Genomic DNA, 288,358 nt, shown 5'->3' on the forward strand with positions numbered 1-288,358 from the left:
GGAGGTTGATATGGTTTGGATATTTGGCCCCTCCAAATGTTCATGTTGATGTCTGATCTCCAGTGTGTGTGTGGAGGGTAGAGTGGGAGATGTTCAGGTCAGGGGAGTGGATTCCTCATAAATGGCTTGGTGCCTCCTCCTGGCAGTGAGTTCTTACTGTGAGTTCAGGAGCTGGTTGAAGAAGGATGTGGTACCTCTCACTCTGCTTTCTCTCTTGCTGCTTCTCTCCCGGTGTGGCACACTGCCTCCCCCCTTGCCTCCTGTCTTGCTTTGAAGCTCCTGAAGCCTTTGCCAGTACCAGGTCCTGGCACCATACTTCTCACACAGAAGTATTAACCAAATACGCCTCTTGTTTTCTCAGGTAAGATGTGCCATCTCCCCATTGGATGGCCCCAGGCCTTAGGTACTTGTCTACTCGGGTGAAAGGAATCACCCTTTACTCACGACTTTCCAGTTCCTCCCTTTCACTCACTAGGAATCATTTCTGAGGATTCGGTTTAGAAAAGACACCCACCCCTCTCTGCCTGCTCCTTGTACCTGCCCCCCCAAACACAGGGAAAAATGGTTTTCCAGTCAGTTCCTGCAATGAAACTAGAGGCCAAGTCCAAAGCCACCAGAGTAGATGCTCACTTCCCACACCCCCCTGGACTGGTCCTCTTTTTCTGTACCCCCTAGCCTGCCCCTTGAGTACAGCTGGTTTTTGTCACAGTGAAATGACAACTGTGTTGCCATCCCGGATCCCTGCCTAATCACTGTCCACTCAGAACAGACAGGAACAAAGACTCATGCTTGTACGCCCAGCCGCATAAGAGTCGGGATCCAAGACCCATCCAGAAACTTCCTGAAGCTGCCATCAGACCGTGACCTCATTGTAGGTGTGGAAAATTGAAGAACAATGGTGTGACATTCTAAGGGTACAGTGAAGCCCTTAGAATTTAGGGAGTGCTGAGGGACATGTGTGATGCAGTGTGCTGAGCACAGACTGATGAGCAAACAACCTGCAGCAGCCTTCACCAGAAGCTTCTGGAAGCTTCTCTCTTCCTCTGTCCCAGCTCCTGGGGCAGCCAGCCTCATTCCCTGTGTTGGCACCCAGGTCTGGACAGAAGCCTCTCTTCCACTATGACCTGATGATTGGGGAGATGCGTCATTCTGCCTGTGGAAGTGAACCTACCCCGACGGCAAGCCCCTTAGCACCCAGGGTCCTGGTTCCTCCTGGGATTGGTCAGGGGTGTCCACGTTTTTTATTTCTGCCATACATTGGAAGAAGATCTGTCTTGGGTTACACAGTAAATACAGTAAATACATGAACACTAAAACACTAACAATAGCTGATGAGCAAAAAAAAAAAAAAAGAAGAAGAAAGGTGCACACATACTTTCCGTGGCACCTGACACCACAGATGAGCAAGACAGGCCTCAAATGTGCCTGTGCAGCTTGCGGGCTGCCAGTTGGATGCCCCTGAGCTTTTCTGCAGAGAGCCCTCAGAACGCGCCTTCCAGAAGAGTGCTGGGAGTCTAGGGGGTCACCCGGGCTTCCAGAAGCCCTAGTGTGGGATCAGCCCTGATGTGGCCGCTTCAGGGTGGGAGACTGTTTGAGAAAAGTGAAAAGGCCTGTTCTCTGCACTCGACTGCTCACATGCTGCTACATCACTGTGATGGATGCTGTTTTCCTGCCTCATCACCCCCAGGCCGTGATTCTTTGTTTTTTGGCATACATGTTGGACTCTGAGTAAAATGTGTGGAAAAAATTAGTTGTCGGGAGGTGGTGGCCGTGGAACTGGGGGTAAGCCACATTCCAGGCATTTCCAACTGCTGCCTGCTGAGAGGCTGTGCCTGTTTCATGATTTATAGGGGTCTTGGGCTTGGAGACGAGAACCCATTAAGTGATTTCTGTGAAAGCTGAGCCAACAGGCTGTGAGCCCAGTTGGCAGACTCTGTTTCTGTCGGGCCCCATCTGGGATCTTCTGCTCCAGTCATGCCAGCCACCTCTTGAGACAGTCAGCCTGCCCTCTTTTGTGTTGTTGTGGGACAGGGACCTTCTCCCTAAACCTCCAGCACATTTGAGAACATTCTGCTTGTTTGCCTCTCTCTGCTAAAGATGGGCTGCTTCTTGTGGAAGGGGCCAGGGTCTTCCTGTGTGGCCTCACCCCCAGCACTGGGCATGGCAGTGGTAGGTGCCCACAAGCATTTGCTAAGACAATGTGTCTGAAAGGGTCTACAGGAGAAATAAGCTCATGGTTGCCAGGCTTCAGTGTGGTAACGGGGAGATGACCTTATGTTTCTCCATGGAGACCTGGAGCCAACTCTCTCTCACCACTGGGACGGAGGGCAGTGAAGAAGTCTGGGGAGATCATAAAAATGTGTGCTGGCTCTCCAATGGCTGGGATCTCCTCCTTGAATCCCTCACCCCTGCACTTGACCCCTTTCACCTCCTCCTATTCACTGGATCCAATCATCTGTAAGAATGAACTAGAATACAACATTTTATTCTTCATACTTTTCTATGCTCTTTACTTTAAAAATAATGAATGTATATCATGGGGGAAATCAAGAAAATAATTACTATAGTTCCATCTGTATAAAGGGAATGTTTTTGTTTAGCTGTTTATTTCGATGATTAAAGGACTATGAATTTTTTCATTTCAAAATAATAAGAAGGTACAATTAGGTTACAATGTTTGCATTTGTTAGGTGAGGTCCCTGTTGTAGGTGTACACCCTACCCAGGAGGTGTGCCATATAGCCTTATATTGTGCTCTTCAGGTGGGAACACACCAATCCTTCCCTCCTCTCCTCTTTCCCTCTTTCTATCCCCTCCCCCAACTTGAATTGAGTTTTTCTCTTGTGTGGGCCTGTATTAGATCATCTACTGGCTTTATATTAGTGAGCCATTGCTTTTCCATTCTTGTGATACTTTACCAAGAACAATGTGTTTCAACTCCATCCAGGTTAAAAAAGATGTAAAGCCTCCGTTTTTTATGGCTGAATAGTATTCCATGGTATATATATACTACAGCTTGTTAATCCATTCCTGAGTTGACAGGCACTTGTTTTCACTACTTGGCAATTGTAAATTGAGCTGCGCTAAACGATCTAGTGCAAATGAGAAGGACTATGAATTAAGCACCAGCCCAGGCCTTTAACCATTATTTTTTCTCCTCAGGTGACTGCCCATCTGTTCATTCATCTTCTTGCCTGTCACAGGACTGTCCAGCCTTGGAGCAGTTTACCATAGCTACAGAGTTCTCTTTCCCACCCATAGCCGTCAAAATTCCTGAGTTTTTCAAGATTTATTGTCCTCTTATTCTGGTCGGCAATTTGCTTTCTACTATTTTTATGATTCTATAAGAAATAAATATTCCTTGTAAAATGAGTCATATTGAAAGTTATAAGGATGAAAGGGAAGTTCATTTTGCATTCTATCACATTAAGACTACCATGCAGATATGTTCATGCATTGCCTATACACACATACATAATTTCACGTAAATGCAAAATTATTATACTTAACACATTTGTTTAATATTTCTCTATTTTCTCTGCTTCCACGATCCTTCCAAATATAGCCTAATGTGAATACAATATTTTGTACATTTTCTACATGTACACATGTATGTACACGTACAACCACATATGTGAACCTTCACTATGTGCTTTTTTTATTTTTATTTTTTGAGACAGAGCCTCAAGCTGTCACCCTGCGTAGAGTGCAGTGGCATCACAGCTCACAGCAACCTCCAACTCCTGGGCTTAAGCGATTCTTTTGCCTCAGCCTCCCAATTAGTTGGGACTACAGGTCCCCGCCACAACGCCCAGCTATTTTTTGGTTGTAGGTGTCATTGTTGTTTGGCAGGCCCAGGCTGGATTCGAACCTGCCAGCTCTGGTGTATATGGCTGGTGCCTTAGCCGCTTGAGCTACAGGCGCTGAGCCTCAGATGTGCTTTTGGAAGTGTTTGTTTTAGCAACATGGATTGACTTTATTTATAATTTTCTGATCATTTCCTTTCTTGGTTAATATATTCTGGTAATGCTACATAATATTTAAAAGTACACGTGTTCTCCAATTTATCCAACTGTTCCTCTAGCAGTGGACTTTGCCTTAATTTACAATTTTCCTTCACTATAAAATATGGCAGCAACAAACATCCTTATACATACACTGGAATTATTTTAAGATTTTTATTTCACTAGGATGGGTCTCTAGAAGTTAGATAGCTGAGTCAGATATAGGCTTTAATTTAATAGATATTGCCACTTTACTTTCAAATTAAGTTATAAAAGTTTATATTTCTACTAAAAATAATTAAAGAACGTTTTCAAATGCATTTTACCAATCCATTTGGGTGACAAATATCATATCGTTGTCACTTTAATTTGCATTTTCATGCCTACTTGTAAGATTATCTGCTTTCTGATTTATGTTTAATTATTAAATATTTCCACTACACAGCATATTAGAGAAAGGAATAATAGGATTCTATGTGCTCATCACTGAGATGAAACAGCTGTTTTAACATTTTGCCTTAATTGCTTCAGATCATTTTGTTCTTCCCTTGATTTTCACCTCTCTGCTCTTTTCTTTCTTTCTTAATCTGTTTTAAAGAATTCAAACCATACAAGCCATTCTATTTCTTCCTTCTTCTTAAGAATAACCATTATCCAGAGTTGTATTTTTCAGTTCATGAGATTTTTTCTTTTCTTTCTTTTACTACTTATCTATTTATTCACAAAACACGTTAATGCATTGAGTTATAAAAATATGCATAGCATATAAATTCAATGTTATATTTTTAGAATTTTTGCACACTGCAATGAAATCATTCAAGTGCTGGAATATATTCCTTTGTGTGACAAAAATCACAGCTTATTCATTCTTGAGAGATTATTTTCCACTTTTCACCATTACAAACATACCAATGAATATCTTTTTAACTGCTTGTGTATATGCAAGACGTTTTTCTAGAACAGACACTTGGAATTAGAGTTGTGTCCTGGTTTGCACATCTTTGACCTTCGGGGTATTTCCAGCATGCTGTTGGAGAACTGGCGCTGATAAACACCATTTTCCCAGAGCAAGTACTATTTCCCACTATCTAGGAAGGAGAGTCCCTGTTTCCTCATATCCTCAATGACAATTTTGTTACTAGAAATTGATTTTGCATTGCCCTTCTGTAGGGGAAATTGAGCCCTGATCTTTAGCGTAAGACTCGCTTCCTGCTTGAGAGACTGGAGAATCACAAGAATGGCATGTGAGTTGTGTGTGTGCAGTTCAGGAAAATGGCCTCCAAGAGAAAATGTATGTGTGAGGTGTGGCTGTGATAATTATGATAAAGATTCTCTAGATTCCACAGGGCTCTCGATGTTGGAGGCTGAGATTGTGCTCAAGATTTGCAGTTTTGCAAAAACAAAGGGGGAAACATCCTATCTGACCTTCTCCATCCCCTCTCTAATCAGGGCTAATGTCTGACAAGCAGCTTTTGTCCACTTCTTCCTGTTCTATGATAAATACAGATCTGAAGATTACTTGGGAGGGCTCCTCCCAGAGTTCCTCAGTCCCCTGACACAGTCTCTGTGTCAAGCCTCTTCATTCCTCGTGCCAAGACAGCCTCATCTGTGATCCCAAACCCCTTCACCCTTATAGTAAACTTCACCATCTTCCAATAGATTTAATACCACAAGAGTTTCTATGAACTGACACTTCAAATCTTTCCATGATTTGCTACAGAGCTGTATTTCTTTGATTTTTTAGGAATCCTTCATATATTCTGGCTATGATGTTGCTGGGTATTTAAGTTGCAAATATTTTTCTATCTCTTGATTATCTTTTATATTTTTTGAGGCTAATTTTTTTTTTTATTGAATTCAAACTTATCAATGTTTTACCTCATGGTTTATTTTTGCTTCCCTGAGTAGAATTTATGAATACATTCTCCTAGATTTTTTTAAAGTGTTTTACATATATTGATTTTAACACTGAGATATTTTTGTCTGTGTAAAATATTTTTTAATGGGTGAAAAATAAGGATATAATCAGTTCTCCTGTTTCCTACGTACTTCCCCCAGCATCATTTATTGTAAGTCCCTCTGATCTCTGTCATTTGTGATGCTTCCGAATAACCCTCTTTATTCTGAATATGTGTGGATTTCGAGGTTCTTTGTTCTGATATCTGGTTTTCTATCTCCATGTCAACCCCACACTTTTAATTATAAAGCTTCCCACCATCTGGGGAACGCCTGTTCTTTTTCCTCCTTTCCTTCCTCTTCTTTCTTCTTTCTCTTCTTTTTGATATTTGTTCAACAAAATTCATTGGTTATTAATTTACTTTTTTCTTTCATAGGAAATTTGGGATCACAAATCCATAAAAAAAACTCTCCTGCGATTATTTTTACATCAACTTAGATACGCATACATACAATATAATTTAATGTACCCGTCTTACGTGAAAGGTTTGGTGTCATGTGTCCACACCTTTCTACAAGCAAGGTGTAGAACTCTCCATTATCTGGAAAAATTTCTTTGTGCCTCCTCTCATCTCCTTCTCACCCTCTCTTCTGCCTCCTGTCCCTCTGGAGTGGACATGTATTATCTAGAGTTTTATGTTTCTGCAGTCACATTGCATATCTGTGCCTGGCTTCTTCTGCTGTGTCATGTTTCTGAGCTCTGTTGGTGTTACTGCTCTTGTCGGTATTTTGTTTCATTTTACTGCTGAGTAGCATTCCATTGTATGGATATATCACGCTGTTTACTCGCTCACTGGCTGTTGGACTTGTAGGTTGCTGTAGGTTCTACGTGATTACACATAAAGATGTAATGGATATTCCTATTCAAGTCTTTGTGCAGAAATGTTTTCATTTCTCCTGGGCAAATAAATACCTAGGTATGGAAAAGCCAGGTCTTATGGGCAGTGGATGCTTACCTTTGAAAGATTCTGCATTTTGCCTGTATGAGGTTCTACCCTGTTTCCCTGAAAATAAGACATCCCCCGAAAATAAGACCTACTTACAGGAAAGATAAGCTGTCCCCTGAAAATAAGACCTAGCGCATCTTTGGGAGCACACCTTAAAATAAGACACTGTCTTATTTTCGGGGAAACAGGGTAGTAGCTCCACACCTTGCCTTTTAAAATTTTAGTCAAATGTTAGAAAGGTATTCCGTTGTGCCTTTAGTTTGCATTTCCTTCATGACTAATGATGTTAACTATTTTTTTATGTGCTTATTTGCCATCTGTACATCTTCCGTGGTGACATGCCTATTCAAACTTCTTGTCTACTTTGTACTGAGCTGTCTTACCAAGCTGTAAGAGTTCTTTCAATATTACAGATACAAGTGATTTCTGAGTATGTTCTCTAAGTCAGTGGCTTGTCTTTTTTTTCTCTTAACAGTATCTTTTGAAAAGCAAATGTTTTTAATCTTTATGACAGTGGTTCTCAACCTTCCCAATGCCACGACCCTTTAATACAGTTCTTCATGTTGTGGTGACTCCCAACCATAAAATTATTTTCATTGCTACTTTACAACTATAATTTTACTACTGTTATGAATCGTAATGTAAATATCTGATATGCAGGATTGTCTTAGGTGACCCCTGTGAAAGGGTCGTTTGAGCCCTGAAGGGGTCGCGACCCATAGGCTGAGAACTGCTGCTTTATGAAGTACCGTTTGTCAGTTTATTCTTTGATGGGGCATGCTTTTGCTGTAATTTATTCAAGGTCACAATATGCTTTCCTGTGTTTTCTTTTAATTTAACATTTTCTTTAAATATGTGCAGTTTATTTTATATCAATAATAGGTCAATAAAGTTATAAAAATAGCAGTGCTTGGTATTTGATGGGAAAGAGTTAAGTGATTTTAGTATGTCATTTTGCTAAAACTGAAATAGACCTCTTCAACAGGAAAAATTAGAATTTGTAAGTATAGTTGGCCCCTGAACACCACCAGGGCGAGGGGCACTGATCGCTCACACAGGTGGAAATCCATCTATAACTTCTGACTTTCCCGAAACTTAACTACTGACAGCTCCTGTTCACCAGAAGCCTCAAAATAACATAAATGGTATGTTAACACATATTTGGTATGTTATACGTACCATATACTGTATTCTCACAGAAAGCAAGCTAGAGAGCAGAAAATGCTACTAAGAAAACTGTAAGAAAGAGAAAATATGTTTATTGTTCATTAAGTGGCAGTGGATCATCACAAAGGTCTTCATCAGCCCTGCGCTCACCGGGAAGACTGAGGAGAGGGGTGGTAGAGGCAGAAAAATCCATGGTAAGTGGATCTCACGGTTCAAATCCGTGTTCTTCAAGAGTCAATTGTATTTACAAAGGCTTATGTATCTTAAGACACTAACTTAATTTTATGAGGATGTAAAGAGTATAATAAGGACAATACATACAAGGTTTTGGGTAAGACCTGAGAGCAGAGCCTGGCTCTGCTATGTCCTTCCTGTGTGTTCTTAGATAAGTCGTTCAACTTCTCTGGGTCTCAGTTTCTTTATCTATAAACCAGCAGTAGTAACTACACATCATAGATTGTTGATTAACAAAGAAAGCATTTGCAAAGAAGCTTCTAGAGAACCTCGCCTGATACATTTGAGAAGTGTTAGTTTCCTTTTCCAAGAGGCCTTCAGCATACACAGACCCCATGTCCTTTACTGACAACTCACAACACGGTTCTTAGGATGAGGAGTGATGTAGGATGCATCCCTGAGAGTGGTGGTTTCCATGAATGGTTCAATTACAAAGTTGGCCTGGGTCGGTCATTGTTCAGAGCTAAGTCACTTTTATTGTAGTGAAATTTTAAAAGGCAGTTACATTAGTTACACATATACACAACAGACTTAATAACTGTTAGTCATAGAGAACATTCAAGAAATACAAATGATTTATCCACAGCACAGTTCACATCCATAAGAAGTAAGGTTAAAAGAGAAATGATTAAATGCTTACATTGTCCACTGAAGCCTGCTTGTGAAATCTTTTTTCCTTTTTTTAAAGGAAACTGAGATCGTTAGATGAAGCCAGCTGCCCTGGTCCTGTACAGCCTGGGAACCCCCGTCTCATACTTGCACATACGTCAGTGCCCCACAGGTCTCAGCCAGTTGCTTCACTGTAAAGCCAGTTTTGGCCACAAGACCCAGAGATTTGGACATTTGAAAATGTGCTCACACCATTGTGTGGTGTCTCTGAAGTTGCCCCAGACTCAGGCAGTGGAGGAAAAGGAAGACTTGTGGCTCCTCAGGACTGGGCTTGGTGGGGAGAGTCCTGACAAGTCAAGGCCCTGCAACTTAGACCAAACCTGTATTTTCTGATAATAGAGAGGGTGTTTCCAATCGGAGCTGCTACTGGCTAGAGCTGTTAGGTCACTAGTTTATGCTTGTTTCTGTGGCAGGTCGGAGCAGGTGGGCCCTGAGAGGGAGTGCTCCCTATGCTGGCATAGCTCATGGGCTTCCCCAAGTGAGCTGGGTGGGGGAGAGACCACCGGTCATTCCCGGGGGTCAGCTTCATCTCTTGGCTGGTGCCAGCAGGAATGCTAACATGTGGGAGTGTGGTTCATCTGGACAACACAGGCAACTTCATTGATATAGAAGATTAAAGCTCCTCTGTGTTCAGTTCCATCAGCTATCAGGATCCCCCCACTATTCGCAATATTCACCACTCATAAAATAACAACATGGTTGAACGTGACCTGTCGGAAAGCAGAGCAGGATGTGGCATTTGTAACGAATGACCCTATCATTCCCGGAAGCCAAAACTAAAAGCAAAAGTAGGGGGAGTAACATGCAGGCAGTGTGTTCTAGAACCATCCTTGGCCACTGTCACTGTCACTGTGCTGCATCCATGCCCTTGCCAGGGGCTCAGGCGTCACCGCGTGGCCCTCTCTTGGGGAAAGCCTTCTGCTTGCTCAGCCTGGGGGAGCTGGTGCAAAGTCCAGTACCTCAGAGGAGGGGTGACTGAGAAGTGAGTCACAGAGCCAAACAAAGCCATGAATGCTGGTCCCCTTCATAATCCAGCCTCACCCAGTCTCCAGTAGAAGAGGTGCTGGGCATTGGCTGGGACAAGCATAGCGTGAGCACTCTGGCCTCTGAGGCTGGGCAGGACTGGCATGGAAGGTTTTTTGCAAACCTGGATGCTTAAACCCTGGGACTTTAATTCTTAACTCCAGTTTGTCTCAAAAATATTTGGTGAGAAAATCCCTTGGGTGTGGGATCCTCCCAGTCCTGGCCTTCAACTCCTCCATCTCCACTATTATCTATTTACACATTCACTTCCAGGAATCACAAGTGGTGTGGGGAATAGGAAAGACATTGAATGCAAGCCAGCTGCCCAGACTCCACTGGGGTTCCCTGCAGATGTTCCTAGGACAGGGCTGGAGGGGAAGGAGGCAGAGCCTGGATAGTCACTAACCCTCAACTCCCAGGGTCTAGTGCCGGGGGAGGAAGCAGAGGGAGGGTGGTAGGAGCAGAGCTCCTCGCCTGTTCTTCTGCCCCCTCGGTGCCCTGCAGAGCCCAGACACAGGGCAGGTGCGCTGTGCATGTGTTCACCTGTGTGTGCATTCATGAAAAGTCTCTAATTTTCCTCCAAAAAACATAAGGCAAAAACAAACATAAGACCTCCCATTACTTCTGGATTCACAAGCCAAAGGCTGCAAGGAGTCTGTTTTCAATTCATTAAGAAATACTTCTTTGATCAGAGAGCTATTTTTGTGCCTTCTTTGGGGGGAGGGGGGAATAATTACGCCCATGGCCTGGGGCAAGTTCAAGGCTGCAGGAGGTAGAGGCAGCCCCAGGGGCAGGGCATATAGAGAGAGCCCCTTTCTAGGCTGCCCCATGGGGATGTGCAGGGTTTCAACCAACTGCCATGTGCCCAGAAGCAAGAAAGCTTCACTCTGAGGTGGGGGAACACTAAACTCAGAACCCAGTCACTACTACAGACAAAAGGCTTACAAACTGCAAAGTCAGGGTGAAGGTAGCTCCTAGGAACTGGGATCACATGTACTGGCTGCCAGCCACAGGCATTCCATTGAGCACTGTGGGTCTTTACCAGGTGAAATTCCCATCAACACTGAGCAATGGGTCTCCCTGGATGCCAGACAGAGCTGGGGATCGATACTGAGCCTTCAAAGAACCACATTCTCCCCTGACTTGTCCTTGCATGCTGGGTTCACTGGCTCCCAGGCCACTGACAACCAATGCACCCCCTCCCGGCCCCCCAGAATCTGGGGGCACAAGGACTGTCCTGCATGGCCACCACAGCTACTCTCCTATGTGGGTGTCAGTGAGCTGACAGGCTGGTGATGCAGAGCAGGAGGGTGATAGTCACAGCAAGATGGCAACGTGGGAGTCTGGGGGAACCCTCTGTCCCACCGGGAAGGGTGGGGAAGGCAGGGGAGGCCTGTGAAAATAGGTCTTCAAACCATCTCCCCTGAGAGAAGTCTGAGCACAGCACAGCATATCAGGGAGCAGGGCCTCAGAGGTCAGCCAAGCAGAAGCTTCTGGAAGCCATCTTGCTCCTGTCTTGAGATCATATAAGGAATTCAAGGCCCCGATAAGTATGTGGCAGAATCGGAAATGGAGCCAGAACCGGAACCCAAGTCTTCTGCACCAAAGGCCTGCACTTTGTCCCTCCCAAGCCACCCCTGTTCCTCCCATCAAGCTGGAAAAAGGAGGCTCAGTGGCCACCTCCAGGGCCACTAAGCAGAACATGGCACCAGATAGGACAGGAGGGCCTGGGTGTCTTGCTCCTGCCATCTACTCCTGTCCAGAAAGGCCCAGGCATCTGTGACCTCAGGACATGTGGGAATGGGCAGGGATAAGAGGGAGCAAGGTGATGCCAATGTGGGAGATTAGGAACACAGCTGCTCAGACCTCAGTGGGAGGGAGGCAGGAGTGTGCCCAAGGGGCTGCTACAGGATGAGGCTGGCTCCTTGAAGAGGGCGGACCTGAATCTGCACTAGGGTCTTTTACCACTGTCAAGGTGAGCAGGTCCCCAGCTGTGACTCTCATGACCCTGTGAACCTGGCTCCTGACCCCAGGCCAAGCGTCCTCCAGTCACAGCAGTGCTACTGCTGGGCTTGGGGACTGGGCGTATGGCTCAGTCCTGGCACTCACTGTACACTCTGTGGGTTCCACACACTCACTCTGGCCACATGTGACAGACATGGGCACAGCATGTCCATTAAGACAGAAAGTTCATGTCACACTGCACAAAGTACATACATCCCACGGCACGATGAGTTCTCGGGGAGGTCAGTGGAGTTGAGGGCAGCCACCTCCGTGTCCCTGGGCTCCTCAGCCCCCAGCTGGCAGACAAGGCCTGTGCTTCCTGCTCGCCTCCTTCCCCAAGCCCACCCCGGACCACCCAACCAACAGAGGTGAAGAGAAAGAAGCCGCTGACTTCAGCATCCTGGGCAGGCCTGCTGGTGCCATGTGGTTTCTCTGAGCATCACTGAATTTTTTATGAGTATAAATTGTCTGTTAAGAGATTATTCACAACGAAATTTAAGGACCCAGCAGGCTCACCTCCTGAGCACACACAGAAAAAATACAATAAATACAACCAATCCTCGAACGTCTACCTGGGGGCCCTGGTCAGTGGCAGAGTAGCCACAGCTATGGGTGAGAGCAGAGAAATGCTGCGCCTGGGGACACAGCGGGAGAACGGCTTCTGGTGGGGGTCCTGTGGCAGGGCAAGCAGGGCGAGGGTAGGCCCCGTTCACAGGGGCATTGGTGGCACAGCAGGGGTGGCATTGTACAGTGGGAGCCTCAAAGCTACTCAGAAAATGGGGGGAACATGCCCAGGTCGGCAAAGTCTTCGATGTTATAGTTGCCAGTCCCCTGGGTGGGATCTCCTGGCATGGGCAGCATGTCCTGCAGAGGAGAAGAAAGAAAGCCACGAGGGGTCAGCTTGCTGGCCAGTGCCCTATGCACGTCTGAGGAGCCCACCCTGCCATCCGCCCTTACAGCCCATATCTCACTGGGCAGCCCAGGAGGGAGTGTTCCCTGGGCTTCTGCAGTGTGCCCCACAGGGGTCCTCAGACGCCTGGAAACTGCTCTCCCCAGGGAGCTGCCATGCCAGTAGGTGAACAACATCAAGATCTAGGGCAGAGCCAGGGACACAGGGTGGACAAGATCCCAGCCCGGCACCCAGCAAGGTACAATGCAAGAGAAATGAAAGTGTGAGGCAGGCGGAGGATGAGCAGAGGCCGGCCTGCCCACCTGCCTGTAGTGTGCATCTTAAGGAAGGGCCACCCCACTGACTTGTTGAATTTCAGCTCCTTCAAGTCCTCTGGGTCCTCTGGCCCTCAGACTATCCACCCAGACAATGGGAGTAGCAAAGCTTCAATTCCTTATGGTGAATTTCCCAGCGTGGGTTCTGTTGGGTTCTCAGCCCATGCAGTACTCTATGAGAAAAGAATTCTGTGGATAAATAAGTTTGGGAAACAAAGCATCCTTTGCCTGACTGTTAGAAGTCCAGTCCCATTGATTTAATAAAAGCTCTGATAAGGCTTGCAATAAAGAAACTGAACATTTCTAACCAGTGTTTCATAACCCTATTTGACCAAGAATTTCCATTTAGCATCATGACCATGAAAACCCACATTAGGAAATTCTGCCCTTATGGGGCTACTGTGAGGCCTGAGGACGGAAGGAGTAGAGGCTTTCAGCAGGAGGAGGGCGGGACAGGCACTGTGATGGGGGAGGGGGCAGGCTCAGGCAAGGCACTCCTCAGCGCAGTTACAGGAATGCTGCCCTGCCCCTTGGGGGCCTGAGTGACATCTGGGTTCTAGACCTCAGTAGGTGAAGATGCTCTTGGCCTGGGGGAAAGGAGCTTGGGATGAGGGTGGGGTAAATGCGAAGGAGGAATCCCTATCCCTCAGGCTCTCAGAACCCTCTGGTGATGTAGTCCTGCCTCCCTCCTCCTTTGCAGGGCAGGCCTGGGGTACAATGCAGGGTGCCTGGGCAGAAGCTTGACCTGGGCTGGGCTGAGCTCTTGGCTAAGGGCAGTCAGGAGGCTTGTGCCTCCTCTGGAGTTTTCCAGTCAAGCCCAGGAAACCCAAAGGGGCACAGCCCTGCACTGTGGGGCCGTGGTGGTTCCCAGGCCAGCTGCACAGTCTGCCCTGGGCAGGAGGAGTAGGCTAGGAATGTCTCGAACACCACAGAATTGTAAGGTGCCAGGTATCCTTGGTCAGGGGTGTTCTGAGTTAACCAAAGGGAAGAGCTGAGCCGGGGTAGGGCTGGCATGGGGTGAGGGCCTGGCAAGGACAGGAAAGGGGTGGGGAGCAGGAGCCATTGAGGCCAAGGAGAGGCCCCTTCAGCCTTGGCTTTGTGTGCCCCTCCTAGGCAGCTCCAGACTCTAGGGCAGGGACATGTCCAGCTGCAACACCCCCTTTCCTGTGCCTTGGCTCAGAGGGTACGGTCCCTGCCCCTTCCCGCATGCACCTGAGGTCTCTGGCTGGGCAGGATGGGACCTTATACCCCTGGACACCCTCTAGCCCAGGCCGGGCCAGGACTCACGATGGCTACCGGGTAGGCGGTGGTGCGGCACAGAGCGAGGGGGAAAGGAAGCAGAGAGAAGGCGCCGATACCTACGAGAAGGCGGTGCTCGCTCGATTTACCTGGAACACTTCAGTCTGACTGGGCTGCTGGTGGGAGTGCTGCTCACCGCTCTGCTGACCGTGGTGCTGGCTTTGCCACTGTGACCAGACTTCTGAGGGCCGTCCTTGGAACTGCCCGCTACCTTGTCCACTTTCAGCTGAAAGATCCGACACACAGGACACTTCCATTAAAAGCTGTCCCATGGTTCTGTGAGACCTAAGAGCCGCTGCAATTCAGAGGGCCCCAATTTCTGAAAGGGACACTATTGCCCAGAGCTGTGCTTTCTGTCCCTGCCCTTCTCTCCCTGGGGTCACCTGCCAGCTAACCAGGTGCTTTAAGCTCTGGAGCTCCCAATGCCCTTGGTGACCATTCATGGAAACTTTGGTGGGGATCAGGGGCTTGTCTGAGGGACTCGGAACATGGGTGAGAGAGGCCCCTCCTCGCAGCACAGGCTTGGCAGGAGAAGGCAGATGCAGTCTACTGCTGCTCCCAATCTCCTTTGTCCACAGGCTGCTCTTTAAAAGCATCAGCCCCACTGGAGGAAGAGCCTGCCCTCAGCATGCTCCCAAGAACGGCCAGCCTCATGCTCTGCCTTTCCAGCAGCTCAGAAGCCACACACAGGGTGTGCTACACCGTCCTCTAACAGCTCGTTAGCCTCAGTTTTTATAAGAGGGAAGGAATCTGGGCACTGGTCAGACAAGAAGCTATGTTTCCTCTGTGGGAATCAAGAAATTTATTTACAAATGAGAGCTATTTTGCTTCCAATAGGTTATAAAAATATACCAATAGGAAAAATATCTGAAACACTTTTGAGATTCAAATAAAGAAATACTTAAGGCACATCACAAATCGTGGGAACCTTTTTTCTTCTTTCAAATCATTCAATAACATTCTAGAGACAATGGACTCTCGGTCAAGCTCTGGGGGACAGGACAGGCACCATCTTGCCCCACTTTACTTCTTTCAGCGTGTATGCTGGCCACACCCCTCACCCACCACTAAGCTGGGCACTGGGGAAATCTGAGCTACGGCTGGAATGTGTTCAAGGAACAGAATCTCTCCATCTTTGTTATTCTCTTTCACACATATGCACACACACACACACACACACATCCACCCATATACACTGTGTGAGACATAAAGGGCTTTAACACATAAGCTCCCTCCAATGCTTTATCCTCGGTGTTTTTCATTCTGTATGATGACGACAGTTGGCAAGGAGTTCTCTGACATCAAGCATCAAGGCAGGGTAAAAATCCCTACTTCAGCACAAAGGAAATTTTAAATCTATGGTGCACACAGGGTTCTGCTATAAAATAAGCATCTGGCAATCTGCAATGCCCTTTCTACTAAGCTCAGACCTGGGTCTCTCCAAGCACTGGAGGAACTCTTTGTTAGAATTGTGTCCACGGGCCTGATTTGTAAATCTAAGAACCTAGAGTTGGCTGAGTAGAGGACAGGCCTGTTTTAAGACAGTGGCAAAATTCAATGAGTAGCAGTAGCTGCCGGGGCCAGGAGGGGAGTCTCACCTGACAGGCACCTGTCCCACTGGGGAGCCTGCAGAGCCCTGAGCATAGCAGCTCAGTGGGAGGGTGAAGGGACATGGTCACATCTGCTAAAGGAAAGTCACGGCAGCTGGGGGACGATTCTAATGCACTGAGGGGAGATAATCGCCTCGCTCCAAGATGCTGCCTCAGCGTCCAGGGCAGGGTGTTGGCTATCACAAATCAACGTCCTCAGCCCTTCCTCCCCTCTAGCCTCGTGGCTGCCTCTCCTCCCCTTTGCCATCCATCACCCTTCCCAAGCCACCGTACAGGCAGCAGCTGCCCATTTCCCTCCCTCTTCAGCCACACAGACCACTCTGTGGCCAGGTCTGCTCTGCAGAGTCCAGCTCAGCTGCATTTAAGGAGCTCTTGTCTGCCTCTGTCTCTCTTGGGCTTCAACGCTCTGGATCATTCTGTTTGAAATCATCTAATTAACTTCAGGATTGCATCAAGCGTTAGTTCCACTGCCGCCTTCTGAGGTGATCCCTGACCCTATGACTCTGTCCCTTAACACTGCACTCCCTGACACCTGGGTGCTGGGCTGGTGCTGGTCTGTGGCCTGTTAGGAACCAGGCAGAGGACTCTGTAGAGGGTACCTGACTTGGTCATGTGACATGGAAAAGCCTGTCGGGATCTCTGATGAGACCAGAAGAGAAATAAATATTAATAGTGTTGAACCAGTTTTGGAGGTGGGGTCATAGGGAATTCTAGACAAAAGGACCAATCTACTCCAGGGCATGGCAGTGGACAGAGTTTGTGCCTTCAGGTACCCACACAAGGCTCAGGAGGGATGAGGGACAGAGGGTGGCCAGGCAAGTGATGAGATGAGGATGGAGGGTGAGCCAGGGGTCAGGTTTCCATCTCCGTGAGACCAATTTTGAGAGCAGCAGAGAAACACTGAGGGATTTCCAGCAGGGTGTGGCATGCACAGATCGTACCTGCAGGAAAGTCACCTACTGGGGGGTGGATGGGAGGAGAGGGAGGAGACCAGTTGGGAGGGGCTGCTGTAGAGATCCTTACAGGAGATGACAGCCCCCTGGACCATGGAGCCAAAACACCTGGAGAGAAGCAGATGAACTCGAGATACTCTGGGAGGAGTCGCCTCCATGTTTTTGGGGACTGACTATCAGCTGTGTGGAGGGGAGTGAGGGGGGAGAGCTGGGGATGGTTAGCTCATGTGTCCAGCAGCTTTACAGTTCCAGCTTCTCTCCTGAGCTTTGGCTCCATCTACCCGGTCTGGGTAACAATTCCTAGCACTGTGAAGGCTACCTGAAACGCTTCCTGCCTGAGGTCACCATCCAGAGAGGACAGTCATGAGCCTGGACACTTGGCTCCCACTCATGCGGCACGTCCACTCAGCCATAGGTTCTGCTGATACTCTCTCCCCCCGGGTCCACCCCTCCCCCAACTCCCTGTCTGTCCCTGCTATGTTGAGCTGTGCCCCCAGCTGGGCATATGAGTTCTCTCTTCACATAATCTTCTTCTCCGTGCCCAGAGGGTTCCGCTTGGCTTCAATGCCCTAATCAAGTGTGTCCTCTCCACAGCAGGAGGTGAGCAGCCACCTGGCGAGCGATCATCTCCCTCCATCACTGTCCCCTCTCGGCTTGTCTGTGGCCCATCACACTATACTGACTGACTCCAAATTGTAACTGAGGGCCAAGGATCATGTCTACGTCCCTCCAAGGCTTTACTAAGAATGATGCCTGGGATACAGGAGGCCTCAAGAGAGTCTGCTGAAGAAATGAGGCAAGGAAATAGGGATGGAAGGAGGAGAGGAAGGAGGGAAGGAGAGAGGAAGGAAGAACACATGCATTCTACAAACTCATCCCAACTCGCACCTGAGGTGTCCTGAGGGCAGCGGACTTGTGACAAAGTGAGTGCACACTCTCATCAGTCCTATCTCAGTGACAGTCAGATGGGGCAGGGTGTTGGGGATGGGGATTAGAGGAAGATCAGCTCTCTATCTGCAAGGGGGGTATTCCATTCCATTAATTGCAGGTATAAGACATCAGAATAAAAGTTCTTAAATGTCTGCAAATTAACGAGCTTGCTTTGGAAATGGCATGAGCTATTTAGGGATGGATGGAAAGGACCTGGAGTTTCTGGGGTACCGACTGTGCATGGAGGGTGCTGTGTGTTAGGAACCATGCTGGGTATTCTAGACACCTTATTTCAGTTCATTTTCTCTTCATTCCAACGGCAAGAAATGGGCTTATTACCCACATTTTTCAGATAAGGAAACAGGCTCAAAGATAGTAGGAAATTAGCCCAATCCATTCAGTGTAGAAATGCCAGACCCAGGTGTGAGCCCCAATCTCTCTGACACTGAAGCCCTGTGCATTCTTTCAATGAATGCAGTGCTCAGGCTGGATACTGTGACACCCTGGCACTGTGCTGGCAGCCCAGTGGTGATGAAGACTGGCCCAACCCCCTGAGAAAGACCGGTGAGTCTCTAGGCAACTGGAACTGTCACAGGTCTTATGAGGGAAGCCCAGGACACGGCAAAGGGTCCTGGGAGGGGGCCGTAACTTAGACTTGAGGCTTCCTTGGGAAAGGTACTCCAAAGCGGTGACCTGAGGGATGTGTTCACTGGCCATGAGACGGGATTGCTGAAGCAAAAGTCCTCCTCTTGGCCTGTGCTACTAAACATTTTTCTTTCCTCCTGAATTGCATTAGTGACCACTCTTGCTACATAATGAATAAGAATGTCAGTGTAAACTGGGTGCTGTGGCTCAGTGATTAGAGCGCTGGCCCTGAACACCAGGGGCAGTGAGCTTGCACCTCAATTGGACCTGCTTAACAAAAAATAAAAAAATAATAAAAAAAGAAAGTCATTGTAATCTTTCCCGCATGGCAGAGCACTGTGGCGTCCCACGTTGCACAGATGCCAAGGAGGGCTGCCCAGGGTCTGCCCCCACCACGTACCTAACCAGACCCTTTCTGAGACAAAGCCTGGTGGTCAACATCTATTATTTGACCTTATCGTCCCAAAGCCAAGTTACAAACGATGAGCTGGGTTCTAGCCGTGCCGTTTCTGTTCCACAGGCTGTCTGAGCAAGGCCTAGGCTGCCACAGCCCTGGCTGGGTCTGGGCACCTGCTGGCCTGGGTGTCCACACAGGTTGTATTACTGGCTGCTCCCACCTGGGCCAGCTGAGTGGGCCTTCAGACCATGGGACAGAGTTTTGAGGAGTTTATGGATTTCTAGATTGTGGAGGCAGGGATAGCATCTTCCTTTAGTACAGTTTGAAGTTCAATGCTATAAGTCTTATCACCTAGTGTCTTCTCCTTATAAGATTCAGCTGACTTGAAAATTGCCCTAATATTCAAGGCCAACTTGAAGTTCTGCTTAGAGGTCCTATGTGTCCTGTGTGGCTGGGTCCAGCTCAGCGGCTGCCAGCCTGGGGCAATTTGAGCACTCCCCTCCGACCCCCAAGGCATTTGGCAACGTCTAGAGATAACTTGTCATTATCATAGGAAGAAGAATGCTAGCCGGCAGACACTGGGGTTGCAGCTGAACACCCAATAACCGATAGAGAGCCTCCACACAAAGAATTATCCAGCCAAAACATCAGCAGTGCTGAGGTTGACAAACTTGTCAACCAGGTGTGGTGGCCCATGCCTAGTTCTGGTACCTTGGCTGGTAGTTTGGGAGGGTGAGGTGGATGATCACTTGAACCCAGGAGTTTGAGGCTGCAGTGAGTGACGATTTGGCCACTGCACTCTAGCCTGGGCCAACAGAGCAAGAAAAGAAAAAGGCAGCTGGTGCTCTTACTAAGGACTTCAAGGCATAAGAAAATTGTACCTCACAACAAGGATCACGGACTGCCCTGCTGCAGATTTCTAGCTGAGACCTCACCTTTCAATACAAACTATTAGGAACAGAGAGTTCTATAGTTTCCCAAAATTCAGTGGTAAAAATGTACAGGGCTCAGTTTGGGGGCGGGAGCTGGGAAGTAAGAGGGTCCATGCAGTCTGCAAATGTTTCAGATCATTGGAATCCCACCCCTTCCTCCCCATGCTTATCCTGCCCTGCTCGCCATCTTGAATTACACATTCCATTTCCTACTGAAAGGATCTTCAGACCTTTTTAGAATAACAAATTCTTTCACTTCCCTTCTCCAAAGTAAACACAGGCCGGGTGAGGTGGGCTGAGGCGGCTCTCTTAAGGAAAGGCAACATGCTCCAAGCTTTGTAAGAGAGGCTCATCCTCAGAGCTGTTAGTGTCATCTGCTGTGACCTGGGTGTGACTTGTGCCACCCAGGAATAGCTTGTTTTCACTCCCTCATCCTAAACTGAAAAGCACTTGGTGAACAAGAAGCCATGGACATGCCTGTGTTTGCTAAGATGTTACATATGGAGGGTTCTGCTAAGAAAATAATGTAATTTAGACCCTCTATAAATATACATAGACATATATGCCACAGTTGGGGCAAGTCGGGGAATGACAACCTGGCCTGCTACTGCACCTCTGAGTAGAGGAGCAACTTTTCTTGGAGAAACCTGTGTGGTTGGCTCCTTGCATTTCTCCAAGAAACGTGATATTAATGAGCAGATGCCTGGTAATAGTTGAGATAGAAGGAAACCCGGTGATTTAGGGATTTGTGTTCACCTCTGCCACTTATCAACTTATTGCCTTAACTTAGCTCTAAATTCACCCTTCTTTGTCTTGCTTTGTGATACTAAATTGTACCCTATAAACATTTCTCCTTTGCCAGCTGGTGCAATGTGAGGTGTTGCCAAGAGAGGACACTGGTGAGACAGCAAGACACGTGTGCATGGGAAGCGTGTGGTGGCGGGCTGCTTCCTGCTGCAGGGTGTCTGACGGCAGTGTGCACAGGAAGTGTGTGGTGGCAGGCTGCTTCCTGTTGCAATGTAGCTCACGGCAGTGTACACGGGAAGTGTGTGGTGGCTGCTTCCTGCTGCAGGGTGTCTGACGGCAGTGTGCACAGGAAGTGTGTGGTGGCAGGCTGCTTCCTGTTGCAATGTAGCTCACGGCAGTGTACACGGGAAGTGTGTGGTGGCTGCTTCCTGCTGCAGGGTGTCAGACGGCAGTGTGCACAGGAAGCGTGTGGTGGCAGGCTGCTTCCTGCTGCAGTGTGGCTAATGGCAGTGTGCAAGAAGTTGAGTGGCATTTGTTTTCCAGCAAGTTCCCTACCACCTGAGAGTAGCCTCCTGTGAATCAGTTCTCTGGGAAAGTTCTTGGCCACCTGCTGGGAGGTTCTATGGACAGGTCTTGTTCTACCCGCAACTTCTGCTGAGGCTCTCTGGCATCTGTCAGGCTATTTCCACAGACCAGCTGCAGCCTGCAGCCTCTGCACGTTTACCAGGTGTGTGCTCCCGGGGCAGAAACACATTCAACAGGGGCTAAGCATCAGGCATTGCAGGGTGAGGTCTCCTCCCCCAAATTCTTGGTTCCTTTCCTGTCTGCTTTCCCTTACCCACACAGGCAGAAGCTGCTGCCCACGCTTGCTGTTCCTATATTCCCCAGAGTCCCCCTTTACCACTATGTATTAGCTTAAAAAATCTTTAAACTTTCCTTGTTCAAGCAAATGGCACGATTTCTGTCTCCTGCCAGGGCCCCGGCAGACACAACACTTTCCCTGCTTACTTATTAAGGGAATAAGTGAGTGAATGTTCCTAAATAAAAGGATGGCATGTTCTCCTACTTTGCTGCTGGATGCTCTGTTTCCGATGGCTAGGTTTTCTCTGTGACCTGAGACAAAATGAAAATAAGACAAAGATCGAAAATGCAATAGCATCACAACTCCAAGGAACTGAATGCACCTGACATGGCAGACGTGCTCAGGACAGGACAGCTCCAAAGAACTGAATACACCTGACAAGGTAGACGTGCTCAGGACAGGACGGCTCCAAAGAACTGAATGCACCTGACAAGGCAGACGTGCTCAGGACAGGATGGCTCCAAAGAACTGAATGCACCTGACATGGCAGACGTGCTCAGGACAGGACGGCTCCAAGGAACTGAATGCACCTGACATGGCAGACGTGCTCAGGACAGGACGGCTCCAAGGAACTGAATGCACCTGACATGGCAGACGTGCTCAGGACAGGACAGCTCCAAAGAACTGAATGCACCTGACAAGGTAGACGTGCTCAGGACAGGACGGCTCCAAAGAACTGAATGCACCTGACATGGCAGACGTGCTCAGGACAGGACGGCTCCAAAGAACTGAATGCACCTGACATGGCAGACGTGCTCAGGACAGGACGGCTCCAAGGAACTGAATGCACCTGACAAGGTAGACGTGCTCAGGACAGGACGGCTCCAAGGAACTGAATGCACCTGACATGGCAGATGTGCTCAGGACAGGACGGCTCCAAAGAACTGAATGCACCTGACATGGCAGACGTGCTCAGGACAGGACGGCTCCAAAGAACTGAATGCACCTGACAAGGTAGACGTGCTCAGGACAGGACGGCTCCAAAGAACTGAATGCACCTGACAAGGTAGACGTGCTCAGGACAGGACGGCTCCAAGGAACTGAATGCACCTGACATGGCAGACGTGCTCAGGACAGGACGGCTCCAAAGAACTGAATGCACCTGACATGGCAGACGTGCTCAGGACAGGACGGCTCCAAAGAACTGAATGCACCTGACAAGGTAGACGTGCTCAGGACAGGACGGCTCCAAAGAACTGAATGCACCTGACAAGGTAGACGTGCTCAGGACAGGACGGCTCCAAGGAACTGAATGCACCTGACATGGCAGACGTGCTCAGGACAGGACGGCTCCAAGGAACTGAATGCACCTGACATGGCAGACGTGCTCAGGACAGGACGGCTCCAAGGAACTGAATACACCTGACATGGCAGACGTGCTCAGGACAGGACGGCTCCAAAGAACTGAATGCACCTGACAAGGCAGACGTGCTCAGGACAGGACAGCTCCAAGGTACTGAATGCACCTGACATGGCAGACATGCTCAGGACAGGACAGCTCCAAAGAACTGAATGCACCTGACATTGCAGACGTGCTCAGGACAGGACAGCTCCAAGGTACTGAATGCACCTGACATGGCAGATGTGCTTAGGACGGAAGATCTCAGGGGACAGAACCAGTGCATGCACCACTGAAAGGGCTGAGGCCCAGGCAGAGACTTTCTCATTGGTGTCTGAGCTCGGTCTGTAAAGCAATCCTGAGGGGTCCGGCAGCAGGTGAAGCACTATTCAAAAGTGACATGCTGTGCTTGCTGTCCCTGGATGCTTGCTGCTGAAGCACTGCTGGGGGATGTTGAGCAAGTGTGCCCGGAGGCATTGCCCATGTGGGCCTTCCAGGAGCAGGAAGTCAGGACTTGCTGTGCTGTGAGCTCCGGCCAAGGGTAACTAGTCGGGGTGTGCTGTGCTAGGGACCCACCCATGCCCCACTGAGGCTGCAGCTGTCTCACACCTTCAGAGAGCTCCTGTGAGGCTGCTCAGGTGTGCACATGCAGTGATACAACATGTGTCTGCTGTACAATTAAACACTGCCTGGTTTTTCCCGTTTTTATTTATTAAATAATTAATGTACCGGCCATTAGTGGAGACTGCTCTGGCCCTTCTCCACTGCAGGGCTTCCCAGGCACCCTTGGGAGATTACCATCTTTGGTCATAAACACACCCTCAATAATCTCACATCATTTTTCCTCTACCTTAACCAAAGCCTGGCCTCTGCCCTCAGCCAAAGTGTGACTCTGCTTCCTCAGGTGTGGGGGTTGACCCCATGGTCAAGAGGGGGCCAGGTGCTCACCCACTCTGCAGCCCCTCCCAACTGCTTTTCCCACCTGAAGGGAGCTCTGGGCCCTCTATGCCTGCACTGGGGCTTCCTCCTGTAGCCCCCTCTCCTCTTCCTCCCCATCCCAAGCCCGAGCCTCCCTTCCTGTTCCCTCCCTTCCCACCTGCCTCCTGCACCACAGCCTGGCTTCCAAACACATTCACATCCAATTCCCCTCAAACAGCTTCTGCCAGAGTGGACACATGACAGGCTGAGGGGAGGCCAAGGAAACATCCCAGTCCTTAACTTCCCTATTCTATATTCTCTTCCGTTTCCTCACTGGAAGGGTCCAGCCCCTTTCTCATTAATGTAAATGAAGAAACATGGCAGAGACATCCAGTTCCTGCTTAACTCTAGGAGCCCTGCAGAGCGAAGTGGTGGTGACAGTGAGTGTGGAGCACTGGAAGGCAGCACGGCCAGGTTCAGTTTCGACCCAGCTACGTGGCCATGGGAGAGCTGTCCTGCCTTGCTGTGCCTTTATCTGTGAAGTGGGAATAGTAATGGCAGCGCCCTTGCAGGGCTACTGTGAGCATTAATGGTGCCAGGTGAGAGTGACAGGGAGACTCCAGTAAGGCTTAGCTGCTGCCGTCGTCAGCATCATTGCCAGCTGAGTGTGAATGTGAAGGAAACTGGAAATGGCTGCTGAGTCTGGAGCCCCATTTGTGTGACCCCGTTCTTGGGCCATGTGTGCAGGGGCCTCTTTCTGGGGTCTTTGTCCTTCCTGTGTCCCATCCCCACTTATACTTCCAGGCCTGGCATTTGCTTAGTGGAGACGACACAGACACAGAACGAATGGCAATGGATCGTCAGGGCAGAGAGGCAGCCTGCCCACCTGTACTGTCATGGCCACAGCTAGATGCTGTAGGGCCTGCCAGGGACGCGTGTCAGCTCTGCTCGAAGCCTGTCCTGGCCTGTCAGGCCCGACGACCATCCTGGCCTTCAGCTCTGGGGGCTGCTGTGCAGACTGTGGCTGCCACCTGTGCCGCACCCTCCTGCCTGCCTCCCTCTGCCTCCCTGTGTCCTCTGCCTTGGTCTCTGGACTGTGCTCTACTCAGGGTGGGGGCCAGGTCTCCCGTGTCTGTGTTCCAGGGCTCCCGCAGGGTCTGGCACCCAGGGCTTGCTGAGTGAAGTGAGTCAGAGCCCCCCGCTAGGACTAGGTGCCTGTGGTGCCTCATGTCTGTGTAGCCCACAATTGGGGGCGGCAAGGGGTCTCCCTCACCCCGGCCAGGACAATAGATGTAGAGAAGGTTCTCCTGTGGATGGTGGGGAGGGGTGCTCTCCAGGAGTCAGGGGTATCTTAACTCAGTGCCTGGCTGACCTCAGGGCTTCTCCTTCCTGAAACTGGACACCATGCTTCTAAACTGAGATTCACTGACACGGCAAGGACAAGCAAGAGATGAACACGAGACCACACGACAAAGACACGGGACTAGAGTGGGCAGCTAGCTGATCCCGAGGGGGAGGGCCACCCACACACAGGTCCTTGGGTCAGGCTGGGCACAGGAGCTGTTGTCAGGGGTGGAGGTGGGGAATGCATAGGGAGCAGTGGGGACTCCACACCAGGGGCCAGGCCAGGGGCTCTGCAGGGTTTCTCATGTGCCTGACAAACAGACAAGCAGCTGAAATGGAAGCTTTTACTTGCCAAATGGAAATTTGGGTGTTTGGGTCCAGCTTCATGCTCACCCAAGAATGGCTGATTCTGCAGGGAAAAGCCCTGTGAGCTACCCTGCTGGGCATCACCCAAGGCCAGCAGAGACAAAGGGGCGGGGGCGGGGGACAGGCAGCAGGCAGTGGGGATCTGGCCCCGGCAGACAGGCTGAGGACCTTCAGTAAGCACAGGGAGCAGTGGGTGAGCCCGGCAGGGCTCCTGAGCCAGGTGCGGCGGCTGATGCTTAACCCTATGGCCTGAGTTTGTGTTAGCAAAGGATTTTTAACTTTATAAGGGTTATAAAGAATTTATAAAGGGCTAAAACAGCATTCAGATCACATCAGAGCTCAAGAACAAATGGTTAAGAGTTGAATCAAAAGCCCAGGTCTGTGCACCCAGTCTCACTGCCAGAGGGAGAAGAGGTGTTTGCCCAGCCCCCAAATTCAGGGCATTTAGAAAGCATTTTCAGGACCTCTCCCAAGAATTCTTTCCCTGGTTCCCCACCTACCGAACCCTGGAGTCCTGTTGGCAAGGCTGGAGTAGGCATTCCCGCTTGGTGAGGAGGTGGCTGGGCTGGAGAGCGGGCTGTAAGAGGAGGGGTCTGCCGGGTAGCTGTGGCTTGTTCCGATCCCAAAGGGAGAGGACTGGGTCTTGCTAGACTGAGATAGGATTTGCTATAATCAGGACCAGGCAAAGAGATGGGACACACCCAGCAGACCTCCCCAAGGCCCCAGGCTAAGCTCTGTCCCCAGCAGGTACAGTGGGCAGAGGCAGTGCCTGCTCTGTGTTGACAGTGGCTCCCTATGGCCCTCCCAGCTGGTGGGGCACGGGTCAGCCCAAAGTGTGAAGGCCCTAGAACTGAAGGATCTTTGAGGCCGGTCTGACTGTTAAAGAGACCCCCAGGGCTATAATGATCTGGGCCCTCTGGCTTTCTGCTCTGGAGACCTTGGCATTAAGAATACTAAGAACTCCCTGGGCCCAATCAGTGCCCAGCTTCACGGTGACTACAGGGGACAGGGTATGCCACAAGAGTGGCTGTTCTCATGCCTGCCTGGTATGGAAGCACCAGAGGTTCAGAGCGTGGTAAGGGGACTCGTTGTTGATGGTGTGTCTCTGCCCCCTGCCTGCTAGCTGCCCAGGTCATAGCTGGGAGGAGGAAAGGCTGCAGAGGTCACATGCACCCCAAGATCTGGGGCCTTGGTTCTGCAGGGACAGCTGCTAAGGGGGTAGTTGGTCTAGTTCGGCACAGCCCCCCAAGCTGGAATCCAAAGAAAGCACATTCCAGGGTAGTCCCCTTCTTTGGGCATCTGGGGGAAATGCCCTCCCAACATCCATACCTGTCCTGGAAAAGGTGGCCGACTCCCTGTCCACGACACCTGACTCTGGTTTAGCTGCCGGGAGATTTGAGACATGTTCTGGCCTGTCGAAGAGGAGGACTGAATATCATTCACTCCAGGCACATGCACCACTGAAGAGCTAGAAGAAAGGAAAATGCATTTATCCTGAGGAAAGGCTGGCTGGTGTGAGTTCCACCCTGGGCCGCCTTCCTTTTCCCCAGTGCCTGGAGAAAGAGGCCAGCACGGGACACAGGGGGAGCTTCAAAGGCCGGCTGTCCTGGTCGCCCTCCATACACCTCCCTGGAGTGTCCATCACTCTCCAGCCCTAGCCTCATCTCAGCCCTGGGCTCCCTCTGCTCTCTGAAGATGAACAGATGATGTGGTCTCCACAAAGAGAGATGCTAGGTTCCTAGAATAAGAATCAGTCTTGGTGTTAACTCACCCCCTTGAGCTCTGGGAACTTATTCCTTCGGCATCTGTAATGACTAGGAATTTGGGAAACACTTTAAACACAAGGAAAAGTCTGTTAATGGGCCTGGTCCTACCCACCCCCATCCCCAGAGTTTATCCTGGACCTAACTCAGCGTGTCTTTGTTAAGTGCCTGCTGTGTGTAGTGCCCTCTGCATGCCTTTTGCAGGCTCAGTCTGAGCCTGTCTCTATCCACACATGCATGGTCTGCTCTGCTTGGCTGTCTCCCCTCTGCACACTGCTCATCAACGACAGGAGGCTGGGGGTGGCCGTCACTGTTTCGGGCCCTTCCTCCCGACCAGCTCGGCATGAGAGGCACAGCACTGGGTGCCCATGGATCAAGGGGTGGTGGTACAGGGCCAAGGACAGGTGGCTGTTGGTGCAGGTGGACTTTGAGCTCAGTTTAGAGAGAAAGGCAGACAGTAGGTGAGTAGAGAAGATAGGTACAATTGCATCACTTGTATCCCAGGGCTTTTTCTGTGCTATCTGATCCCTCTTAAAATGCAGTGGCCGTAGCTTATGTGAAGGGAGTAGCATTTCCATCCTTCTAAAACCCCTTCTTCACTCGACACAAGGGCTCCTTCCCATTCTCCTTCCTGATGAATGTAGGACTTTAGAGTACATTTTCTGATCACTCTTGCCTGGAGGGGCCTCTTCCACACCCTTAGCTCTAGGTGTCTCCCCCAGGACCCTCATCCATGAGGGCCACTGTAGCATTGCTGGCCCTAGGAAAGGCACCCTGGGTGGAAGGGTCAGACTCCTTGGGGCAATGGGCCAGCCCCTGTGCCCAGCCCTCCCCAGGGGCCTTGCAGCCACAGCTGCCCACCTCAGTACAGACTGCAGGGGCCAAGGCTGACAGGACCACAGCAGACTCTGGGTGAGGACACACTTTAGATGTCACCAATGCCATTCTTTGAGCCGCTCAGGGCTCCCTCTGGCTGTGTCAGGCCCCACAGTCCTTCAACCCACAGCCCACCCCAGCCTGAGCCAGCTTGGGCCTTTCAGACTTTCGGGACATTCTGCCCGTTTCACAGGTTTCAGCCCGCACTGGCTTCCTTTTGTCCCTTCATTTCACATGCTGGTGTTCAGCAGGTGCTTTCACTATGCCAGGCTCTGCAAGGTGCTGGGCACTCCCTGGACTGTCCCCACACCTGCCCCACGGCCTGCCTTTCCTCCCTGTAACTGCCCTCACTGCCTCACTCAGGCTCCATGCCTCACGCTGCACTGCCTATTCTGGGCACAATCCCAAGAAGGGCAGTCCCTTGCCCTTGAATTCTATCTCTTCCTCATCTCTTGCCACTGCACCCTCCCTGCTCCCCTTCATCCAGAGAGGGGGATGAGCAGTAGTGTCACAAGGACCCGGTGAACACAAGTGCCTGGGCAGGGCTGGGACGTCTCCAGGGGCACAGGACAATCTGTTCCTGACTGATGCGCAGCAGAGCCCCAGGAGCAGCAGTGGTGATGGTTCAGGGCTGCTCCCTGGGGCTGCCATCTCATCTTACTGTCACCAGACCAAAGACCGCTGCTGTGTCCAGAGGTCTCAGAGCCTTAGAGCAGCCTATGGCCCAGCAATGGCCCACTGTAGGGCCTGATAATCCGGCCACAACTGATGAGCTGCCTATTGCATCTGCAGGTCTGCGCAAGAGATCCTCACCCCCTGGGTGCCAGTCCTGCCCGCCCAACCCTGTCCCTTCCAGGATCTGGAAGCTCTGCTTAGGCTGTGGCCATGTTCACTGGAGGCTGGGCTGCATGAAAAGCCCTGCCCTGCTGAGCACCAGGCCTGGGGCGTTTCTCCAAGGGAACTCGGGGGCATCTAGAGGGCATATGCGAGGGTCCACGTACCCACCCCAGAGCTGCCCTTCTCTGTTCTGGCCATTCTCCCCAGTTATGCTTCCATTTCCCCAGCAGTCACAGGCCGGGCCTCACCTCTGGACATGTCAGGACTTCCTCAATGATCTACATGATGCCCTGGATGTAGGAACCAAGCCTGGGGAGGCTGGACACACTGCCCATACTCCTGAGCGCCCTTTAGGCTGAGGCCCAGACATGATGGGCTGAGATGTCCACTCTTGGACTTGGCCGTGGCTTCTGCGAACCAGGGCACAAGATAGTTCCAACAACCTTGCTTGCTTGTCAGCTGTCCTCAGTTTGGCCCCACCTGGGTCCTGACTAGAGGACAACTCACTCCCTTCTCCCTCTCAGGCACTGCTATAGAACAGTGGCTGCTGCCTCTCACGTCTGAGAAAGGGGAGCCCACAGGGCTCACGGAGCAGAGCTAGGGCTGCCAGCATCCTCAGTACAGCGCAGGGCTGGAGGACACGTGACCACTGTCTGGTGTCTGCAACAGGCAGAACCTCCCTGACACACCTACCTGAAGGCCTTCCCCGAGTGTCCGGGAGGGAACGGGCTCCCCTGGGAGTAGATCTGCTGGGTTCCCGCTGCAGAGGCCGAGCTCATCATCTTCTTCTCCGCTAGGAAAACCAAAGCAGGGATCACATGGGAGGGTTCCCCGCCCTGCAGACTGCAGGGGTAGCCACCCGGAGAATGAGGGGCGGGGGGCACAGCGAGGGGGAGGATCAGGGCAGCCATCAGCATGCGGCTTCCCTTGCTGTCATCTCTGCATCCTCATCCCGCTGGGAACCTCCCTGGCAAAGGAGAGCACCACCTGAAGGCAAGGCCCTTTTTGAGAGTTGGAAGATTAAAGGCGCTAATGGAAGTTCTCTCTGACACAGTGTTATCCAATCTTGCCAGCCCCATGGGGGTCGCATGGTAGGTCCTCATCCTCTGGGTGGGAAGTGCAGGGTCATGCCAAGGACAGCCTCTGAAGCTCAACTCCTGGATTTGAATCCCAGCTCCCCCCTTACTTATCACGTTATTTAATCATCCCCTGCCTCAGTTTCCACAACTAAAAGAAGGCGCTAATACATGGAATAGGATCTTCCTCAGAGGGCTGAGGTGGGAGTTTGCCGAGTTAACTTAAGTGCTTAGAAGGTCCTGAGGATGGAGCGTTTGCTGTCCTCAGTCACAGAGGAGAAAACTGAGGTACAGTTTGTCCAAAGTCACAGGCCACTGAGGGAGACCCAGGGCAGGGACATGAGCCCAGATATCTTTCCACTGCCCCGAACTCTGTAGCCCCTGCCATCCTCAGCCCGCAAGTGCTGCAGCAGTCAGCCCTGGACTGTGTGCCTTGACCTTCCACAAAGGCTTGAGAGGCTGAGCTCTGTGTGCAAAGGAGAACACTCAGCCTGTCCATGAGCTGTTCAGACCTTCCTGAGTGAGAAGGTGCTTTCTGTAGTAGTTTGAGAAAGAGGTGCACGCTAGACAGCACGCTTGGACATGAGAACCCTCCTTCCCTCGGGTCACTGAGAGTGCTCAGGGCTCCCTGAAGTGTCCCCCACTCTCCCAGAATAGTAAAACGCATTCCTACAGTCCCTAACACCTCACCTGCAGTGCGATGCCGGAGTAAGGGAAGTAAAGGCTGGCTAGGTGGCAATTATTTTGTGCCTCGACAGACCCCACGTCTGCACCCATCTCTGTCCTCCTAAGTGGGTGTGGGCAGTGATGCAGTGATGGACACAGGCTTGTGGCTTGGGGCCGAGGGACCAGGCTGCAGGCACCATGTGCTGAACTGCCCACATGTGGAAGCAACTTCTGCGACGTTTTAATAAAAAGCAGCCACTGAGAAGCTTCCCTGTGTGTTTCCTTTTGCAGCAGAGACAGCTGTGGGGTGGCAGGGAATCCTTGAAGGACAGAAGGAGCTCAGGCTCCTGGGTGTGTATTTCTAATCCAGTTAGAAAGTCTGGGTCTTGGGAATAAAGAGCAAGATTGGAGGAGAGAGGAGAGACAAAAACCTGCCAGGGTACTTCTCCTGCCTCTAAACTTTCCCTCATGTGTTTATAAAGGTGGTTTGGGTAAATATATTTATAAACGTATATATTTTATGAATATATTCCATTCCTTTTCTTCTTCCTTTAGGAGGGGTTCCTTCAAACATACTTGAATCTATATTCCTCTATAAATGTCAGAGATCAACAGATACACTGACGAGAAATGTCTCTGTTCACCACCCTCATTCCAAAATGTTACCTTTGTTAACTAATTTGAGCGTTTATACTCTCAATTTTATTTATTGTTTATATCTTTTGTATATTCTAATAATTTTTATATTAATTCCAGGGGACACCAGTTTCATTTCCCATCCCCACTGCTTTTCCAACCCATCACTTCCACTCTCGTGTTCTACACCTGGATTAATAAACAAGTACCATCTTGTGCAAGTAATTTGGGGGGGAAAGTATAATTAGTGCATGTCTGAGAATGTCTTTCTGTTGTTTCTCATGTATGAAAGCAGCTTTGTTGGTGGGAAAATTTGGGGACATATTTCTTTCCAAATTCTCCAGTGAGCTCCTCCCCACCGCCCCAGACTTCTGACGATTAGTATCTTAGAGACATACAACTAAAGATTTCCCTTTGTCGGTAAGGAATTTTTTTCTCTCAATATTTACAGAATTTTTCCTTCATTCTTCAAATTGACAAAAGTAAATACTACAGACCATGTCTAGGTGTGAGTATCCTTAAAATTTTTGGTTTGGTATTCATCATGCTCTTTCAGTTGGAAGACTTAAGTTTTGCATTTTTGGAAAATCCGTGTTTCTTTCTAGTTCACTGACTTGCATTTCTGCAACATTAGTCTGCTCTGTACTAACTCCCTGCTGTTAAACACTCCACTTTCCCTCCACAAATGGTCTGAGAAATGCAATAATGTCTTAGAATCACCTAGAGAAGAAATACTGAAGATTGTCTGAACTTTCCCTTCTTTATCATAAAAATCCATTCCAAAGGAGGACATTGTTCTGATTCCTCCCACTGGACCCTTCTCCCTCTTTTTTTTCTGATGTTTTTTTCTGTTTTGTCATCTTTATGAGATGGTGTCTATGTTTGTATAATATTAAAAGTTCAAACAAATTTCTCAGAGATGCTGTGGGTCTCTGGTCAAATACTTCAGGCTTTTGTGAGAGAAGAAAAAAATTTTAGATGTGTGATTGTCTCTTGTTGGAAGAAGTAATGTTTCTCTATAAAGGAAATACTGCTATAGGTGGTGGCACTTCTGAATGAGCGTGGGAGCCCACAGCTGGGAGCTTCCCCGTCACGCTGTGGGGTGTGGGTCCTGCTGTGTGTTGGCACTTGCTGCCCTCAGCAGGAAGCAGCTTGGGTACCCGCCTTGCTTCCTGAGGCGAGTCCACCGCCAGCCGAGAATAAAGGCTTCACTTCACCAACGTTCCAGCTCCCCTCCCATCACTCGGGAGGCCTGTCTGTCCTCACCTCAGCCCACACCATCCTCAGCTCATTAGTCCCAGTGGGACACACCTGGGGTTCCCTGCCAACGATGGGGTATCCCTCCAATGACAGGTTCTCCACACTTCCTTGTCATGAGTCAACTGATCGCAACTACATCGTATCTGGCAGAAATTCCTCGACCACGTGAAAACGGAATCTTTTCTTCTTATTTTGGATTTAACAAAGACCTTTCTAAATTTTATATTTCGATAATCTCAGAGATAATCTGAGTGGGAGAGTGAGGCGGCTGGACGTGTGGGCTCCAGGTGCCACTCAGTAGAACCACACCACTGTCACTAAGAGCGGCACTGATGCAAGCAGACAGCCCAAGGACAGCCACTGAACTCCAGACAAGGACTGAACTCTACGCAAGTAAAATGACTTGGATTTTTTAATGATCTGGAAACATGTTCATAATAAACTGTCATGTGAAAGAAGTAAGCTACCAAACAGTGTAAGCTAATTTCATATATAAAAAGGATATTATATATGTGCAGAAAAAGACTGAAAGGACATATTTTTAAAAACTTAAAAATAATTATATCCAGGTGGTGGGATGGTGGATCATTTTTGTTTTTCTTTTTTACTATATATTTTTATTTTAAAATGTGGTCCTCTGTGTGTTAGGGATCGAGTTGCAACTTTATACAGAGACATGTCTCTGGCTTAAAACTAAACTGCACGTTGGAGGAACAGAGTTCATTTATTCCAGCTCCTCAGTGCTAACACTGAGATGTCAGGGCCCCAGGTTGGTTGCCACAGTAACCATTAAGTAGCAGGCATGGCCAGGAGCAGAATCTGTTCTGATTCCTGCATTTAGGGCTATTCCTGTGCCCTGCGCTGGTTACTCAGACTCACAGTTGTGGCCCCGTCTCTAAGGGTGGCTGTCTCCAGATAGCCTGAAAGTGACTGTCAATCCCACATCCTCCCAACCTCACCGCCATCTGGAAACTCACATGCACTGATTCCTGCAAACATATCAGCAAACCGAGGGTCTCTTTCCTGGGAGAAGATTGCATCTGCCTTTTCCACAGACTTCCCAGCTTCGTGAACACTGCCTGGCAGGTTGGGGACAGGGACCTGTTCGCACATTAAAACACAGCAGTAACATGAGTGTGAGGCACAGAACATGCATCCCCAGGCCCCTCCTTCTGGGATCACTGGCATTTCAGGCTGCAGCGTTTTAAAGGATGGGGGAAACCCAAGAAGAGCTGGGTGGAGGTGTGAACTGAAGGTCACAGGAAGGACAGTGAAGTCACACTGATCACCTTCTTAGAGAGACATAAATGAAAAACTATCATCTCACTCACATATCAGGAAAAGTGATAAACTTGAAAAAAAAAGTTTAAAAGTTTAGGAAACAGGGCAAATAACACAGTGAGGGAAGGAGAGAGGTGGGGATGAGAAAGGGCACTGAGGAGACTGGGGGACACAGTGGGAGTCGCCTAGCTTGACAGGAAGTGGACGTGGACAGAGACGGGGAAAGTGCCAGGCAGCCGGAGGACAGAAGGGGTGAGAGCCTGCTTCTGTTGCCCCTGACTGACTGTGTGGGTACTAGAGTTCACACATGGTCTAACGCGACAGCCAGCAGCCTCGGACATGTCCAGAGCTGGCTGCCTGTGGTGGCCGGTTCTTCACTTGGTCGTCTTGTGCTATGCACTATCCCTGACTCAGTTGTGCACGCAGGACACAGCAGACCCTGGGGGTGGGGGAGGCTTGCAGGTCTGCTCTCTGCCCAAGAGTGGGTGGGCAGGGCAATAGCACCCTCTAGGCTGAAGGGCTCAGGCTAAGGGCTGAACTGCGTCCCCAGATTGCTAGGTTGGAGACAGTTGCAATTGGAAAAGAAACTTTACAGAACTTCACCTGGGACAAGTCATACGATGATAGCCCATCTCTCTGGTGCACCTCCAGCTCTGCCTGCTGCTGCTGAAGTTGCCTGTGAGACAGAAAGTCAACCAGAGTGTCATGAGGAACAAAAGGGTGACACAGGGTAAGGCTAGCGCATGCCTTCTCCTAGAGGCACAGCGGACAATACCTAGTGGATCTCTAAATTGTTTTCCACGTTTTTTTTTTTTTTTTTTTGTTTTGAGACAAAATCTCACCCAGGCTAGAATGCTGTGGCATCAGCCTAGTTCACAGCAGCCTCAAACTCCTGGGCTCAAGCGATCCTCCTGCCTCAGCCTCCCGAGTAGCTAGGACTACAGGTGCCCGCCACAAAACCTGGCCAGCTTTTTTTCTAGCACAGATAGTGTTTCAGTCTTGCTCAAGCTGATCTTAAACTCCTGACCTTAAGGGGTCCCCCAGCCTCAGTCTTGTTTTCCATTTTTAATTATTTTATTTTTAATACCTCAAGACTCCTAACCTTATATTTCAAGCCAGACTACTACATGGAACTATCTAAGAAATCAATTTTCATGTATGATTTTATTATATATAGAGTAAAAAGACACCACGCTAAAATTTTTTTCTTTCCAAGGCAAAATTTGGTAATGCAGTTGGGTTTCATGCTGAATGGTTTCAGTTGGTGGTTACCTATAAACTGGCAGGGATTTATATTATCTCATCCGATCCTCACACTGAGCTTTCAGAGTCCTTACTTTGTATTTATATTAAAATTAAGAAGCTGAAATTCAGAGAGGTTAGGTGGCTGGAAAGTTGGCCACCCAGCAAGTGGGTATGACAGAACAGAGGCAACATTCAGCTGACCCTGTGGACTCCACAAGCAAAGGAAAAAAAAAAAAAAGAAAAATCATTAGCTGAAACCCCTTGACATCTCTGGGGCTGTGAGTCTAAGGTACATTTCAAATTACTATAAAAAATTATCCCCTTGCCCATCAATCAATTTGAAGGATATGAACGGATGATTGAAACAAAAACAAATAAATGGATAAATATACAAATGATATTTTATGTTATATGTAACTATATATATAAAAAGTGAGGAAAACATTTCAACATTAAAATTATCAAAATAAATATAAATTAATACAACCTTTGAAGTACTGATTTTCCTCTGCTAAGTTGGAAGAAAACATGTTTAAGGTGGTAGCTTTATGCCGAAACTACTATAGTCACGCTCTGTTGGGGACCCAAGCATGGACACACCTTTCTGGAAAGCAGCCCAGCAACCCACACTAGGATGTGCAGGTGTGTTCACACTCCTCAAGTGGCCCTCCAGGTGGCCGCCATGCTGCTGTGTTCTTCTAAGGAGATTACTCAGAGGAGAGAGGTAAGAGCCGCCCTGCAAAGCTGGCTGTGAAAGGGCTGTGTCCCACGTGTACTAGCTGAGTGACTGCTTATCACACACCCAGTGGCCTCTATGAAGCCCTTCTGCAAACATTGGCAGGTGGGGTTAGGCGTGCAGGGAAGCCCGAGTCCAGTGCTGTGTGTCACATGCACTGTGACTGTGTCCACAGACATTACGTGGGTGAGCAACATTTGAAACAGGAAAAAAGTTATCTGTCACGTGTTTGCGTGAAGTGGAAAGATGATGGACTCTCATTGTTTACTTTCACAACGTTGGAACAAGAATGATCACATGGGCCCCTGTTAACAGGGGTCCCACTTTTCTCACTGCTGCCTGTGTCCTGGACAGGGCGGCAGAGGCCGTATGGAGGAGCCACTCACAGGTCACCCCCCCCTTCCTTCTGAGTCTGGGGTACAGGGAGGGCGGCCAGACCTTCTACAGATGGGAAGTAAGGGGGGGAAAGGGAAGGAATGCCTGTTCACAGGAGGAAGTGGCTAATGGGGGAGGTGGGGGAGCAGCTCCCAGAAGAGGGGCCACAGTGAGCACATGCTGAAGATCGTAACCTGTGTCAGTGGAGGCAAAGGTGTGGGGAGGATGTGGAGGACCCCGCTGGGGAGGAGGCAGTGTAGTATGGCCAACAGGAAGTTTGCTGGCCGTGGATGGCGTGCAGGCCCCCTGTGTCTTTGCCCTGGTGCCCTGCTGGGGGCCTGCATTCATCCCAACTCAACTTAGGCTCACAGCCACCTTAGAAGTGGGCATTTTTAAAAACTCCCTTTACAAGTGAGGAAACTGAAGCCCAGAAATGCTAAGGGGGTTCAGAAAACAGATGGCACCCTTAAAAGAGATGTTTGAAGAAGGTTTAGCCAAGGGGCTATTTAACACATAAGGGGCCTGTGAAGGGAAACCAGTTTGGCTGGTGAGGAACCCCTGGGCTGGTGACAGTGGGAAGCTAAAACCATCCCTAGGATTGAAGGCCCCAGGAGAGAGCAGCAATCAGAGGGACACTACCTGTGGAAGCCTGGCTTTAGTGACCTTGGGGTGGTGGCCAAATATTCTTCCCTCTTCCACTCTTGCTCCTCTGTCCCCAGCCCATTCCCCCACTGGCCAAACTCAACCAGAAGCCAGAGATCAATGGGTCCCATCTGGCCCTGTCTGCAAAGGTTAATTTCAACCTCTGTCCCAGGCAGACAGGCAGGGCCAGGGGTGGCCAGGGCCTCTGAGAGGGCAAGTCGGGTTGTGGTGGAGGCAGCACAGCTACCAGGCAGGGGTGGGGAGCCCCAGCCAGACTAGACAGTGCAGGCTGTTTGAACCACAGGAAAGGCTGCTGTCCTAGGCTCCTTGGAGCAGAATACAGAGGCAATCTGTCCCCAGCACCCCAGCAGTGCAGCCCCAGGCACAACACCCTGCTGCTCAGCCTCTTCTCTGTTGGGCGCTGCCTTCTGAGGAGCCTGCTCCATCTGCAGAGAGGAATCTCCATGCAGACCCCCCCAAGAGCCCCAATCTACCTCCTGGCAATTTTGGGTTCCAATTCTGCCCCTGGAGACACACAAAATAAGTTGTATCCTGTTTCTGAACTTTTTCTCAGCATTGCACAAGATGCAAGGTCTGAACACGATTTCTTCCTCTAGCCGGCCTTTCACGTTGGTGCCCTGGGGCGGGTCCATCAGGCAGAGAAGACTTTTTAGCAGAAAGCCCCAGCTGGAGGCTGCTCATCCAGAACCTGTACTGCTAGACGCCAGGCTCACCCAGATCTGCTCCACAGAAGACAGCAGGCAGGCAACTACAGGGCAGTGAGCTAAGGCCACCACGTGGCAAGAACAAGGCTGCATCTGAGCCCAGTCTGCCTCTCAGTTCCAGCTTGAGCCCCAAGGAAGGGAAAGGGAGAAAGGCAAGAACAATCTCTTGCTGGCAGCCCCAGCCCATGCTTGCTGTATGAGCAAAGCGAAAGTGCTAAAAATAATTTTAAAAATAAATTGACATTTAAAAAATTAAAAATATAATCATTAATAGAAAAATCATAACTTTCTCTATATTTTCATATTCTCACTTTATGTTTTACTTGAATTTACACCTTGGGGGCACCACCATTGTTTTTCATTATAGAGCTTCTAAAGTCTGAACATAGGACTGACGGTTGGGACTCTGCCAACATTTTCACACTCTGCAGTATTTTCATTTTACAGATAAAGCAACTGAGGCTTAGGGTACCCAGGGTGACACAGCTAGAACACGGCACACACAGGATTCAAATCTCTGGTCTGTGTGACAGTAGACCAGCGATTTTCAACGTGTGCCGTGAGAAAGGATCTTAGGTATGCTGTGAAAAATTTTAAAGACACTAAATTATTTTTGAAAGAAGTTCAAAGTACAGTAAGTATATCCTTTTTCTTACTCCTATTTTTGGATCAACATAATTTGTGTGTGCTGTGGAAGTTTTAACTATAGGTTCAAGTGTGCCGTGAGATAAAAAAGGCTGAAAAGCACTGCTGTAGACCTTGTACTTTTTCCCAGCTGCTGTCCCAGCCCAGGATAAATACCTGGGGCTATGACAGGGATGATTTACTCCTTATCTCTCATTCCAGAGCCTTGAGAATCTTGAGCCAGGAGGACGGAAAGACATCTGTTTCTTGGGATTTTTGTGGGACTGGAACAGTGAACTTCCCACTGTGGCAGGAACCCGTGGACCACTCTCTGAAAACAGGGCTCAGAGCCCTGTTTCGGGGCTGCAAGCATTTCGGCCTGTAAGCATTCGGCCTGTAAGCATTTCTCCAGGAAATAACCACCAATCCTATCTGCAGCTCAGCTGTGTCTGGCCCAAGCCCGGAATCTAGGAGGGTGGGCAGGGCCACTGTGTGGCTTGTATAGCTGTGCCCTGTGTGCCTGGCCAGGGGCAAGTGAGGTATAGACCTAGCCCTGTCCCCTTGCCTGGTGTGCACCCTGGGGCAGCTGTATTCTGGGGAGGAAAGAGGGTGCTTCAATCTGCATGAAGGCATGAGAGGGGCCCTTGGCACTAGGCTGGGAGTTTGCTCTCAGCTCTGCTAAAATAAGGTCTTGGGCATGGCTGGCAAATCCCTGGAATCTCTGCCTCCTTGGCCCTGTGGTCTGGAAATCAGCTTCTCCAACCCTCGAGTTTTCACTTCCATAGCTGAGCGCATGTCAAAGAAAACTGCTGACCCATGGGCTTCCCCATCCTGAAAAGAGCCCTGGGGAGGCTTCTCAGACATTTCATGGGAAGACTATAAAAATAAACCTTAGTGTGCTTGCAAATTCCAGAGAAGGTGAAAGCGGGGCTGCTCAGGGCAAAACCGGCCAGCAGCACGCATTAGGGAGTGGGCCCTGCTGCAGCTGGGCACCCCTGCCTTAGCCGGCAGAGTGAGCTCTGTGAGCCCGGCTGCCTGTCAGTCAGGCACAAGTTGCAGGGCAGATGTTGTCAATTATCCCCAGGCTCCCTGTGCAGAGGTTTTTACCCAGCCTGAGTAAGTGAGCAAGAAGCTGTCAGGGACATTCAGGATGAGCATGATCGGGCCCCTGGGAGCAGCTGGACTCCAGCTGGGAGGCATCGCTGCCCAGGCTCAGCAACCTTAGGAGGGCTGATCATGCCCACTGTGGTCTGGGTACTCACACCTGTGTGAAGGACTTGGCTTGCCTGTTAAGGGATTTGGAATTGATTTGATCAGGGGCAGAGAGCAGCATGGTTCCACAAGTGTCTCAGAGGGACCATGCCCCCTGGGCGATATGAGTTGGCTCAATGTGAGCCTGGTGGAAGGCAGGCAAGCAGGTTAGGGAGACTGATGGCACTCGCAAGATGGCAAAGGCTGGGGAACAAGAGGCAGAGGATGAGATGGGCTAGAGAGAAACCCCTGGACAGAACCTGTGGGACTGTGGTTCTGTGCCAGGTTATCTGTTGAGGGGATGAGGAGAGACGCAGGGCAACTCCCAGGCTTGGGGCTCAGTGACAGGGTGCTTCAGCCTCTTGCTGGCCCCGTCTCCTTCTAATGCTTCCGTGCCCACTCTTCACTAAGGACCCACAATGGTCCACTGGCTCTGAGAGGCTGATGTAACTGTGGGCATGGTCTGACTTTAAGGATAGCCCCGCCCCCAGCTCAATGAGCAGCTGTGCTTGTGAAAATCCAAGCTGGCTTTGAGACAGCGCTGCCATTGGAAAGAGGGTGTGCCTGGGATGGAGTTAAGACAGCATAGTGGCCAGGCTGTGCAACATGAAAACACTGACAGGACTCGTGCTCAGAAACAGCCCATAAAACCTGCCAGCCCCCAGCGCTGAGACGGACTCACTCTGAAAGAGGCTCACTTCAGAGCAGAGCGACAGCCTGTAAATCAGTCTGTGTTTTTCTGGACTTCACTGCACTGGAGGACTGGAAAAAGGCACAGGGTGGTAAACAGGGGGTCTCTGCAGCTTCACACAATGCTCAACATTAAACACCCGATTTCTCCAGTAAGTTTCTTTTGAATGCTCTTGACTGCATGCAACTGAGCCAGCAAATATTCCCTTCCAGCACACAGGGATCTTTCCATAACATGCCTGCCTACTGCCAGCGACAGTTAGCCTCGCCAATTCTGAAAAGGGCTGGCCTGCTCCTAGCCGGGTCACCACTGCCCTCTGCCGTCCACAGTGAGCGTGGTCAGCTTCACTGGCTGGAGACCTCTGCGTTCAGCAGACGCTGGATTCAGGCTTCTGGTGTGACCCTGTCCCCAGGGGGCAGTCCGATGCACGGGACCTTAAGCAACTGTCCTCAGGAGGTATCTAGGCACAGCCCCTGTACAAAATGGTTTTCTGTTTTGTTAATGCTGCCTGACTTTCAGCTTAAATTGGTTTTAGGAGGGGATCTGGAGGATGCTTTTCCGAGGCCTTGGGGACCCATGTGGCCATGGCATTTCACCTGTGCCTCCCATCTGCTCTTCTCTCGTTCTTCATGTTAATACCTCTCAGGTCTTAGCCACAATGGGAAACATGAGCCTGGGGACAAAGCCATGGCTTGAACAGATGCTGAGCTGATCCAGGCTGGCCTTTGCCTCCTCCTCCTCTCCCTCCTGGCTCCCACTGCCCTACACTAACTTGGCCAGGCCAGTGGGCACAAGCTATTAGCTCCCTTCTTAGGGCTTCTGGGAGAGAGGCTATGCTTGGGACCCCACACACGACCAGCTGAGCAAAGACAGAGCCGTGGAACTCTGAGCCTCCGAGTCTGACTCTTACTTTTGGGTCTTAAGCATCACTTTTTTCTTTCAGGTTGGGCCAGACATGAGCCTGGCACCAGGGGCGTCTCTCTGTGTCCTGAGTGTAGAACTCCCTTCCCACATTGGGGGAAGTGGGACATTAAAACACCCTCAAGTGTTTGATCAAGTTTACTAAGTTTAAATAAACTCAGATACAGAAAAAGTTAAAATAACATTATCTTTCTGCATACCTATATGTATGGCTCGTTATATTTACACCTGCCATCCTTACAACCTCTAATGCCAGGCAGAAAGTCTCGACTTGAAAATAGAGGAAGAAGAACCAGAGTATCAAGTCAGCCAGGGCAGAAGTCAAGAAAGAAGGGTTGGCCGGACAGTGCAGGGAGAGTGACCAGTGGGGACAGGCTCCATGGGGGTCACTTGGGGCTGCTGGGGCAGCAGTTTCAGCAGCATCAGGGCAAAGCCAGGCTCTATGTGCTGAAAGTAGGTTCCCGCAGACACAGCTGGCAGGGTGAGGTGGACAGGCAGGACAGGGTCCTCTGAAATCAGGGAGCTGAGTGTCAATGTGAAGGCCTGAGGAGCCTGCAGAGAAGGCTGGACAGGAAGGGAGGGCCACGGAGACAGGGGACGTACAGGGGGATGACAAAAGTGGAGGGTTTGGCTCTGGAAGGAGCGGCCTGGCCCTTGCTAGGAGGCACGTTATGAGGAGAGGAGGGGACTGAGATGGAGATGCTTACACACAGGAGGAGTGTCACATGGAGGGCCCTGGCATGTCTGTTCACTGGAAGGCAAGGAGATCTGCCCAGGGTTCAGGGCAGAGAATAGGCAGGGCACTTGGGAGAACAAACAGACCTGGGGCTGCCAGCAGGAGCTGGCTCAAGAAATTGTGGAGTGGCAGCAACAGGTGGTGGGGTTGGTAGGTCTGTAGACCAAGTTTGCCTGGCTGACTCTGCCTGGTACCCGGTAGGGTGTCACATTTAGTATCACATGAAGAATCTGCACCAAGCCTTCGTTGATTCTGGGGCAATAGATTCTGCTATTTTCCTCATTCTACAGATGAGGACAATCGAGGTATAGACAGGGTAGGAGGCCTGATCCACCAGAATCTAGAACTGAAATCCAGGTCTCTGGTCCTCTAAAGAGATCTCACAGGGACCCACCCGTCTGGCCTGTGCCTCGTGGCATAGGAGCAAGGCTGAGACTGAGGATGCACAGAGGTGGCCTGGAAAGAAGGCTGCCTTCTGGGGCCAGATGGGAGCACCCAGGTCCAAGGGGCTTGGAGCCAGCAGCAGGGGTCAGAGCGCAGCAAGTGCCAAGGGCACCAGGAGGTGACCACAGGAGGGCTGCCAAGAGAAGTGTCAGCAGATGAGGAAGAGGAGGTGGCAGGGTGGGAAACAGGTCTCCATCTGAGTGTTGACCCTGGGAAATGGACCATGAGGGGAGATCCAAGGACGGTCCTCCCGATGCCAGCCACATCTCACATGGTCCTCCCCAACACCCTGGGCATGGCTTTGCCCCGCTCCTACATGCTTGGTGTCCTTTTGTTCCAAAGCCTTTGTTCATGTTGGTTCCCAGCCTTGTGCTGAATCTACAGAGGAGGCATTAGCTACCCAGGTCACGCTTGCTCAGCTGGAGCTGAACCCAGCGTGTGGCCCGGAGCTTGACCTCATTTAATCCTGACAGCAACCCAATGAGGCTGGTATCATTGCCCCATTCCAAGAGGAGGAAGTGAAGGCCAAGAGATGAAGTGACTCGCTCAATGTCACACGGCCAGGAAGTGGCACGTTTAAGACTGGAGCCCAGATCTGTCTGTGGGACACAGGAGTGGTGACACCAGCAGGGATCCTGGACCCCCAGGCCAGAGCAGGAAAGAATGCTCCAATGGTGGGGAGCAGAGCTGCTGTTGAGTCCCTGAGGCGTACACCTGCCGCTACTTGCCAGTGCGTTGCAGCTGCCCAGGGGCTCTGCCTCATGTCCTGCCTTCCCAGCCTCCCAGGTCCAAGAAGCCAGGAGCAGGGAGCAGGGAGGGAGGGCCGCAGAGCTGCGCCTGGCCGGGCTCCATGCCCAGGGGACAGAAGGCATTGCAGGCCGTGCCACAGGTTATCACTGGGTCCTGTGGTTCTTACCAATCTGGAGGGAATTGGTGGGAAATTAAGGAGGAGGAACTTGGGAGGGAAGCAGGCCCCTCTGTACCTGCTTCTAGTCCTGCAGAGGTTCTTGGCTGCAGGCAGAGCCTGCAGGAGAAAAGAGCCTCAGAGCAAACCCGGCTGCTCTGGGCCCCGGGATGGGCATGCAGACCCGCAGCGGACAGCGGGCACGTACTTGACATTGGTGTTGGTGCAGATGATGTACTCAATCTCGTCAGAGTAGGGGTTCTGGAAGGTGAAGCTGCTGGTGCGGATCAACATCCACTCCCGGTTCTTGGTGCGGAATCGATACATGACTGACAGTACTTGGCCCTTCAGCTTCACCACCTGAGAAAACATTTGGAGAAGGAAGTCAGCGGGGGTGGGGGTGGGGGGGTGGGAAGGACGGTGTCGGACAGCGGGAGGGAAAGGTGCCAGGCAGTGTGGCCGTGGTGCAGGCCAGCAGGGCCGCAGAAGAGGGCATTGTTGCTAAAAGACAGTAAAGGAGAAAGAGAGGGAGAGGAGGGGAAGAGAGAGGGAGAGAGGGGAAAAGAGAGGGAAACAGAGGGAAAGTGAAGAGCAGAGAGAGGAACAGTGGCTGGTGGTGGGAACCCCTCTGTCTACTTCCCCTCCAACACGGGGCAATACATTTGGGTCATCCTATAACCACTGTGTGAGGAGCTGAGGCGTCAACACCTGCTTCATATCAAGACTTTTAATTTAGCTTTTACAAGTCAAATCATGAAAACCCCACTAGCCCATGTGTTTCTCTTTCTGCCTTGGCTGCTAGGGGTTTTGTGCTAGTGTCCTCTCAAACTATTATCTCACTCATGTCTATCACATTCATGGATTTATTTTTCCATACCACACACGAAAAATCCCCAACCTCTGCTTAACACTGTGAATCAGATTCAATACTCTCTGGGAGGTATAATAAAATGACACATTTCTATGCATTATTTACTTACACATATCTATATCCTCACAAACGTTTGGTGAGGTGAGTTTTATTATTTATACATAATACTAAGACTCAGTAAAATTAAATAAGTCACCCAAGATCAGACAGCTTTGGCAGAAAAGCTGGTACAAGAAGCCAGATCTTACTTCCAAATCACAAGGCTGCCTCTTTGGCTATACACATCGCTGCTTTGTTCTATGAAGATAAACAGCTGTCCCCATACACCCATAGGGGGTCCATTCTAAGCCCGCCAGTGGATGCTTGAAACTGTAAATAGCACCAGACCTTACACATACTATGTTTTTTTCCAAGACATACCTACCTATGGTAAAGTTCAATTTCTTTTTTTTTTTTGAGACAGAGTGTCACTTTGTCACCCTCAGTAGAGTGCAGTACCATCATAGCTCACAGCAACCTCATACTCTTGGGCTCAAGCGATTCTCTCGCCTCAGCTTCCTGAGTAGCTGGAACTATAGGTGCCCGCCACAATGCCTGGATAGACCTCTTGCTCAGCCTGGCCTCAAATTCGTGAGCTCAGGCAATCCACCCACCTCGGCCTTCCAGGTGCTGGGATTACAGGTGTGAGCCAATGTACCCAACCTGGTAAAGTTTAATTTCTAAGTTAGGCATAGCAAGAGACTAACAACAACAATCACCACAGTGTGCCCGCATCACTATCCTGCACTTTGGGGCTGTTAATCGGTGAATAAGGCATACTCCAATGTAAGCACTGTGACTCTGCCAATCTCATAACCAAACCAACTGCTACCTGACGGACGGAGGGGCAGGTGGCACACACAGGGTGGGGCTCCCACGCCAGTCAAGATGGCATGAAATTTAAAATTTATGAATTGTTTATTTTTGGAACTTACTGTTTTATATTTTCAGCTTGAGGCTGCCCACTGATGACTGAGAGCTCAAACTGTGGGAAACAGAACCCTGGCTACGGGGGACCACTGTACATGCTGTGTGGAGAAGGCGTATGTCCCTACCAGGGAATAATCACACATGCAGCAGGTATGAGAGAAGCTGGCAGGATTGGGACTTCTCTGAACGCTGGGGCCAGGTCCACAGGCAGGGGCTGCGTGGGCTGGAGATTTGGAGGACCTGCAGAGAGGGTCCTCTAGCTTGCCTTGTTTTGTCCTGGAGGTGTGATCACACCCAGGCCTAGACAGTTTGTATTCCCGTGACAATGGTGGACGAGTGCCACTTTCTGCACATGTGCATGTGTAACTGTGTGTCTCTACCAAACTGTCTTCAGCATGGGGTTAGGGACATCTTGGTCACCGAGCACCCTCACCCCGGCCTGGTGCCCAGCAAAGAGCAGACACTCAGAGCATACGTCCCGAGCTGAGTTGAGGAGTATGTTAGCCCCACGGCCTCGCTGACAATCCACTTTCCACACTGTCCACAGGGGAAGCCAAATGAGAGCCAAGCCCAAGGGCATGGACTGGAAGCTCCAGGAAAATGGGAGCCCCTGCTCCAACACTTGGCACCACAGGCATGAGGCAGACTTGTGGGGTAAGCCAGGCTGTGCAAGAACTTGGCTCTTTCCTTGCATGGGCCAGAGGACATGGCCAAGTGCGCCATCAGGTCAGCATTCGGAGAGGCTCCCATGGGGACCTCCTCTTATCTGCACCAAATATAAGGAAACAGGCAGCCGTCACCCATGTTTGCAGACCTGCGTCTTCTGCCCGCTGAGGAAGCACAGGCAGGGTGCCTCCCATGTTCCCTCTACCTGGCATGCCGGGGATAGGGTAGAACTAGTTAGCTCCACAAACGAAGTATGGAAGGCGCTGCCATGTGCAAAGCTCAGCCCTAGAAGCTGGGGACAGAGAACAGAGGAAGGCAGCTGGCAGCTCTGCACCCTCCTGGGCCAAGTGACAGGTAAGGCACCTTACCCGTGATAGCTCATGTGGTCCCCACGACAGCATTTCGTGAATCAAGGAAGCAAGTCTCCAAGGAGTGGACACCCTGCCCGAGAGGCCTCAAGAAGTGGCAGAGGAAGGGCTGGGCGCAAGACCTCCTGGCCTTTTCCATAAGCCTCATAGCCAAGGCACCGTCTCGGTTCCTAGAGAGCTTCTCATGAAGCAGGGGCAGCAGATAACTGTAACCATGAGAGAGCTTACCAAGGGCCATGGCCTAGACCTAGGACCAACTGCCACAGGTCTACTGGGGTGTATGAGAGGCAGCCTAGCGACAGCATCCAGACAGGGTCCCAGGGTATGGCACACAGCTGGGTGCAACGTTGGCCTATGAGGGTGTGTCGAGAGGGCTCTTCTGGTAGGAGACACAGCATGGGCAAGTTTGGGGGCTGGGGAAGCTGAGGTGCGGTGGGGGATTGGGCTATGCATGTAGGCAGCTCAGGAGACATGGCGGTGCAGGAGACACAGCAGCGAGCCACCACTATGCTTGATTTAGGTGTGATATTAACACATGAGATGGCAAAGACCAAGCAAAACCGACCTTAGCACGGCTTTTCATGACAACAGCCTCTTCTTCACCAACACCATGAAAAGATGAGCCGGAAGGAGGGGGACAACAGGGAGGCTGCTTTACATTTCCCTGGATTTAGCTTTCCCATTTGACTTCTAGGGGAATGTGACCCAGGGAGGGAATCCAAAAGCAGATGCGAATTTCCAGGCTCTTGGCCAGTGTGCATTGCTGCACCAAACTCAAACTTCACCATATTCTAAGGGCTTCCTGTTCTGGCTATTCAAATGATTTTGTTTAAATACAGAGTTCAAGGGCTGGGTGTGGCTGATACAGCCACCTCCATGCTTTTGCAAGAATAAGCCACTTCCCTTTATCAACATTTGTCTTCCATGTCAGCTGCCAGTGGCTGGAGCCCAAGGAACACACACGTGGGGCTGCCATGGCGAGGCTCCTACCCAAGGGGCGAGGCTGCTCACAGAGTGAGAGTCCCTTCAGCTGGACGGCAGGGTGGGATCACATGTTACATTCCTTCCATTTCTGTTCAAAACCAACCAGGTTCCAATAGTGTCTGCAGTCTGAAACCTCAGACATGCTGTCGGGGGAGAGGCCTGTGCCTGGGCAGCGGTGCTGTGAGGCGAGGCTTTGGAGGGAGGCTGGCCTGGGCACCAGCTGTGGCTCTGTTACCATCTTGCTGTGTTGCCTGGGGTAGGCAAGAGAACCTCCCTGAGTCCTCATGTCTTACTGTGACAAAATGGGCTGACAACACCTGTGAAGCTTTGAGGATGACGGAAGATAATGAATGCATGGGAAAGGGTCTGGCTAGTGGCTGGGCATGGAATGGAGGCCCGTCATGTTAAAGCTTCATTTCCACACGCCCAGGAAAGTGCAGCTGATCCAACCTAAACCTGATATGCTAGACGATGCAAAGTCTTTAATAATTTCCACACATTTAGCAAACATTCGCCATAAAAGACCTGCCTTTGCAGTGTTTAACCATCCTAATTTTATATTTTTCCAAAACGAAAGCCACCTGCCGTGGGCTCTGACCCATGCAAACTGCTTTTCTAGAGCCACCCTTGAGCCAGGCTCTGCACTCAGCTGTGGACACAATGGGGAAAGGCACAGACATGAGGCTGCCCACGGGGAGATTCGGTTCTAGTAAAGAAGGTGTTGGGGGTGGTTAATAAACCCCCAAACAAGCCCATGGACAAATATGTATAAAACCAAACTAGGAAGAAAATCTGTGAAGGAGGCTGGGGCATCTTGCATAGCCAGGTGGGCATCAACAGCATCTCTATGACATGAGCTAAAGCTAAAGGAGAAGAAGATGCCAGTCACGTGAGGAGTGGGGGAAAGCACTCCAGCCAGGGGACAGCATGTGCAAAGGCCCTGGGATGGGTGAAAGCATATCTAGGGAGCCAGACACAGGCTCAGGTAGCTGAAGAGCAGTACCCAGTGAGGGTGAGGCTGGGCCAGGGCCATACAGAGCATGAAGTTTGGCAAGGAGCTTGGATTTGATTCTACATGTCCTGGAAGGGTTATGTGTAAAGCTGAGGCAAAACCCAATTTATGTTTTCAGATGGCTGAGAGTGGAATGAGACTAAAAACAAGGAGACCAGTAAGGATGTTATTGCCCCATCAGATGGGAGATGGGGATAGCCTTGTTGAGGCGGGTGGGACAGGAGAGAGGGGAGGGGCTGGATGTGCAGAGTGAGATTAAGAGCCGAGTGAAGGGTGCTTCTTGTTTCTAGCCTGAGCAAGCAGGTAGATGGGGCATTCATGTGGGGGTGCAGAGAAGAAAGGAAGAACAGTCTGGGTGGAGTCACCCCATGGCTAGGATGACCCAGGGAGATACTGTAGCGAGGAGGGCAGCCAAGGTCAGAGCCCTGGGGTCATGGCTTGTAGAAGATAGAAGAGGGAGAACCAGCATAGGAGGCTGAAAAATATGAAGATGCCATTCCAGGGTGATATCCAAGAGTGCAAGGAGCTGGGAGGTTAGGAGATCTGCCCAGATATGTAGCTTAAAATTGGAGTCCTGTATTAATTTGTGCAGACGCAGCAATGCCTCTGGCAGAAGATGAGAGACAAAATACTAGTCCCTCTTGAAAAGTAATTCAAAGTCCTCTTTTCTTTCTTCTTCTTCTTTTTTTTAAAAAACCTCTTGGCTCAACAATTCTTTTATTTATTTATTTATTTATTTATTTATTTATTTATTTATTTTTTGTGATTTTTGGCCGGGGGCTGGGTTTGAACCCGCCACCTCCGGCATATGGGACCGGCGCCCTACTCCTTGAGCCACAGGCGCCGCCCCAAAGTCCTCTTTTCTTGTTACACAGCCCATTCTATTCTTTCCTGGGGCTGCAGAGAGATGGCAGAGCCCTGTGGGGAGAGGAAGTGTGTTCACTCGCTCATCAGGCTGCATCTGGGCTCAGGAAGGAAGGACCAGGTCCTCAGCTTGAACCCTAGGTTTGTTAGCCGCGTGGCATGGAGGTGCGTTTACTTCATTGAGCCTCACTTTACCTGTACCACGAAGACGATAATGACCATCCCCTACGACTACCTCCTATGAAAATTCATTAAAGTCCTGCATGTGATAACATCCTCCTCAAAGGCTGGCGTGTAGTAGACGTTCAGTAAATCCCAGCTAGGAGCAGTGATGTGCCTGATGCCTTCCCAGGGTGGCCATCCTCTCCTGCTCCCAAGAGTCATCCTAAGCCCCCCCCATCTGTATGCAAAGCACCCTCACTAAACAAACAACTGCCTCCCCAAACTGCCTCCTGTTTCTAATTCCCACTGCTTTTGTTCAAATTCTGGCCTCTGGTCATCTCTAACCAGAACAATTTTAAAAGCCTCCTGACTTGTCTTTGTTTCTAGTTACTTCCTGCATCTGTTTCTGTGGCATACCTGGGCTACCAAATACCACAGAACACTGCTCTGCTTAAAATCCTGGCTGACCTTTATGTGACTGAGGAGAGGATCCAAATTCCTTAACACAGCATCAGGGCCCTACACACTATTTGGCTGCCCCAGGCTCACGGCCCCACTGCCCACCCCTTTCCACTAGTCGCTGGTCACACTGTGCTCTCAGGAGCTGTTCAGCACTCTCCCCGTGGGCCATCTTCTCATCCATCTCTGGTACTGTCCCTTGGTCTAGAGTGCTCTCTTATTTCTTTTATGTTCATCCTTTAAGATCATCCCAACTGTGCCCTCTGCTGGGAGACCCTTCCTGCCTTTCCCCCCTGTGGCTAACCTATCCATCTGCTGTGCTCTGCCTTCTTTTCTCACAGCCCTGATGGATGCCTTGGATAGGACTTTGCAGCCTGCCTGGTGCACAGTAGGACTAACGTCCTCCCAACACGCCCACAGTCCTCAGGCTGTGTATCAGCTGTACGGACCTGCTGGAAGCTCTCACGAAGATGGCTCTGATCTTCAGGGTGGCAGAACTCCAAAATGTCCTTTCCCAGAAGGTCCTAAATGAAAGAGACAAACTTTAATAATCCAGATTCCACTTGCAATTATTTATCTACTCACTGTTAGGCAATGGCATTCGTTTCCATCTCCTTTGGCCTGGCCCGCTACAGATTTTTTAAACAGTGGATGCTAATTTCCGTGGGGCCCTCAGGGAGCTGGCTCTCTGGTATCCGCTCTCCCTTCCTTTGGCACGCTCAGTTACCCATTTCTAATTTTGCTGAGGTCCTACATCAGCAGCTTCAGAATGCAATTTTATTTTTGTTTGCCTTGGAGAGCAAAATTGTAATAAACATATTTTAATAAACATAAAAAGAAAGCAAAATGATAGCATGAAGGCAGATGCATTGCCTCTGAAAGCTGGAGTTGTTTTAAGCGTGGAAGCTGTTGCTGTCCTGTGGCAGAGGAAATGAGGTTATCATAAAATAACAGTATTGGTTAAAAGCCTGTTTACTATTGACCCTTGTTAGTCTGTTTATTTAAGGGATCCACCATTAACCCCAAACAAAAGTGTGTTTCACAGTGAAACAGACCAGAATAAGGTAAACTGTGAAGAGGCAACTTTAGGCATGTTATAGGGAAGTGGTCCTGTTGGAAGTACCTTAAACGCAAAAGATTTATACTAACTCATCGATCAGAACCTGAATCAGCAAACAGCCCAAGTGTGAGATGACACTGGCCATGGAGGGGAAACCTTATCTTTGTGCCATTGAGCATCCAGATGGTCGTGGAAGGTGTCAGTGGATAAATGAATTTGGCTGGAAATAATTGCCATGAGAGGTTATGGTGAATTTGGAAACAAATCAATTTTCCCCTTTATTGCATCTAAAAATCCCAAACTTTGCATGAATCTAGAGATGTGGAATTATATGAAGCCTCCTAGTATTTCTTGTTGGAACTGTTTCTAGCTAAAAAATATACATGTAATTAAAATACTCATACAACATGTCCCGAACTTTGTTCCTGAGAACAAGGATCTTATTCTTAAAAAAAAAAAAAAAAATTTTTTTTTTTTTTTTTTTTTTTGTAGAGACAGAGTCTCACTTTATGGCCCTCGGTAGAGTGCCGTGGCCTCACACAGCTCACAGCAACCTCCAACTCCTGGGCTTAAGCGATTCTCTTGCCTCAGCCTCCCGAGTAGCTGGGACTACAGGCGCCGCCACAACGCCCGGCTATTTTTTGGTTGCAGTTTGACCGGGGCCGGGTTTGAACCCACCACCCTCGGTATATGGGGCCGGCGCCTTACCGACTGAGCCACAGGTGCCGCCCAAAAAAAATGCTTTTTATTTTGAAAGAAATTTAAATCTGTAGAAAAGTTGAAAGAATAATAACAATGAATCCCTATATCCCTCATGTATGTTCGACAATTCTCAATATTTGGCCACATTTGCATTTTTCTTTGTCTATATGTATAAATGTATACACAAGCATTATGTATATATTTAACAATTTCTTGCTGAACCATTTACAAGTAGGTTGTAGACAACATGACACTTCACTCCAATGTGTACCTCATAAACGACATTATCTTACAGAATTACAATATACCCATACTATGCCTAAGAAAAAAATAATTATTTGATAAAATCACCCAATAGTCCATACATATCAACATTTTAATTGCTTCACAAATACCTTTTCTAGTGATATGTCTTCAGACCACAACTTCTTCTGCCTTTTGTGTATATGACACTGACTTTTTAAAAATGTCTGGAACAGAGGCGGTGCCCATAGCTCAGTGGGTAAGGTGCCAGCCACCCAGGGTTCGAAAACAGCCTGGGCCAGCTAAAAAACAATGACAACTGCAGCAACAACAACAAAATAGCTGGGTGTTTTGGTGGGTGCCTATAGTACCAGCTACTTAGGAGGCTGAGGCAAGAGAATCACTTAAGCCTAAGAGTTAGAGATTGCTGTGAGCTGAAGGCCACGGTACTCTACTGAGGGCGACACAATGAAATTCTGTCTCCAAAAAAAGGTCTGGAACAAAGACCTGAAAATGTGCCCCCCACTTTAAAAAGTTTCTAAATAACCATGAAAAGCAAAGGGTTAAACAAATTGAGGTGGACATCTTTACCAGACTTTGTAGAGTCTTTCACATCAACAAGCTTTGTAATGAAGATTAACTGATCAGACTGCCCTTTTAGCAGAATATTGGAACTCTAGTTTGTGAAAAATCAGCTAAAGAATTACAATGGCCAGAGCAAGGAATAAGGAATACCCTTCCACGGGTGCAAACGATGCCCTTTCTAGTTTTGGAAGGATGCCACTCTATCCAAGCCAGGGAACAAGGATCTTTATGCTGTCTCCCTGCCGTGCCCTTCTGTCATATCTCAAGCAGTTAAGAATAGTTTAAGGAAAATTAAACCTCTAGCCAACTGCTAAGAGCTCAAACCATCTACTGACCTGGGGTTGGTAGCCAATCACACTGATGCATCGTGGGTCCACGAATGTGATGATTCCATCAGAGTTATGGCGGGACAAGAACTCGGTGGGCACCGACATCCCATTCATGTCCATGCACACAGGAGAACTGGTCACCTGGGATGCAGAAAACCCATTGTTGAGGTAATGGTGACAGAGACAGAGAGTGGGAATAATCCACATGGATTTAATTTCACTCATCCTTCCATGTCATTCGTATGAAAAGCCTGAAGTGTTCGAATAGCACCCATCAGATCTTTAACTAACTGCAACGGTTGGCCACTTTCTTTACATGTCTTGAGCTTCATTTGCTTTATGAACCAATGGGAATAATGAAACATACACTATCATGGGGTGGTTGTGAAGTTCCAAAGAGATACTGCATGTTAAACTTTGCCACAATGTTGGTACTTAGTTGGTGTTCAATTAATGTTAATACTCTTCCCTTTTATAACGATGGTAAATGAGCCTAATGAACTGGTCAAAATATTTGGAACATAAACATTTGTGGGCTGAATTTACCCAAATATTCTTTCCTCACTCATCTGCAAAGAAATGACCAGTGTTTGTCATACATGAATGAAATTGCTTATTCACGTGTCTGAAACTGGTCAGACCTAGGAAACCAGGGACATGAAAGATCAGTGACACCTGAACCACAGCTATTATGCCTCCCCTCATCAGCAGGGAAGACCCTCCCATGTCCCAGGGAGAATGAACAGTCCAGTCGATGGAGTGGCTGCTTGTATGCCAGACACGGAGACATTTAATTTTCACAAGTGAAAAAGCTCTTGGGGAGCTTGCAGGGATGAGCCTGTGCTCAGCTAAGCCCGTAAACCAGACAGTGAAAGAAGCTGACTGAGGTGAGAGCTCAAAGCCATGAGCACAGGGAGGGCGTGGGCTTGATTTTAACTGAGCATCAGGGGCTCATTTTAGCTGGGTTTTGAAGGATGAGTACATCATAAGGACACAGGAGAAGAAAGAATTCTGAAAAGAGAAGATGGGGAGTGTGTGGAGGGTTCATAGAAAGGGCAATGGTGTGGTTTGGAAGAAGGATGTGGTAAGAGAGGAGGAAGGGAAGAGGATGGGTGAAGCGATGAGTCCAGACTTTATCCAGTAGACCGTGGGGAAACATTCAAGGTGGTGGAGCAGGGATGTGAGGGGAGCAGACCTCCACTCGGTGGTAACAGACCTGTGCAGCATGTCCATGCAAGGAGGCCTCTGTTGCTCACAGCTCACGGCCCCTTTTCTTCTTGATGCAGCCTCAGCTTTGTCCCACAGAGTGAGACACGCAACCCAACAAGGACCATTCAAACCTCAGTCCCCTGCTCTCTGAGATAATAGGCCTTTGAGATTAAATGGGCTCTGCGCTTTTTCTTACCTGGAGTCTCCCAATTGCCACCAGGCAATATTTACTGCCTTGTCCCACGTCGGCGTCCTCTTCAGGTATAGTCATTCCTGAAGTGAGAAACGCCAGTGTCATCCACAACACACCCAAGGTGAATGGAAAAGGGGGAATGTGCCCACGATTTTATTTTTGCCATCAAAAACACAGATCTACTGCTGGCCACTCAGGTCTGGGAGTCAGGTGACGAGTTAGCCTGTTCCCTGTCCGCCTCCAGCTTCTGTCTCTGCCTGCTGTCTTTTGAGAATTTCATGGTCTACGTACTATCTGCATCTGTGAATTGCACAGAGAAAGTTAAGGAAGATGAAATGGAAATAATTCATCTACACATTTGCACAATTTAGCCAAAACATTTAGTTGGGAAGGAAACTTCAGTAAGAAGCCTACACGGGTCCTTCAAGTTATGTAAATATCTCATGTATCTATAGACAAAGAATCGAACAAAGATCCTAAGAAGCAAATGAAAACAACAAAAATTAATCTGACATTACTAATTGCCAGACCTGGGAACGCTACAAATATTTCCCCTTATCAGGGAAAGCCAGAATTTTCTAAAGGCTAGAAAGGAGAAATTGGTGATAGTGGTATGGATTAAGCTTTGAAAACTAGTGCTCTAGATAGGAAGAAATTGGTTAAAACAATCCTCATTGTTGATTGGGGGCAGACAAGAGTTTGGTCCAGTAAGGGTCTGGCATTAGGGTCCCTCACAGTGGAAGGTTTTTGAACATCTGTCGCTGGTTAGAAATGCTACAGTAACAACAAACATTCCTTTTTGATATCTGCTAGTCTGTTAAGCAGAGAATTTCCTTTTACACTGCGTAACACGTAACATAAATATTTCCGCACTGGGTCAGATCAAAGGTTCCCAGTGACAGAGTCACACAAGTACAACCAGAGCCCCTCCCTATGGACTTCAGAGGGCGGGTTCAGCATCACTGCCATTCCACAGGCCAGAGAAATGTCACCCCGTCTCCATCCCCACCACACATTCCCCTCTCCTTTCTGTCCCTGTCCCAGCTGCCCTGCAGGGAGCCCATCTCCTTAGTTTCTGGGCTGTCCCTGCTGCATTTCCTTTGCACAATGAGCAGACACACGGACATTTTCTCAGCCCTCTTCTCTTGAGGGCAGCATGCTGCAGACACTCTTTCGGACTTTGCTTATTTCACTTAACAGTTCCTCCTGGAATTCACTTCACACCCATTCAGTTCTTCCTCAACTCTTCTTTAGAGCTGCCTCATCCTGTTGGTGTGCATGGCCCATTCAACCACTTTCCTATGCAGGAACATCAAGGAGTTTCCAATAGTTTACAATCAGAAATGATAATGCAACAAGCAACCTTGTTCACATGTATTTTCTTATCACTGGAGGGGCATGTTCAGGGCAGATCCCTACCAGGATTATTGTGCAGAAAAGCCGGCACATATGTAGTTGTATTTTGGCAAATTTCCCTCCAGAAGGGATGCTCCAGTCTGCAATCCCACCAGCCATGTATGGGGGGTCGGTTTCCCCGTGGTCTTGGCTAACAGAACGTGCTGGCACATTATTCAATCTTTGTCAGTCTGATAGGTGAGAAAGGTTTATTAATGTTGTTCTAATTTGCATTTCTCTAATTAAGAGTGAGTCTGAACATCGTTTCACATGTTTGAGGATCATTTTTGTATCTTGCTGCTCAGGGACTTGCCTGCTCCCTGTTTTTCTGTGTTGGTCTTTCTTCTCTCCATTTCTAAGTATTCCCTACATATCTGGCACACGGAGGCACCACAGAGCCTGCTGCTGTGAATGCTTTCCAACACGGCTCCCTGTCCTTTGCCTTTGCAGAAGATTTTAAAATTTCCAAGACTTTGTAAAGTCAGATTTATCAATCCTTTATTACCTCTGGAGTCTGAGCCATGGTTAGAAAGCTACTGTCTACATAAAAGTTAAAGATGAATCACCCCTCTGTTCCTCTGATACTTTCATGGCTTCATTTTATACATGTAGGTCCCTCATTCCATTTGGAGCTGCTATTTGCAGGGTGCATCTAATTCTCTTTTTCTAAATGGCTATCGAGTTGCTTTATTAACATTTCTTAAAAATGCAGTGATTTGAGATGCTGCCTTCATCCCATAACACGGTCTCACACCTGGTTGGCTGCCTCTTCTCACCACTGGCCCACTGTCTACTCAGGCAGCAGTAACACGCCTTTCAGTGACAGAGGCCTGACCGTGTGTTTTAATGTCTGGCAGGACTTCTCCTCCCTTGTAGTTTTTCCTTTCCAGTGTGCTCTTGGCTATTCTTGAAGGTGTATTTTTCTATGTGAACTTCAGTATCAACTTATCCCATAAAATAGACTGATTGCACTGACTTTGGAAATTAACTTCGGGAGAACTGACATCTTTATAACATTGAATTGGCTTACTCAAGAATAAGGGAACTTTCCCCATTTGTTTAAGTACGGTGTCTTTCAGGAGTGTTTCCAAATGTCCTCATACACACTTTGTATTAGTTTGCTTATGCTTATTAAAATTATTACTAAGTATTTAATATTCTTTGTTAATATTATAGATTTCCTCTGTTCATTGTTTATGAATATGAAGGCTACTAATGTTTATATATCAACATTGCATTGTGCTACTTCACTAAATTATTTGTTTCAGTTAGTTTTGTCATTAATTCACTAGGCTTTTCCAGGTATGCTGGTACATAATCTAAAAACGGAGAGTTTTTCTTTTTTATTAAAGATTCTTTTGCTTCTGATTTCTCTTATTTGATTGTATAAACTATCTCTCTTACAATTTTGAATAGTAGCAGAGGCAGTGGGCATTCTTGCCTTGTTTCTGATCTTACTGGAAATGTCTCAGAGGTTTCTCAAATAAGATACTGCCTTTTGGACAAAAAGATACAAGACACATGCACACACATTTATCATGTTAAGAAATTATCTCTCAATTATTATGCAGCATTTTTGCAAATCTCTTTAATGGCTTAACAGTGGACAGCTGGGTTCTAATATCTGTTCTGCACTCACTCTGGGACAGCATGTTGTTGTAGTTGAGATATATAAAGAAAATATGTCCTCATGTGGATATGTAGTTGCAAAAGTAGAAAGTGTTCTCAGAATACTGTACATATCCTTTGATATTTTTTTTCCAAATCTTTGAGAAGTGGTAGTTTCTTAAGGACTAATTGCACTATAAAATCCAAACTATATTAATGAATTTTATATTGTTACACTATAACATAGATTGGTCTAACTTTGGATGGATTTTTTACCAATACATGATTTTATATTTCATGGCTTGTACATTGGGAAAATATTGGTTCACCACGTTATACAGGTCTTCTAAATGTTGACATATTATATTATGCAACATTTAAAAAATCATATGTGTTAATATTACCATGTATATCTTCAGAAACATCTATAGATATTGATCAGGGTTGTGGTGTTGGATGCAAGCTTCCAAAATTCATGTTTTCCTAAGAATACTTGAGCTTTACAATTGACAACAAATATCACTTCAAGGAAAATATTATTTGAGATACATATGTATCCACCAGATACATACGTTTGAACAACCATAGTTTGTTAGTCATTCTTTCCAGTAAAAACTCTTTTCGTGAAATGAAAAAAGCAGCCAGCTCAGCTCATGACCTGAGAAGCTTTTCCTTGACACAATCGCCAGGCATTGTTGCACAGCAGAAGCTGCTTCACAGGGTGCTTTCCATTCCGGGGTTTGATGCAATTTGTAACTTTTATTATCTCATCAAGGCCATTCTCATGTGACACCAGCATTTACAAGTTTGTTTGTTTGATTTTGATTGCAAGTGTGTGGAGACTAAGAGTACAAGGACTGCTAAGCTAACATTCGGTGCCACTGCCTGGTTACACTAAGGCCCAAGCAAGTTTTACCCACCGCACAGTGAAAAGGGCAATAATATCTGGGAGTTGTAATGAAAATAGTTTTAACTTTTGTGCCCTGACACTGTCCTGGGACTCCCGGGATCTGTGGGCCAGGCTCCAACAATGGCCGCTGCCTGATACGCTGCTGCTGTTCCCCAGAATCTCCTCCCTCCCTGTGTCTTTTAAAATCCTGTCCAGCGTCTCTTTTTCTAGCCATACAGGATAAATCCCTAGACTATGTCTCTAGTTAAACCTTTCTCTGGATTTCTAGACCCTCACTTACCAACCATAAATGTCCACATGGGTCTCACAGGTCTTTCAAACTCAATCGTGTCTGAATCTTTCTACCCAAACCCTTCAGTCTATTACCTCTGCTGTGGACAGGGCTGCTGATGACCTGCCTCATGGACATCCTCTCCTTTCACGCTAAGTGCCCATGACTTGTTCAGAGTGGCAATGCGCCCATGCCATAAACAGTGGTCATGTGACAGGGCTCTGTCCTGTCAGGTGAATGCAGAAGTCACTGTCCGTGGCTTTCAGGAACGCTCCTTCCTTCCGTGTGAAACGCACACGTGGCAGGGGAGTGGTACCAGCTGTCTTGAAAGGCAAGGATGCCCGGGACACAGCAAGGATGGTGGAGTAGAAAGCTGGGAGAATGCCCCCTGAGTACATCACAGCACCACAGTACTAACTCTGGACTGCCCATCTTTGGATTTTCTGCCTGAGAGGAAAATAAAGGGTGTCCTGAAATTGCACATGAACTTTATGGATGTCTTGTATATGAAATAAAGTTATTTGAGGCCCTCATATTTGGGTTTTCTCGTATAGGCAGCAGAACTCAATCAATTCTTTGTATATATTTCCAGCTCTATTAGAAGCATCTCTACCAGTAGTAACATTTGTCACTTAACTGGACTGATTAGCAGCAAACTTCTGTCTTATCTGAAAGAAACCCCCCCATTTTGAGTGATGGAAGACAGTCCTCTACCTTCCACTCTGGAAGTCAAAGCTTTTTACCTTTTTACTTTTGTCCTTCCTCTCAGGGAGAAGGGATGGTTAGAACTCATCAGGAGAACAGAGTCCTCATCGCAACCAGGCTGTTCCTATTAACAGTCTCTGGGCTCCGGGCTTCTTTGACCCATCAAAGCTGCCTAGATTTCTCTCTACTCCTATTTCGGGGCCTCTACCCTCTACTTGATTGGTCTGATTACAGTAAGCCATCAACATCTACCTGACAATTCTCTTAGGGTTCCTAGCACTTGTCTTCTGTCACACACCAGTGACTGAGGCCCTCAGGGCAGAACTCTGAGCAGAGCATTCTCACCCGCTGCACATTAATGACACCAAACCTGGCTGCTCTGCTTCAACTCTACAATCCTCAGCCAGACCCTGCTGTGCACACCGCTCCCAGAAGCTGGCAGTGCCACTCTTTTGCAGGAAATGAACAACGTTCATTCAGTATAGCACACGCAGCTCTTCATGACATTAACCATGCTCAGCACAGCCACCAAATGGCAGTCAGGATGCGCATGGACAGCACACAGGTACCTTCAGAGATGTTCAGCTTTCTGTTCCTCAGGGGTTTATAATAGCCACTCTTTTGGAGAGCCAGTGGGTTCAAGAACAATGCATCTGGCTGGGCAGTGGTGGCACACACAGCTGACTAAGGGCTGGTTCTGAACGCACAGAAGGGGCAGAGGGCAGAACAATAGGAAGAAGGCTTTCTCCTGCTCAGTAGAGGGATGAGGGTACTGCCCCCAGGTCTGAGAGAGGGGAAGATGGGACTCCACATAGGCAGGAGGTGTCCTCAGAGGATGCAAGTCCAAGCTCCCTGTGAAACTTGAATCCCATGGCCACCCATTTCTGCTCCACGTCCTCCTGTGGTGGGGTGAACGCCACAACCCCACACCTCAGTCTACCCGTCTCCTTGAAGATTCCACCTGCTGGTCCTAGCCTTGCCCTTGGGGTTGTACATTCTTCTGCTGCATAGTCCTTTGGGCAAGTGAAGAGCATAATTATGTCCTTGCATCTTTTCCTTTCTAGGCCAAATATCCTCAGTCCTTTAAAACCATTCCTTGTACAAAAATGGTTTAAGTCTCCCCATATCCTTGTCACTTTCTGAATATGTTTCTGATTGCCTGTGCCCACAATGCCCTAGATGCGATCGTTACAGACACCTTCCACGCCTCTGGCTTACTGGCAGCACAGGAAGCAAGGTGTGTATTATGCTGACAGCTCCCCATAGCCAGAGAGGCTTTTATTTAGTTGTTTTTAATCCAATGGAGTTATGCTTCTAGCCAAAATGGAATAACAGAGATAAAATTTACCTTCTTGTCCGAAATCACAACAACAAAAGAAATAACTGTTTATAAGACACTGGCTATCAAGCAATGTTATCCCTGGAACATGGATAACAAATCAGACAAGCCCTGTGTGTGCTCCCAGCTCATTTCCTTAAGAGAGATGCCAAGCCAGAGACATAAATTTCACAATGTCTGGCATCAAATAAAAAATTACCAGGCATGTAATAAAGCTGGAAAATAAAACCCACAATGATAGGAAAAAAAGAAAAATCAACCAGCCAATACATGACTCAGAGTTGAGACAGATTTTAGAATTAGCAAACAAACACATTAAACTATTATTATAAATGTTTTCCATATGTTTGAACAGTTAAGTAGAGCCTTGGAAGATACAGAAAAACCCAATTTAAACTTCTAGAGATGAAAACTATAATGTCTGAGATAAAAAATGTACTGGGTGGTGTTAACTGCGTATCAGACATGGCAGAAGACAAGACAGTTAACTTGAAGACAGCAATGGCAACTATCTAAAATGAAAAATGGAAAGTAATAAATTTTTTTTCAATGAAATGAGCATTATTGAGTTGTGGGAAACTTTTTTTTTTTTTTTTTTTTAATTTTTTTATTAAATCATAAGTGTATACAATGATATGATTATGGGGCATCATACACTCACTTCATAAACCATTTGACACATTTTTATCCCAGTGGTTAACATAGCCTTTCCGGCGTTATCTCAGTTACTGTGCCAAAACATTTATATTCTACATTTACCAAGTTTCGCAAATACCCCTGTAATATGCACCACAGGTGTGATCCCACCGATTCCCCTCCCTCTACCCCCCCCCCCTTTCCCACTTCCCCCTATTGTTAAGTTGTACCTGGGTTATAGCTTTCATGTGAGAGTCCCAAATTAGTTTCATAGTAGGGCTGTGTACATTGGATATTTTTTCTTCCATTCTTGGGATACTTTACTAAGAAGAATATGTTCCAGCTCCATCCATGTAAACATGAAAGAGGTAAAGTCTCCATCTTTCTTTAAGGCTGCATAGTATTCCATGATATACATATACCACAATTTATTAATCCATTCGTGGATCGATGGGCACTTCGGCTTTTTCCATGACTTAGCAATTATGAATTGGGCTGCAATAAACATTCTGGTACAAATATCTTTGTTATGTTGTGATTTTTGGTCTTCTGGGTATATGCCCAGCAGAGGAATTACAGGATTGAATGGCAGATCTATTTTTAGATCTCTGAGTGTTCTCCATATATCCCTCCAAAAGGAATGTATTAATTTGCATTCCCACCAGCAGTGCAGAAGTGTTCCCTTTTCTCCGCATCCACGCCAACATCTCTGGTCTTGAGATTTTGTGATATAGGCTAGTCTCATTGGAGTTAGATGATATCTCAAAGTAGTTTTGATTTGCATTTCTCTGATGATTAAAGATGATGAGCATTTTTTCATATGTCTGAAGGCCGTGCGCTTGTCTTCTTCAGAGAAGTTTCTCTTCAAATCCCTTGCCCAGCCTGCGATGGGATCCCTTGTTTTTTTCTTGCTGATGCGTTTGAGGTCTCTGTGGATTCTGGTTATTAAACCTTTGTCAGAGTTATACCCTGCAAATATCTTCTCCCATTCTGAGGGCTGTCTGCTTGCTCTGCTTACTGTGTTCTTAGCTGTGCAGAAGCTTTTTAGTTTGATCAAGTCCCAGTAGTGTATTTTTGAAGCTGCTTCAATTGCCCGGGGGGTTCTCCTCATGAAATACTCACCCAGACCAATTTCTTCAAGGGTTTTCCCTGCATTCTCCTCTAGTATTTTTATAGTTTCATGTCTTAAGTTTAAATCTTTAATCCAATGAGAGTCTATCTTAGTTAATGGTGAAAGGTGTGGGTCTAATTTCAGTCTTCTGCAGGTTGCCAGCCAGTTCACCCAGCACCATTTGTTAAATAGGGAATCTTTTCCCCACTGAATGTTTTTAATTGGCTTGTCAAAAATCAAATAGCGGTAAGTAGCTGGATTCATCTCTTGGTTCTCTATTCTATTCCAGATATCTACTTCTCTGTTTTTGTGCCAATACCATGCTGTTTTGATCACTATCGATTTGTAGTAAAGTCTGAGGTCTGGTAGTGTGATTCCTCCTGTTTTGTTTTTATTTCTGAGTAATGTCTTGGCTATTCGAGGTTTTTTCTGATTCCATATAAAACGAAGTAATGTTTTTTCAAGATCTTTAAAATATGACAGTGGAGCTTTAATAGGGAGTGCGTTGAAAGTATATATTGCTTTGGGTAGTATGGACATTTTGATAATGTTGATTCTTCCTAGCCATGAGCATGGTATGTTTTAATTGGAATCATTTCCACTCAGATCAGGAACCAGACAAGGCTGCCCATTGTCTCCATTGCTTTTCAACATTGTAATGGAAGTTTTAGCCACCGCAATTAGGGAAGAAAAGGCGATCAAGGGTATCCATATAGGGTCAGAAGAGATCAAACTCTCGCTCTTCGCAGATGATATGATTGTGTATCTGGAAAACACTAGGGACTCTACTACAAAACTCCTAGAAGTGATCAAGGAATACAGTAGCGTCTCAGGTTACAAAATCAACATTCATAAATCGGTAGCCTTTATATACACCAACAACAGTCAAATTGAAAAAGCAGTTAAGGACTCTATCCCATTCACAGTAGTGCCAAAGAAGATGAAATATTTGGGAATTTACCTAACAAAAGACGTGAAAGATCTCTATAAAGAGAACTATGAAACTCTAAGAAAAGAAATAGCTGAAAATGTTAACAAATGGAGTTGTGGGAAACTTTTAAGTGGCCTAATTAATAGACATGTAACTGGAGTTTCTAGAGGAGAAGGGAAGGGACACAGAAAAAAAAATATTTAAAGAAATAGTGGCTAAAAAATCCCCCAATTTAATGCAAAATATAAATCTTTGACATAAAGCACACAATGTAAAGATATTGCATCTTGATGGGAGATATTGTTAGCCTGAGCTGAGCCTGAGTTCACCCAGAATTGTCCATTGCACCTGTAGCTGAAATCAGAGTTGGTGCCTGTTGGAGTGACCTGAGCTCCCTGCCCCTGCTGCCTGATACATAAAATGGGCTCTCACCCTACAGGATGCAGCCAGGACTGAATAAGATGATGCATGTGGAGCACCCACCCGAAGCCAAATGTCAGCTTCCTTCCCTGACCTCATCCCCCACTTGCTGGTAAGCAGGTGTATTTATGAACAAAGAAAGCAGCTGGCATGAATGCACTTTGCTATATTTAGGGGTCCTCGCAGTGCCAAAGGCCACACAGAACAGAGAAAACAGCATGAAGCACCTCCAAACCAACTGGCGTAAAGAAAACTATGTTTTTCTCAGTTCTGTCCTTTGGTGGAATCCTTTAGCAACTGGCTAAAACTTGAGACCATTTTTATTTCTTCCTTCAACAAGTGTTGATTGAGAACTTTTGCTGATTTTTAACAATCCCCACAAATTCTCTTTATCTTCCTCCCATCAGGGATTGAAGTTATATTTCTTTGTGATTAATAAAATACAGGGGAAATGACACTCGGGGCCCTTTAGACAAGTGGACCGAGACACTGTGGAGCAGAAACAAGCCATCCTTGCACACCTGTCTGAATTCCTAATCCACAGAATCTGTGAGCATAACTAATTGTGGTGAAATAATTAGTTCATGCCAAATAATATTTATTTCATGGCAAATAATAAAATAATCCCAACTGAAAGGTGCATCAGCCCACGAGTGGATAGGAAGAGACTTGGCACCCTAAAACACTATTCCTTTAAGCATATAAATGGGCTCATTTCTGAGAATGCACTGTAATCAACCAAGTAGAACAATGTTTGGCTTTGCAGAAATTAAGTTGCAACCTGTTAACTAAATAGTTTAGGTTTTAATGTGGGCAAGTAATTGATAGTTGTGAATGGAATCTAAGCATATGATTATAAAATTTCCAGAAAATCTTTAGTAAATCCCAACTTCCTTATAGGAATGATTATTATTATTTTTTTTTTCCAGTTTTCGGTCGGGGCTGGGTTTGAACCCACCACCTCCGGTATATGGGGCTGGCACCCTACTCCTTTGAGCCACAGGTGCCGCCCATGAATGAATTTTTTAAAGTGCATAAATCTGAAGGTTTTCCTTAGGACACGGGAGTCAGCTAAGGGATGGATCCAAGTCCATGGGGTCGAACACTTGTAAACACTTGTAAAGGTGGCCCTGATACCAACAATCACATGCCACTATAGAGATTTAACTGCCAATGAACTTTCAGCCACTGCCTCTCAGGTAACCAGAGGCTTGAGGTGGCTGTGGATGACTGCAGAAAGGCAGGGGAGGGCTCTGTCATTAATAGACGAAAAGGATTTAGGATCAAGTTCTCACATGCTACTTGTAACAAAATGCCTGACATAACAGGGTAGGACTGTGCAATCTTCATATTGTTGTCTGGATATTTAATTTTTATTTATTTTCCAAGCATTGCTTGTATAATATTCCGAAGTAATCCATGATCTTTAAAAAGGATTTTGAGGCTGGGCATGGTGGCTCATTTCTGTAATCCTAGCACTCTGCGAGGCTGAGGGGAGTGGATTCTTAAGCTCACAAGTTTGAGACCAGCATGAGCGTGGGTGAGACCTATTTGTACTAAAAATAGAAGAACTAAGCGAGTGTTGTGGTAGGCACCTGTAGTCTGACCTACTTGAGAGGCTGAGGCAAGAGGACCACTGGAGCCCAAGAGTTTGAGGTTGCTTTGAACTATGACGTCATGGCACTCTGCCTTGGGTGACTGAGTGAGAGTCTGTCTCAAAATAAAAAAAAGAATAAACAATAAAAGAGATAACTATTTCGATTAAAAAATAGATGAGAAATCTGAATATTACTTCAAGGAAGACATATCAATGGCAATAATGAGAATGTTCAACATCCTTACTCATTAAGAAAATGCAAATCAAACCACAATGAGATACCACTGCACACCCATTAGGATGGCTATGATAATTTTTAAAAATGCAATACCAAATGTTGGTGAAGATGTGGGAAACTAGACCCCTCATACCCTGCTCGTGGAACGTGAACTGGTGTAGCCACTGTGGCAAATGGCCTTGCAGCCCATCATGAGGTGAGGCGTGGAGCTGCCCTGTAACCCACCCTTAGGTACACATCCAAGAAAACAAAACCACATGTCTGCATTAAAACGTACATGTGAATGTTTGTTGCAGCCTGTTATTCACAACAGCCAAAAAGTGGAAGCAACCCAAATGTCCATTAACTGATGATGGATAGACACAACGTGGCAAATCTGTAAATGGAACATTTTCAGTATGGATGAAGCTCGGCAACCTTACATGAAGTGAAAGAATCCAGACACAAAAGACTACAAGCTGTATCTGAGTTCATTCATACGAATATCCAGAACAGGCAAGTTCACAGACACAGAAGGTAGATTAGTGGTTGCCTTGAACTGGGAAGAAGTGAGGAGTGACTGCATTTTCAGTAGAGATGGGGTCTTGCTCTTGCTTAGGCTGGTCTCGAACTCCTGAGCTCAAGCAATCCTCCTGCCTTGGCCTCCCAGAGTGCTGGGAGACAGGCAGGAGACATTGCATTTGGCTTGTTTTCCCTCTCCCACTAACTGAAAATACTTCCTCTACCACATAGCACATTTCTAGAGATACTGGAGTTGGTTTTAAGACATTTACGCCTGCTCAGTAATTTGATTTCTAAATTTATTTACCAAAACTTAATTATTTGTGCTTTAAAATATATTTTCATATCCAGTAAAGCAATTATTCCCCCAAACTCTGTTCCTTGAATTTTATTATCTATGTATTTGTCTATAACAATTTCAGAATTAATTTATCATTTGAAAGGAATTCCACTGGGACTATTATTGAAATTGTACTAAATGGACAGCTGAAATTAGAAAGTACTGAGATCTTTATAATGCTGACTCTCCAATCAAAGCATATGCCCAACTCTGCACTCAGCCTAACCAGTCATATCACTTCAATATCATTTTGTAGTTTAAAGAAATCTTACATCTTTTATGTTAGTATTGTTAATGTGTAATTAGCATTGTTGTTATTTTTATAATGGGTGATGGTTTATTTTTTTTCATATTGTGGTTTCTCACTAGTTACTGATTCTTTTTTATTATCAGGGTAATTAACATATCCATCATCTCAAATATTTATTGTTTCTTTGTGTTGGGAACATTCAATATCCTCCTAGCTATTTGAAACTATACTATATATTATCGTTAACGTAGCCATCCCACAATGCCGTAGAACCCTCAAACTTATTCCTCCTAACTAGCTATAATTTTGTGTCCTTTAATAATCTCTCCCTAGTCCTTCCTTCCTCCCTCTTCCCCTTCCCAGCCTTCAGCATCCTCCATTCTACTTTTTATTTTTATGAGAGCAACATTTTTAGTTTCCACATGTAAACGAGAACACGCAGTGTTTAACTTTCCATGTCTGGTGTATTTCGTTTACAAGCATCCAGTTCCATCTGTGTTGCCCTGAATGACAGGATTTCATTCTTTTTTTACGGCTAAAGAGTATTCCATGGTGAATACAGACCATGTTTTCTTTATCCAGTCATCTGTCCTTGGGCACCTAGTTGTTCTATATCCCGGCCTAGTGCCACAGTAAATGTGGAGGTGCAGACATATCTTTGATACTCTGATTTCCTTTCCTTTGGATAAATGCCCAGTGGTAGGATTGCTGGATCACATAGTGGGTCTATTTGTAGTTTTTTGAGGAATCTTCATACTGTTTGTAGTGACTGTGCTATTTTACATTCCTACCAACTGTGTATAAGAGTTCCCTTTTCCCTACATCCTTGCTAGCATTTGTTATTTTTTGTCTTTTTGAAAATAACTACCCTCACCGGGGTGAGACGGGGTCTCAGTGTGTTTCAGTGATGTCTCAGTTTGCACTTACATGGTGATTAGTGATGTTGAGCATTTTCCACATGTTTTTTGGCCATTTCATATTAAATATTCCAATAGATTTTCAGGTAGATAACAGTAACATCTGCAACAATGTTAATTCTGTCTTCCCTTTCTTTCTTTTATCCCTTTAGATAATTATGTCTTTTTTTCTCATTACCTTGGAAAAGAAATTTCAAAATTCTGTTGAATAATACTGTCGATATTTCTCACTTTAATCAGAGTGCTTCTAACATTTCAACACTCTACATAAATGTTAATTCTTAATTTCAGGTATGTGTTTGTCTATGCTAGGGAAATATACTTCTATTACTAGTTTACAAAGATATTTCTTCATTTAAAAAATTAATAGGTGGTCTCCGGCGCCGGAGAGGAAAAGGAGTGCAGGGGGTTTCCGGAGCGCTGGTTCTGAAATCTCGACCAGATTTTGCTTTGCCTTCCTGTCCCAACCCTGCTTGGTAGGGTTTGTGCCTGGCGTCAAAGGCTGGGACAGCTGAGCCCCTAACCTAGAAGTATCCTTGACTGTGAGAGCCCAGAAGTGGGTGTTTCACTTTTCCTGCTTCTGGGGACCCCCTGGGGCTATGACCTTTGACCAGTGTGCAGCTTCTGTTTCTCCAGTCCACAGGCACGAGAACTTAAAGAGCAAGAGGAAGTGAAAGGAAAATTAGGGCAAGGAAACAGATAAAAGAAATCACTCATGAGGAAGAATCAGCAGAAAACTCCAGGCAACATGAAGAACCAGTCCAGAACAACCCCGCCAAGGGACCATGTGCTAGCTACTGCAGAGGAGTCCACCTATAAAGAATGTTAGGAATGACAGAAAGGGAATTTAGAATACACATGTTGAAAACAATGAAAGAAACGATGGAAACAATGAAGGAAACTGCTAATAAAGTGGAAAATAACCAAAAGGAAATCCAAAAACAGAATCAAATAAGAGATGAATGATATGAAGAATATAAAAAGGATATAGCAGAGCTGAAGGAACTGAAACAGTCAATTAGGGAACTTAAAGATGCAATGGAAAGTATCAGCAACAGGTTAGACCATGCAGAAGAAAGAATTTCAGAGGTAGAAGACAAAGTTTTTGAGATAACTCAGATAGTAAAAGAGGCAGAAAAGAAGAGAGAGAAAGCAGAACGTTCACTGTCAGAATTATGGGACTTTATGAAGCGTTCCAACATAGGAGTTATAGGAATTCCAGAACGGGAAGAAGAATACCCCAGAGGAATGGAAGCCATACTAGAGAATATTATAAAAGAAAATTTCCCAAATATCACCAAAGATTCTGACACACTGCTTTCAGAGGGCTATCGGACCCCAGGTCGCCTCAACTCTAACCGAGCTTCTCCAAGACACATTGTGATGAACCTGTCCAAAGTCAAGACAAAAGAAAAGATTCTGCAAGCTGCCAGGAGTAAGCACCAGTTGACCTACAGGGGCAAATCCATCAGAGTGACCGCAGACTTCTCTAATGAAACTTTCCAAGCAAGAAGACAATGGTCATCTACCTTTAATCTACTTAAACAGAACAATTTCCAGCCCAGAATTCTGTACCCTGCTAAGCTAAGCTTCAAAATTGACGGAGAAATCAAATCATTTACGGATATACAAACATTGAGGAAATTCGCCACAACAAGACCAGCTCTACAGGAAATACTTCAACCTGTTCTGCACACTGACCACCACAATGGATCAGCAGCAAAGTAAGAACTCAGAAATTAAAGGACAGAACCTAACCTCCACACTAATGCCAAAGATAAAACTAAGCAATGGACTCTCACAAAATAAGACGAATAGAATACTACCACACTTATCAATTATCTCAATACATGTTAATAGCTTGAATTCCCCACTGAAGAGACATAGATTGGTTGACTGGATTAAAAAACACAAGCCGGGCGGCGCCTGTGGCTCAGCAGGTAGGGCGCCGGTCCCATATGCCAGAGGTGGTGGGTTCAAACCCAGCCCCGGCCAAAAAAAAAAAAAAAAAAAACACAAGCCATCCATTTGCTGTCTGCAAGAAACACACCTGGCTTCAAAAGACAAATTCAAGCTCCGAGTCAAGGGTTGGAAGACAATTTTTCAGGCAAATGGAATTCAGAAGAAAAGAGGAGTTGCAATCTTATTTTCAGATACATGTGGATTAAAAGTAACTAAAGTCAAAAAAGACAAAGATGGTCACTTTATATTGGTCAAGGGAAAAATACAACAAGAAGACATTTCAATTCTAAATTTCTATGCACCCAATTTAAATGCTCCAAGATTCTTGAAACAGACCTTACTCAGTCTGAGCAATATAATATCTGATAATACCATAATAACAGGGGACCTTAACACTCCTCTTACAGAGCTGGACAGATCCTCTAAACAGAAATTAAACAAGGATATAAGAGATTTAAATGAGACCCTAGAACAACTGTGCTTGATAGACGCATATAGAAAACTCCATCCCAAAGATAAAGAATATACATTCTTCTCATCACCCCATGGAACATTCTCCAAAATTGATCATATCCTGGGACACAAAACAAATATCAACAGAATCAAAAGAATTGAAATTTTACCTTGTATCTTCTCAGACCATAAGGCACTAAAGGTGGAACTTAACTCTAACAAAAATGCTCGACCCCACCGAAAGGCATGGAAATTAAACGATCTTCTGTTGAATAACAGATGGGTGCAGGAAGAAATAAAACAGGAAATCATTAACTTCCTTGAGCATAACAACAATGAAGACACAAGCTACCAAAACCTGTGGGATACTACAAAAGCAGTTTTGAGAGGAAAATTCATCGCTGTAGATGCCTACATTCGAAAAACAGAAAGAGAGTACATCAACAATCTCATAAGAGATCTTATGGAATTGGAAAAAGAAGAACAATCTAAGCCTAAACTCAGTAGAAGAAAAGAAATATCCAAAATCAAATCAGAGATCAATGAAATTGAAAACAAAAGAATCATTCAGAAAATTAATGAAACAAGGAGTTGGTTTTTTGAAAAAATAAATAAAATAGATAAACCATTGGCCAGACTAACGAGGAATAGAAAAGTAAAATCTCTAGTAACCTCAAACAGAAATGATAAAGGGGAAATAACAACTGATCCCACAGAGATGCAAGAGATCATCTCTGAATACTACCAGAAACTCTATGCCCAGAAATTTGACAATGTGAAAGAAATGGATCAATATTTGGAATCACACCCTCTCCCTAGACTCAGCCAGGAAGAAATAGAGCTCCTGAACAGACCAATTTCAAGCACTGAGATCAAAGAAACAATAAAAAAGCTTCCAACCAAAAAATGCCCTGGTCCAGATGGCTTCACTCCAGAATTCTATCAAACCTTCAAGGAAGATCTTATTCCTGTACTGCAGAAATTATTCCAAAAAATTGAGGAAGAAGGAATCTTCCCCAACACATTCTATGAAGCAAACATCACCCTGATACCAAAACCAGGAAAACACCTGAACAAAAAGGAGAATTTCAGACCAATCTCACTCATGAATATAGATGCAAAAATTCTCAACAAAATCCTAGCCAATAGATTACAGCTTATCATCAAAAAAGTCATTCATCATGATCAAGTAGGCTTCATCCCAGGGATGCAAGGCTGGTTTAACATACGCAAGTCCATAAATGTTATACACCATATTAACAGAGGCAAAAATAAAGATCACATGATCCTCTCAATAGATGCAGAAAAAGCATTTGATAAAATCCAGCATCCTTTTCTAATTAGAACACTGAAGAGTATAGGCATAGGTGGCACATTTCTAAAACTGATTGAAGCTATCTATGACAAACCCACAGCCAGTATTTTACTGAATGGAGTAAAACTCAAAGCTTTTCCTCTTAGAACTGGAACCAGACAAGGTTGTCCTCTGTCACCTTTACTATTCAACGTAGTGCTGGAAGTTCTAGCCAATACGATTAGGCAAGACAAGGAAATAAAGGGAATCCAAATGGGAGCAGAGGAGGTCAAACTCTCCCTCTTTGCTGACGACATGATCTTATACTTAGAGAGCCCCAAAGACTCAACCACAAGACTCCTGGAAGTCATCAAAAAATACAGTAATGTTTCAGGATATAAAATCAATGTCCACAAGTCAGTAGCCTTTGTATACACCAATAACAGTCAAGATGAGAAGCTAATTAAGGACACAACTCCCTTCACCATAGTTTCAAAGAAAATGAAATACCTAGGAATATACCTAATGAAGGAGGTGAAGGACCTCTATAAAGAAAACTATGAAATCCTCAGAAAGGAAATAGCAGAGGATATTAACAAATGGAAGAACATACCATGCTCATGGCTTGGAAGAATCAACATTGTAAAAATGTCTATACTTCCCAAAGCAATCTACCTATTCAATGCCATTCCTATCAAAATACCAACATCATACTTTCAAGATTTGGAAAAAATGATTCTGCGTTTTGTATGGAACTGGAAAAAACTCCGTATAGCTAAGGCAGTTCTTTGTAACAAAAATAAAGCTGGGGGGGGGGCGGCCCCTGTGGCTCAGTGGGTAGGGCGCCGGCCCCGTATACCGAGGGTGGCGGGTTTGCAACCAAAAAATAGCCGGGCATTGTGGCGGGCGCCTGTAGTCCCAGCTACTCGGGAGGCTGAGGCAAGAGAATCGCTTAAGCCCAGGAGTTGGAGGTTGCTGTGAGCTGGGTGAGGCTACGGCACTCTACGGAGGGCCATATAGTGAGACTCTGTCTCTACAAAAAAAAAAATAAATAAATAAAATAAAGCTGGGGGCATCAGCATACCAGATTTTAGTCTGTACTACAAAGCCATAGTGCTCAAGACAGCATGGTACTGGCACAAAAACAGAGACATAGACACTTGGAATTGAATTGAAAACCAAGAAATGAAACTAACATTTTACAACCACCTAATCTTTGATAAACCAAACAAGAACATACCTTGGGGGAAAGACTCCCTATTCAATACATGGTGTTGGGAGAACTGGATGTCTACATGTAGAAGACTGAAACTGGACTCACAAAAATTGATTCAAGATGGATAAAGGACTTAAATTTAAGGCATGAAACAATAAAAATCCTCCAAGAAAGCATAGGAAAAACACTGGAAGATATTGGCCTGGGGAAAGACTTCATGAAGAAGACTGCCGTGGCAATTGCAACAACAACAAAAATAAACAAATGGGACTTCATTAAAGTGAAAAGCTTCTGTACAGCTAAGGAGACAATAACCAAAGCAAAGAGACAACCTACACAATGGGAAAGGATATTTGCATATTTTCAATCAGACAAAAGCTTGATAACTAGGATCTATAGAGAACTCAAATTAATCCACATGAAAATTAATCCACAACAATCCCGGGCGGCGCCTGTGGCTCAGTGAGTGGGACGCCGGCCCCATATGCCGAGGGTGGCAGGTTCAAACCCAGCCCCGGCCAAACTGCAACAAAAAAATAGCCGGGCGTTGTGGCGGGCGCCTGTGGTCCCAGCTGCTCGGGAGGCTGAGGCAAGAGAATCGCGTAAGCCCAAGAGTTGGAGGTTGCTGTGAGCCATGTGATGCCACGGCACTCTACCTGAGGGCGGTACAGTGAGACTCTGTCTCTACAAAAAAAAAAAGAAAAAAGCCAACAATCCCATATATCAATGGGCAAGAGACATGAATAGAACTTTCTCTAAAGACGACCGACGAATGGCTAACAAACACATGAAAAAATGTTCATCATCTCTATATATTAGAGAAATGCAAATCAAAACAACCCTGAGATATCATCTAACCCCAGTGAGAATGGCCCACATCACAAAATCTCAAAACTGCTGGCGTGGATGTGGAGAAAAGGGAACACTTTTACACTGCTGGTGGGACTGCAAACTAGTACAACCTTTCTGGAAGGAAGTAAGGAGAAACCTCAAAGCACTCAAGCTAGACCTCCCATTTGATCCTGTAATCCCATTCCTGGGCATCTACCCAGAAGGAAAAAAATCCTTTTATCATAAGGACACTTGTACTAGACTGTTTATTGCAGCTCAATTTACAATCGCCAAAATGTGGAAACAGCCTAAATGCCCACCAACCCAGGAATGGATTAACAAGCTGTGGTATATGTATACCATGGAATACTATTCAGCCATTAAAAAAAATGGAGACTTTACATCCTTCGTATTAACCTGGATGGACGTGGAAGACATTATTCTTAGTAAAGCATCACAAGAATGGAGAAGCATGAATCCTATGTACTCAATTTTGATATGAGGACAATTAATGACAATTATGGTTATGGGGGTTAAACAGAAAGAGGGAAGGAGGGAGGGGGGTGGGGCCTTGGTGTGTGTCACACTTTATGGGGGCAAGACATGATTGCAAGAGGGACTTTACCTAACAATTGCAATCAGTGTAACCTGGCTTATTGTACCCTCAATGAATCCCCAACAATAAAAAAAAAAAAAAATGAACTGCTGATATATAGTACAATATAGATGAACCTATAAAACATTATTCTTAAAAAATTAATACTTACAATTAATTTTTTGTCATATAGTTTTTATCCTTTGATTAGATTAACAGATTAATGTTAAAATTAAGTATTCTTATAATTAATATGTACAGCTACAACTATTAATGTGATTTAATAATATTCTATTTAGCATCTTTATACAAGTAAATAAAATTGGGTCCATAGTTTTTTAGTTTATATATCAAAGTTGTACTACATTTCAAAAACAAAGCAATATATTTTCTACCTTTTCCTGTGCTCTGGAAGTATTTAACCCTTTCTAATCCAATTTTTCTGCTAACCACATACATTATTTATTCTGGGTGGGAAAGAGGTTGTGGATTACTTGTAATTATCCTATTGTTTTAAAAGAGAAAAACATAAATATGAATTCACTAGATGATTTCATTATCTATTTTAGGTTACATAAAGTAATTGAAGTGTTTATTTCTTTTTTTTTTTTTTATAATTTTTTTGAGAGTGATACTTCTTAAAGCAATCTCCAGGATGAAGTCCAGGCTTCCTTTTGCATGTCTCACATTAGGAAATGGTTTCTCTCCTTCAACTGTTCTCCTTTCTCCTGCTGCAAACCAGGCAATCCTTGCTGATTGTTTTTTCATTTTGCATTATAAAATGCATCTTCCCATTTTGCCTTTCCTCGGTGTCAGAGATGATGGTCTTCCCCGCTTCCTTGAATTTCTGTTCCTCACATTGTTCACAAGCTGGGTGAGGAGCTTTGACCTGTAAGAAAGGAGTGTCTGCACTTCTCCACTCTCCTTCTTATCTAAGGAGTAGGTAAGGATGTAGTTGTTCACAACTACAACTTCCATCAGCCAGAAGAATAATAATTTTCTCTACCATTTGAAGGACCTCCTTGTAAATCCGTAACATCCACAGTACTGATCAGCTCTGTCCATTCTTCCCACAAACTGTGTATTCTAAAGTAACTGTTTTTCAAATTGAACAGGCTGTTTCTTACTATCACCAGTGATTAACTGTGTTTGAGGACCAAAGAAAGCACTCAGCATTGTCACTAACCTCTTGTCATGGAATGAGAGGCACAAAAAAAATATATCAGATGTCTTCCTATATTAGAGCCTAAAAGGAAAATCGTAACATTGGAGGAGGTCTGACATAGGATTGGAAAGGGTTTAAACAATTTGTCCATAAAACCTTCTAGGCCTAGAACCATTTGGGGAACAGTTTTTTGCCCATTTTTTTCAATTTTCTTACCCAGCTTTGATCTTTTCTCAATTTTTAAAAATCTGTTTGAAATTTGGTTACATATTTTCTTCTAGAATTTAGCTTTCTTTCCAAAGATTTTAGCACACATAAATCACATATTTATAAGTTATCAAACTTTTTGTGATTAAATTTCTTTATTCTAAGTATATATTTATTTTCATTTTTAAAACTATAATTATACTTTTCAGAAGTTTTCTCTTTCACCAGTCTTGATGAAGAATTATTTATAAATTGGATAATCATGTTATTTTCTAATTTAATTCTTCTCATTTTAATTTTTTCATTAACTATTCCTCTTAGTTTGTAATCCATTCCTCTTAGTTTGCTCATGATATTTTATTATTCTTTTTCTATTTTCATAAGTTAAATTAATAGTTCATAAGTTAAATTTCTTGTTTTCTTGCATTTAATAATAAAAATACTTTGAAGTAGCTGGGTACAGTGGCTCACACCCTCAATCCCAGTACTCAGGGAGGCCGAGATGGGAGGATCTCATGAGCTCAGAAGTTCAAGACCATACTGAGTAAAAGTAAGACCTCATCTCTACTACAAACAGAAAAATTAGCTGGATGTTGTGGTGGGCATCTGTAGTCTCAACTGCTTGGGAGCTGAGGAAGGAGGATCGCTTGAGTCCAAGAGTTTGAGTTTGCTGTGAGCCAGGCAGAGGCTACAGTACTCTACCTGGGGTGACAGAGTGAGATTGTGTCTGGGAAAAAAATTCTTTTGCAAAGAAGCTTTCATTGTTTTGGACACATCGCTAATATGGAGTGTGGCCATGGTTGTTAATTACAACATAGTCAATATTTAGACTTTTGATCCCCATACTTTACCAAAAGTTACTTGATATAGGTTCCTTTGTACAAAAAATTGATTTTTTAAAATAGAAGTTTTTACTATGAATTTCTAGATTTATTGTATTGGGTTTAATGAATTTAGCCTTTCAAGTTTTATACTATAAAATGAAAATTGAAAATTGGGTCTCTATATGTGGAATCAAAATATGAAACATGAAAATTGGAAATTGGGTCTATATATGTGGAATCAAGACTACTGACTATTTTATATACCCTTGATATCTTTCTTTATATTCTGACTACTTGATTTATCAAGATCTGAGAAACTCATTAAAGGTGCAATGAAAAATAGTTTAGTTAATTCCTTCTTGCATTTTTAACAGTTCTGCTTCATTTACTTTACACATTATAAAATTTCATGACTATTCTATTTTACTGCAAACTCGTATTTGGTAACATAAATGCACTTTCCCATTAAACAGTATGTTTTAAATTTACTTAATATGAATACTCCAAACCTATGCTTTCGTTTTATTGCTGTATCTTCCCATCCACTTATTTTTAACTCTTTTCTCTTCTTAATTTGTTTCCAGATTGTCTCTTAAAAATTTCCCAATACTATTTTTTCAGTTTTGATCCACTCTGAGAGTTTCTTCTTCTACTTTAGGTATTGGCCCATTCACATTTACTGCTTTAACTGTATGTTTGGTGTCACTGTAATTTTATTTTATAATTTTCAAAATTTTTAATATTCCATCATTCATTCCTTTTTAAATTCTCTGGCTAGTGATGAAGTTTTATTACCTTTTACCTAGTAATTTATGTTTCATATTTTACTCTTCTTATAATTATTGTTACCTTTACATTAAAAGTAATAAAAGTTCTATTTCTTTACTCACATCAACTTCTCCTCTTAAAAGATAAGAATTCAGATTATTTACATGTCTTTCCTACCCACCTTCCATTTTTTGATTAAAGTAATCTGGGATGTTTAGATTCATGTTATTATTAATAAGTTAAATTTTACATTCTGCATCTTGTCTTTCAATAATCAGACTTTAAAATTCCTATCAGTTTAATAATTACATGAAGGACACACAGTGTGCCTGGCTTCATTGTCGTCTGTCCTATGCATCACTTCCTCATAAAATTCTTTATTTAGACAAGTGGAGTGTCTTCTGGCATAAATATTTTCAGCAGGGATCAAGTCAGTGGCATGTTTTCTGAGCTCTTGCTACTGAGCTTGTATATAAGTGACACTTCCAATTTGTCCCTTACTTTTTAACTGATGTAACTTTTTTATACCAGCTTGCTCTCAAAGAAAGAAGAGGTCAGAGTTCATCTATACACTTAGATATTGAGATAGGTTCCACAAGATCCAGATGAAGGGAAAGGAAATAATTTAGTTTTACTGTAGTTTTAACTGGTCAGTTTGGTGCCCATCAGTCCATAAAGAGAGAGCTGCAGTAACTCTGGGGTAGCTGTGACAGAGTATTTCTATTCCTTGTCATGCTAGCCTGCAGCTGGCCACACCAGTGACCCTCCCTCTAACTGGCAAGTGGGTTCTCATTAAGGGCCAGCCTTAAGAAGGCCTCCCTGCCCATCTTGGTTGGCAGACCACAGCACCAACTGTGAACTGTAGTCACCTTAATGAGACCCCAGGGGCACTAGGGCTTCCTCTAAAGTCCTTCTCCTTGGGCCTTTAGCTCAGAGTTACTACTATGTATATGGGGGAGAGCTCGGTGAATCCTGAGGGGGCACTTTCTTGAACACAAAATCAATTATAGGCAAGTTGGTGCTTCCCCAAATCCAGTCTTACCTGTGTCATATCTTGCAGAATTTCCCTAAACTTTCAGGCAGGTGGAGGCTTCCTTTCCTAATTTTCATGCCAACAAACACATTCTGGTATAATCATATTATTTTCATCCTTCCCCTGGGATTTAGAAGATGGAAAATTTTTCATAGTTCTAATTTGTTTTCACATAAAAGGTAATTTTACAGTATAGAACTTTTTTGTAATTTCGTAATATCAGAAAGTTTATATATTATATTGTATTCCTAGATACAACATTTAATTATTTCAAACGAATTGATTGATGCTAACTTACCCAGGCAACTAGTGTAGACACTGGAGTTCTTCCTCTTTTGCCTTTTGCAAGTGAACATTACTTTTTGCAAAAGCACATCAAAATTTTTATGCATTTCAGGTTAATTCTTTAGATTAGATTCCTGGAAGTAGGAGTGTGGGTTCAATGTGTATGAAATCTTAGTGGACCTGAAAATACATTAACAGTTAAAAAATAAGGTTTAAGGCTTGGCGCCCATAGATCAGTGGTTAGGGTGACGGCCACATGCACTGGGTTTGGTAGGTTTGAACCCAGCCAGGGTCTGCCAAAGAACAATGACAACAACAACAACAAAATAGCCCGATGTTGTGGTGGGCACCTGTAGTCCTAGCTACTTGGGAGGCTGAGGGAAGAGAATCACTTAGGCCCAAGAGTTTGAGGGTGCTGTCAGCTGTGACACCACAGCACTCTACTGAAGGTAACATAGTGAGACTCTGTTTCAAAAAACAAAAAAATAAGGTTTAATTTATGCGCACATAGGGACGTAAAACTCAACAGGAATCAGGCAGGTGGGCAGGGGAAGAAGGGGTTGGGTTAATTCATACCTAATGGGTATAATGCACACATTCTGGGTGAAGGGCACACTTACAACTTTGGCCTAAAATGTACAAAAACAAGCTACATAACCAAAATGTGTGTACCCCTGTAATATTCTAAAATTTTAAAATATATGGTTTTATTCTACCTTGCAAATACTGAAGAACTACATATCCCTAAAAATCTTCACTAATTCAGCAAAAGCAGAATATAAGTTCATACTGTGTATTTGATCTTTGTTTTCTACATTTGCTTATTTTTTTCTCCACATCTTTTTTCATAATTCTCCTTCTGTATTAGTTTGCCAGGGCTTCTGTAATAAGGCACTGTACCCGTGGAGCTTACTGGACATTTGCTGTCTTGCAGCTGCGAAGACTAGTAGTCTGAGGCGCAGGAGTCGGCAGGTCTGACCCCTGCCATAGGTGCCAAGAGGGAGATCCTCTCCCCCAGCTTCTGGGGCTCCAGGGCAATCTCTAGCATTCTCTGGCATGCTGATGCACCCCTCATCCCTGCTTTCATCTGCAGGTGGCATTCTCCTTGTAAGCCATGTCTGTGTCTGCATTTCCCTCTTTTATAAGGACATCGGTCATAATGGATTAGAGACCATCTTCGTGGGCAGGCATGACCTCATCTTAGCTCATTATGTGTGCTAGACCCTATTTCGAAATAAAGTCACATATTGAAGGATTAGAGATTGGAACTTTAACCTATGAACATTTGGAGGAACACATTCAAACCCTAAGACGTTCTATGAATATGTTATGTATATTCTTGCCCTTTTGTCTTGTAGGTCAGGCATGGCACAAATATAGTGTGCGAACCCCCCCACCCCCTACGACGGGCAGCAGGAACTGATCATGGACATTTCCCACTCATTATAGAAGCTGGTCCAAAACAGCCAATCAAAATGGACCATAAACTACAATCTATTTGCCATTTCTCTTCTTTAACTTAGTGTATACATTATTTCCATAATAATGATTAGATAATTTTTTAAAATAGTGATATTTGTACATTGGATTACCTTCTGGATAGGTACTCCAGGGTGTGTAACTGGGAAATGCCCAGAGGGATTTAGTCACCAAACATTCACCAGATTCCTGCTGAGTTCTAAGCTCTGTGCTCAGGAGTTAAAAATAATATGGTCTTGCCCTCTTGGAGGAGCAGGTAAGCACAAATAGATGCACAGATAGCCACACGTCCAAGTACAAGGAGACAGACCTCACAGACCAAATGGCTGGGAAGGTATTGGCAGAATACTGGTGAAGGCTTGATGGAGCAGGCGTCTTCAGAACTGGGCCTTGTACGTTTGGTGGGACCAGCAGAAACTGGGGATCACACTCCAGGCTGGGATGACACCAAAGGGACAGCGGGGGGGAAGTGTGGTGCAATGACAGTATTAGAGCAGGAAGTCAGGGACAGGACTGTGAGCAGGTGCAGGCGTGTGCAGAGTGGGTGCAAGTGTTAAAGCCAACAACTCTCAGGCAGCAGCTAACTAGAGGGGCTGATAACCACAGGCAAGAACCAGCTTCAACCAGCTTGTCAGCTTTCTCTGCCACCTTACATGAACTTTGGTTAATTACAATATCATTTACCTGGTGGTGTTAAAATTTCTCTGCCCTTGAAATCACTGTGACAGTTCTGAGACAACTATATAAAGTATAAAAACAGGAAAGAATCCAATTCTAGGACTTACTGTCCACATTCTCAGTAAAAGCCAACCCCTTAGCATTGACTATCCTTCCCTTCAATTAGTGAGACTTCAAAAAAACCAAAACCCACATCCTCCCAGTCAGCTGCTCTTTGGAACCTGCAAGCCCTCCTTGCTGAGCCCGTACTTTCCCTTTTAATAAAAAAGAGTCACTTCCCTTGCATGGTGCATCCTGAAATTCTCTTCCTGATGATAACCTGTAACTTGGAAAAACCGCTGCTCAGAGCCTACTAACAATGGGTGGGACAGTTGGACAAAACATCCTCCTGAGGCCATCAGCTAAAAGCCTGCAGTATCAGCTGACCAGAACAAGGCCTCTGTGCAGTACAGACAGATGGCCCAGAGGCCACTCACTCAAGCCAGGCACTTTACCTGGAAAAGGCCCCCATGATCCCAGCAGGCTGTGCTGTTTTCTAGACCAGGAAGGATGAGAAACAGCAAATTGTGGGTCAATCAGGTCAGTATAAAAGTAGGCTCATAGAAAGAAATGCAAGGTGAAAGGATTATACCCCCGCTTTATCCCCCACTAATTAGGGAACAGGACAATGAATCCTGAAAGGGCATGAAGAGAACAGAAAAACAAACAGCAGCCACAGCAGTGCTGAGAGGCTTGTACTTCAAAAAAGCTTTTCCCTGAGGACAGTTGTGAATTGAGAGTTCTAAATTTGTAATGAGCATTTTGCATTAGCAGGGAGAGAGACAAGCATGTCCTATGCCTTTTACTTAAACAGATAAAAAATTCTGTAGGGGCCAGACTGGGGCGCTCACCTGTAGTCCCAGCTACCAGGGAGGCTGAGGCAAGAGGGTTGCTTAACCTGGGACTCAAGGTTACAGTGAGCTATGATGACACCACTGCACTCTAGTCTGAGCGGCCAAGCAAGACCCTCAAAAAAAAAAAAAAAAAAAGGCCAGATGCAGTGGCTCACACCTGTAATCTTTGCCCTCGGGGAGGCCAAGGTGGGTATATGCTTCAGCTCAGGAGTTTGAGACCAGCCTGAGTAAGAGTGAGACCCCTGTCTCTACTAAAATAGCCAGTTGTTGTAGAGGTCGCCTGTAGTCCTAGCTACTTGGGAGGCTGAGGCAAGAGGATCACTTAAGAGCAGGAGTTTGAGGTTGCTATGAGCACTCTACCCAGGGCAACAAAGTGAGACTCTGTTTCAAAAAAAAAGATTTCTGTCCTATTCATAATATACAAATCTTTTCCAATTCTGAAGGTTGTCTATTTGCTTTGGTTGTTGTTTCCGTAGCTGCACAGAAGCTTCTACAGAGAACTCAAATTAATCAACAAAAAAGACCCAACAATCCCATTATACCACTGGGCAAGAGACATGAACAGAACCTTCTCTGAGGAAGACAGATGAATGGCTAACACACACATGAAAAGATGCTCATTGTCCCTGATCATCAGAGACATGCAAATCAAAACTACTCTGAGATATCACCTAACCCTGGTGAGAATGGCCCACATCACAAAGTCTCGAAGCTGCAGATGCTGGTGTGGATGTGGAGAGAAGGGAACACTTTTACACTGCTGTGGGACTGCAAACTAATATAATCTTTTTGGAAGAAAGTATGGAGAATCCTCAGAGAACTCAAACTAGACCTCCCATTTGATCCTGCAATCCCATTACTAGGTATCTATCCAAAAGAAAAAAAATCCTTTTATCATAAGGACATTTACACTAGACTGTTTATCATGCAGCTCAATTTACAATCGCCAAAATGTGGAAACAGCCTAAATGCCTACCAACCCAGGAATGGATCAACAAGCTGTGGTATATGTATACCATGGAATACTATTCAGCCATTAAAAAAGATGGAGATTTTACATCTTTTGTATTAACCTAAATGGGGATGGAATACATTCTTCCTAGTAAAGCATCATAGAATTGGAGAAGCAAGAGTCCAATGTACTCAATTCTAAGACGAAGGCAGCAGACGAGCTAATACAAGGGGGAGTAGGAGAACAAGGGAGTGGGAAGAGGGGAAAGGGAGGGCGATGGGAGTCACAGTGTGTGGCACACCTCTTGGGGGCAGGACACAATTATAAGAGGGACTTTAACAAATGCAATGAGTGTAACCTAATTCTTTGTACCCTCAATGAATCCCAAACAATAAAAAAAATTAAAATAAATTTCTATGGGATGTGGGATGTGAAATGATATAAACGAAATCAAAAGACAAACATCAGGGTGACAAGTACCACAGTAGAACCTCCCTAGCTGACCCTATACTGACCGCCTCCCTACAGTGACTCCCTCCCTAGTGACCAACTCCCTAGTGACCACCTCCTTAAGTTGACATAATCTCCATAGACTGGACATGCACGTATCAGTACAGCAGGCCTAGTTCCTTATGGTGACCACCTCCATATGTTGACCAGTATGTAATAGTCCCTTGGATGTCACCTCACAGAGGTTCTACTGTATTGGTAACACATATAGCAATTAAGGTAATATTCATAATGTTATAAACACGTCCTATAAACACCTCCTTTATAACATAATGTTATAAACACCTCTTATTTCCACACACTGGTGGAAATAAGAACCACCAGTATAAAAATGGGCATGTGCCATAAATAAGCAACTCACAAGGAAATGCAAATAATGAATATTTCTGGAAAAAATGTTCAACATTGACAATGAAGAAAGTCCAATTTAAAATGTCACCCCTCCCCTAAACTATCAGAATGGCAAAACTTACAGAAGAATAAAAACACTCAAGAGTTAGTAGGAGGAAGGGGAAACTATACATTCCTTTGTGCTCTGGAGGGTAATTTGATGGCAGCTATTAAAACATAAACTATCCCTGTAACAAGTCTGAGACTACCCTTCAGAAATACCAGCTCTGGTGGATAAATATTTGCATGCAAGGATGTCTGCTGCAGCCTCCTTTGCAAGAGCCCCAAACTGAAGACAACCTTAATGTCCCCAGCTGGAGAAGGTTGGTGGGACATTGTGCAGCTATTTAAAAGAATGGCAACAAATAGAACTATATGTACTAACTTGGAAATGTATTTATGACATTCATGAGAAGTTTAAAAGAAAAATGAATGGGTAATAAAATACAGAAAATAAGCCCCATCTAAAAAAATTTTTGTATAGACAAAAATGTAGAATGAAAAGCATTGGAACGTTGCCATTTATGTGATCCCTAGGGGTAGCGACAGGAAAAGAGGGGAGACTTTTTAGTCTACAACCTTTCAAAAATTAAAAAAGTGGGTTTTTGAGTGAATTCTACTTTATTTTGCAAGGTATTCTCCCAAATTTCATTTATGAACAAAGACTGCTTTTATAATCATAAAAACAATGACAGAAAATAAAAGAAGATGTGCACATGATGTTTGGTGCTTAGAGAGGCAGGTGTTACAGACCTGGGAAATTTTCTCTTGTTGCACCTCATTCCCCAGCAATGCCAGAAACAGGACTGTGGTGTGCCGACGTTCAGACTCCAAAACCCTGGCCCTCAGTCATCAAATTGAAAGATAATGTGCCTGCCTGATGATGTCAGAAGTTTAATTCTAAAATATTTGGCAGAGATGCAACATTTCTTTCCAAATTACTGCCATTAAATCACGCAAATTAACAAGCATCTTCCTTTGCCTACAAGAGACAATGCAAATGAGTGTAGACAATAGAAGTTCATAGCCAATAATCGGGCCCCTCTTCTTGGCGCTCAGTGGTCTTCCTGTGGTAAATCCGCCTCAAACGTCCTCTCCCACAGCGCTCCCCTCTTCTGTCTGCCTCTCCCTGTGGCTCATAGGCTGTAAGCAGATTATGTGATGATTTTTTTTTGATTATCTATGGTATTGGCTACCACAAAAATTATGCAAGGACCTTTTTGTGTTTTTTTTGCTCATCAGCTTTGGTTAGTGTTTGTGTATTTAATGTATGGCCCAAGAAAACTCTTCGTCTTCTGACATGGCACAAAGAAGCCGAAAGGTTGGACACCCCTGAACCTCGTCTCCACAGTCATTTTGCCAACGTACAGCTTTGACCATATTTTAGTCCTTTTTAAAACAACAGTACAAAACAAAGGTCCTCACTGGTCAGCAATTTCAGCACTACTCTAGCAAATGAATTCTCCAAAAAAGCACATCTCAGGGTCTGTTTGTGTGATCAGCTTATCCAAATAAGAATCTTGACAGTGAGGAGGAGATATATGATGTGAAATGTAAATATTTTGGTTTTTTTTTGGCAGTTTTGGCCAGGGCTGGGCTTGAACCTGCTACCCCTGATATATGGGGCTGGCACCCTACTCCTTGAGCCACAAGTGCTGCCCAAAATGTAAATATTTTGATAGAGGAATAAAATAACTTTCTGCTACAGGATGGCCGAGTGTTTCCCCCCCCATCTCTCCCCTCACAACACACTGACCACGTATGGGGGCCTTTTAGAAAGGACCTGTGGCCTACACACAGGGAGTGAAGTAGACATTTTTATCCTTTGGAGAGAATATTTCAGAGCACACAGGCTGAGGTCACCTCTTGATATAAAGAGGCTCAAGTCTTTATATTTGAAGTGGTGGCGACAGTTTTCTCTCTGGATGTAAGGGACACTGGCTTCACCTATGGAGTCCTCCTGACTAGTACAATAAGTGACAAAACTACTTCTGGGGAAGGATCCTTTAAAGGGAAAGTGGTCATTGTCCCTGGCACCAATGTCTATAGAAGACAAGTCTAAGGGGGACAGTGTGGCTTGGTGGTTATGGAAGGCTCAGCTGGGGTGAGCAGAGGTGAGCAGAGGTGTCCTGACTTCGGAATCCCAATTCTACATTTTACTGACTGCAAAACCTTTGGTTTCTCAAAGCTTCAGGACATGGGAGTAAGAGTTCTTATCTGTGAAATGGGCATAATCGTAGTTCCTATTCTATGGTGCTGCTGCAGGCGTTAGATGTGAAAATAAACATTAAGCATTTGGCACAGTGCTGGCACGGTGGGACTCGGCAGGCCCAGTTCTTGTTCTCACTGTGATGTTGACACTGCTGTCCGTGGCCTAGTCAGGACCAGTAGAGTCACCCCATGGCTAGGCTGGTGTCTCATGTGGCTTAGCTCTGCACAGCTGCAGGCCTCCTGTGCAGGGTCTGGGCACAGTCAAGGTCAAGAAGTGCTGTGGAGCTGAGGGATGTCAGGGTTGGCAAGAGATTCAGAACCTTCCAGAGTTTTAGCCTCTCCCTCTGCCAGGGTGGAGGGGCTGGCCTGAGGCAGTAGCCAAGGTTCTCTCTGGTTCTGACATTCTACAGGCCTAAACTCAAGGTAAGCTCCTGACAGTCTGCTGCAGGCCAGTCAGCCAGCCATGGACGAGACCTGGTTCCTATTCTCCCTGGGTTCTCCAGCTCATTACAGTGCCATCTGGTTAGCACAGAAGACCACTGCATAACAGAGAAGAGAACACTCTGCCTTGAGGAAGGGCCGCAGCCAGGGCCGGGAGCCAGGGCCGAGGGAAGCCATGTCAGGAGGGAGAGCTTCTTGGCAGGAGCTGTAACATTTATCAAAGTGTTTTTTAATATGAACAGGATAATTCCAGCTATTTTAACAGATTTCAGTGATTCTCTAATCAGTTTCGCAAGCTCATTGTGCCCTACATTAAATTAGCTTCTCCTTGGATACATTCTTCCCTCATGCCAGGTCTAAATAAATCCTGAGTAATATAAACAACACACAAATGAAGTGTAACCGGAAACTGTTGTTTGGGGTGAAACCCTGCAATGGTCACAAATGCCTGCTCATTTCCTACCAAGGATTGCATTAACCCTGTGCAAACACTCAGGGAGGTTGGACAGTTTTTCAGTTTTCACGTTCAGGGGGAGGATGTGCTGGGACTTACATCGTCACATGTGAATTAAGATGTAATTTTGCATTCTGAAAAGCAGAGGAGGAGAAAACAACCACCTTCTGCTATGAGTAACTGAGGGCACTTGTTCATGGCACATTTCCAAAGTATTCTCTGAGGAATATTAGTAAGTTTTAGACCACAAACAAAAAAAAAAACCTTCTTTGGACAAATACATTTGGGAAACATAGTTTAAGCAAAGACATAAGGTTTTCATCACTGTTGGAATCTCTGAGAATTTAACGCGCAACTTTGGAGTATGATTACCTTGGAGAATAACACAGAATGCAAAGTTTCCCAAATATGTTGACCACATAATCTGTTTTTCACGGTGTAAATATGTTGACTACATAATCTGTTTTTCACAGTGTATCTTTGGGGACTTTGATTTTCAAGGATATTTTAGGAAATGCTGATTATGGGTACTCTGCATTTCACCTGCTGGTGACCCTAAAGAAACGGATCCCCCACTTTGCCAGGCAAAGCTTTGAAATACAACTGGTGCTTCTGGCTTAACGTAGCAAATTGAGACTACCTGAGTTACTTGCTACCCTCCCAAATTGCGATGGATATGATCAGAGTCTGAAACAGGGAGAAGTACACAGCAGCTCTGGAAATGGGAAGGCTAGCAGCTGGGAGAAAAGTTTGAGATGTATGGTTCAGGCCAGAAGGGACTGAGGGAAGGGCTGACTGAGCTCTAATTCCCTGTGTATGAAGGCAAAGACCCCCTGAGGGTCGTGTGGAGGACGCCAGCAGGACCAACCCACAAGCTTAGCGCCCCTGCAGCTCCTGGCTCAAGAGCAGCACAGAACAGGATAGGTTGTGGGGGACAGCAAATCCCACCCCCACTCTCCCCAGAAGCAGCAGAGGGGCAGGACCCCAGCACTTCCTGTTGGGGGGACTTTGCCATCTCCCTACTTACAGATACATGAACCTTTGTTTAACTGGTAGTAACACTGTAGCAAAGCTGAATATTCCTTTTCTGCCCTCATTGGGGCCTGGAGGATCTTTCTAGAACCCAGGTAGTCACTAATGGGACCATTCTCAACTCTCAAAAATAGACAACCCACAGAGTGACTTCCCTAAGTTGAGCCACGTAGAAAAAAATAATCACAAACACATGAAATCGGAGATACTGACTTAAAGATTCACAGTAAATGCTCCCACTAAAAAATAAGACCTATATAAAAAGGGGAGAGGAAAAACCAATCTACATTCAATATTCAATGTGACTTTAGGGGACATAATATTTATGAAAAAGGCACAACCCTCACTGAGCAGGGACCAAGTTAGCAGAAAAGCACACATGCCAAATTTTCAAAAATATTAAATGGCAATCATGAATAAAAGACGTGGATTGAGATATTATCTAAGCTGGAAGAAAAGGATAAAAAAGTATTAATACGATGAGGGAAAATCTAAGTGATAGAAAAAGCAGATCCAGAAAATCAACACGGAACTTCTAGGAGTGAACAGAGCAGCAGCAACTCTGAAAAATCACTGAGATCCCCCCATGGTGAAAAAGACTTGAGTCTGCTCATGCAGCCCCAGCACGATTACCATGAAGGAAAACAAGCCTGCACTAGACATACTTGAGTGAAAATCTTGAATTCCAAGGACAAGGAGAAAACAGCTGCAAGTATTGTGGCCGAAAGAAAAGAGCAACAGGATACCTAGGAAAGAAAAACAAAAGCTGGTCTCAGCCTTCTCTATGAAGTGTCTAAAGCAGGTGGGGCGGGGCCTCCAGAGCAGGTGGGAGGACCCCGTGGCCCAGGAAGAATGCCTCAAACCTGCAAGGAACCACAAAGTGTAGCATCCTCTCAGCCTTCTCGAAAGGAATTATTTAAAAAGTCAGCCTGAAGTAGAGAAATGGAATAAAATAATGAAATAATGGAGTGAATATGGTGTGGATGACATGAGCAATGAAACCAGAGAGCTGAGGGTCTGACTACTTTCAGGGAACAGAGTCATGGAATCTCCATCACATTCAAACCCATTTCTTGAGAGACAGATGTACTGGATAGATATCAATTAATTGATTGACAGATAGAGATAGCTACCGACAGATAGATGTAAAATAAAAATTATCAAATACCTAAAACCTAAATTCTGGATGTACAGCCCCAGATGGTTTCTCTATTCTCTGGCCAGAGTAGGGGATGCAGTTAAGAGCAATGCTTAAGCATTCAGACTCTGGACTCACACTCCCTGGGGCTGGATCTCAGCTTCCCCACCCACCAGCCGGGGCCCTTGCCACCCCTGCCTGAGGCCTGCCCTGCCCCAGTCATCCTACATCTCCAGCTTTCAGACTCTACACCCCTCCCAGCTGCACAGCCACTGCCCTATTTCAGCCTCACAACTTCTCCCTGAGTTATGGCATAAGCACAGTCCTCTCTGGACCCTTTGCTCTCAGACTATTCTTGCCCTCCTCCCATGTCAATCCAACTTCCAGAAGGATCTTTAAAAACCTGCGGTGACTCTACTTAGAACGAAGGGAAGAGTCCAAACTCTCAGGCTCAGCACACAAGACCCCATCCCCTGGCAGCCATGGCCTCCACCAGCTACAGTGAATTCTACCTGGCTCCCACACAGTCTCTCTCTCCCACCCAGAGAAGCAGAGCATGATGGCGAAGGCATCACAGAAGCCTGGCCATGCATGCCAGCCCTACTACATATGAGCTGTGTGAACTGGGCTAACTGCTTTGTTATCCGAGTCCTCGGGCGGCTCAGCTATAAAAGGGAGATGATCATGGTGACTGTGCCTCATTAGGGCTGTGAAAGTTAAATGGCACAAATCACATAAAGGATGTTTTCAGAGCCTGGCACATAATGAGCGCTTGCAAATGAAAACTGTAATGATCAGGGAATCTCCTTTGCCCTATCCATACGATTTCCCATGTCTGTGCTGCACCTTTTCAACTAGTCGATTCCTACTTCCTTCCATTTAGGTTTCAGCCCAGAAGTTACTCTCTCTCTGCCTGCTAGACTTTCAGCAGCCACACTGCAGCAGAGAAGCCTGCCTTGGTACTCCCAGCCAGTGGCCTCTCCCTCCTAGGCACGTGCTTCCCCTAAGCGTGCCTCTGTTGGGATCCTTGACCCAACAATAGCCTGCAGGCCCACCCACCTCCTCTACTGTATCATGAGCTCCTTAAGGGCAGGAACCATGTCAGATGCACCTTAGGATCTGCAGGGTCTAGCAAGGTGCATGGCCTGTGGCAGGAGCTCAGAAAGCATTCATGGACAGGAACAGAAGAGTGACTTTGCCCTGCCTGAGAAGGGGGAGCCTGGAAGACTCTGCCAAGCAGCACTCTTTATCTTGAAAGCTCAGGTCATGGCTTTGATGTCTGGGCAAGGTCCTAAGGAGACTGAAACCTGAGGTACTCATGCCACATGGGCAGGGCAGGATGGCTGGGGTCTGGAAGAGCAGGGGTCCAGCCATTGCCTTGTAAGTTGGTGGCCTCAATACCAACAGGCGGCTTTTGGAGATTTCCAAGTGAAGGAAAAACAAACAGTGTTCAACAAGTAAACTGCATGAAGTGCATGGCTTTTGTAAATGTGGTCATGGCAAGGCTGAGCTGTCTGGTGAAGTGACAGCACTGGCTTGACCATGGTGGATTCTGGCCAAAACCCCCAAATAACCTCAGGCCTCTGGCATTCTGTGGCCAATGCTGACTGAAAATCTGGCAGCAAGTGGAGAAAGCATCATTTCAACAGTGAGAAATCACACAAGGGAGATGCCAAACCAGCCCCTTCCTGACCCAGATGGTCCTGGTGGGTGGTCACATGCTCTGGGTCAAGTGCCCCTTCCCCTGGGTCAGACCTCAGCTCTCCTATGCAGACACACTACCCATTAACCAGACCTTTTCCAGGGATTGTTATGTGATACACCAAGTAGATCAGCAGATGATGGTTACCAGAAAAGAAGGCCTCTGATTTAGGAAAGACTTCTGGCCGAAAGATGCGTGGAGACCTGGTCCTCATAAGACCATGACACGTAAGGTTTGGGGGCAATCACAGTTCACATCTTCAGACTTTCGTCTGGACTCTTGACTACCCTCCTCTGCTCTCCATGGCAACCTTTCATGGGCAGTTCCTGACAGACTGAACTACTAATGTATTAGACAAGGGAAGGGATCATTTTTGGAACTCTCCCTTTTCTTTTAGCCAGACCCCAAACATTTTAGATGAAACCCATTTAGTATAAAATGTTGTTGAGTCTAATTAGGAAAGCTATTGTAAACAGCAAGGATTTCTGGACTACAATGAAATACACTGCATCATTTATGTTTAACTGGAGTCAGCAGGCACCAGGAGTGCTCACCTAACCTTCTCAGGCAGAAAGCACGTGTGTTGCAAGTGGGTTGCCCAGGAATCTGTTTGTAAAGCTCTTATTTGCTCCACAAAATCTACCTCAGCTGCTCACTTTTAAAGATAAGGTATTTTTAGCAACTCTAGAGTTCTGGAATCTTCATACTTCCTAACCAAGTCACTGTTTATAATTAAAAAGCTTGAGCTCATGAACAAGCAGGGCAGCATTCCACATGAGCATTTACAAGAAATCATTTGATCATTCAGGGAGCCACTGCTCCAATGCTCCAATTCCATGACCTTATAACAGGGAAGAGTGCCATGACCTCATTTTGGCCAGCTCATCTAGGCCAGATGATCATTTCTACCATCTTAAAAGATTTCTGGAAAGAAGATTCTATAGACTATTTTGGCAAGAAATTCTTTTATGTGCCCATCCTTTTAGGTCAATTATTATCATTAGTTTGTCTAGGCAAGCGCCTTTTCTTTCTTACTTTTTGTGCACTCATCCATCCATCCATCCATCCAGTCTTCATGAAATATTTTACATACTATCTGTCAAATCTGAGCTACGCATTGGGGGAGAAGATGAACCAAGATGGCCCTTGTTCTGGAGAGATCTAAAAAGTGAGTAGAAAATAGTGTGACGTGTGCTAAGAGTATGGTTATCAATCAAGAAACAGTATCAATGTCCACAGAACAAGAGATGATTTTGTTTTCTAGAACCTCTATCGTCACAGAAACATAACCTCCTAAACACAAGAGAAACAAATAAACAAGAAGACACAGCTTTTAACTTCAGTACAAACTGTTCAATCCAATGGTCTGGAATGCCTCTATAGAAAATTCAGATTGATTCCTGAGAAATGACATTTTCTCTGATTATTAAAGCCAGGTAAAAATTTGGAAAATGCAGTAACGAATACAAAAGAAAAAGGTATCCATTGATCTACCATCTAGAAACAACAGCGATTCATATTCTAGGTGTAAGTTTTCAAGGCATAGATACACTTGATTCATTTGTAATTTAAAAATAAAACTGAGGTCATTAGGTCAATGTTTTATAGCCTGCTATTCTTTTTTTTTTTCTTGAGCCAAAGTCTCACTCTGTCACACTGGGTAGAGTGCCATGGGGTCATAGCTCACAGCAACCTCAAACTCCTGCTCTCAAGGGATCCTCTTGCCTCAGCTTCCCAAGTAGCTGAGACTACAAGCACCTGCCACAGTGCCAGTTTAGTTTTTCTATTTTTAGTAGAGACAGGGTCTTACTCTTGCTCAGTCTCAAATTCCTGAACTCAAGCAATCCACCCGCCCCGGCCTCCTAAAGTGCCAGGACTATAGATGTGAGTCACCAAACCTGTAATTCTTTTTAATACTTCTCAGCACTTTTCTTTGTTCTTAAATATCCATTGAAAGCATCCCTGTATAATGGTTATCCAGTATTTTATCACAGAGACATCCCATGCTATTTTTAACCAATTCTTTATCATTGAAATTTAGATTAATTTGAAGTTCTCACAATTATAAATAATGCTTGGACATACATATACATATATCTGATTGATTCCTTAGAATAAATTCCTAGAAGTGTTATTCCTATATCTTAAGGAATGTACATTTTAAGGCATTTACTACATACTGCCAAGTTATTCTATAAAATGTGTGCACTAATTTATATTCTCACCAATAGTACATAAAAGTCAAAGTGTCCATTTTTTGAACTTTCTCAACATTGTTTACTTTGTCTTTTCTATTTCTTTGCCATTTGATAGGTAAGAGGCAATGATACCCAACTGTTTTAATTTGTAGTTCTGATTAACAGTGAGGCTGAATTTTTCCCATATGCTTAGTGTTTCCATATATACATGTTTTTAACACCTTGTTCATGTCCTTTGCCAATTTCTTTCTATTGAGTTAAAATCTGTCTTCTGGTAATTTTCCCCTTTTGGTCAAAATTGTGCCTTCTGGGACTATCCTAAGTGAGATTAATTCCTCCTTCTTATGACACCCCCTCAAATACTTGGAGACAGAAATCATGTCTCACATTGTCCAAGATAAACACCCCTGGCTCCTTCAACCATTTCTCACGTGGCAAAGATTCAAGGTGCATGACTGAAGACTTACTGCTTAACAAGTCCTACTGCCCTATCACATAACAGAACACTAACACTCACTGTCACAGAACTACATGCAACTTCAGCAAAGCCTGTCCCAACACAGTCACCTCCCTGAGCCTCAGCCTCCTTTCTTCCTCCTTCACCTGCAAGGATGGTTCTTGCTTCAATCGTGGCATTTCTCATATGATATCACATGCCTGGAGCTCAAATAAAGTGGTAAGAAAGGGATTGCTTTGGGGCCAGATGCAAGAAGAGGAATTCTCCTGGTATAAAGAGAATAATTAATTATTTCAAATGAAGAAAGCATCAAGAAGAATGACATGGTCACCTGGGAACGGGGTCCTCAAAGGCACAATTCGGCAGTCCCGATCCAGCACTATCACAGGACCCTGAGTACAGTCTCTTGCAGTCACTTGGGCACATGCTGGTCTCCCCACCCATCTGTGTACCCCTAAAGGACAGGCCTGTGTGTCCTGTACCCCTGACAGCTTGCTCAAGAACTGCCACCACATACCCTCAGTGAACTGAGCCCCTGGGGGGAATCTCCCTCCCAGCAATCTATGTCCCTTTGTTCTCATTTTCCTCTCCTCAAACAATCTCTAACACAAATCTGGTTTCTCAAATACTTCAAAACCTGACAGGTTTCCGGACATCGGACCTGATCCTCCATGGCACTGGCAAGGACCCCACTGGCACTGCTGAAAGGTAACTGGTGAAATCCTGGGCTCTGAGAACTCTCAGAGTTCTGCCTGGGTCTGAGCAGTTCCAGAGTACTGGAGACACTGTTTCTGGATGTACAAAGCTGAGGTCTGGGCTCTGAACACTGTGACGGCATCACTGCCCTATGAGCTCCTGCCGGTGAGTCCAGCTGGAGGCCTTTGGAAAACGATATCCTGACAATTTTGTGCATCACGGTCTAAGCAGAAAACGTTTTCTTAATCGTCATCTATCACGGATGGTATTTTGGTCACAAAATACCAAGCTTTTAGGGCACCTTTTCTTGTGCTGTGTTACAGCTGCCTATAGTGTTCAACACAGTACCGTGCTCTCCAGGGGTGTGGCCTGGCAACAACAGGTGACCCTATACTAGGCGTGCACTAGGCTACACCTCCTGGATTTGTCATGCTCACACAGGGACAAAAATCTCCAAACAACACATTTCTCAGAAGGTACGCCTGTTGCTAAGTGATGCATGACTACAGGGGCACAGACTTTGGAACAGGCCGACTGCGCCCACATCTGGATCCACCATGTGTAAACTTGCTGTATGAGTTCAGGCAGGTTGTGTCTCTGTGCGTTAGTATGCTTACTAATCATGTGAAAATAATAATAATAATACTAATTCTAGTAGGATGTTATAATAATTAAATGAGTTAATGTCTGTCAAATATTTATGATTATGTCTGGCACGCAGCAAGTCTTCAGCGTTTATTATTATTATCAGGTACATTTAAGAACTGCATTAATGTGCTTACTATGCTTGTGAATATAGAAAACTCATTTAAAAAAAATTTAAACAGTATCTAGAAATTGTTTTGCTTCCAAATCACCTATATTGTGGATGGAAGTTCTTGCAAGCAGGGTCAGAGCCTATTAGAAGATGGCGAGGCTTCACTCTCTACTGACGGAGCACGGTGACATTAAATGTCTCAGCGAAGGAACACACAGCAGGGACATGAGCTGGTCTGAGATGGGGCTTGGCTGACTCTCCCAAAGCAGATTCTATTTCTCATTACCATGACCTAATTCGAGCATACCCCTGAACATACAGTATCAAATTAGTTCAAGCTAATTTATCTTACAATTCATCATTTTTTTCACTTGCTTTCCAATTCCCAAAATTCTGTGAAATATTTTTTTACTCCAAGCATTAAGATGATATTGGTATTTCCTCCAGTGTATTTTCCATATTCTTTGTGTCTCTCATTATTCAAACATTTTTTTGTTTATACGAACTGCAGTAGCCTATGTGAGAATTTAATAAAAATGTATTTTTCACAGCTTGATTTGTAATAATTATTACTGCTATAGCTGCTTTCTTTGTATTTACTGTACGTAAATTGATTCAAATTTATTTAGTATCATGATTTATTGGTATAGTCACTGAAATATTCTATTAGTATTTGCTTTTATATTATAAAAATATATGGTATAGGCTTTCATTAACTAGTACATTTGTTGGATTTTGTGGCCAGAATATTTTGTGTGCCGTAATTTTTTATAATAAGATTTTTAATTTGTAATGCTTTAAACACAAAATTCAGAGACCAATATAGCAAACATCTTGTATCCAAACATTGATTTCTCTCCCAACCTTCACTGAAATACTATTGATATATAATTAATTAATAATTAATGTATACAATCTGCTGAGTTTGGGCATATGTACACACTCACAGTACCATCCCTACAATCAAGGTAATAAACATATCAATGACCTCCAAAAGTTTTTCCTTTTGTGCCTTTGCTGGTGGTAGGTGTTTTCCATTTTTGTGTTTTGTTTTTTTTGGTGGTGAGAACACTTAACGTGATCTACGCTCTTTTTTTTTGAGACAGAGTCTCACTTTGTCACCCTCTGTAGAGTGCTGTAGCATCACAGTTCACAGGAACCTCCAACTCTTGGGCTTAAGTGATTCTCTTGCCTCAGTCTTAAAGTTACAGGTTCACAGTAACTTGTTGTCAACTATAGGTACTATGCTGTCCTACTGATCTATGTAACTTACCCATCTTGTATAACCATAACTCCTTAAGTATAGGGATTTAAAACATGCTAACATTCTGTTACATTTACTTCACGTTATTTTTATCTTAAAGAAATTTAAAATGCCCAATGTAATTGGAGGGCCTCCTGGTTCCATTCTACTCCCTTTCTCCCCAGAGGTAAAAAGAGGCTTGCAGCTTTAATAGCCGTCTGTATGCTGATGACTTTGCCTAATGTGCTATTTGATTACTCATCTTGTTTATGGCCTATTTTCATGTTCAGAGTATTGGATTGTGTCTATTTTATGTGCTTCTGTATTTACAGCATGTGGAACAGTGATTAGCACTTATATTATAGGTGGTCAGTAAATATGTGCCAAATCAGTGAATAAATCCATATTCTCGAACTTTACTGTATGGATCCTTAAACAGTATTTTCTAAAATAGACACAAATGGGCCCCCATACTTTCATGGGCTTTACCTCCGGGAGCGCCACCAGGTACTCACAGTGAAAAACCAAAAACAATCTCTTCACTCTCTTCACTGGTGGAGTTGGGACAAAAATAAACATTTTGAAATAAATCCAGCACGTTGAAGGTCTCAGCCCCCGGACATAGGTCCAGGGAAAGATAGATTTAATCACAACATAACAGACAATTCCCCTCCCGCTCTCCTATCACCATACCAAGAGGGCTGCTGTATAACAACAGTGATTACAGCTAAAGAGCCACAAGGCATACACTCTATTTAAGGAGCAGCTCTTGGGAAACCCAAAGGTAGCAGGGGAGAAAATCAAGAATATGAGGGGGATTTATAGCCTCTGACACCTATAGCTACAATAAACTTTAAACAGAGCCCAACTCCTAGCAAGATTAATATAAGACCTCACACTAAAGGCCCATTTACCTCTTTTCCTATTACCTGATATGTCATGTCTGCATTTCAGCAAAGAACTACAAACCATACTAACAGGCAAGACAAAACACACTCTCAAGAGACAAAGTAAGCATGAGAACGCAGATGTGAAACTGATTTTGAAATGGTTAGAGAATTTAAAATAATTGTGATTAATAAGTTAAACACCATAAACAAAGATGGAGACTTTGCATCTTTTTTATTTACTTGGATGAATTTGGAGAACATTCTACTAAGTAAAGTATCTCAAGAATAGAAAAACAAGCAACCCACCTATTCATCACTAAGCTGAAATTAGTAGATCAACAGCTACAGAGAAAAACACAATTAAATTCAAGAAGTCGGGAGGAGGGAGAAAGGGTGTGGTAAGTTCCCACCTGACAGGTACAATGCAGGGGTATAAGGCACAATTTCCTGGGTGAAGGACTCAACCACAACTTGGACTTTATCTTACAAACACAAACAATGTAACCTAATCATATGTACCTTCACATTAATCTGAAATTAAAATGAAAGATTCTAGAAAAATAGTAAGCTAAAAGCTTTAATGAGAAAAGATGATATGTAAGAACAAGTGGATAACGCAAGCAGAAAAATGGAAATTCTAAGAAAGAACTAAAAGGAACTACTAGAAATAAAAAATATGATAGAAATGAAGAATGCCTTTAATAGACTCATCAGTAAACTAAACCCAGTAAAGGAAGGTGTCAGTGACCGTAAAGATACATTAATTTGAAACTTCTCAAATTGAAATGCAAAGAGAAAAGAACAATTAAAAAAAAATAATAAAAGCAGAACAGAACAAGCAAAAACTTTGGAACCGTTTCAAAACATATATGTATAATTGGAATACCAAAAGAAGAAAAAAGAGAAAAAAAATGTTTGAAGAAATATATCCAAGAATTTTCCAAAATTAATGACAAACACCAAAGTACAGGTCCAGGAAGCTTACAGAACACCAAGCAGTATAAATAAATTTCAAAAAAATCTCTACATTTAGGCACATAATATTTAAACAGCAGGAAACCAAACATAAAGAGAAAAATCTTAAAAGAAGCCAGAAAAAATAAGTCCACACTTCCCATGGAAGAGTAAGAAATATGTGGACTTCTCATCAAAAACAATGCAAACAAGAAGAGAGTGAGGTAAAATACTCAAAATGTTAAACAAAAGTAACCGACAACCTGGAATTTGATATTAAGTGAAATTATCCTTCAAATGGCAAAGAGATACAAAGACTTTCCGCAAAAAAACAAACAAACAAACAAAAACAAAGAATTTATTGCTAATAAAGCTGTCCTGCAAAAAATACTAAGTAAGTTTCTCAGGAAGAACATGATAGAGGTCAGAAACTCAGAAAAAGAGGGTGGTGCCTGTGGCTCAAAGGGGTAGGGCGCTGGCCCCATGTGGCAGAGGTGGCAGGTTCAAACCCAGCCCTGGCCAAAAAAAAACAAACAAAAAAAAAATGCAAAAAAAGAAAGCAAGAATAACATTAGAAAAGGAAAAAATAAAAGTAAAATAAAATCTTTTATTTTTTTTTGCAGTTTTTGGCCCGGGGCCATTTTTGAACCCACCACCTCTAGTATGTGCAGCTGACGCCCTACTCCTTTGAGCCACAGGCGCCCGCCACCCAAATAAAATCTTTTATTTTTATTATCCTTAATTGATCTAATAGATACCTGTTTGTTCTTAGTATTAACAGTAATAATGTACTGGCTGATGGCAGCATATGGGTAGGTGAGGTGGTAAGACTGTAAGGTGCCTGCAGATTTGAACACAAATTTATATTAGTTGTAAAGGCAAATTGCAAATCTAGGGAAAACAACAAAAATATTTCAAAAGAAATATAATTGATACTATGTATGCTAAGAGATAAAGTAAAATAAAATTATATAAAATGCTTGATGAAACCAGAAATGACAAAAAAAAAGAGGGGACAAAGAAACAAAGAATAAATGCAACAACTAGAAAACATGATAGCCATTAATCAAACTATATGTGCATGGTCTAAATATACTAACTGAAAGATGGTTAAAGTGGATTGAAAAGTGATACCAGCTATATGTTGTCTGCAAGAAGCCCATTGTAAATATTAATATAAAGAAACAGTTATAAGTAAAAGGTTAAAGTGTAACATGTTAACAATAGAAGAAAGCTTAGAAAAGTGATATTAATTTCAGACAAGGCAGAATTCACAGTAAGAAAAATTATTAGAGATAAAGAGGGTCAATCCTCTAAGATGACTTAACAGCATTTAACATGTATGCAACAAAAAACAGAACATCAAAATACATGAGGCAAAAACTAATAGAACTACAAAGAGATATGGGCAAATGAATTATTATAATTAGAGACTTTAACATTCATCTTTCAGTAATTGATACATCAAGCAGGGAAAAAATCAATATGGATATAGTTGCCCTTAACAGGCACTATCAGTCAACTTGATCTAATTGACATTCAAAGAATACTTCATCCAACAATAGCAAAATACATATTGTTCTCAAGCTGACATGGAAGATTTACTGATATACTACATCTGGCCCATGAAGTACACTGTATATACCCTGTTACCACAAAATTCACCATCTTAAAGTGTACAATTCAGTGGTTTTTAGTATAGTTATGTAATTGCGCAGCTATGACCACCACCTAATTTTAGAATATTTTTGTCACATCACAAAGAAACATCAGCAGGCAGTCATTCTCCCCTTCCCTCCCTGCAGTACCTAGAAACCACAAATCTCGCTTCTGTTTTGATGGATTTGCCAATTCTGGACATTTCACATAAATAAAATCATATAACATGTGGCCTTCTGTGTCTGGATTCTTTCACTTAGCATGGTATTTTCAATGGTCATCCATACTATAGCATGTGTCAATACTTCATTTACTTTATTTCATTATGTGAATATACATATTTCATTTGTCCATTTCTTGCTGGTTGGACATTTGAGTTGAGTCCAGTTTTTGGCTATTATGAATAAGGCTGCTATGAATATTCATGTACAAATTTTTTTGTGTATATATAGATATGTTTCCAATTCTCTTGGATATGTATAGGAGTGAAAACTGCTGAATCATATGGTAACTTTGTGGAACAGCCAGACTGTTTTCCCAAGAGGCTATATGTATACTATTCCACATTTGGACTAGTCACATATGAGAGTTCCAAGTGCTCTGGGTCCTCAACAACACTTGTTATTATCCGTCTTTTATTTTAACCATCCTAGTCAGTGTAAGAGGTACTCATTGTGATTTTGATTTGTATTGCTCTATCGACTCAGATATGACTATCATTTCAAATTGCCACTCACACTTTGCAGAGTGCTTTGGGTAACAACCTAGAAATGAGTTGCTACAGCTTCAATCACCTTCACAGAAGTGGCTCTTTTTAGAAACCTTTGCTTCAAGTAGCAGGAGTTTTTCCAATTACAAAGATCATTTTGTTCTAATGACAAAAGAAAATAAGAATATTTTCCTGCCTCTTCTCATAAGAACACATTTCTAACAGGACACCACAGCTGGGTGTGAGTAGCACTGAGCTGCCTTGGAGTGCGCATGCAGATCTGCTCACCTGCCGGAGGCCAGGCCTTGATGTAGCCTGTGCAGTGAACTACAGCATACTGGGCTTCTCCCTCTTTCACAGGGCCAAGACCATTCCTAAAGAAAGAACATTTGTGAAACTGTTTTTAATCACATGAGGGTGAGGCATGGATGTTGATGACTCCTTTGGCATCTAAGTTACTATATGCCCTTGTTTGCCTTTGTGGTTTTGAATCCCGGCTGCCGCCTTCCTGTTTTCCTATCTCCCACATGGTATGAAAGTCCAAAATAAATTCCACCCACCTCTCTATTCTCATCTCAGCCACTGCCACCCTGATGTGCGGGTCTCTTGGTCCTCCTTACACTCAGCATTCTCTTCAAGCTGGGCTACTTAGGTTAGGGTATTTAAGCCACCTACCAGTGTAGTCCCCGAATATCATCAGAAAGGGCTACTGACCTGAACCTTTTCCTCATGGTGGTTATTCTGCTTAGAGGAAGGTGGTCCAAAGGAGCATTTCCACACCTAAGAGTTGATACACGTATTAGAGTGAATGAAGACACAAGCAAGTTGATAAAACATAGTGTGGTAGTCAAGTAGATGGGCCCCAACTGACACTTGCATGTTTACCCAGGTGGGACCGATAGCCAGTTTCCCTCCAAATTGCAGAAGTAGGCTTGTATGACTTTGAATTTTTGAGTATGACCCACCCACTCTGAAATACACACCAGAATCATTTCAGGGACCAGCCCAGAAGCCGGAGACCTGAAATTAGGAGAAACTAGGCTATGCTGAGTCTTAAAGATGATTTGAGTGGAACTGGGTGGCTTTCAGGAAACAAGTAGGTGATGACAGTGACAGAGTCGCCAACTCAAAACAGATGTTGCCAGCTGATGAACAGTAGCATCTCCTCAGGCCTTAGCATCACAGCTGTGGGAACACTCCCTGCTTCTCTCACACTGTTCTTGCCCTGGAAATGACTAGACAGCTGGAGGATGCCAGTGGGGCAGGGGACAAGGGATGAGTGGTCTAGAATCAGGTCTTTCTGTGGGCTCCTCTCTGGGGGCTAGGGGCATGAGGCATCCCTCTGCACACGGGGAAGACTCTCAGTGACCTCTCAGTATCTCAGGTCATGGCCAGGCCTGGACTGCTGCTTGGAGCATATGCCCATTCTTTTGGTGGTGTGTTTCCAGACCCAACTACATTACAAGGAACATCTTGGATGTCTTAATTTTCAATACAGCCAAGATAAGAGTCCAATTATGCTTAGAGACCTTGAACAGCTGCCAGCATCAGCGTGGTTTCCACACCAGGATCAACCCATGACACTGCTGCCCAGGGATGCTAGCATGGCCCTCTGCCTTTTCTGTCAGACTGTGCCCAGTGTTCTGCTGAAGCCAAGCCACTTTATTTGGATGAGAAGGTTATGCTCTCAGGTAAATCCAAGTAATGTGGGCCTGGTGCTTCAAAAAGCAACCAGAAGCATGTGCCCTAGAAGGACCCCAGTGCAGGGGGAGGACGGCCTAAATTTGGCTGCAGAAGCCTCGATAATGGCATCACAGGCCACTAGTAAAGATAGTATACCTCAACATTGCCAATCAGCTTATTTATGGGAGAATTGCTGAGAGGCTGTGATTAAGAATTTATATTTCTGGTGCTCTACCAAATGCCCACCAAGCTGGGAGGTATTTACTGTGCCCACCAAATCTCTTCAGGATGGACCCTGCAGGGACCGCCTGTATCAACTGGTAGCATTTTATCCCTGGGCGGACACTGCTCTGTAAGGGAGCAAAACACCACCATGACAACCTCCTCAGTCTATCCTCTTCTTTCTCTGCAAGTTTACTCTCCACAATTCTTAAAAAATGTTACTCAGAACATGTAACTCTGCCCATCCTGCTGCCCAGCTTTCCCCTGCCACTGAGCAGGGTGGGGACAGGCAGTCTGGGGACTCAGTCCAAAGTCACATGCAGCCATGCACATCTTCTGCCATGGCAGCACTGTCCTGTGACCAGAGGCAGCGGGTGGAGGGGATTTTGTCCATGCCTTCTGGAAGAATTCCAGATGCTCAGTGTGGAGAGGAGCTGTCCTCAAAGAAAGAACAGCTACCCTCAACCCCCAAAAGGCCCTTTCTTCTAACAGGAAGTAAAAGGCATCAGGACACAGGCGTTCACTCCACACAGGCAGCCATGGTGAGCTGAAGGGGACTAACCAGACTGCAGGTTAAATTTTGTTTAAAAAGTACAGTTGCTTTAAAAGATTATTTTGAATTAGGAAAAACATTAACTCATTTTAAAACTTCTACTGTCTGGAACTTTAAGGTACCTGACAGAGGCCTGAGCAGCAAGTCACATTTCCCACAGCAGATGCTGAGATAGGAGCTCCGGGAGCTCCGGGGTCTCGGCCTGGTGGCTGTCCCTCTGCGGTCCTCATGTTCAGAACTCAGTAGTAGTTTCTGGCACCTGGTGGCTGTCCCTCTGAGGTCCTCACGTTCAGGATTCAGTAGTAGTTTCTGGCACCTGGTGGCTGTCCCGCTGTGGTCCTCACGTTCAGGACTCCGTAGTAGTTTCTGGCACCTGGCGGCTGTCCCTCTGCGGTCCTCATGTTCAGGACTCAGTAGTAGTTTCTGGCCCCTGGTAGCTGTCCCTCTGCGGTCCTCACGTTCAGGACTCCATAGTAGTTTCTGGCCCCTGGCACCTGTCCCTCTGCGGTCCTCACGTTCAGGACTCCGTAGTAGTTTCTGGCCCCTGGTGGCTGTCCCTCTGAGGTCCTCACGTTCAAGACTCCATAGAAGTTTCTGGCCCCTGGTGGCTGTCCCTCTGCAGTCCTCACGTTCAGGACTCCATAGTAGTTTCTGGCCCCTGGCACCTGTCCCTCTGCGGTCCTCACGTTCAGGACTCCGTAGTAGTTTCTGGCCCCTGGTGGCTGTCCCTCTGAGGTCCTCACGTTCAGGACTCCATAGAAGTTTCTGGCCCCTGGTGGCTGTCCCTCTGAGGTTCTCACGTTCAGGACTCCATAGTAGTTTCTGGCCCCTGGTGGCTGTCCCTCTGAGGTCCTCACGTTCAGAACTCCGTAGTAGTTTCTGGCCCCTGGTGGCTGTCCCTCTGAGGTCCTCACGTTTAGGACTCAGTAGTAGTTTCTGGCCCCTGGTGGCTGTCCCTCTGCAGTCCTCACGTTCAGGACTCCATAGAAGTTTCTGGCCCCTGGTGGCTGTCCCTCTGTGGTCCTCATGTTCAGGACTCCGTAGTAGTTTCTGGCCCCTGGTGGCTGCCCCTCTGAGGTCCTCACGTTCAGGACTCAGTAGTAGTTTCTGGCCCCTGGTGGCTGTCCCTCTGTGGTCCTCACGTTCAGGACTCAGTAGTAGTTTCTGGCCCCTGGTGGCTGTCCCTCTGAGGTCCTCACGTTCAGGACTCAGTAGTAGTTTCTGGCCCCTGGTGGCTGTCCCTCTGAGGTCCTCACGTTCAGGACTCCATAGTAGTTTCTGGCCCCTGGCACCTGTCCCTCTGCGGTCCTCACGTTCAGGACTCCGTAGTAGTTTCTGGCCCCTGGCACCTGTCCCTCTGCGGTCCTCACGTTCAGGACTCCGTAGTAGTTTCTGGCCCCTGGTAGCTGTCCCTCTGAGGTCCTCACGTTCAGAACTCCGTAGTAGTTTCTGGCCCCTGGTGGCTGTCCCTCTGAGGTCCTCACGTTTAGGACTCAGTAGTAGTTTCTGGCCCCTGGTGGCTATCCCTCTGCAGTCCTCACGTTCAGGACTCCATAGAAGTTTCTGGCCCCTGGCACCTGTCCCTCTGCGGTCCTCACGTTCAGGACTCCATAGTAGTTTCTGGCCCCTGGTAGCTGTCCCTCTGAGGTCCTCACGTTCAGAACTCCGTAGTAGTTTCTGGCCCCTGGTGGCTGTCCCTCTGAGGTCCTCACGTTTAGGACTCAGTAGTAGTTTCTGGCCCCTGGTGGCTATCCCTCTGCAGTCCTCACGTTCAGGACTCCATAGAAGTTTCTGGCCCCTGGTGGCTGTCCCTCTGTGGTCCTCACGTTCAGGACTCCGTAGTAGTTTCTGGCCCCTGGTGGCTGTCCCTCTGAGGTCCTCACGTTCAGGACTCCATAGTAGTTTCTGGCCCCTGGCACCTGTCCCTCTGCGGTCCTCACGTTCAGGACTCCGTAGTAGTTTCTGGCCCCTGGTGGCTGCCCCTCTGAGGTCCTCACGTTCAGGACTCAGTAGTAGTTTCTGGCCCCTGGTGGCTGTCCCTCTGAGGTCCTCACGTTCAGGACTCCATAGTAGTTTCTGGCCCCTGGCACCTGTCCCTCTGCAGTCCTCATGTTCAGGACTCCGTAGTAGTTTCTGGCCCCTGGTGGCTGCCCCTCTGAGGTCCTCACGTTCAGGACTCAGTAGTAGTTTCTGGCCCCTGGTGGCTGCCCCTCTGAGGTCCTCACGTTCAGGACTCCGTAGTAGTTTCTGGCCCCTGGTGGCTGTCCCTCTGCGGTCCTCACGTTCAGGACTCCATAGTAGTTTCTGGCAGTTGACTACTCCTGCCTCCTAAAAATACCCTCTACCCTCTTTTGTTCCCTTCGTCCTAGGGGCTCCTTCTCAGGCCTTCCTGCTGGTTCCATCCCAGCTCCCTGAGGCAGGTACATCCTTGGGCTCAGGTCTCTGAGCCTCTGTTCACGTTCCCCTCCCAGGTAAGCTCGCCCTTATCTCAGTGTGAAGGTTTTAGATACTGACCCTACTGATGACTGAGTCTGTATCTCCAGCCCTGGCCCCTCCCTGGGATTCCAGAATTACACCTCCACCTGTCTCCTCCTCATCTCTACCTCGCTGTCAAGCATTTCAAGTCAAATGCTGGGAATTCTCCTTGACCCCAAGCCAGCTCCTCTGGCAACCTTACCGTTTTCGTAAGTGGCAACTGTGTTTCTCCGGTTGGGCAGGCAAAACCCCTAGGCTTCCCCTTGACCACTGCCTGCAGCCTGGCTCTGAGCACACTTTCCCGCAGCCACTATTGCCACATTCCTCACAGGACTGTCACAGCAGCCACCGCACCTCACTCTTCTTCCCCCATGGGTTTGCCTCCACACAACAGTACAGCAACATTTTGTAAAGTGCCACTCAGAACATATAACCCTTTCCAACTGCAGCGACCTCCATTCCCATTCAGAGTGAAAGCTGAAGACTATAAAGCCACATGACCTAACACCTGCCACTGTGCCCTCGTCTCTGACCTCCTTCCCCCACTGTGCCCCCCACTCACTCTGCTTCTGGTCTCAGTCATGCCTCGTCATTCCCTGACCAAACCAACAACAATCCCGCCTCAAGGCCTGTGCACCTGCTGGTGCTCTCTCTGCCCAGACATTCCCCCATCTCATTTGTGTACTTTCTCCAGGCCTCTGCTCAAGTCCCTCCATCAGGAGGCCTTCCGCTATATTAACGACACCTGCTGCTTTCTGCGTCCTCTTGAATCTGTCTTATTTTGCCTCCATAGCACTTTCTGACAGCCCACAGAGTCACCAGGTACTTTTGTTAATCATGTCCCAACCACTGAAGTGAAGTTCAATATGTGCAGAGATTGCTTTACGTTGCCCTGACCCACCCTGCCTTTGAGGTGCGCCCTGCACGGCTGGGCCTCGCCTTACGTTTGCTGAATGATGAACACATGAGCAGCAGAACTTCCTGTCCCTGCCTCACGAGCCCATGGCCCAGACAGCCCCAACTCTCCGTTCTGCCCCTTGTCCCCTGCTGCTGATGCCATCCATCCCTCTGGGTCTACAGGGCTGACGCCAGGAGGATGCTGAGCTGGATTTGAGGATTCAAGATTCCGGGTTTTCTTTCATTGCAGACACAGGTAACCTCCTGATTACTCTATAAGTCACCCTGCATTTCCCCAACAATGCTGCACACACCCAATAGTGCACAGCTCCCTGTTGGAGGGCAGAGTCCCACAGAGGCAGAAGTCAGAGCCTCCACCCTGGGAGCCAAGGCAGCTGAGCTCAGAACATCAAGCAACAATTAGGAATGCATGAGTTGTCACAGGAAAAAGTAAGCGTGGAGAGCTAAGCACCAGGTTGGCTTGGAGAAGGGCCTTGGAGGATGGAGGAAGTCAGGCACAGTGGACAAGGGAGGAAGAGCTAGGCATGGGGAGAACACAGTGGGAAGTCAAACTGGGACGGAAGGAAGAAGGCTGGGATCCTTCCCAGACCAAGGAGCCTTTTATATTCCCATGCTAAGGTCAGGAAGATGATGTCACTGGGTGGAACCAAGTCAGTACGAGTGACCCCAGTAGGGCCAGTCAAGGCTCTTAGTGGTAATCAGGAGGGAGTAAGCAGCCCCAGGGATGGCCCACATGCTGCCGCCAGGACAGACCTCATTCTGCAGATGAAGGAGCGCCGGGAGCCCATGCACATCCTCATGGACGACTGCTGCCCTTCCTTCTTGACCGTCCCAGTCTTCAGGTCCAGGATGCGGCCTAAGAGACAGAGGACATGTGTGAGCTTCTGCCTTGGAGGGGGAGCTTGAGGGGATGGGGCAGCGTTCTCTATAGCTGCTCTGCCAAATGAGGACGGTGGGGGGTGGTGAGGGAGGGGGGTTGCACCAATTGTGTAGCACTTGGAATTCCCAACATTCTTTGGCAGGAAACTCGCTGAGTGATGAAATACAGCCTGCAATGCCTTGTTTTCTACCAGAGCCATCTACACTTGCCATCTGTGTGTGCAGGACTCCATCACCGCCAGTGGCTCCAACTTCCTTAATGTTAAATCCAGAACACACTCTTCCTTTATGTTATCCAACTGCTTTACTGAGCTTTATATGACCACATACTGCTTGCCTCTCAAACTGTCTTCTCTCCCCCTGGCTTCTGTGGCACCCTCAGCTACTCTCCTGTGCCCTTCCCCAAGGCTCCATTCTCAACTCCCTTTGCTCCTCATTCCACACAATCCCCATGTGCTTTTACCATGCTGAGAATCTAGATGCTGATGGACCTGCATCTACACCCCCATCTACACAGCCAGCCCCTCTGCTTAGCCCCAGCGGCTGACTGTGCCCTCCAAGGGCAGCTTCACCTACATTTCTCAAACCCTCCCCAAATGTCAGCAAGAGCATTGCCATCCACATGGAAATCTCAGTTGGAATCCAGACCTCTTCCCCGAGTTCCTCATCTCCCCCCTGCATCTGCACACATCCGTCCTTCCACCTCCCGCCTTGCTCCCACTTTGGAGGAACAAGTGCTGAATCTCAGCATGTCCCCAACCCCAAAAGGGCTCTGTGCCATCAACTAACCTCTTCCCACATACGTTTCTAACATCCCCCTCCCTACTATCTATTTCCTGCTGTATTAAACAGCATCAGAACTCTTTCAACTTAGGGAGAATACAAGCAAACACAAGGCTTTTGCTGGCCCTGAAGCTCCCATCCTCTCTGTCCACCTGCAGCCAGGTAGTTCTGTCCACACCCACTGCTCCCCTTCATACAGGCCCACAGCCACTGCTCTAGCCCAGGCCATATTTAATCAATGCTCTTTAGCCCATCCTCACCAGTGTCTTTGTCTTGGAACACTCTTGCCCTGGGACATCACTATCTCCAGCCTTTCTTTGCAGGCTGCCCCCATTGGCATCCCCAGGATGGGGCCTTGGCCCATGTCTCTCTTGCTTTACCCCGCCCCCCTCACAACCCCTGGAGACTCTTTGGACTCTATCACCTCCTTCCTGCATGGTGATGACATCATGATGTCCATCTCTAGTTGACAAAACCTCTCTCCTTTGACCAAAACATTTTAGTCAGGTTCCTCTGAGTCCCCTGTTTGACTAGGCCTGACCCTGGGCTTCCTTCTGCATCCTTGTAAAATCCAGTTTGAGGAGGAGTCCTGCCAAGTCAGAACTTTGGTATCTGACCACCCTCCAATTCTCTCACCCCGGCCAGCCTTCAGCAAGAATTCTGCTGAGCCAGTCTAGCAAGAATCTGCCTTACCCCTGGGGTTTCTTCTCAGTAAATACCTACTGCTCCCCACCCTGCTCCTTGGTTACAAACCTCCACTGTCCTTGATGGAGTTAAAGTTGGGGGCAATCTCTGTCCCCCACTGCGAGACCCTGTTGCAGTGGTCCCCATACCTCTCACCAGGGTCCCCTTAGAGAAAGTCTGCTTTGCCATCTTTAACCAGTGTCAGGAACCATTTCTCCTCCTCTTCCTCCACCTCCTTTTTTTTTCTTTTTGTAGATAGAGTCTCACTCTGTTACCCTGGGTATAGTGCCATGGCATCATAGCTCATAGCAATCTCAAACTCTTGGGCTCAAGCAGTCCTCTTGCCTCAGCCTCCTGAGTAGCTGAGACTTCTGGCATCCGACACCACACCCAGCTAGTTTTTCTATTTTTAGTAGAGATGGGGTCGCACACTTGCTCAGGCTGGTTTCAAATTCCTGAGCCCAAGCTATCACCCGCTTCAGTCTCCCAGAGTGCTGGGATTACAGGTGGGAGGCCCCGTGCCCGGCCAGGAATAATATCTTCTTAAGCACACTCAGAGACCTCTCTAGGCAGCTCCTGTAGGTCCAACTGTTTCTCGGACACCTCACTGACATCTTACATTTCACAGATCCAAAACCAAACTTGTCTTCCTATCCATAGCTGTCCTTTCTCTGTAGCTCCCTATCTTGCCACTGCCGTCAGCACTGCTTAGACCGTGGCTTCAGTCCTGACTCCTTCACTTCCTGTGGGTCCCTGGTCACAGGCCTGTGTGCTTCAGTTTCCTCACCTGTCACATGAAGACAGCAACACACAGTACTTCCCTCCTGCGAAGTTCTGTGAGCACCAGATGAGTCTGTTAACATTACAAAGTAACTACAACTAACTCTGACCTACAGAAAGTGCTCTATCAATGTTTATTTTAAAAAGTCACTCCAACCTCAGACCAGACACCAGAGGCCAACAATCCCACCCCCGAGTTCCTTTGGCCTGTGCATGCCCCACGCCTGGACCTGCTGCATTAGACCTGTCCTCCTCGTTCCTCTTCTGGATGGACGGCCACCACAGGGCAATCGTCCCGTCCTTTGGTCTCGCCCCCATCAACTCATCCTTTGCAGTGCTACCAGAATTGTTTACTTAAAGCACAAAAAATGATCAAGGCTTTATCACTGATGGGCCCCCAACCAAGCCTCACTGTTCCATGAAGAATGAGAGAGGAAGATTTCAGGATCATTATGATCCAACACACATAACTGTGTTCTGCACATCAGGAGGCAGGTGCTTGGCTGACTTAGAACAAAGGGTCATGTTACACTCCTCCCTGAAAACCTTTCGTGTTCTCCACTATGGACTGCCAGTGAAGTCCAAGTCCCACAAGCCCAGCATAAAAAGGCCTCTGAGGTCTGGGTGCTTACCCCACCACTCCCTGCCATACCACCAGGCCCCGACTGACGCATGGGTGTCTTCCCGATGTGCTGCCCTCTCCTCTCTGGGCCTTCCTGCAGCTCCCTCTGCCCTGAGCAACCTCCTTCCCTTTGCCTAACTCCTACTTTTTCTCACAACTTCACCAGAATGTTACCTCAGCTATCATCTTATAAATATTTATTTGACAACACAATGTGCTGGGCACAGGGAATTACACAGGCAAAGCCATTACATCCTGGGGCACAAGAGAGACTGGCAAAGCCATTATATCCTGGGGGCATGAGAGAGAGAACCAGACTAGACAGGCATACTGCAACCGAGAGGAGAGCTTAGAGCAAGGGAGCCAAGTCAGAGAGAGAGAGAGAGAGAGAGAGAGAGAGAGAGAGAGAGAGAAGCCAGAGACCGGCCCTCTGTGGTAGACAAAGTTCCATGGGGGTGGAGGGGGAAGGCTTGTCATTTTAAATAAAAAATCAAAAGAGGCTTGAAGAAGAAAAAGCCCCCCCCCCCCCAAGCCTGCATCCCTCTGCTCCACACAGAGGGAGGGGATGGAATGAGACTGTGTGTGAGACAGGGCAGTGGGCTCCCCTGTCTGCCTTCCTTGGGCTCCCCTGTCTGCCTTCCTTGGCCAGCCCCGTCTCTCTGTGCTGGAACTATCCAGCACTGCTGGTCTTGAACCAGGCCCGGTCAGCTCTCTCCCCTCAGCACCTGCGGCAGCCACGGGTCTCCACTGCCTGTCCTCACACACAGGCCAGGACCTCGCACTCCACAGAGACCAGTCCTCACCATAAATGCTGTGTGGGTCTCTAAGCCATTGAGCAGACCAGAACTCCAGGTGGGGGAAAGCCCGACCCTCAGTGTGCTGAGAGACCACTCGCTGCGGACGCTGTGCTGTCTGCGGCCCCAGGTTGGACACCTGTCTGTCTTCTTCACAGATGGCATCTTTTTACAGCCATGTTAAGAAAATTGCCACTTGCTTTATCATCTACCAAATGGCAAACCGTTTCAGCTGTGAAGCAGGCCAGCGTGAGGGTCTGTCAGATTCCAAAGTGTGCTCTGAAAATAAATCACAGCTGCAAAGCACAGGCGCAAGAGAACATGAGAAAATGAAAAAACACATTTCCATGCTCTGCGGCCATGACCCTGAGAGACAGCCTAGGCGTTTATTTCTCCGGTTTCTGTGGACACAATGAACCCCTTTCCACGGTCCTCTGGAATGAAAGCACAACAGACTTCACGTAGTGGGGGTGTTGCTGAAAGACTGTGTATAAATCAGATATCTGGCAAATTTCACAGCAGCTGAGACGTGTGAGGGCGAGTGGCCATCCCTTGCACTGGGCAATGAATCTCGCTGCCACAGAAAGCGGTCAGGGTCCCTCCCACAGCCCCAGTGCTTCCTGGGGCTCCCCACCAGAGAAGCACACCTGGAGGACTTGCTGCTGCTGTTCATCTTGCTCCTCATCTGACCTCTCCTGATCCACAGAAGCCCTGGTTTGCTTAGCACTTGGCTCTGGAGTCCTGCTGGTTCCCTGCAGGCATAATCAATCCTGTCAGGGCTGACCCCCACCACAACCTCATCCCCTGGGCCGAGAGAAGCGTTCTTTTGCAGTCCTGTCTCTGGTCTGGTCCCACCACACATCCATCCTGCTTTCCTTGGCCTCTGCCTAAACTACCAGCCACTCTGTCACCTCTGCTTTGGGGACTCTTCACCCCAGTGGGAGCCCCTGCTCCTCTCCTGCCAGCTCCCTCCATGATGTCCTCCAGAATGTTCACTCTGAAATAAGTCAGCTCCTTGCAGAAATTCTTTCCACTCAGCCCCCTGCCTGGACAGAAACCAGCCGGCCCTCCTTCCTGGCAGCAGCTCTCCGGGAGAGGAGGTGCATGCTCCCACGTCCCTCCTGCCATGACTTCTATTGCCCTTAGGACGCAGCCCCTTCACACCTGCACCTCCTGCTCCTTCCACACTCACTCACAGGCCTCCCTTCTTTGTCCCTGTGATCCTCCCAGCTCCGGATCCCTCCTCTCTCATCACCCTGGACGCAGCACAGCCCCTGTAGTCTCTCTGGTCAGCCCAGGACTTGCTACCATCCTACATGGCCTCAGCAACCATGAGGAAGGCCCAGCTACACTTAACAACTCCCTCAAGGGGCTCACTTTCCTTAATTTCCATCATGGTTCCCCTCTCCAGGGAGCCAGCCACACCCACAGCTGCACCTGGTCCGTGCTGTCACCTATCACTGCTGCTTCTGGAATTTTCCATTGGAATAGCCCTGTGCAACACTTTCTAATCCACAAATCCTGAGAGGACTCCCCTATTCTTTGAACTCAGAGAGAATCTAGTGTGTGACTCCTCGATGTTCTCTGAGTGCGGAAGCAACGAGCTTCCCTCTGTGGCTCTGGCACCCAGTCCGCAGAGCAATCAGGGTCAAGCTGCATGGCAGGCATTTTGTCAAAGGGGCCCTGGGAATCTCCCAACATCACCAGAAGCTGTAAAAGCAGATATTTTTCTGGCTTTGATGTACCAAAGAGAACCATTAGAAAGTTAATAAATTAATAAGAATCCTACTTTAAATGAAAAAGTGCCTGGCAAGTATCCCAGACGCAGCTGGCCTGTTGAGGGAGTTTGAGCAGGCACTTAATTTCTCTGCCTTTCAGTTTCCTCGACTGGAAAACAGGATCAGACATTCCTGCTTTAAACGGTTATGTGAAGATAGGAAAACTTACACATAAGAGGCCAATTAACCCATTAGAAAATTAGAGTATAAGTGACTGGCAGGCTCCTGGGTCTCCCGAGTCCAGCCGCCTACCCAGCCCTGCCTCCTGGCTGCTGCAGGGAGTCAGTCCAGAGTAATGCACAGAGCACTGCCCTGGGCTGAAAGATGGAGGAAGAACTTGATCTACTTATTCTTCTCTGGGACATGCTTTATTTTTAAAGTCTAAAACTAACATGGTCTTTTAAGAAAAGTCTCATACACATACACTCATTCATTCACTCTCAAGAGGTAAAAATCCCAGCTAATCTTCCCCAGAGAAAAGCACTGTGAGCATCTAGTGGGTTTCCTGTCAAGCTTCCTCTATGCGAGCCTACTCTTTATTTTAGTTAACTGAGCTCTCTTAGTATGTATTTTTCTACTTCATGTCATTTAGCATAAATTCATAAGGATTTCATCACTCACTTGATTGTAAAAGCTCTTTTAATGTTATTTTGAGTAGATAATTTACTGCTGGACATTTAAGTTGTTCCTAGGTTTTCTATGTGGCAAATAGCCCTTACAGTGAATATCCATGTACCTTTTTTTAAGGTTAAAAAAAAAAAAAGATATAAACCATCTTAGGATGTATTACCTCAAAGGGAATTACTACATTGAATAAGAAGAATATTTTTACATCTGTTAATACTAGTACCTTCTTCTCCCTCCAGAGCTCATAGGTAACTCTGCTGTCAACACATACACTGACACTCAGTTTTTCTACTCCATGAAACGAGAATAAGAATTATCATCCTCCCCACCTCAAAGTTTTAAACTGTACTTTTCTAAGATAGTTGAAAAGCATAAAATGCTTTAAAACAGAGGCCAGCAGACAGCCAAATATGGCCCACCGACTGTTTTTACAAATAAAGTTTTATTGGGAAATAATGATGCCCATTCATTTTTTGCCCCTGGCTACTTTCCTTTTACAATGTGACTGAGACTGTATGATCCACAAAGCCTAAAATATTTACTATCTGGCCCTTTACAAAAAAAGAAAGTATCTGCTGATTCCTTCTTTAGAAGAACAATCATAAAGATTTCAAGACAGAGCACATTTTTCTAGGGCACAAGGCCCTCCTGTAATTGTTTTGAGTAAGCTGATTTTTAAGTATTATTTTGGTCACTAGTAACTTTTTTAAAAAGAAGAATCAGAAGTTTTCCTTGGATAAGATCACAAAAGAAGGCTTTGTGCACATAAAAATGCTCCCCAGGCTACAAGAGAAATACAAATATAAATTAGAATTATTTCACCAAAAGAATCCTTAAGAAAACTGGAACATCTTATCTTGGTTAAAAAAGAAGGAAAACTAAGATAGCTAGGGAGAAAAACAAGAGAAAATGATTAGGAACAAAAGCAAAGAAAGAGATGGCCCCATGATGGACAATATTTGATGTGATTCCAAAAATGTGTGGTACCCTGAAAACAGGGGGTGGGGGGAGAGAGGGGCAGACGCTGGAAGATGCTTTGGTTGCTGTTCTAGTGACAACGTGTTCTCATTCTTAAAAGACTGACCCCAGGCATCACAGCAGCTGTGCACACAGGAAAAAAACCCACCGCAGGACAGGAATCCAAGCAGTGTGCCTGAGGCCTGTTCTGAACAAACTCTGGAGCCCTGAGCTGCATCTAGGAGTCTGGGAGAAAATGGGTTTCCCTCAGATTTCATTATCTCTAGCCTGCGTTTATAAATGGCTAAGGGCACAAATATGCCAATTCACAGGCTGCAGGCAAACCAGTCAAGAAGAGAGAACTCTCAATGGGCAGTGGAGTTGAGTAGGGACATCCATCTGCCCATTTCCTCCTCTTCCACAATACTTTCTTGAGAAAATGGAGAGTCAAAAAAGCAGGTATCATCTTCTTATAGTGCCTACCTCCCTGGCTACACTCATTGGTTGAGAGCTAGCTACCTTACACAATCTGGGCCAGCACGTCTCCCATCCACTGTCCATGGTGATTGGTCCAAGCCTAGCACATGATCCAGCTGGGACAACCAGAGCAGAATGTGACCTTTGCTATGGTTTCCCCTCTCTTCTTTGTAGGCATCTAAGCATGGCTCTTCCCATGCAAATGATTTAGCTTCATGGAAAACTGGGTCTAAGAGAATGAAACTGACTCCAAGAAAGCAGTGAAAATATTAAATAATGAAAAAGCACCCTCCTGATGTTCAAGTCTTCTGCACCAATAAATTGCCTTTTTTGTGCCTAGTTTCAGTTTCAGTATTGGTTCTCTCACTTGCAACCAAACAGCCCAGCCTAATACAACGCTCTGTGGTCTTTGACAGAAAAGGAAGGACAAGGGCATTAATTTTTTACTCACTGAGCTCTCTACCGAGGGCTAGGCATTCTGAAATGTTTCACATGTATTACAGTATTTTTTTTGATCTACATAACAACGCTAAGGTGTAGGTCATGGTAGGGAGAAAGGACGTAGGAGCCTCAGAGGGGAGAAACATTTGATCACTGATATGCTAAGGACTGCTGGGGCATAATGATCATAAAAAGCAGATTAACTTTTAGTAGGTTCAATTACTATTTTTGAATACTCTATGGATAATGCAAGTCCTGTTGCCTGTACCCTGGGCAGACATCCCCAACAATGCCCCTTTCTCAGCAGCCTCTGCTAGGCTGTATTCTTCCCATGAGGAAACCAAAATGCAGGCTGAGTAACTCAGCCCAGGCTGTCTCTCTGCTGAGGTGTGGGGAGTCAAGATCTGAACAAGGGCTGTCTGGTTGCAGAGTTCATACTTTTCATGGTATCAAATGCTCTGGGAAGCTTGGAGATTACTCCCCAAAGCCGAAAATATTAATAAGATAGCACCCACCAAACAGAAGCAGATGGGCAGTGAAGGGGACAGGAGGTCAGCCATCTGCAAGGGATTGTGGCCAGACTGTGGCTGTTTCAGGATCGGAAACCTAAACAAGAAAAAAATCTGCCTTTTCTTTTTTTTTTTTTTTTTTATTAAATCATAACTGTATACAATGATATGATTATGGGGCATCATACACTCACTTCATAAACCATTTGACACATTTTTATCACAGTGGTTAACATAGCCTTTCCGGCGTTATCTCAGTTACTGTGCCAAAACATTTACATTCTACATTTACCAAGTTTCGCAAATACCCCTGTAATATTCCTTCCTCCCTCCCTTTGTCTTCCTTCCTCCTCCCTTTGTCTTCCTTCCTTCTTTCCCTCCCTCCTTCCTTCCTTTCTCTCCTCTCTCTTTCTTTCTCCTTTCTTTTTCTTTCTTCTCATTTTTATTTTTTACTTCTCTTGTTTTTGTTACTATGTGTATTTCTTTATTGCTGTTCATATTTTCCTTTAGGTTTAGTAGAGACCTTCAAATCATTCCAGCTGGTTTCAGCCATTCCTAGGGGACTCAGAGGAGTGGGTTTGCATCCGTACTTGGGTAAAGTTATGGGAGGAGCAGCTCCCCTCAGGGCAGGCATGGCTGGAGTGATCACACACCCTTGGGTTTTTTTCACCTGGGACAGCCTAGCTTTTGCTTCCTGTCCCTGCATAGTTATTAGTGGAACCTCTTTTTACTCTCAAAGTACACTGATTTGTATGACAGATGACATATTATTTTTTAAAATTTATTAATAAATCACAGCTGTGTACATTAATGCAATCATGGGGCACCATACACTGGTTTTATATACCATTTGACATATTTTCATCACACTGGTTAACATAGCCTTCCTGGCATTTTCTTAATTATTGCGTTAAGACATTTATATTCTACATTTAGTAAGTTTCACATGTACCCATGTAAGATGCACCATAGGTGTGATCCCATCAATCACCCTCTCTCTGCCCATCCTTCCCCCTCCCCACCCCTCCTTCTCCCCCTTCCCCATATTCTTAGGTTATAATTGGGTTATAGCTTTCATATGAAAGCCATAAATTAGTTTCATAGTAGGGCTGAGTACATTGGACACTTTTTCTTCCATTCTTGAGATACTTTACTAAGAAGAATATGTTCCAGCTCCATCCATGTAAACATGAAAGAGGTAAAGTCTCCATTTTTCTTTAAGGCTGCATAATATTCCATGGTGTACATATACCACAATTTATTAATCCATTCGTGGATCAATGGGCACTTGGGCTTTTTCCATGACTTAGCAAATACAAATTGGGCTGCAATAAACATTCTGGTACAAATATCTTTGTTATAATGCGATTTTTGGTCTTCTGGGTATATACCTAGTAAAGGAATTATAGGATTGAATGGCAGATCTACTTTTAGATCTCTAAGTGTTCTCCAAACATCTTTCGAAAGGAATGTATTAATTTGCATTCCCACCAGCAGTGTAGAAGTGTTCCCTTTTCTCCACATCCACGCCAACATCTCTGGTTTTGGGATTTTGTGATGTGGGCTATCTTACTGGAGTTAGATGATGTCTCACAGTAGTTTTGATTTGCATTTCTCTGATGATTAAGGATGATGAGCATTTTTTTTTATATGTCTGTAGGCCGTGCTCCTGTCTTCAGAGAAGTTTCTCTTCAAGTGCCTTGCCCAGCCTGAGATGGGATCACTTGTTCTTTTCTTGCTAATACGTTTGAGTTCTCTGTGGATTCTACTTATTAAACCTTTGTTGGAGACATAACCTGCAAGTATCTTCTCCCATTCTGAGGGCTGTCTGCTTGCTTTACTTACTGTGTTCTTGGCTGTGCAGAAGCTTTTTAGTTTGATCAGGTCCCAGCAGTGTATTTTTGAAGTTGCTTGAATTGCCCTGGGGGTGGGGTGGGGGTCCTCCTCATAAAATATTCACCCAGATCGATTTCTTCAAGAGTTTTTCCCTGTACTTTCTTCTAGTATTTTTATAGTTTTATGTCTTAAGTTGAAATCTTTAATCCAGTGAGAGTCTATCTCAGTTAATGGTCAAAGGTGTGGGTCCAGTTTCAGTCTTCTACAGGTTGCCAGCCAGTTCACCCAACACCATTTGTTAAATAGGGAATCTTTTCCCCACTGAATGTTTTTAATTGCCTTGTCAAAGATCAAATAACTTTAAGTAGCTGAGTTAATCTCTTGGTTCTCTGTTCTGTTCCATACATCCACCTCTCTGTTTTTGTGCCAGTACCATGCTGTTTTGATCACTATAGATTTATAGTATAGTCTGAGGTCCGGTAGCATGATTCCTCCTGCTTTGTTTTTATTTCGGAGTAATGTCTTGGCTATTCGAGGTATTTCTGATTCCATATAAAATGAAGTATTATTTTTTCAAGATCTTTAAAGTATGACAGTGGAGCTTTAATAGGGATTGCATTAAAATTGTATACTGTTTTGGGTAGTATGGACATTTTAACAATGTTGATTCTTCCTAGCCATGAGCATGGTATATTTTTCCATTTGTTAACATTTTCAGCTATTTCTTTTCTTAGCATTTCATAGTTCTCTTTATAGAGATCTTTCACTTTGTTAGATAAACTCCCAAATATTTCATCTTCTTTGGCACTACTGTGAATGGAATACAGTCCTTGACTGTTTTTTCAGCTTGACTATTGTCAGTATATATAAAGGCTACCGATTCATAAATGTTGATTTTGTAACCTGAGATGCTGCTGTATTCCTTGATCACTTCTAAGAGTTTTGTAGTAGAATCCCTGGTGTTTTCCAGATATACAATCATATCATCTGCAAAGAGTGAAAGTTTGATCTCTTCTGACCCTACATGGATACCCTTGATCGTCTTTTCTTCCCTAATTGCGATGGCTAAAATTTCCATTACAATGTTAAAGAGCAGTGGAGACAATGGGCAGCCTTGCCTGGTTCCTGATCTGAGTGGAAATGCTTTTCATTTAACTCCATTCAATACGATATTGGCTGTGGGTTTGCTGTAGATGGCCTCTATTAGTTTAAGAAATGTCCCTTCTATACCAATTTTCTTAAGTGTTCTGATCATGAAGAGATGCTGGATATTATCAAAGCTTTTTCTGCATCAATTGAGAGAATCATATGGTCTTTGTTTTTTAATTTGTCTATGTGATGAATTATATTTATAGATTTACGTATATTGAACCAGCCTTGAGATTCTGGGATAAAACCCACTTGGTCATGATGTATAATTTGTTTGATGTGTTGCTGGATTCTGTTTGTTAGGATCTTGTTGAATATTTTTGCATCTATATTCATTAGTGATATTGGTCTATAATTTTCTTTTCTTGTTGGGTCTTTTCCTTGTTTGGGGATCAGGGTGATGTTTGCTTCATAGAACATGTTGGGTAGTCTTCCTTCTTTTTCTATATTTTGGAACAGGTTGAGTAATATAGGTACTAGTTCCTCTTTAAAGGTTTGGTAGAATTCTGACGTGAAGCCATCTGGTCCTGGGCTTTTCTTTTTAGGGAGATTTTGTATGGTTGATGCTATTTCAGAACTTGATATGGGCCTGTTCAACATTTCCACTTGATTCTGGCTAAGTCTTGGAAGGTGACGTGCTTCCACGTATTGGTCTATTTCCTTCAGATTTTCATATTTCTGAGAATAAAGTTTCTTGTAATATTCATTAAGGATTTTTTGAATTTCTGAGGAGTCTGTTGTTATTTCGTCTTTGTCTTTTCTGATTGATGAAATTAGAGATTTTACTCTTTATTTTCCTGGTTAGGTTAGCCAAAGGTTTATCTATTTTATTGACCTTTTCAAAAAACCAACTTTTTAATTTATTGATCTGTTATAGAATCCTTTTGTTTTCAATTTCATTTAATTCTGCTCTAATTTTGGTTATTTCTTTTCTACTGGGTTTGGTGTTGGAATGTTCTTCCTTTTCCAGTTGACAGATGACATATTCTAACAGTCACTCTTTGCAAGTAGCAAAGAAGGAACCAGTATGAGAGACTGACCCCATCCCAAGAAGGTTGAGAAACTTGGGCAGAGTCAAGGCCAGCTCTATAAGAATGAGTTAATACTCAGGTAGAGTCAGAAGACTCCATTCTTCCAAAGAAATGCTTTCCAAGAGCTCCAGATGGAGTGAATGAAGGCACCTCTTGTTCTGGCCTGAGCTGCCCTAAGGCTAACACTGTGCTTCAGATGTTCAACTTGTTGCAAACACTTAGAGACTAATGTTAAAAGTGAAATCACTACATGAATGTATTAGGGAGTCCATCTCCTTCCCCTTCTCTCCTAAAGCCTTTCTCTACACAGACCGCCTTTCTTCTTCACCCTGTCCTCAGCAAGGACACACTCATAATTATCTCCTCTGCATCACTCTTCTACCACTTCAAGTCTACACCTGGACATTTCATGGTCATGCAAGCTGTGTGCTTCTTGGGCAGGTCTGTGTCTTACTCCTCTGGAATCCCCTGTGACCCAGGAAATGCTGCTGCCCTAAACCAAATGCACCTGTATTAGTTTCTATTGCCATGTAGCAAATGGCCACAGATTTAGATGAACACATACTATTTAATAGCTCTCTGCTGAGGGTCTTATAAAGACAAAATCAAGGTGTTGGCTGGGTTGAGCTCCTCCCTGCAGGCTATAGAGAAGAATCTGCCTCTGAGCTTGTTTCAGTTGTTGGCAGAAGTCAGTTCTTTGCAGCTGGGCTATGGCATCCTGTGTCCTTGCTGGCTGTCAGCTAGGGGCCACGCCAGAAGGCCACTCATAGATCCTTGCTCATGACCCCCTCCAGCTTCAGTAAAGTTCCTTTTGTGCTGGGAATCGATCTGACTCTCCCTTCTGGTGACAGGATAAAAGTCTCTGCTTTTAAATGGCTTGCCTGTTTGGGTCACGCGGACTTGGATAATCTCTCTATATTAAAGTCAATTAATTTGAGACTAATTACATCAGCAAAATCCCTTTGCAGAAGTACCTAGATTAGTGTTTGCTTGAATAACCATGGAATGGGAACCTCAGGGGCCTTTTAGAGTACTGCGCACCATGGTTCCCATATCACTGTTACTTAGGCAGACGGCTTACCCCCCCTTCCCGGATTATAAACTCTGTCAACACAGCTGGCCAGGGGGTTGAGCCTCTCCATGCCTCCCAGGCCAGGGTGTGCCTCTCACGCACTGGCTCCCAAAGCTCTGTCAGGCCTCTCCAGACCTGCCATGGAGGCCTTGCTGTCATGACTGCTGACTGGCCCTATCACCACTGCTTACATGCTCCTAGGCGTGCCCCATGTGTCTCTCTCTCCCCCGTTCTCCAGAGGATCCTTGAAGATGTAGGACTAAGGCTTCTCTCTAAAAGAAGGAACTCCATCCTGCCTGGAGCCTAAGAGGGCAGTTGCTTTGACAGTAAAAATCCTGAGTAGCTGGTAGAGGCTGAGCTCCCACCAGCTTCTCAGCAACCAAGAGACAGCAAACACAGATCCTCCCCGAGCAGCATCATCAAGCAAAGTGGCACCAAGTGGCTCCAGGGGACATAAGAGGCTATTCCCACCTGACTGTGAAACCAGCTCGGCTGAGGTCTGGAGAAGAGGTCCACACAAGTGCACAGGCAGCACACAGCACACGGGGAGAGAAAAGGAGTGTTGGGGAGAGCTTCCTGTAGGAGGAGCCCTGGGAGCTTGGAGACATGGGGCTGTAGAAAAGGGTGCCTAGGCTAAGGGCTCAGAGCAGGTGTGGGAAGGTGGGGTGGGGGTCTAAGAAGAGGTAAAGTCCTGCTTGGCTGGGTTAGAGGCTGGAGAGGTGAGCTGGGGCCCATCCCCAGGGCTCAGAACCCCAGGAAGGCACAACAAGAAGCCAACAGTGGAGTCAAGCTTTCAAGACTGTTCAGTGGTTGCTCACACAGGCAGGAAAGCCAGAGACCTGAGCGGTTTAGGGAATGAGCCTCCCACAAACCCACCCAGTCCTCTGTGCTGTTGGTAATAAATATTGAGTGAGCTTTACAAAGGCCACATCACATTGTGAAAGCAAAACTCCTACCTCCCCAGAACTGCCTGGGGAAATTCACGTGATGTGCATTGCAAATATAAGAATAGCAATAATTTAGCTTTTAGGAGCATAAATAAGATTTGCATTCACATCCCATGTTTCTCATGTATCTGACACTCAGGGAAAGAGACAACTTACCATGAAGCCTGAGTGTCCAGTTATCTGGGGAGAGTGAAACTGCCTTTTATAAAATTAATAAAGGGCCACAAGGTGAGAACTGTGATAGGGGAAAAAAATATATATCTATATCTATATCTATATCTATCTATCTATCTATCTATCTATCTATATAAAAAGCAGCCATTGCTGCCTGGCTTGTTCTCCTATAACTGCTCACTACTCAGGAGTCACATAGCGGATGGTCACAGAGAATCATAGCTTTCTTTACTGTTCCCACAGATAACATCACCCTCATGAAACCCGAGGCTAGGTTTTGAGATGTCTTCCAGGCCCTGCATTCCAATGGAAAGGCAGGCCCACACACACCCGTAGCCCATACCAAGGGACTGACTCAACTAGTCTTGAGACCCCCACCCAAAATCCAACTCAGCAAAGTACAATTTCTACACTCCTGTGCTTCTGCCTGGAAACCAGCCAATTAGCACACCCAATTGCCTAGCCCTCTTCTCCTGCCAAACTATCTTTACAAACCCTTTCTTCCAAATTCTCAGGGAGATGGATTTGAGAACTTCCTCATGCTCCTGTGGCGTTAACCTCTTTCTCTGCGGTAGCCTCTGCTGCCTCAGTGTATTTATTTGGCTTCTTGAGCAGTGGGCAATGGGCTGGTTGGGCTGTAACAAGAGCAACAGTCTACACAGAGTGTGTGGGGAAGAAGAATCAGTCCACAGCAACAACATGTTCACCGACCTGAGTGGGACTCCTGGCTGACCCACTGAGTAAGGATAGATGTGTGGAACCACCCACCCCAGGCCTTCTCTTTCCTGACCAAGGAAGATGGCAGCTGAGGTTGGGTTAGGACTCTAATCTGTGGCCATGGAATAACAAAAGAAGAAAAAGCTCCCAGGGTGCCTGATTAGGACCGGCAAAAAGGACTAAGCCGGTGACTGACAGGCCCTGCAGACTCTGCCAAACAGTCTGCTTTGCATGTCAATCTCTCATATCCCCACCCCACCATCTGTGGAAGGTGTTAATGAGACATAACCAGGCAAGGAGCTGGCAGCAGGATGGTACACAGAGGGCAGCAACAATCTGCAGAGTGCGGCAGACAGATCATCACCTCGTGAGCAATGGAAAAACCAAACCTAGAACATGTGGGATGAATCCACACCACGGGGCAAGAACTCCAGCAAGCTGACAGCCCATGCCACCTCTGCCCTCAACAACGGCGCTCTCCCAGCTCTCCGAAAAGCTCTGGAATCTCCACAGCTCTTGGCATTCACATTCCCAGCGTGAGCCAGCATCACAGCACCCCTGCTACAGCCTGTTGCTCTGCTGTCCATTATAAAATCATCACTCTGCAGTCCCCCACCCTACCCCGTGGCCAGTACCTCTTCTGCTATTTAATCTGTAGATAAAAGTACAAATTCTTCATCCTGTTTAGAATATGCTGAAGTGTGATTTAAAAGAAATACATTCCTCTTGGGGTATCATGCTACAAAAATGCCAGAAATGCAAGCCTGAGGGTTTTAATTTTAACGGTAAATGATTAACCTTCCTCTGCTGGAGAAAGGCAGTTTGGTGTATGGCAAGAGCCCAGACTGACAGAGGGAGTTCAAGAAGGCCATTTCAGGTCCTGTCCTGCTCCCCCCAACAACATGACACTTGGCAATTTGCTAATGAAATGATTTCTAAAATATAGAAAACTAGCTGGAAAAATCTGCACCCATGCAGAAAAAACAGTGGAAGAGGCCTTAAATAGACCAGATAGACATTGCAGAATTTCTGCAAAAAGTGCTCCAGGGAAGGGCTGGAGATGAGTATGAGTAGCCCATGGTCCAACACACACGAGGAGCGACCTGCTTGAGAAGAACACAGGGGAGTTCCCAAAGGAATCTTTCAGAACCCCAAGCAGGAGGAGGACAGCAGAGAGTCAGGAAGCAGAGGGCGAGTGGCCCAGGGTCTGGACACAGAGGCGCCAAGCAGAAGCCTTCACATCACCCTGAAGTTAAGCAGCCAGCCCACCAGGCAGAGGGGGTGAGGCTGCTGCAGGCTACCTCTGAGGGGTAGAGTTCCAGGGAGAGCAATGGGCAATGGCCCTGCTAATTCAGGGGACTGTGACCAAAGCTCAGGGCTGCCTAAGCTACAGATCCTAGATAGCTGTACTCCCAATCTAGGAAAATTGAGTTTCTAAGAAATGTACAATAACTTTAACCATTTCAAGCCTTAGTAAATGTTAGGAATTTAGGATGGATAAAAAGTGTGTGTATGTGGGGGGGTGGGGGAATTGAATGCATGAGAAGACTCAGTCTGTTAAACAGAGGTGACCTGAAAAATAAAAACAGACACCACCTTACTTGCTATGCCGTGTCCCCCAAAGTCCACATGTTAGAAACTTAATACCCAATGCAACAGTGTTGAGAGGTGGGAACTTTATGAGGGAACTTTAATAGGCATAATTAATGGTATTATCACCAGAGTAAATTTGTTATAAAAGTGATAGTAAAGCATCACAAGAATGGAGAAGCAAGAATCTAATGTACTCAATTCTAATATGAAGGCAGTAGATGTGCTAATGCAAGGTGGTGGGTAGGGAAAGAAGGGAGCAGGCAGAAGGGAGGAGGGAGGGAGATGGGGTCATGGTGCACGGCACACCTCTTGGGAGTGGGACACAAGTATAAGAGGGACTTTACCTAAAAAATCAATTAGTGTAACCTAATTCTTTGTACCCTTAATGAATGTCAAACATTAAAAAAGAAGAAGAAGAAAACAAAAAGTGAGTTCAGCTGCCTCTCACCCCCTGGCTCTCTTGAGTTGGGAGGACACAGCATGAGGGTCCTTGCCAGATGTTGGCACTGTGCTCTTGGACTTCCCAGTCTACAGAACCATGAGCCAAATACATTCCAGTTCATGACAAATTAGTCAGTCTGCAGTGTTCTGTTATAGCAGCAAAAAACAGACAGAGGTCCTAAGAGACAGGAAAAAGAAAATACATGTATGTTGAAATACTAAATCTCACCAATATTTGAAAAGACCTTTCATAAATAAAAAGAGAATGACCTGAGGCCAGGACAGATCACTTTAGATGAAAAACACGATTTGAGAACAAACATCCAAATGAAAGCAGTAAACAGTAATTAAGTGTGCTGAAAGCTCAGTCAAAAAACTGTTGAGAAATTCTCCCAGAAATCACAGTAAAAGCAAAAGAAAAAGGAGGTGCATGTGATAAGCAAAAGGCCAAGATTCCCAGAGAACAGTCAGAACTGGGCCGGCAGAGCAGGTGGAGGAGAGGCATTCAAGGAAATATCCTAAGAACTTTCGCTTCCAACCCAAATGGGTAACAGGGAGAGGACAGATCTTCCCTTCTGAGACAGTTGAAACACATGACTAAATCCATAGAACAAAGTTCTCAAACACTGGACATCAGGCAGCAAAGGACAGCGATCCCTGAGAGACTGGAAAGGAAGATGAAGTTGGAGGACTAACACTCTCTGACTGAAGATGACAAAGCCACAGCGATCAAGACTCTGGGTCAGCGGAACAGCACAGAGAACCCAGACACAGACCCACACATGTGTATGTAGCTGATGTGCAACAGTAACTCAGCAGAGAAAGGATGAGTTTGTCAACAAATGTTCTGGAACAGCTGAATATCCAGATCTCCCTCTACCCCCAAACAAAAACAGCCCTGTTGTAAGGGTTAAATGAGAAATATTTATGAAGTCATTTCACATAGTATGTAAATATTAGTTCCTTCTCTCCTTGTATTCAGAGAAAACAATCTCCCCATTTCCCTCCCAGCAACCATAACAGTCCTTACATATAAAAATGCAAATCAGCATGCAAATCATGCTAATGTCCTTTCAGAGACTGCTTCTGGCCTACAAGTGAATTCTACAGGCCTAATGGTCCTCTCTGGCTGTCCCTGGCCTAGACTTTCTCCCTCAGCACCTTCCATGGCCCGCCTCACTACCCCAAACTTGCCAGTATCTTCCCTGCCACAAGGCCTTTTCACATGCTGTGCCCATGGCTGGGAAGTTCTTGACCCTGCTCCCTTACAAACCCACAAACTGCGAGTCCTCATTCACTCATGTCCCTTGGTTCTCAATTGACTTGTCATTTCCTCAGAGATGGCTTTCCTGCTCCACTCTCCCCTCCTTCACTCCTATCTGAGAACACACTGCCATTGTAATTCTGTATGCATTGTCCATTCACCCCAGCCACACTGAAGGCTCCCACATGGGTGGTGAATGTAACTGTCACATCCATTGGTGCATTTTCAATTTCTAGGACAGTGTCTTGTGCTGAATAACTATTTGTTTTTTTTGTTTTGTTTTGTTTTTTTATTCTTGGGGATTCATTGAGGGTACAATAAGCCAGGTTACACTGATTGCAATTGTTAGGTAAAGTCCCTCTTGCAATCATGTCTTGCCCCCATAAAGTGTGACACACACCAAGGCCCCACCCCGCTCCCTCCTTCCCTCTGCTTCCCCCCCATAACCATAATTGTCATTAATTGTCCTCATATCAAAATTGAGTACATAGGATTCATGCTTCTCCATTCTTGTGATGCTTTACTAAGAATAATGTCTTCCACTTCCATCCAGGTTAATACGAAGGATGTAAAGTCTCCATTTTTTTTAATGGCTGAATAGTATTCCATGGTATACATATACCACAGCTTGTTAATCCATTCCTGGGTTGGTGGGCATTTAGGCTGTTTCCACATTTTGGCGATTGTAAATTGAGCTGCAATAAACAGTCTAGTACAAGTGTCCTTATGATAAAAGGATTTTTTTCCTTCTGGGTAGATGCCCAGTAATGGGATTGCAGCATCAAATGGGAGGTCTAGCTTGAGTGCTTTGAGGTTTCTCCATACTTCCTTCCAGAAAGGTTGTACTAGTTTGCAGTCCCACCAGCAGTGTAAAAGTGTTCCCTTCTCTCCACATCCACGCCAGCATCTGCAGTTTTGAGATTTTGTGATGTGGGCCATTCTCACTGGGGTTAGATGATATCTCAGGGTTGTTTTGATTTGCATTTCTCTAATATATAGAGATGATGAACATTTTTTCATGTGTTTGTTAGCCATTCGTCTGTCGTCTTTAGAGAAGGTTCTATTCATGTCTCTTGCCCATTGATATATGGGATTGTTGGCTTTCTTCATGTGAATTAATTTGAGTTCTCTATAGATCCTAGTTATCAAGCTTTTGTCTGATTGAAAATATGCAAATACCCTTTCCCATTGTGTAGGCTGTCTCTTTGCTTTGGTTATTGTCTCCTTAGCTGTACAGAAGCTTTTCAGTTTAATGAAGTCCCATTTGTTTATTTTTGTTGTTGTTGCAATTACCACGGCAGTCTTCTTCACGAAGTCTTTCCCCAGGCCAATATCTTCCAGTGTTTTTCCTATGCTTTCTTGGAGGATTTTTATTGTTTCATGCCTTAAATTTAAGTCCTTTATCCATCTTGAATCAACTTTTGTGAGTGGGGAAAGGTGTGGGTCCAGTTTCAGTCTTTTACATGTAGACATCCAGTTCTCCCAACACCATTTATTGAATAGGGAGTCTTTCCCCCAAGGTATGTTCTTGTTTGGTTTATCAAAGATTAGGTGGTTGTAAAATGTTAGTTTCATTTCTTGGTTTTCAATTCGATTCCAAGTGTCTATGTCTCTGTTTTTGTGCCAGTACCATGCTGTCTTGAGCACTATGGCTTTGTAGTACAGACTAAAATCTGGTATGCTGATGCCCCCAGCTTTATTTTTGTTACAGAGAACTGCCTTAGCTATACAGGGTTTTTTCTGGTTCCATACAAAACGCAGAATCATTCTTTCCAAATCTTGAAAGTATGATGTTGGTATTTTGATAAGAACGGCATTGAATAGGTAGATAGCTTTGGGAAGTATAGACATTTTAACAATGTTGATTCTTCCCATCCATGAGCATGGTATGTTCTTCCATTTGTTAATATCCTCTGCTATTTCCTTTCTGAGGATTTCATAGTTTTCTTTATAGCGGTCCTTCACCTCCTTCGTTAGGTATATTCCTAGGTATTTCATTTTCTTTGAAACTATGGTGAAGGGAGTTGTGTCCTTAATTAGCTTCTCATCTTGACTGTTATTGGTGTACACAAAGGCTACTGACTTGTGGACATTGATTTTATATCCTGAAACATTACTGTATTTTTTTATGACTTCTAGGAGTCTTGTGGTTGAGTCTTTGGGGTTCTCTAAGTATAAGATCATATCGTCAGCAAAGAGGGAGAGTTTGACCTACTCTGCTCCCATTTGGATTCCCTTTATTTCCTTGTCTTGCCTAATTGTATTGGCTAGAACTTCCAGCACTACGTTGAATAGTAAAGGTGACAGAGGACAACCTTGTCTGGTTCCAGTTCTAAGAGGAAAAGCTTTCAGGTTTACTCCATTCAGTAAAATATTGGCTGTGGGTTTGTCATCGATAGCTTCAATCAGTTTTAGAAATGTGCCACCTATGCCTATACTCTTCAGTGTTCTAATTAGAAAAGGATGCTGGATTTTATCAAATGCTTTTTCTGCATCTATTGAGAGGATCATGTGATCTTTATTTTTGCCTCTGTTAATATGGTGGATAACGTTTATAGACTTGCGTATGTTAAACCAGCCTTGCATCCCTGGAATGAAGCCTACTTGATCATGATGAATGACTTTTTTGATGATAAGCTGTAATCTATTGGCTAGGATTTTGCTGAGAATTTTTGCATCTATATTCATGAGTGAGATTGGTCTGAAATTCTCCTTTTTGTTCAGGTGTTTTCCTGGTTTTGGTATCAGGGTGATGTTTGCTTCATAGAATGTGTTGGGGAAGATTCCTTGTTCCTCAATTTTTTGGAATAATTTCTACAGTACAGGAATAAGCTCTTCCTTGAAGGTTTGATAGAATGTTGGAGTGAAGCCATCTGGACCAGGGCATTTTTTGGTTGGAAGATTTTTTATTGTTTCTTTGATCTCAGTGCTTGAAATTGGTCCGTTCAGGAGCTCTATTTCTTCCTGGCTGAGTCTAGGGAGAGGGTGTGATTCCAAATATTGATCCATTTCTTTCACATTGTCAAATTTCTGGGCATAGAGTTTCTGGTAGTATTCAGAGATGATCTCTTGTATCTCTGTGGGATCAGTTGTTATTTCCCCTTTATCATTTCTGATTGAGGTTACTAGAGATTTTACTTTTCTATTCCTCGTTAGTCTGGCCAATGGTTTATCTATTTTATTTATTTTTTCAAAAAACCAACTCCTTGTTTCATTAATTTTCTGAATGATTCTTTTGTTTTCAATTTCATTGATCTCTGATTTGATTTTGGATATTTCTTTTCTTCTACTGAGTTTAGGCTTAGATTGTTCTTCTTTTTCCAATTCCATAAGATCTCTTGTGAGATTGTTGATGCGCTCTCTTTCTGTTTTTCTAATGTAGGCATCTAAAGCGATGAATTTTCCTCTCAAAACTGCTTTTGCAGTATCCCACAGGTTTTGGTAGCTTGTGTCTTCATTGTTGTTATACTCAAGGAAGTTAATGATTTCCTGTTTTATTTCTTCCTGCACCCATCTGTTATTCAACAGAAGATTGTTTAATTTCCATGCCTTTCGGTGGGGTCGAGCATTTTTGTTAGAGTTGAGTTCTACCTTTAGTGCCTTATGGTCTGAGAAGATACAAGGTAAAATTTCAATTCTTTTGATTCTGTTGATATTTGTTTTGTGACCCAGGATATGATCAATTTTGGAGAATGTTCCATGGGGTGATGAGAAGAATGTATATTCTTTATCTTTGGGATGGAGTGTTCTATATGCGTCTATCAAGCACAGTTGTTCTAGGGTCTCATTTAAATCTCTTATATCCTTGTTTAATTTCTGTTTAGAGCATCTGTCCAGCTCTGTAAGAGGAGTGTTAAGGTCCCCTGTTACTATGGTATTATCAGATATCATATTGCTCAGACTGAGTAAGGTCTGTTTCAAGAATCTGGGAGCATTTAAATTGGGTGCATAAATATTTAGAATTGAAATGTCCTCTTGTTATATTTTTCCCTTAACCAATATAAAGTGACCATCTTTGTCTTTTTTGACTTTAGTTACTTTAAATCCACATGTATCTGAAAATAAGATTGCAACTCCTCTTTTCTTCTGAATTCCATTTGCCTGAAAATTTGTCTTCCAACCCTTGACTCGGAGCTTGAATTTGTCTTTTGAAGCCAGGTGTGTTTCTTGCAGACAGCAAATGGATGGCTTGTGTTTTTTAATCCAGTCAACCAATCTATGTCTCTTCAGTGGGGAATTCAAGCTATTAACATGTATTGAGATAATTGATAAGTGTGGTAGTATTCTATTCGTCTTATTTTGTGAGAGTCCATTGCTTAGTTTTATCTTTTGCATCAGTGTGGAGGTTAGGTTCTGTCCTTTAATTTCTGAGTTCTTACTTTACTGCTGATCCCTTGTGGTGGTCCATGTGCAGAACAGGTTGAAGTATATCCTGTAGAGCTGGTCTTGTTGTGGCGAATTTCCTCAATGTTTGTATATCCGTAAATGATTTGATTTCTCCGTCAATTTTGAAGCTTAGCTTAGCAGGGTACAGAATTCTGGGCTGGAAATTGTTCTGTTTAAGTAGATTAAAGGTAGATGACCATTGTCTTCTTGCTTGGAAAGTTTCATTAGAGAAGTCTGCGGTCACTCTGATGGATTTGCCCCTGTAGGTCAACTGGTGCTTACTCCTGGCAGCTTGCGGAATCTTTTCTTTTGTCTTGACTTTGGACAGGTTCATCACAATGTGTCTTGGAGAAGCTCGGTTAGAGTTGAGGCGACCTGGGGTCCGATAGCCCTCTGAAAGCAGTGTGTCAGAATCTTTGGTGATATTTGGGAAATTTTCTTTTATAATATTCTCTAGTATGGCTTCCATTCCTCTGGGGTATTCTTCTTCCCGTTCTGGAATTCCTATAACTCCTATGTTGGAACGCTTCATAAAGTCCCATAATTCTGACAGTGAACGTTCTGCTTTCTCTCTCTTCTTTTCTGCCTCTTTTACTATCTGAGTTATCTCAAAAACTTTGTCTTCTACCTCTGAAATTCTTTCTTCTGCACGGTCTAACCTGTTGCTGATACTTTCCATTGCGTCTTTAAGTTCCCTAATTGACTGTTTCAGTTCCTTCAGCTCTGCTATATCCTTTTTATATTCTTCATAGTGTTCATCTCTGATTTGATTCTGTTTTTGAATTTCCTTTTGGTTATTTTCCACTTTATTAGCAGTTTCCTTCATTGTTTCCATCATTTCTTTCATTGTTTTCAACATGCGTATTCTAAATTCCCTTTCTGTCATTCCTAACATTTCTTTATAGGTGGAATCCTCTGCAGTAGCTACCTCATGGTCCCTTGGCGGGGTTGTTCTGGACTGGTTCTTCATATTGCCTGGAGTTTTCTGCTGATTCTTCCTCATGAGTGATTTCTTTTATCTGTTTCCTTGCCCTAATTTTCCTTTTACTTCCTCTTGCTCTTTAAGTTCTCGTGCCTGTGGAAGTTGCCGGCGAGTTTAGACGGATTAAACACATGCGACCACTTGCCGGTTTCCACTGTTTTAGTCCTCCTCTTGGGGTCCAGAAGTCTCTTGCTGACTCCCTGTATCCTCTCAGGGGTGATGATAGGCAGATCCCACCTGCCAGAGATGCCTGGAGTCCTATCTCCCCAGACTCACGGTGCCCAGATGCAAGGAAGCTGTTACTGGGCTGCCATCTTGCTCCGCCTGCCCCTGAATAACTATTTGTTGAATTAAACAAAGACATGCAAGTTGCCTCCAGTAAGAAGTTTCCCTTCATCCATGAAGACCCGGTGACCAAGCTCTAGGGCCCAGCATCCATCTTGAGCCAGGCCATTGCCAGCCCCAAGGAGAGGTTGGGCTATATGAGGCAAAGCTCAGCTGCTCTTGTGGCAAGTGTGGGGCCACCAACTCCACCCACCCCTCCTCACTTGGAGGTCTGCAGCAGTCACTGCCAGTGCCCCACTCAGATTCCTTGCATCTCCTGCCATAGTTTGGGGGTCCCTCCCATGGCTGCAGGTTCTTCAGCTAACGGCTCACACCTTTATCTTCTCCAGAAGCTGTCCTTGAACTCACCTGGCCTGACATTGTCTAAGACTTACCCCCACCCCTCAAGGCCTGTGACTAATGAATGACTGGGACAGGGTTACAGAAGCCTCCCTTGTCTCCAGGTGGGACAAACTCTATGCAGTGTACACTCCTGAGCTCCATCTCTGTGGATCAGGCCGAGCTGGACTATCTGGACCCATGTCTTTGCCTGGCTTCTCCTCTGAGCTGTCCTGGCCTATCCAGTTCTCCCTCAGCACTCTCTCCTGACAGTGCTCACAAGAACGTGGCCATGAATCCCTGTCCGGGCTCTGCATCTGGGGAACTCCACTAATGACACTGGCACCTGTGGTGGGGAATAGGAAGGAGACGCACATTTATTGCCTCAGGCACCGCGTTCCCTCCAACACTGGAGGAACTGGAGCTGGTGTGCTGGGGGAGCAGCACTCAGACGCAGGCAGAATCTGTCTCCAAAGTCTATGCTCTTAGCTCCCCCTTGGCTTTTGACAAGTCCACAGAGCCCAGGTTGTATCAAACCACATGAGTTGTGCTGTCTAGGGCAGTGGCAGATGCTACTGGGGAAGGACTCTGAATTGAACACAGGTACATTCTTACAACTCAGCGAAGGGCTACCGGCTCTGCCTCCACCCATAATCAGCAAGAAGCCAGAACTACGTCACAGGCAAGTTACACAGGGTGCAACAAGATGAGAGAAAAGCTGGCCGCTGTGACCCCACACTGCAGAGCCCTTGTGATGCTTGGTCCCCAGAATGTGTGCACTTGGCTCAAGGTTAGAGAATGACATGGTAAATAGCTCACCAGGGAGTAATTTATGTCATCGCCCTGAAAGGGAAAACTGCAAGCCGTCCATCGGATCACTGCCTGAGTAAATGATGCCAAGGGATGCTTTGTGTTGGAGTGTAAGAAAAGAATCCACAAAAATAAAGGGGAAAATGGATGCAGATGTTTTCTTCAATTAGCTTCTACTGAAAAAGCAATAAACAGGAAAGATTGGTGCTCTATAGGCATTTTTATTTAACCATTTGGCATGAGTCATGACATTTCAGAGGAAAATGTGTCTTTCCTTGGCGAAGCTAAAGGAAACTTTTAATTTTCTTTATCATGCTGGAGTTCTTGCAATTGAGCTATTTTTAACAAAAGCATTACAAAATACAACTGACATGTGTGATAATTACCGAAACCTATGTCACACCAGCAGGAAGCAGTGATTCAATTTGTCTTTTCAAACGTCTCAAAGTAACTCAATTATGTCTGCCTAAAAATAAGAATACTTCCAGGTTATTTTTGTTATAGTTTCCTTTTATAGAAGAAAAAAAAGTTCTTTCTTTATTTACTTCTTGAGTAAGAAAGTTAAGATAAAAGATACCTCATTAGGAAATCAAGAATTCTTGGCAAAGAGGGTTTAAAATGTCCATGCTGCACATTTTTCAATTGTGTTTCTGACTATACTTTTAACATTTTGTTTGTTGATAGTGGTAAATTCAAAATGTTTTTAAATCATCCTGAAATTTCTCTCCTAGATATAGGACAGATTGAGCCGTATTATTTTATTTTATTTGTGGGAGGTTTCTTTTTGGCACGAGGTATATGCCCGAGCTCCATATTATTTTACTTTATTTGTGGGGAGTTTCTTTTATGGTGCAGTAGTTCCCCACCTCTGGTTCACATTGCAATCCCTAGGGCTGCTTTTAAAAAGACAGAGGCCTGAGCTTCACCACAGCACAGTGGAGTCAGAGCAATGGGGCAGAGCCTGACATCTGAATTTTGAAAGAACCAACAGAATTCTGATGCACACTGAGATTGACAACCACTGTGTTGAGGGCTGGGAATATTAAAAACTTGTCTACGAAGCTGCAATAGGTGTTCTTCAGGTGCTACTTGGGTATTCCTTGTTTTCAAAAGGCCATGATATACAAGTGAGAATGTAGAAATCTAATCTTTAGGAGGCGATTCTCAGCATTGTAAAGAAATGGGTTTTCTTTGTGGTTAAATCTCTGTGTGAATTTAAAGCAAGATTTAACATTCTCAACTCTGATTCACACACATTTTTGATGGGATTGGGCCATTTAAGAGATCTTTAACTTCCCTCTCTGTCTTTCTCCGGGAAGGAGACACCATGTTCTTGGGAGCTGGGGAAGACGTGGCCTTGCAGAGCCCTTCTCCCAGCTCTTCAAAGCCTGCTTCCTGACTTAGCTACACAGAATGTCACTCAGAGGGGAAGTGGCTTGTCCTCCAAAGCCAAAGGGGAGCAAACCAACTGGCTGAGTATAAATGGACAGAGCACAGGGCTCACAGTGGTGGCTCTGCCACTTGTATCCCTGGCTGCCGTGCTGGGGGCTGTTTGCATCTCTCCTGAAGAGGAATGCTCACCACCAGTGGGAAACTCAACCATTCAATGAGATTACTGAGTCTTATCTCCCTCACCCGGGCCTTGGACCACACCTGCCACTGTGTGGCAGGCCTCCTCTTCAAGTCTTGTAATACCCGGGGCATGTTTCTGTTCTTGATACTTTCCCTGACAACTTGTTACTTCAGTCAAAGCATAGTGGGTCCTTAGACATTGGAGATAAGGACGGGAGGACAAAGCAAGGGGATGGAGACTGACGAGAGGATGCGTGCCCTGACCTGGCTTCAGGTCCAGATACAAAGGAAGCCTCTGGAGATGTAATCGCAAAGGGAATGTGTGCCCCATCCTGGCTTCAGTTCCAGACACAAAGGAGCCTCTGGAGATGTAATCACAGTGGTCGAGCATTAACCTGCAGGTCTGACCTCAGGAAGCTGAGTCTGTACCCTGCAGACTGGCAGGGCCAGGCCCGAGCAGACCAGGTCCCCCTCTCGGTAGACCACATCCTCACTCCCAGACATGCACTGCTTGTTCCCCCTCGCCATCCTGCTCCCAGCCCCTTTCCTGCTACAACTGCTGACCTGGACTCCTCCCTCATACCACATCTACACCACCTCAGCTGTGTGGTGGGTGACCTGTCTCTGCTCTCAGCAGAAAATGACCTTGTCCCTGGCTCTGCTGGTGTCCACACAGACAGCATATAGTGGCAGGTGTGGTCCAAGGCTGGGGCATGGGGCCAGGACTCAGGCATCAGAGGATGAATCAAGTCAAAGGCAGGCCAGGAGAGGCCGGGACCCAGGTTGAGGGCTGGAGAGTACCAGGGCTGGGAGGAGCCTGGTGGTGGCAGAGGAGGAAGAATCCTATGCCCCACCAGATCTGAGAGGCGTGGAAAAGAAGAGGAGGAAGTGCTGTTCTTTATCCCTCCAGGGCAGATTCCACTCACTGTAGAGGAAGGGAAGGAGAGGAAGAGAGCAGGAAAGTGAGGGGGAGGAATGAAGACTCAGCCTGCACTGGCGCTCACATCTGAAGGAGCGCCGCACCAGGATGGCTGGGCAGTCAGGTCCCACACCGCCCATGGCCTGGACGACCACACCTGGGGCCCAGGTGCTGCTGACACATGGAAGAGGGAGGTCCATGGCAGGGAAAATGCACCACCCTAAGCACTGCTCCCTCTCAGTAGGGAATCTGGTACACAATCTGCATTGCAGCCAAGTTGTTCTATGAAAACAGGCCGATGGGTCCAAAGGGGTCCATCAGTGACCACGAAAGCATCAGAGGAAGGGGTAGATTCTGTGGCTTGACTCAACATGACCATTCAGGGATACTGAGAAATCCTCACCTCCCTCTCCAGGGTTAAACCCACTTCTGGTAGGAGGGATTTGTTAATGGTACAGAAGACAGCAGGAGAGCTCACCAGCCGTAAACACTATTTGGGGAGAGAAAGAACTATAGTGAGTGGACCAACCCCACCCCTTGTTGGTTTCATATCTGAATATCTCTTGAATGTAACCATGCCCCTCCATCTCTGCTGTGACCATCAGTGCTGGGTTTTCAGTGTCCCTGCCCACCCCCCAAATACTCATGTCTACCCAGAAGCTATAAATGTGTTCTAATTTGGAAATAGGGTCTCTGTAGACATAGTCAAGTTAAGACGAAGTCAAACTGGATTAAGGTGGGCCTGATCCATCTCGGCTGGTGTCCCTCTGAGAAAATAGACATCAGGTCACAGAGACATGCAGGGAAACACCATGTGGTGACAGAGGCAGAGACTGCCCCTAGATGTCTACAAGGAATGTCAAGGTCTATGGACAAGCGTCAGAGGCTATGAGAGCCACAGTGCAGACCCCCAAACTTGAGCCTAATGAAACTATAATCCTGCTGCCGACACCTTGATTTTTGGATTTCTGGTCTCCAGAACTTGAAGGAATAAACTTTCCTTGTTTTATGTACCTGGTTTTTGGTATTTGTTACAGCATTTGGAGGAAACTAGATACCACCCCACCCCAAGCCTGCATAAGCTCTTGCCTGGTAACTCTGACACCCTCAACCTTGCTTCCCCCAAGCTGTCTGGTCATCCTACAACTTGTTCTCCACTCTGTATCCAGAGTGAACTTGTCATGTCTAATGTGGGTCATGGATAACTCTAGCTGAAAGCGTTGGCAGCCTGCTGTTGCTCTGGGGGTGAATCTCCACCCCCCCCCACTCTCCACCCTTCCTTACGTGGACCCTTCAGCACTCCACCAAGACATCCCAAGCATCACTCCTGGCAAGAGCCCTCTCCATATGGCCCAGGACCTCACAGACGTCACAACACCCATCACGGCATGTGATGGTGTCAGACGTGATTACTTCTTTGGTGTCCCTCTTCCTCACTAAACTATAAACTTCATGAGAGCCAGGCTACATGGATTTATTCATCACTATATCCCAACACTTAGAATTATGTCACAAAGTTAGTGTTCAATAAATGTGTGCTGGGTGGACACTGAATGGGCAGGACAAGGGGAGAGGAGGGGAAGCTTCTTTACTCCTCTCCCTGCCCTGAGCCTCAGATGGGTGTCCTCAAGCATAGGGTAGGAGGGGGACCATCACCCTTGGAAAAGGTGCAAAGTCACAGAAGTCAGGGTCCACTTTGAGACAAAGTCACAAAGCCATCTCCCTTTGTCAATAGCACCAAACCCTCACACACATTTTGGAGGGATAAGAAGACAGTAAAGTGGGGTAAGACAGAAAGTTTGGAAGTAGAATTTTTAGTCATTAAAAAGTGAAGGAAATCAGGAGCAAGATGGTAGCCGACTAACAGCTTCCTTGCAACTGGGCATGGTGAGACTGGGGAGAGAAGACTCCAGGCATCTCTGGCTGGTGGGATTTTTCCAGAAACATCCCTTTGGGGACACAGGGAGTCAGCAAGACACTTCTAAACCCCATGAGGAGAACAAAAACAGTGGCAAGTGGTTGTGTGTGTTCATTTGGTCTAATCCCAACAAACTGCTGTAAGTACAGCAGCAGTGAGAATGCAAACTGGAAAGGCCTTACCTGTGAGCTGTTTTGTTTTGTTTTTTTTTGGACCTGGCACTCTGTTGAACTACCTTGGGAGAACTTGGGCAGGAATGCGGAGGACTTTAAGCATTGTCTAGGGCCCCAGACAGAGCCACTGAGCCAGACACAAGCCAAATAAGTGTTTGGTTGTGGGCCGCACAGAGCCATTGTGGGAGAACTGCCCTGGCAAGCTCTGCCCTCAGGATCACAGAGCAAGGATCAGGCGGGAGACCTTGGACAAGTAATCTAGTGACTGAGCAGCCTAAAGGCAGAGACTGAGATGCCTTACAGGTGGCCCTCAGGGCCACAGAGTGAGACTGGTTTTGGCACAGTGGGTAAGTGGACAGCCACTTTAGGAGTGATCCCAGCAATAAGTGCTTTCCAGAGAAAGCTCCTGCTTAGTCAAGATTAGCAGTTTAAAGTGTCTTTTACGTGGGCTGAGGAGAGATTTATGCTGTCCACCCTGCTGGGTTTGAGAAATCAGCAGAGGCCTCCAGTCTCCATCTCGTAGAGCCATATCAGCATTGTGATTAACATCTCATACTCCAGAAGATCACCTGTTGCCCAGACAATATTCAGAAAGATATATATATATACTGCTTTGTTTATGGTTTTGGTTTTTTGTCGTTTTTTTTGTTTGTTTTTAATTTCAACATTTCCCCTCTAGATTTCCCTCAACCCTTTTTTTCTTTCTTTATTTTTCTAGTTAAAATATAATTTTTCATTGTGGTCTTCTTTAGCAATTAGAACTTCATTTTTGCTAGTGTTTTTATCCCCATTATTTGCTTTCCCCCCCAATTTTATCCCATAAAGTTTTCTGTTTATTTGTTTTGGTTTGATTTATGGCATTTTCCTCTCTACTTGGTGGAGGTGGGGTACTGTATATAAACAGGCCAGCAAAGAGCTGCTGACCTCAAGGGAACCACCCAACCTGGCACCCCCAGAGATTGGGGGTTTTTTGAGGTTGGGTCAAAGTACCCTACCGTACACCTAAATTGCTCCTGTATCCCTCTTTCTGTGCCTCTCTTCTTTTTGTCAATATTCCCTTTTACTCACCCCCTCTCCTTTCTCTTTTTTCTTTCTTTCTTTTTTCCCTTCTTGTTCTTCAATTTTCTCATCTTTCTGGTCCAGTACCAAAGGACTCATCAAAATCCTGGTCCAGAGGAATGGTAACTTAAAAAGCAAGAGCAAGTGAAAGGAAAACTAGGGAAAAGAAACAGATAAAAGAAAACACTCATGAGGAAGAATCAGCAGAAAATTCCTGGCAACATGAAAAAACAGTCCAGAGCAATGCCCTCAAGGGATCGTGAGGTAAGTACAGCAGAGAATTCCACCTATAAAGAAATGTTAGAAATGACAGAAAGGGAATTTAGAATACAGATGATGAAAACAATGAAAGAAATGATGGAAACAATGAAGGAAACAGCTGATAAAGTGGAAAATAACCAAAAGGAAATCCAAAAATGTAATCAAATAAGAGATGAATGATATGAAGAATATAGAAAGGATATAGCGGAGCTGAAGGAATTAAAGCAGTCAATTAGGGAACTTAAAGATGCAATATGAAGTTTCAACAACAGATTAGACCATGCAGAAGAAAGAATCTCAGAGGTAGAGGACAAAGCTCTTGAGATAACTCAGATAGGTAAACAGGCAGAAAAAAAAGAGAGAGAAAGCAGAATGTTCACTGTCAGAATTATGGGACTTTATGAAGCATTCAAACATACAAGTTATAGGTATCCCAGAAAGGGAAGAAGAATGCCCCAGAGGAATGGAACCTATATTAGAGAATATTATAAATGAAAATTTCCCAAATATCACCAAAGATTCTGACACACTCTTTTCAGAGGGATATCGGACCCCAGGTCGCCTCAACTCTAATCAAGCTACTCCAAGACACATTGTGATGAACCTGTCCAAAATCAAGACAAAAGAAAAGATTCTTCAAGCTGCCAAGTGTAAGTGCCAGTTGACCTACAGGGGCAAATCCATCAGGGTGACTGCAGACCTCTCTAATGAAACTTTTCAAGCCAGAAGACAATGGTCATCTACCTTTAATCTACTTAAACAGAAAAATTTCCAGCCTAGAATTCTATATCCTGCTAAGCTAAGCTTAAAATTGACGGAGAAATCAAATCATTTACTGATATACAAACATTGAGGAAATTCGCCACAACAAGACCACTTCCACGGGAAATACTTCAACCTGTTCTACACACTGACCATTACAATGGAGCAACAGCTAAGTAAGAACTCAGAAATTAAAGGATAGAACCTAACTTCCACTTTGATGCAAAAGATAAAACTAAGCAATGGACTCTCACAAAATAAGATGAATAGAACACTACCACACTTATCAATTATCTCAATAAATGTTAATGGTTTGAATTCCCCACTGAAGAGGCACAGATTGGCTGAGTGGATTAAAAAACACAAGCCATCCATTTGCTGTCTGCAGGAAACACATATAGCTTCAAAAAACAAATTAAAACTCAGAGTTAAGGGTTGGAAGACAATTTTTTAAGCAAACAGAATTCAGAAGAAAAGAGGAGTTGCAATCTTATTTTTCAGATACATGTGGATTTAAAGCAACTACAGTCAAAAAAAGACAAGGATGGTCATTTTATATTGGTCAAGGGAAAAATACAACAAGAAGATGTTTCAATTCTAAATATTTATGCACCCAACTTAAATGCTCCCAGATTCTTGAAACAGACCTTACTCAGTCTGAACAATATGATATCCTATAGCACCATAATAACAAGGGACTTTAACACTCTTCTTATAGAGCTGGACAGATCCTCTAAATAGAAATTAAACAAAGATATAAGGGACTTAAATGAGACCCTAGAACAATTATGCTTGATAGACATATATAGAACACTCCATCCCAAAGATAAAGAATATACATTCTTCTCATTGCCCCATGGAACATTCTCCAAAATTGATCATATTCTAGGACATAAAATAAACCTCAACAGAATCAAAAGAACTGAAATTTTACCTTGTAATTTCTCAGCCCACAAGGCACTAAAGGTAGAACTCAACTCCAACAAAAACACTCAACCCCAAAGCCATGGAAATTAAACAACCTTCTGTTGAATGACAGTTGGGTGCAGGAAGAAATAAAAGAGGAAATCATTAACTTCCTTGAGCACAACAACAATGAAGACACAAGCTACCAAAATCTGTTGGATACTGTAAAAGCAGTTTTGAGAAGAAAATTTATTGCTTTAGATGCCTACATTCGAAAAACAGAAAGAGAGTGCATCAACAAACTCAAAAGCCATCTTATGGAATTGGAAAAAGAACAATCTAAGCCTAAACCCAGCAGAAGAAAAGAAATATCCAAAATTAAATCAGAGATCAATGAAATTGAAAACAAAATAATATTCAGAAAATTAATGAAACCAAGAGTTGGTTTTTTAAAAAAAATAAATAAACCAGATAAACCTTTGACCAGACTAACTATGAATAGAAAAGTAAAATCTCTAGTAACCTCAATCAGAAATGATAAAGAGTAAATAACAATTGACCCCACAGAGATACAAGAGATCATCTCTGAATACTATCAGAAACTCCATGCCCAGAAATTTGACAATGTGAAGGAAATCGATCAATATTTAGAATCACACCCTCTCCCTAGACTTAGCCAGGATGAAACAGATCTCATGAACAGACCAATTTCAAGCACTGAGATCAAAGAAACAATAAAAAAATCTCCCAACAAAAAATGCCCTGGTCCAGATGGCTTCACACCAGAATTCAATCAAACCTTCAAGGAAGAGTTTATTCCTATACTGCAGAAAGTATTCCAAAAAACTGAGGGGAAAGGAATCTTCCCTAACACGTTCTACAAAGCAAATATCACCCTGATATGGAAACCAGGAAAAGACCCAATTAAAAAGGAGAATTTCAGAACAATTTCAGTAAGGAATATAGATGCAACAATTCTCAATGAAGTCCTAGACAACAGATTATAGGTTATAATCAAAAAAGTCATACATCATGACGAAGTAGGTTTTATCCCAAGGATGCAAGGCTCGTTTAACATACACAAGTCCATAAACGTTACCCACTGTATTAACAGAAGCAAAACAAAGACCATATGATCCTCTCAACAGATGCAGAAAAAGCATTTGATAAAATCCAGCATCCTTTTATAATTAAAACACTGAAGAATATAGGCATAGGTAGCACATTTCTGAAACTGATCGAAGCTATCAATGACAAACCCACAGCTAATATTTTACTGAATGGAGCAAAACTGAAAGCTTTTCCTCTTAGAACTGGAACCAGACAAGGTTGTCCTCTGTCACCATTACTCTTCAACATAGTGCTGGAGGTTTTAGCCAATATAATTAGGCAAGATAAGGAAATAAAGGGAATCCAAATGGGAACAGAGGAGGTTAAACTCTCCCTCTTTATTGATGATATGATCTTATACTTAGAGAACCCCAAAGACTCAACCACAAGACTCCTAGAAGTCATCAAAAAATACAGTAATGTCTCAGGATATAAAATCAATGGCCACAGGTCAGTAGCCTTTGTATAATCCAATAACAACCAAGATGAGAGGCTAATTAAGGATACAACTCCCTACACCATAGCTTCAAAGAAAATGAAATACCTAGGAATATACCTAACAAAAGAGGTGAAGGACCTCTATTAAGAAAATTGTGAAATCCTCAGAAAGGAAATAGCAGAGGACTTTAACAAATGGAAGAACATACCATGCTCAAGGCTGGGAAGAATCAACATTGTCAAAATGTCTATACTTCCCAAAGCAATCTACAGATTCAATGCCATCCCTAATAAAATACCAACATTGTACTTTCAAGACTTGGAAAAAATGATTCTGTGTTTTGTATGGAACCAGAAAAAAACCCGTATAGGTAAGGCAGTTCTTAGTAATAAAAATAAAGCTGGGGGCATCAGCATACCATATTTTAGGCTGTACTACAAAGCCATAGTGCTCAAGACAGCATGGTACTGGCACAAAAATAGTGACATAGACATTTGGAATCAAATAGAAAACCAGGAAATTAAATTAACATCTTACAACCACCTAATCTTCAATAAACCAAACAAGAACATACCTTGGGGGAAAGACTCTCTATTGAATAAATGGTGCTGGGAGAATTGGATATCCACATGGAAAAGACTGAAACTAGACCCACACCTTTCTCCACTCACAAAAATTGATTCAAGATGCATGAAGGACTTAAATGTAAGGCATGAAACAATAAAAGTCCTCAAAGAAAGCATAGGAAAAACAATGGAAGATATTGGCCTGGGGAAAGACTTCATGAAGAAGACTGCCATGGCAATTGCAACAACAAAAATAAACAAATGGGACTTCATTAAACTGAAAAGCTTCTGTACAGCCAAGGAGACAACAACCAAAGCAAATAGACAACCTACACAATGGGAATGGATATTTATATATTTTGAATCAGACAAAAGCTTGGTAACTAGGATCTATAGAGAATTCAAATTAATCCACATTAAAAAAGCCAACAATCCCATATATCAATGGGCAAGAGACATGAATAGAACCTTCTCTAAAGAAGACAGATGAATGGCTAACAAACATATGAAAACATGCTCATTGTCCCTAATTATTAGAGAAATGCAAATCAACCCTGAGATACCATCTAACCCTGAGATACCTCTAACCCCAGCGAGAATGGCCCACATCACAAAATCTCAAAACTGCAGATGCTCACATGGATGTGGAGAGAAGGGAACACTTTTACACTGCTGGTGGGACTGCAAACTAATATAACCTTTTTGGAAGGAAGAATGGAGAACCCTCAAAGAACTCAAGCTAGACCTCCCATTTGATCATGTAATCCCATTACTGGGCATCTACCAGAAGGAAAAAAATCCTTTTATCATAAGGACACTTACACTAGACTATTTACTGCACCTCAATTTACAGTCGCCAAAATGTGGAAACAGCCTAAAAGCCCACAAACCCAGGAATGGATTAACAAACTGTGGTATATGTGCACCATGGAATACTATTCAGCCATTAAAAAAAATGGAGAGTTTACAGCCTTTGTATTAACCTGGATGGAAGTGGAAGACATTATTCTTAGTAAAGCAATGGAGAAACATGAATCCTATGTACTCAATTTTGATATGAGAACAATTAATGACATGGTGCGGGTGGGGAAAGGAAGAGCAGGGAGAGAGAAGGAGGGAGGGGGTGGAGATCTGCTGTGTGCCACACTTTTGGGGGGCAAGACACAATTGTTAAGAGGGACTTTACCTAACAAATGCAATCAGTGTAACCTGGTTTCCTGTACCTCAATGAATCCCCAACAATAAAAAAAAAAAAAAGAAAAAAAAGTGAATGAAATGTCTGCAATTCCCAAATGCTATCTATCATTAACACTACCCATACGTTATCTCACACGGGCTTCAAGGCAGTTCTGTAGGGAATATATTATTGTCTGCATTTACAAGTGGAGAAACTGAGGCAAGGGAGATTCAGTCATTCACCCAAGATGAAGGCTCTGAACTGCAACAGTCCCTCCACATAGAGAGATTTTCAGACACACCCCTCTGCTGGGCCCCATGCCCTCCCCACCCTCCCCCCAAGGCCCGTTTTGTTAACAGAGGTGGTGGGTGGACTCTCTCTGGGCATAGGGAAGCTGGCCTTCCAGCCTGGGGTCTGCATCTACGCAGAAGCACCACTCTGCCCTTTTCTCTGCCGTGCCCCCAGAGTGATAATGAACACAGCAGCCCAGCTTGGAAACCTGTCCAGATTCATGGAGTGTCTTTGAACAGAAAACATGAGAGAAAAACACAAACAGCTCGGCAGCATCAGCATGCTATGTATGTAGCGAAGCAAAACAAGGCAGGTTGTATAAATATTTAAAAACGAGAAAGAACTGGCTCCAGAGGAACATCTGGGATAACAGATCTAAGGAGGCTGCAATTTCCAGTGGGAAAGTCACTGTGAAGATACGAAAAACAACCAGCCTGCAGTCCTCAGATGTCACTCTCATGTGCGTTCACCAAGTGCCTCTGGCAACCCAGCTCTAAATGCTTTCTCCAGTGGCCTAAGTATTTACTACACAATTGGTCAATTTCTAAGGGGCCTAAATCAAATAAACATGTTTTTCTTGCCATTTAAATGCTTTATTTCTATTGCAAACAGCAGAAACTCAGTAACAGTGTTAACAGTTGAGTCAAAATAAAAATCAAAAACTTTTTTTTTTTGCTACATATATCTGTGTTACCTAATATGGCAAGAAGTGGAGTGTTGAACATGCTTAGGATTCGGTTTCTGGCATTAGTCCAAAGACTAATTTTGGGTATTCCAAAGAAAATAAGCTATATACTGGAAAGTATAGTTTTCATGAAGTTACCTTCATGACTGATATTTGGAAATGGACCATCTTTTTCCAGAATGATACCACAGGAGGCTGCATAGTTCACAGGACCCCCGCAGGACCAATTAACTGCCTCACATTCTTTCACTGAAGGACTTGGCCACGTGGCTGAGGTCAACCCTTTTGTCCTCGCCCTCCTTCTTAAAGTGTCGTGGAGAAGGCCCAGCTGCCGTGGGGGGGGGGGGGGCTTACACTGTCCTGCATGCTAACAACTGGCAGCTACTTTCCCAGGGGAACGCATGCTGTCCTCTGTGGTGTCACACACACCTGGGGCATTTCTGCTCTAGCCTGGGTCCTCCCACAGTGACAGTGTGGGCACACCTCAGGTCCTCACTCTTTCCCTTTCCACCGTGGAACATGACACCTGCTGACTCTCCAAACTTCATGCTGACCCTGGTGAGAGCTGGGCACGTGTGAGCTCTCAGAGTGACATCCCCAGGGCCAAGTGCCACCACTCTGCGGCCGTTCACCCTCCTCATGCCTAGGCAGCCCGTGCCCTGGGCAGGGAGCAGCTGCCCTTCCAACTGCTCTCCCTAACACCCTGCCTGTCACCTGAGTGCTGGGCACACACGAGCTGAACAGCAGAAGCCACTGGAGCCAAGCCCCTCACTTCATGCCAGCCTGGCTGCCACAGAAGGCCCACTCCCTCCAAACTCCCCCTACAGCAAGCTCCCACAACAAAAGGTCAGCACTCCTCCAACTACAAGGTGCACATAAGCACGTGAGTCTCTTGGGAACCTTATTAAAATGTGGATTTTGGGTGGCGCCTGTGGCTCAGTGAGTAGGGCGCCGGCCCCATATACCGAGGGCGGCGGGTTCAAACCCAGCCCCGGCTCAACTGCAACCAAAAAATAGCCGGGCATTGTGGCAGGCGCCTGTATTCCCAGCTGCTGGGGAGGCTGAGGCAGGAGAATCACGGAAGCCCAAGAGCTAGGGGTTGCTGTGAGTCCTGTGACAGCATGGCACCCTACTGAAGGCGGTAAAGAGAGACTCTGTCTCTACAAAAAAAAAAAAAAATTAAAAAATGTGGATTTTGATTTAGTAGGCCTGGGATGGGGCTTGCAATTCTGTACCTCTTAGAAGCTCCTGGGAGATGCAGGTGCTGCTGGTCCACAGAGCACACTTCCCAGATCCTTGCAAGCATAAATAAACACAGGTATGGAGTTTTGTAATTAATGAGACATCTCACAAAGGCACACACCCTCCATCTTTTTAAGGAAGAGAGTAAAACTCAAAGATCAATAAGCTTGACAAGGGCGGCACCTGTGGCTCAGTCGGTGAGGCCCTGGCCCCATATACCAAGGGTGGCGGGTTCAAACCCGGCCCCGGCCGAACTGCAACAAAAAAATAGCCAGGTGTTGTGGCAGGTGCCTGTAGTCCCAGCTACTCAGGAGGCTGAGGCAAGAGAATCGCTTAAGCCCAGGAGTTGGAGGTTGCTGTGAGCTGTATGATGCCATGGCACTCTACCAAGGGCCATAAAGTGAAACTCTGTCTCTACAAAAAAAAAAAAAAAAAAAAAAAAGCTTGACAAGGTCAAGAAAAAAGGTGGACTCAATCCAGAGGAGTTGACATGAAGTTCCAGGTTGGTTTCCCTGTGTCAATGGTTCTCAAACCTTAGTGTGCATCACCAGGACCTGGAAGCTGGGTAGAAATGCAAATCCCTGGGCCCCCAGAGCTTCTAATTCAGCGGGGAGAACCTGCATTTCTAGCCAGCTCACTAGTGATGTTCATGCAACTGGTCCAGGGTCCACACCTGGACAGCCACCATGCCAGACCACACACAAGAAGCCCCTGAGGTAGCTAGCTGCCTCAGTCTTGGGTCTCTGACACCATTTACCACTCACATATCCTGAACTCTGAATGCCACCCTTACCTTCTCCCTCCATGAACTGGGGTCCCCAAAGCCTTAGATTGAGCATCTGTGACTAGCTTGGCTCCTGATGCTGCAGGGACACGGGGCCAAGCCACGGCTTTGTGGCTTTTTGGTATCTAGATTTCCCCAAAGGCAAAAAGCTTCACCTGTGTTGACCATGAGCCCTACTTTCCCGCAGCTGTGTGCCCCTGGGAACCTCACAGGGACACCAAGTCTTGTGCTCCTTACTTACAAAACAGGGTCAAAACCCCCAGGCACAGGACCACCATAAGCCAGAGGACCAATGTTCTCAGCCTTCCTGTGCACCAGAATCACCCAGAAGCTGTAGTGAAACCCCAGTGCCCAGCCTCCTCTCCAAACCCTGGGCAAGTGTATTTGTGGCTCTTGTGAGGTCACAGAAGCTAATGGGCAGCCAAGGTTGATGCCCACTGAAGTAGGTAAAAGTATTAGAAGAATGTCAAAGAATTTGTTACAGTCACTGATATCTCACTGTCAGGGCTGAAGGAGAAAACAGAAGCAGCCTATGTCCAGTGCCTCTCAAGCGTGCTCTCTCCCAGACAGGCAGGAAGACTCTTAAGTGCCTGCACCATCTTTAAATTCTCACGGAAACATAGCCTGATGAAAGGCCCATGAGCAGAGCTGCAGAGCCGGCTGCCAATGGCTCCGTGGAGGCCTGCTCTCGAGAGCTGCTATCTGTGCCCAGACCTTGGCCTGGCCAGACCCTGTGATCCAAGGCTGAAAGTATCCCTGGACTTCGCTGAAGCTCTCAGGGAGATAGGAAAGCTTAATCGCAGTTGATTGGGACATGTGAATCATGCACAGGGATTTTCCAGCAGTATCCCTTGGGTTCTCCACAAATTATCACAAAGAATTTGGGCTGAACATTTGGAAAATGGGGATTCATTCACTCAGCAGCGGCTGGGAACTCTTGAAGGTGAAGGGGGAGGAGAGGCCGATCATGAGGTGAGCTGCATCCCAGGTGCCCTTCCACAGAGCTGCAAAATGGGCATTAACTGAATGGATGGATAAAAAAGTAAACTAAGAGTGACTGGATAAGAAGAAGAAGAAGAGAAAGGAGAGAGAGCGAGAGACAGAGAGAAGGAAGGGCGGAACTGACTCAGCCTTAGCTGCACCTCCTTCCACCGTAGGAGGCTCTATTTTAAAGTTTAGCCTATACTGAACCAAAACGCTGACCCAGTTCTCCAAACGCAGGAAGAGCGGGGCAGAAACAGAGCGGCACAAGCACAATACAGGGGAAATGAGCCAAGCAAGCCTTGTCCTGAAGAGTCCGTGGTTATCCTCCTTCACATCTGCTCCAGGCCCAGAAGCAGAGCTCTTCCTGCCCCGTGCAGCATCTGAGGTCACCTACAAGGCGCCTCCTGTTTTTGCTCACCAGGATCAAGGTTTTCCAGAGTTCAGCAGCCACAAGGGGGAACTTGGGAAAGGCCACCAGAAGGCACAGAGGAGAATCTGCTCACACTACGCTCCCTGGGCGGCCCTACAGAGCATTTTCCTGCTGTTCCCAGCTTGCCCTCTGCACTGAACCCCTCGGGTATATCCAGTTGCAGTCAGAGGCTCTGCTGTCACCTGGGTTGCCCTGGGCCTCTCCTCAGCTCCCCTCCCTCCCCATTGTGGGTATCTGAGAGCTGGGCCCAGCCACTCAGATACCCAGTCATTACTTGTGCAGCCTCTCCACCACAACTTTCAGGCCCCTGCCCTCCTCCGTGCCTGGCAGCAGCTCCTCCTTCTGCTCACCCTTCCTAACCCCAACCTCCCTAGCATCCCCAGGGAGAGAATGACCTCACACCCTGGCTCACAGTCTCCCTGGCCATCAGGATTGGTCAGGACAGGGCAGGTGGACCACACTGAGTGGAGACCAGCATGGACTACTTGTTAGAACCATTGCAGGGAGGCACTCTGTTTCCACTAGTGCTGTGCAGGTGGTGAGGGACAAGCAGGAGCTGCTAGGAAACACTTTTGTCATCTATGAGGAAAATCAACCCCTCCCAGAGAGGGAAGAGAGAGAATGAGATACGGCTGATTCTCAATATTCGATGTCGTTCTGTCGATAGAGTTACTGCGAACACTGAATTAGCAAAACGGAGCCATTGCTTCTCCGGGAAATAGGGGACTGCAGACCTCTGGTTATAACGTTCTTGTCAACACATTAGTACCTAATCTCATTTTACATGTGTTTCTGTTTAAAGACGCATTATATTGTTCATTCACTCACGTGGAACTCATAGCCCTATGATGCCTGTCCCATGCACCTGTCTCCTCCATGAGGCACATGGCAGCTGCCCTGTACTCAGAGATGCTGGGCAGCACCCCAGCTATGCTGGAAAACACCAACAAAAAGCAAAAGTACCAACAAAAAGCACAAAAAAACCCAAAAATGTAGTGGCCCCAAATGGATCATGAAAAGGATACTCTGCTCGACCTCAGTTGGAAATGTGCACTTCAGGCAAGTCAAAGCTTTCGCCACTCTGTGCCCCTCCACAAGTGACCACAAAAGCTCCAAGGCTGTCAGTTTGGGGGCTGACAATCTCATAGTCTTGGCTGGTAGGCGAACCTGCCAATATGCAATCCACAAATAAAGCCTGCCGAGTCTGTTTTGGGGGAAGCGGTTCAGCACCTGCATCCCCCTACACCGGCAGCCAACGTGCCTCTCTCTATAAATTCCTTTTTCACTCAAGCCAGTTGGAGGTGGTTTGCTGTCACTTGAACCCAGGCTGGCTTCATGGTTTCTCTTCTCTGGAAACACAGAGATCTCTGGAAGACACGGCTTCCCTAATTAGGTCTCTGACTGTCTGAATCCTCAGTCCTTGGCATCCTGATCACCCCCACAAAGAGAAAGTTCAGCCCCGCCCCCCAACCCAGGCATTGCTCATGCAGATTCCCAGGTGTGTATCTGGTTTGAGACAACAGATCCCTGTCTCCTGCCTGTCAAAAGAAGTGTTGAGAGAGTGGGGCTCCTCTGCCTGTGGGCCACAGGAAAGACACCTCAGCAAGGGACACCTCACCCTGCTGCCCATCCGAGTCCTGGAGAAGGGACACACTTTCTGCACAGCCTGGAGCCCCCAGGCTGGTACTGCCTCTCTTCCCATGAGTGTTGCTGGGGGATGGAGGGTCTGGGAACAGGCCTGGCAGGGGCAAGAGTGGGTGGCCCTAAGCCTTGGGACTGGTTTCTCTGTGGTTCCTGCACAGCTTCTGGTCCCTCTGTTCCCATCCAACTCCCACCATTTCCTACCTGGTGGATTAAATCCTGTACTGGGGCCTTGAGCATGCAAAGCCAGAAAGAGCCTTAAACATTTGCTGGGCTAAGGTAAGGAGTGTGAGAGTCAGAGAACAAAGAAACTTGCCGAGAGACCACAAAGTGAAAACCAGAACCAGAACCGGGGTCTCAACGCCCTTTCCAGCACTTTCTCTACTGTGACACTGCCGTTGCAAGGTGAGGGCTCCCCCAATCTCTCTTGACATCGATAAAACCTAGTTTTTATTCACAGACAAATCACTGCATTGGCTCACACCATCCCATTATGTTTCGAGGAAGACTTTATGTATCTTCTTACCCACTCTTTGCCATCACCTCTCCAGCTAGGGAAGAATTTAATTCAACAAAGAACTTCACCACGGCCACCATCTGAGACACTGCAGTCCTGTGCTGGTATTGCTCTGTCTTGGAAGTCATGGAGTCATGTTGAGGCTTTGTAATAGAAGTTCTATCAGCCCCACACTTGGGTAGGTTACATATGAAGCCTAGTTCCCAGCTGGCCTGAGCACCAGGAAACCCCAAGGCCGGCCTGAGGGGCAGCGTTGCTGCAGGGAGCTCTTCCAAGGTCTCCCCACCAGGCCAGCAAGCTTGTATGTGGTATGTTCTGGGAGAATCACAGCACACACTCTGGTGTTCTGAGAGAGAACTTTTCCTCCTTCCTACCCTAAGATGACAAGCCCCTTCTCTAGCACCTCTAGGTCCTCCACAAGAGGAGCCCCACTGGGAGCAGAACTCAAGGGCCCAGCTATGCACCCTTCACCAGGTGTGCTCTGCCATCCTGGAGGACTCCCTCCACTGCACCTGCTCTGGCTGCCTGGGCCACCACCCAGCCTCCGGTCCAAGGGCATTTCTGTCTAAATGTGTTTACATGGCCTCTTTAAACTCTGCCAGACACATCGAGATTCTCTTGGACAGGCTGGACACAGTGGCTTATGCCTGTAATTCTAGCACTCTGGGAGGCCAAGGCAGGCAGGTAGATTGCTTGAGCTCACTGGTTCGAGAGCAGCCTGAGCGACAACAAGAACAATAACAACAAAAAAAGACCCCATTTCTACAAAAAAATAGAAAAACTGAGACAAGAGGATCGCTTGAGCCCAAGAGTTGGAGGTTGCTGTGAGCTATGACCCCACAGCACTCTACCGAGGGCAACAGCTTGAGACTCTGTCTCAAAAAAAGAAAAAAAATTTTCTATGGACAGAAACGTCCACCCAACTTTGGTGAGCCAGTTGGGTGCACCCTTGACCAAAGCCCGACCTCCCTCTTCCCTTTGTTGTCACTTCCCTGACATCTGCCATGGCAGGGTCTCCTGACCTTCCCAAAAGCCACATCCTGTGGTCAAATGCAGAAGTCTGGGGAATGACAGCTCTTTCCAGAGGAGATAATTTCAGCTGCCAAGCCAACATTTCCTGGTTGGTTTGTGGTCCCTTTCATGTCCCTCCCAGAGATTAACTTTATAAGGTATGTTCTGCATAATTTCCATGTGGAACTTGCTAACTCAGCCCAGGGAGTGGGGCAGCTCAACAAGTCTCCTGCGTCCGTTCTGGCATCGCTGCTCTACAAGCTCACCAGATATCACTGCTGGGGACACAGAGCCTGTCCTTACACCTTCATTCTCTATCCCCTTCCTCCTTTTAGGCATACTTGATCACAGCACAGAGAAAATTACTATTATCGTTCAGAGACAGCTGGACTTCTGTCACTTTTGACAACATCTGATTCATTCTTATCATAAATATTGGGGGTGGAAACGTGTCTCCCCCCTGCCCCTGCTGCCTCCCAAATTCATTTGCTGAAGTCCTGACTCCCAGTCCCTCAGAATGTGACCGTATTTGGAGATAGGACTGGGAAAGAAGTTGTTACGGTTAAATGAGGCCACCTATGTGGGCTAATAGATATCTAGTCAGTACGACTGGTGTCCTCGTAAGAAGAGGCATAGACACAAGGACTATGGGCAGAGAGGAAAGTCCACAGGAGGACACAATAAGAAGGCTACCTGCAGCAAGGACAGAGGCCTCAGCAGAAACCAGACTGCTGACATTCTGATCTTGGATGCAAGGGACTGCATGCTCATATTTCCCCTAATTAATGTTTGAAATCCTGTCAGCCAATGTGGATGCTATTGGAAGGTGCTCTCACAAAAGGTACCCCAAAGAGCCAGCTAGCCCCACACCATGTGAGGACACAGCAAGGCACTGCCTATGAATCCGAAAGTGGGTCCTCCCCAGACACTACACCTGCTGGTGCCTTGATCTCAGACTGCCTCGTCTCTAGAACAATGAGGAGTATATTTCTGCTGTTTAAAAGCCATCTAGTTTATGGGATTTTGTTACAGCCGTGGGGCTGATGGAATGAGCAAGGCGCTGAAGAAAGGTCTACTCCATGCAGAGAACCGAGTTTGTTACCACAGAGGACCCAGCGTCTCACATGTGGTCAGGGAGGATGACACGGCACAACACATCTGCTGTATAGAAGAATGCAAGTACCTCGGCATAACTCTTGTTTTGAAAAGTAAATTTGTTCCAATGTGATTGATATACTTGTATTAGGGAACAGTCTGAGCGTAATATGAATTGGTGTCTGCTTATCTGGAAAAAACGAATACTAGAGAAACACAGAAAACTGCCCAGCTGAACCAAGCCACAGAGGAACACACAAAACTCACACACGCCCGGACATCTGTTAGCCCCCTTAGCCCACCACGCTTATCCCCACCAGGTGTCAAAACTCTGACTTCACGTGACTCTCCTCACTTGATTTTTTATATATAAAAAATTGTATATTGCTTTGGGTAGTATAGACATTTTAATGATGTTGATTCTTCCCAGCCATGAGCATGGTATGCTTTTCCATTTGTTAACATCTTCAGCTATTTCTTTTCTTAAAGGTTCATAGTTCTCTTTATAGAGATCTTTCACGTCCTTTGTTAGATAAACTCCCAAATATTTCATCTTCTTTGGCACTACTGTGAAAGGAATAGAGTCCTTGACTGTTTTTTCGGCTTGGCTACTGTTGGTATATGTAAAGGCTACAGATTTATGGGTGTTGATTTTGTAGCCTGAGACATTGCTATATTCCTTGATCACTTCTAAAAGTTTTGTAGTAGAATCCCTAGTGTTTTCCAGATATACAATCATGTCATCTGTGAAGAGTGAAAGTTTGATCTCTTTTGACCCTATGTGGATACCCTTGATTGCCTTTTCTTCCCTAATTGCAATGGCTAAAATTTCCATTACAATGTTAAAGAGCAATGGAGACAATGGGCAACCTTGCCTGGTTCCTGATCTAAGTGGAAATGATTTCAATTTAACTCCATTCAATACGATATTGGCTGTGGGTTTGCTGTAGGTGGCCTCTATTAGTTTAAGAAATGTCCCTTCTATACCAATTTTATTAAGTGTTCTGATCATGAAGGGATGCTGGATATTATCAAAAGCTTTTTCTGCATCAATTGAGAGAATCATATGGTCTTTATTTTTTAGTTTGTTTATGTGCTGAATTACATTTATGTATTTACGTATATTGAACCAGCCTTGAGAGCCTGGGATAAATCCTACTTGGTCATGGTGTATAATTTTTTTGATGTGTTGCTGGATTCTGTTTGTTAGGATCTTATTGAGTATTTTTGCATCAATATTCATTAGTGATATTGGTCTATAATTTTCTTTTCTTGTTGGGTCTTTCCCTGGTTTAGGGATCAAGGTGATGTTTGCTTCGTAGAATGTGTTGGGTAGTATTCCTTCTTTTTCTATATTTTGGAAGAGGCTTAGTAATATAGGTACTAGTTCTTCTTTAAAGGTTTGTTAGAATTCTGACGTAAAGCCATCTGTTCCTAGGCTTTTCTTTTTAGGGAGATTTTGTATAGTTGATGCTATTTCAGAACTTGATATAGTCCTGTTCAACATTTCCACTTTGTTCTGGCTAAGTTATGGTAGGTGGCGTACTTCTAAGTATTGGTCAATTTCTTTCAGATTTTCATATTTCTGAGACTAAAGTTTCTTGTAATATTCATTAAGGATTTTTTGAATTTCTGAGGAGTCTGTTGTTATTTCATCTTTATCATTTCTGATTGATGAAATTAGAGATCTTACTCTTTTTTTCTTGGTTAGGTTGGTCAAAGGTTTATCTATTTTATTGACCTTTTCAAAAAACCAACTTTTGGATTTATTGATCTATTGTATAATTCTTTTGTTTTCAATTTCATTTAATTCTGCTCTGATTTTGGTTATTTCTTTTCTTCTGCTGGGTTTGAGGTCAGAATGTTCTTCCTTCTCCAGTTGCTTGAGATGTCCCATTAAGTTACTAACTTCCTCTCTTTCCATTTTCTTGAGGAAGGCTTGCAGTGCTATAAATTTCCCTCTCAGGACTGCCTTTGCAGTATCCCAGAGGTTCTGATAATTTGTGTCTTGATTGTTGTTTTGTTCCAAAAATTTGGTGATTTCCTTCTTAATCTCGTCTATCCTTCAGCATAAGGTTATTGAGCTTCCATGTTCTTGTATGGGTATGCAGATTCCTGTTGTTATTGAGTTCAACTTTTATTCCATGATGGTCTAAGAAGATGCAAGGAATAATTTCGATTTTTTTTTAATTTGCTGAGGTGAGATTTGTGGCCTAGGATGTGGTCAATTTGGAGTATGATCCGTGGGCTGATGAGAAGGACGTGTATTCAGTTTTGTTGGGATGAAATGTTCTGTAGGTGTCTGTTAAGTCCAGATGTTGAATGGTTAAGTTTAAATCTAAGATTTCTTTGTTTAGCTGCTTTTCGGAGGATCAATCCAGCACTGCTAAAGGGGTGTTAAAATCTCTAACTACTATGGAACTGGAGGAAATCGAGTTGCTCACGTCTGTTAGAGTTTCTCTTATAAATTGAGGTGCGTTCTGGTTGGTTGCATAAATATTAATAATTGAAATCTCATCATCTTGAGTATTACCTTTAACAAATATGAAGTATCCATCCTTATCCTTCTTATTTTGGTTGGTTTAAACCCTATTGAATCTGCAAATAGGATTGCAAGGCCTGCTTTTTTCTGCTTTCCATTTGCCTGGAGTATAGATGACCATCCCTTCACCTTGAGTCTATATTTGTCTTTTAATGTAAGATGAGATTCTTGTATGCAGCAGATGTCTGGCTTGAGTTTTTGTATCCAGTCAGCCAACCTATGCCTCTTTAGAGGACAATTTAAACCTTTCACATTAATTGAGAATATTGATAAGCCTTTCGAGAGTCCAGTGGACATTTTTAATCCTTTTGTGACTGTGGAAGTGGGAATTTGATCAAAATTTTCTGGGTGGGTTTACTTTCGCGGTGGAGGATTATGCTGGTCTTTATGGAGGATAGGTCTGAGAATATCCTGGAGAGCTGGTTTAGTTGTGGCAAATTTCTTCAACAGGTGAATGTCATTAAAGTATTTAGTTTCTCCATCATAAATGAAACTTAGTTTAGCTGGGTATAGGATCCTGGGTTGAAAGTTATTTTGTTTCAGGATATTAAAAGTCGATGACCATCCTCTTCTAGGTTTCAGCAGAGAGATCTGCAGTTATTCTAATATTCTTCCCCTTGTAGGTAATGGTTTTCTTTCGTTTGGCTGCTTTCAGAATTTTCTCCTTCACATTAACTTTAGTAAAATTGATTATGATGTGTCTAGGGGATGTCTTATTCGGGTTGAGTTGTGCTGGACTTCTGAAATTGTCAGCTATCTGAAATTCAGAATCTCTTGGCATGTCTGGAAAGTTCTCTTTCATAATCTCATGGAAAGAGACTCTATGCCTTGTGAAGCGACTTTATCGTTTTTGGGGATTCCTATAAGATGAATATTGGTTGTCTTCAAATTATCCCAGAGCTCTCTGAGAGAGTGATCTGTTTTTGCCCTCCATTTCTCATCCTCTCTGAGAGTTTGGGAACATTCAAAAGCTTTGTTTTTGATGTCAGAAATCCTTTCTTCTGCTTGCTCCATTCTGTTACTGAGGAATTCTAATGTGTTTCTCAGATCTTTGAGGGCTACAATTTCTTGTCTCAATGTGTCAGAATCTTTGCTCATTTGGTCTTTGAATTCATTGAATTCTTGAGACATCTTTTGGGTTTCTGCTTGGAATTCTAATTCGATCTTATTTGCTATCCAGATTCTGAATTTGATTTTTGACATCTCAGCTATTTTTTTGTGATGGAATCTTGTGCTGTGTCTGCCCCATTGTTCCTTGGGGGAGTTGATCTACTCTGATTATTCATATTGCCAGAGTTTTTCCTTTGATTTTGTCTCATGATTGTTTTTCACCGTTGCCTCTGGCCATCCTCAGAGTTGGGGTGGTGTCTCTCTGAGATTAGACCCCAGGGGGATCACTCTGTTGTTGCCAGATCTTTGTAGGGAGTGACCCTGTGTAGGTCTTCTGGGGGCTGCCTCAGCCAGGGAGTTCTGGTTGTGGGAGTAGCTCTGGAGTATGACACCCCCAGATCCAGCAACAGGGCATGGAGAGGTGCACATGGTTCTGGGAGTGCCTGGTGCCCAGTGACTTTGGCACAGAGGGCCCATGGCTCCAGCAGTCTCTGGGCAGGAGAAGGGCTCCGCGCAGTGGCGGGGGGCTCCAGAGGGCACGTGGCTACCATAGTCCCTGGCCAAACGAGCAGGCAGTGTGAGGCAGGGAGAGTATAGGAGGGAGGACACGGGGTTGCGCGGCTCCCGGAGTTCCTGGTTAGGGCGTGGGGAAGCCCAGCTGGTGGGGTAGCAGTTCTCGGCACAGCTCTTACTGGGTCCGGGTGGGCACAGCTGTTACCGGAGTCTGGGAGGGTCCTGGTGCAGCTCTTACCAGGGTCCGGGAGGGTGTCGATCACGGGTAGCGGCGCAGCTCTTCTGGAGTTCCGAGAGGGTCCCGGCGCAGCTTTTACTGGGGTCTGGGAGGGTGCCAATCACAGGTCCCAGTGCAGCTCTTCCGGAGGTCCAGGAGGGTGCTGATGGCGGGTCCTGGCGAAGCTCTTCCGGAGGTCCCTTATTTTTGCTTTTATCTGACAAATTATTAAGTGTTGTACTCCAAACCCACTTTTCACCCCACAAGCTCTTCAGATTTTATTGCATGATTTTGCATACTGCAGTGATTTTTTAAAGAACATATATGTTATTTTAGAGTAGAACTGACTATATTTAAATGTGTCAGTAAGAAATTACATTTTAGGTAACTATAGCTTGGGTAATGAATGTCTGTGATCAGGGTCACAAATAATTACACACTTTCTGTTAAAGCTAATCACATAGCATATGGATAGACTAATGTGCAACTCCTACTGGCAATGTACACTAATTACAGGTAAAATATAGAAAAAAAGATGTATTAAAAGTGGACTTTTTAAAATGCTATAGAGAGAAATGCATCACACAAGCCAAATCAAATATATTCCGTCACCATTACACAGCTTTTAATGAACTCCAGCTTCCTGTTCTATTTACTGAAAGATTTTTTTTTCTGAAAAAAGGCTCAAACAGCTCATAAAGGGAGCCACACTGACCTGTCATTGAGTTTTCCGAGGTGCACAGCTGCTCCCTCAGCTTCTCCACGTCATCCGGATGCACTTGTTCATAGAGTGTGCTTCCAAACCACTCTGACTGGGGCTGGTTCAGAACAGGGGTGACAGAGTCGGACACATAAATCACTCGGCCAGTCTCAGCTGCCACTACAAACAGAAATCCATCAGCTGCTTCAAGGATGAGATGCTTTAATTCCTAGGAAGAAAAGTTTATGATTAGCACAACACCCTGACAGACCTAGGGAAGTTTCTTATTAGCAACCTTTAATTTCTTTTATTCAAATATTCATTCTGGTACATAAATAGTTTGGGAAGCAAGTGCTTTTTAAAAGCTGAACATTCTAACTTATTTTAGCTAGAAAAATGCACAGAGTTTTCACTGTCCCTAAGGTATAGCTATTTTTAATACTATTAGCCCTGTCATAACTAGTCCTGTCTTAGGAAGAGAGAAAATTTCCAGCCCGGAGGAATGGGAGAGCAATGAATGATCACCAGAAGGTGTGGGTTTGCTAACGGTATGAACAGCTTCACTCACATTTTGAAACTGGAGTCATGTCATTGGGCCAGGAGGGCACAGCATGTGTGTCTGGCACACAGTGTATGGATGGAAGGAAGAGAAGAAGAAGGAGAAGGTGAGTAGAGAGAGGAAAAGAACCCTGTGTCCTTTGTCTGGTTCCTCTTCTCTGCTGCATCTCTCATGGGGTATGAGAGTATCCCCTTACACCTGCATGCCTGCCAGGCTCCCAGAGCTGACTGTCATGCCCAGCATCTCACCAGACTCTCCGAGTAAGCCCAGGAAGTGGCAAGGTGTATAGCATTATCCATATCACTTTACAGCGAGAAACTCTAAGACTCACCAACCCTGATGTCACACTGATTCACCAGGGTCATGACTGTCACTAAAGGCAGGAAGGAAACTGCTTGGGATCAAGGCATGGGCAGCAGAAACTCTTGCCATCATCTCCAGAGACACGTGGATGAGGCAAATTCAACTTTGTTAGGATGAGACATCTTTTGTTTTTAGTGCCTAAAGGTGGCCCAAGTGCAGTCACCCATGAAATGCTCACTTAAAGCTAAGGGGCCCTTTTCTGTGATGAAATGTGCCCTGTATCTGCAGGGGCTAGGCACGAGCTCCTCCCCTCCAATCACCTCACACACTATCCAGACCCCAAAGGGCAAAGGTGACCTTCTGGTTGGCAAATATTTCTTGCTGGGAACCCTTTGTTCAAACATAATTGCACATGAACTCCCTATTGCCAGCCAGCTGAGTGGGGGCAAAGGACCCCTGCTCTCAATCCCAGGCCCAGGGGGTCAGGTCTGGGACTATAAAACATTGATGTGCTAGTAAACAGAACCAGGGGAGTCTGGTAAGTGGTGCTAAGCGCTTGGCTGAGAGGGGGTCTGACATCCTCTGCCTGAGAAGCCAGGGTGGAAATAGCACAGCGTTTTTTTAAGGGAAAGTTTATTTTGCCCATTTCTCTTGCTGTGCACTTCTGCTGCTCAGCTTCTCCTAGATTCTTCCTTAGATCATAGGACTAGGTCAGCATTTTTATTTTCAGGATTGGGAAGATTTTCCCGACAGAAGATCTGTAAAAAGAAAAAAAATATGGGACAGGATGTCCGGAGAAGCAGAAAATTCTTTGTCACAGGAGGAGAGGAAATGGAGGCTGAATGACTTAGCTTGTGTGCTCGTGTTTTCACCCAGTTTGCAAGAACTGTGGGAGGTCACAGGGGAAGGAGTTGCACCCTCACCACAGACCTGTCATCTCCCACCCTCCTCTCTGATGCTCATCTTCTGGGAGCACCTCGCTCACTTCCTGAATCCAGAACCAGCTGCCTCTGTTCACCAGGAAAATGACCAGTAAAGTGCATGGACTTCAGAGGTTAGGCGCGTATCAGCCACAGCTCTTCCACTGAGGTGGGCTGCACTGGGCAGGTCTCCTCATACTCCCAGCTTGTATCTTATGCAGTGTTTCAGTGAGAGTTTGTGTACTTGCAGGAGAGTCTGTGTGGGAAGGCCTGGGAAAGGGACTGAGAAAGGGCCAGGAACACAGCAGGCACCATCGGTGTAGCTAACAGCATCATCCAAGCAGCCGGAGGGCATTGGGGGGTCGGGGGGAGGCTCTGATGGCCCTAATGGCTGCCTTCTCTCTCCAGCCACCTTCCTAATCCTTCCTCAGTTAAAGAGAAAGAGATTCATTTTAAACACTGACCCTACAGAATGTACGGGGAGAAAGGCATCTTACTGATCTAAGGTAGTTAGCAGAGCTTAATATATTTCTGTCTGGTTACCTACCACACTTCGTGCTGGTCCAAGCCCCATGTTAAAACATCTACACTTGCCTTCTGCGTTCCAGCCACGCAAGCTGGAAACTACCACTGCATTTATCTTACAGAGGTGGAAGAGAAGCTTGAAGCCCCAGCCTCCGTGCTCCGTGTCCTCTGGGTGGCAGGCAATGCCACCCTGTTCCCTGTGCCCCGGCCACCATGCTCCACATCCTCCAGGTGGCAGGTAGTGCCACTCCGCTACCCGTGTGCCAACCGCTGTGCTCCACGTCCTCTGGGTGGCAGGCAGTGCCACTCGGTGAGGTTCCTTCCTGACACCTCCCACGTGAGGAATCCCATGACTGCTGGGTCCCCTACAAAGGGACCCAGTAGGGAAAGCTCTTCAAAAAATGTCTGCCACAGAACAGACATAACAAATGTCAGTTCCTCTTCTCTGCTCTTTTCTAAACGTAGTTCCCAGGACATGAATAGATTCTCAGCTCCAGCTGAGTAAGCAACTTGGCCTCCCAACCTTGCCTTTTTCATTCCTATCTCTGAGGCTATATGCATGCTCCTCTCCTCTTGTAAAATTCCTTTTGTTCCCCTCTTTCTGTGTACATCCTGTGGCTTCTTCATAGCCTGCCAATGCTTTCTCTGTCCTGAGAAGTCCCCCAGTGACACCAGGCCACGTCCGCTCTACCTTATTAAATGCTCCACTACTTTTAAGACCCTACACTCTGCATAACTTTGCACTTCCCAGCTGCATTCCCTGACACCTGTATTGTTTTACATTCATCCTTCTGCTCTATTGTACAAAGTGCTTTCAAATCCACCATCTCGTTAATCCTGCAAAAGCCCCCGGAGACAGGAAGGCAAAGAATGGTACGTTCATCTGATATGAGCAACCCAAGCTCACAGTCAGCTGACTTGCCCTGGGACCAGAGTGTGGAAGGACAAGGATGCCAGACATAGGCCTCTGGCTCATGGCAAACCCATTTACAAAACACTGTCACAATAACCGTTTCATGTGTTTCTTCTTCCCAAATATTCAAAGATAATATAGGTGTTAAAAATACAGCTTTGGGGGCCTATCATCCTGTCTTCATTGGACCAACTCCTGGCTCCTTTACTAAGCAGCAGATTGACCCTGAGAAATTTGTTAACTCTTTCCTAGCCCAAACTTCTTCGTCAATAAAACAGAGATGAGTAACAGTGGCTTCTTCATGGGGCTGGAATAAAGAGTAAATGAAACAATGCACAGACAGATAGGACTCCCACTGGGCCCCTAGAAAATGCCTGGTGGGGCCGTGATCCTTGTTCATGTCATACAACTCCCATAATGCCACAGGACAATTATCATCACTACCGTCACAGAGCACAGCGTTTTATACTAACTCCTTCCTGTGTCTGCGTGCTGAGAACGTTGTTGAGATGTTCACTTTATTCTGGTGAGCGACACCTCATTAAGGCAATGGGAAACATAACAGCAGGAGAACCCAAGGGCAGACACATACTCTTGAAGACAGTGTCCTGGTGAAGAGTGGAAACAAAGTGTCTTGATTTCCTCCCTTCCTTGGCCTTGAACCCTGTTTCCCCACAGTCCATTCCATCGCCGTGACACTGTGATTGTCCCCACTTCTAATGAGGATGTTAGCGGGTGTACCTGCTCTGTGAGGAAGGAGGGCTTGTAGGCGCCATCTGTGGACTTGTTCCCGGTGCCGCGCATGGATTTCATATGGGAGACGGCCATGCGGAGGATGGTGAGCTTGTCCGGCTTCCGGGCCAGCGCGCTGCAGGTGGGCACCATGTCCGACAGCTCCGTGATGTACTGTGTCATCTTGTTCCGCCTGCGCCTCTCAATCTCACTGTGGTTCTCTCTTCCCAGAAAGCACGAGATCAGGAGGCACAAAAAGAGAAGCATCAGATTAGGGGTTACTATTAATGGAACAGAATGGCACACTGTTAACACCAAGTGACTAAGAACCAGGGTTATCTACACAAGCTGAGCACTCTGGACGGTGAGTCCATGCTGGGCAGAGCAGCTGTTCTGATGCGCTTACTCGTCTGTGTGTGGGGAGACCAGGCTTCTAGTCTCCATCTCTAAATATATGTTGAAATCTTCTAATTACTCCCATGTACCGAAGGAAATTTTAATAAGCATGAGAGATTGAGACATGAGCTTCCCGACACGATTTCTCTGTGCACACGTGAATCTGCATATAGATGTGTGCGCGTGCACACACACACACAGAATGTGGTTACTGGCTGCCCGAATATGTGGTTTACATCGGCCTTACAATGAGAAGCAATACTTAGCCCTACCATTCTTTGTGTCACTAAGCAGACTGGTAATGCCACCAATTTACTTTACATAAAGTGGACAAGACATTTTTCTATGCCCAACACATTTTCTGCAATATAGTAACAGAACAGGTGCACCCTGGCTCAATAAACAATGAGTAGCCAATTTTTAAAAAAGGTACAATGAGAAATTTGATCTCTGATGTGTTAAGATGAAAAACCAGTGGAAGGGCTCATAGAATGTTTCCACCTCAGGCTTATCACCTTTAGGCTTGAAGGAGAGTCATGGCCAACCCAGTTCAACAACTCTCAGACAAAGCTGTTATGTGGGATAAAAGAATTGTCTAAAAACATGTCGCCTGTCTGCCACAGAATTCAGGGGTGCACTGGTGCTCAAAGAATGAGAGTGACACTAACAAGAACATAACAGTGTCCAGCAAGTCTGTCTCTAAACACTGCATGCATTAATTAGCTTAACACCCCATCCTCCCAGCCTGGGGAACAGATGCGCCAATCAGGCCTGATGACATTCAGGTGGCACGTGCCGAGGGCCTCTGTGAGCATGCGGACTGCATTGACCTGAGCCGTCCAGCAGGCCCCTTCCAGACAAGGAGCGTGAGCTGGGCCCCACCAGGGTAGGGGCAGTAGGAGAAATGATGAACGCCCAGATCCCATCCTCAGCCGGCAGGGGGTTTAATTAGGAAGGTAAAACATACCCCTTATAGAGTGAAACCGAAAGGCAGAATAAGATTAAATATGCCAAAAGGAACTCGGGAAGTAAAAACACAAGAGAGAGAGCAAGAAAGAAGAGGGGTGGCGCTGGGAATGGAGGCTGAGACGTGGGCAGGAGAGGCTGGACCTGAGCTGTGGGCAGGTAGAGGAGGGATATGATGTTCTGGGGAGGGATCAGCAGGATTAAGGAAAGGCCTGGAATCAGGAAGAAGCGTTCGAGAGTAGTGAGGAAATAGGCTTAGACAGAGGGCAGCCTGGGTGCTGGAGGAGAGGGCCCCAGAGCAGGAAAGTTGGAACCACGCCAGAAGCAAGGAGTAGGCTGCTGTATGGCCAGCTGACAGCAGCCCCGGTGCTCAGGCCTCTGCAGTTGGCTTCTGGGAAGAGGTCCTAGGGGTGCGGAGAGGACATGGAGGCTGAGACCACAAGGGGAGCCCTGACCCGGTGCTGCCCTCCTGCCCACAGATGGCCCTCCAGGTGACTCACTGGGATGCGGGGTGGGGACGGGAAGACACCAGTCCTGCATGGATGCTCTTGCCCCAAGGAGCAGAGGCTCCTGGGCAGGGACGGATGCATATACGTCCAGGAGAAATGCCTCTTGAGTAATCAGGCGAGGCTTGTCCAGGGAGGCGGGGGAAAGTAGCCAAAGAAGAAGAGGTGGGGTGGAGCAATCACACACAGAGAGAAAGTGAAGAAAGGGGGGAATTGGTGAGGGGCAAGTGGCCCAGAGACCCTGCCCTGGAGGAGGCACAGGAGTTCCACCATTTCAAAGCAGGGAAACTAGCAGTGACTGCCCTGAACTGGGTCTGCCCCAGTGGCCTGTGCCTGTGTGCTCAGCCAGGAGCCTGTCTCACATAAGCATGGGGTAGAAGAGAAAAGCCGGGGAACCTCTCCAGGAAAGCAGAAGCTGCTGCCTGGGGCTGCCAGGTGGGAAGACCAGGCAGGAACCTCTGTGTGCACGAGGCAGCCTCCCGCCCTGCTGCTCTGTTGAGCACCCTGGAGGGTGGACCTTCCTTTTCTCCACCTGTGCCACCTGAGGTCCAACTCTTCAGCATTACCTGGGTTCCCCCTCACCAGGCATCTTCCCCATAGGCAGGTAATGCCTCCCTACTCACCTCCATTTGGCACATGCTCAACTGCCTCCTCCCTCAAACTGTGTCTGTGCCAACGCTCTGGGGGCCCCCTTACCCATGCCCACTACCCGCTGTGACCAGCACCTCCCTTCCCCTGGATGCTAATGGTCTCCCTCTGCCCCCTGCTCCAGACCCATCTCCCTCCAGTCCCATTCTCACATTGTAGCCAGGCTGGTGTTTCTCAAAATGCAAATCTGGCCCATCCCTAAAATTCTGACCATCATGCCCTCACACCTACAGAGCAGGTGACCCTTCCCTTCCCTGGTGGAAAGTCAGCCTTCCCTCGAGGTGACCACCTCAGCCCCTCTCATTAAACCCAATTTGTGTGACAAGGTGCACTAAGCAGAAGACATTAGAGCAACTGTTTACAAACTGATGGTGTTCACCGCCTGGTCCAGCCATGCTCCAACCATTTAACATCTTATGAGACAAGAGAGAAAGAGTCCCAGCACGCTGTCAAAGGGACTGAGAGATGCCAACCACCCAGCAACAAGAAGTGATAAGGAAGTGACATCTGTAGTTTCATTTTGAAGCTTCATGGTGGCGGGGGGAGGAAAAATGCCACCTTACGAAAACAGAAGGATGTATCTCAAGGGTCATGCTTGCTGGGCCAAGGCCACCCTCCCCAGGGTGAGAGGATGACTTGGAGTCAGTGCAGAGGGGCTGGAGGGAGGGCTTGTGAGTTGCATGAGACCCACATGCTTGTCGCATCCATAAAGAAATCATCTCCTACGTATTCATGAGGAGGACAGGGGCACCACAGCAATGACAGCGGGGACACAGGCAGAGCTGTCAGCTTCAGAGACACTTCTGTTGGGCCAGGAGCCCCAGAGCTCGGTTCCCAGGACACAGCTGTGGAAAGCAAGGCAGAGAAAGCAGCAGTGCTGCTGACCATATGTTAACGTGTTTCACCACCGACTCTGCTCCAAAGGGGCTCCTATGTTTAATCACATCAGGGAGGTGTAAGCCTATCTTCATTAAAACACAACAAAGGAGAATTTTACAAAATTTCTGTAAAGAACATCCAAAAACTCAGCAGACAGCAGCTGAGTTGCCCATCCCTACAGGTCTCTGTGTCCCATGGGATGGGAATCACAGACCCAGCGCAAGCAGACGGAGAGAGACAGCCCCACACTGGGGCTTCCCTGTCACTGCAGACTTGGGACACCTGGAGCACACTGCCAGGTCTGGGAGGCACCATGCTGGGTGCTGGGGACAGAGAACCCACAGACCAGCAGGGCCAACAGGTGCTGATACAATCCGTGTGCCGGGGAGGATGCCATGAGTGTGTGATGGCAGAGTTCCCCGAGCAACAGGCAGGAGGACCCCAGTGCACTGACAGCCCTCACACAGGCCCGCTGAGTGGGGCCACACAGCAAACCCACGTACCATGTTGCCTCTCTGCTCACATCAGGTCAAGGTGACTAGCCACAACTGCCTACAGTCAGCAGGTGCACTGACCTAGGATACCAGCAGAGACATGGCCAGGCTTAGCTATAGCCAGGCCACCTACAAGGTCATGGTCCTAACCTGAGAAGTCAGCATTCAGAACAATGCCACCAGCCACTACACCTTGCTGCCAGGTTCCCGGCTACATGGACACACAGGACCATTTGCAGAGCAGCCCTGCTACAATGGCAGGATGGCCCCGGGACCACATTTCTCTACGATGCCTCAGCTCCCATTTCTGCCTCCCGAGATCCATGTGCCTCTCCAGATGCTAACAACAGACCTGCTTCCAACCAGCAGAGCCCTCCTCTCCTCACCGGGAGAAGCATGGCCAACGGCTGCCGCCCTCACACGCATCAGGCTTGGGGGCGGGTCTCATGTGGAATGAGGTTTGTGCTCACATCCTCAGGTCACATTGGAACTGGAAGACTGGTCACCAGGAGACTTTCCCTTTTCAGAACTCACTGAACAGACTTACCAGCTTTCTACCCACAATTCCTGATTCAGTGAAGGGCTTCAGTACTTCTCTTGCAAAAGAAGCATCAATCCCCTTCTCCTCCTGCTCTGGATTTCCCTCTGACAGATGAGCAGTCAGGGTACAGGCAGAGTGTGGGAAGAGAACCTTTGCAGAGGGACATACCACCTGGTCTTCAGTGTTGGCTGGGGCACCATCCAGATAGAGAATGGCTGCCTCAGGGTCTACACGTGAGTCCCTTTCAGCAGTCAGCCACCTCTGTGCATGGCAGGCAGAGACGGGCTCTCTCCCCCAACACCCAGGAGGAAGGACTGTGTCTTGCTGGGCATTTGAGTACCATGTCATGGCCAGGCCCCCCTGGGCAGTACAGCAGGGGGTTGTAAGTAGTAAGGCCCTGAAGGCGACAGGAAAGCCATTTTGGGAAGCCCCATAGAGACAGGCGGTAGGTACATGGAGGTGTATTCAATTAGGCACTTTTGTCAGCTTGTGTACTTGTCCAGGAAGGGCAAAGGATGCTCTCTCCATGGGAAGGCAGAAGGTGCCGCTGGTTTCTGCAAGGCCACAACACAGAGGCAGAGTGTCCAGACTGAACACCGACTGGCCCAGAACACAGAGAGACAGAGTCTGGAGAGCCCAGATCCTCCTAAGAACAGGCCCAGGTCCACGCCTCTGATAATCCTCGTTCTCTGGGGGACATACATCCTGTCTGCTCCTGTACCAACTTGCAGCTTAGCACAAGCTCTCACCCTCACAAGCACCTATAGGGAAAATGGCTCCTCTCCCTACAGAATGTGGGGACTTGGTGCAGGCCTGCCTGACACCTGAGGTGTCTCTCCCCTCCTCTCCCTGGCAGAGCGCTAATGCCCAGAGAGGCTGGGTTTGGGGATATTTAAGGCTTTGTAGGGGAAAGAAAATGCCTGGAAGCTTCTAAAAGAGACACAGCTCAGGACTACTTAGGATTTTAGCAATGATTTTCTCCTCTCTCTTCAAAAAACCCTAGTGTTATCTGGGCACTATCATTTCAAATCAAGGTTAATCTGTCCAGCAGAAAAAGGGGACAGCAGACAAGGGGGCCGGTAGCTAAACACAGGAAGAAAGGCATCAAATGCAGGTCCATCATATCCTGTATGAAGAAATCACCAATCCTCCTAAAAAAAGTTTCACCCCAGCGTGTTCTAACCCTAACCCTAACCCACAGAAAGGACATGGACTTTGGCTACTCAAGTATTCCCCAGCTTATGTGTAATACTTCAGCGGTTCATCAGAACTGAGAGTTGCAGGCAGGGAGAAGGCTTGGAAAGTCTGTAAGTGCTCCTCTTGGGAATCGGCTCTCAGTGTCCTAAAGGCTCAGCTGAATCTTTTCCTGCTTTAAGGAGACCTTGCATGGACCATCCAGTGTGGCCCACACACGGTGACTGATAAGATCAGGTCAAACAAAAAGGGCTAATAACCAGAATCTATAGGGAACACAAGAGAATCAACTAGAAAAGAGCAAACGACCCAATGAATCATTGGACGAGAGACATGAACAGAACCTTCCCTGAAGACAGAAAAACAGCCAACACACACATGAAAAAATGCTCATTGTCTCTAAGCGTCAGAGAAATGCAAGTCAAAACCACCTGGCGATATCTCCAACTAGGGAGAACAGCCACACCACAAGGGCCCAAAGTCACAGGTGCTGGTGGGGGTGTGGAGAGAGGGGTATACTTATCCACTGTTGATGGGACTCCAAACTAATACAGCCTTTTTGGAAAGAGGCATGGAGAGTCCTCAAAGAACTAAAGGTAGACCTTCAATTTGATCCCCCAATCCTTTTACTAGGCATCTACCTAAAAGGAAAAAAATCATTTTATCATAAGGACACTTGCACTAGAATGTTTATAGCAGCTCAATTCACAATCACAAAGACGTGGAAACAACCTAAGTATCCATTAACACATCAATCCATGAATGGATTAATAAACTATAGCATATGTGTACCATGGAGTACTATTCAACCACAAAAAGATAGAGACTTTACATCTTTTGTATTTACCTGGTTGCTTCTGGAGAACATCCTCCTAAGTAAAGAATTTCCAAAATGGAAAAACAAGCATCCCATGTACTCAATGCTATTGTAAACTAGTAGATAAACAACTACAGTTCCACATGAGAGGAAATACAATTAAATTCATGAAGGGTGGGGAGAGGCTCAGTAAGCTCTCCCCTAATGGGTACAATGTAGAGGTATATGGCACACCTCCTAGGTTCAAATACAAATTGGACTTTACCTAACAAATGCAAATAATGTAACCTTATACTAATTTGAACATTTTTTAAAAAGGATAATCTTTGCTGCCTCTGGTCATCCTTTCCATATCAGAAATATTTTGAGCATCTTTCCATTCAGAAAGCAAACTAGCTCTCTAAGCTAAGATGTGAAAAGTAAGAATTCTGGGAACCCATGATACTCGTTTATTTTTTATTTTGTTGCTGGGAAAGACCTCTGCAAGACACTCCCACCTTGCATATTTTCCACATCAACAAGATTTTGATCATCATACCTATACTCAAAACAGAAAAACTAAAACCGCAACATCATTACAACCTAAAAAGCCAGGGAAAAAAATGCCTGCAAGTTTAAATACCAGGAGAGAGGTATCAACACAGGCAGGATGAAAAAAAAAGTCAATCTTGTGAAGGATTTCTTCACAACTGTCTTTAATTTTAGGTAACTTAAAGAGGTTCATTGGTTAAATCCCACAACTGATGCAAATGGGGGCCCCAACCTCACCAAGGAATAGCCAGCAGAGGTCACTCAGAGCCATTCACGGCAGGCCAGTGAGGGCTTGCTCGCCCACTGACAAGGGCTTCTGAGCCCAGGCTCTTAGGATGTTCCAAGCACTGGGGCAGAGTCCACGTAACAGACGTGAGAACTCCTTAGAAACTCCCTGGGTCTTGATAAAGGGCAAGGAATGGGTCTAAACAGGACCAAAATCAGGCTGTTGACAGGCAATGGTAAGAATGAAAGTTTGGGAGTGAATCCTCCCTTGTTCCTAGGTTATAAACCTACATTAAAAGGGCAATTGCATTAGGTAGGTTTCCACTTCTCTGCTGTAATGAAACGCCACACACACACACCCCCACACACGCCTGCCTGGTGAGTGACTTGGGCCCTGCTGATGTCGGCTCTAGGGTATTAGCTGTCCCCCTAGGAATCAATATTCAAGATGCCACTATGCACTGGTGGTGGCTGATCTTGCTGAAAGGCACAGGAACAGGAGTCCTGGGACTTCCTAGAAAGTGCACTGCCCCCGGGGCTGTTAGAGCAGAGGGATGGCTCAGAGCAATACGGTTTCCAGCCTCTCTTTGAGTGTGGGGCTTGGGACATGCTGGGCGGGGTGGTCATCTGCCTCCCAGGCAGACCAAGGCCTTCCAGGCAGCGACAGGCTGTGCTGGCCCCTCTGGAGAAGGGAGTGGCTCCACAGCCAGGGGCCAGGGAGATCATCTGTGCAGAAACACTTTCTGGTGTGTAATCAGAATCAGTTTTCCCAGAGATGGAGAGTTCATCACCACCTGCTCTAGAATCAATGACTTGACAACCGCATTTCCCAGAGGCAGGAGTGAGGTTGTGCCAGGCACTCTTGGGCTCCTTCCTAGAAGGGAAGAAGGGCTAGCCCTGTGGCCTTGCCCCCCCCCCCCTTCCTGCCCCTGACACTCATGCTACCTTTCTCCACCACCCTCAGTGCTCTCTTCACTGTCACCACTGGCCACCCACACAGGCGCTGAGCACTCAGCCCCCCACAGCTCAGCATGGGGCCTGCCACCCCACCTGTGTCTCCACTGGCTCCTCTCCCATGACCTCAGCCAGCCTCTCCCATGCTGACCACTTCCCATTTTCTGAACACAACCTCCTACTTCTCCAGCCTTCTCAGACTCGCACGCAGTTAGGCCTGCTCTCTGACCACAATCCCACTTCCATGCTCCGGCCTCCTTCCTCTCAACTTACCCACTCTTGTCCTCCCTGCCTTTGGCTCCTTCTATTCCCCGTGCAGCTGGACCTACACTTGGCCTCTTCCACTTCCCCCTCCTCAGCCCTGTCCCTCGGTGAACCTGCCCTAATACACCAATCCCTGGTCTGTGAAGAGTCTGTGTTCTGCTGCACCCAACCAGCAGGCGCTGCTGGGGGGACACTGTGCTGTAGTCAGACTGGTGCCACCTCACACTCAGGAGCCACAGTTTGAAATAGGGTCTAAGGACTTTGCCTTTCTGCCTTCAGAGTGCCTGCTCTGAACTCAACCCAGGACACCTTCCCTCCCAAGGACATGTGCTGCCCATGGTCCCATTTCCTGCTCACAATAGAGTAGAAGCCATCAGGATCCCCCTGACTCCTGGCTCACACCTAGCTGCTAGCTGCACCAGCAGCTCCCTTCCTCCACCTGAGCAGAGTGGTCCTCTTAGGGGTCTGCATCGACCCCTCCCCTGCCCTGCTCCTCCTCCCTCCTGAACCATACAAGTCTCTGGTCACCTCATGCCTTCCCCTCCTCATGTAGATGGGCTGATGGTCTTTCTGTCCTTAAAAAGCACCCCCTTTCTGAATACCAAATGCCCCTCCTGTTTGGTCCACATCCAAACTGCTCAGAGCCATTCGCACTGACCTTCACTTCCACATCTCCCGGTCCGTCCTCAGCTCACTGCAGTTCAGCTTCTGCCCCCACCTGTTCCTGACACTGTGCGGAAGGAGGGAACCTACAATGGCAGCAGAGCCAGGTTCGGCATGTCACCGTTCCCCAAGAGGTATAGGAGAGACAACTGTGATAAATGGGGCCTGAGAGCCTTTCTGGCCCTGAAAGGCAGGGTCCTGGAGTGTGCATGTGTGTGCATGTGTAGCTGCATGTGTGCAGATGTGTGTGCACGTGTCTGTACAGATGCATTTGCGCATGTGTGTACAGATGTGTGTGCATGTGTGTGTACATGTGTCCGTGCAATGCATTTGTGCATGTATGTCCAGGTGCATTTGTGCATGTGTGCACAGGTACGTGTGCACATGTGTGCGCATGTGTGTGCATGTATGTGTGCACATGTATGTGCAGGAGCAGGTGTGTGCACATGCATGTGTGTGTGCAGGTGCAGATGCATTTGTGCATGGGTGTGCAGGAGCGTGTGTGTGCACATGCATGTGTGTGTGTGTAGGTGCGTGTATGTGTATACCTGAGATCAGGTAGTAGGAGCAGCTGCGTGTCTGTTGCTTTGTAGGAGGCCTGGCTATGACAGGTATAAACCACACCAAATTGGCTATTTCATTCTTATGGGAAGTCTCACAATAGGCAGGACATTCAAATTTGGGACCCTCCTGGTGCCCCTCAAGAAAAGGTGGGAAAGCTGACCGCATAAACATGAAGGGACAGAAATCAGAAATCATGGCACAGCACCCTGCCCAGATTTTGAGTCAGCACACACAGTGGGCTCTGGCCCACAGCACAGCCCCCCTCACTCCCAGGCTGGCACCTGGAAGGGGTCCTCTGGACTATTTGTAAGAAGAGATTCAGAAATGAGAGAGGCCCCTGAGTGTCCCTGCCAGCCCTGGAGGGGCCTGGCCCACGGGAGACTCTCCACCTTGCCCTGGGTACCAGCTCTGGCCACCGCCAGATGGAGGGCTGAGCATGGACTCAGGGTCTCTCCCACAACCTTGAGCAGCTCAGATACACCCAGAGGCCCAGCCATTAGAAGCCCATCCACCATCCTGCTGTGAGGGAGTCCAGTGGCCGTGGGAGTCCTACAAACCCAGCCCTGTAAGTAGCAGTGCATGTTGGAAGCACATCACTATCTTTGACATGGAGGGGAAGAGATATGGTTCATGGGAGCCCAGGTTTGAGCTCCGGCTATGTTGAAACTGACTCACTGACAGGCTTATGAGACAGTTACAGTGTCTGGAGTTTCTGTTTCTTAATGAGTGGGCCTAATACAACAAGCTCTTTGTATCCCTGCACTGTTATTTCATCACTGACACAGATCTCAGTGTCACACTAATGTCACCTCCCATCTGTCTTCCTCTCTATGTTCCCAGATCCCAGGAATGGTCATTTCCCAAGGTTAGCATGGCCGAATGTTATCTCAAGGGGAATTTTGGCAAGTAGAGTTAAAGTCATTGTTTACTCACAAAGGGAGGCTGCATAGGGCAAAAGCAAATGGCTGGCTGGGGTTGGGGTGAGATTCACGTCCTTTTCCCCAAGCTAGCTCCGTTTCAGGGGCAAAGGACTCCCTGCTATTAAAATGTATCCAGATGTTGATGCAGATGTGGAGGGAAAGGAATGCTTTGACTCTGCTGATGGGACTGCAAACTAATATAACTTCTATGGAAGGAAGTATGGAGAATCCTTAAAGAGCGAAAAGTAGACCTTCCATTTGATCCAGCAATCCCATTACTAGGCATCTACATAAAAGGAAAAAAATCATTTTATCATAAGGACACTTGCACTAGAATGTTTATAGCAGCTCAATTCACAATCACAAAGATGTGGAAACAACCTAAGTATCCATCAACCCATCAACCCATAATTAATAAACTGTGGTATATGTGTACCATGGAGTACTATTCAACCACAAAAAGATGGAGACTTTACATCTTTTGTATTTACCTGAAGCACAAGAAAATGAAGCACATTCTTCTTAGTAAAATATCGTAAGAATGGAATTGCAAGTTGAAACCAATAGAAAAACAGCTACATGCCCACAGGAGAGAAAAGCACAATTATATTCAAGTGTGGGGGGGGGGGTGTGGGAAAAGGGAAGGGGGGGAAGGAGGGGATTGGTAAGCTCTCACCTAATTTGCACAATGCGAGGGTATACAGCACACCCCTGGGGTGAAAGGCTCAACTACAACTTGGACTTTACCTTAGAAACACAAACAATGAAACCTGAACATTTGTACCCTCATATTAATCTCACATAAAATAAATAAAATGTATCCTAAGAAATGAGTGGATGTCCAGGCTGGGGTCTGTCTGCACTGAGGGAAAAACAGTAGGTGCTTCTATTGTTGAAACTCCTATCTTATTTGAACCAGAAACTCCAAAAGAATCAGCCATCAGAACATTCTCCATCTGCTCTTCACTGCTTCACACAGAGGTGAGGATGGAGGATGGAAGGAAAAGTTCTCAGGGAGAAGGTGTCTAGAAGGACCAGAGGTTTCCTGTGGACCTGGAGACTCTGGGAATCCCTGGAAAGTGACGTCCCTCTCAGACGGGCAGGTATGTGAGCTTGGCTCACAACCACAACTTGGTCTGTAAAAGGAACCACAGTCATATGGGCCCAGGGCTCTGTTCTTCTAAAACCTGTTTTAAAACATCTGAGGCTGTGACTTCAAGCTGTGGACCATGGACATAGGAGAAAAGTAACCCCCACTGTGGGACACTTTCAAGCCAGCAACCATAACACCTGGGAAAGCTTGGAGGCTTGGCTGCCAGGGAGGAGGCCAGGGCAGGCCCTTCCATAAGTAAACTGGTCCAGACAGGAATTTTGCTAAGAATGATAGAAATATCTGTGCCTTCCTCTCAACTCTGCCCAACTTCCTACCGTACTTTAAACAAACAAAAAACAAACTTGGGGTTGGGTCTTTCTCCTTCATGTATGTAACAGACATAACACTTTACATACATAACATGAGTAGCTCCCTGGGCACCCACAATCTGTACCCTTTCTGTGAGGGTTCTGTGCTCAGGGCAGAGCTAACGGAGCAGTCGTGGGGCCACTGAGGAACACAGTTATTACCAACTTAAAACCAAGTATTCTATCCTGACTCCAGAACAAGGCCACCCAGGTTTCTCATATTTCTCCTCATTTTCCATGGTAGAAAAAAGGGACTTATCGTGATAGCTTTTTCTAAACTTACTCTAGGGCTGTCTTTTCCAAAGGAACCATTAAAATTGGCAGTCACTGCTTATCTCAAAAAGCAAAATTAAAAATTTGTTAGTTAACTTTTGATCATCTAGGCTGGGATATGGCAAGGCTGCAAATAGCTAGCTTACACTGGGATTAATAGACATTAAATCCCTTTCTATTTCAGTAAGGTGACCTCCGGTATTGGCTTCTTTAAATCTAAGGAAAGTAAAATAAACTTACCTTGAAAATTTACTGGGGCCTTCACCATCTTCATCATCAAAGTCCATTCTGAAAAGTCAAGATTACGAGTGAGCATTGATTAGCGGTAGAACATCTTAACTGCTAATAACACGGACAGCTGGAACAAAGGGAGCCTTATTCAGCAGGACTGCTACCATTGCGACAAGCAACGTCTTCACTCAGTCATCAAACAGGTTCAAGACAGGAAGAGGCAAAATGAAAGGTCTTAGGTAGGAGCACCTTTGCTCACCCAGTTGGAAATGTTTGAGCGTCGATTTGTCCCCACTAGAACTCAGTCCCCTCCAGCCCTCTTCAGAACTTCCAGCTGCCAGTTAACTGCCGGGCTGTGCTGGAGAGGTCAGCAAGAAATGTCCCCTCTGACTTTGGGGATACCTATTCCCTTCTCTGTCATCTAGTCCACATTGAGACTTCCCTTTTTTTTTTTTTTTACTTTATTTGATAGTATAGACTAAAAAACAGACTAAAAACAGTCAAGGGGCTATGAAAACAGGAAGTTTGAAGGGCAATGAGGGGATCACAAAGCAAAGAGAACATACTACTGGTTGTGCTATTTGAGAACTTGACTGGTCTTTAAGAGTTCAAATAAAATAAATGGACAAATTTATTATGTCCAAATAAAATGGACATTTAAAGTCACTGTCCTATTAAGTCCAGAACTGCCCCGCCACCTCCCCTCCCTCCATGGATGTTGAGAGAAAAAATGGTTGTTTGAAGCCTGAGCTACTCAAACTGGTTGTCTGCTCACCAAATTCAGATTCCCCCATTACTGATCCTCTCAATGGAAATGCAAAACAAAAGTCTTGGTAGATACTTGTTTAACTAATAATATCCTAAGCACTTCTCAAAAAATCAAATCTCTCTTATGTCAATTAATATTGTCCCTGTTCAGAGGAGGAACTTAACTGGCATCGAGCATACTCAGCAAAAGGAGAACTGATGTCCATGGCTCTCCTGGACGTCCAGGGTGAGTGGAGCTCCGTGGGGCTCGGAGCCCCTGCATGTTCCTAGCAGGCCTGGAGGACTGGACAAGGCAGAGTTCCCATGGGGGAGCCTGCTTGGGCACCAGAATTGAGAAATTCCTTATCTGAACAGCTCAATATAAGAATGGAGTGTGTATTAAAAGACCACAGCTACAGATGCCAGAGCTGTTGGCCTCACTGGGAAGATAACCCCCATGTCTCAGGCTCTAGGGGCAGGGCCTCAGTGGCTAAGGGGTGACCCAGGAAGGCACAGGCTACCCAGGCTACCAGGAAGTAAGTACATTGCTCAGGACGAGCCAGCCTTACATAAGCACACGCAAGAAGCCCCTCAGGAGACATATCACTTTCTCTAGGCTTCAGGGGGACTAGGGATAAGGCAGAGGGAGTAAAGGAGGTATTTTCTTCTTCACTCGTTTTTTTTTTTTGTAGAGACAGAGTCTCACTTTATGGCCCTAGGTAGAGTGGAGGTATTTTCTTCTTAAAATGAAATTGGTTTCTTTGGTTTGTTTTTATTTTGTTTTACGTACACTGAAATTGGTTTCTTTGGTTTGTTTTTACTTTGTTTTACGTACAGTGCAGCCAGAGCTCTGATCTGGGAGTTATTTTATTCAGAATGACCTGATGGGATCCCCCTCCACCCACCCATTTGGAATCCCTGGTTCTCAGGAATTAGGACTGAACTATGAATAAAAGAACAAAAGGAATTAGCTAATTGGAAAAGATGATAGCAATGACAACAGAAATACCTACGCACAAAGAGAAGGGGAGGTGAGGAAGGAAAGTGATAAGAAAAGGAAAGTACAGTTGGAAGACCACACACCCTACGAGGAGAGAGAGACGCACCCCCACAGCACAGTTCAGGAGACCAGGCACAGGCGGGGCAGCAGAGCTGTCGATGTTGTGGACAAGTGGGAGTCCAATGCAAGACTTTATAAATGAAGCAAAGCCACCAATATTCAGCATAATTACTAAGCCATTACCTCACCTTTCCTGAAAATTACATTTGGAAGACAACCACCCACACCACCGGGATCAAATTCCCCGGGTGCTCTGCACAACCACAGAGCCACACTGCCACCCAGTGTTCATCATGGAGAAGAGCGATTTTGCTGTCCACATGGAGGTTACTTAACAAGCAAAACCATTCCAGTGTTAAGAAAAAGAAGGACTCTCAACATTCAGAAAAATTCAGGCAAGCATTTAACAAAACTGCATATGTGTGTGAGATATATAGTTATCTTTAAAATTCCTTTTTGCTTCATTGATACGAGTATGACCATCAGGTTCCTGCAAAAGGCAATTTATTAGTCCTCCTTCCTCAGCTGCAAAAGATCTTTGAGGGTGTTTAGGGTAATAGCCACCTGGATTTTCCCAGGACTGGGGATTCTTAGGATCCATGACTTAAGTACTAAAGTGGGGGGCATCCCAGGCAAACAAGGATGGTCAGTCATCCTTGTTTTCTTTTGACTCTAGTTCTTTACCCAGCCTTTGTGGAGCAGACAAATGGGGACATAGACCTTGTGGCAGTTTCCTGCTTTGGCCAGGGGTATAAATAGGGATGGCACTGCTCTGGACCACCATGGGAACTTTGGAAGCCAGGAACTGTCCAGGAAAATTCAGGGACCAAGAAACTGTGCTTCTACCCATACGCATGTTTGTAGAGAACAGATCTAGTAATTCAAAAAAGCATGAAGTAGGGGTGAACTTAAGAGATAAATCAGGGTGCAAACTTGTACAAATTCTCAGGGTAACTCAACCCGCCCCCAATAGTCTCACCAGCTCATCAGCCACTCCTGAGGACACAAACGGTCTTCCAGAGCCACACTTGCCAAGACCCTGCTTGGGACTGCCACCACTTCAAATTCTCTACTTTAAAGAGGCCTTCCATAAGCCCTGCTTATTTCTCCCACTATTAGTAGGCCTCAGTAAATCATCTTTTGTTTTACATCTTTTGTGTGTTTCTATTATACTGCAGCATCTGGATGATAAAGGAGAGAAATCAAAATATGACTTTTGAGTCCTATCAGGTTCACTTTGAAGAACTCGGCACAATGAACGGATGACAGAGAGCCTGCTTACGGGGGGCCAAGTGTGCGCCTCACCTCACTTTCCTGCCAGCCAGCCTGCATCCTGCCGAGGCACAAAGCCATGACTGGCATTTCTAAACTTGCAGTTAGTGAACACTGAGTGGTGTGAATCTCCCTAACAGTGATTACATAATAATAATAATGCATCATCCTCACACAGAATTCACTTATGCTTTCATGAGAAAAGATGAAAAGGCTGGTCCAGTAGTGGAGGCAAAACTTCTGCTAATGAGGATGCTGGAAAAGGCACTTCCATCAGAGACACGGAGATGTCAGTGCATACCTGCTCACCAAGAGAAACATCTGCTTATGGAAATACCCCTTTAGTCAGACCACACTCCATCAGCTCACAGGGTTGCATGAGAGGGAAACGCTGGTCTGGCTGAATATGATTTAAAAGTAGTTCTGTCCCCAGTGATGCTGTTTTAGAAGCCCAGCATTGGGGCTCCAAGGCAGAGGGAAGGGACTGATACATCCCTGCCTACAACATCCAACCTCCATCCCCAGCAAGGACAGCTCTGGGGTGAGCACAGACCCTGACTAATCCACACTGCTTTCTCTTAACCAAGCTAGCCCAGGGAAGCCCCCCGATCCTTCACCACACTGTCCCTGAGATCAGAGGGTTACTGTAAAAGTGCCTTTCAGGTGACTTGCCTCAGCTTTCTCCCACATATGTGGAATCACTTTTGAAAGAATCTGGAACTTCTGAACCTTCACCTTGTGTCCCAACTGCTGGGAGAGAGCACACAGCTTGCTGAGACTCTGCCGAGTGCAGTCAGGGAAGTGGGGGTGGAAGCTCAGCTGGGGGTACCCCTAGTGCTGGACCAGGTAGGTGGCCAGGAGCGGCCAGAACCCAGGAGGAACAGTAGGGTGGGAAGGGCCTTGATCCTGGGAATTTGGGAAACTTTTTTCCAGAACAATCAGGTCAGAGTGGGAGACCTAGGGAAGGCCCCCCGGGGTGGGAGGAAGGCCCTTGCCTAGGCCAATCCTCCTTTCCCACCAGCTCTGTTCCCCATATCCCTTCTTTTCCCTCTCCCCCTGTGTCTCTCCTACCATATCCCACATTCTCAGAGGGAAATGGGAGGCAGAAAAACACCCTGGCACAATGATGGGGACAGCAGTGGTAAATGCACACCGTGGCATGGAGGTGGGGTCCTACCATGGAGTTACCTGCATTTTGGTGAACATGACCTCCACCAGGGCCTCCTTGAACTTAGCTAAGTGTTCAGGCTGTGGCTGCAGTCAGCAGAGCATGTAAAAACTTCAGATGCAAGAATTACTATGGAAACAGCTCTGTAAAAACGAAGGTTTCTTTGCTTAGACACCAGATAAATCTGTAAGTCATTGAAGCTTGGCAAATGGAACTGTGGCTTGTGCTGGCCCCTTCCCTCTGACAAGGAAAAGGAAGCAGCACATAGCCCAGAGAGGGAGGATCACCCAGGCACACCAGAGAGGTCAAGCACAGGGTCTTACCCTCATCCTGCTGGTCAGTTGGTGATGGTCAGCAGCTGCTGCTCACCCCCCTCCACCTCTCATTTCTCTCCTTGATGTGCTTCTTTCTCCCTTGGCTCCGAGTGGGACACCAGCTCACCCTGGGCCTGCTCAGGTCCACTTCTGCTTCCCATGCCACTCTGAGTGTGTGTGACCCAGCACAAAAGGGACAGAGGTGCAAGGCTTCTACAGAAATGACCTGAGTCCCCAGCCAAATCGTCAGCTCAGGATGCAGCCAGAAACCAGAGTCTGGACACTGTTCAGGGTCAGGAACACTGAGGCCAAGGAGGGGAGCAGCCCTCCAGGAGGGGAGGAGGAAACCCCTGAAGAGGCTCGAAGAGAGTCCTACAAATACTGAGCTGAGCCTGAGCATCTTTCCTGACCTTGGCCCTGACTCCACCACCTCCCCCATCAGAGTCCTGGTGCTAGCTCTTCTGGAAAAGGACTTGGCAAGCAATGGAGCTTTGTCCCTAGGGGAATGCAAGTTAGAGTGCATAGTTTTTAAAGTAATTCTGAAAGGCCTGGAATTTTTTTTTTAAGGGTAAGTTGATATGTTGACACCATGTACCTTCTGTTAGCAATCCAGGCTTCTGGGCTGAGCTTAGCAGCTAGTTAGCAAAAACGGCTGGTTGAAATAGGATGGCTGTCTGCAGTAAGCCCATTGGCAGTCACACCATTTATCAGCCTGTCTGAGAGCTCTGCCCCAGGCACCAGTTCTTTACAGCTCTGCAAGCCCCTCTGTACAGACAGCTGCAGGTAGAGACCAGGGCATTAGCACTAGCCCAGCAAGTGTACTGAATCAAGGCAAAGCTGGGTGCTCTAGCTCTGTTTCTCAGCCTGTTTAACCCTCTCGGTAATCATACACATCTCAGGCCTCCTTCAAATGTCAAACCACACACAACAGTCTGTTTCACAACCTAAAATGACAATGCTGGACATGCTTCTGCATGGCCCCCTCCACCACCGACCTGCCAGGACGCTGTCTGCTTCCCACGCACCCCACTTTCCCCCCTTTAAATCACATTGGACCTTTTAAAAATGGGCCTCGCCACGGCCCTGGGCTGTGAAAAGTATGTTCTGCCCCAACAGGCAGCTGCACTCCTGAAGAGGCATGTGTTATCAGAAATGGCTTTCAAAGTACAAACTGATTCAACTTCATGAGAAATCTTGTCCATCAAATATTTCATTGAAAATAAAATGTATTCTATGGGCTAAGGGGCAGGATGATACATGGAGTCTGAAAACGTGGCCTAGGTTTTCCCAGTAGGATTTTCGTTGCTGCTTGGTTGATTGGTTTTTTCAGTTCCATGTACAAGTTCTAGTTCCACCTGTTCAAGTGAGCTAGGCAATCTGGACCTCTCAGCAGCACTTGCTGTGGCCACCAATTTTACTAGCAGAGCAGCATACTGTGTGAACTGCCAGGCCTTCAGGGACCAGGCTCTGACTGATTCTTTGGAAAGGAATCCTGCACATCACCTACGGAGGAGTGAAGGATGGGCAGCATGGGGCAGCGGTGTGGGGAGACCCTTTGCAGCCCACAGCTCCTGCTGCTCAGCTCAGCAGTGCTGCCAAGTCTGGCTTCAACGTAGGGGTTATGGGTGAGCCTCCTCCCTTCAGGCCTAAGCCAGGCCCAGCAGGATCACAAAGCACATTCTCACCACAAGGACAAGCAAACAGAAGTTCTCAGCTGGGTGCCAAGCCCCCAAAACACTTAGAAGCCAATCATGTGCATATTTAGGAATCTTGCAAAATCTAAACAGGATGCAAACTGCTGAGCTTTTATTCTACAGGAGGGGAGAAACAATATTTTCCTAACAGGTCAAGAGCATTGCACAACATTTTAGAAGCCAGTTCCTGGAAATACTGATGTTGCTTACCCGGAACGCCGCTTTCCTCCACGGGCAGGCATGGCCCCTGCCATCCTCACCTGTCCTGTGGCCGCCATGGGGGCAACGGGCAATGTCACCGATCCAGGTATGTCTGAAGCCATTTCTGGAAATCAGCAAAGACGAGAGGTTTTGTCAATGCAAAACCCAGTAACAAGCAAGAATGTGGCGTGGTCCTGTGGTAGAAGAGGCACCACCCGGGAGGACAGCCCAGGGGCCACGGGCCACTATGCTCCTCCAACATCAGCTATGCGGTGTGGGTGAGTCCTTCCTCTCTCTCAGGGCTCTGCCTTTCTCCTCGGGAAGAAGTTCTCTGGGCAGTACTCCAACATTTACTCCTTGCAAAAGTGGTTTAAAAGAATTAGTGCATCTCAGCAGCTTTCCTAAGGGACTCCTATCTCCTGGCCACCTGGAGCAGGTAAGATGTCCCAGAATCCTGGCAGCACAGCCAAAGCCCAAGAGGATGGAATGGCTGCCGGTACCAACTACTGGAAACCCAGACGGGACCCTCGCCGGTGCTCTGTCCCCATCTTGAGCCCCCCATCCAAGCATCAGAGCTTGGCCCGCGTGTCCGTGGAAAGTCCTGGGGGGCCCAGGGAAAGCATCCGCTGTGCCACACTAGGCGGAGGCCTCTTGGCTCTCCACAGCCAGGCCTTTCCAGGAATGAATGTTAATTTACAAAACAAGAAGGCCTGGCACTTAGATGATGGTACCTTCCTTGCACATTGTGGCCGAGATCCATTATTTCTCATAAGCCAGACACTTTGGGAAGCTCAGCAACCCAGATTTCAAAGAAACCACCATTAAAATGTTTCTTCTCCCCGTTTTCTGAAGCGTTCTTAAACGCAGGCACACTTATTTCAAGAGGCCTCTCTGACTCTTGTTTATTGTTCTTAGGAAAGACTCCCATAGTGTCAGCTTTTCTTAGCTCAGCTCTTACCTGAGGCAGAAGAGAAGCAACAGTCTACAAAAACACACAAAAGGTCAGCTCAGGGTAAATACGGGAAGTGGGGCCCTTGTTGGTAGAAAGGGTGCCTATGATGCTGATGGGGCCCTCAGTGTGGGCTCCTGCTCTGCTTCCTTCCCCTAGGCATGGCTGCAGCAGCTGACCAACAGCCATGTCCAAAAATCATCGCGTTTAATAAACACACGCAGAGTGCTCGCTTCGGCAGCACATATACTAAAATTGGAACGATACAGAGAAGATTAGCATGGCCCCTGCGCAAGGATGACACGCAAATTCGTGAAGCGTTCCATATTTTTTCAAAATAAATAAATAAATAAATAAACACATGCAGAGGTCAGCTTGAACTGTTCCCCTCAAAACTCCTGAAGAAAAATTTTATAATACTAATAAACAAAATCTTAATTTAGCTAGTCTGTGGTCCACAAAAATTTGAGAATAATTACAGTTTTGTTTTGTTTTTAAACCAACGTATACACTGAAAAGTACTCCAGGAAAAAAAAATTCCCTTTCTTAAAGTAACTCTCTCCCCGTTAGAAAGTTACGTACACTGGGTGTGTGACAGACAGCACTCACAGGGATGACGCACAGCCTTATCAACAGCCGCTCCTGGTAAGAAATGTATAGATTTTCTGAAATGGAGGCTGAAACATATTAACTCCCAAAACTCAAGGGCAGAATTGCTGTTAGAGCAAACACACATGAAAATTAAAGTCATTACTTCCTAAAGTAAGTACCACGGAACAGCAGGCCCTCAAGATTCTGCAAGAAAAATGATTCCATGACCAAACAAGATAGGAAACTGCTGCCCACCAACCCCTCTGCTGGAGATTCCGGCATCCATTAAAACATATGGAGAAGTCCTATCTACTTGAAGTAGTAGGTTTAACTTTGATTAACTCGGCATATCATAGCTGTCCCTGATTATCCAAACTTTTAGAACGTATTGCCTATTCCGCTATTGTTCCATGCAATACGAGTTTCGGTACTTTACATCCAGCAATCTCACTTCCACCTTTGGGTTAAAGACATTTCAGGCTGGAAGAGATCTTAGCTGTAGTCAGCAAACAGAGAGAGGTTAATCCCTTCCTGTTCCAATTACTGTCATCTTATTTTGGGAAAACAAAAGTGCCAATAGTTTTGTAATACACGTTGCAAAAAGTAGAGCTCCCCAAAACCTTGGCTGGCAGGGCACGGCTGAGTGGTGCAAACACAGTCCATTCCTCAAACAGGTGAGGGGAGCAAAGCAAAGAGCAATCAGGTGACCCACACAGGTGCCCGCAGCCAGCCCTTCTTCTTCATGTTTTATCTCATATCCAATTTCTTTCTTCATTTCTTATTTCATTGGCCAGAACTTCCAGAGCAATATTCAGTAATAATGGCCCACAATGAAGTAAGAGAAAGACTGTGAAACTTTATAGTCACCCTTACCAGGTTTAAAATCAAAACTCAAACCCTTCCCAGCTCTAACAGCGACTGAGCTACTCTAACTCAAAATGTCATCAGTGAAATGTTCCTAAGATCTACCTTGAAGGAGCACTTTGAAAATAAAGGAAAATGTATGTGAAGAGCCTAACACGGTGCCTGGGGAAAAGTGAACACTACAGCAACGATAATTATCATCATTTTGCTGGTCTTTGAATTTAACTACAATGAGTCGTGGGCTGAAGACAAACATTCCTTGTGATGTCAAGGAATCTGCTCCTATGACTACTTTTTAAAATTTATTTAAGAAATGATGTCTCATTTTATCTAATGTCATTTTGGTAAGTAGAATGGTTTTCTGGATAGTAGATAAACCAAGTGGAAGATGCAATCAATAAGGCTAACATTCACTTTAAAAGTTCAATGTTTTCTCTAATGGTGGTTTTAGGACCCACCCTTAATAAATACAAACAAAACTAAAACACAGGCCTTTCTCTCTCTGTAGTCTATGTCTATATCCATCACCACAACCAGCTCTCCTGGGAAAAGTGATGCCATTCTTCTCAAGTCTGGCACATTTTCTCTGTGAGTCAAGCAGGGGGGACCAAAGCCCCTGGGATGCCCCCCCAGGGCAGGCGCCTGGAGGAAGGGCCCTGACCAGGTCAGAGGGGAGAATCCCACAGCCCGGCAGGGTATGGAATGCACAGCGAAGGCTACATCTCTAGGTGAAGAGTGGCCCCGGAAGCACGGGTAATGATTTGCTCTAAGGTCTCTGAATTTCACTCTGAGATGAAGAGCAGAGCCTGACCACTGCAGCGTTTGAAAGGAAACTGCACCCCAGACTCCTGCCCCGTGACCAAATGGCCACCATCACCCCTGCAGTGGGGTGTACACAAGTACGGCCTTTCTGGAGAACTCAGCAGTATGTCTCAAGAGGTATACACACACAACACGTACACATATACACCCAACACACACACACAACACGTACACACACACATCCAACACACACGCACGTACACATGCATGCACATCTAACACACATACACGCACGCACCTGCAACACACCCCGTACACACATACACACCAACACACACCACCCAAACACACACACGCCCCTGTACACATACACACACTAACACACACCACCCCAAACACACACACTCCCAACACACCCCCAATATGCGCACACACACACCCCCCTCTGTGACACACCCCCGTACACACATACACACACACCTGTGACACACCCCATACACACATACACACCAACACACACCACCCCAAACACACACACACTCCCAACACACCACTAATATGCACATACACACCAAAACATACCACCCCCAAAACATACACTCAACACTCACCCCCCCAACATATATGTACACACCCAACACACATACACAACACACACCCCAACATTTACGCACACACCTGTGACACATCCCTGTACACACATACACACCAACTCACACGAACCCCAATACACACATCCCCATCATGTACATATACAAACACATCTAACACACATACACACAACACACACCCATCAACACACACAAGACACACCCACATATCAACACACACACCACACACACCAAAATACACATATACCAATACCTACACACCAACCAACACACATCAACACACACACATCCTAGACCTGACAGGAGCACAGCTCCTCCAGGCTGTGACAGGCAATGAAAGGGAAGAAGTGTGTGTGTGTGTGTGTGTGTGTGTGTATTTGTTGCACACACGGAAAGAAGACTGGAAGGCAGACAAGAAGTCTGTCAATATGGTAAACTTGACGATCTCTGTTGTGGGAATTATAGGTGGGTTTTATTTTCTATTAAAAGCTTTTGAGGTTTTCAAATATTCTAGGTTTTTTTTCCTATTGAACATGTGTTAATTTAGCGTTAATTTAATGTTATGTTAACCACAAATAAAGTAATTAAAAGTTGGTAAAAAAAATCTCATGTGGGAGACCCAGGAGAAAGCACCTACACACACAGCTGGAGAACGGGACGCAAGGACTGAGCGAGACAGGGATGGGGAGGGGATCCTTTCCAAAAACTAGAGTGTCCGCCAACAAACAGAGTGGTTTAAGAAAAATGGTGAAATTTTGCCTAAACTAAGAGTTCTGCAAGGTGTCATCCATGCTCCTGGCATCGTGTCAGTGTAAAACCACCCTAAGAGGCAGATACAAAGTCATCCTGTTTCATAGACAGGGACCCTCGACCGGGGAGGTCAGCTTTGCACCCCACCCCATGGCCAGTGTGGAAGCAGAGTGGACTGTCATGTGTTTGCCACCCCCACCAACCATATGGTCCCGGTGCCTTGTGTGCCCAGGCAGAGGCCAGGATGACAAGAGACTTCCTAACACTTAGACTCTACCTCACAGGCACAGTGGGCGGCACCCAGGAAACGTTCATGTTTGGGGTCGTAGGCAGCAGTTGACCCTTGCTAAGATTCAGGTGTGAAAGAGGGCAAGCAGCTACACCCCACAGCGACTGTGTTGACTGAAAGTCATTTCTCCATGACATCTGCCAAATAAATTTTCCCTCTCCTCTGTCACTTTCCCCTAAGAACGTCTTTCAAAGCAGACACTGTGTGCGTGTGACGTCTACACGCTCCCTGGGCAAATAACAGCCTCTCTGTGCCTCAGCTTTCTGTCCGTAACATGGGGATAGTAGCGTGTGTACCTCCCAAGGTCACGCGGAGTCAAGGGCTGACGTGCGCAGAGGATGCTTGGCACACAGTACGCACATGAGTGTTTGTTCAGCTGAAGCACACATACCCACAGATGCTAACAGAATCATTTTCTTACAGTAAGGAATGAGGTCACTTTTATGATTTTGTTTTTCTGTTCTGTCTTCCTGGAGTGAAAGAAAGGTGACAATGGCCTTCCTGGCTCCTCAGCTCCCCACTCTTAACATGCTCCCTGGTCACGTTGTGGCCGAGGGATGAAGGGGACTACAAAACCCAGTAGGTGACATAAGGGCGCCGTCCTGGCCCGCCTTGTGCGGCCTCCCCGCCCAGACTTGCCTCCACACCAGCGGTCTGCCTGGAGGCCCACCAGCCAGTGGCCAGACCCCACCGTCTTCTGTCTCCACCTTCTTCTCTCAGGACTTCCCCCCACCACACACTCCACTCACATCAATGCACACAGCGCAGGCACACCCCACAAACACACACCACACATACCCCATGTGAACTGCACACACACCACAGGCATCACTCACACACACCCCCGTACACATGCACGACTCACATCAACACATACCCCATTCACACACATTCACAACACACACCCCACGCACGCTGTTCACACAAATACACCACACACCACCCACACCAACATACCACATGTGCACAAACCATATACCTACCACCTATACACAACATTCCCTCTCGCTCACGCACACACAGAGCCCGCCCTGGGCCTGGCAGGCACGGCTGCTCCGTTACCGACAAGCCCTCACCCTGACAGAGCTTCTCCTAAGCAGGCTGGTGTGTCACAGCTCTGGCGCCCCACACAGCTTTCGGAGGGTCGACTCAGGCTGGAATGGGAGCCCAGAAATTCCGAACAAGTCACCCCTCCCCTCATGACTCCAGCTCCCTGCGGGTAGCCAGAGCACAGCCTGGAGAGGATTTCCTCTGAGAGGAGAGTGAAGGGCGGACCCTCCCCTCAGTCCCCACACAGGGAGGGTTCACCACATGTGCAAAGGACAGGTGTCTAGCACAGCCTAGTAACATGACACATTCTATGACATCAGTATTTGGTATCAAAATTCAAAGCAATCTTAAAAGTAGATGTGGAATTTTCCACTATGCAAGGAAAAGTCTGGAACTGTGGCAAAGTAATCTGCTTGCCTTCATGGGGCAAATCCACCTAAAAGCTGCCTCACCTCCTCACCTTCCATTCTCCCTTCAACCTTTTCTGATTAGATCTGTGTCCCTGTCACCCCGCTGGACAGCTGCCATCCTCACAGGGACCACTTCTGTGACCTCTGCCTGCAACCTCCTCTGGCGTGGGGCTCCTATTCCCCTTCTCAGGTGGTCCCACCTGGTTTCCAGGCTCCTCCCACAAGGCCTGCCTGGCCAGCTCATCCTCTGCGCCCAGGCCTCAGGGCACCCTGCAAAGCCTCCTTCCTCCATATCTGTCCCCACCGGGTGACCTCGCCCAGGCCCTCTCAGCACTGCCACCTCTGTGGTCTCAGGTACACCCATACGTCCTCTTGTCACCTCCTACAGTCTCGCCCTCTCTGGCTGCTGCTGCGGACCTGCCTCAGAGCCCCTGGTCTTCCTGCATCTACTCATCCCCTTCCCATTCAGTCCCCACCTAGAAGCCACGTCAGACAAGGCCGGGTCCTGCCCTGTCCTCTACTGGCCTCTCTTTGCTCTTAGCGCACACACGAGTTGCCTGCCATGCTCAGCCAGCTCCGCATAGTCAGGCCACTGCCCACCTCTCTGGCCCCTGCTCTGGCTTCAGCCACACTGCTCCATCAGTTTCTGGAGCACAGTATGTTCCCTCCCACCTCAGGGCCTTTGCACAAGTTATGTCCTCTGGTAAGAAATCTCTCTCCTCCCTATTGCCCTACCTGTCTCCTCTGCTCATTCACATTCCATGGCAACGGCACTTCCCGAGGAGGCCTGTCTCCGCCTCACCCCTGCCCTCCCCATCTGGTCCCTGATGATTCATTCTTACTGTACCTGTCCCTCTCCTGAGGATGAATGGAGGTCACCGCAGTCCAGGTGAAAGATGGCAGGGCCTGAATTATGGAGCCGCAAGGAGTGCGCTCAAGAGGGAAAAGATGATGTCACTGCCTCAAAATAGTGTGCCAGCAGCAGAACTCGAAAAGGGAACATTCTAAAAAACCTTGGTCACCTGATCCTCCTACACTGCATGGGGCAAAACACTTCTAGAAATGGAAGACAAATAGGGGTGGGCCAGTTGCACATTTACAGCGACCACGCCACACAGTCTGTGCACAGGGACTTCCACAGCAGGTGGAGGCATGAGCAAGCACCTTCCTTGGTCCATCCACTCAGAGGGCTACACGCTCAGTTGGAACCTGGTTCTCATGCTGGCTACATCACTATCTGACTCAGTTTCCATGCCTGTTCTCCAACTAAGAAAAGGAGTTCATTGGGACAGGACTTCCCTTTGCAGATGCTGCTGTTTCCATTACAAGCAGCATTCACAAAGCTCTCATTTTGAACCTGGGGCTGTGCTAACAGCTGGTCAGCGATAAAGGGACCCAATCCTGCCTCTGATGAGGCCAGTCCTGAGTGTGACAGAGGCATGGAGCTGGGTCACTTCATACACTGTGGGGACGGCTGGCGAGCTTGGGGACAGCTTCCTGGAGGACCCCACCTCTATGCTCACCTGGCAGCAGACTGCAGAAATGCCAGGGGAGGAACGGAGCACAGTGCAGCCAAGATGCCCTCACCTAAATGTGCTTCTCAGATTGCTCCAGAACGTCTGAGCAGGCTCATCCAGCCCCCTGGAGGGGTGTCCCTGTGCACATCTGTCACTGGAGCGTTCTGGCCTTTTATCCCAACCCCAACTCTCTAGAGATCTAGAGCTCTCCTCCCACCTCCAGTGCAATCTTCTTGTCTAGATCTTGGCTAAGGGTCCCTGGTCATAGCCAGTGGCACATGCACAAAAAGACAAAAATGTATGTATTCACAGCAGTCCGACCCCCGATGCGAAGACCCTCCCCCCCAGGGGACAGTCTCCCGTCACACACAGGGGAAATGACTGCCTCTTCTCAGACAAAGTTGCATTGAAGCTTTGAGCTCATTTTAAAATCACTGCAAGCTAAAGATTTTTGTAAGCTTCATCACCACCCAGAAAACACATCCGGCTTATGGTGCTGCGTCTAACTACCGACTACTTCCCTTTAAGATGCAGACATATTGTGCAGGATTCCTGGAATCCAGTGTAGGCAGCAAAAGCCTGGGAGAAATGTGGAACTTGAGAGCATCACAGATAAAAGGAGCAGGAAATGGAAAAAAAGGCATCTTGTTCTCCCCACTATTTCATGTGAATCAGAGTAAGAAAAAATATCCCCTAATCTTCACATTGGAAAAGAAAAAACCTAATTCCATGCAAACTTTTACAATATGACAATACATAATATTTTAACGATCATTCAAATAAATGAAAAACCAAAGGTTCATCTCCATGGGTGGGTGGGGGGTGAGGGGAGGCAGCTAACCAAAGAGATACACTCTTCCAATATTCATCTCTCTTAGAACAATTCTCTTTCCAGAAAGCATATCAAATATCACAGCCCTACCTTTTTGGAGGGATTAAACAAAGATCTTTCTTCCTGTGACCAACACCTTCTTAGGAGAACCTGTTATCCGTGTGGAAGAAATGTCAGAAACCTCTGGGAGGAAATGGAGCTGCATTTGTATTCTGCTCAGAAAATGTCATCACAGATCTGTTTACCTTAACTGTGGACCATGATTCAGCTGTGACAACTGTCTTGCATACTGATCAATTTATTTGCAGCAAAATTTCTAGCATTAACTACTTAGGTTCTGAAAAATCGGGTACTTAGATTTCTTGTGCAAGCATAACAAATACACATTTGAAATATCTAGATTGTTATCAAAACATTTCAGTGAGAGATCATAAAAGATTTTTCTTGAAGTGCAAGCAAAGGAGGGTACCTCTCACTCTGGACAGAAGACAGGGCATGCGATTTCCCAGAGGCCCTCCATGGGGTAAGATTTTTGTAGCACAATGTAAAGAAAAATCATTAGGCTGGAAGTCAAGGGATCCTGACTGCAGATCTTCGCTAGGCTTTAACCACCTGTGTGGTCCTCTATGAGACATCCTCATCCAACAAGTAGGCTGAGCCTGGGGTCCCACAGTAGGGAAGAAAGGGGCCACTGGACTCGGGGAAGCTGGGACCTGCCTCCTCCAGCCAGTGCCTCCAGTCTGGACACTAAGCCAGGGCTGCCTGCGTGTTCCACTCCTGGCAGGAAGGCAGGTACCAGCATTAGAAGAACTAGAGCCTGTCTTAAGGCAGCCTGGGGAGGTTCCCTCCCACCTCAGCTAAAAGTGCTGGCTTAAGTGGAGCTCTGGCTTCCCAGGGCCCCGTGGGCATTGCCCTGTGCCCTGGAATGTGGGCCTTGCCCTACAGCCCACTCCAGTGTCCCCCACTAGTGTCTGAGTCCACTGTCTCCAGCTTCCTTCCCCACCTTGCTGGCTGAAGCCCCAGCATCTCTGTGCTGGACTTCATAAAAGGGGTAAAAAACACAGCCCAGCAAGAAGATGGGCAACTAGTGATCTCAAAGGAAGAAGGGTAGGGAGGTTACTGTCAAGGTTATGAATATGGGGCAGAACAACAGGGGAACACGGCACTCAACCTGGCCTGCTCTCTGAGAGGCGATGCAGGAGGACCCACAGTTCTAACCACCCGCAATTCACACCCACTGTGAACTGTCTCACGTTGCTCAAACCCAACAGTCACAGACCGTCAGAAGGAAGAAGCCATCATCAACCACACAGAGGCCAGGCCAGAACCTCTGGGGCAGACGCCTGATGTCTGTCACATGCAAACACAGAAGAGAGGGCCGCGGGCTGGAAGGCAGAGGATTCAAACGCTGCATCCAGGAGAACTTGCAAATGAGACAGAACTCATCAGCCTGAAGGAGAGTCTCAGAGGGGGCAGGGGAGATGACACCATCTCCAAATACCCATGGGACCTTCCTACATGAATGGGAGAGCCCAGTTCTCTGTGACAGCAGAGGCCTCATCACAGTGGGCTAGGGTACAGAGGATAAGATGAAAAGGAATGACAAAGAGTCATGTTGACTTCCACAGCGTGAAGGTGATGCTGAACAGAAACTGAAAAACACACAGCTCACATAAAGAGGAAAAGCTAATACGCTATGGAATATCCAAACAGATAAAAACTACTCAGCCATCAAATATCCGATTTCAAAGATAATGCTGCAGGAAAATGCTAAGGGTAAGTTAATAGAGCAGGATACAAAATCATATACCAAAACATTTTGTCAGGGATCCATCCAAGTTCAGCTTCAGCCAGAAGGTATTATTTGCCCAAAACCTACTATTTGGCCTTGGCCTTTGAAAAAAATGTCTATCTCAGGCGGCGCCTGTGGCTCAAGGAGTAGGGCGCCGGTCCCATATGCCGGAGGTGGCGAGTTCAAACCCAGCCCTGGCCAAAAACAAAAAAACAAACAAAAAGAAAAAAATGTCTATCTCAAGATCAATTCTGGCACCTCTGCACTTGTGTGTGGTCATGACCACATGACGGGCAGGCCACTGTCACATCTACAGCCACAGTCTGATGACATCAGTCCTACAAACACGGCGTGCCACATAAACTACTGTTCAAGTATTAACATTCACTTTCAAATGTAAATATGCATTCTAGATGTACTTAGACTCAAAATCCCCTTGTTTGTATGATTTATGTTTCAATTCTCCCAGTTGGAAGGTTTATAAATAGAAATGCATTATTACAGGAATTAAATGTGTAATAATCCGAGACCATATGGTAAAAGCAATTAATTTTCATGTAAAAATTAATGTGCAAAATCAATTATTAAGAACTTGTAACAAATAGTTAAATGTAAAAGTAAATGGGGGAAAATACAAATATTAAGCAAGAACACATAAGCTTGCTTCCTTTATGAAGACTATTATATCCTTTCTTAGCCAGAGTTGTACAGAATCATAAATAACAAAACAAAGCAAAATAAAAGAGATTATTAGAGGATACCATATTTCAAATCTTTGTGAAATTGTCTGGTAGGCTTTCATAACAAAAATCCCCTCCACAATCACACCATGACATCTGTAGTGAATCATCACCAATATACACCTAATTAAGAAAACCAACATACCTCATTTCTTCACCAAACTCAACTGCAAACAAACATCTATTTGGTATCACAAATTGCAGCACCGTGCCTATGAGGGGAGCGTAGCAGTGGGCAGCGGGCAGTGCCCACGAGGGGAGCCTAGCAGTGGGCGGCGGGCAGTGCCCACGAGGGGAGCCTAGCAGTGGGCGGCGGGCAGTGCCCACGAGGGGAGCCTAGCAGTGGGCGGCGGGCAGTGCCCACGAGGGGAGCCTAGCAGTGGGCGGCGGGCAGTACCCACGAGGGGAGCCTAGCAGTGGGCGGCGGGCAGTGCCCACGAGGGGAGCCTAGCAGTGGGCGACGGGCAGTGCCCACGAGGGGAGCCTAGCAGTGGGCGGCGGGCAGTGCCCACGAGGGAAGCCTAGCAGTGGGCGGCGGACAGTGCCCACGAGGGGAGCCTAGCAGTGGGCGGCGGGCAGTGCCCACGAGGGGAGCCTAGCAGTGGGCGGCGGGCAGTGCCCACGAGGGGAGCCTAGCAGTGGGCGACGGGCAGTGCCCACGAGGGGAGCCTAGCAGTGGGCAGCGGGCAGTGCCCACGAGGGGAGCCTAGCAGTGGGCGAGGCAGTGCCCACGAGGGGAGCCTAGCAGTGGGCAGCGGGCAGTGCCCACGAGGGGAGCCTAGCAGTGGGCGACGGGCAGTGCCCACGAGGGGAGCCTAGCAGTGGGCGACGGGCAGTGCCCACGAGGGGAGCCTAGCAGTGGGTGACAGGCAGTGCCCACGATGGGAGCCTAGCAGTGGGTGACGGACAGAGCCCACGAGGGGAGCCTAGCAGTGCATGGTGGGCAGTGGGCAGTGGGGATGACAGTGTCTAGCCAGATGTAGACTTTACCATCAGGCAACAATAAATAACAAAATAGTAAGATGTCTATTTTGTTAAAATGTCCAATTTTTAATCAGGGACGGCAACATTCAGCTTCAGCTTCAGTAACAGCCACCCACTGACTCTGCTGCTCAGCATCCCAGCAAAGTGAATCAATGCAGCACTCCTCTAATCCACAGATGTCCAGAGAGCAAGGAGACTGTGTGTGTGTGTGTGTGTGTCTGTTGGAGTAAATACATTAAAAACAGGACAAAACTAATGTCTGAATGGTCTGATTCCATGTGATTTTTAGTTTCTGCTATCTCTGTGTTTTGAACACCTAGAATATAGTGCTCTTCTGACCAAGAATGCAAGTGATGTAACAGATGGTGAGTGAGCAGACTGCCCAGGAACTAGGGACTAGGTGTGGGGAGTGCAACAGAAGCTGGCAGCTGTGAAATCGTGTGGCTATGTCTGGCTGAGCAAAGCTGCCCACAGGGATGGGGCAGGTGGCTGGAGCGAAGAGGGCAGGGTTAGAAGCTGGAGTCTCCTCTGAGTTCCAGAGAGGGGCTGAACCCTGAGCAGGCCCATGGGTTGCCCCAGGAAAGCTGAGCACGGCATCACCGCCATGCTCCAGGTAAGCTCATATGAGCATCTCCTGATGAGAAGAGCAGGAAATGTGCCTGGCAAAGAACCTAACGTGTTCATGAAAGCATAAAGAATGGGGAGATGAGGCCAGATAAGAGAATGGTAGGCATGAGAGGTGAAGGTGAGAGCCCATCAAGGACATGCTGGGAAATTAGTTATTCAGGTCGGGGACACTGCCTCCAGTCCAGAAGTCAGGGCAAGGGGTACTGTGGCCCGTAGAGCATGCAGCTCCTCCCCAACTCCTGACCGCTTGATGCCAGGGCAGCAGAGAAGACAGGGAGGAAGGCAGCGGGGCAGAGAAGAGAGGAAGGCCCACTTCTCCAAAGAGGGCAGGCCAGAGCTACCCCATGACACAGGGCGAGGCCTTAAACATGCAAAGAGGAAAGATGGAGCCCACCAAGACCAGACATGGATGACAGCGAACAGCCAAGGACAGAGGCCACTCAGAAAGTGATACAAGAGGTAAGTGGACTGCAGAGTGGCCACAGGGGGCAGAGCCCAGAAGGCTCTGGAGGAGGCCCTAGGTAGGGGCACTCGGGTGAACTCTGTTATCCAATAACAGAGAAGTGGAGTCATTCCTGTCCCCTGGGCTCACATATACTGTGGCCTTATCAATTATCCAAAAAAAAAAAGCACATCTTTGAAGGAGAATGGGACAAATATTAACCAGATGGTGTGTACAGGTGTTAAAGTCCCAGGGACAAATCGTGACTGTCCAGACAATCCAGGACATGTGTGCCTTCTCCAGGTGGGTGGATTGTCAGCCCAGTCCCAGTAAAAGCAGCCACCAGCTTTCCTGGTGCCAGGACCCATATAAATCATGACACAAACACAGCCAACGCCAGGACACCAGATGGCTAATATCCTGGGGGCTGTGGGTGACCTGGGAATAGTGCTGCCACATTTAGACTCCCCAGACCAGGCAGTGACCTGGGGTTCACACATTTCACTCAAATCCGAAAGAGGTGAAGCTGTGACGGGTGGATGTGATGAGGCCATCACTGCTGAGAGTGCCTCTGTCTCCAGGCAAGATGAGCTCCCGGAGAAGGGGAAGTAGAGTCCATTCATTTTTCTTATGGAATCACCATAAGCTTTGATGGTGGCCACATGTTCTACTGCTATGTCTGAGATTAAGTGGCCCATGGAACAGGGTTCCTGGCAGCGTGGTGAGAGTGCCTTCCTGGTCAGCACCCTGGAACTCAGGTGGCAGGAGGCTGGGACTCTACCTGTGCCCCACCCAGGCTGATGAATCATCAACCTCAAATCAAGGTCCCAACCACGTGTTTCCGGTAAAGATGGGAGGAGGTCAGAGCAGGGGGGTGACTCGTGGGTTGCTGGGCATTGTGGCTGGGACACAATGGTTATCCAAAACATATGTTTTACCTGACCTAATGAGTAAACAGTGGATGAATTTCACTCTAAGTGTGGGTGCTGTCCCCCAACGAGGCACATTCGGGTGAAAACAGTGCCAAGTGACCAAAGCTTTCTCTGGGGCCCACGCCCCTCCCCAGTCCTGCCCCAGGATGGCCTTGGAGAAAGAATCTTTATTACTTACCGCTCCTATGGAGAAAAAGGGAGGGAAATGTGCCTCAAGCCAGAGGTGTGTGGGGACAGTGAGGCCACCAATGTGCACAGGGGGAGGCTGCTGTTTGGACAGGAGGTAGATGGTTTCTAGGGAAGGGTTGGAAGGAGAGGGCTTGGCCCAGGGTGCAAGTGAGCCTGTCCCAAGGACTGGTGGGCTCCACCTGGCAGCACCAGGCCTTCTGCTTCTGAAGCAGGGACCTCTCTGATAATGGCTCTTGGGGGTGGGGGTGCTACTATGCCCTGAACTCGGGAGCCCAGGGGTTCTTGAACTGAAGCAAAAAAAATAAAGGAAATAGTATTCTGGGCTGCCAGCCTCCATCACCCAGAGAGAAAGACAACCAGAGGCAGAGCTGGAACCAGAGGGAGTGATGGGGTCCTGGCTGAACGAAGAATGCAGCAAGGCAGAAGGTCGGGAGATGCGCAGCCAGGTGGCCTGATGGCAGTGCTGGTCTGCAGGTGCTACAGGACTGGGGGCTCCCCAGAAATGGGGCTGAGTGAGCGAGGAGAGTAGTCCAGGTGACAGTGAACAGGACCCCAGCAGTCCCAGAGGTGAAGAATCCATGTGCTGCCTCTCAGGAGCAGGACTGGAAAATAATAAAGGAGAAGGTGGCCTGGGCAACTCCCTGTCCATCTACCCACTACCTTCCCTGCACCCAGAACATCAGAAAAATTCATGAAAACCGCCGTGAAGGTAACACTACTTAACCTCTCTTAACCAAGCTCCTGGCTTCGTCCCTCCTTTCAGCCCCTTACCCTGCTCTGGCCACCCTTCTCCCTTCCCTCTCCGCCTCCACCCACTTGCCAGTCTCCTCCGGTGGCTCTCTCCATCCCTTGCTTTCTGTTCCCAGTCCTCGGTCCCTCTGCACATCTTAGTCCTAGTCATGCTCCGCCTCCCCTGACAAAAAGCACAGGTGAGCACGCTCACACCTTCCCAGGTCCCTCACTCTCTGGTTTTGGCCCTCTGGATTTTGCTTCTGGCTTAAAGTTTTCAGGAGCAGCCACAAGCTACATTGTGATGGGGCAGGAAGATCAATGCCAATGAGGTAAAATTCACATAAGGAAATTCGGGCGGCGCCTGTGGCTCAGTGGGTAGGGCACAGGCCCCATATACCGAGGGTGGTGGGTTCAAACCCAGCCCCGGCCAAACTGCAACAAAAAAATAGCCGGGCATTGTGGCGGGCGCCTGTAGTCCCAGCTACTTGGGAGGCTGAGTCAAGAGAATCGCCTAAGCCCAAGGATTTGGAGGTTGCTATGAGCTGTGTGACGCCACGGCACTCTACCGAGGGCGATAAAGTGAAACTCTGTCTCTACAAAAGAAAAAAAAAAAAAAGGAAATACACAAGGCAAAGTCTGCCGAAACCAGCATCATGCTGTTGTCTGGAGAAAGAGCACTTCTTCTTCAAGAAATTGTGTAAAGCTGCAGAGAAGTAGTATATCACCTTTTAGCCATAATTCTATAAGATGCCTTTTCCAAAAAAGGAAAAAAAAAATGTGAATATACCTTCCTGTTTACACAAAAGATTAAGGAAATCACATACCCTTGCACAGATACAAAATCTCCTTTTAAGAAGTTTTATGAAACAAAGTCATTTCCTTGTTGAATACACTCCTTGATGAATATATTCATCCATCATTCAACAACAAGAAAACCATCTTGAGTTAAATTTTAAACAGTGAATTACTCTATAAATATAAAATATGCAAAATGGTAAAAATGTTTGCATGCAAACCATTAAAATCTGTTATCTTTTCAAAGTGGTTAAGGTATTATTTTCATGCTATTGCGTACGATAGATCAAAATGCGAGGTGTTCCCATGGTCCAATTTCTGTATAGGACCACGATACTTAAAGGGAAGGGCTGTGGGATTTCCTAGGAGCACAGGAGGCTTGAGCTGTCTTCCTGAGACCACACCTTCCAGTTACAGATGGGGACACAGAACTCAGTTCATGGGAACATCGTCTGGTCATGGGAGTGGAAGGTCCACCCCACCAGGGGCCATCTAAGCCACAGATCAGCAAACTTTTTCTGTGAACAGCAAAGAGCAAACATTTCAATCTTTGAAGGCCATAAGGTCTCTGTGGCAGCCACTCAACTCTCCAGTTAGGGTGCAGATGCAGCTGTAGAAGGTATACAAATGAGTCTGTGGCTGTGTTTCAATTTACGAACACTGAGAATTGAATTGCAAACAATTTTCATAAGCCATGATATATTTGTTCGGTGTTCTTTTTATTATCCACTTTAAAATTTAAAAATTATTCTTGGCTCGCAGGCAAGGCAGATGTGGCCCATCAGCCATAATTCGTCAGCCTCCAATCTGTGTATCCAATCCCACAAGACTGGGGAGAGCCAAAGAGTCTTCTACCTCTAATTCAACTGACCAAGTGGGCAAGTCGTTATCTTCCCACGATGGCCTGAGGACCCGGGTGAAGGGCTGGTGCAGAGTTGCCTGTTTCACTGAAGCCAACACCCTACAGGGAGTGGCAGGTGAGTGGGAAACAGACATACATTCTAATCCATGGAGAGATGCTCCTTAATCTCTGAGGTGGAGCTTTCAGGAGAGGGCAGCATCAGTGCCCCTGGAGTAAGACCCTCCCAAGGACCATGCTCAGTTATTCAGTAGCTGGACCCATCAGAATGGTGTCTCAGCTGCCAGGTGTCCCTGGGAGGCCCTGAGAGAGGGCTCCAGCCACCAAGTGACCTCTGAGAAAAGGAAAAGTCCAGCCTCAGCAGCAAGACAGAGCTGGCCAGTGGGCCAGCAGCATATAGGGCAATTATGCAGGAAAAAGTGGAAGTAAACAGGAGGCTGCAGGGACCTGCAGAAAACAGCTGGGGAGGCTAAAAACACAACCCAGTGGGATGCAGAGAGGAGCCTCCCAACACAGGCCAAGAATGCCCAAGCGAGAGAACCAGGGAGGACCAACCGTCGAGAGAGGACTCTGGGCCTGTCTGCAGGCCTGCAGGAGCCTCTCTCCAAGCTGTGTTTGTACATTTCCTGCCCCACACCCCCACTACAGCCATCCTGGAATGGTGGGCTGGCCTCAGAGACAAGACAGACTCGAAGGGAACTGGAAGGAAGCCTTACTAATACTGGGAAAGGCAAAAGGGATTTCTGAAGGAAGCAGGTGGATGGAAGGCCATGGGAAAGGCTGCTATGTTGTGGAGTGGGGGAGTGAGGGTGGATGTGATCTTGCCCTAAGCAGGACACAGCAAGAACAAGGGTCATAAATGGTCTATATACCACTGCCACTGTCCCAGCCACCTGCCGGCACAGAAGATATTAGGCCTCCTAGAAGAACGTGCAGAGAGGGCAGAGGACATGCTGTTCACAAGGCCCGTGGCTACTGACCTCGGAGGACAGTTTGGGGTACAAGTTACTGGTTTTGCTTCAGAAAAATTCCACCATGTGCATACCCCTTACTGATGCTTGAGGCTCCATGGGGAAGCATGACTTGAGTTCTGGGAAGGATATAAATGAAGATGGGCAGGCTGATGGCTAATGTGAAAACCCCTGGGCCCAGTCTGGAGGAAGGATGTATGATCATCGCTGGATACACACACCAGCCAGAGCAGGGCGCACACTGCAGATGCAGACCAAGATGGGTCCAGTAAGGAAAGGTCAGCCCTGGAGCTGCACACTGGTGCCCACTGCTGTCCTGGACAGGCTGCCCAGCTGTTTTGAAGGTTGCGGGCAGTTGGGGAATATGAATGAGGGATCATTTTCACATTTTCCAATTCTGATTATTTCTCTGTCACCAAAGCAAAGAGACCACTTGGGCACAGAAAATCCTGAGAAAATCAAAACAAACAGCTTTGAAGGACTAGGCTGATCCCAGCCCTTCAGAGATTTACACAGTGAGAAGGTAAAAGAAGCCAGGACTGAGAGCCCAAGGCTCCCTGCAGCTCCTGTAGCTCCAGCCTTTCCTGTGGAGCTGTTCCTCCTGGCCCTGTGCTCCCCCAACAGGGAACAAAGTCCACAGAGCTTCCAGGGTGCGAGGGACTTTGACATGGGAGCTTTGCGATGGCTTTGACTGTCTAGTTTGAGCATACAAATGACACATAGCTGATCTTTCTAGTCTCCCAGGAGGCCACCGTAAATGTGCAATCTGGAAGAAGGCTGGCCAGCCACACCTAGAGGACCAACGAAAGAAGAGGCTGATTGGACCGGGGATGTGGGGGAGACCACAGAGACCCCGGACGGGATCAAAGACACACAGCCACATGGCCTGTTGCATCCAGCACAGAAGGTGGCCCAGGAAAGCACAATTTATAGCTGCAGCATCATGTCAGAGGGCCTGGGAAGCAGGCAGTACCAAGAACAGCTGGTGTCAGGTAGGGTGGGCACCTGAAGTGGCCAGGGAAGGCTTCCAAGAGGACAGAGGACCCTGATGCAGCTGGTGAGGGTCCAGGTGGGGTGTGCTCATCCACGGGCTGCCCTGCCAGTATTTCTCAGAGTGACAGTGATGTCCTGTGGATGTGACTGCCACAGGAGAGAAGAATGGGGGAAAACAGATACCTGGTGGGGGTCTCTACTGCTTCCTAGGATGGAAGGATAGTCATGACGTCTGGCAGTACATAGAAAGGAGCTGGTGTTCCTCCGGTGGGCAGAGCTCTGCCAGAATGTGGGCTTATTCTTCCCACTGACCACTTCTCCAACTCTGGACACTGACTAGATCTCCTGTAGTCCAACTTGCCTCTGACACTAACTATCCAGAGTAGGCATAGACCCTGCAGGCTGCTCCCACTTAAGATGCCTGTCACGAGTCTAGCCTTCCTAGACTTGTAACCAACTGAAAACTGGAGGTTTCCCCAACACCTTCCCCTCTCAGGTTCAATTATTTGAAAACAGCTCGCAGAACACAGGAAAGCCCTTTATTTCCACTACCAGTTTATTATAAAGGATACACCTCTGGCAGCTACGTGGAAGAGACACACTCACCAAGCTCTCTGATTTGCTGAGGTTTTGATGCCCTCCCAGGTTTGCCACCTTCCCAGTGAGGAGTTTTTATGCAGATTCCAGTATACAGGCATGATTAATTAAACCACTGGCCATTGGTGATTAACTCAGTCTCCAGCCTCCTTCCCCACACAAGGTCAATGTGTCTGGCTCAGAGTCCTAGCCTTTAATCCTGCCTTGGTCTTGCTGGGGACCAACCTCCACTCTGAGACTAACTATCTAGGGGCCCCAGCCACCTGCCGTCTCATTAGCATGCAAAAGTCACTCATCACTCTAGGGATTCCAAGGCTTTTAGAGGCTGTTTGTTAGCAAACATGAAGACCAAACACATATTTTTTATTATTACAATCTGCAATTTCTCTAAGTATTAGGCCACCCCATTCCTCAGTTCAGAAAACCTGCATCAGTCAAGTGATTTTCTTCTGCTTTCTATTTTAAAGGCAGACCTGGAATACAGAAAGGATATTGTAAGAAGAATCTTCCAGAGACATACATTAGATCGATCTGAAAAGTCCACTTCTTGGTATGAAGTACGTGTCAAATGTTAAGAATTCGGTTCTTTATACATTGCAAAATTATTTCATCACTTTCTAGATCCAGGGAACCAGATGTGGATACAAACAGAAGACAGAAGTTGAGAATTGCATATTAAAGGAATAATGCTTGCTTTTAACCAACAAAGGTTCTCTGCTTTCTTCGAAACTTCCTAATTTCTCTTTCAAAAAAGAGCAGAATTCACTCCTAGTAAACTGAAAAGTTTGCTTCAAAAAAATGCACGTGAGTCAGGGACAAAGCTCAGAGTCTCGGTTCTACCGCTGCTGCTTCCTTTGCAGCCCGGACCCTCCTGCAGACGCAGTTTCTATTGATCAGTTTAGGGTACTTCGGCAAATCAGGGTTTTAACCAAATGAGATAATTTCACACAATATTGAGGAAAGCTTACCCTGGATAAGAACACGGCAAAGGCTGAGCCCACTTCAGATTCCTCACCTGCTTGCACATGAAACTGGCTAACAGTCTGACTCCTTAACACCTGTAATTATGCATCACATATATTCATGCCTCATGAGGTAATGCCCAAGACATTGTTGGTAAGGTCAAAATTGCAATGAACATGTGAATATTGATTACACTACTCTATAATTTCCTGAGAGCCCTATGGGTCTGCACATAGACGTGGCCAGGGTGAAGGATTCCATAGCGCTGCCTCTTTCCACACTGGAGGAAGGTGCCTAAATCTCAGCCCTCTGGGATTCACCAAATCCTCCCCCAGTCATGGAGCAAGTACCTTTTTTTATTGTGCAAATGCCAGTGGTGTTTAAGGCGCTGTATTAAGCCCACAGATAAATGCAACAGACAGAGGTGGCCCTCCATATCACCATGACCAGTGGGTGAGTGGGCAAGCTTGACAGCAAATGCTGGAAAAGACAGTGGGAGGTTGAGCTGGGGTCAGATAGGTGAGGCAGCGGGGCTAGAGGCAGACAGTGCTTCCTCAGATGACGTATTCAAGAACAAGAAGGAATTATCATAGAGGCAGATTCTGAAGAGTGGCAGAAAATTTTCCAAAAGCTGAGGCTGTCTAAATGTAAAAAGAAAAGAAAAAAATTGCTTTGCAGACTAAAGAGTTGTGCGTCTCTAAGAGTATGCAAAGCCTGAGTAAGCAGTGAGCAGTGACTCGTATCACAGGGATTGCTGCTGCGACTACAGGGATAAAACCAATCCTTACCTCCCTAAGAGGGTAGGACTGTAACATCTTCAAAGTCTCTGGGCACATTATGTACCTAGAGGTTTCACAGTTAACATCATGCTGTGTGTCCATCTGAACCCCATATTCTTCCACCCCTACCCCTCAGGAACCTCACTTCTGAGGCCTTCCCTTCAGCAGACCTCCCTTTTTAAGTCTTGAGGCTCAGAACTCCCTGCTTTCCTTCCACTAAGGTTTGCTGGGCATCTTATATCAGTATCATAAGGAAACCCTGCTCTCATGCTCAAAATTGAGTGGGACAGTCCAACACAATTTCAGCTGTGAACCAAGAAATAATCATAAAATGTGTCTTGGTGGAGAGGCCAGTAGGAGACACAAGGCACATGTGCTTCAGGGTCAGCAGAAAGCCCCCACCTGCAGAGCCCCAGCCTCGTGTCACAGGTGCTCCTGCAGCCTCCCTTCAGGTACATCTCTTCCACCTGAGTTTATGACCTTATTGCCCCAAACTCAGGTCACTACAACATCATCAAACAAAATCAATTTTGTACTGGTGCCACGAACTGATTTGTGTCCATCCAAAATTCATATGTTGAAGTCTTACCTCCCACTGTGATGGTATTTAGAGATGGGGCCTTTGAGATAATTAGGGTTCGATGAGGTCATGAGGATGGGGCCCCCATAATGGGATTAGAAGAGATAAGAAGAGACACCAGAGAGCTCACTTCCCCCCTCTCTGTGCCATATGAGGTCACAGCCAGACCTCATATGGGGTGGCTGTCAGGAAGAGAGCCCTCCCCAGAAACTAGGATTGGTTGGCACCTTGACCTTGGACACCCCAGTCTCTGAACTGTGAGCAAGTAGATCTCTGTTGTTTAAGCTACTCAGTCTATTGTATTTGTTATTTTTTAATTTGTGAAATGTGTTCCTCTAAACCACATAATTGTCAAGTCAACAGTAGTGAAACCTCCTTTTCTCTTCATGAACCCCAAGAAAAAACAACCTGATGAAAGATAACCATGACCTTGCATTAACCAAGCCCTCCATTCCCTCAGCCCTCCCCGTCCCATGTAGTGCTGTGGGAGAAAGGCGTCATTGAGAAGAAAATGAGTTTGCTCTGAATTCTGGTGGCAGCTTGGGACTGCTATGATTGTTGTATGTACCCCCATTAAGATGATAACCCCCAAACCCAATTTTGTTCCTCCAACTATGTTTAAAACAGAAAATGTGGGGACTGACATGACCACAGCATAGCTGAAAAGTTATCAATAATTCAGGCACATGTCAGGAAGAATAACAGACCTCAAGAATCTTCTACCCTGACCACAGAGGAGCCAAGGAACCCATCACACTTCTATCTTTTCTCTTTTATCCAGTACTCAATACATGGTATTCTCTTCTTGTTTAAATGTACAGTAAAGGCGAGTAAAACACAGAGCCTCACCTTCAGAGATCATTCTGTGAAGCAACACTGCTTCACTGAAACAACAATCTTCATTGAAGAGCGTGGAAAAGAACACACCCATTAGGTTTCCAAAAAGAAAAAATCAACAGCCAGTTGAAGAGCTGGCTTACATTCTTACAGAAATAGAGTCTGTTCTATGCCTCAAAAGTCAAAGACTGCACATCACTCCAGACTCCTGAGAACGTGCTTGTAGTGAGCTATGGAAAGACATGTTTGAGTTTCTGCTCAGCTCTCATGACAGAAGCAAGGCTACTCTGAGCAGACCTTCAACACTAGGAAACAGAAACCAACAGTGCCAAGAGTTGGCCACAAGCAATTGGATGTCACCTAACATTACAGGTTTGCAAAAAGAGCTTCATGATGTTTTTATTGAAATAACTCATTCAATGGCTATCTTATTTCAACTCCAACACTTTTTGCTACAAAACAGAATTATTTTGCACAAGGAATTGTACAAAATTCAGGTCAGATTCTTAGAAGCAACCATAGAAACGACAGCTCCACTTTACCACCTTTTAAACAAAGCTTCTGAGTTTCAATTGTTTCTGAAAGCCTGAGTTTGCGAGAAAAATTAGTAGCCCATTCTCTATTTATTATTTGGCATATTTAGGGCTGTTTTGGAAGAAAACAGTAAAAGCTGTTTTGTCAATAAACTAAAGAAAAATTATGACTCGGACAACTGAAGGGGACAGGTTCAGGCAACAGTGAAGCGGTAAAATGCAATCACGTTGGCTACCATCCACAGGTAGAGTTTATATCTGATTATTTCAGACAACAGGATGTCATAATAAAACCACGTGGGACACTGGCCTGTGAGGTGCTCAGAGAGAGGTGACGTCCCGACTGCAGAAGCAGCCCGAGGAGGGCAAGGAGCCCTCAACTCAGACCTGACTTCACCACTTTAACATCCTGCCGCAGCAGCCAAGCCTCTGAACATCTCAGCCAAGGACATCACCTCAATGCACTGGGAATAAAATATCACAAAGTACAACTTCCTGAGCATGGCGTGTAAACCAAACGAAGTGACCAAAACCCGTGACACCCACAACACGTCACCCACGGGGGCAGCATCTGTTGTGCTGCCTGCCCTGGCCCCATCTCCCTCCTGGGGACAACATGGGGAGCCTTGTTTGAGTAATGTCCCCCTCTGACTCACAGTCTGCATGATCCAGGTAAGTCTGACCCCAAGAGGGCTCCCAGAGTGGATGCATGGTCCGATCTGGTTGGCCAGAGCATGGTGTCCCCTCGAAATGGAGACTGGCCCAGGGATATCACGTGGCTGTCCACCCAGACTTCTGCTGATTCCCACTGATGAGATTAGCCAGCTACCACTTGGGCAAGACCTTCCAGGGAATAAAATCAAGAGGCCACAAGAAGATGAACTATGTCTAAGGTACGTCACTAGCACTCTTAGAGACCGACCAGAGCCACATGACCACCTGAATATTCTACTTTTAAGAAGAATTCCTTTATGGTGTATCTAAGCTAGTTTGAATTGGGCTGTTTCGGAGGGCTGAAAGAATCCTGGCAAATATATTATTTTTTTCTCTCTCTTTTTCTCTCTTTCTCTCACATGCACCAACACACACTAGTCTATGAGGTAGGCAGTATCATTATTCCCATTTCACAGATAAGAAAGTCAGAGTTAATAGGTTAAGTAACCTGCCTAAAATCACATAGGTAAGTAAATGACAGAGCTGAAATGTTTGCAAACCAACATACATTCGCCTTAAAAGCTAATGCTTTTAATTACATAATAAAAAATATGGTATGTAAGTTGGGAACACATTTTCTTCTTAAAATTTTTATTCTATTATAAATTACAAGATCAAGAGGGAAGGAGGGAGGAGGGTGACACCTTGGTGTGTGCCACACCTTTTAGGGGCAAGACACGATTGCAAGAGGGACTTTACTTAACAAATGCAATCAGTGTAACCTGGTTTATTGTACCCTCAATGAATCCCCAACAATAAAAAAAAATAAAATAATAATAATAAATTACAAGACCAAAAAGTCCAAGAACTATATTACACAAAAGTGATAATTATGGTTAACTATGGTTTATGAACCTAGAATCTTTTTCATACATACAGAAATAAACATAAATATAGAAATATTTAATATTAAGTACGATCATACACATACATAAAATTAGCTTTTTTCAATTAATAAGTCATGAAGCTTTTTCCTGTCAATAAAAACAGAACTAAATCATCACTGTAATGCCTAACTGGTAGGCCATTAAAATACACACAAATAAGTTAACCATTATTTCCGGTGGTTGACATTTAGATTTTTGCCATTTCTATAAAACAACATTGTAAAAATAGTCCCTGCACAATACTTTTTTTCATTCTGATTGTTTTCTTAAAAATGAATTATCACACTTGAATAGTTTATACATGTCTGCCACCAGAAGTAGTGCACTAATTTGCACCTCCACCAACAGCTAGACTTCCTGACCCACCAAGATGGTACGGTGAGGCTTAGGTGTGGCCAAATGACAGGCGAAAAGTATACTTGTTCTGACTCTTAATTAGCTATTAAGGAAGCGATTTTGTGATTTTACTATTATTTTTTGAATTGCTTGTGTCTGTAACTCAAAAAATGTTTCTCCTGAGATTTTATTCTTCCTTTTATTGTTTATAACATACACACATACAGATACACAAATGCTCAACCACATACACACATACATAAACACATTTCATATTTACTGTATACTTTAAAAATATTTTTCCCACTGTCATTTAATTTGCTTCAAGTGGCTTTTTAAAATTTAACTTATGAAGAAGTTTAAGACATATATAAAGGAATGAAAATTTATACAAATTCCCACTGTAAGAAATAACACATGACCTATACAATTGAAGCTGTGAATGGGGTTTTCATTTTATTTTACTTAGATGTTTATTTACATATTTATTTATCTTTAGAGAAAGGAGTCTCCCTCCGCCATCCAGGCTCATGTGCAGTGGTGCAATCATAGCCCACTGCAGCCTTGAATTCTGGGGCTCAGGTGACCCATCTGCCTTATCCTTCCTAGTAGCTGGGGTTACATGTGTCAGCTACCATACTTGGCCATATAATATTTTAAATATGTCTCTTGTAACCACTGAGGGCTCTATTTTTTAAAAAAAACTAATTTAACAATCTTTGTTTCCTAACCCAGAGAATTTAGTCCATTTATTGGGCATATTTATGTATACAGATTTCTTTCTGCCACGTCTTTGCTACTTGTCCCATCTTTTCCTCTCTTTTGTTATTGTTTTATTGAAAGGAGAAAGTTACAGCCTTCATTCTATTGCTTGTTCTCCTTGTTTGGAGGCTATATACTCTGTACTCATTATTACTCTAGAAATATTAGTATGCATACTTAGCGAAAGTTTAGTAGTCCTAAACCACACAGCTTCACCTCTGATCACCTCATAAAGTGTATGTTGTTGTTATTATTTATAGCCAAAGCATATTTACACTTATTTTTGTGTTCATTATTTTCGTTGCTTACTATTCTTTCCAGAACTTCCACTTGGGGTTACCTATCATCTTCCAGAAGTAGATCTTTGAAAGTTCCTTTAAGAAAGTCTCTAATTCTTGGGCAGCTCAGTCGGTAAGGCGCTGGCCCCATATACTGAGGGTGGTGGGTTCAAACCCGGCCCCGGCCGAACTGCAACAAAAAAATAGCCGGGCCTTGTGGCGGGCGCCTGTAGTCCCAGATGCTTGGGAGGCTGAGGCAAGAGAATCGCTTAAGCCCAGGAGTTGGAGGTTGCTGTGAGCTGTGTGATGCCACGGCACTCTACCCAGGGCCATAAAGTGAAACTCTGTCTCTACAAAAAAAAAAAAAGAAAGTCTCTAATTCTCTTTATGTATTTGTCTGAAAATGTTTTTATTTCCTTTTCATTCTTAAAAGACAAATTGTCTATTGAATTCTAGGTTTACAATTATTTTCAACTAGCATATTATATTGAAAACATTCTATTGTCTTCTGAATTGCATTATTGCTATTAAGAAGTCATTCATCAACCTAATTGCCATTCCCCTGCAGGTGACCTGTTGTTATTTGTGACTGCTTTCAAAATTTTCTCTTTGTCTTTGATATTCCCTATTTTCACTACATTTACTTTAGATTTGAATGTTTTTTTGTCTCGCTTGGGATTTGCTATAGCTTCTAAATCTATGATTCAATGATTTTCATTGATTCTGAAAACTTATCAGCCTCTTTGAACATTAGCTGCTCCGGCTCTCTCCACTACCTGGGACTGAAACTTTAAGTTACATGTGTAAGCAGGAGGAAATTTCATCTCTCTGTCTCCTGGCTACTCTTTCATAGTTTCTACCTCTGTCTCTATGCTGAATTCTCTGTAATTTCTTTCATTCTACTTTCTAAGTCATTAATTCTCTATTCACTTGTGTTTGGTAGCTATTTAACTCACCCATTGGTTTACTAATTTTATTTTTCAATGCTACAATTTCCTAACAGTCCACTAGGGTCAAACAATGACCAACCAGTTGGTCATGGGACCCTGAGGACCTGAGGGCTGGAGGTTCATTTCTAAATTCCTGAGCTGCATAAGGCCCAAGGTATCATAAACTCTAGGAAACATGTACATCTTCCTGAAAATGAATGATGAGATTTGATGTTTAAAATTTAAACAGCCAACCTGAAAGGGATGAAGTGGATTTAATTTGTCAGAAAAAATACAGCAATTAGATATTTGCACTCAACTTTCATCAGAAAATTCATATTAGCTATACAATGTTTCTTGATGTGTTGTTTCAAAAACAGTGAATTATAAGTAAAAAATGACCTTCTTTGTACCATTAGATCATTCTTGACATTAGTTTTTTCTTCACTGATTTTAATATTGTGACTACTGCTTTATTTGTTTTTGCACTGAACTGACAGATCACCCCCAAATCTTTTGTAATAGGCCTCCCTCACCTTCAATTTCACTTTCCACAGTTTCAGTTACTTTTCAGTAGGTCAACTACTACAGAAAAGATTATGTTCTTAGTATCACATCTCACTGACTCTCAGGAAAAACAACAGTCATTTTTGTTGAAATGAAATATATATACTTTTTATATGTTTATAATATATATTCATATGTTCATAATAGATATATTCATATAGATGTTCCTCACTTGTGATGGGGTTACATCCTGATAAACCCATTGTAAATTAAAAATATCATACATCAAAAATGCATTTAAGGCTTGGTGCCTGTAGCTCAAGCAGCTAGGGCGCCAACCACATACATGGGAGCTGGCGGGTTCGAATCCAGCCCGGGCCTGTCAAACAACAATGACAACTACAACCAAAAAATAGCTGGGTGTTGTGGCAGACACCTGTAGTCCCAGCTACCTGGGAAGCTGAGGCAAGAGAATTCCTTAAGCCCAAGAGTTGGAGGTTGCTGTGAGCTGTGATGCCGTGGTACTCTACCCAGGGTGACAGCTTGAGACTCTCTTTCTCAAAAAAAAAAAGGGCAGCGCCTGGGGCTCAAAGGAGTAGGGCGCCAGCCCCATATGCTGGAGGTGGCAGGTTGAAACCCAGCCCTGGCCAAAAAAAACTGTAAAAAAAAAAATGCATTTAATACTCCTGAACTACTGCACATCATAGCTTAGCTTAGCCTACCTTAAATGTGCTCGAAATACTTTCAGTGCATCATTTAAATTACAGGAGATAGTTAACACTTTATTATACAATAGCCTTTGCACTAGATGCTCTGGTCCAGATATTGTACTTAAGATCCCTGGCCTAGGAAAAGATCAAAATTCCAAATTCCAAGCATGGTTTCTATTGAATGTATTGATCATTTACACAACATCATGAAGTTGGAAAATAGTTAAGTGGAAGCCTTGTAAGTTGAGGAATGTCTGTATATTCAATACATGTATTCATATGCTCACAGATTTTTTTAAAAACAAGTAAGAAGGTATGGTAGAGAAAGAGTTAAGATAGACCCAGAATGTGGGTTCTGGTGTGAGGTGGGAAGAAGGGGAGAGGGGCTCAGAGAAATAGATGGGGGGGGGATGTCAGATAAGGAGTGGGGGCGCTATGGCCACCAACTCCCAGTCCCAGCCCCCCATCCCACCTGCCCCTGGCTTTCCAAACACAGAGGGAGCACCCTCATCACCGGACCCTCGGTGACAGCCTTACCTATGACCTACAGGAACGTGCCCTCTGTTATTCAAGGCTCCTGCTGGCAGGCATACAAAGATCATATGTTTACCTCCCCAAATTTCCAAACTTTCCCTGAACACCAAGGTAGCGTGTACTCAGCTTTTCCTCCGGGACCTTCTGGGCCCCTGCACATCACAGAGCTTTGTGTCCAATGCTCCCCGTTACGGATGAGAACACGCATAAGCGCCCAACCACACGGACGCAGGACAGGCCCTGAGGCTCCAACCACCCTCCCGGCCACCCAGACACCGCGTGGGCACCTGCGCTCGCGCCGCCTCAGCGGGGTCCTCACCTCACCCCACCGCCCTTCCAACCCCAGGCCGCCACGAGTAAGCCAGTGCGGCCAGAGAAGAGATGTGCTCAGGATCAGGCGAATGGGTCTCACGTCTCGCCGAGCCCCTTTCCTCGCGTGTACAATAGGGCTGTGGAGCCCGACTGTCCCCCAGATCCAAACAGTCACAAACACAGGAGACCGGGCCGGAGGAGCAGCACCATCCTGCCTCGGGGGATCTGAGGCGGGGTCCCTGGACCAGCAGCAGCAGCAGCAGCAGGTGGGGACGTGTAAGAGATAAAAACCCGGCCTTACCCCACATCCAGATCTGGACTGTGGCCTCGGAAACCGCCGGGCAGCTCTGGGAGCTACACCGCCCCCGCGCCCCGCCTCAGAGGTGCAGCAGGTGTGAGAACCACAGGGGGCCCGTGGAGCGGCGCCATCTAGTGGCAGCAGGAGACCCTGCATCGTCCGGAGCAGCGGCTACAGCGCGGGACACTCAGCCTGGAGGACTACAATTAATGACAATTAAGGTCATGGGGGGAAAGGAAAAGCAGAGAGAGGGAAGGAGAGAGAGGGGTGGGGCCTTGGTGTGTGCCACACCTTCTGGGGGCAAGACATGATTGCAAGAGGGACTTTACCTAACCAATGCAATCAGTGTAACCTGCCTTATTGTACCCTCAATGAATCCCCAACAACAACAACAACAACAAAAAAGAACCTGCCTTCTGGGCCGTGAACGCGTGAAGGCTGGACTGTGTCATGCTTTCTACCCAGCGCATTCCCAGCACCTCAGCACAGTGATTAACGAAGGCGGATATGTAATAAGTATTTGCTGAATAAATAAATGAATAAGGACGAATGAATAAACTTGAATAGAAAAGGGTATGTGTCCTAACTCCTAGTCTGTCCACAAAGCATTGTGCAAAACTTGATTGCTTGCGGCTCAGCCTGAGGCCCGGCAGGGCCAGGTGGGGAGGTAGCTACTGAGGCCAGTGTCACGTATACAGGCAGATTGGGCACCGTGTCCGCCCCATGGTGCAGCAGCCCCAGGTGCTCAGTAGGGGATCCAACCTGCAGAGCACAGGAGGGGCCAGGAGGAAAAACAGTCCTTGAGCAGTGGGGCCCTCACCCCCCCTCTGCTGGTGACAAGGGCATTAATGATCTGCACTCAGCATCAGGAGGGGGCACAGGGGGTGGTGGTGAGAAGGATCCAGCAGGAGGGGGAGGCTGCCAAGGAACTTTCCCAGGCTGTGAGCAGCGCAGACAGCAGAGGTAGGGTCCCCAGCCTATGATCTTGCATGTACCCAACAGCCCCAGAGTACTAAGGAAGGTCGGGCTTCCTGTTTCACCAGAAAACCCATCTCTTCTGTAAGCATATCTGGTTCTTTGCTCCCCAAGTATTCACTGCCCAGCTGGAAAGATGCCCATCGGTCCTGAACCCTGTGCCTTGTTCCACATTACTGTGAAGTCGCTGAGAGAACAATTACCATGAGGGAAGGCAGCACTTGCAGAGGCCTACTGTGTGCCATGTTCTCCACAGAGCTGTAGACCTATACCACAACCAAAGGAGGTGAGCACTATGACCACCTCGATTTCCATACAAGGCAACAGCAGCAATTAGAGGGCAACCAGTCTGCCAGCTCGCCACAATCCCCTGGTCCACCACACTGTGCACTACTGGGTCCTGAACATGCAGAGCTGGCCCTAGTGCCCAGGCAGAGAACCCAACAGGTGGTGAACTCACCTCACAGAGGGCCTCCCAGAGGATCGCACTCACAGCAGCACCAAGCCCTCCCACCCCACCCCATAGAAGAGTCTGGTTTTCAGACAACTGCCCAGCACAATGAACCATCATTAACCACCAGGCGGCCAAACATTTCCATCCCATTCCAAACTCTATCCCATTCCTTTGGGTCTTTGATGAACGAGACGGGGTGGGGGGGAAGAAGAGAAAGAAAGGAGGTAAAAACTGAGGAGGAGAGGGTAAGGAGGGAAGGAAACTGAGGGCAAGAGGAGGAAAGAGAGAAGAAAGGGAGAAAAGAAAGAGGAGGAGAAGAAAGGGGAGGGAGCTGGAGAATTCTTAGACTTCGGAAAATTCTGCAAGTTCCTGCAGAATTTGTACCCCCCCCCCAATTTGATTTTTAAGTCAATAAGCACGACAACAAAAGATGGTCTTTTATGAAGCTATAGTAAAATAAAAACTTGTTTTTAAATAGAAATTAAAAGAAAGAGTAAATTAACTTCCTAAAACAAATGCAAATACACATTTAAACCTGGATATGCACCAGCAACCAACAACAGGACATACCACACAGTAATTACTGTCTGAATGAAGACCCAGTGTTAATTGCAGTGTGTATCTGGCATTCCATATGAGCACCTTACCTGAAAAGCTCTTCAATTCATATGTCAGCAAAGTTGGTAATTAAACACTTCAACTCCCCATTGATTTTATTAGAGATATGATAATCTTTGTATAGTTGGCTTGTAATTATTTTACTGGTCAAATGAAGTTGATATTTAGTTTAAGAAAGTGTTAACCTTGTGAATCTTTAAAAAAAAGAATATGGGATCTGTGTAAAGAAGTGTGTAAGGCTGGTGTATGGGACACAAAGAAAAGGTCTGCCGAGTACGTAAACAGCATCTTACATCACCTCTCCTGAGCCTTGTCTACACAGGACCTTGACCTCATCAATTAAGAGAGTCCCTTTTAAACAACAACTTTTAAAAATCATCCTGTGATACAACAGCACTTTCATGGTATTCTTATCCTAAAAAAAATTAAAACTTAAGAAAAGCACAACTCCAATGTAATTGTGAGGCAACATGGATAAAACCAAATTGAGCCATGTTCTGCAAAATAACTGGTCTTACTGAGCAAGACATGTTAAGGTCATGAAATGAAAAACAAAATAACCCCCTAAACAATAAAATAACAACAGAAAACAAACTGAGCACTTTTTCTATAATTAAAGAAGACAAAAGAGACATTACAACTTAATATAACTTGTAATTCTGGATGAAACTCTGGACCAGAAAATTTTGTTTTGCTCCCAGGAACAATTCGTAAAATATGAATAAGGTCTGTGGAATAGATAATACTATTACATTAATGTCAACTTCCTAATTTTGGTCATAAATTGAAGTTATGAGGGAAAATGTCCTTATTCTTAGGAAATACATGTTGAAGTATTTAGAGTTAGAAGGCAAACTGTACATGCCACTCATTCTCAAATGGTGTGGAAAAAAGAGAGAAAAGAGAGAAACAGGTAAAGCCAATGTGGTAAAGTATTAATAGTTGGGGAATCCCAGTGATGAGTATACATACAAGAGCGCTTTGTATTATTCTTGTAACTTTTCTAAAAGCCTGAAATTATTTCAGCATAAAAAAATTACCAGAAACAAACAAACAAAAAAAAATTACCAGAAACAAAATCCCTGTGGCAGACACATCTCTTGTCATTGGTTTAGAATTTGGAGGACTTGGAAACCAATTAATTCATTTATTTAACAAATATTTATTAAGCGCTAGTTATGTGCCAGACCTCATTCAAGGTGGATGGGATGCAGCCTTGGAGAAACAAAAACAAAACAAAAAAACCCAAACCAGTTGTCATTCCAGTGGGGAAATGAGGCAATTCAGAGGTTTCTGGCAAATTCCCATATCCCTTGGATATCTTGTACTCAAGGTGCCTAAAACGCAACATGTCAAAGAGCAAACTCATTATCCCCCACCCCTCCCCCGCAACACACACAAAATAAAGCCCCAAACATCCTGGACCTCGCCAGTGTTTTCTAGATGGAAAAATGGCAGCTATCCATCCACCCAGCAGCTGAAGCAGGAGCTTAGTCACGCCCTCTCTTCCATTTCCTATACTGACGCATCTCCAGGAGCCCTCTCCTTCTGCCCTCAGCTGCCACCTGGAACAGCCTCCACAGTCCCCCATCTGGACTGTCAAAATGGCCACCCTGCTGGTCTCCCTCCCGCCACCCAGCCTGGGCCCATCACCAGGTCCCTCACTCCGCAGCCAGAGAGATCTTTCAGAAAGCACCTCTGGTCACATGGCCCCTGCTCACCACACTTCAGTGGCTTCCTGTTGCATTTGGAAACAAAGGCCCCTTTCTTCACAGTACTTATTATTTAATAAATGGCTGACTCTCCAACCACACAGTAAAGCTTTGTGAAAGCAGAAACCACGCCTGGGTTTGAACACCACTGTGAGCACACAGTTGGCATTCAATTAATATTTGTTTAATTAGGTGGATAAGCAATTAAAATAATTAATGTCTGGCTTGGGCCAATGAATGGATAGCGGTGCCACTGGCTGCCGCAGAGGATGGAGGGGGAGGAGGAAATGTGGGAGAGGTAGGCTCTGAACAATCTGTGGGACCCAACAGACCCAGCAGGCAACCATAAATAAGGCCTGCAGTTTATTTTACTTATTTTATTTTTTTAAATTTTTATTAAATCATAGCTGTGTACATTAATATGATCATGGGGCACCATATACATATACACTTCACACACTGTGGTCCTGAAATGGGCTGCCTACCCCTAATCCAGTCCCTTATCACCTTTCTTTGCCTGAAGGAAAGAACTGAAGAGGTCCACATTCTCCTCCCCTCAGTGAAGTTTGGTCAGTTATTTGCATAAATTTGCATAAACTGCCCCTTATTGCCTGTTTTGGAGACTGCTAAGCACACACAGCCAACCTGTTTCATTTCAGTGTCTTTCCGAAGGCCAACCCCAGCCCCAGCGCTAAGCACAGTTCTCTTTGTGCAGCGAATAGAAGCAGTGTTCAGGGAGGCTGGCTGAACTGAATTGCAAGTTATCTGGTGCAAAATGCTTCCAAAAAAAAAAAAGAGAGAGAGAGAGAGAACACAGCTGTGATCCTTGATCACATTCATTCATTTTATTCTTCAGGGGACTTGGAATCCATCAAGCATATCAAATTACAGCAAACGATTCCAGACTATGCCTCATTTCCAACTGCTGATGTGATAGAAACATCAATGCTGTTCTAAAAATAATAATAAAAAAAACTTCTTGCAATTCTGTTAGTTCACATTTAAATTAACTTCCATCCTGAGTTTCATAATTATCTCAAAAGCATCATTTGCTTTTAAAGCTGCTGTGTTTTCTTAGCATGTTTCACAGGGTGCCAGCCCCTTCATTATCTGGGGGCTGCATCCCTGTGGAACCCCTGAGTTTCTTTTCCAATTGCCACTGTTGTCTCCAAAGGCCGGAGTTTCTCCAGTTGGCATTGGTGACATTTAGGGCTGGAACAGTCTTTGCTGAGAGGGGCTGTCCTGTGCACTGCGGGATGCATAGCTGCAGATGCAGCCCTGGCCTCCACCCATCCATGCCAGTAATACCCCTACGCTCTGTAGTTGTCACCACCAAGAATGTCTCCAGACCTTGAAAATGAGAAGCAGTATGTGCACACACTGTTAGCTTCTGTGGCCAGGTTTCCCAAATGTCCCGCTACTCAACTTGGAGGTAAGAAAGGAAATATTATTTTGTATAGCTATGAACCAAATATCGAGGCACAAATTAACTGAGGTGTCCTATTGCCTGTAAGTCTGGAACTCAGTTCATCAGCTTATGTCTATGAAGAGCAACCTGTACCTTTCCTGGCCTCCCTGACATCATTTAACAATCTCCCTGGCTTCTTTCTTAACTGCTGTTTGGCAGTTCAGTGGTGAAGTCAAAAACAGAGGGGAAGCTGCCTTACTCACTACTCACCAGGCAGAGTGCCTCTGACAGCCAAAGCGGACCAGTGCACAGTCTCTGTGAGGGTCTGGTGCCTAGAAGCCCCTCTACCCTCCCTCAGCTTCTAGCAAGGCCTTCAGTTGATCTGTGTCCTGGAAGGCTTGGATCTGTCCAAAGAGCTGGACTTCAGCTCAGGCCAGCACCCAGAGCTCCCCACCATGCACCCCGCCCTCCCCATCCTGTACCTGGTGTTCCCCACCCTGAACCCAGCACTCCCCACCCAGCTCCCTAGTGCTCCCTGCCCTGCACCGGGTGCTCCCCACCCTCCACGGGCACTCCCCAAGCCCTCGGGGCTGTCCACCTGCCACTCTTTCCTTCTGCCACCAGAGCCAGCTAGGGAAGTGCCCAGCTGATATGTAGTTTTTTAGAGTTGCAAGAAAAAAGCAGGGGCCACCAAATCAAAACCGAACACATTCCTCCTCAGTTATCAAAACCTGAAAGAGTAATAACTACCACCACCTTTCTTACGGCACCAAAATGCAGGCAGGAAGAACAAGAAATGACTTCACCCCATGCTCACTAAGCCATGGTTGGCCAGGTGGTCTCATTGGAATTCGAGGACAATGTGTGGACAACAGTGATCGAGGGTGTCCAGGTAAGTGGCACCTGCAGTCAAAGAAGGTGCAGAGGTGAACTGGGCAGGAAGGGGTGAGGGAGAACAATGGAACCCCCAAGTGGGCTGGGCAGGGGCCCTGCTCATCCCTGTATACCCTGGGGACCGTAGGTGAGCTGCTGAGCCTCTGGTTTAACATTTGTGGAGAGCAAGATAAAAGAAATAAAAGAATAAAAAGTCATTTGATTGTTCAATTCCACTTCTAGGAAGTTACCGTAAGGAAAAATTCATGTATACATATTCATTATTCATTATAGTAGTGTAAGTCCACTGAATATTATATGCCCAAGTAGAAGAGAGTTAATAAATTATGAGTTAATAAATTATGACACAGCCATTAAACTGTACACAGTGCAGCCTCTCAGATGAGTATCTTTGCTAAGATACACCACTAATTTTAAAAAGGAATAGCAAAACACTATGTTCAGAATGACTCTATTTTGTTATGCATACTGTTTTGATAGTCTTTTATCTTTATTAATGGTATAATCTTATCAAGAATCCACATATACATATATACACACACATATATATTACATATGTGCACACATATGTATATGAGTGAGATCTGACAATTAAGTTCCCTAACTCACCTCACTGCTGACTATCACTAAGGGTCACCTTCAGTGTGCTCCCCCTATGAAGCTATGCCCCAAGGGCAATACCCAGTCCCCCATCCAAAGCAATTCTGGAACGACCACCAGAGCTGTCATCATACGAGGGCTGACAATTACGTTTTGGAACCTGCCACTTTGCACTTACGTTGGCAACACTGCACAGGCAGCTCAGGAAAGCTCATGACCCTGGTATATCAGCGTCCCACAGCTGTGTTCGTGTGGATGTGTGGCAGTGTGTTACTGAGAGGTGTTTATTATCTTGTGTGTTTTTGTGTGCTGTCTGACAACAGTTCTCATAGCCCTTCCAGAAAAGGAGTTCCAAAATTGCTTGGAAGGGTGGACTGGGCACTGGAGTCGGTGCACAGCGCCCCGAGGGGAGGGCCTCGAAGGTGAGTACAGTGATATTCAGCAAGGAAGTATGCAGCAGTTTTCTAGGATGAGTTCGCAAACTTGTCAGACCTGGTATGTACGCATGTGTGCGTGCGCGCACGCGCGCGCGCACACACACACACACACGGAGTATTTCAACAAAAGTCCGAAGGACATATGCAAGAGTGTTAATTGTGGTTGGTAGCCTAACTGGGTGCTTTTGAGTATTTTCCACAAGTTTTACAATCAACACAGATGCCCCTATTGCTCCAACAATATAGCCACCCAGTGACAGATGCCTGGTGTTTCTGTACAACACACAAAAGGAGGAACTACCTATATGTTAACATTTCGGCATTTTTGTGGATTTGCCTGAAATATGGTCAAAACTGTTACTGTCTCGGAAGCCACAGAATCTCTGCTTATCTGCAAAAGGCCTCAGCTTCCAACTCGAGGGCCTGCACTGCCCTGTTCAATCGGAGGGTAATGAATGTGTCCTTTGCTCTTGCTGCTGCTGCCTTCCTGAATGCTGCTGGGGGTGTTGAATCTCACAGCCAGCCTGAGCAGGCCTGACCAGTAGCTGCTCCTGATGCAGCAAGCCAGGTGGGCAGTTCACACACAACACAAAAGGCCATGAATGGGAGGACCCTTTCCCAGAGGACCCCAGGGGAACTTTCACAAAGGAACCTTCCACTGCTACCAGCCAGTTTCCAAGCTATTAGAGTCTGACTCACCTCTTTCTTGGAAGAATTACAAAGTTTGCATGTCCAAGGCTCCTCTACCTGAAGGAACTCATTTGGGTTTAGAAGAACTTGTTTGGGTAAAGATTACCTTAGTAAAACTTTCAGATCAAGATCAGTTCTCACAAAAAAAAAAAAAAAAATTCAGAATTTAAATTAAACATCTCTGGGCTATTTTGTTACTGAGACCCACAAATATAGGGTATGGATTGTCCTTCTTTCAAAGCAGACACTTAAAAGCAGCCAAACACAAAAATATAAGGCAGTTCCCTGGCAGCCCTCCACTCACTCCTTAACAAAACCCTATTGGATACCTCTATGCATGAGGTAATATGGCAGGGGCCAGGCGCCCACAGTGACAGACACGTCTCTTGCCATCATGGGAAGTCCAGCCAAGCAGGACACACAGGCATTGGTCACACAACTGCACAATTTTTCATTTAATTCCAGGTGAGGAGAAGTGCTGGAGAGGCAAAGCACAGCCCTCTGGGGCCCTGGAAGGCTGCATTATAGATACCCTTTACCTGGATAAAAGGATTAGGACAAGTTTCCCTGTGGAGTAAGAAGTCAAGCTGAGACCAGAAGTGGGGAAGGGAGTTGGACAGGGAAATGGCTGGGGTGAGAAGGTGGTAGGAGTGAGGAAGGAGGGACAGGTGAACAGTTAATCATTCCAGAAAGAGGGCCTCCACATAAGCCCAACCCTTCAAATGAGAAGGAGCTTGACTAAAAATGAGAAATAATTTTCATTAATTGAACAAAAATTTCTGTGTGGTAAACCAGCCCAACAGCCTGACTCTCTCCATGACAGCTCCCGCCTTCTTATTTGAAAGTCTCCTTGCCCTCCTAGGCTGTGTATCCCATCACTGGGCAAGGCTAACTACTGGACATTCTTTCCTTAGCCCAGCACAAATTTGAGATGTAGACAGATGATGGATAGGGAGACAGACAGACAGATAGATGAAAATGAGTTCTGGAAAAGGTGAAGAAATAACCTTCCTGTGACTATGACTCGTGTCTTACCAGATCTCATAAGGACAGAGAGTAAAGTAGTCAACAGAAGCCCTGCTTGGAAAGTAAGGTCCTTAGACCAAAAGCTCCAGGTTTTGTGACCTGACTTACCCCAAGGACAGCACTTAGGGAACCTAGCGAAAGGCTGGCTAATGCCTCTCCCTCACTTCTCTCTCCAACCCAGATCTCTGGGCCCAGGTGACCCGTCTCCACGATAGCTTCATGTGTGTGTCTCATGGAAGAGTCAACTGTCCTCAACTCAACTGTCCAATACTAAAGCCTCAAACATGTCCCAAGGGCCACCTACACCTTACTCTCTCCCCATCACCTGCAACCACCTGGGCAATGGCAGAGAAAGCTGAGTGTCGGCCTTGACTCTTCCCCTCAACACCTTACCATAAAGTCATGAAGATTCTACACCAAGCAGGACATACTACAAGAATGGACGAAGATATAACAGGCTTCCCTGGAGCTGTTTGGCACGGTTTCCCTGCTTCAAAGATGTCTTGAATCTATCTACCTCTCCCCAGGGCAGTGATGGCCCTGGGCCCACGTCAGCACCTTCTATCTGGGGGCTTGCTTCTCCTCTTGCCAACTGTCCACACAGCAGCTGGAGGGAGCACCCAACTGCATGGCAGAGCATATCTCTCTTTTGCTCAAAACTCTTAATAGTTTTCCAAGGCTTGGAGAATGGAACCAGAGCCCCTAACCCAAGCTCCGTGGCCCTCCACAAGGGCCCAGCACCCTCAGCTCTAGCTGCTCACGCCACTTTCACCCCAGCCCCCACTTTCGAGCCTCACTGCCCTATTCTGGTTCCTCAAACCTACTTGGCTCCTCCCAACCTCAGAGCCCTGTGCCTGGAAGGCACAACCTTACATGTTTCCCTTCATTCTGCAGAGACTGACTCAAAGGTCAACTCCTCAAAGAAGTCTTGATGACTTCGAGTGACCTTTGCTAATCTTCCAGTCTAAATTAGGTCCCTTTGTTATTTCATCTCAGGAGATCATGTCTTCATAGTATCATACATTTCATAACTAAACTATTCATATGACTACTATAAGCTGCGTGATGGTGGGTGCTTTACTTTTTTTTTGAGACAGAGCCTCAAGCTGTCGCCCTGGGTAGGGTGCTATGGCATCACAGCTCACAGCAACCTGCAACTCCTGGGCTTAAGCAATTCTCTTGCCTCAGCCTCCCAAGTAGCTGGGACTACAGGCGCCCACCACAATGCCCAGCTATTTTTTGGTTGTAGTTTTCATTGTTGTTTGGCAGGCCCAGGCTAGATTTAAACCTGCCAGCTCTGATGTATGTGGTGGGCACCTTAGCTGCTTGAGCTACAGGTGCCGAGCCTTATTTTCTTCACTGTAATGACCCCACAACTGAAATCAGTACCTAATACATGGCAATAAATATTGGCCAGCAGTAGTTTTAGTCATAACTGCCAAAACTTGGAAGCTACCAAGATGTCCTGTAGTGGTGAATGGATAAATGATAAACTGTAGTACCTCTAGACAATGGAATATTATTCAACACCAAAAAGAATGAACCATCAAGCCATTAAACGATATGGAGGAGCAGAATCCCAGTTACTCACGATGCTGAGGCAGGAGGATCTCTTGAGCCCAGAAATTCAAGGCTGTAGTGCACCATGGTCACTCCTGTGAACAGTCACTGCACTCCAGCCTGGATGACAACGCAAGACCCCTGGTCTCTGAATAAACACATACATACATAAGACTTGGAGGAAACTTGCATGCACATTATGAAGTGACAGAAGCCAAGCCAAAAAGACTACATACATATTATATGATTCCAAGTACAGGACATTCTGGAAAAGGCAACACAACCCTATAGAGACACTAAAAAGATCATCAATTGCCAAGGGTTGGGGGAGACGGAGGAATGAATAGTTGGAACACCTATTTTTAGGGCAGAAAAGATATTCTGCATAACACTACAATGGTGAGTACTTATCATATACATCTGTCCAAACCACAGAACATACAATGCCAAGAGTAAGCCCTATGTCAGCTACGCTTTGGGTGATGATAACGTGCCATCAGTTGTATCAACTGTACCATCTAGTTAGGGACATTGATAACGGGGGAGGCTATGCATGTGTTGAGGCAAAGCCTTTGTAAAAGTAAATCAATTAAAATAAATTAATGCATATACACACACACACTCCCCCCCCCAAAAGAATGAATGAACCTCTCTTTTTCAGATACATGCCTTTTCTTTTCTTCCGTTTGATGGAAACCAAAAGGCCATTTGTTCATCACTGAGTTCCCTGATGCATGTCTAAATGGCAAACCTTATTTTCTTTTTTCTTTATTTATTTATTTTTTATTTTTTACTTTATTTATTTATTTATTTTTATTGTTGGGGATTCATTGAGGGTACAATAAGCCAGGTTACGCTGATTGCAATTGTTAGGTAAAGTCCCTCTTGCAATCATGTCTTGACCCGATAAAGTGTGACACATGTGTGGCAAACCTTATTTTCATTGAAAATAAAGCCATGTGTTTTTACGTGTGGGTGCTCAGGCAACAAAGTTAACTTTTTCTTTTACTTATTTATTTATTTATTTATTTTATTGTTGGGGATTCATTGAGGGTACAATAAGCCAGGTTACACTGATTGCAATTGTTAGGTAAAGTCCTTCTTGCAATCATGTCTTGCCCCCATAAAGTGTGACACACACCAAGGCCCCACCTCCCGTCCCTCTTTCTGCTTTTTCTTTTTTTTTTTTATTAAATCATAACTGTATACATTGATATGATCATGGGGCATCATACACTCGCTTCACAGACCATTTGACACATTTTTATCACAATGGTTAACATAGCCTTTCTGGCGTTATCTCAGTTACTGTGCCAAAACATTTACATTCTACATTTACCAAGTTTTTTCTGCTTTTTCTTAATGCACAGTATTTTACCAATTCTAAGAGTACCATCACTGAAGTTGAGGTACACTTTATAATTGAATGTAAGAGTTGAATTGGCAGCAGTTTTTATTTTTTTAAGAAGTACATAAAATAATCATGTGACTTGCAACTGACGTGCTCCCAGGTTCAATGCAAGAAGGTCTGTCGAGGAACTGGGCTGAGCTGTGTATTCAGCTCGTTTGGGTGCCCCACCTCCACCCAAGGCTGGACAGCTTGTAAGCACACATCTCAAAAGCTAAAAATGTATCCCCACATTCTTGGGTGCCCAGCTGGGTCCCCAAGAGCACTGAGGAGACAGCCGCTTGACAGTATAACATACTTTCACAAATCTGTCTGCCTTCTACTTCTAACCACCAGATCAAAATGACCTTTCCCGAATTCTCTATAGGTCAAAATCTCTTCAAAAGGCCCATTTTGAGAAACGACCTCCCTATAAGGCTTTATCTGTGTCCGAATTATAATCTGTACATGCCTTGTCAACATTCATTTCATTCCACCTTTTATTATAAGGCCAGTCTATTTATGCCCCCCCCATTAGACTCAAAATTCCCTAAGGTCAAGGAATATTCTTCCTCACCTTCACATTACCCTGTGCCCTGTGGAGAACTTGGCATATCAAAGTTATTCAATATATTTGTTAAGCTGATCCAAATACCCCTCTGTCTAAAGCAATTTGTCCTGAGAACCTTCCTGTACTATACAATCAATTCCAATTAAAATGCCAAAGACTGGAAACCTGGAAGGGAAATATAATAATTGATTTAAGAAAAGAAGTGGAATTCTAAATCTCTTAAAACATAATTTTGAATGCCTTTAAAATATGCAAGCCCTATATTAATACTAATTTCAGAGAATGTCCATATAATGCATAATTCCTAAAGATTACTGGTGTGAATTTGCACCTGATTCCCTCATGCGTAAATTATAAAAGATTAAAATGGAACAACAGCATTGGGAAAATAGTCCCTTCTTGTGTGATTTTAGCTAAATATACATGTAACTAATCCAAATTTTCACTACTTTATATAAATCGGAAATGCTGACACATGACCCCAAAAGATAGCAAAATAAATAACACACATGCACATGGGCACGCACACATGCCCACATGACTCTGTGACTCTATTCTTGAGTCTAGAGGACAGACATACGTCATCCTTGGCCAGAGAGAATAGAGAAAATCAGCCGATACAATGGTATCAGTGACCGATGCAAGGACAGGAAATGGCCCAGAAGGAGGGAGGTGCCAGGGGCCACAGATGACAGAGTCCACCAGGATTGGCATGGAGGACGCACCTGAGAGCCAAATGCTCTCCCCAGACTAGCTGGTGCAATCCTAACTGAAAACCCGCACTGGGATCTAGAAGGAGGAGATCAGAGGTCTGAACCAGGTTCACATGAACTGAGAACCCTGTGAGTGTGAAGACCCCAATTTCACATATCACCCAGGCCCCCGAAAGCACCCACATATCACAGGGTCAAGTCACTGCAAATGGTTCTGCTGGTGTGCAGTGGTCAGCTGGAAAGAAAGGAACAAGTATGTGGGGGTTGGGAGGTGACTGGCTATGGCCTTTGTACTCTGGGCACAAACTAGCAGGAGAAATAAATCCTGGTGCCTCCCAGTCCATTTGGCTCTGTTTACCAAGCTCTCATTCTTTGTAAAGCAACAACATCTGGGGAGGAGAGAGGAAGGGAAAGGAATTCAAAGTGTCACAAGACTCCTGCTTATTTGAGGTCAGGCTCTGGGTGTCAGGCTTAGAGGCCATGCCTCATTTTGTTATAAATTGCCCATAGAATCTGAAATCTCTCTCAAAGATTGAGTCACATCCCATGAGATGTAACCCTTTACTCCAAAGAAGAAATTAGAAATTCACATAAAACAAGCACATCCCCACAGATCTGAGTGTTATCACAGAGGACCAGAAAAAGAAATGACAATGGATAATAGAAAAGTGATCACCTCAATGAATTTGTGCTCGAGGAATTCTCACCATGCTCTAAAGGTCTGGTATCTCTGTCAACAGGGAAAAGACATGGATGTCACCATCTTGTCAAGCTGGCCAGGTGTTGAAAAACAACACAAATAATACTCTGTACTTGCACCATTCAAGTCTCCTGTTGCCCAAGGCACGTTCGTGGGCTCCAAAACACCAGGCCAGAAAGCTGCCCTGTCTTTATTCTAGGTAGCTTGTGGGACAACGTAATGGACAAAATAGTTTTAAACAGTGATGTAATGGTATAAAATTTTGTAAATAACTAAAGATTTTATTCCAAATATAAACCTATATTGGAATAAAATATCTTTAACTTCTTTTGCTTTTTCTAATTTCCTAACATTTAAACCTACCAATTTTCTATTGATTTTAAAGTATTGAATATCAGGTTGAAATTGCAGCTTCAATTGCAAGCAAACTGGTGCACTAGTGTTTTCAAACCAGTCATGGTCAACTCAGTGCTCTTGATGGGGGGTGCATTGTCTGTTCTTTCAGAACTCCCTCTTTCTCAACGGAAGCTCCTTCCTTGTCATTACACAAGCTCTTAACCTAAGCGTTTCCACGGACACCCCTTGGCCTCTTCCTTTAGCCTTACTTCAAATTTTATAAGAACCAAATCTGGAATTCCTCTACCGGCCCACTGGTGCTTTCTGTCCTCTGTGTTCCAAGCCACTGCCACTAAGTCTGGCCTCCCCAGCACCTGCCTCATCTCATCCTGGCCTCCCTGCCTCCAGTCTTGTTCCCTGCTTTTTATGTTTCCTAGATATGGCCGACAAATTCATCTTCCAGAAAAAGTGCTGACTGCTTTCTTCAATACCATTAAGGACTCTCTCTCAATGTGGAGGAAGAGTGCATTCTCTTCAGCCTGTCCTTCAAAGCCTTCCAAGGCCTGGCCACATCCAAATAACGCAGTGTCAAACTTGGCTGCTGCCTCTCATATTCCTGGTGCACCAACTGCTCACCCATCTCTGCTTCTGCTTAGAGCAAGTCCAGTCACTGCTGCCTGAGTTCTTCTCAGCTCTTGTCTCCAGACCTTCAAACCTTTCAGTTTGGAGGTCCAGCCAGAACATACAATCTCCCAGCACCTTCTCTGACCACCTTTGAGGAAAGGGATCCTTGACTCCTAACTCTGTTGACACATTTCTTTGCTAGGCATTGTTCTTCACTAGACCCACCCCCACCAGCAACACATGACCTCTCTCTGCTGGGAATGTCCTGAGAGAGGACCTGTGTGACTCTCCTGTAACCTCAGCAGGGATCTCACAACTTATGGTCCCCACTGTCATCACCGAACAGCACCCAAAACTTCCTGCCGGCCTAGGTGTCTACCCTCTCTCTCTCAAACACCTTGCAACCAGTCCTGCTTATCAGGTAGGAAACTTCCCCAAAACAGAATTTCCCTGCTACAAGCCAAAACAGGTTCGTAGGGCCACTTGACCAGAAATTCTATTTCTGAAATCTTGTGGAGTGAGCACAGTTGTCACAGACTGCACCCTGAGGACAGGGCAGCCCCAGAAGGCAGAGGGGCAATCTGGCAGGACGCAGATCCTCCAAGCTACGTTACCCAGGGTGGGTTTTGGTGCCCACGGGTGGTTAGGGTGCACGGTAGACAGTCGCAAGGGGCGCAAAGGACCCAGCACCGGGGGGGGGGGGGGGTGAGGCGGGCAGGGGAGAACCCAAGGAATTCCACCCTGTTGAATCCTGGCTCCAAACTTTTCCCTCCGTCAGCGCAGCAGCCTACCCCAGCCAGGACTGGCTGACGCTGTGTTGCCACAAAAGCCGGGACCGGAAGAGAAAAACGCGTGGGTTGGGAAAGGCAAAGGTGGTTATTTTCAGAACTCGGGGGGCTTCTGGGCTTGCCCCTGGGATTCCCGAGGACGCGAAACCAGGGTCTCGCCGCCTGCGAGTCCCGACCGGCGCCAGCCGGGAGCCGGGACAGGGCGGGGATCCGGATGGAGATGCCGCGCTGGTGCTGATGCTGAGGCTGCCGCACAGAGTGACAGCCGCTCCCCGACCCCACCCGGGGCCGAGCGCCAGGCCCCGCGCACCCCGCGTGCCCGGCGCGCCCAGTCCGCTCCGGTCCCTGCAGGGCCTGCGGGCGGCGGCCGGACAGCGGGGCCGAGGGCCGCTACTCACCCGGAGGGTTGACCGCCGCCGGGGTTGCCATCTTGCTCGCGAGGGCTCGGCGCGCGCGGGAGGGCGGCGCGGGCTCGGCGCTCAGCCCGGGACCGGCGCAGGCCCAGGCGCCGCCGCCGCCACACAAAGGACGCTGCGGGCGGACGAGCGGGCGGCGCTGCCTCCGCGCTCCCCGCCGCCGCGGCCGCCCGCCGCCCCCGCCTCCCCCTCCTCCGCCCCCTCCTCGGCCGCCTCCTCCCGGTTCAGCCTTCGTGGCGCGGCGGGGGGCGCCCGGCCCGCCGCTCCCCGGTCCGAGCCGTAGCACCGCGAGACTTGGAGTTGCGGGCAGCGGGACCCCCCAAGTTGGAGGCTGCTAGCGGGCAAGGAGCCCCGGCACCCCGGGAGAGGCAGGCGGGAAGCCGCCCCCTCGGACCGTGCAGGTGCTCGGCCGGCCTCGGAGCTTGCCCTCTCGCTCTGGCTTGGTCCCCAGGTGTCGGGGACCCATCACCCAGGGGCGGGGTCCCCAAGCCAGGGAGACTGGCGGAGTGGGTGGGGGCGAAGCCCATTTAGATTCAGACGGAAGCGGGTCCTTAGAGACTGCCGCGAGGAACAAAGGCGCCCCAGTGCTGCCCACTTAGCATGCCAGGGCCGCGCCGCGTCGCTGGGCTCCCGGGGCCAGGGACGCTTCTGGGGCTGGGAGGGGGGCCCCGGCGCCCAGAAATTCCTAAGACCAAGGCACCCCTGAGGCCACCGCCGCACACCAGCTTCAGTGCGCCCCCATTAAGCCCTCGGGCACAGACCGCTGAGTCCAGGAAACTGTGACCGGCTTGGCTTTGAGTGAGACGCTCACCCCTGCCTGCCTTCTTGCCGTGGTGACTGTCATTTGTCTTTACCTGAGGTCGTCGCGAAAAAGCCTTATTTACACTGCCAATCCGAGCCTTTAAAACATTTTTAAATAGTTTTATCTTAGTATCCTGGAGAAGTTAGGGCGCAGAGAACTTGGGTTGTTTCACCAGACACTAGGATCCCTGTGAGAAGTCAGGGGCCTTTGGAGCGAGCCATCAACACCACAGGTGCCCTGTGAAGATTGCATGGAAGAATGCACGTCCCAGGTGAGCGCTGAGAAGAGCGAGATGCCCCCTAGGCACAGACAAGTGTGCAGAAACATCAGACTGTCTTAAATCCCTCCAAAGAAGCATTTTTTGAAGGTAGAGAAATAATGTTAGGGTGTATTTTCAAATAAGCATTATCTTTGGGGAATATTTGTCACTACTGATCTAATAGTTTATCAGTTCCACAAACGTTGAATGCCGGCTGTGTGCTGGGCACAAAACTAGGAGTTGGGCCCACGGTGGAAGGAAAGCCACAGAGAGCGACTCGGACCCAGATTCTGGTCTGGGTAGGTGGGAGGAGTGAGACAAGGAGTCTGGGCTCCAGAAGCACATAGCTGTCTGGGTGGGGCAGAACCCTGAAATGGGCATCTCCAGTGTGTAGTCACTGAGTGAATGAGGACAAAGAGAAGGGGAGTGAGCAGAAAATAAAAATTGGGCTTTAAAGACATGAGCAGGATTTGGAAAGATGGAAAGAAAAAACATTCATCTGAAAAGTAAAGCAGGTGTCCGTCCAGCCAGAAGATAGGGAGGTCCAGCTAGAGATGGGCAGGGGGAGAGCAGGGTTAACCAGGATAGCAGCTGAGACACCCCATCAAAGTAGACTCCCCGATTTCCTCCAACATCAAGCCATATGATAACGTGGCCTGGCTCCTACATACCCCAAAAGGCAACACACTCAAATACCCGTGTGTACTAGAGGAGTTTCCCCTTCCTTGCTGCACATCAAACAAGGTGAAATGCCATCTCACATGTTTCTGCTGCCTAGACTACCTTCGAGTGGGCCACCAGAAGGGTTCTGTCTCTGGTGGCCCACTTGCATACACAGCGTGCAGCACTACTGCCCTCAGCCCACGGGCTCTTTTCAGGCTCCACCTTTCCACAGCAGTTAGAAGCAAGCTGTTCCTCTTCCTGGTGTTTACACACAGCTTGGCAACCATGTCAGCAACTACATGTGGCTGATTTTGTTTGCAAATAGTAATACTCTCCTTAAAAAACCCACTGTGAACATGACTATTACATACACACACAGTTAACCATACATGTTTATTGATGAGTTTTACTTTCTTACTGTGCTTTCTGCCCATTTATCTGCATATTTCTCTCCAGACACCTTTAATACTGGATCTTACACGCCTCCTTCTTCTTGCACTTGTCCATTGCAATTTAAAACAGGTAACATGAACAACTGCTAGAGGTTGGGACACTTTCCATGGTGTGTTTGTACTCTGTCATACTGTAGTTTTAAGTAAGTAATAAATATGTTTGGATTTTTACAAAGGAAACATTTCACCTTCTACCACAATCACTGCACCTCAGAGATAGAAGGGACCTTTAATATCACCTAATTCTGCCTACAGAGCTTGCAGATGAGGACAGTGAGGCTTGAGGTAGTAGAGGAACTTTTCCGAAGTCACACAGCTCAACAGCCAGACAAGACTTGGAACTGGGTTGCCCACAATGCTGGGATTTGGTGGCTGCGAAAGGGGAGAGGGTGTGGGAAAGGATAAAGAAATGGGTGACTCACCTTCTCTCTTTTGTTTTTTACCATTAAACAGGTTAACAACTGCCCAGAAGCATTGATTGTGGATCAAACCACCACCACCACCCCCTAAGTAAACAGTCTGAAATGGAGCGGTTAGTCATTGTTGAATACAGAGTGGCTTTTACACAATACTGTGGCTGCATGCTAATTATGAGAGTTAGTAGACTGTGACCGTTAACAGAGGCTCAGAAATTCCACTCAACCTTTAAACAACCTAGAACTCCTTTAAATTCCAAAGGAAGCTGTTTGAGTTTGAAACAGAGATTTGCATTTTTTTTAAAAATTAAGATAGACCCATTTGGGCCCAAAGCACATGATTCTGGGCACAGCACCCCTTGAAATGGCCAGAGCTGTCCAGTGCTGACAAATACCAGGGTCCCAGGGCCTGCCTTGTTATTGTTGTTTGACTTGGTAGCAGAGAGCAGTCATCCCAATTCTGCCTCATTTCCCTCTGAGTTCTAACACTAGAGACAAAGCCACTGAATGGTATACAATAGTCTAAGCACTTTTATTCATCTTTTAACATCATTTTAATACGTGGGTCATTACAAAAGTTTTGAGATACACAAAAATCAGGAAATGTAAAATCCACACTGCTGGGAACAAATGAAGCCCTCCCAGCCCTCCCAGCAACACCATAAGCTGTCAACATTTGCACAGGTGAATCAGAAAGGATGCTGTTGACTGTTTCTTGAAAGTGAAATAATGGATCATAACACAGTCTGTCTGAAAACTCTTATAGCAAGAGAGCGGGAAGAGAAGCATGGCCTTCCGCAGAAGTAGCAGAGTGGTAGGGCTGAGGATGGGCTGCTGTGTATATGACCACAGGCTGCTACCTGCTCATGTGAGTCCTCCCTCCTCCATTCATTGTAACTTCTCTGTCTTTGCCAGGAGAAAGGCTTGTAATCCTCTCTTATTCTCTCCCCTTCTCTCTCATTCTGGGCAACAAGGTCCCACAGGCTCTCTGGGCAGCTCCCCCAGCCCCCACTCCCCACTTCTTCTCGGTGAGGCCTCTCCTTTACACTAAGCATCACAGACTAATGAAAAGCATAAACACCACCCTTTGAAACAGAAAGCATGGTACAGGTTTTTGTCCGGTCTACTCTATTATCCCTAAAACTTTATTAAACTTCTCTAAGTGTCATTTTCCCCATCTGTAAAATGTCACCTGAGTTAAAGTTAGTTAGTTGCGTGAGGCAATACATATGCCCTGTACATGTTAGAGAATTTAGAATGCTATCGTGATAAAGTGCAGAGGGAAGGAGAAACATGTGCAAGTCCCATCCGAGAGAGAAAGGGAGGGTAAGGTCATCATATTTTGCCTTCGTGGGCAGTGGGGAGAAGAAAGGACAGAGAGGACACAGGGGATCCAGGAGTCAGACCTAGTGCTCCGATCTCCATGTCCTGCACTCACGTCCCAGGGAAAGCACGTGGTACCAGCTGATGGAAGAGCCAGGAGGGGTTTGGGGCTGCCCCCATTTGGGAGGTAACACACAGGGATGAGGCTGCTGGGCTGGGCCTGAAAGTGTGCTCCTGGCTCTCTGTGGCCCCTGTGTGGTATGCTAGGTGTCCCACTGAATGGTATACAATAGTCTGAACACTTTTATTCATTTTTTAACTTCACTTTAATACATGGGTCATTACAAAAGGGACATGAAGTTATTGAGAACCTAAGCTACTGGGCATCAGGGTGTGAACTAAAAGGCCTGAATGAACAAAGGTCCCAAACCCTGGCCACAGAGACCAGCTCCCAGTACAAGGCCTTCTAAAGGTATTCTAGTGGATGCCAGTCAAATGACCCCGCAGCCACTCAGAGTGGACAGCAACAAGGATGTAAGGCTCCATTCTCCCCACCACTCCCGTCATGGCTGCCCAGACACCACCTGGAGGGCAGCAGGGCACAGGAGGGAAGGGCCCTCAGCATGGCTGGGCTGCTGAAAGATGCCACGCTTGTTGAAAGAGATGCACCAACCAGGGAAATTCCATTAGTTCTCTCTGCTAGTGGCATTTGGTTCAGAGAAGTATGGTATGAGGAATTTCTGATCCTGCTACGTGGATAAAAATAAATAATCCAAAGTGAAATTAATATAACAGACACAGTAAACATATCTACAGTAAGACTGTCCTATCCATAAACTCTAGGGACTCAAAACCAAGGACGTGGTGTCAGAATGTGTGCAACAGCTACTAGAAATGTAAGGAGAAGCTGACAAAAATCACAGCAATGAAGACTTTAACCAATCTTTTCCAGTTTTTGATAGCTCAAATAAACAACAACAACAAAGGCAAATGTAAAATATAGGATTTGGGATCTGTTTACTCTTGGCTGTGTACTGTAGAACCTCCCCATCTGACCATTTCTCCACCTTCATCACCTCCTTAAGTTGACCTAATTTTCATAGGCCAGACATGCTCCACATGTAGGTACTAATACAGTAGCCTGGTTTCTTACGTTGACCACCTCCATATGTCACTCAGTTTGTTGTAGTCCCCTGGGTGGTCAGCTTACAGAGGCTCTACTGTAGAGGAGTAGAGCACTTGACCTCTCTCCACTTTTCCGCTAAGCAAAAGCTCAAATCAGCTCAGCCCTGAGAGGAGGGCAGGTGGTTGACTGAGTGGGTTTGGAGACACTGATTGGACCACCATGCCACAGGCATAATCTTTCTCCTCAGCCACATCTGGCTCTTGGAAGCTGTGCTGCCCAAAGAACCCCGTGTCCTACAGCCTGAGCTTTGTTGGCTGCTGGAGCAGTAGGTACCTGTCCCGGCCCTTCTGTGGTGTTGTCTGGCTTCTTCAGCTGCTAGTGGCATCTGGATTGACCTTCTCTACCATCCAGAGCAATAATGACATATCAGTTTACATTCAAAGTTGCTGGCAGAGCATGTCCCCTGCTCAAATCTCAGCAAATCCACCTACCTGCTGTGTGAGATGCCTCCATGCCTCAGTTTCCTTCTCTATGAACTAGTGGTAATATGGGTTTTGAGAATTAAATGAGTTAGTTGCAAAATACTTAGAACCTATTTGGCATGTGATTGGTATAGGGTATTTGTTGATATTATTATCAGACAGGTCAGCTAAGTTCAACTGCCAGGAATGACACGTGGCAAATGGCAAAACAACAACAAACAAACAAAAAAAACAGTAACTGACAGTTTTGAAAATAGTACAATGATGACTCTGTATATCAAAAGCTATGCCAAAGAAAATTTTACAGCTGGGAATACTTGCTTATTAAATAGGAATGAATGAAAATAAGTGAATTTGACATTTGGCTCCAAAATCTTAGGGTCCATTAGTAATAGACATGACAGCTTTATACATGACAGCTCCCCAATTCAAATTAGTTAAATGTAACCAGTTAACTAGAAGATGCAAAGGATGCCAGGTAACCCAAAGAAGGGTTAACAACCAGAATGCAGAAGGGCAGGGATACAGCTGGAATGGAGGAAAGTTGAACCAGCACCTGAACTTCTCCAGGACTAGCCGTGCATATTTTTTCCTTCTCCTCTGTGGGTCTTTCTCCCTGCACCCACTTTCCCCCACATGGAGAAGAACAGTGCTCCTGACTAGGAGAGCTGAAACTCTCTTTGGCTCGCACAATCAGAAAGGGGTTCTATCTCTTCCTCCATTCTAGGGCGGGAATGACTCCTCAGGGAGAGGTCACAGGTACCGCTGGCTGCCATCACATGCCTACCCCTAGCCCACCCACACCCAGAGGACTATGACTATACCAGCTTGGAAGAAGAGACCAGATCACGTGGGAAGAAAGCATCTGCTAACAGAACCCTGAGGCTGTTACCCAAAGAAACATAATCCAGGGCAGCGCGTGTGGCTCAAAGGAGTAGGGCACAGGCTCCATATACTGGAGGTGGTGGGTTCAAACCCAACCCCAGCCAAAAACTGCAAAAAGAAAAAGAAACATACTCTAAAAACTGGGGATATGACTCCAGGAAAGGGACAGATAGACTGGGAGAGTGGTGTTTCCACAAGTATCTGCCACAGAGTAGGGAAAAATTGCAGTGGGGGAGGGGCCAATAAACAAAGATAAAGGCAGAAACTAATTTTCAAGCACAAAAGGAAACAACTTATAAAGTAGTCCAAGCACTGAAGCTTTGGAAAGAGTTCCATGTCTCTTGATTCCACCATTGTGCATTTTGACCTATGGACGCTGGCTCCCTATCTCCCACCAATAATTATGCTCCAGTAAAATTCAGCCACTTGTCATTTCCGACATGCACCCTCTCCCCAACCGACTTCTTATCTATCCATAAACATGTTCTCACCTCCTCTCTTCCAGACAGTATGCACATGACTTCTAGGACAGACTCCCAAATCCCTATGTTGCTCTAACACATATCTCACTGCACAGGAATTGATTTTTTTTTTCTCCACTGTTTATTTCATCAAGCTGTGAACTACTACTTTTATCTCTTTTTTCTTTCCCTAGCACCCAGCTGATAGCCTGATCCATGTAAGTACTCTAGTATTTGTGGAGTGAGTGGCTTATTAGACATCAGTGAATGCATAGCCAGTAGTTGACGTCCCTTTATCTCTCCATGACAGGGCACACAAAGCTAAGTTAGCTGGGTTTTTATTTTTAATTTCCTGCTACAATTCTGATTCATATTAAAAACTATGTCAAGAGAGAAATGGGTGAAAAGAGTATTCTGCTCAGTACCATAGTGCCCTGTTCAGCGTCACTCCTGTTTTCCTTGTCCTCAAACAAGATTTTAGTGATAACATTTACCAGTGGTCACTAAAACAACTCCTAACCTATGCACGGCACCTTCTGACTTTCATATCATTTTAATGCTGTTATTTCACTGGCTCAGGCATTTTTGATGTGGTCTTATTAGTGAAGAAATGCCACATATATGACATTATTCAGATTTTAAGAGCTAAGCACTTTCCTCTTGTATGAATCTATTTTTAGAAACTCCTCCTGACAAATGAGAACAATCTTTTCCAGCATACTATAATTCTCTGTGCACCTCAGCAAGTAATGTGAAATGTGTGCATTTGATGTTTTGTTACCTATGAAGAGGTAGTTTTTTTTTAAATGCCAAAGTGAATTAGTGGGGTTGGTTAATGATTAATCTCTCTTTTCAAGAGATAGTCAACATTCCCCTGGCATCCATACTGGTTACTCTGATACAACACAGCTCAACCAACTTCATTATCCAACCTACTGGTCTGGCACTCCTCAATCATTAGCATGCAAATTACCCCTACAAACAAAGGACAGGTGACAATGACTTCCCTTCCTGTAAGTCACACTACCAAGGGAAATGAAATTGTTTAAGATAATTTATTTGAAGAACACTAAGTCTAACTCTGAGGGATTCGATTTTGATCTTTTTCTTTTTCTTTCTTTTTTTTGAAGGTAATATAAGATGTATTATTACACTAGCCTGCGTGGGCTGCTATTCCATTTACCAGCATCCTCATCGCTTTGCCACAGGGTTTTTAAAAATTATTTATTTTTTTATTAAATCATAGCTGTGTACATCAATGAAGTCATGGGGTACAATGTGCTGGTTTTACATACCATTTGACATATTTTCATCAAACTGGTTAACATAGCCTTCACAGCATTTTCTTAGTTATTGTGTTAAAACATTTATATTCTACATTTAGTAAATTTCGCATGTACCGTAAGATGCACCGTAGGTGTGGTCCCACCAATTACCCACCCTCCACTCATCCTTCCCCCTGCCCTCCCCTCCCTCTCCCCTTTCCCTATATTCTTGGGCTATAATTGGGTTATTGGTTTCATAGTAGGGCTGAGTACATTGGATATTTTTCTTCCATTCTTGAGAAACTTTACTAAGAAGAACATGTTCCAGCTCCATCCATATAAACATGAAAGAGGCAAAGTCTCCATCTTTCATTAAAGCTGCATAATATTCCATGGTGTACATATACCACAATTTATAATGCATTCATGGGTCAAAGGGCATGTGGGCTTCTTTCATGACTTAGCAATTATAAACTGGGCTGCAGTAAACATTCTGGTACAAATTATCTTTGTTGTAATGTGATTTTTGGTCTTCTGGATATATACCTAATAGAGGAATTGTAGGATTGAATGGCAGATCTATTTTTAGATCCCTAAGTGTTCTCCAAACATCTTTCCAAAAGGAACGTATTAGTTTCCATTCCACACTTCTATATCAGCAGTGTAGAAGTGCTCCCTTTTCTCCACATCCACACCAACATCTCTGGTTTTGGGATTTTGGAATGTGGGCTAATCCTACTGGAGTTAGATAATATCTCAAAGTAGTTTTGATTTGCATTTCTCTGATGATTAAGGATGATGAGCATTTTTTCACGTGTCTATAGGCCAAGTGCCTATCTTCTTCAGAGAAGTTTCTCTTCAAGTCCCTTGCCCAGCCTGAGATGGGATCACTTGTTCTTTTCTTGCTAATATGTTTGAGTTCTCTGTGGATTCTGGTTATTAAACCTTTGTCGGAGATATAACCTGCAAATATTTTCCCCTATCCTGAGGGCTGTCTGCTTGCTTTACTTACTGTGTTCTTGGCTGTGCAGAAGCTTTTTAGTTTGATCAGGTCCCAGTAATGTACTTTTGGTGTTGCTTCAATAGCCCAGAGGGTCCTCCCGATAGAATATTCACCCAGGCTGATTTCTTCAAGAGTTGTTCCCTGCACTTTCTTCTAGTATTTTTACAGTTTCATGTCTTAAGTTTAAATCTTTAATTCAGTTAGAGTCTATCTTAGTTAATGGTGAAAGGTGTGGGTCCAGTTTCAGTCTTCTACAGGTCGCCAGCCAGTTCACCCAGCACCATTTGATAAATAGGGAATCTTTTCCCCATTGAATGTTTTTAATGGGCTTGTCAAAGATCAAATAACAGTAAGTAGCTGGGTTAATCTCTTGGTTCTCTATTCTGTTGCATACATCTCCCTCTCTGTTTTTGTGCCAGTACCATGCTGTTTTGATCACTGTTAATTTATAGTATAGTCTGAGTTCTGGTAGCATGATTCCTCCTGCTTTGTTTTTATTTCTGAGTAATGTATTGGCTATTTGAGTTTTTTTTATTTCATACAAAACAAAGTATTATTTTTTTAAGATCTTTAAAGTATGACAGTGGAGCTTTAATAGGGATTGTGTTAAAATTGTATATTGCTTTGGGTAGTATGGACATTTTAACAATGTTGATTCTTCCCATGGTATGTTTTTCCATTTGTTAACATCTTCAGTTATTTCTTTTCTTAGAGTTTTATAATTCTCTTTATAGAGATCTTTCATGTCCTTTGTTAGGTAAACTCCAAAATATTTCATCTTCTTTGGCACTACTGTGAACGGAATAGAGACCTTTACTGTTTTTTCAGCTTAACTATCGTTGGTGTATATAAAAACTACAGATTTATGAGTGTTGATTTTGTAACCTGAGATGCTGCTGTATTCCTTGATCACTTCTAAGAATTTTGTAGTAAAATCTCTGGTGTTTTCCAGATATGCCATCATATCATCTGGGAAGAGTGAAAGTTTGATCTCCTCTGACCCTATGTGGCTACCTTGACCACATTTTCTTACCTAATTGTGATGGCTAAGACTTCCATTACAATGTTAAAAAGCAGTGGAGATAATGGGAAACCTTGCCTGGTTCCTGATCTGAGTGGAAATGATTTCAATTTAACTCTATTCAAGATGATATTGGCTGTGGGTTGGCTGTAGATGGCCCCTATCAGTTTAAGAAATGTCCCTTCTGTATCTATTTTCTTAAATGTTCTGATCACGAAAGGATGCTGAATATTACCAAAAGCTTTTTCTGCATCAACTGAGAGAGTCATATGTCTTGTTTTTTAATTTGTTTATGTGCTGAATTATATTTATATATTTACATATATTGAACCAGACTGAGACCCTGGGATAAAACCCACTTGGTCATGGTATACAGTTTGTTTGATGTGTTGTTGGATTCTGTTTGCTAGGATCTTGTTGAATATTTTTGCATCAATATTCATTGGTGATACTTGTCTATAATTTTCTTTTCTTGTTGGGTCTTTTCCTAGTTTGAGGATCAAGGTGACATTTGCTTCATAGAATGTGTTGGGTAGTATTCCTTCTTTTTCTATATTTTGGAAAAGGTTGAGTAATAAAGGTACTAGTTCCTCTTTAAAGGTTTGACAGAATTCTGATGTGAAGCCATTGGTCCCGGGCTTTTCTTTTTAGGGAGATTTTTGAACCGTTGATGCTATTTCAGAACTTGATATAGGCCTGTTCAACATTTCCACTTCATTCTGGTTAAGTCTAAAAAGGTGACGTGCTTCCAAGTATTGGTCTATTTCCTTCAGATTTTTGTATTTCTGAGAATACAGTTTCTTGTAATATTCATTAAGGATTTTTTGAATTTCTGAGGAGTCTGTTGTTATTTCATCTTTGTCATTACTGATTGATGAAATTAGAGATTTTACTCTTTTTTTCCTGGTTAGGTTAGCCAAAGGTTTATCTAGTTTATTGACCTTTTCAAAAAACCAAGTTTTTGATTTATTGATCTATTGTATAATTCTTTTGCTTTTAATTTCATTTAATTTTGTTCTAATTTTGGTTATTTCTTTTTTCTGCTGGGTTTGGGATTGGAATGTTCTTCCTTTTCCAGTTGTTTGAGATGTCCCAATAAGTTGTTAACTTCCTCTCTTTCCCTTCTCTTGAGGAAGGCTTGCAGTGCTATAAATTTCCCTCTTAGGACTGCCTTTGTGGTATCCCAGAGGTTCTGATAATTTGTGTCTTTATTATCATTTTGTTCCAAAAATTTGTTAATTTCCTTCTTAATCTTCTCTATGCCCCAACTATTCTTCAGCGTAAGGTTATTTAGTTTCCATGTTTTTGTATGAGTATGCAGATTCCTGTTGTTATTGAGTTCAACTTTTATTCCATGATGGTCCGAGAAAATGCAAGGAATAATTTATATTCTTTTAAATTTACTAAGTTAGACCTGTGACCTAAGATGTGATCAATTTTGGAGGATGTTCCATGGGCTGATGAGAAGAATGTGTATTCAGTTTTTTTAGGATGAAATGTTCTGTAGATGTCTGTTAAATCCAATTGTTAAATGGTTAAGTCTAAAATTTGTTTCCTTAGCTTCTTTTTGGAGGATCTATCAAACACTGCCAAAGGAGTGTTAAAATCTCTGACTATTATAGAGCTGGAGGAAATCAAGTTGCTCATGTCTGTTACAGTTTCTCTTATAAAATGAGGTGAATTCTGGTTGGGTGCATAAATGTTAATAATTGAAATATCATCATGTTGGGTGTTACCCTTAACAAATATGAAGTGACCATCCTTATATTTCCTTACCTTTGTTGGTTTAAATCCTATTGTATCTGTGAATAAAATTGCAACACCTGCTTTTTTCTGCTTTCCATTTGCCTGAAATATAGATGCCTATCCCTTCACCCTGAGTCTATATTTATCTTTTAAGGTAAGATGAGATTCTTGTATGCAGCCGATATCTGGCCTGAGTTTTTGCATCCAGTCAGCCAACCTGTGCCTCTTTAGAGGACAATTTAAGCCATTCACATTAATTGAGAATATTGATTAGCCTGGTAGAATTTTGGGTAACAAGTTTTTTGAAAGTCCAGTGGACATTTTTAATCCTTCCACCATTGTGGAAGTTGGAATTTGATCAAAAGTTTCTGAGTGAGTTTACTTTTGTGGTGGAGGATTGCACATCGTTATGGAGGATAGGTCTGAGAATTTCCTGGAGAGCTGGTTTAGTTATGGCAAATTTCTTCAACATGTGAATGTCATTAAAGTATTTAATTTTTCCATCATAAATGAAACTCAGTTTCGCTGGATACAGGATCCTGGGTTGAGAGTTGTTTTGTTTTAGGAGATTGAAAGTCGATGACTACACTCTTCTAGATTGAAAGTTTTCAGCAGAGAGATATGCAGTCATTCTAATATTCTTCCCCTTGTAGGTTATGGTTTTCTTACATCTGGATGCTTGCAGAATTTTCTCCTTCATTTTAACTTTGGCAAAGTTAATTATAATGTGTTTAGGATATGTTTTTTTCAGGTTGAGTCATGCTGGAGTTCTGAAACTGTCTGCTATCTGAATTTCAGAATCTCTTGGCATGTCTGGGAAGTTCTCCTTCATTATCTCATGAAGTATGGCATCTGTGCCTTTCAAAGCCCCCTCACCTCCTTCAGGAATTCCCATAAGGCGACTATTAGTTTTCCTTGAATTATCACAGAGCTCTCTGAGAGAATGATCCATTTTTGCTCTCCACTTCTCTTCCTCTTTGAGCATTTGGGAGCGTTCAAAAGCTTTGTCTTCAATGTCAGAAATCCTTTCTTCTACCTGCTCCATTCTGTTACTGAGGGATTCTATTATATTTCTCAGATCTTTGAAGGTTGCAAGTTCTTGTCTCAATGTGTCAAAATCTTTGATGACACATTGAATTCATTGAATTCAATGACATCTTTGATGACATCTTTGAATTCATTGAATTCTTGAGACAACGTTTGAAATGCTCCTTGAATTTCTAATTCCAATTTTACATCATTCTATTAATCTTATTTGCAATCTAAATTCTGAATTCGATTTCTGACATCTCAACCATCAGTTTATGAATGGCATCAGAAGTGTTGTGTCCGCCATTTCATTTCTTGGGGGAGTTGATATACTCTGGTTATTCATGTTACCAGAGTTTTTCAGCTGATTCCTCCCCGTGATTATTTTAAACCATTTGGCTAGATGAGCAGATAAGATGAAGTTGGATTGGGGGCTCCTGGAGTAGTGATTAATCAGCTCTTTGCCCAAGAGCTGGGACTGGTGTCTGTACCTTTTCCCCTAGCACTTTGCAAAGGACCCATACACACTGCATCCTTGAGAAAAAGAGAGGGCTCAGGAGAAAACAGAAGTTTGGAATTTGATTCCTGCCTGATGTCTATTTCCCCAAATATTTGTGTATTAATCATATTCATCTCACATTCAAATAGGAAAATCATTGACAATTCCAATGTTCCTTGTGAAAACCACTCTGATTTTGTCCCTGTACAGTCCCTTGGCACTTAATGGTTTTACATAACTTGTAAGAATTGGGCCAAATAGAGAGCCACTCGTAAGACATTAGCATCCATGATGATTATGGCATAAAATGTCTCTGAAACCGTCACTTTTTTTTTTTTTCTGGGGCTCAGTCCATTCCTCATTAGGAGTTTCCCCAATCACCCTAATCATGTTGCTGATTTCTGATGGTTTCTGATGCTGCTGCTGACACTCTGAGGGTAGCAACAAGAAACTGAAGTCAAGATACTGGAAAGCAACACAAAACAGATAAAATTGTTTAAGGCAGAAGTTGATGTAAAAGATCTTTCTTAGGTCAAAAGAAAGAACCCCCCGCCCCCGCCCCCCACAAAAACAGAGCTAGAAAATCTAAGCAGACACTAAGTGGAACATGTATTAAAAAAAAAAAATAGCCTGTGCCCAGTTGCTCATACTGTAATCCACTTTGGGAGGCCAAGGTGGGTAGATTGCCTGAGCTTACAGTTTGGAGACCAGCCTGAACAAGAGCAAGACCCAGTCTCTAAAAATAGCTGGGCGTTGTGGTGGAAGCCTACTCCCAGCTACTTGGGAGGCTGAGACCAGAGAATCAATTGAGTCCAGGAGTTTGAAGTTGCTGTGAACTGTGATATCACAGTACTCTACTGAGGGCAATAAAGTGAGACTTTGTCTCAAAAAAATAAATAAAAAATAAATTAAAAAATACTTGTTATAACAATTAAAACAACAAAAAACAGACTTGGTGCCTGTAGCTCATTGGTTAGGGCGCTGACCACATACACTGAGGCTGGCAGGTTTGAACCCAGCTGGGCCTGCTAAACAATGACAATTTCAATAATAACAACAACAAAATAGCGGGGCATTGTGGCAGACACCTGTAGTCCCAGCTACTTGGGGAATCTCTCTCGTAAAACCAAGAGAATCACTTGAGCCCAAGAGTTTAAGGTTGCTGTGAGATGTGATGCCACAGCAATCTACCGAGGGCAACAAAGTGACACTCTATCCCCCAAAAAACAACAACAAAAAACAAACAGCAACCAAACAAAGGTACTCAGAACTCCTTTGTCAACAGAAAGGAGTGGTCTCTGAGGAGATTTATCAGGGAATGTGCAAAGAAGAAAGTGTGTCCAGGACTCACGGGATCCCTGATCATGTGGCCATTTCTCCCCCTTGGGGAACATTAAGCTGTTGTGACTCAGTAAATTGGCCACAAGGTCATCTTTCTAACTTCTCATCACTCCACTTCCAGTCTGTGCTCCACACATGTGCGCGCACGCACACACACACACACACACAGCCCACCTTGCCCCAGCAGCTTCCAGAGTATAATGAGGCTTCCTAAGGAGACTTGTTCCCTAAAGGTAGTGAAATGATCAGCCTCAAGCTTGGCAGGTGTACTTGCCATTGATGTTCCCTATTAAAAATAAACTGGCGTTTGGTCAGTTTGGTCTGTGCCTCAAGACCTAATGAACTCTGCTTGAGCTAAGAAAATAAAAAAAAAGAACAAAGTCCCAGATTAAGGGGAGCATTCATGTCCCAAGGTGATGCTGAGCAGCCTCCCCAGAGAGCATCTTTATTTCACTGATTTCTTGTTTTAATACAACCTATAAATAACTACATCACATTTATATTTGTGTGATTAGTTAGGTCTACATATATCTATACATATATTATATCTATATCTTTAAAATGACTAAAAGATGGCAAAATCATTTTATATATATTTCAAATTATTTTATATATATTTCAAATTATATATATTATAAACCATTTAATGTAATTATTTGATGTAGTTATTATTATTTTCATTTTACAGATCTGGCAACTGATATTCAGAGAGGTTAAGTGATTTGCCTATGGTCACACAGCTGATAAGTGACATAGCTAACTATGTGAGCCCATATGAATCTGACTCCAAAATTCTCCCTCACTTAATCTCAAAGTGTTAATTTATGCAAACTATAGCCCACCCCACTGATAATGGTATCCCCCTTTAACACTGAAACTTGAAATATAACTTCCTTTGTTGACTTAGTTAAGTAAGTTGGAATGACATTGAGCAGGCTCCCCATCAATGGAAAAAACAAGCAAACAACAGAGTAACCAGTTATCAGGAAGTTGATCAGAACATATAGAGTAAGATACACTTTCAAGCTTTGCAGGACTTAAGTAAATAAATGGGATCAGGGGAATTAGGGGGATTCAATAACTTGCCTGCAAATCAAACAGCTAGTAAATGACATGGTCAAGATTCAAAATATTCAGTCTCTGCATATACAGACAGAGGGCATGTGCTGGCATGCTGTCCACTCTGAGAACTAACTGGTCATGGTGGTCTCATTGCTAATGGACCGAACGAACCTCCTGATAACTATGGGATGAGGTGGAACTGGTGCAAGAATAAGGTGGGAGGAGGATGAGTAAGCTTTCTATAATTAATAACACTATTAGCACCGACACTAGTTTTTGTAAAGGAAAATAAGAGGAATACCCATGAACTAATAAATTGCTAAGAAATAAGGCAAATTCCTAACAATAGGAAGGCAACTCAGCCGCCAGAAACAGCTGCCTGATGGGATCTTGGTGTCCCCAGAATGCAGCAGTCTTTGCATTCTGCCAGTGCAGGGAGAATTTGTGAGAAACAATGCTGAGTTTTTAAGCAGAAAGAAGGAAGCAAACACTGGGGCTATACTTCTGAGTGAGCAGAACAATGGTGACAAAGTCAGGAAGGGAATTCAGAATGCGGCTGTTGGTCCAGAAGGAGTTTAATACTCTTTATGTACTTTTGATTTCTTTTGAAGTGGCTTATTTTCTCAATTAGTCATATTTCTTTTAATTTTGAGATATTAGGCTTACAATAGAGTTGTAAAAATAGTAGAAAGAACTATCATAAGTCTTTCACCTCAACTTTTACCTTTTAGCACATTTTCTTTTCTTTTCTTTCTTTCTTTCTTTCTTCTTTTTTTTTTTTTTGGTTGCAGTTTTTGGCTGGGGCTGGGCTTGAACCCAACACCTCTGGTATATGGGGCCGGCACCCTACTCCTTGAGCCACAGGTGTCACCCAAGCACATTTTCTTTATTATCCCTCTCTATATACTATGTAGATTCATATTATTTTTTCTGAGCCATTTGAGAGTAATTTGGCACAATTAGTATTCTGCTAAATACTTGTGTGTATTTCCTAAGAATAAGGACTCTTTCTGATATAACCACGTTGTAATTAATCAAGAAATATTCCTGATTTAATTATCTAAGCTACAAACCTTACCCATTTTCCCCCAATTATCCAAAAATTGTTCTTCCTGGAAAAAAGAATTCTCATTCAGGGTTCAGTCAAGGATCACGTGTGGCATTTAGTGGTCATGACTCTGTACAGCTCTTTAGTCTGCTGTAATCTAGGAATGTTTCTACATAGTTTTTAAAATAGACATGACTTTTACAGTAGTTTTATGTTCAAGTGAAACTAGCAAGAAGTGCAGCATTCCCAGATACGCACCTCACCCCACCAGGCTGAGCAGGCATTTGTTACAATCAGTGGACCTGCACGGACAGACACATGGCTGCTGCCCCAAGTCCACACCTTACGCTAGGGCCCACCCTTGGTGCTGTGCATTCTGTGAGTTCAGACAAGTGTATAACAAGCTGTACCCACCAGTATAGTATTCTAAGAACAGTCAGCCCTAAACATCCCCTGTTCTCTGCCTCTTCATCCTTCCCTGCTCCCCGTCCCTGGTCACCACTCTCTCCATAGTTCTGTCTTTCCCGGAATGTCACATAGTTGGAAGCATGTAGCATTTAGACTTTTAAAATCTGCTTTTTTCCCCCACTTTGTAACTTGCATTTAATTTTCCTCCGGGCCTTTAAATGCATTTTTCTCCTAGTGTTGTTGTGAGAAATATCCTGGAATGGCACTTGGTTAGCATTCAGTGAATGACAGCTACCAGCAGCGCTGGTGTAACATTTGGGGTTGGTTCTATATGTGTAAATCATCGAATAATTAAGGCAATTGTACCTTCAGTTACGATGCATTTTGGAAATGTGTGTATTTGGTCTCAGATACTACGGCAGCACTTTATGAATTCTAGGATGCACATCCTTAAAATCAGGCATTTGCTTACAGCATGGGGGTTTCACGGTCATTGTCACATCAGCGTGTTTTTCCCTGTGCACACACAATATGGACTAAAAACCTTTTGATGACCCTTTCTAGTAAGATCCAGGAAGTTCAGCATGGAGACTTGCGGGACACCCTGGAGACAGCAACCAGACACCTGGGAGAAATTGTGTGCCCCACACTCTTGCTGGTCCAGAGTTTGACACTATAAGGAAAAACACGGATATTGACAAAGAAATTCAGAACAACTCTGAGCATAACCAGTTTCCGGAAAAGCTGAACTCATGTGGGCCTGAGACTGTTACGTGATACAAATCCATGTTGAATCAAATCCAGAAGAGCTCTTTCTGTAACAAGAAATGAAAAACTTAAATATTACCAAAGTCTCATGCATAGTTAATTTGCACATTGAAACAATTAACTCTTTCTGTTGCTGTAAGAAATATTCATTATCTCAGAGAAGCCCTCGGCCCCAGGCCTTTTTCTAGAGTTTCAGGATGAAAATAGGAAGCAGTACAAACAAGCAGAGTAATGAAAATGTCCATATAAATTTAGCCAGAAAAAAAGTAGAACAAGATAAATTCTTGTTAAATGTGGCCTTAGGTGAAATATATAAGCAGAATAATCTCAGCTTCTGCTCCCTGCAGTGTCCTCCAAAACACTCCAGCCCACGGAAAAGCACGCTCACTGTTGTTTCAGCGCTAATGCCAAAAGCAAGCAGGCTACCCAGTGTGAATGCTTTTTTATTTGCTTTTTGTGCCTCATTAATATGTTCAATTGTCCAGATTAAATTGTATTTAATTCAGCTCAAAGCAAAAGATAGCAGTTCCTGCTCTCACAGGGCATCTGCCTGCTTGTTCCAGACCACATCCAAGGAAGGCAGAGCTCCCCTTAGCGTGTCCTTGTTTTGCTGGAAGCAGAATGTACAGAGAAGGACACCAAACCTAATTAGCACTTGAACATAATCACATCGAGTGCAGATGCAGAACTTGACGATGGGACATTGGGTAAATCAGCACAAATGGGCTCAGCCCTGTGCTTTATAATTAGGAAAAAAAGAAAAAAGAAAGAAAAAAAGACAGAAAAGCACAGTCTGGATGCTGCCTGATGCGTTCACTATGGTTGTTTCTAATTTATAACACTGGGATTGTGGACACCAGACTGATCACATATATCCTCATATTTAAATGAGGCAAAAGATCAAGCACACAGATTTTTTTCCACGTAGGGGCTTCTTTTTGACCTTCTGTACTAAATATAGGTGTTCTTTTGCTTTCAAAAGCGTCAGATATTGCTATAATGCTACTGTGGCAAGTTTAGTAAATGCAAACAGGCAGCCATAGCAATTTCAAGAGCTCAGAACCCAAAAGACAAAGTGGGGAAAAAAAGTGATGGAGGTATTTTTAGACTCAGCCTTTTACTTTATGGTGGACTTTTTCTAGGAATTTGCATGAGTGTACCACACTCTGCCCCTGCCCCTCGACCACTGCAGGTGGTGGCCAATTATAGGTGATTATCTTTGCAGAGAGAGAAAATTTGATGCAACCCAGGGGACCAGGAGAGGAAGGCATGGAGGACAGGCACTGGACAGTTACAGTTACGGGCATTTGGCGTCACACAACCTGCACCTGCCACTTACTTGCTCTGTGTCCCTAAGCAGTTTGCCTCAACTCTCTAAGCATACATTTCCTCACCTGCAAAATGGGAATGATTACGATGTACACCTGCTTTACTGCCCTACTGTGGAAGTTAGTTGAGATAATGTAGGTGGCACAGTGCCTGGAACATTGCTAGCTGCTCAACAGATGTTGACTTAGCCAGAGTTAGAAGGGCATGGCCACTGTGGGGTGACTATGTGAGTGACCAGGTGGAAACGTGCCTGGGGAGTAGGCACTGAATAGCTCTGCACAGCCAGTGCCCAAGAAGGACCCCAGCCTTCCTCATGCACATCACAAAAGGTAAACTGCAGGGCAGACTCGTCCAGCTCTTGGTGGCGCCTCATTCTGCCTTATGCCTGGGCTCAGTGGTTGCAGTCTGATGATCCCTCACACTTCCCTTCATTCCATTCCTATGCTGGCTGAAAATTTCCTTCCATGCTCAGTCTATCTTCTTTTCTTCTACAAACTTCCTTCTCTTCCCAGCCTGAAGCTGAGCCTTCTCCCTCTGCCTCCCATAGCAGTTAACCTGCACCACTCTGCCCGTGGCGATCATGTTTTGCCATTTCTGTAGCTACCTGAACAACCGAGTTGCTCCTCCTACTGAATGGTAAGTTTCTGGCAGCAAAGACTATGTCGCTCATGCTGTGGCCCAGCCTAGGGCTTTACCTTATGGTGGATGTCTTACCAGGTCACGATTCACCTTGCCTAAAAACTTCCCCTCGTGAGAGGGCTGCCGCTGCCTGCTTGGCCTACAAGGCCTGGCCACAGGCTGTAGCTGACTGGATCTAGGGAATACATACGTAGTTGCTGTGGGGCAGCCCCTTTCTGTCCTGTGCCCAGGAAGGCAGAGAAGGACAGATGCGGGAAAGACCCAAATAAAAGAGATACCCAGGGAAGCAGAGGTGGGGAGAGAGGACTGCTTTTGTATCTGAGGGCTTTCTGGCCATCATATCTCCCTCGTGGCACTCAGGCCCCAAGATTCCACAAAGCATTCCTGAGCCTATCCCGGCTTGCCATCCATACACCTTTCACTTGCTATGCTTTGCTTACAACTGAAGAGTTTTAAATGAGACAGGTATATACTCAACAGAAGTTTTGACTTTCACTGCAAAATAAATGCCTATATATCATGAAATTACGTGTAAGCTATGTCAGCCCAACAGCCTCCTCTATCTTTGTGCCATTCTCTCTTCTTGCACCGCACAAGCTCATGTTTAAGCTGCATGTTTAAGCTGTGGACCCCACCCAGTGAAAGCCCTTGAGAACAGGCATCCTGTTATGCTCCCAGCAAGGCACTTAGATGGCTCAGTGAATGCCCAGGGCATGTACAGGTCCACTTTTATTTCACCTATAACTGCTAAGTGATCAGGCCTCTCCCACACTCTGAGGTTTGAGGAATGTGCCTGATTTTGCCCAAACTAGTGTCTTTGGAGGGCCCACAACAGAATAAAGTGCTTATTCTAGAAACAGCTGTGGAAGTTGAGGTTGTGGGGACAGATCTGATTTCCGATTATTCTATGTTCTTGGACTTGAAGAATTCTCAAGTACCGTCTTCTAGGCAAGCATTTTGGTAGTGTTAACTAAAGAAAATTTATTGATAATAAAAATGTCTTTATTATCACTGATGTAGAGCAAGAAACCACAATGTAGAAGAGGAACATATCTGTGACTTTTTTAAAAGCTGGAGGTGGTAGAGCTGCAAGTTAAACCCTTCCATCCCAAATCCAATCCTCTCAGCCACACCCCACATTTGCTCCAGGAAGGTCAGCATGCAGTGCTCCGTCCTCGGGATGCCCTCCGCACCTGCTTTTCACATTGGAAGAAAGATGAGATGCTTCTGGCCTGGCGCTATCACTAGGGTGCTCTCCTCCACCTTGCAAGTTCCTTGAGAGTGGTGACCAGATGTTGACCCCAGAACACAGAGCTGGGAACATAGCAGAAGCTCAGAAACAGCTCCACATGGCTTGGGACCTGCTTGAGAAGTGGGAGTGAAAAGGGGAGCATTGTGTAGGCATTTGCCTCTTGAAAGAGTGTCTACTGCATCTCTTGCTAAATATGAGTGTTCTGAATCCTAAGCTGGTCAGATGAGGCACTCAGAGAGACAGGAGCTAGAATGATCTGTGTGAGGAACCCCCAGTTGGTGTCATCTGGAGCAAGTCGTCTTCCCCAAAGTTTACAGGTTGAAAGAAGCCCAAGGGGGGAACAAAGTGGCCCAACTACCCCATCTGCTGTGACAGTGCTCAGGAACGAGCCTCCTCCTCTTTGAATCGAAGAAGTTAGGAGGTGTGTAGACACCTAAAAATCATGGGTCCATAATTGCAGAAACAGCTGGCTATAGCTCTGCCACCTGTTACGAATGTATGTCACCGTCACCAGAACAGAACATTGAAAATCAGCCCCTTCTATAAATAAATTGGGAGAGAAAAAATAAACCAGGGACATCTTGTTTTGACATTCAGTGATATTTTCAAGGATCTCTAAAGAACCTTGGAAGAAACGAGTCAAGGACCTAAAGGAAATTAGAAGCTGATTTTCAATATCATCTTGACCTGAAAATGAAATGAAAGCCTCTAGGCTAGTGGTTCTCAACCTTCCTAATGCCGTGACCCTTTAATATGGTTCCTCATGTTGTGGTGACCCCCAACTATAAAATTATTTTTGTTGCTACTTCATAACTGTAATTTTGCTGCTGTTATAAATCGTAATGTAAATATCCGATGTGCAGGATGTATTTTTATTGTTAAAAGGGGTCACAACCCACAGGTCGAGAACTGCTGCTCTGAAGTAAAGGGTCAAGCTGCTCTGTCCCTACCGCTCTCTGCACAATTAAAGTAGCTGCATTTCCACAGTACCTTCTGCCACTCTCCAGGCTCTGGAATTAATCTTCTGCCATCCTGAAAGCAGCAGCAGCACAGAGTCTAATAGCTCCTAGGAAGACTCTTCAGCGAGAGCAGTGACATTCAGCGTGGAGGCATCTTAATACAAGATTCTGGAAGGCTCATTTGCATCTTGCACTGACTCCAATATGGGTCCTGTGGTGGTCACAGGGATTGAATTCTCATCATCTGTTCCTCACCAAATGATTAGTCTAAGCCAGTGGTCTCAGCCAAGAGCTATTTTGCCTTCCAGGTGATGTTTGCCAATATCTGGAAACATTTTTGGTTGTCACATCAGGAGAGCTGCCACTGGCATCTTGTGGGTAGAATGTAGAATGCTGCTGACCATGTTGTGATATGCAGGACACCTCCTTAAGGCAAATTAGAGGCCCAAGACATTTAGAACATTAAGGCTGAGAAACTCCGGGCTCTTATTGGGGTTCCATTTGCCAGCGGTTGCTCTAGGAATGAGCGTATGACTTAATCCCAGACTTGAGGCAAATTCTGTTGGAAGGCCTCTGAGAAAGGTTACCTCAGTCCTAAGAAGAGGAACCAGAAGAAACCATCTCTCTTCTTTTGGATGTGTAGGGTTTAAATGTGATGCCTTGAACTCCTGGAGCCACTTTGAGACCATGAGGGGAACCTTTTTGAGAAGTCCAGCAATTTCTAGTGAAGCTGGAAATGTGCATAAGTGTGTTAGAACCAGCGATCCCACTCACAGGCCTGTGCCCTCCCCACCAGTGCATCAGGAGAGGGGCATACACTTTCTTGGCAACATTGCAAAACCTAAGACTCAGAAATATCTAATGTTTGTGAGCAGGCAAATGGGTAATTAAATTGTGATATAACTATTAAAAATTAATAGTCAGCTATGAGAGTGAATAAAGTATGCATGTGGATGTGTATTACAAATATAAAGCTGAGTAAAAGGTACAAGTTGATTTTCCCTCCCCTGGTGCCCCTTGCCCTTTGCTGCACAGGCCCTGGTGGGCTGTTTTGCTCTGAGGCCAGCCTTGCAGTTGGGGCAGAGAAGGAAATTTTATTGTAAGGCCTTGAACAGAACTGGCCTCTGAAATTTCCAAAGAAAATAGATTTTTCTGGTAAAGAGAAAGCAAGACTGCTTTGATATGTAACTGACAGCTTCAGAAAAGGTCCAATTCAAAAGAGAGCCACACTCTGCTATAAACAAATTAACCAAAGCTGACTGGGAGTTGGGGCTCCTCAGTGACACAGATTTGATTCCTATTTGATGAGCAACCAAATAATTCAACAGATAGCCAGACTGTCTTAGAAAGGCTGGCTCACTGTGTGAGTTTGCTATTAAACTGCAGTAAGTGAATATGTCACTCACAAAAGACATTCCTAAAATTCAGTGCATTTACTAAAATTATCTTCCTCTCTCTCTGATGTGCCACTCACGCAATTCAGAACTGTACATGCAGGAACTGATCCATATATTAAATAGTGCCAATAAACATCACCTTCTCTGTCTAAAAAATGAATTGTGGGTCATTCCCATACCTTTCCTTAAATCTGTAGCCTAAATGTCTTTTAAAAAATTTTCAGAGACAGTTTTATGTCCTATGATCTTCATTCCTAGATATATGATTCCCTGCCCCCTTTAAGGCTTACTTTCCTAATGAAAGTTCTTCAGTTATTATGGTGGGGAAATGTTTTTATTGGACAAGATTTGGGGACATGGTGATGGTGGAGAAATGATTAACTGAATATTGTGCATGCTACCATTAAAAAGATAACTTCTTATGTCAGGATTATGTATGCTTAAAAAGGAAGTCTGAAACATTGCAAGGCTAAGTGTCCTTCATCAGAGTATGAGAAAGTTCAGGGGAAAATAGGGGAAAGTTCCTAAAAAGAGGAAGCAGAGATAGCGGCTTACCCTTGTAGTAGTGGCCTTAAGTCTCTCTCTTATAAGACTCTCTGAGTCTTGAATACAAGGAGAAATTGGGTTCCAAATCGAAATTTTCCATTATAATTTCTCAGCTTCAAGCAATTGTTGTACTGGACAAAGACACAACCCAATTGCTCTCCCTGGTATTAATATGGGGAACCACCTACTATGTTTCTCTTCTGGTATTAATATTGTGGCCTCAGATTTTTTCTAATAATTATAATCTATAATCATGACAAACTGAAGCTAGTTATTTATGAGATTACAGTTCTGTTATATAAAAGCTATTCAAGGGAATAGTTAGTAAGGAAAACTAGGAAAAAATAAGCTTATTCTCATGAATTTTTGCTACATAACTTTCAAAGAATGTTCTGGGTTTATGCATTTGTATGGGATGCTAGTTTTATTGGATTCTTTTGGGAACTACATCAGTCTAATATTTTAATACTACTACCTATTCCCTTTTGATAAAAAAGCATTTCTGCTTGATAAAATTCTTTGCATTTTTAAAAGTGCAAACGTTTATCCTTTTAATTTAAGTGTGTCAGATCTTTTCCTGCTTGCTTGAAGTCTTACTAAAAATACCCTTATTTTCATTGCATGCTATTAAATGTGGGCTATGGTGGGATATTTGTTTTTCTAAAAGCAAATTGCAGAAAAATATGAAGAATTATACCATTTACATAAAGTTTAAAGGTACTCTAAATAATATTACATGTTACATGTTATACTGCACATGTCTGTAGATATACATATATAATTTTAATACAAAGTAAGTGTATACTGAAAACAGATAATTCCATAGGGAATGATAAAAGTATAATTTGGAGATTTTCAATACAATTATCTCAGAACCTAACATCTAGTAGACAAAAGTTATAAAAGATATGAAGAAATAGAATAAAACCAACAAATTTGTTTTAATTAACATATTGAGAACTTTATATCATTTGAATGCAACATATTTTATAACTCTTTTTAGATCTAACATACTTTTCTTGCCTCCAGACCTAAAATTACTTCTCTGCTGTTTCATATAAGTACTCCCAAAACTTTTACTGAATATATTTGATGTGTAGTTCAGTGAACTAGAGAAGCTGTGAAGTTTGTCACTGAAGTTTGTCAGTGCGAGTCACTGAAATAGTTTCTCTAACAGATGTGCTTACACCCTGGTTCCAAATATCCACTGTTAGAAAACACGCCTACCGTGTCCAGGGCCTGGAGGGCATTATCTTGATGGACACAGCTTTTCAGACCCAGCATGATGTTCCTTGGCCACATGTCCCTCACACCATAGCAGTTCCTGGCACAGGAATTCCAGGCCATGTCTCTGCAACCCAAGTTAGCCACACTCACCCTGCTGAGCCTCAGACATGTGCAGTGTCCTCTCTCAGCTGGGCACCTTTTCCCCACTCCTCTTCTCTGGATGGGTAACATTCCCCCTGGGGACACTATCAGAGTGAGAAATAGAAACATGGATGAGCTTACCAGCTCTTGAGCCCACACCCACCTCCCTGTTCTCCCCAAGGGCTCCTGTCTGTCATTTCAGGTCTTATCTCCAGAAGAGTTATGTTCACACTCTCAGAAGCTCCATCTGCTGTGTAGTATGGTGGCTCTTCCCAATCGTCCTCTAAACTGGACACAGAAATCTCACCCTCACCTTTGAGATCCGGGTCCTCCACCTCTTCCAGGAGTCCAGCATGCCCTACCTTGAAAATTGGAACCCAGAGAGAGCCTGATCCACAAAAACTAAACTGCCTTTCTCAGTCTACTGTGCCCAGTAGACGGATCACAGACACGCATTACTGCCAAAGGTTGTTCATGCAGAGACAGTGTTAATACCTTGTCTTTGTATATTTGAGTGAAGTTTAAATGTTTAAAACTTTTGTATTGCAATACAGCTTGGTGGAATGAATTTATATGTTTTTCTAAAAAAGGAATATCAATTTTGTTCAATTAATCTTGCTAATATGAATGTTCTTCTTTGGAAGCATATAAAATCTCAGTAAATCTTCAGTGTAAAGTGAAGTGATGAGCTACTCTTCTATTATCAACCCTGAAGCAGAAGGAGACTCATCACTTTGTTACAGATTGCCCAAGATGCCCTGATTCAGAAGTCCCTGATTTCCCTCTCAAGAGTGTGCTCATGTTCCCATCTAAACCTGAGAGGTACAAAATGTCTTTTCTTGAAGTGTTCTCTTACCAAATATGTCTTTAATAAACATCATCTTCAGAGAAAGCCAAGACATGATTTTACCGAAAATCTTTAATGTTAGAAGACAAGTTTAGCGTAGAGAAAACGCAGATGGAAGGAAGGTGTGTTACATGTGTGGGGGGTGTCTGTGTGTATCTGTGTGTCTGTGTGTGAATCTGTGTATATATCTGTGTGTGCCTGTGTCTGTGTGTGAGTCTGTGTGTATCAGTGTGTGTGTGTGTGTCTGTGTGTGTCTATGTATCTGTGTGTGAATCTGTGTGTATGTGTGTCTGTGCGTGAGTCTGTGTGAGTCTCTGTGTGTATCAGTGTGTGTGAGTATGTGTGTGTCTATGTGTATCTGTGCATGTCTGTGTATCTGTGTGTCTGGTGTGTCTCTGTGTGTGTATGTGTGTGAGTCTGCGTCTGTGAGTTTCTGTGTGTTTTAGTGTGTGAGTGTGTGTGTGTCTGTGTGTATCTGTGTGTATATGAGTCTGTGTGTGAGTCTGTGTCTGTGAGTCTCTGTGAATCCGTGTGTATGTCTATGTGTCTGTGTGTGTTGGACCACAGCACCTGTAGCAACAGACCCACACTTCAGCAGATCCTCTGGGACTGTGCACCCTGGTCCTACCTTACTCTCAGAAGCTCCTTTTTTGTTTTTCTTTTTTATAAAATTAATCAAACCCTGAGTAAACATAGTGCCCATATACAGTATAACAATAAAGGCAAATGTTATGTCCCCACTGTACCCTAGTTACCTCCCCAGATGCTGTCCAAAATTCCCACACTTTATATACGCATATCTACACACATGTATACAAATATATAAATATATGTGCACACAGGTATCTATACACACCCACATCTCCATGGAAATGGATGGTTTTTGTTTTTAAATAAATTGTCTCGTGTTCTGCCATTTATGTTTTCACTTTTGTTTACTTTTCAACGTCTGCCAATACCCAGTTCCCTGGGGTTTAGGGTGTCCTCAGCTCTGCAGACCCAGGACACAGCCCTCCCTCTACTCTCCTTTTTCTTGCTTCTCTGCCTCTCTGCATCTCTAGGCAACAGGAGTCATCACAGTCCCCTTCCTGCCTCTGGGGCATAGAGGCCCTGGAACCTTTCACTCATCGGCTTCCAGTTCTCCTGGAACCCTCACACTCAGAGCATCTTTGATGGGCTCCAGGATTCAGAACAGAGTGAACTTCTCAGCAAGAGCGGTTCTCTAGCTCACTGTGCTGGGACAGGAAGGCTGGGCGGTGCACCCTTTCCCGATGGTCTCTCTCATCCTGCAGACCCCAGTCCTCTGGCCATCTTCAAACTCATCCTGTTTTTTCCTCTTCTTACCTCGATTCCTTTTGTTAAACACTGAAGTCTTTTATGCAGACACATTTCAGACCACCTGACCTTCCTCTCTCTATTTTTCCTGATCTTCTTCCTTATAGTCTCTCCACCTATACAAAGCTGTTTATGATTAAAACACACCTTTGAAAGCCCACAATAGTGGAAGGATGGTGTCTTCTCCTGAGATGATTTCAAAGCTGAAACTGATTTTTGTACAGAGACTACAGATCCGAGTAATTGAGAAATGTGTCTGTGGCCAGAAGGTCATAAGACTAAAGATAACATTTTAATTAATTAATTAATTCCTTCCTTCCCTTCCTTTATTCCTCCCTTCCTCTTCCTTCCTTCCTCTTTCCTTCCTCCCTTCCTCTTCCTTCCTCTCCTTCCTTCATTCCTCCCTTTCTCTCTTCCTCTCTCCCTCCCTTCTTTCATTCCTTCCTCCCACTTTCCTCCTTCCTTCCTTTCCCTCCAGTTCCTAGTAAGGAGAGAGAACTGAAGTCAGCTATTTATTGGAGTTCCATTTACGTCAAAAGATATGACAAGAATGTTCATAGCAGCACTATTCACAGTAGCCTCAGGCTGCAGACAACCCAATGTCCATCCAGATAGAAGGATACACATATGTGCTGTTTCCATGTAATGGAATACTAAGAAAAAGTGAAAATGAATGAGTTACAGGTGAATGCCACAACCCCTATGAGTCCCACGGAATCTGGATCAAAATACAACAGATACAAAATGACTGTGGATACTCCTGTTCACACAAGCTTCAGAAATATATAAATCTGAGCTACAGTAGCAAAGTCATGACAAAGAGATACAAAATAGTACATATGGTATAACTGCATTTGAATCAAGTTTGAAAACATGTGAAACTGTCTTCCAGCATTAGAGGTCAGGGTTGTGGCTATGTTTGCGGAAGGAGAGAGCACCTGTAATTGAAAGAGCACACAGGGGAAGCTTTTAGGGAACTTCCAAAGTCCGTGCCTTGACCTGGGTGGTAGTTTCGTGCCAATTTATTGGTATCTTTGACACTTTTATGTATGTATGGGATATTTTAAATTTTCAAAGGTTAAAAGAAATAGATATTAAAAGTTTGAAAACCCATTTCTTGGTCTCAGGGAATGAAAATTAGACAATATTGCTATTGTATTTCTAAGGTGTGACTAAAGTACAGAGAGGAAATTTTATAACCTTAAATGCACTTACTGGACAAGAAAATGTCCATAATGTTACTGAATGAAGCATCCAAACAAAACCCCAGTAGAATAAACCCAAAGATCACAAAAAGAAGGCTGTAATTAACATAAAATAAATAAACAGAAAAGAAAGAATAAAGAGGATCAACAAAATCAGAAATTCATTCTTTTTAAAGACAGATATACAAACTAGCGGGAATATTAATGGGGGGAAAGCCACGAATAAATGCAACTGAGGAATAATAAAAATGTTTTAATTACAGGAAGATTGTATAAGAATACAAATACCATAAATTACTTTTTAACCAATATGGATCTTTAGATGATCTAATGTAGTACAAAACCATAACATAAAAACCCAGACTCACAAGGAAACAAAGAAGTAAATAGATCATGTCCATTAAATAAATTGAATCAATAATTAAAAAATAAAACGATTTTTCTTTATACTCACTTCTGACATAAAATGTGTGGGTTTTCCACACTAAGCAGCTGGCTGTTCTATAATTTCATCCCAACACTAATACATCCCTGAGTTGGCTGCAGACCCCACCAGCCACAGGGTAAGGGCTTAGCCACATAAGAATGTGCCTTCCTTTATGTATTTATTTAGACAGTCTCACTCTGTCACCCTTTGTAGAGTGTGGGGGCTTCATAGCTCATAGCAACCTCAAACTCTTGGGCTCAAGCAATTCTCTTGCCTCAACCTCCCAAGTAGCTGGTACTACAGGTGTCCACCACAATGCCCAACTATTTTTTTTTTGTGTGTGTTGTTTTTGGCCAAGGCTGGGTTTGAACCCACCACCTCCAGCATATGGGACTGGCGCCCTATCCCTTTGAGCCACAGGCACCGCCTGCCCAACTGTTTTTTAGAGACAGGATCTTGCTCTGGCTCAGGTTGGTTTCCAGCTCAGGAGCTCAGTCTCTCCACCTGCCTCAGCCTCCCAGAGTGCTGTGAATGTGGGCCTGAGCCACTGTGCCAGGCCTTTGTGCCCCACTTTAAATGCCAAATGCAAGTGGTGGGTCCCAGGTTACCCACAGCTTCTCTCTGACTTTGCTACAGATTGTAGGTTCCCCTGACCCCTTTCTCAGGTTTAGTAATTTGTTAGACTAGCTCTCAGAACTCAAGAAGACATGTACCTTTACTGGTTTATCATAAAGTGTCGCGGACCGCCAGTCGAATGTGTCTCAGTCTGAGGGTTTTTCAGGGTGAACGTTACAGGTTGATTGGAAGGTCGACGCAGGATGGTTTGACAGACTACTACACACCACGAGTGATGAGAAAAGTAGCTGCAACTTTACTGAATTTTAAGAGTGTCTTTTATACATTTTTGACAAAGCATTACAAATCACAAAAGACATTTTTATGACTTGCAGGTGGTCACAAGTTCTTATCTTGTCTTACAAACGCAGGCATTCAACCATCTATCTTACACAGTGTTTTGCCCGCAAGGGGGAACAAATGGCAGTTGTGAGGTAGCTGATAAGCAGCAGTTACTTTTCAGCTTCCTTTATCTAAAGTTGAATGTGTTTTTTAACATACAACACTACTTTCTTTCATAGTTTTTAGTTTCATGATTATATATAGTTGTTATGATTAGAGGTGTATTATGAATCATATAAGTGATTAAAGTGTGAAGGAAACATGAGAAATAAAAGGATATTGTATGAAAACTAAACCATATTGAAAGTGAGGTTAGGAAAGACAAGGTTAGAGATAGGGGGAAAGGGTGGGTGGATATCAGGTTGGAAGCATCTTGTTTATGGTATTTACATTCTTTTGATGTACTGTATATTTTTAAAGTTTTTGTTCTAAAGAAGTGGTTTCATTAGTAACACCTGGTTGCTTCTCCTTATCTAGGAATGTCAAGGCTTGTAACTTCTCTTAGTTCTTTAATTGGTCTCAGTTTCTTATGATCTCTTTTAAAAACAGCTGAACATATTCTTTTATGTATAATGTTTGACTACTTCTATATATTTTTACTCTAATTAGTAACTATATTTTGATTTATAGTTAATTGCTTGTTAAGCATTAAACTACTCTATTGATTTGTGTTACATATGAAAATTAGTGAAGTAAGACATCTTTCTAAGTAAAGTTTTACTAATTAGTGAAGTCAGATGTTTTTCTAAGTAAGGTTTTACTGCAGGAGGTGTCATGTTGGAACATCCTGTTTGCCGTGCCTGCATTCTCTCGATGTACTATTTCAATTCACTGACATTTATGGTGGGGACGTGCTGTTGTACAGGCTCTCTTGGAGCCACTGAGTCCGGCACAGCCATACTTGCTGTGTTTAATTGTGGATCAGTAAGTCACTGTGTTTATTCTCAGTTTCTCAAAACAATCAGGCAATAATCAGTCATTCAACTGAACAGACAGGTTTCAGGGTAAAAGTTTCTTAGGCTTTTATGCCGCACCTCATGACTTCCTACGTTCACTAAAAAGCATGCTAGGCAACTTATGCGCTGCTGTCGCAAGCCAGGGGGACTGGGGGCAACGCTCCGAGGAGCACCCACCGCCTTACCACAGTTTTTACAACGCGGACAGAGCCATCCCGCCACGGCTTGATGCCGGGGGTGTGGCATTTCCCCCTTTTTTGTTAATGAAACGTAGTTCAAAGAGGTCTTGGCGAACAGCCTTTAAGGAGGAAAAGACACAACGAAGAAGACATGGTAACAGTAAAACAACACAGAATATCAGGCATCCAATAATAACAATAAACACAATGTACTGAATCCAAGATATAGGATTTAAAGACTGAAGATTGTCAGAGAGTGATTGAGCCAGAGCATCGAGAGATGTACTAGGTAGATGAGCTTCACTGATGGCAGTGATATCCTTTTGGAGAGTATGTAAGTCATGTGTAATATCATTATCCTTCCACACACCTTGTAAATGTGCCTTTGTTTTGTTCCAAGAGGTGGAGAGGTTATAAGGTAGAGGAGTGACACAGATAGCTGGAAAAGCAGAGTGACATCTAGTTTGAAGTTTATGTTGTATGAACTTTATATCTTGTCCTAGAGCTAAAACTACTTCTTCTAAGATGTTAAGTTTTGCTTCAAGTTTATTATCTATGCTGGCTTGAGTCATTAAAGCTAGAGTGATGTTGCTGCTGAGAGAATTAACAAAGTGAGCTGTGTGAACTTCTTGAACCAAAGCAGTAGTGGCTACCGCAAATGTTGTAACTATAGAAATTAAAGCTAAAATACCGAGAATTAAAGCAGCTATAAACCTCTTAGGTCGAATTAATTGATTAACAGTATGTAAAACTTATAAAGCAGAATTATCATACCAAGGATTATCTTGTAAATCAACAGGTAATAGTACATAAGAGGGTCTTTTTACAATTAAAACAGAATTAAACAAGCGTTCATTAAACAAATCAGTAGAAGTAAGACAATTTGTAACTTTACAAGTGGTACAAGAAATATGATAAGAGTTTTTAGATTGTGTAATAGTTAAATACTTATTTGGAGCTAAAAGTAGAGCATATGGATAACCAACGCAAGTTCTTACCGACATTGCATTCGGCTTTGGCATATTAGGTTTCTTTTCTAAAATTAAGTTGGATGCAACAACAAGTCTGAACAAATCATAATGTATTTGAGTTTTATTTTTGTCTTGAGCTACCCATATGGGCTCAACTAGACCAGGTGTAAACCATCGTCGTATTGGTTGGGGAGTACCAGACCACTGATACTGATGAAATTTATCTAATTGGTTCGAGAAATATTTATTATGATCAAAACAAGAAGTAGGAGAATAATCCCAGATGACTGTGTTTGAATTTATAGGAGAATGCTTGTTGGCAGCATCTGGGAATCCACAGGAAAGCCAAGTAGGCGTTTTAGTTAATGATGATTCCCAGAATTGATTTTTATCTCTATATTTTTCTTTACAGTTAGGGAGAGGTAACGAGTCCACAGATAAACAGGTTTCATTATAATTAGGACTTCCAATAGTTTGTAACTCATATTCCCAAACATAACGTCTATTTGCATCATGAGGATCTGGAGCATCAGTTAAAAACACCCTGTAGTTAGTAGGTAAACAAAAAGGAGGTGTGTTGCCTTTTAAAGTAAAACAAATAGGTAAGGAGTCGGCTTTGCCAGTGAAATTAATTAAAGCCGCAGCATGATGTCTGGATTCTGAGTCAGTTAAACCTCCTAAACGGATAGAATCATTAGAAAGAATTTTTATGGGGTCTGGATCTAGCCAGCCCACAGGGTGTAGCAGTGGAGGATTAGGAACATAAGACCAATAAGCTGCAGTTTCTACCTTAGGAGTAGAGATTAGTGATAGAAACGCAAGAAAGTACATTGTAGGAGTTAGAGGGTGTCCTTGAGACATGAGAAGCTGTTTAGCTTGTTTCACCAGGGTACGGATCTGTGTCCATGTGATCTTGGAGGGTTTCGGTGAAACTTCCACAGTCGTCCTCATTTGTGCAGATAGGATCTTCATCCGCCGCAGGCGTTGTCTTCTGCGCCGGGGTCTCCGGAGGAGCCGGTTTGATGAGCCGGTCCGGGATCCAGATAGGGGAGTCGGCATCCTGAGGAAAGACACAAGCATAGCCTCGTCCCGAGGTTAACAATATATCAGGGCCCTTCCAATGGCCTGATAATAAATCTTTCCAGAGTACTTTTGGAAGGGTGGCAGCCGATTGCGGTTGCCAATGAGATAAAGCAGGAGTTAGATTATTAGAATTTACATTGAGATGGTTTAAAACAAATAAAGCATGAGTTAATATATGATGAGGAGAAAAATATTTATGAGCCTTTTGTAGACGTTCAATCTGTAATTTTAATATTTGATTAGTTCTTTCAACAATCGCTTGACCCTGAGGATTATAAGGGATCCCCGTAGAATGAGCAATTTTCCATTGCATACAAAATTGTTCAAATGCTCGAGAGGTGTAAGCTGGAGCATTGTCTGTTTTTAGTTGAAGAGGGACACCTAGCTGCTGAAAGCAGTAAAACAGGTGTTGTACAACATCTTTGTAAGCCTCGCCAGATCTTGCAGAGGCACAGATAAAATGAGAAAAAGTATCAACAGTAACATGTACATATTGTAATTTTCCAAAACTAGACACATGTGTTACATCCATTTGCCATAATACATTGGGGCGTAAACCCCGAGGATTGACACCGAATTTCAAAGGATGATGAGTAATAGGACAGGCTTTACACTTTAAGACTATTTGTCTGGCCTGTTCTCTAGTAATTTGAAACATTTTTCTTAATGCGTTAGCATTTTGGTGATGTAAGGCGTGGCTTTCTTCAGCTTCAGCCACTGATGCCACCATAGTACGTGTTAACAAATCTGCAGTGGCATTTCCTTGGGCCAAAGGGCCAGGTAAATTAGTATGTCCTCTTATGTGACCAATATAAAATTGATTATTTCTTTGCTGAATTAAAGTTTGTAGTTTTTTTAACAAAGGTAAAATAGTTGAGGTTCCTGTCAAAAGAGCAGTTTCAAGAGCTGGAAAAAGAGAAGCAATATATTTTGAATCTGTGTATAAGTTAAATTTTTGTTTGAAATTATTAAAGGCCGAGATTAGAGCCCATAATTCTGTTTGTTGGGCGGAGGCTTGTGTAACCTCCTTAATAAGAGGAGACAGACCTGGACTAAAAACTACAGCTCGTCCTGTAGAGGAGCCATCTGTGAACAAGGTTATTGCGTCAGACAGAGGCTGTTTGGAACACATAAGAGGAAATATAAGTGAAACTGTTTTTGTAAATTCAATTAAAGGATGTTTAGGATAATGATATAAAATTTGACCTGCATAGCCTTGTAAGGCTAATACCCAATCATCATTATTTTGAAACAGTTGTTCTACTTGAATTTTATTATAAGCAGTTACAATTACATGAGGATCTTTACCAAATAATTCCCGTGATCTTTTTCTTCCTTTATCAATTAATAAAGACACCAGGTATGGATAATCAGCAACAATCTTTGTCTGAACATGTGGTAAATGAATCCATTCTAAGATACCTTCCTGCCATAGGCAAGCTGTAGGAGTATACTCAGTAGAAAAAATGAGTAGAGACCATGGATTTTGATAATTAATTTGTTTAACCCTGGCCTGGGTTAAAGCCTGTTCAACAACTTCTAAAGCCTGCAAGGCTTCTGGAGTTAATTGTCTAGGGGAACGGGGATTAGAGTCCCCCTGTAAGATAGCAAACAAAGGACTAAGAGTTCCTGTAGTAATCTTCAGAAAAGGTCGAATCCAATTTATTTCTCCTAGCAATTTTTGATAATCATTAAGAGTTTGTAATTTATCTCTCCGAATCTGCACTTTTTGGGGTGTAATATAGTCAGAGTGAATCCATTGTCCCAGATAACTTAATGGTTTATCTCTTTGAATTTTTTCTGGGGCAATTACTAAACCAAATTTAGTTAATTGTTCTATAGCCTTTTCTAGCATTAGCTGTACTTGCGGTAGCTCAGGATGAGCTAGTAAGATATCATCCATATAATGAATTATGTAAGCACTAGGAAATTGTTTTCTCAGTGCTGCCAATGCAGCTGCCACGAATTTTTGACATAAGGTAGGGCTGTTTTTCATGCCCTGTGGTAAAGTTTTCCATTGATATCTTTTAAATGGTTCCTGTAAATTTAAAGAAGGAACACTGAAAGCAAAACGAGGACAATCCTCAGGATGTAGATTAATAGTAAAAAAGCAGTCTTGTAAATCAATAATTATAAGTGGCCATTGTTCAGGTACTGCTACAGGAGATGGGAGCCCAGGTTGAAGGGAGCCCATGTCTTCCATAATGGCATTAACTGCTCTTAAATCTTGTAAAAGTCTCCATTTGCCAGATTTTTTCTTAATGACAAACACAGGAGTGTTCCATGGACTAGTGGATTCCTCTAAATGTCCTTTATCTAATTGTTCTTGTACCAAAATTTGTAGTGCCTGTAACTTTTCTGTTGTTAGGGGCCACTGACTAACCCACACAGGAACATCTGTTAACCATTTTATTTTACAGGCATAATTTTCTGCAGTGGCCCCTATGAAAAACACTGATCGTTCAGCTGATCTCCTGTAACTAGTTTCATGTCTAGAACATGTAAAAGATCTCGTCCCCACAAAGTATAGGGTAGAGAGGGTAACACATAAGGTTGAAAGTAAATTTTCTTATCCTTATATTCACATAATAAATGAGATGTACTCCGCATAACACCAGAAACAGAACCTAAACCAACTAATGAAGACCCAGTCCGATGTACTGGCCAGGATTTTGGCCAGTCAGAAGCTGCAATGCAGGTTACATCAGCTCCTGTGTCCATTAACCCTTTAATGGGTCTGCCTTCAATTTTCATTTTCAATATTGGTCTATCATATAAATCATGTATGAGAGCTACACAGTCCTGATCAGTAAATCCAAATTGACCCTCTCCCCTGGCATCATGCAAGTGATAGGTGGGAAGTGGTATATATGGCAACAACAATAACTGAGCAATTCTTTGTCCCTTATGAATTTGTGTAGTTTCTACTAAAGACTTTACCATGACTTTAATTGTATTCTCAGTGTCAGAATCAATAACTCCCGGAATAACTTCAAAATGTTTGGTATAATTGGAACTGCGACCTAAAATAACACCCACTGTGCCCGGTAACAATTTTCCTTTAATTCCAGTAGGAACTAGAGTAACACCATCATGTTTAGATATAATTATGTCTTTAGAGCTGGCAAGATCAAGGCCTGCACTGCCAGGAGTTCCACGCGGGAGGTCATGAATTGTCCATTCTGGCGGTATACAATTAGTGGTAGATGTAGGCTCTAAAATAGGTTGTACCGTAGTAGGCACAGTTATTTCTCCCTTGGGGTCGGGGCTGGGAGAATGCCCCTCATCTAGTTTTTTGACCTATTGCCATTATTAGCATATGCACCCTTGTCAGACAAGGGGGTTCCATCTTTATGAAACTTAGATTTACATTCATTTCTCCAGTGCCTGCCCTTCTTACAACGAGGGCATGGTCCCGGGGGTAGCCCACGAGACTTACTATTATTGTTATTAGCACCGGTGGATTTCTTACAATCCTTCTGTATATGACCTGGCTTCCCACAATTATAACAAGTGGGTAAGTCATGTGGGGGGTCACACCCGAAACATGTATTGCTGGGGTCTCTATCAAAAGCACTTTTAACATATGAACTGAATTTCTGACCCCGCATAGCTGCAGCAAACGCCATTCCTTGCACGATTGCTGGTGAGGCATCCATGCATGCTTTAATATAATCTTGTATTGTACCCGTTTTTCTGAGTGGACGTATTAAGTCCTGACACAGCGTATTTGCATTTTCCCAAGCCAACTGCTTGAGTAATAATGCTGTGCCTTCAGACGGTGGGAGCATTCTATTAATAGCTTCTTCCAGGCGAGAAATAAAGTCAGGATAGGACTCTTCCATACCCTGTTTTATGCCTGCTAAAGTTGTGCCCTTAGTACCTGGAGGAGGTATCCTGCGCCAAGCAGAAACTGCATTGTGGTTAATTATTTCTAAAAATTGCCGTGGTAGTTTAATTTGATTTTCAGAGGTGGCAAATTCATCTGTTCCTAAAAGCATAGATAACGTGGGCTGTGCCTTTCTACCTACATGTCGATTAACGCTTTCTCTGCATCTATCCTCATATTCTGTTCTCCATAAAATATAGTCACCTGGGGAAAGCGTGGCCTTGGCCGTTTGTTGCCAATCATACGGAGTAAGCCACTGACTGCTAATTGATTCTACAATTTGTAAAGTATAAGGGGCAGAAGCTCCCGATGTACGGACAGCTTGTTGCAATTCTTTAAGTGTCTTTAACGACAGAGGTTCCCAGGTGGGTGGTGCCCTTTCCTCCGTAGGAAAGCGCACCGGGAAAGCGAAAGTAAAATCTCCCTGCTGACGGGCTTCTCGCACCGCCGCTTGAAAGCCTGCAGGCGGCGGGGGGAGACAAGGAGGCACACGGGGAAGTGGAGCCCGCAAAGTTGGTCTGGATGAAGTCATAGGAATGCGAGCCGCCGGATAAGCTCGGCGAGGGTGAATACAATCATCCATTCTGTCCCTCTCATCTGGTTTAGTAAATTCATCGACCACATCCCACTCGTCACTGTCAGAAGAATTATCAACCGGCGGGAGTGGCGGTAGAATGTCCTTAAGCGTTGGTGCCGAGGGAATTGCGCTCTCAGCATTTAATGCCGGCTCAGGATCTTTAAGAGCCTCTGGGGAAACTTTATCGCAAATGGGTGCCACCTTAGTTTCAGGGCTTTCAGCCTCCGAGTCAGTTTCTCTTATAAATGCTTCTAAGAAGGTATTGTCAGCCAAAAGTTCTCTAACCTGTAACCACAAAGGAAAAGCCTGTGGGGGCAAAACCTGCTCCCCATGCTCCTGCATGTAATTCCGCATCTCGCGTCCCACTCTCTTCCAGTCGGAGAGAGAGAGAGAGCCTTCCTCCAGAAACCAAGGACTAACCAACTTTATGAAATGCATAAGCTCCTCCAACCGTTTGAGAGACACATGAAAACCATTTCTCTCTAATAAACGCTGTATCATGACACTGAGCATGCGTTCCTCTTTTCCTAATGTATGCCCCATGTTGTCCTGCGGATTACTCACGCTTAACCGGTCAGCCTTTACCGGCGGGACTCGAGCTCCCTGGTGAGAGTCGCCTTCAATCTGAAGAGAGAGGAAAGAAAGAAAAAGAAAGATCACCTGTCCTTCAGGTCCCTGTTCGGGCGCCAGCTGTCGCGGACCGCCAGTCGAATGTGTCTCAGTCTGAGGGTTTTTCAGGGTGAACGTTACAGGTTGATTGGAAGGTCGACGCAGGATGGTTTGACAGACTACTACACACCACGAGTGATGAGAAAAGTAGCTGCAACTTTACTGAATTTTAAGAGTGTCTTTTATACATTTTTGACAAAGCATTACAAATCACAAAAGACATTTTTATGACTTGCAGGTGGTCACAAGTTCTTATCTTGTCTTACAAACGCAGGCATTCAACCATCTATCTTACACAGTGTTTTGCCCGCAAGGGGGAACAAATGGCAGTTGTGAGGTAGCTGATAAGCAGCAGTTACTTTTCAGCTTCCTTTATCTAAAGTTGAATGTGTTTTTTAACATACAACACTACTTTCTTTCATAGTTTTTAGTTTCATGATTATATATAGTTGTTATGATTAGAGGTGTATTATGAATCATATAAGTGATTAAAGTGTGAAGGAAACATGAGAAATAAAAGGATATTGTATGAAAACTAAACCATATTGAAAGTGAGGTTAGGAAAGACAAGGTTAGAGATAGGGGGAAAGGGTGGGTGGATATCAGGTTGGAAGCATCTTGTTTATGGTATTTACATTCTTTTGATGTACTGTATATTTTTAAAGTTTTTGTTCTAAAGAAGTGGTTTCATTAGTAACACCTGGTTGCTTCTCCTTATCTAGGAATGTCAAGGCTTGTAACTTCTCTTAGTTCTTTAATTGGTCTCAGTTTCTTATGATCTCTTTTAAAAACAGCTGAACATATTCTTTTATGTATAATGTTTGACTACTTCTATATATTTTTACTCTAATTAGTAACTATATTTTGATTTATAGTTAATTGCTTGTTAAGCATTAAACTACTCTATTGATTTGTGTTACATATGAAAATTAGTGAAGTAAGACATCTTTCTAAGTAAAGTTTTACTAATTAGTGAAGTCAGATGTTTTTCTAAGTAAGGTTTTACTGCAGGAGGTGTCATGTTGGAACATCCTGTTTGCCGTGCCTGCATTCTCTCGATGTACTATTTCAATTCACTGACATTTATGGTGGGGACGTGCTGTTGTACAGGCTCTCTTGGAGCCACTGAGTCCGGCACAGCCATACTTGCTGTGTTTAATTGTGGATCAGTAAGTCACTGTGTTTATTCTCAGTTTCTCAAAACAATCAGGCAATAATCAGTCATTCAACTGAACAGACAGGTTTCAGGGTAAAAGTTTCTTAGGCTTTTATGCCGCACCTCATGACTTCCTACGTTCACTAAAAAGCATGCTAGGCAACTTATGCGCTGCTGTCGCAAGCCAGGGGGACTGGGGGCAACGCTCCGAGGAGCACCCACCGCCTTACCACAGTTTTTACAACGCGGACAGAGCCATCCCGCCACGGCTTGATGCCGGGGGTGCGGCAATAAAGCATACAGCACAGGAGTGGTCAGATGGGAAATACATATAGCCAGGCAAGTATATAGCGGGTGGTGAGCCAGGCACGTGTGTGTGTGTGGGGGGGGGGGCGAGGGTGGGGGAGTGAACCAGGCATGTGTGTGTGTGTGGGTGTGAGGGGAGTGGGCCAGGCACGTGTGTGTGTTGGGGGGAGTGAACCAGGCACGTGTGTGTGTGTGGGTGTGAGGGGAGTGGGCCAGGCACGTGTGTGTGTGTGGGGGGAGTGAACCAGGCACATGTGTGTGTGTGGGTGTGAGGGGAGTGGGCCAGGCATGTGTGTGGGGGGACAGGCACATGTGTATGGGGGGTTTGGGGGTGGTTGCGGGGGGTGGAGTGGGGGGTGCTCTTGAAGCTTCTGTGCCGTCTCCAGGAGCCCCACCCTCCCAGTACCTCAGTGTGTCGACCAATCAAGAAGCGCTTTAGCTTTTGGTTCATAGACATGGGCACTCCACAAAAGGATGTTATTATCAAATCAGATGCACCTGACACTCTGTTATTGGAGAAACATGCAGATTATATCACTTCCTATGGCTCTAAGAAAGATGATTATGAATACTGCATGTCTGAGTATTTGAGAATGAGTGGCATCTATTGGGGTCTGACAGTAATGGATCAAATGGGATAGTTTCATTGCACGAACAGAGAAGAAATTCTGACATTTATTAAGTCATGCCAACATAAGTGTGGTGGAATAAGTGCTAGTATTGGACACGATCCTCATCTTTAATACACTCTGAGTGCTGTCCAGATTCTTACTCAGTATGATAGTGTTAATGTTATTGATGTAAACAAAGTCGTGGAATATGTTCAAAGTCTACAGAAAGAAGATGATTCTTTTGCTGGAGACATATGGGGAGAAATTGATACAAGATTTTCTTTCTGTGCAGTGGCTACTTTGGCTCTTTTGGGGAAGCTTGATGCTATTAATGTGGAAAAGGCAATTGTATTTGTTTTATCCTGTATGAACTTTGATGGTGGATTTGGTTGCAGACCAGGTTCCGAATCCCATGCTGGGCAGATCTATTGTTGCACAGGATTCCTGGCTATTACTAGTCAGTTGCATCAAGTAAATTCTGATTTACTTGGTTGGTGGCTTTGTGAACGACAGTTACCCTCAGGTGGACTCAATGGAAGGCCTGAGAAGTTACCAGATGTATGCTATTCGAGGTGGGTGTTGGCATTTCTAAAGATAATTGGAAGGCTTCATTGGATTGATAGAGAGAAACTTCGCAGTTTTATCTTAGCATGTCAAGATGAAGAAACAGGGGGATTTGCAGACAGGCCAGGAGATACGGTGGATCCTTTCATACATTATTTGGAATTGCTGGATTGTCACTTTTAGGAGAAGAACAGATTAAGCTTGTTGGTCCTGTTTTTTACATGCTTAAAGAAGTGTTTCGGAGGGTGAATGTTCAGCCTGAGCTAGAGTCATGGAATTTGATCTAGGTTTAAAAGTTGAATCATACAATTTAGCCATCTCAATGTTTCTGTATTTGAAGTACTTGTTGAACTTAAAAACTATTGTTAAAACTTTGTATATTGTGTTAAATTAATTTTAATCATGTAATTATATATATCGTAAAATAAAGACCTGTATTTTATTTTCCTTTATAGATTTTCTTCTGAAATGTTCTTATTCTGACTAGAGTTCTTTTTTAATATGAATATACTTCAGTGTATCTGTGATTCATATCTCCCTTGTAGAGCAAAATTAAAAGAAAACCTCTTGGGCAGGTTCTACTGGATTTCTTGCTCATGTGTTCACATATTCTGTAACAATAGTTAAATCGTTTGTGTCAATCAGGAGGTTAACTGACACCTGAATTAAAAAAGATGGATGAAACAAAAAAAAAAAAAGGAAGCTCTTTAAACTTATAGTTTAGGGATTTTTATGGAGGCTTCATTACAATGAAGTGACTGATGACTTTTCAGCTCCAGGATTTCTGTTTGATTTTTTAAAAATTAGTTTAATCTTGTTGTTAAATTTCTCTGATAGCTTTCTGAATTGATTCTGTGTTTTCTTGAAATTTGTTAAGCTTCCTTAAAACAGCTTTTTTTTTTTTTTGAGACAGAGCCTCAAGGTAGAGTGCTATGGTGTCACAGCTCACAGCAACCTCCAACTCTTGGGCTTAAGCAATTCTCTTGCCTCAGCCTCCCAAGTAGCTGGGACTACAGGTACCCACCACAACTCCTGGCTACTTTTTGATTGTAGTTGTTATTGTTGTTTGGCGGGCCCAGGCTAAATTCAAACCCGCCAGCTCTAGTGTATGTGGGTGGCGCCTTAGCCGCTAGAGCTGCAGGTGCTGAGCCAAAACAGCTATTTTGAATTCTTTTTCTGACAGATCACCCAACTGCACCACTCTAGGGCCAGTCTCTGAAGCCTTAGCTTGTCTGTATGTTGAAGTCACATTTCTCTGAATGTTCTTGATGTTTGTGAATGTGCAATGGTCTGTCCGTTGAGAGACTGGGTATTTTAGTTTTCACAGTCTGGCTTGCTTTGCACCTGTCCTTCTGCAGAGGCCTTCCAGGGATTCTAAGCCAACTGACTGTTATGTTTCCTGAGCCTGTGACCTCTGCAGGTGTCTCAGAACTGGAGAATAGTTGGAACCCAGCTGTGCCACTGACCTCACAAGGGCTTGGAGGCTGGCGCAGCTTTCCAGCCCAGATGAACCTGGGGAAGACCAAGAGAGGATGCTGGGGCAATGTGGGAAAAAGAATCATTCAGAAAATTAATGAAACAAGAAGTTGGTTTTTTGAAAAAATAAATAAAATAAATAAACCATTGGCCAGACTAACTAGAAAGAGAAAAGTAAAATCTCTAGTAACCTCAATCAAAAATGATAAAGGGGAAATAACAACTGATCCCACAGAGATACAAGAGATCATCTCTGAATACTACCAGAAACTCTATGCCCAGAAATTTGACCAGGTGAAGGAAATGGATCAATATTTGGAATCACACTCTCTCTCCTAGACTTAGCCAGGAAGAAATAGAGCTCCTGAACAGACCAATTTCAAGCACTGAGATTAAAGAAACAATAAAAAAGTTTCCAACAAAAAAATGACCTGGTCCAGATGGCTTCACACCAGAATTCTATCAAACCTTCAAGGAAGAGCTTATTCCGTACTGCAGAAATTATTTCAAAAAATTGAGGAGGAAGCAATCTTCCCCAATGCATTCTATGAAGCAAACTTCACCCTGATAACAAAACCAGGAAAAGACCCAACCAAAAAGGAGAATTCAGACCAATTTCACTCATGAATATAGATGCAAAAATTCTCAACAAAATCCTAGCTGATAGATTACAGCTTATCATCAAAAAAGTCATACATCATGATCAAGTAGGTTTCATCCCAGGGATGCAAGGCTGGTTTAACATACATAAGTCCATAAACGTTATCCACCATATTAACAGAGGCAAAAATAAAGATGAAATGAAACTAACATCTTACAACCACCTAATCTTTGATAAACCAAACAAGAACATACCTTGGGGGAAAGACTCCCTATGCAATAAATGGTGTTGGGAGAACTGGATATCCACATGTAAAAGACTTAAACTGGACCCACACCTTTCTCCACTCACAAAAATTGATTCAAGATGGATAAAGGACTTAAATTTAAGGCATGAAACAATAAAAAATCTCAAAGAAAGCATAGGAAAAACACTGGGTGCTTGGGGAAAGATTTTATGAAGAAGACTGCCATGGCAATTGCAATGACAACAAAAATAAACAAATGGGACTTCATTAAACTGAAAAGCTTCTGTACAGCTAAGGAGACAACAACCAAAGCAAAAAAGACAACCTACACAATGGGAAAGGATCTTTGCACATTTTGAATCAGACAAAAGCTTGATAACTAGGATCTATAGAGAACTCAAATTAATCCACATGAAAAAAGCCAACAATCCCATATATCAATGGGCAAGAGACTTGAAGAGAAACTTCTCTAAAGACGACAGATGAATGGCTAACAAACATATGAAAAAATGTTCATCATCCATATCTATTAGAGAAATGCAAATCAAAACCACCCTGAGATACCATCTAACCCCAGCAAGAATGGCCCCCATTACAAAATCTCAAAACTGCAGATGCTGGCGTGGATGTGGAGAGAAGGGAACACTTTTACACTGCTGGTGGGACTGCAAACTAGTACAACCCTTTTGAAAGGAAGTATGGAGAAATCTCAAAGCACTCAAGCACTCAAGACATCCCACCTGATCCTGCAATCCCATTACTAGGCATCTACCTAGAAGGAAAAAAATCCTTTTATCATAAGGACACCTGTACTAGACTGTTTATTGCAGCTCAATTTACAGTCGCCAAAATGTGGAGACAGCTTAAATGCCCACCAACCCAGGAATGGATTAACAAGGTGTGGTATAGGTATACCATGGAATACTATTCAGCTATTAAAAAAAATGGAGACTTTACAACCTTTGTATAACCTGGATGGAACTGAAAGACATTATTCTTAGTAAAGTATCACAAGAATGGAGAAGCATGAATCCTATGTACCCAATTTTTATATGAGGACAATTAATGATAATTTAGGTCATGGTGGGGGTGGGGGAAGGGGAGAGCAGAGAGAGAAAGGAGGAGAGAGGGGTGGGGAAAGGAAGAGCAGAGAGAGGGGGGTTGGGCCTTGGTGCGTGCCACACCTTTTGGGGGCAAGACACGATTGCAAGAGGGACTTTGCCTAACAAATGCAATCAGTGTAACCTGGTTTATTGTACCCTCAATGAATCCCCAACAATAAAAAAAATCCAGAAAAAAAATAAAAGAATAGAAATGAATCTGCTCATCCAAGAAGCTCAACAGTTATAAGCAGGATAAACTCAGAGATCCATATCAAAACAAATTGTAGCAAAAGCAAAAACCAGAGAATCCTGAAAATGGTGAAAAAGAAGCAAATCATCACACACACGCAGGATCCTCGATAATATTAATAGATTTTTCATCAGAACCCATGAATGACAAATGAAAGGACAACGACAAATTTAAAGTGCTGAAAGAAAAAAAAAAATCAGCCAAGAACTCTATGTGCAGTAAAGCAATCCTTCAAATGAAGGAGAAATTTGGACATTCTCAGATAAATGAAAACTGAGAGAGTTGATCACCAGGAGAGCTGTTCTGTAAGAAAATATGAAAAGGAACCCTCCATGTTGAAATGAAAGCTTGGCTGATTACAAAGATAGGTCTGCAGGCTTCAACAAGTCATCTGACCTGTCAGAATCATAGTCTGCTATTATCCAAAACAAGATAAATGATCACCCTCCCAGTGAAGAATGGCTTTGAGAATAAGATTGAATATACATATTTTATCTGACCCATTACAGGTGGGGATGCCACATGCAGTTGTGAAGACTGCACTGGACAACCCCGAAAGTGTTGTTTGTATGGAGAGAAAATGGTGACCTCTGGAGTTGTACAACACTGTGGCCTATGTATGGATGGCAGAAAATCACAACTTCAGCCCTCTCTTTAACAATTTACAGATCTACAGGTCTGCTGATTTTTTCTAATGCTCAAACTGCCTCCCTGGCTTTCCTCTTTTCAAAAATAGGAAGTAAAGACTGGGCAAGGTGGCTCACGCCGGTAATCACTCTCCAGGAGGTCAAGGCAGGTGGATTACCTGAGATCACAAGTTGAGACCAGCCTGACCCAGATTGAGACCTCATCTCTAAAAATAGCCAGGTGTTGTGGCAGGCACCTATAGTCCCAGCTACTTTGGAGGCTGAAGCAAGGCAATTGCTTGAGCCCAAGAGTTTAAGATTGCTGTGAGCTGCAATGCCGGGGGTGGGTGGTGGGTGGGGGGGCACTCTTCAAGAGTAACAAAGTGAGACTATCTCAAAAAAAGAAAAAAAAATAGGAAGTAAGAAAAGGAAGAGATTAGACTGTTCTCAGATATTCCTTGTTTACCACCTTTACAAATCTGCGAAGGGTAATGCTTGGACTGGAATGGGAATTATTATTTTATTGAATGACCTTGTGCATTTATGCACACAGTGGGGCCAAAAGATCTCAGTGCTTGGACGTCCTACACTGTGAGTATAAGAAGCAGTGTGTCTCCCCGAAGCCAAACGAAGAGTGGTCATTCAAGTAGTACAGATGGGAAATCTTTTTTTTTTCTATCATTTCATTATCCAAGCTCTTTTCTTATTGTATTTACTCCTGAATTATATCAATGTTAGTCTCCATTTTCTTATTTCTGCTTTCACTCACTTAAAGAAAATAGTGCAAATTTAACAAACCTGCCAACATTCTTTCATTCATTCAGCAAATAGTTCTGAGTACTTCTAGGTGCCAAGCACTGTCTCATGCATCAGGGATGTGCTGTGAGATGCAATAGTTCCTGTCCTTGGAGACCTTCCATTGATGAGGAGGCAGATGACCCACAAGCAACACAACATGCAAATGACATAATACCAGGGAGGATGCCTGTGATTTTTTCAGGCATCCCAAGTGTGTCTTTCTCGCTGGCTCTTCTCTTCATTATAAACCTGTGTAAGATGCTTTTACAAGATTGCACAGGGGAAGTAAACATGAAAAAGAAATTTCATTTCAGTTTCACTTTATTGTATTTACCTCCTCCCCTATCAGTTTTTTTCCTTTTCTTCTTTTCCCTTTCCCTTCCTTCCCTTTCCTTTTGAGACAGGGTCGTGCTGTATCCCCCATTTTTCTTAAACATAATTGCATATACAGCTGTAAGTGAAGTACAAAGCAATTACTGCTGTAGGACTCTGAGAGATGCTCTTGCAGAGGTAAGAGGAACTGAGTGATACCTGCAATGACTTTGAAGAGGTGAGATGTGCTGATGAAAATGCCACAAAGGATTGATTCCTCTCCTTATCCTCAATTGCATCCGTCCTGTAGGACTGTCTCTATCCTTTGCATCCTGCCCTGTATGGATTACAGCACTATTTACAATTCTTGTTTTATCATCTTGCAACTTGTAAGAGGCCAGAAAGGATTCTTGTAAAGAGCCTTTTGAACATGCATGGCAATAAAATTTATTAAGACATTAAATTTTATATAAAATCTTCTGGTTTTATTACTGCCCTACTTTATTCCAAGGAGGTTGTTGGGCTCAGTAGGGCAGAAGCTGCCTAAGGGCATGTCTTTGGTTGGAGGGAGTCTGCTATGAAGGCCTCAGCTCACTGAAGTGACCACAGGGAGTGAGCTGGAGGCTAAGAGACATGGGGAGGTTGGGTGGGGAAGCAGAGAGCTCTAAACACACTGGGAAAGGGAAGACTCTCTTTCTAAGCAGTGGCCTAGAGTGAGGTAGCAGTGACTGGAGGGAAAAGGAGGCACCTATCATGACATCCTGGCTGTGTGGGGTGCTTGTGCTCAGATTGGGAATGGAAGCCACAGCCCCAGCATTTCTAGAGACACTACATGTGACAGGAGCAAGGCCGTATTGAGGCTGTTCTCTTCCCCAAAGCCTCGGTCCTTCATTAGACTATGGGAATCATTACTCTGGGTGGGGAGGATCCAAAGACTAAATAAGCTGAAATTTTCCATTAATTTCGGAAGCAGAGTTCTGGCATTGAATTTAGTTTAAAGAAATACAAATAAGACTTTTTTTGAACAGGTGACTTTATGCACAGATTTGCACATAATTTGCATATCTATTACATTTACTCTTTTAGTCAGCAGAGACTTACTAAATGATAGCTACATGGCAGAAGCTGTGATGCATAATGCTGATACAGAAAGAACCAAGACAAGGTCCCTGAAAGCTGGGGCAGGGGAGGGACAGCCAAGTTAATAAGGACATCAGGTGTTTGTTGCTATGTAACCCATGACCCCAACATGTAGTAGCTTAAAACAATGAACTCATGATTGTGCGGGCTGGTGCCCTGCAGCCCAGCTCTCAGCCAGGCCCAACTGCTCACAACTGGAAGCACTGCACTTGCTCATGTGTCTACAGTCAGCCACCAGGTCACTTGGAACAAAATCAAAGTCCTCCCCCAGCACAGGTCAGAGGGCTGGTTGCTCACAAAATATCATAGCTTCAACAGTTGGATGCTGTCTCCATGGTCTGTCATCAGCCAAAGGGAGCCCAGGGCTGCTCGGGGTTCTCCACTTCTTCAGGTTTGCTTCTGTCCTGATTATCAAGGCAGTCATGAGGTTGGCCCCTCTCAAGGGGGGGTAAAAAGATCCTGCTTTCGATGGCAGGAGTAAGAGAGCCATATTAGAAGGATGCAGACACAGAATAAGGAAGAATGGATGCAGACACAGAGCCAGGCAAAGGGTCTTAGCAAGTGCACAGGAGTGCAGCAGGGGGTGGGAAGCTCTTGAGAGGGGTGGTCACAGACAGATCAACTTGAAAGTGATGCTCACCCAGATATGGGAATGTAGGCAGATGGATGAGAGGCAGAAGATGGCCTGGAGCATTCAGGAAGCACCAAAGATGCTCCTAAGTGCATAGTGCAAGGTGAGACCAGCTAGGGGAGGGATGAGCCTGAGGAGACCTATGGGCCACTGGCCTTATTTTCTGCATTTCTGATGAAGCCCAGATCTTCCCTGTTCTATTGTGAGTCCAACCATTTGTCCCAGTTCTGCCCCTTGGAGTCACAAGTCACACACCCCCAGTCCTTGCACTGTGACCTGGGTATCTCCCTCCCCTCCCATCACCCCAGCAGTATAGCCCTTCCTTAGAGGTTTCCACCATGTGCTGCTCCTTTTTAAAATATCCTTGGAACAAAATCAAAGTCCTTCCCCAGCACAGGTCAGTGGGCTTCTCTCAAGTATCCCCCTGACCTCCCAGACAGGAGGAAACAGGTTGGAACAGGTTGGAAACAGGGTCCTGAGTGGCTGGGATACAGGCAGGAAGGCTGGGCAGACCCCTGGCCCCTCACTCTGAGGCTTTCCCTTCTCCTCCTGTGTCTCCCGCCTTCCTCTTGCTGGGCATGACAGCTTTTCACAGCCAACCTTCCCTTCAGAGTCACATTTTAAATCCCTGTGCTGTTTAATTTGTTTCTGTTTCTGCTGTGATCCTGGTTCTGCACTCTTTTCCCAGCCACTGTCCACACCCCCAGATCACGTCTTCTCTGCCCAGCCCCTGGGCTGCCCACCACTGGCATGGCCCTGAGACCTGTTCTTTCCCTGATCATTTATGCCTTCAAGAGCTTCCTCCTGTCCACCCTGTCTCTCTTGGAACTTCCCCACAGCCACCTGCCCTGTCTATCTGTTCACCCCCAATTCATGCTCCTCAAAACATGCACAGACCCCCTAGGCTGTCATCCAATCTCCACATCCACTCAGTGGGGTTTGTGGCATCAAAACACTATGGGATAGGAACGCATGTTTCCTACCTGGTCCCTGATGCAGTTCTACTGATAAGGACATGTTAAGGGAGGTTCTGTTCAGAGAAAGGCCATTTTGACTTTTAACTGTTGCTTGGTTAGAAGGAGCACAAAGAAGAAATATACATGGAAGAGTCTTAACAAAATTCAAAAAGTAATCTGTAAGAATAATTCCTTTTGCAAATGCCTTCCCAAAAAAGAGCCTGAGGAGAGGTAAGGAATTCTCCTCCTCTTGGGTGCTTAACTAAGAGTAGGCACATATCAGAGAAGTCATATATTATGTGTATTCAGGAGAATTAGATCTTAACCAAGTCCCCCCAAAGCAAACTCAGTTGACATTAAACAAACATTGCAACAAAGTTGAACTAAAAAAAAAAAAAATCCTAAACCCCTCACTGATTCAACAGACCCCTGTTTTGCCAAGGGGTCCCCAAAGAAACTCTGAAATTGCATTTCCAGACATGATAGGGATGAGGTCAGACACACCTCATTGTACCTCCTCCCTGGCTAACAGACATTAGGCTTTGTTTTTTCCTAAACAGAAACCAATCTCATAATCTGCTCTTCACTATCTGCCTTCTGGCACTACAACTAACCAGCATTCTCTCCTCATGAGACCACCCACCATGGGGTGGTGTTAACCAGTATAGGGGGTGTGTGCAGAGAGGGTTTTCATGTCCTCTGCTTCACCTTTGGACATCAGAGGGCTGCTGTTTTCTGGGCATGAACCCCATAAAGGAGCATAAAGCTCAATTGCACATTGTATATGTCTCCTTTCACAAATATTCATGACTCCTACAGCTTGTTCATTATGTCTATCTGGTAACCTTGCTCAGCATAAATTCCTGTTTCCAATGTCCCTGCCTGAGAGTGAGTGCCCCTGGCTTCTAGCTGGGGGCTCTGCTTCCCAGCCTTTTGCAGTATCCAGCCACAGGATGCAACTCTTTATGAGAAACAAAACTCTCCTTTCCAAATTTATGAACCTTGTCATTTCTTCAGTTAACAAGATGGAGGACTTAAAAGACTCCCCATTACAAATAGAAAAAAAAAAAAATCCCAGCATGTATTATAGTGTTTTTAAAGAGCATAACTCTGATTGCGCATAAGGAGCTACTATGTACGACTTGTACCATTAGGTACAGGAGACTTTGTCTCCCATAGTTGTATCCCTCTATTTACGGGCAAATGGGGAGGGATCCAGATAAATGAAAGCTGCCATGAGATTTCAAAAAAAGGGGAGGAGAGTAGGGATAGAGAGATCTCCAGGATCCCTGAGACCAGAACCTGTGCTCACAGACCAGGCCCAGCCTCCAGAGAACTCATGTATATTACTCTCCATTCTCAGAGGCCTCAACACAGTGTTCAACATTCAAATCCAAAAGCCCAGGCTTCAGGTCCCAGACAATTCCAGGAGTATCAGAGAGGTGGTTTTTCTCTACCTCAATGGAGCAGAACTCCAACATCTCTAGCTACTAGTTGACGTCAGAGAAATAATGGGTATGGTGTGTGCGTGGCAAACCAAAACACATTTTCTCCCTGTTTTTTTAAAGCTAACATCTAGGAAGAGAGCACCTTCAGCCTGCCCTCACCTGGGTCTAGCTGACATTGTGTCCGTGGTTAGCCCCCGTGAGTCCTTCAAGAAGTTCACCATGTGGGCTCAGGAGGAGCAGAGTCACATGTGGTGACCCAAGAGTGTCTAGTAACCAATGAGCATGGATTCTGCTTCACTGGCTGCTGCCACATGTTTCCTTCAGGGCAGCCACTTTCAGCTCTGGAGGCTGAGCCGATGGATTGCTGGCCCAATGGATTGCTCTGGCAATGAAGGAAGGGGAGGCAAAGAACAGGGAGGAGGCCTGGCTATTGACTTTAGGAGAAGCTCAAAGGGCAGAAAAGGAACTGAGACACCTACAACATCACCAGGGTCCACTGGGGTGGCAACAGTCTTCAAGGATAGTGGAGATACACTTAAAGACTTTCTTTCCTTCTTTCTCTTTTTTTACAGCTTTTTGGCAGGGGCCGGGTTTGAACCTGCCACCTCTGGTATATGGGGCCAACACCCTAGTCCTTGAGCCACAGGTGCCACCTGCTTAAAGACTTTCTAAGACCTTCTAATGTGGAGAAAGCAGGGGCCGTGGGGTTTGAGTGGGGACCTGCCTATAAAAACCTCCATTCAGGCTACTTTGTTCCTCCTTTAAAGAATCTCCACCCTAGCTTCCTGGACACCCACACTACATTCACCCTGCTGCAAAGAGAGCATCATTTCAGGAGGAAACAGAGGATGCAGCCTCTGAACAGGACACTCCAGACAACAAGTCACACATAGAAGCTTGCCTTGCTGGAGGAAGAAGAGACCTCATCTGGATGGTGAGGTCTGAGGGCCTATGGGAGTGAGAGAGAAGCAGATGGCAGTGATAGATGGGGTTCAAGAGGCAGCTTTCAGGCCAGTCTGGACATGAGGGGGTATAAAAAGGTTTCTTCAGTGGGAGAAGCCAGAGACACCAAGATGCAGGGAGACCAACCTGTAGGAGAACAGTGGGAAGAGAGCCTGAAACCAGACACAGCCTGGTTCCCCAGCCTCCTCCAGGCACAGGAATGAAGGAGGCTCCTGAAATCATGTGTGCTCATCCATCCAAATCCACTGACCTCACTGGGAGAACTGGGGTCAGAGCTGATGCTTTGTTCCTCTTTGGGGGCGTGAGGTACTGCTAGTGTAGAACAATTCCATTAGTTTTATCCTTTTCTGGATATTAGATACTTGAGTAGTTAGTGGATAAGTCCTGAAAAGGATCTCCTGGGATGTACTAGAAATCACCTAGCAAGTTTTTTTTCCTTTTCAAACAGGTTTTACCCTCTAATTTTAAACATATCAGCGATACTTCCTTGGTATTTTTTTAATGCCCTATAGGCTGACCTATCTTGAGATTATAAAAATGGAACAAAAATGTCCAGCTGAGATCACAAGAGCAAACGACCTGATGAGGCCTCCTAACCCTGGAAGAACATCCTGGGACCAGATGATTCAAGGTGACAATAAGAAGGAGCAGATCCATGAACAGATTCTATAATGGGTAGAAAAACAAAGTCACTTAATAGCTGGGCGTTGTGGCGGGTGCCTGTAGTCCCAGCTACTCGGGAGGCTGAGGCAAGAGAATTGCTTAAGCCCAGGAGTTTGAGGTTGCTGTGAGCTGTGTGATGCCACAGCACTCTACCGAGGGCCATAAAATGAGACTCTGTCTCTACAAAAAAAAAAAAGAAAAACAAAGTCACAGTGTCAAGTCCCAGGGTCTGGTGTGTCCATGTCGGTGGGAGATGAGACCCCAAGTGGCACAGGGGATCTCCAGGGGTATAGAAAGTGTGGGCAGGCCCTCCAAAACTGGCACATGAGTTCACAAGTTGACCTGTTCTTAGAATGACAACGATGGCTCCTACAAGTGACAGAGCTTAAAGCAAAGGAAGCAAGACCTTTGAGATGGGATCAATTTTGCGTTCTCCCAGTGATGGATAGTCTATGATCCTCACAGGCACTCCAGTTGGAGAGGTCTGGCATCCCCAGGAGGGCCATCGGCTGGCTGGGATTTTCGCACTGCCCAAAGAGATGTTAGCCAAAATATTTTTCTTTAAAAGTTGCATCTTCTTGCTTAATGTCCTCCAACTGCGGTCCTGAAAAGTAGCTTTGTAAATGCACAGGCTGCATTTTCCACTATACTAATTAGAGGGGAGGGTGGCAGGGGCATATCAGAGAAAGAGAATTTTCTAGAATCTTCTAGTGATTACATAGTGAATTGCACATCATGTCCCTCCTTCTTCCTTATAAGTAGATGAGTAATCAGTAATTGGTTTGTTAGGAAATAGTGCATTAGCCCTCACAGAATTCTTTTGGTCATTTATGGTATAGAGACCAGAAGACATCATTGTCTCAGAGTAGCAAGCATGAACTCTGGGATTTGACTTTTGTGCAATCTGTGGATATTTTTATTCAGTAGTTCAAATTGTTGAATCCAACTTTAAAGATACTTTTATCCCCATTTAAAAAAAATCCATAATTAAAAATATGAATGTGTGACTTTTTTTTAAATACAGAGTCTCTATCACCTGGACTAGAGCACAATTATGACATCACGTAGCTTGCTGCAACCTCCAACTCCTGGGCTCAAGTGATCCTCCTCTCTCAACCTCCCAAGTAGCTGGAATTAAAGCATGTGCCTCCATGACAGGCTAATTTTTCTATTTTTTTGTAGAGACAAGGTCTTGCTCTTGCTCAGGCTGGTATCTAACTGCTGGCCTCAACTGATCCTCCTGACTCAGCCTTCTGAAGTGCTATCCCAGCCCTATCTGTGATTTTTTTAAACTTAGAAAGGTTAAACATTTTTAACCTTAAAAATTACACATTATTAAATTATTAAATGTGTAAATTACACATTACAAATTATTAAATGTGTAAAAATATAAAATTTTATAAAGACAAAGTTATAAAAGACAAAGTTATAATCAGAACCATCCTCTTGAATGACATCCCTAAAGATGTCTGATATTTCTTTCTGTCCCCCCCATAACCATAATTGTCATTAATTGTCCTCATATCAAAATTGAGTACATAGGATTCATGCTTCTCCATTCTTGTGATGCTTTACTAAGAATAATGTCTTCCACGTCCATCCAGGTTAAGACGAAGGATGTAAAGTCTCCATTTTTTTTAATGGCTGAATAGTATTCCATGGTATACATATACCCCAGCTTGTTAATCCATTCCTGGGTTGGTGGGCATTTAGGCTGTTTCCACATTTTGGCGATTGTAAATTGAGCTGCAATAAACAGTCTAGACATGATTGCAAGAGGGACTTTACCTAACAATTGCAATCAGTGGAACCTGGCTTATTGTACCCTCAATGAATCCCCAACAATAAAAAAAAAAAAGAAGAAATATGAAAAAAAAAAGATGTCTGATATTTCAGTTTGCTCAGAAATACAGAAAGCCACAAGTACACACATATATCTATTTGTTTCTTTGATTTTTTTTTTTTTGAAATTAGGTCCCACTCTACCCACATTACTCTGCACGGTTTTCAATTGACAATCATGGTTCTCTGTTAAGTCAGTAGATATGGTACAAACACTATGCTTTTGGTTCCAATTTAAGTTATGTAATATAAGTGAATTTCATATATGGCAAAATTAGAGTACACATTATATACACTTATATATAATTATGAAATGGAATACAAGTCTAACTTGCCATTTCATGTCCTTATCTCACAAGTGAATAAAGATAATTCATACTAAGAATCTTGCAAGTAGACTCTCTTATTGTCCTTGCTTAAACAATATGATTGTTTGCACACATTGTCTATCCTGCAAGCAGGAAGGCAGAAGAGAGTGTCTAGGGATTTCATGCTCCTATATCATCAGGCCATTTCAACACCCAAACACAGAGACAAGGAACATTAAGAAGGAGGAAGTGAAAAAAGTAGAGAGGAGAGAGAAAGAAGTGAAGAAGGAGGAGGAAGAAGAAAACACACACGGACAAACCAACAAAAATAAAATTCTGGCAACATGAAAAACCAGAATAGATCACCCATACCTCCACCACTGCCAAGGGATCACAAGGTGCTACCAAAGAGGATCCCTCTTATAAAGAAATTGTGGAAATAACAGAAAGGGAATTTAGAGTATGGATGGTAAAAACAATGAAGGGAATTGAAGATAAAACCAAAAAACACCAAAAGGAAATCTAAAAATTAATGCAAGAAATGAATAACAGACATGATGAAATTAGAAAGGATATATCGGAGGTTAACAAACCGAAGGACTCATACAGCTTAAAGATGCTGTGGAAAGTATCAATATGGATAAAAATATAGAGAAGAAAGAATCTCAGCACTAGAGGACAAGACTCTTGAATTAACTTAGTCATTTAAAGAGGCAGAAAAGAAGAGAGTAAAAGCAGAGCAATCTCTTAAAGAATTATGGGACTTCCTGAAGCATACAAAAAGTATGGAAGCCCTACTGGTGGATATCATAACTGATAATTTCCTAAGCATCACCAAAGATTCAGACACACTTCTTTTAAATGGATATTGAACTCAAGTTTGACTCAATACAAACAGAGCATCTCTTAGACACATTGTAATGAACCTGGCCAGGGTCAAAATGAAAGAGAAAATTCTGTAAGCAGCTATGAATAAGCACCAACTGACCTAGAGGAGAAGATCCATTAGGGTGACAGGGGATTTCTTAACTGAAACTTTCCAAATCAGAAGAGATTAGGTTCTGACTTTCAACTTAGTCAAACAAAACAACTTCCAGCCTAGAATCCTTTATCCTGCCAAAGTAACTTTCTTATTCAATGGAGAAATCAAATCTTTTACTGAGAGGAAATTTTCAACTACAAGACCATCTCTGCAGGAAGTACTCAGACCCATACTACACACAGACCACCACAATGGACCATGAACAAAGTAAAGACACCCAAAAACAAAAGGTCAAAGCTTAGTTTCCACAATGGTTGAAGTGATGACAGACCTCCACAAAACAAGATGAACAGAACTCCACATTTATGAATCTTATCAATAAATGTGAATGCATTAAATAGGCTGGCTGACTTGATAAAAAAGCACAAGCCAACTATATACTGTCTTCAGGAAACAAATATAACATTTAAGGCAAAAAAAAAAAAAGACTCAGGATGAAGTGTTGGAAAACTATGTCAGGCAAATGAAAATCAGAAGCAAGGAAGGGTCACAATTTTATTTGCCAATACAAGTAGTTTTTTTTTTTTTGTTTGTTTTTTTGAGACAGAGTCTCACTTTACCATCCTCGGTAGAGTATGGTGTCACAGCTCACAGAAACCTCTAACTCCTGGGCTTAGGCAATTCTCTTGCCTCAGCCTCCCGAGTAGCTGGGACTACAGGCACCTGCCACAATGCCCAGCTATTTTTTTTTTTTTTTTGCAGTTTGGCTGGGGCCAGATTTGAACCTGCCACCCTTGGTGTATGAGACTGGTGCCCTACCCACTGAGCCACAGAAACTGCCCTGATACAAGTAGATTTAAAGCAACAAAAGATACAAAAGATAGAAAGGTATAAAAGATACTCCCTGATTGCTACAAAAAACTCTGTGCCCCAAAATTTGAAAATGTGGAGAAAATGGGCTAATACCTGGAATCACACAACCTTCCTAGATGTAACCAGGAAGAAATGAATCTCTTGAACAGACCAATGTCAAGCACCATAATTGCAACAAGAATAAAAAAAACTCCCAACAAACAAAAGCCCTGGACTAGAAGGCTTTACAACAGAATTACATCAAGCTTTCAAAGAAGAACCAGTACCTGGATTTAATTTTCACCAAAGTATATTATTTGAATAATAATTTTTAATTCAAATTGTTAATATATTGTTTAGGATATTGCTTCCTCATTTATAAGTGAAATATGTTTGTAATTTCCCTTTATAATAATATACTTTTTCCAATGTTAATATCAGGTATATACAGATGAAGCAGAATGATTTTGAAGTATTTATTTTTCTATTGTTTATAAGATTTGGCTTTATCTGAAATTTGAAATCTTCTATTTTTATTTATAAATATTAGTTGACTATTTTTTGAGACTTTGGGCAAAAAAAAAAAGAAGTTAACTGATGACTCCATACTGAACCTTAGAGTCAAAGCATTCTATGATAGACATACTTTCATCTGACAATGTGAATGTTACTTTTTTTGCATTATTATTATTATTATTGCTCAATATTTCATTGCAGCAATTGTCTAATTTCTTTTCCAAATGTATTTATCTTTGTTCGTTCTTTACGAAGTTTTTGTTCCTAGTATTTATCTTAAACATTGTTATTGTCATTAAATTTTAAGCCTTTTTAATTTTGTGAAGGTGAAAAGTGGAAACCAAATAAACGCATGAATAAAAAGAAAAAAAAAAAAGAACAACTTGTACGTGTAGTGTAGAACATATTCCAAACATGAGGAAGGAGTTCTCTCCAAGATGTTCTAGAAGGCAAATAAAAAAGGAAAACTACACATCAATTTCACTAATGAATATTGAGCAAAAATACTCAATAAAATCCCAGCAAATAGAATATGGCTACACATGTAAAAAATATATACATCATGATCAAGTAGGCTTTTATCCCAGGGATGCAAAGTTGGTATAACATATGCAAGTCTATAAATGTAATTCAGCATATCAATAGAAGCAAAAACAAAGATCATGTGATCCTCCCAACAGATGTTGAAAGACCATTAAACAAAATTCAGTATCATTTTCTGATAAGAACACTTACGTAACAGGCATAGATGGGACACTCATTTTTATTTTTATTTTTTTCACTACTTCACCCTTAGTAGAGTTCTATGGTGTCACAGCTCACAGCAACCTCAAACTCTTGGTCTGAAGTGATTCTCTTGCCTCAGCCTCCCAAGTAGCTGGGAGTACAGGTGTCTCCCAGAAAACCTGGCTATTTTTTGTTGTTGCAGTTGTCATTGTTGTTTAGCTGGATGGGGCCAGTTTTAAACCCGCCAGCCTCAATTTATGTGGCTGGTGCTGTAACCACTGTGCAATGGATGCTGAGCCAGATGGGACACTTCTTAAACTGATGGAAGCTATCTATGACAAACCCACAGTCAATATCATACTGAATAGAGTAAAACTGAAAGCATTTCCACTTAGAACTGTAGAAGGATATCCACTATAGCCACTACTATTCAAAATAGTTCTGGAAGTTCTAGCCAATGTAATCAGGCTAGAGAAGGATATTAAGGGTGCCCCAATGGGGATAGAAGAGGTCAAACTCTCACTTTTATTTGATAATACAATCTTATAATAGAAAAACTTAGAGACAGGCTGGGCATGGTGGCACTCTTGGAGGCTGTAATTCTAGCCGTCTGTGAGACTGACATGGGTGGACTGCCTGAGCTCAGGAGTTCGAGACCAGACTGAGCAAGAAAGTGACCTCATTTTTACCAAAATATAAAAGTAATAAAAGAAAACAGCTAGGCATTAGCACAGACATCTGTAGTCTCAGCTATTTCAGAGGCAGAGGAAAGAGGATCTCTTGAGCCCAAGAGATTGATATTACTGTTAGCTATGACATCATAGCATTCTACTCAGGGCAACAGAGTGAGACTTTATCAACAACAACAATAAAGAAAACCCTAGAGATGCAACCACAAGAATCCTGGAAGTGATTAAGAAACAGAGTGATATCTTGGGATATAAAATCAATGTCCACAAAACAGTAGCCTTTTTATATGCCAATAACAATCAAGGTGAGAATCAAATTGAGGACACAATTCCCTTCATAGTAGCTTCAAAAAAATAAAGAAAGAAAATACCTGGGACTATATCTAACAAAGGAGGTGAAGGAGCTCTACAGAGAGAATTATGAAATCCCGAAAAAAGAAAATAGCAGAAGACATTAACAAACGGGAGAACATAGCATGCTCATGACTGGGAAGAATCAACATTGCTAAAATGTCTATACTACTTAAAGCAATTTACAGATTTAATTCAATCCTTATTAAAATACCAGCATCATACTTTGAAGAACTTGAAAAAATAGTTCTTCATTTGGTATGGAACTAGAAAAAAAAAAGCATATTGACAAGGCAATTCTTAGTAATAAAAACAAAGCCAGAGGCATCACTTTACCAGACTTCAGGTTCTACTACAATTCTATAGTGATCAAAACAACATGATATTAGCACAGAAATGGAATAGACATATAGAATATTAGCATAGACATATAGAACAGAGTAGAAAACCAAGTGATGAAACTAGCCTTAAATTGTCATCTGATCTCTAATAAACCAAACAAAAATGTACACTGGGGAAAAGAATCCTTATTCAAAAAATGATGCTGGGAGAACTGGATGCACAAGACTGAAATGCATGCAAAAGACTGAAATTGGACCTTCATCTCTTACCACTTACAAAATTTGACTCACATTGGATTAAAGATTGAAATCTAAGATGTGAAAGGATAAAAATTCTAAAAGAAAACATGGGAAAAACTTTTGATGATCTCAGCCTGGGGAAAGATTTTATGAAGAAGACTTGATTGGCAATAGCAACAATAGCAACAACAAATAAACGAAACTTAATTAAGCTAAAGAGCTTCTGCACGTCCAAGGACACAAAGCAAACAGACAATCTTCAGAATGCAAAAAGATGTTACATGAACAGAAACTTTTCCTAAGAAGACAGATGAATGGTCAACAGACACATAAAAAAATGCTCATCATTGGGTGGTGCCTGTGGCTCAAAGGAGTAGGGCACTGGCCCCATATACTGGAGGTGGTGGGTTCAAACCTTGCCCTGGTCAAAAACATCATCCCTAATCATCAGAGGAATGCAAATCAGAATAACTTTGAGATATTACCTAAACCCAGGGAGAATAGCTCACATCACAAGGTCCCAGAGCTGCAGATGCCACTGTAGATGTGAAGAGAGGGGTACATTTATGCACTGTTTGTGAAACTGCAAACTAATACAGCCTCTTTGGAAAGAAGTATGGAGAATGCTCAATGAAGTAAAAGCGGGCCTTCCATTTGATCCTGCAATCATTACTAGGTATCTACCCAGAAGAAACAAAATCACTTTACCATAAGGACGTTTGCTGTAGAATGTTTATCACAGCTCAGTGTATAGTTGCCAAGATGTGGACTCAACATGAGTGCCCATCAACCCATGAATGGATTAACAAACAGTGGCATGGCACAAAATCCAGCCATAAAACAATGGAGACTTTTCATCTTTTGTATTAACCTGGAAGGAGTTGAAGAACATTTTCCTAAGTAAAGTATCTCAAGAATGGAAAGGCAAGTATCCACTGCACTCATTACTAATATGAAACTAAAAGATTAAGAACTACATGTCCAAACAAGAGAAAAACACAATGAAATTCAAGAAGGGGGGAAGGGAATGGGGCCTGTAAGATACTACCTATCAGGTACAATGTAGGGGTATATGGCACACTTTCTAGGTGATGGACACAACTATAACTTGTACTTGGGACTTTACCTTACAAATGCAAATAATGTAACTTAATTATTTAAACTCTCATATTAACCTGAAAAAAAAAATTACATAACACTTAACATATGGCAGAAAACTTAAGAAGATAAAATTAAACGATAAAATTTGCTTTTTAAATGAAGATATACTTGCATAATTATAAAACTAAAATAAAAAAAAATCTCAGCACAGTGGCTGGAGACAAGACAAATATACTAAAATCAATGACTTCTCTTCAACCTAGAAATAAACTGCCCCAAATTGAAATGCAGACTGGGGTAGACCACTCTCATTATCTTGTACTTGAGTATACCAATTAGTGTCAGAAACTGTAAAATATTTTGGAAAGCATTTAAAGCAATGACAAAATGACTGCATGAAAAATCTCAATCTATTAAAGTAAATAAACAAAAATATGAATCCATGCAAAATATACATCTGGTTCCTGAGTGGAGAAACTCCCACAATGCAGTTTCTAGGATAATACCAACATAGTTGTTGAATGATATGCAGTATTCTGAAGATTAGAATTGTAGAATAAATACCAAAGAAAAAGATGAAAAAGGAAGATAAAGGGTTTGTCTCATTAATTAGCAGAAAAAAATAACAAGATACTAGCATAGGAAATTACAAAATAGACCAAAGGAACCTAGAATAAACCTTATTAAACATAAACACAAGGGTAGTATATCAACTCAACAATGTTATAATTTATAATACTGACTCAACTGATTATTCTTATGAAACAAACTCCACTATATATTTATAGCATTAAAGAAAAAATAAAATTAAAAGTAATCTTAATATAAAACTAGGAGAGACATATAAAGAAGTTTTTTTATTAACCTAGATAAGAAGCCTACAAACTATAGAAGAAAAGCAATTGTAATTGACCATAAAATGTTTAAACCATTGAAGTAGAGAAAAAAGACCACGAAATAACAAAAAATCCATTGCAAAACATTTGAAAGATTGTTCTATATAGAGATGACAAAAATAACACTTTTTATTTTATATAAGAGAGATAAAAGTGAGCATTAGAAAAATGAGCAATGGGAGGAGGGGCAAGATGGCCAACTGGATGCAGCCTCTAACATAGGCTCCTGTCCAGAGAGAAGGATAATGTCCAGAGGGTATCCAATTGAGCTAAAGACAGGAAGCCCAGGTGAGAGGAAGAGAGATAACTACAGGTCATCCTTGCTGAGGCAAGCTGCGATTCCAAAACAACAGTTTCCAGGTACAAAACTCAACTGAAAGGAAAAATGCCTGACCCCTCCCCCAAGAGTGCTGCGGGTTCTTTTTTTCCTTTTCCTTTCACTCTCCGTTTGTGCCTGTGGGATTTCTACAGGCAAGTAGTGAACTGAGGATCTCTTGTCTCAACCCACTGGTGAGAGCAGTAAGAAGTGGGGACTACTTCCCCCAGAGGGACCCTGAGGTGATTCTGAACATTCTCTTACCAGGCAGAAAAATTGAACTTACATTTTCCCTGCCATTCTGAACTTTCAGTCCACCCTTCCCCCCAACCTGATAAACCAGACCCCTAACCCCTGCAGAGACTGAGGGAGGAGGCTCATGAGCAGTGCCCCCCATCACAGCCTGCCTGACTGAGTACCCCACCCCCTGCCCAGTCAGTCCCCCACTCCCTCCCTGTCTTCAAGCCGCACCATGCACCTGGTGCCCTCCCTGCCTCTGCACCATGCCCTGCCCACCCAGAGACCAGCGAGGCCGTGCCGTGCCCCACCCGCCCAGACCATGGAGGCTGCGTGCCATGTCCTGCCTGCCGGGAGACCGCCGAGGCTGCGCACCACACCCCGCCCATCCAGAGACCACTGAAACTGTGTACTGCACCTGCCCTGCCTCTGGGCCAGGCCCCCACCTGACCAGAATTGCTTGGAGTAGTGTTCTTGCTGAAGTCACCAGACACTAGATACTGCCAGAATCCATGCAGTGTACCCTGCCCTGCTGCCAGATCCATGTGCAGCACTCTCCTAGAGCTGCTCCTACAGCAAGAATTCTCTGGCTTTGGCAGTGGTAGTGGAACTGTGCTGGGGCACTTCCCACAAAGATCCAGCAACAATAGAGTGATCATGCCGGGGTCTAATCTTGGAGAAACACCCCTCCAACTCTGTGCACTGCCAGAGGAAACCAGAAGTCACTCTACAGGGATACTGGTGCAGCAGGGACAAAGGCACGGTGGCTGAGGGAGATAAGCATTTGCAGGCCTGGTACTCCCAGGATTAGACTGAGCCCAAGTGGAACACTCACTAATGGAAATTGAACACCAGAGGCAGGCAGGCCTCAGCTCCCCCAGCTGGCTGATAGCTGAGGGCAGGGGCCGGGCCATGGGGGCATTGACCTTCCTTTGACTCTGACAGGCACTAAGCCCTGGCACTTTGCATTATTGGAGGAAACAGGACTGCAGCCCTGTGGGGTCACCAGTGATTAGGTGCAAAAAAGGAACAAAGTGGAGAAAGAGACTCAGCCCCCTGGTCCTGCTATGTTACCAGGCAGGCCCTTCTGACTCCATAGAGCACCGGAGAGAGCCAAATCTGAGCAGCCAGTAGACCTCTGCTCTCTAGCTGCTGGAGACCTTTCAAACTCTCCCACCTGAGAGTTCATACTGACAGGGTCAATTGGTTCGGAATGCCTAAATTGGTACAATCACCCAAGGACCCTCTAGGGGGATATCCTGGTTGTGTAGTAACAGAAAGGGTCGATTTTCCCATTCCAGTTGTTGTCTGGGGAGGTGGGGTTTCTTAATTGCTTGTATTTCTTCACAGCTAATACTTCACCAGAGTCACTGATCCACCAGAATCAGGCAAGAACCAGTTGAATACAAGACCCCACCACACCAAGCAGGTTTCCCCAGCCTCAGACTGTAATGCTGAGGTCCTTTGCAAAGCTAAAGGGGAAAAAGCTGCAGTCATCAGTTCCAGATCCTTATCAAAGGGCTGGTTAACCACAACCACAGGAAACCCCAACCCAATCTCAACTTACCAGACCACCTAGCCAACAGTGAAAAACAATCATGAGGCAGAATCAGTGGAAAAACTCTGGCAACATCAACAATCAGAGTAGATCAACTTCCCCAAGAAACGATAAAGCAGATACAGCACAAGATCCTGTTCCCAAACAAATGGCTGAGACGACAGAAATTGAGTTCAGAGTTTGCATAGCAAATAGGATCAACAAAATGGAGGAAATGATGAAATTAGAATTTAAAGCAGAAATTCAAAAGATGTCTCAAGAATTTAACGAATTTAAAGACAAAATGACCAAAGATTTTGATGCATTAAAGCAAGAATTTATAGCCCTCAAAGATCTAAAAAATACAGTAGAATCCCTCAGTAACAGAATGGAGCAGGCAAAAGAAATGATCTCCGATATTGAAGACAAAGCTTTTGAACGCTCCCTAACACTCAAAGTGGAAAAAAAAGTATAGAATAAAAATGGATCATTCTCTCAGAGAGCTCTGGGATAATTCAAAGAGGTCTAATATTCGCCTTATAGGAATACCTGAAAGTGATGAGGTTGCTGCAAAGGATACAGATGCTTTGCTTCATGAAATAATTAAAGAGAATTTTCCAGACATGCCCAGAGATTCTGAAATTCAGATAGCTGACAGTTTCAGAACACCAGCACGACTCAACCTGTAAAAATTCTCATAGACACATTATAATTAATTTCACTGAAGTTAATATGAAGAAAAAAATTCTGAAAGCTATAAGACGAAAGAAAACAATTGCATACAAGGGGAAGAGCATT

General features: G+C 45.0%; 1 protein-coding gene, 1 long non-coding RNA gene, 1 other non-coding gene and 1 pseudogene across 11 annotated transcripts; 3 read left to right on the forward strand and 1 right to left on the reverse strand.

Moving 5' to 3' along the window:
* Positions 1-8,760: 8,760 nt before the first annotated feature.
* On the reverse strand, positions 8,761-224,296 carry ARNT2 (aryl hydrocarbon receptor nuclear translocator 2). 7 transcript variants are annotated; one of them, XM_053593527.1, is made up of 19 exons: positions 224,114-224,296; positions 178,995-179,109; positions 172,539-172,586; positions 160,012-160,225; positions 156,066-156,279; positions 105,784-105,886; positions 99,894-99,959; positions 99,468-99,553; positions 53,938-54,014; positions 52,539-52,673; positions 50,063-50,137; positions 43,467-43,618; positions 34,568-34,640; positions 33,661-33,784; positions 29,739-29,838; positions 26,899-27,037; positions 26,070-26,220; positions 14,616-14,752; positions 8,761-12,867 (listed from the first exon to the last, which is right to left on the reverse strand). In XM_053593527.1, the coding sequence occupies exons 1-19, from the start codon at positions 224,142-224,144 to the stop codon at positions 12,769-12,771; spliced, it is 2,139 nt and encodes a 712-aa protein (XP_053449502.1). In that variant the 5' UTR covers positions 224,145-224,296; the 3' UTR covers positions 8,761-12,768. The 7 variants fall into 7 exon arrangements, with proteins under 7 accessions (XP_053449502.1, XP_053449505.1, XP_053449503.1 ...); XM_053593530.1 differs by lacking the exon at positions 224,114-224,296 and adding an exon at positions 221,944-221,970; XM_053593528.1 differs by lacking the exon at positions 224,114-224,296 and adding an exon at positions 187,701-187,824.
* On the forward strand, positions 180,160-180,266 carry LOC128589306 (U6 spliceosomal RNA). The gene has a single exon (XR_008380901.1). It is a non-coding gene; the product is annotated as a U6 spliceosomal RNA (small nuclear RNA).
* Positions 224,297-224,493: 197 nt separating the features above from the next.
* Positions 224,494-242,234, forward strand: LOC128587428 (uncharacterized). 3 transcript variants are annotated; one of them, XR_008380594.1, is made up of 4 exons: positions 224,494-225,204; positions 226,761-227,407; positions 227,490-227,591; positions 241,987-242,234. It is a non-coding gene; the product is annotated as an uncharacterized LOC128587428 (long non-coding RNA). The 3 variants fall into 3 exon arrangements; XR_008380593.1 differs by having other exon boundaries at positions 224,494-225,300; positions 226,761-227,591; XR_008380592.1 differs by having other exon boundaries at positions 226,761-227,591.
* Positions 242,235-264,692: 22,458 nt separating this feature from the next.
* LOC128588816 (geranylgeranyl transferase type-2 subunit beta-like) lies at positions 264,693-265,699 on the forward strand (annotated as a pseudogene).
* Positions 265,700-288,358: the final 22,659 nt, after the last annotated feature.

This window comes from Nycticebus coucang, chromosome 6 (assembly GCF_027406575.1).
Source record: "Nycticebus coucang isolate mNycCou1 chromosome 6, mNycCou1.pri, whole genome shotgun sequence".
Lineage (NCBI taxonomy): Eukaryota > Metazoa > Chordata > Mammalia > Primates > Lorisidae > Nycticebus > Nycticebus coucang.

What these genes read in the sequence shown, in the direction of transcription:
- ARNT2 (XM_053593527.1), bottom strand. Translation starts at nt 224,144, where the DNA reads ATGGCAACCCCGGCGGCGGTCAACCCTCCGG. An exon ending in TCCTTCATCTGCAGAATGAG is followed by an intron (nt 99,960 to 105,783) that starts GTCTGTCCTGGC and finishes ATCAACTCTTAG; the next exon opens with GTGTGGAAATGCTCCTTTGG. An exon ending in ACCATGAGGAAAAGGTTCAG is followed by an intron (nt 99,554 to 99,893) that starts GTCAGTAGCCCT and finishes TTCTTTCTTTAG; the next exon opens with GAATGGTCTTGGCCCTGTGA.